The 276508-nt window shown below is 41.8% G+C and overlaps 27 protein-coding genes across 48 annotated transcripts in view; 15 read left to right on the top strand and 12 right to left on the bottom strand.

Moving 5' to 3' along the window:
- The first annotated feature begins 16260 nt into the window (after positions 1–16260).
- Positions 16261–20932, top strand: LOC148408978 (uncharacterized). 2 transcript variants are annotated; one of them, XM_088440088.1, is made up of 10 exons: positions 16261–16381; positions 16470–16502; positions 16581–16835; positions 16917–17474; positions 17567–17815; positions 17979–18020; positions 18237–18284; positions 18656–18679; positions 19744–19809; positions 20118–20932. In XM_088440088.1, exons 1-10 carry the CDS (start codon positions 16330–16332, stop codon positions 20162–20164), a joined length of 1374 nt encoding a protein of 457 aa, XP_088296214.1. In that variant the 5' UTR covers positions 16261–16329; the 3' UTR covers positions 20165–20932. The 2 variants fall into 2 exon arrangements, with proteins under 2 accessions (XP_088296214.1, XP_088296215.1); XM_088440089.1 differs by having other exon boundaries at positions 17982–18020.
- Positions 20933–22152: 1220 nt separating this feature from the next.
- On the top strand, positions 22153–30157 carry LOC148408979 (LIM domain kinase 1-like). Its single transcript, XM_088440084.1, has 15 exons — positions 22153–22389; positions 24811–24949; positions 25335–25444; positions 25522–25689; positions 25765–25870; positions 25948–26174; positions 26248–26422; positions 26495–26581; positions 26654–26785; positions 27115–27174; positions 27247–27312; positions 27422–27608; positions 27709–27764; positions 28376–28533; positions 28604–30157. The coding sequence occupies exons 1-15, from the start codon at positions 22346–22348 to the stop codon at positions 29076–29078; spliced, it is 2190 nt and encodes a 729-aa protein (XP_088296210.1). The 5' UTR covers positions 22153–22345; the 3' UTR covers positions 29079–30157.
- Positions 29690–39094, top strand: LOC148408980 (septin-5-like). Of its 2 annotated transcripts, XM_088440087.1 has the most exons (13): positions 29704–29827; positions 30212–30234; positions 30775–31071; positions 31864–31960; positions 32025–32111; positions 33371–33494; positions 33558–33692; positions 36130–36247; positions 36353–36454; positions 36537–36633; positions 36897–37059; positions 37150–37252; positions 38859–39094. In XM_088440087.1, exons 1-13 carry the CDS (start codon positions 29785–29787, stop codon positions 38919–38921), a joined length of 1452 nt encoding a protein of 483 aa, XP_088296213.1. In that variant the 5' UTR covers positions 29704–29784; the 3' UTR covers positions 38922–39094. The 2 variants fall into 2 exon arrangements, with proteins under 2 accessions (XP_088296212.1, XP_088296213.1); XM_088440086.1 differs by lacking the exon at positions 30212–30234 and having other exon boundaries at positions 29690–29827.
- On the bottom strand, positions 39095–46082 carry LOC148408981 (max-binding protein MNT-like). Its single transcript, XM_088440085.1, has 6 exons — positions 45550–46082; positions 43170–43674; positions 42002–42043; positions 41511–41622; positions 41136–41328; positions 39095–40461 (listed from the first exon to the last, which is right to left on the bottom strand). Exons 1-6 carry the CDS (start codon positions 45656–45658, stop codon positions 39854–39856), a joined length of 1569 nt encoding a protein of 522 aa, XP_088296211.1. The 5' UTR covers positions 45659–46082; the 3' UTR covers positions 39095–39853.
- Positions 46083–47689: 1607 nt separating this feature from the next.
- On the bottom strand, positions 47690–59578 carry LOC148408982 (lissencephaly-1 homolog B-like). Of its 3 annotated transcripts, none has more exons than XM_088441410.1 (11): positions 59451–59578; positions 54723–54920; positions 54338–54422; positions 52736–52810; positions 52449–52655; positions 50539–50707; positions 50354–50456; positions 50035–50263; positions 49860–49961; positions 48663–48819; positions 47690–48250 (listed from the first exon to the last, which is right to left on the bottom strand). In XM_088441410.1, exons 2-11 carry the CDS (start codon positions 54752–54754, stop codon positions 48177–48179), a joined length of 1233 nt encoding a protein of 410 aa, XP_088297536.1. In that variant the 5' UTR covers positions 54755–54920; positions 59451–59578; the 3' UTR covers positions 47690–48176. The 3 variants fall into 3 exon arrangements, with proteins under 3 accessions (XP_088297536.1, XP_088297537.1, XP_088297538.1); XM_088441411.1 differs by lacking the exon at positions 59451–59578 and adding an exon at positions 58825–59318; XM_088441412.1 differs by lacking the exon at positions 59451–59578 and adding an exon at positions 58789–59318.
- Positions 59579–60339: 761 nt separating this feature from the next.
- On the bottom strand, positions 60340–64197 carry LOC148408983 (coiled-coil domain-containing 92B-like). Its single transcript, XM_088441080.1, has 4 exons — positions 64028–64197; positions 63723–63909; positions 62490–62537; positions 60340–61473 (listed from the first exon to the last, which is right to left on the bottom strand). The coding sequence occupies exons 2-4, from the start codon at positions 63853–63855 to the stop codon at positions 60887–60889; spliced, it is 768 nt and encodes a 255-aa protein (XP_088297206.1). The 5' UTR covers positions 63856–63909; positions 64028–64197; the 3' UTR covers positions 60340–60886.
- A 786-nt stretch (positions 64198–64983) lies between these two features.
- On the bottom strand, positions 64984–73084 carry LOC148408984 (F-box only protein 40-like). The gene is made up of 8 exons (XM_088441399.1): positions 73034–73084; positions 72368–72860; positions 70613–71061; positions 69445–69624; positions 67962–68206; positions 66182–66319; positions 65812–66082; positions 64984–65633 (listed from the first exon to the last, which is right to left on the bottom strand). Exons 1-8 carry the CDS (start codon positions 73082–73084, stop codon positions 65430–65432), a joined length of 2031 nt encoding a protein of 676 aa, XP_088297525.1. The 3' UTR covers positions 64984–65429.
- Positions 73085–74530: 1446 nt separating this feature from the next.
- Positions 74531–78603, top strand: LOC148408985 (F-box only protein 40-like). The gene is made up of 5 exons (XM_088441400.1): positions 74531–75601; positions 75669–75955; positions 77107–77238; positions 77373–77649; positions 78421–78603. Exons 1-5 carry the CDS (start codon positions 74531–74533, stop codon positions 78601–78603), a joined length of 1950 nt encoding a protein of 649 aa, XP_088297526.1.
- A 14-nt stretch (positions 78604–78617) lies between these two features.
- On the bottom strand, positions 78618–81845 carry LOC148408986 (uncharacterized). Of its 2 annotated transcripts, XM_088441148.1 has the most exons (3): positions 81650–81845; positions 81384–81544; positions 78618–81130 (listed from the first exon to the last, which is right to left on the bottom strand). In XM_088441148.1, exons 2-3 carry the CDS (start codon positions 81508–81510, stop codon positions 80733–80735), a joined length of 525 nt encoding a protein of 174 aa, XP_088297274.1. In that variant the 5' UTR covers positions 81511–81544; positions 81650–81845; the 3' UTR covers positions 78618–80732. The 2 variants fall into 2 exon arrangements, with proteins under 2 accessions (XP_088297274.1, XP_088297273.1); XM_088441147.1 differs by having other exon boundaries at positions 81384–81845.
- A 2401-nt stretch (positions 81846–84246) lies between these two features.
- On the top strand, positions 84247–91393 carry trarg1b (trafficking regulator of GLUT4 (SLC2A4) 1b). The gene is made up of 3 exons (XM_088441480.1): positions 84247–84685; positions 90216–90342; positions 90987–91393. The coding sequence occupies exons 1-3, from the start codon at positions 84302–84304 to the stop codon at positions 90998–91000; spliced, it is 525 nt and encodes a 174-aa protein (XP_088297606.1). The 5' UTR covers positions 84247–84301; the 3' UTR covers positions 91001–91393.
- A 4516-nt stretch (positions 91394–95909) lies between these two features.
- Positions 95910–98096, bottom strand: LOC148408988 (beta-crystallin A1-like). Its single transcript, XM_088440839.1, has 5 exons — positions 97957–98096; positions 97735–97853; positions 96746–96887; positions 96530–96672; positions 95910–96283 (listed from the first exon to the last, which is right to left on the bottom strand). Exons 1-5 carry the CDS (start codon positions 97993–97995, stop codon positions 96136–96138), a joined length of 591 nt encoding a protein of 196 aa, XP_088296965.1. The 5' UTR covers positions 97996–98096; the 3' UTR covers positions 95910–96135.
- Positions 98097–100482: 2386 nt separating this feature from the next.
- Positions 100483–108376, bottom strand: LOC148408989 (solute carrier family 13 member 2-like). The gene is made up of 12 exons (XM_088440911.1): positions 108250–108376; positions 107054–107182; positions 106449–106585; positions 106115–106362; positions 104380–104557; positions 104181–104303; positions 103843–104046; positions 103374–103474; positions 103187–103302; positions 101343–101504; positions 100966–101103; positions 100483–100898 (listed from the first exon to the last, which is right to left on the bottom strand). Exons 1-12 carry the CDS (start codon positions 108349–108351, stop codon positions 100773–100775), a joined length of 1764 nt encoding a protein of 587 aa, XP_088297037.1. The 5' UTR covers positions 108352–108376; the 3' UTR covers positions 100483–100772.
- Positions 108377–109703: 1327 nt separating this feature from the next.
- On the top strand, positions 109704–112857 carry vtnb (vitronectin b). Its single transcript, XM_088441589.1, has 8 exons — positions 109704–109919; positions 110681–110797; positions 110879–111151; positions 111352–111491; positions 111601–111757; positions 111820–111978; positions 112047–112382; positions 112451–112857. The coding sequence occupies exons 1-8, from the start codon at positions 109853–109855 to the stop codon at positions 112585–112587; spliced, it is 1386 nt and encodes a 461-aa protein (XP_088297715.1). The 5' UTR covers positions 109704–109852; the 3' UTR covers positions 112588–112857.
- Positions 112858–114773: 1916 nt separating this feature from the next.
- On the top strand, positions 114774–124528 carry aldh3a2b (aldehyde dehydrogenase 3 family, member A2b). 2 transcript variants are annotated; one of them, XM_088441414.1, is made up of 11 exons: positions 114774–114895; positions 116208–116370; positions 118005–118236; positions 119124–119209; positions 120102–120310; positions 120392–120509; positions 121341–121482; positions 121565–121731; positions 122201–122300; positions 123707–123945; positions 124056–124528. In XM_088441414.1, the coding sequence occupies exons 2-11, from the start codon at positions 116209–116211 to the stop codon at positions 124086–124088; spliced, it is 1488 nt and encodes a 495-aa protein (XP_088297540.1). In that variant the 5' UTR covers positions 114774–114895; position 116208; the 3' UTR covers positions 124089–124528. The 2 variants fall into 2 exon arrangements, with proteins under 2 accessions (XP_088297540.1, XP_088297541.1); XM_088441415.1 differs by having other exon boundaries at positions 114799–114894; positions 116192–116370.
- Positions 124529–124802: 274 nt separating this feature from the next.
- ca4c (carbonic anhydrase IV c) lies at positions 124803–128870 on the top strand. Its single transcript, XM_088441417.1, has 8 exons — positions 124803–124865; positions 125991–126038; positions 126508–126672; positions 126931–127076; positions 128123–128215; positions 128276–128342; positions 128415–128578; positions 128643–128870. Exons 1-8 carry the CDS (start codon positions 124808–124810, stop codon positions 128817–128819), a joined length of 918 nt encoding a protein of 305 aa, XP_088297543.1. The 5' UTR covers positions 124803–124807; the 3' UTR covers positions 128820–128870.
- A 998-nt stretch (positions 128871–129868) lies between these two features.
- On the bottom strand, positions 129869–138490 carry asl (argininosuccinate lyase). Of its 2 annotated transcripts, XM_088440877.1 has the most exons (17): positions 138388–138490; positions 138014–138098; positions 137319–137513; positions 136983–137066; positions 135705–135761; positions 135540–135637; positions 134104–134181; positions 133889–133966; positions 133373–133425; positions 132990–133052; positions 132806–132920; positions 132228–132312; positions 132032–132091; positions 131268–131351; positions 131102–131182; positions 130310–130416; positions 129869–130236 (listed from the first exon to the last, which is right to left on the bottom strand). In XM_088440877.1, exons 2-17 carry the CDS (start codon positions 138023–138025, stop codon positions 130092–130094), a joined length of 1395 nt encoding a protein of 464 aa, XP_088297003.1. In that variant the 5' UTR covers positions 138026–138098; positions 138388–138490; the 3' UTR covers positions 129869–130091. The 2 variants fall into 2 exon arrangements, with proteins under 2 accessions (XP_088297003.1, XP_088297002.1); XM_088440876.1 differs by lacking the exons at positions 138014–138098; positions 138388–138490 and having other exon boundaries at positions 137319–137528.
- A 101-nt stretch (positions 138491–138591) lies between these two features.
- crcp (calcitonin gene-related peptide-receptor component protein) lies at positions 138592–141660 on the top strand. Its single transcript, XM_088439996.1, has 6 exons — positions 138592–138772; positions 139054–139090; positions 139249–139347; positions 139831–139925; positions 140027–140084; positions 141365–141660. Exons 1-6 carry the CDS (start codon positions 138765–138767, stop codon positions 141479–141481), a joined length of 414 nt encoding a protein of 137 aa, XP_088296122.1. The 5' UTR covers positions 138592–138764; the 3' UTR covers positions 141482–141660.
- A 4718-nt stretch (positions 141661–146378) lies between these two features.
- Positions 146379–155209, top strand: tpst1l (tyrosylprotein sulfotransferase 1, like). Of its 3 annotated transcripts, XM_088440214.1 has the most exons (7): positions 146379–146627; positions 147718–148248; positions 149320–149478; positions 150452–150705; positions 153390–153582; positions 153682–153728; positions 154814–155209. In XM_088440214.1, exons 2-6 carry the CDS (start codon positions 147841–147843, stop codon positions 153691–153693), a joined length of 1026 nt encoding a protein of 341 aa, XP_088296340.1. In that variant the 5' UTR covers positions 146379–146627; positions 147718–147840; the 3' UTR covers positions 153694–153728; positions 154814–155209. The 3 variants fall into 3 exon arrangements, with proteins under 3 accessions (XP_088296340.1, XP_088296338.1, XP_088296339.1); XM_088440212.1 differs by lacking the exon at positions 153682–153728 and having other exon boundaries at positions 146384–146627; XM_088440213.1 differs by lacking the exons at positions 146379–146627; positions 153682–153728 and adding an exon at positions 146918–147336.
- Positions 155205–162162, bottom strand: htatsf1 (HIV-1 Tat specific factor 1). Its single transcript, XM_088440211.1, has 10 exons — positions 161967–162162; positions 160967–161125; positions 160647–160890; positions 159965–160012; positions 159741–159895; positions 158312–158475; positions 158146–158242; positions 157075–157164; positions 156862–156999; positions 155205–156212 (listed from the first exon to the last, which is right to left on the bottom strand). The coding sequence occupies exons 2-10, from the start codon at positions 161123–161125 to the stop codon at positions 155979–155981; spliced, it is 1329 nt and encodes a 442-aa protein (XP_088296337.1). The 5' UTR covers positions 161967–162162; the 3' UTR covers positions 155205–155978.
- bod1 (biorientation of chromosomes in cell division 1) lies at positions 162157–165289 on the top strand. 2 transcript variants are annotated; one of them, XM_088440215.1, is made up of 4 exons: positions 162157–162281; positions 162953–163161; positions 163927–164051; positions 164168–165289. In XM_088440215.1, the coding sequence occupies exons 2-4, from the start codon at positions 163018–163020 to the stop codon at positions 164358–164360; spliced, it is 462 nt and encodes a 153-aa protein (XP_088296341.1). In that variant the 5' UTR covers positions 162157–162281; positions 162953–163017; the 3' UTR covers positions 164361–165289. The 2 variants fall into 2 exon arrangements, with proteins under 2 accessions (XP_088296341.1, XP_088296342.1); XM_088440216.1 differs by having other exon boundaries at positions 162201–162281; positions 162948–163161.
- Positions 165290–166554: 1265 nt separating this feature from the next.
- On the top strand, positions 166555–176718 carry LOC148408998 (clathrin interactor 1-like). Of its 2 annotated transcripts, none has more exons than XM_088440208.1 (12): positions 166555–166704; positions 167597–167701; positions 167776–167872; positions 169274–169382; positions 169452–169628; positions 169871–170039; positions 170148–170364; positions 173193–173274; positions 173365–173445; positions 174602–174873; positions 174961–175153; positions 175540–176718. In XM_088440208.1, exons 1-12 carry the CDS (start codon positions 166664–166666, stop codon positions 175764–175766), a joined length of 1770 nt encoding a protein of 589 aa, XP_088296334.1. In that variant the 5' UTR covers positions 166555–166663; the 3' UTR covers positions 175767–176718. The 2 variants fall into 2 exon arrangements, with proteins under 2 accessions (XP_088296334.1, XP_088296336.1); XM_088440210.1 differs by having other exon boundaries at positions 174605–174873.
- A 2599-nt stretch (positions 176719–179317) lies between these two features.
- Positions 179318–189218, top strand: LOC148408999 (transmembrane protein 47-like). The gene is made up of 3 exons (XM_088440463.1): positions 179318–179660; positions 184000–184140; positions 188064–189218. Exons 1-3 carry the CDS (start codon positions 179357–179359, stop codon positions 188243–188245), a joined length of 627 nt encoding a protein of 208 aa, XP_088296589.1. The 5' UTR covers positions 179318–179356; the 3' UTR covers positions 188246–189218.
- A 5030-nt stretch (positions 189219–194248) lies between these two features.
- Positions 194249–199632, bottom strand: il13ra2 (interleukin 13 receptor, alpha 2). 2 transcript variants are annotated; one of them, XM_088440461.1, is made up of 8 exons: positions 198029–199632; positions 197803–197903; positions 197496–197647; positions 197263–197419; positions 197063–197183; positions 195842–196026; positions 195572–195720; positions 194249–194862 (listed from the first exon to the last, which is right to left on the bottom strand). In XM_088440461.1, exons 2-8 carry the CDS (start codon positions 197891–197893, stop codon positions 194722–194724), a joined length of 996 nt encoding a protein of 331 aa, XP_088296587.1. In that variant the 5' UTR covers positions 197894–197903; positions 198029–199632; the 3' UTR covers positions 194249–194721. The 2 variants fall into 2 exon arrangements, with proteins under 2 accessions (XP_088296587.1, XP_088296588.1); XM_088440462.1 differs by lacking the exon at positions 194249–194862 and having other exon boundaries at positions 195563–195720.
- A 574-nt stretch (positions 199633–200206) lies between these two features.
- On the bottom strand, positions 200207–217820 carry lrch2 (leucine-rich repeats and calponin homology (CH) domain containing 2). Of its 5 annotated transcripts, none has more exons than XM_088440460.1 (21): positions 217410–217820; positions 210621–210765; positions 210401–210527; positions 210193–210298; positions 209247–209383; positions 209032–209162; positions 208855–208942; positions 208662–208758; positions 208430–208503; positions 207733–207800; positions 207169–207273; positions 206922–206990; positions 205305–205364; positions 204710–204758; positions 204503–204643; positions 203957–204007; positions 203822–203885; positions 203203–203315; positions 202712–202849; positions 202546–202623; positions 200207–201141 (listed from the first exon to the last, which is right to left on the bottom strand). In XM_088440460.1, the coding sequence occupies exons 1-21, from the start codon at positions 217693–217695 to the stop codon at positions 201022–201024; spliced, it is 2247 nt and encodes a 748-aa protein (XP_088296586.1). In that variant the 5' UTR covers positions 217696–217820; the 3' UTR covers positions 200207–201021. The 5 variants fall into 5 exon arrangements, with proteins under 5 accessions (XP_088296586.1, XP_088296585.1, XP_088296582.1 ...); XM_088440459.1 differs by having other exon boundaries at positions 208430–208527; XM_088440456.1 differs by having other exon boundaries at positions 206922–206969; positions 208430–208527; positions 208662–208942; positions 217410–217742.
- A 1911-nt stretch (positions 217821–219731) lies between these two features.
- On the top strand, positions 219732–234060 carry LOC148409002 (U2 snRNP-associated SURP motif-containing protein). The gene is made up of 24 exons (XM_088441784.1): positions 219732–219837; positions 222203–222302; positions 222384–222495; positions 222641–222759; positions 222855–222922; positions 223018–223112; positions 224080–224144; positions 224220–224385; positions 224476–224675; positions 225655–225698; positions 227057–227161; positions 227242–227308; positions 228696–228865; positions 229050–229212; positions 229723–229802; positions 229894–229981; positions 230064–230192; positions 230264–230447; positions 230514–230594; positions 230667–230730; positions 230830–230977; positions 233116–233226; positions 233487–233659; positions 233745–234060. The coding sequence occupies exons 1-24, from the start codon at positions 219788–219790 to the stop codon at positions 233857–233859; spliced, it is 2697 nt and encodes an 898-aa protein (XP_088297910.1). The 5' UTR covers positions 219732–219787; the 3' UTR covers positions 233860–234060.
- On the bottom strand, positions 233259–244044 carry wdr44 (WD repeat domain 44). Its single transcript, XM_088441783.1, has 21 exons — positions 243942–244044; positions 243564–243687; positions 243162–243195; positions 242886–242960; positions 241821–242412; positions 240505–240653; positions 240333–240428; positions 240102–240238; positions 239213–239296; positions 239036–239142; positions 238802–238953; positions 238597–238735; positions 238452–238516; positions 237874–237990; positions 237672–237794; positions 237393–237584; positions 236210–236311; positions 235992–236107; positions 235030–235157; positions 234817–234951; positions 233259–234735 (listed from the first exon to the last, which is right to left on the bottom strand). The coding sequence occupies exons 2-21, from the start codon at positions 243638–243640 to the stop codon at positions 234647–234649; spliced, it is 2709 nt and encodes a 902-aa protein (XP_088297909.1). The 5' UTR covers positions 243641–243687; positions 243942–244044; the 3' UTR covers positions 233259–234646.
- A 1065-nt stretch (positions 244045–245109) lies between these two features.
- The window catches only part of klhl13 (kelch-like family member 13), a 33828-nt gene continuing 2429 nt past the window's right edge, over positions 245110–276508 (top strand). The window contains exons 1-8 of one of the 6 annotated variants that reach the window (XM_088441786.1): positions 245128–245178; positions 246280–246350; positions 257415–257486; positions 264135–264276; positions 264509–264641; positions 265592–265788; positions 268265–269060; positions 271675–271788. In XM_088441786.1, coding sequence (XP_088297912.1) covers positions 246298–246350; positions 257415–257486; positions 264135–264276; positions 264509–264641; positions 265592–265788; positions 268265–269060; positions 271675–271788 — 1507 coding nt within the window. In that variant the 5' untranslated portion in view covers positions 245128–245178; positions 246280–246297. Of the gene's footprint in view, positions 245179–246279; positions 246351–248306; positions 248430–250117; positions 250469–257414; positions 257487–264134; positions 264277–264508; positions 264642–265591; positions 265789–268264; positions 269061–271674; positions 271789–276508 lie in introns of those variants that run through there. The other 5 variants (XM_088441789.1, XM_088441788.1, XM_088441790.1 and 2 more) reach the window with 5 other exon arrangements.

Consider the following 276508-nt stretch of genomic DNA (forward strand, 5'->3'; position numbering starts at 1 on the left):
CTTCCATTTGTGAACAGTAGCATGCTTTAAACTCTGCATAAATATATTTTCTTATGGTTTTGAAATAAAGCTTTAATGATAATATTGTATTGCTATTGGTTAAAAATAACTGTTTGAGTAACTGATAATTACACAAAAAGTACACAAACAGTAAAATGTTCATGAAATGAAAGAACACAAATATATAATTTGTCCAAAAGTAACCTGTTATCTCCTTTTCTTTCTTTTTAAAGAATTGGGAACTAGAAATATTTGGAATTGAAAAGAAGAACCCACATTGAACCCGGAATCTTCCAAATTCAATAGATGCCCTGCTTTACAAAATACACTACACAGTCGTCTATAGAGTTATAGATTGATTTGACGAAATATTGAACAGGGAGGAAAATCTTACCAAGACATGCTAAAAAAAAAAAAAAAAAAATCACCTGAGGCGCCTAAGTGTACAGTGTGTGTGTTTGTGTAGCGTAAGAACATAACAATGAGGCTTGTGTGTGAAGCTGAGTGTGTTTTGCAGCAGAGTGGGATGGAAAGCGAACGTGTGGCAGGAGGTCACTTCCTCCAGCCTGGCACTGCAACTTTGTTATTTGCAAGTCTTTACGACACAATGTTGACCCATGAATGAACGCTCTGTTATGCTCTCCCACATCTCTGAGATGCTACCCCGTGCTTCTGTGAAGATGCGCGTCGACCCGTACGTCAACATATGGACGCGTGAAGATGCGGTATACATGCAGTTACTATGTTGACGCCTTTGACTACTGCAGGTGTGACTGCCAGGACTTCACACTCACTCAAAGATGTGAGCATAATGGAAAGCTGCACTCGCACACACAAACACACACACACAATGCAGTACAGCAAATGTAACGTGTATTTGTGCCTGTTAATGCTTTCATCTGTTAAGTGATGAATGAGGTACCGCTTTCTTCTCCCCATTTACACACAGCATTACTTTGAGATGTGAGTGACCCATAATACATTTCCTTTCATTCTAATGACAAGACATGATTTGAGATGCTGGTACATTCTAGTGTTTTGAGTTACAATCTTGGTCAACAAACTAATTGTAGATGTATTCCAAGACACTAGTGAAGCTGTAAACTTAAAATGCTACAAGCTAACCATCCATCTATCTAGTCATCCTTTACGCACTAATCTGCTTCATCACCAGTTATGTTATCGCATGCACACATGCACCTTAAAAATCCTGCACAATGCTGGAAAGCTGCAAACTACATAATATTTTGCACTACATGATATTTTGCACTATCATCCTCATATGTATATACTGTCGTTTCTTCCACTCCATCTACTCCATAACTTGTTCAGAATGTGATTTTATTCCTTTATTAGTGCATCATTATCACTGCCCTTATTACCCCAGTTTTTTTCTATTGTCTACTCTATAGTCGCTCTATTGTGTGGAATATAAGTCTGCTCTTGGAAGTGAACAGAATAAGAATTTCATTGTGTAGAGTTACTATGCATTTGACAATAAAACTCTTGAATCTTGAAACCCTTCCATCTATTTTTAGAGCCGTTCATCCTCACAAGGGTCACAGGCTTGCTAGTGCCTATCAAAGTTGTCTTTGGGCAGTAGGTGGGGGGCATCCCAAACTGGTTACCAGCCAATCGCAGGGCACAGAGGGATGAACAACCATCCATGCACCCAATCACATCTAAGGACAATTTAGCATGTCCAATACAACTGCCATGCATGTTTTTGGACTGTTGGGGGGGAAAACAGAGTACCTGGAGAGAACCCACACGAGCTCGGGGAGAGCATGCAAACTTCACACAGAAATGCCAGAGTGAGCTGGATTTGAACTCGGGACTCAGAACTGTGATGCGGAAGTGAAACTACTCCACTGAGTCGCCCCTAAACAACATCCTTTTTTGAGTGCAATGGAGCAAGCCATTTGCTTGATTTTCTTAAGAAGAAAGCAGGTGTGTCCAGGGTATGATCCGTAGGCCAGAAAGGGGGTCTGATTTCCCTTTGTTGGTGAAACGTAACATTCTTTTCATTTTGTGTTGAATATATTCATAATTTTGGTCAAAAACAAGTCTTTGATATTTGTATGATGTTTAGTTGGTCCAATGCAGTCCATAGTTACTTCAAAATTGATTGTAGATTCATCTGATTGAGAAGAGCCATTAAATCTATTACTATTTTATTATTATAAGAGTGATTATTTTTATTATGTGTTATTTTATTATTGTAAATCCGTCCAAAAACACAAATAAAAATTGAGATTTTATTTTTTGGGTCATATCAGCCCTAACACACACAGTTACACACACATGCACACACACTAGTTGGACATGTATGTATATTGCTCTATGACTGTTTTTTGTTTGTTTGTTTGTTTAAGTGCCTACCTTATTATTTTCTTGATTATGGAATGTAGTCTGCTCAGGGAAGTGAACAGAATTTCACTGTGTGGTATATGCATATTACAATAAAAGTCTTGAATCTTGTAAGACAGAATATTCACTTTTCCTTTCTTTCTAATGAACCCGACCGTGTTTCAGCACATAGCTATGCGGTGACATCAATACAACAGACGATACGCGCAAAGACATCGCACAGCAAGGATGGCGGCCCAGGTAGCAAACGCATTGTGCATCACTCATTGTCAGCGGCCAAGTCAACTCACGTGACCTAAGGTGCCCTATGTGACACAAAGCAAGGAACTGATTAGCTCAAAAATGGAATTGATTTCATGCGTGATGTCAGCATCATCATCATCATCCCAAGCTCAGGACAAGATGCTGAAACGAGCAACATGTGTCAATTCTTTCTGTAGGCCTTTTCTTTTTTTACAGCTAAATTTGGGCGGGACAAGTGGGGCAAACCATGGAATGTTGTCTAGTAGATATTGGAACACAAAGCGACCACCTGCTGACTAACCACAAACATCTTGACAATCAACTGGTCACTTATCATGCAACAAATATCATGCAACTGATGGGTAACTAACAAAGTTAGTATGCTAACCTGAGTCTGTCTTGAGTCCATTTGCGCTAACAACTACTACTAGCTTCAGAATATCCTCCTATCAGGTGGAACGATTCACATATTCTTCCATATTTTGTGAGTATTCATAAAGCTGAATATTTATATTCATGGGACCTTGTGCAAGCACAGAATGCTTGAAATCAGCACTGTCAGGAAGCGCAGCTAGCCACTACTCCGCTGTGCTTGCGCTTATCATAAACATTGACGGACTTGATTCCCTCACCCCACAGACATGAGAAAAAGGCCTCCTTTCCATGTGTGCCGGTTGTGCTCTCATGGTTCCTCACGAGAGTCTCGTTTTCCCTCAGAGACCCCCCCCCCCCACCCCCACCCTCTCCCGTGTTTGGCAACGTAGAGGCAACTTAAAGTGTGCAGTGTGTATTTGTTTGAACAAAATGATCCAATGTGTTTTCTCTGCTTGTCTATCTTGGTGTGAGCGTCTGCGCTCCAATTAAGGAGTCCCGCCCGTCTAGCCGTTTCGGACCCCCCGCCCTCCTCCCTGCCAGAAACTCTGCGGGATAAAAGCGGTCGGCTTGAAGCGGGCCGGAACATTTGGGAGCAGGATGGCAGGAGGGACGTGGTGCTGGTACCTGAGAGGGGCGGGCCTCCCGCTGGTGCTGTTGGTGGTCCTGGCGTTGTGCGGACTCTCGCTCCAAGGAGGTGAGTCGCCCTAGCGTCGCAGGTCACGCACGACTTCCAGTCAAGTTGATCAGGTGCAACGCAGATACAAAATTCACATGCATGCTTGAGGCTCAGATTGGGTACAACAATTCATCAATTCTACAATTAATCAACAAGCATTTTGAAAATGGATTCCCGGTTTACGGATCATGTTTAACTCCATCCATCCATCATCTCAAGCACTTTCCTCATGAGGGTCAGGGTTGTGCTGATATTGAAGCCTTTCCTGGCCGTCTTCGGGTAGTAGGCGGGGTATGCCCTGAATTGCTTGCCAGCCAATCGCAGTGTTTAACTTCAATAGCGGGAATTTCAACCTTTCTTTAGGACATCTGTTAAGTAGGCTGATTATCTTCTATTCTTTTATTTATTAATTAATTTATTTTCAAAAGAATACATTTGCAATCCTTCACATGAACTTGGGAAAGTTTATGTTTGCCCATATTCAGATGGACATTAGTCATCAAACCATCAGCACCTTTTATTTCAGATTTTTCTGCAGTCAGTTTTAAACAATGTCCAGTCTTCCAATAAAAGGATGGAAATTGAAACCAATTTTTATTTGTATTCGTTGAACATCTAAATGGGTTCTGAAGAGAGCGGCTCACTTTCAGTCAGCCATGTGACAGCCGTGCACAATTTTCATTTTAAATCTGCGTATTTTTGCTGCTGATCGACTTTTTAGGAACGTTTGTACTGTCAAAGGGAGTAAGCCGATTCTATAAGCTTCTCCTTTGTCCAAAAACCACAAATCTAATTTCTTTGGGAAAGCCCAAAATGAAGAAAAACAGTAGAGTGGATTTATTATTTCCATTGAGTAGACGCATATGCCGATTCTCTCATGCTATCTCTGATGTTAAAAATATGCAAATACCTGTAGGTATTTTGCCCTGTGGTAGTTTTCTTCTTGGCTGTTGCTGGAAAGTTCTTTCGTAAGAACTTCCGCTACCCCAGTTGATTACATTATCTGATGTGAGCGTTGAATAGGATCAATTAAAGGAGATACTTGGATGGACATGCAATATGCAAAGTTTGATTGGTTCGCAAGAGACACTTTTTGCGGCTTCCTGACAACCAGGAGGTTTGTTCCATTCAAGCGATCGTTGTTTCCTTGACAAGCGACCCCAGCTCCTTCAAATGTTGAATAGTCAATGTAATGTATAGAATTGTCACATGTGTAGCACGAATCCACACAGTGAAACATGCACACGCCATCAGCAGCTTGGCTTTTCTCTTTCCTGCCTCACGTGCCTCATCATCATTTTTCATTGTTGGCGTTACAGAGGCAATTATGAGTGTGTCACACGCATAATTGCTTACCTTGACCAACCAGTTTCATTTATTGCAGAACCAAGGTGCTAACGTGTACATCAAATCAATATTTCCCATTACAATGAAATAAAATTCCATGAATTCATGAGAACACCCCACAACAACCCACATTTAAAAGCAAGAATGCATGACTTTACAATGAGATTGGTCCTTCACATTCTTTAGGAATCCCTGCAGACTGACCTTTTTTTTTTTAACTGTACTTTTCCTTTTATAGCAAACTCTCTATTTATGGACCTCGGGTTTCATCCAATTCAACGCAGCCTTCTCAATTAACAGCAAAGCGAAAAACATGTGTTCTGGATGAGGGGCTTTCTGCACTCACATCACTATGGCTCATTTCATACACACACATGCACACACACTCCAAAAACACACACGCACAAAATCCAACCTGACTGATTGTTGGTATAGCCATCCATTTTCTTTAAGAGCTTGTCCTCACAAGGTTCGCAGGCTTGCTGGTGCCTATCCCAGCTGTCTTTCGGCAGCAAGCAGGGTACATCCTGAACCAGTTTCCAGCCAATCACAGAGCACATAGAGACAGACAACCATTCACATCCACAAACACACCAAAGGATAATTTGGAGTGTTCAATATTCTTACCATGCAGGCATGGGGAGAACAGGAAAACTCCAGATTGTTGACAATGTTTTTTTCTGTACTTTTAAAAACATATATAAATTACTAAAAGAATTACTAAAAAATACAGAACATACATAAGAGAAAAAAACATCAGTAATCGCCCCAACCACAAAAAGTTACAATGTAACCAAAAGTCTTCCGAAGAAGAAGAAGAAGTATCAATTTATTGGGCCCTACCCCTTTATTGTCCCTTAAATAATCATGATATCAAATATCTATTTGATATTATGATATTTATTAATATACAAAGCCAACTTAACCATAATAATACAATATTGATGATAGCAATAAAAAGACAGACAGTTTATGATGGCACATAACAAAGCCCGTCCTCTTTCCTGTCCTTATCAATAATATGATTTCTTTTTTAACTGGTGTATGTATGAACATTGTTGTAAGTTTTATATTATGTAATAATGTAATAGTACAAAACTCCAATTAACTCGGTGCGCAGGTGTGATCTTACCAGCTGGTGTTGGAGGAGCAACTGGAACTGGTGCAGGGGCTGGAACAGGATTTCGGGCAGGTGGAACAGGGACTGGAGCAGGCACTGGATTTGGTCCTGGTGGTGGAGGCTTTGGACAAGGAGGTGCAGGAGGTTTGTATTGTTTCTTTTTTTTTCTGTTTTTTTTTTTTTACAGAAAAGAAAAATGGAGGAAAAAGACAAAACCCCGTCCTTCAGTAATGACGTCCACTGTGTTTTCTAAAACTGTATCATTCAGGTGGCTTTGCTGGTCAAGGACCAGGTGGGTTCATGACTGGCAACTTTGGTCCAGGCAATACTGGAGTTGGAGGGGTACCAGGAGGTTTTGGGGCTGGTATGACAAATTCCACAAAATTATATTTTTATGGAGTGCAATTTTCTAATGACACATTTTAAATGGTTCTAACCACATTTTGCAGGTGTGAAGCCTCCTAAAACAGGTAAGGTTTTCTGCTCCTGATTGTGTGTGTTTGTCTATAAGTTAAGTCCAATGTAGTTAGCGATGTGTTCATACAGTACATCGTGTATTTAGTGACAATGACTCCTATTTTATACTTGACTGGAGGTGGCGCGTATGGTGGCCAAGGCGGTGTGGGTGGAGGCTTTGGACCAGGACAAGCAACCGGGGGTGGAGGTCTGAGTCCAGGTGGATTAGGATTAGGAGGTCCTGGAGGTTATGGAACCGGGCCCGGGGGAGCCTCCGCAACTGGGTTGGGTCCAGGAGGTCAAGGCGGTGTAGTCGGATCATTTGGGTCACAAGGTACCAGTCTAGGACCTGGAACAGGCCTCGTACCTGGAGGTTTGTTCAAATATACTTTGACAGCAACGTTTGGAAAGAATCATTGTCATCACAAAGAAAGTACCCAAGGAAAGTAAATAAAGTCTGCTTTGGATTCAGGTGGTTTTGGAGGAGGTTACGGTCAACCAGGCAGTAGCCAGTACCCAGGCCTTGGTGGAAGTGGACCCATATCTCCTAAATCAGGTACCGTACATGATGAGGAATGTATTTTAACAGCTTCAAAAAGAAGAACAAAATTCAACTCTGATTGTGGTAACAGGTTACGGCACGGGGGGAACAGAATTTGGACTTCGTGGGACAGGTGTTGGAGTTGGACCTGAAGGTGCAAGATTTGGATCCGGTGTTGCTGGAACTGGACCTGGAGGTGCTGGATTTGGGCCTGGCAGTGCAGGATTTGGAACTGGGGGTGCAGGATTTGGACCTGGAGGTGCAGGGGTTGGACATGGAGGTGCAGGGGTTGGGCCTGGCAGTGCAGGATTTGGAACTGGGGGTGCAGGATATGGACCTGGGGGTGCAGGAGTTGGGCCTGGAGCTGCAGGAGTAGGGCTTGGTGGGAAGAGTGGTGCCAAATCATCGAAACAACTTCCAGGTAAATTCCTATAGAAAACAAGTTGTTGTTTCATTTCAAAATAGACACAATTTAAATCTGAGAGAATTTTGAGGTTTTTGTTGCTAAAACTGAACTACACTCTCATAAAGGCGTAGGGGTTCCTGGACTGTACCAAGGTGGATTTGTACCAAGTCAAGGTAGGTTAAAAAAAGAGATATCAAATTTTAATCAAACAAATCGCGAAAACACAAACAATCACTAAATGTGTTTCTTTCCCTTGTTTAGATTTTGTAAGCCGAGGTGTGGTCCCTGGAGTGGCAACTGGAACTGGACTTGGGCCGCAAACAGGTGTGAACTCTTACTGGTAATATGCCAGTGCTTACAAATTTACAAATTCAAGCATTGCATTCTTTCTCGCAGTCGGTGGAGTACTCGGCCAAGGTGCAGACAGTAAGTGAGACCGACTATTAAAAAGGGAACCAGAAATCTCACGATGATATTTATAAGGCTTCCCGGTATAACTGAGTCAATCATCTCTTTCTCTCTTAAGATGGTCGGGGACAGCAACTTCCAGGGGTTTTTCGTGGGTATCCTCTAATATCACCCAAGTCTGGTCAGTAAAGTGACATTGAATCAGATTAGAAGAAAAGTTACTTAATGACAGATGGACCTTGAAATATTTTGACCTCAACAGGAGCAGGGAAGTCAAAAAGTCCAGCCAAAGTAGCAGCCAAGTATGGTAAAGAAATTTTATATTGGCTTCTTGCCACACCTTTGAAAACATCCTAAATCAGGGGTGTCCAAACTTTTTCATTTTAGGGTCACATACAGAAAGAAGGAGAGCCATAAGGGCCACTGCAATATTATTTTGCCTTAATTTATTCAATGTGCTAAAAATCAAGAAAGCAATAAATTAAATTAAATTACTTCATAGTTGTTTGACAAACTGCTGAATAGCTTTTTGTTGAAGATCATAAGGTAAATACTGTATTTAAGGATTTGTCAAGATTTTGGGGTGGCCAACAGCATAATATCCCTGACCAGATCCACACCTGCATGTAACAGAAGATGAATCCCATCTCCACATTCAGAACCAAACCTGTTTTAAGATGTCTATTTTTAAATTTGATGTATTCTTAAACCGGAGTTTGAACACCCCAAGTGGATGAAAGCAATTTTGCTTCCAAAGTTAAATGATCTTTTTTCACCTGTTTGGAAGACAACTTGTCATTATTATTTTATTACTAAATCATTGCAAAAATATTTATACAATATAATAATTTATTTGCATTTTTGAATGCTCAGAGACTCTTTACATTAAAAAAAATGTATTATTATTATAACATATTTTTTATTTAGCCTTGTGGGCCGTGCCAATGTAATTTTTAGGCCACTGAAAAAAGAATGCCCCCCCCCCCCCCCCCCCAGGCTACAATTTGGACACCTCTGTCCTAAATTACAATTGCTTGAGAAAGCCTCATTATGTCCACCAGGTGGTGCTGCAGCTAGTGCTCTTGGTCAAGGTGGTGCTGGACAACTTGCAGGAGGGCCTGGTCTTGGAGGATTTGGAGGTGGGGCTGCAGGAATAGGTGTACCTGGAGCTGTTCCTGGATATGGCGGTAGCTCTGGAACAGGTACCAGATTTAAGTGTGTTTTGTTAGTGTTGTTTACCAAAGGAAAACATGCATTATAAATGAATACACACTCTTAAATGAGAGAAGTTCAGCAATCTATCAATGCTTTGTGCCGTAGGTTATGGTCCTGGCTCAGCCAAAGCACTCAAATATGGTGAGACATTCACCCAAAGTGGACATCTTGTCAATTTAAGTCTTAAAGGACTGAGGGCAACCTCCAAACCTTCTGTCCAGGGCCAGCTGGTGGCATCAGCAATGGTGCAACTGGAGGCCTTGGTGGACCAGGAGGAAGACCTGGTCTTGGCACAGGTGGCCCCGGATATGGTTCAGGTGTTGCTGGAACTGGGCTAGGTGGACCTGTTGGAGGAGGTTATGAGCCAGGTAGTACTGGAACAGGAAGAACAGGACCAGCACCAGGAGGAATAGGAACAGGATCTGGGGGTAATTAGACTCAACGTTTTGTTTGAATATCTCGAATTGTTCTCTGAATTATGGTCATGTTGCATTATCTTCATATTCCAGGATACGATGCCAATGCCAAAGCTCGTAAATATGGTAAGAGAAGTCAGAGGAGTAAACACTATTGTTTGACTGTATTTAGTAAAGGAACAATATATCTGCTGATAGGAATGGTCAGTGGAGCACTGGGGAATCAAGGAATAAATACTGGCGGCCTTGGACCGAATGGTGCTGGCATGGGCTACGGACCAGGAGGAGTAAGGCCCGGTGGTGTTGGTACAGGATTTGGACCTGGTAATGCGGGTAAAAGCTACGGACTGGGGCAAGTTATTGGATTTGGGGGGGCCGGTACAGGTTCTGTACCAGGAAGAGGAGTTGGACCTGGTGGTGCGAGCACTGGCTATGGACCAGGGGCAGGAGTTGGACAAGGAGGTGCTGGCAATGGATTTGGACCAGGGGCAGGGGTTGGGCCTGGAGGAGCTGGCACAGGATTTGGACCAAGTGCAGGGGTTGGGCCTGGAGGAGCTGCAAATGGACCAGAAAGTAAGAAAAAGTATTATTATCAAACAAGTATTGACCAATGACTAATATAAAACTCTTGATTGGCCCTGCTTGATTGGTCTTCATTTTTTTTTAGGTTATGCTGGTGCCAAAGCCCGTAAATATGGTAAGAGGAACACCATTTTCAATACTGGATAATACTGTAATACTGGATAGAATATTAGACCTTAAAATAAACTTGCCATCTCATGTATGTTTTCCTAATGGTGCCATGGGTGCATGAGGACTTGGTGTTGGAAGTGGACCAAATTCTGGCCTTGGAGCAGGAGCATTTCCAGGACAAGGTGCTGGACAAGTAGCTGTAGGAGGAGGAGCAGGACAAGGCGCAAGTGGACAGCCTGGTTCTGGTGTAGGAAGACCTGGTGGTTTTGGACAGGGTGGTGTCGGAGGTAAAGGAAGCTCGAAAGCCTTGTCCAATTATTTATATTCAATCATTAGTACTGTTACCTGTCCTAAATTGGTGACTGCCAGCTAATAGTAGCATCATAAGCATTTCATTTTTCAAGTTCTCCTGCTGGTGCCTCGTCTCTTAAATTTACTGACTCCAACTTAAACAGAATAAGAAACATTTGTTGTAAAACCAAGTTATCTATACAGAAAGGATGCATTAAAAGTGTGCTTCAACCATTCAGGTCTTCCGGGTGGTGGTGGAGCAGTAGGACAAGGGGGAGTACTGGCAACTGGTGGAACTGGATATGGAGTTGGCGGTTACAGCCCTCCAACAGGTTTTGGACAGGGGGGAGCCTACGGTGCAGGGACGGGGAATGGATATGGACCAGGTTCAAATGACTTTATGGAGGCGTAATATAAGAACAAAATAAATCAATACTCTACGACTTAATTAAATCTCATTCGCAGGATATGGAGTTGGCTCGAAAGCTGCCAAATATGGTACAAAAGTTATGTTGGTTTATTCAAATGTCATGTTAAAATGAAATAGTCTCTGCTCCAGTCTCCCTAAAGAATCTGTGTGATGGGTGCAGGTCAAGGTGGAATCGCACAAGGCGGAGCTGGACAAGGTCAAGTCGGTGGTGGAGTACTTGGAGGCGGAGCCGAACAAGGTGGAGTCAGTGGTGGGGTACTTGGAGGCGGAGCTGGACAAGGTCAAGTCCGTGGTGGGGCACTTGGAGGCGCAGTTGGACAAGGTTGCTTGAATTTAAAGGCCAACTTTGTCATTGTTTATTATTGATTGTATGGTTTTTAACTCTACCTTGCACAATCTCTAGTATCAAATGAAAGAGAGACACCTACACTTGCATTTATCTTTGATGCAGATAACACACACACACAGACTAATGCTGAACCGATTGTCATATAATACAGTCGAAATCAATTTCTAACTTCAGTGCTTTTCAAAGATACAATTTTCAAGGTTGTACAAGTCAAATGGGTGACAGGTTGCTCGTGAAGGGAACATGGTGATTTCTCTTTTCAGGTTATGGTACAGCTGGATCCAAGGCAGACAAATATGGTATGTAACTCAGTTGATTTGAAAGATAAATTCAAATAAAGAAATGCATTGTGTGGTAAATGAAGTACAATCATTTGGTTCTCCTGTAGGTCTACCTGGTGGAGTGTCACCAGGAGCAGGGAGCAGCACCGGCGTCCTCGTCAACGGCACTGGAGTGTACATGAACGGAACTAGCACTGGTGATGCTGCTCGTACAACATCTGGACCTGGCGGTAAGATTCTGTATGTTCAAAAATACAGTATGATTTAAATCAGGATGGTCAGTAATCCAAATGTGTGCTGGTCAGGACGAGGCACTGCACGGGGAACGCTGGCTCCAGTCGCAGAAGGCACGTATGCAATACAACTGTCGGCCCTTGTCATTCTTCAAATACAACTTTGACATGTTGGTTATTATTGATCCAGGTGGGACTCGCACTGATGTGGGAAAGGACGGAAAAGACTTTGATGGAGGTGCGTGTCAAAAATAATGATCGAAAAGGAAAAACAAGCTTAGCTAGTTGTAATCTAGACCTGAAAATTTGATCAAAACTCACATAAATGCTGTCATGCATTTTTCCCTGGTTTTCAACTATAAATGTCATCAAATTGTTATCAACCAGCAATTTAAATTGTAAAAATCTGTCCTATTCCAGGTGAGGGTGGTCCAGGCAGTGTGATAGAGGGGTCTGGCATTGCTGCAGGAGAAGGTGTGTTTAAATGCAACTTCTTTTTCTAGCCATACAACATTGCAAGATTTGGTCTGAAGCACAGTCTTACAAAACTTATTGAAGGAGAATGTGCTCATTTTTTATCAGGGGCGAGAATCATTTTAAGTAGCAATTTTTGATCAAAAGTTGTTTTACTTTTCACATGAATACACTGCTCTTGCGACAGGCGGTGGGGTCGGTGGGAGACCATTTGGTGCAGGAGCTGATGGTGATGGTCTAAGAGGAACAGGGATTCCCATCCTTGGAGGAAGACCAGGTTTGTATCAAACATTTCAAATAGTATTGTCCGTTGTTTGGGCCCATTGAGGTTTTTTTTTTTTTTCTCCCCGAAACAGGTCTTGGTGGTACTCCTCTTCCAGGTTAGAGTTTACTCTTCCAGATTGTGTTTAATTGCCCTGATAGTCTTTGTTTTATGTGGGCTTTGTGTTGTTTTTGCTGTTGTGATGTCCTATAGGATCCACAGGAGCTGCACCCAGTAAGTTGACATCCAACTTTGGAAAAGATCACACAAAGGCTAATGCCAGGATTAAACATCACAAGATGCTTTCTATTTCTCATCTTCTCTTGCTGCAGGTGGTGGAGGAGCTGTCCAACCAACTGGTATGACTTGAGAGATTCCACTGTACATTCAATTGCACAACTCAACGAAACGAGAACCACCATGTCTATAATATTTGCAGGTGCCAGTGGGGTTCTACCTGGGGCCAAACCTATCAAACCCCCAGGTGCTGCCACTTTTGAAAATTAACTCTCTTAGACCTTGTAATTGTATTCATTTCGTAAAGGTCTGCTGCTCTTCTGTGCTTTACCTAAAGGAGTACCAAGAGGTGATACCCCTGGTGAAGGAGAGGGACGTCTGGATGGAGGGACAGATGGTCGACGTAGGACTGGAGGAAGACAGACTGGGGTAGAAGGAGCTCCAACCAGTGAGGGACCAGTAGGGGGAACTGGAACTGGATTTGGACTGGGAAGCACACCAGTAACTGTAGGGGCAACACCAAAACCATCCAAAGGTGCCTTTCTACGCCTTTCTGCATGATACCTTCATAGCAACACAGGAACAACATTTATTAATAATTAAAATCTGTTGTTGTGGTCCTCGATTCAGCATACAATCCAGATGGGACCAAAGTTGGTGCCTTACCTGGTGGAGTAGGAAGTGGAACCAGTGTAGTTGGAGGAGGCCCAGCAGGAGTTGGGGCAGGGCCTGGCATAGCTGGCGGAGGTCCAGGAATTGGGATCGGACCTGGGTTATTCGGAGGAGGTCCAGGAGGAATTGGGACTGGCCTTGGTGGGAATGGAGGACTTCCAGGAGGTGTTGGGGCAGGCCCTGGTGGAGTAGGAACAGGTCTCACCAAACCTGGAAAAAGTGAGCTGCTTAAAAACTGCTCCTTGGACTTTGTCAAATGAACCAAATTGTAAAGATATTTCTGCATTTTCTCGTCAAAGGTTATGCTGCTGGTGGAGCTGGAGCTTTACCAGGTGGAGGTATACAAATGGCATTTTATTAGCAGATTAACATAAAAAATCCACTAAGTGAAATCTAACCTTTTCTTTTCTCTCAGGTCAACGCTACCCGAATGGAGCGGGAAACCCAGGTAAACGTACTTATACTGAAAATTTTATTTTCTTCCATATGAGAGAGTTTCATCCAGTGATGAATGTTTTTATTTTATTTTATTTTATTTTATTTAATTAGCATATGGGAATTTTGGAGCGGGGAGCCAAGGTGGTGTTGGGCCCGGTACCTATGGTGGTCCCGGAAGTGTTGGTGCTGGAGGAGTTGGGGGTGGGATTGGTGGAGTTGGAGGAGGTCAAGGAGGATTCGGGACTGGACTTGGTGGAGTTGGAGGGGGTCCAGGATCTGTTGGGAGTGGGACTGGAATATATGGAGGAGGTCCAGGAGGAGTTGGGCCCGTGCCTGGCGGAGCAGCAGCACCCTTCGCGAAACCAGGAAAAAGTGAGCTGCTTAAAAACATATTCATAAAATATGTGAAAGGCACACAGTAAGGCCCAAGTTGTGAAAGGACGTGTTCATTTTACAGGTTATGGTGCTGCTGGAGCTGGAGTTTTACCGGGTGGAGGTATGCCAATTTACATTTAACAAGCAGATTAAAACAACATACACAAATATGTGCTGTCTCTCATTCTTCCCAGGTCTACGCTTTCCAACTGGTGCTGGTGCAGGACAAGGAGGAAAACCAAACAAAGGCACCTCAAAGCTCTTCTTGCTTTCTTGCCAAAACAATTAATCAAAATAAACTGTTTTTATCTTCCAATCAGCATATGGGAACTTCAATCCAGGGGGTCAAGGTGGGGCTGGGCCTGGTGGCTATGGTGTTCCTGGAGGTGTTGGTGCTGTACCAGGAGGATTTGGAACAGGAACAGGTGTAAATGGAGGAGGTGCAGGACGATATGGGACTGGGCCGGGTGCTGTTGGCGGACTTCCAGGAGGCGTCGGGATGGGTCCTGGTGGCATGATGCCTGGTGGAGTGGGATCGGGTCCTACAAAACCTGGAAAAAGTGGAATACCAGGCAATGGTACGTTGAGGATCTTCTTGCTTACTTGTCAAAAAAATTCAATCAAATAAACTGTTATTATTTTCTGATCAGCTTATGGGAACTTCAATCCAGGAGGTCAAGGTAGTGTTGGGCCTGGTGGCTATGGTGTTTCCGGAGGTGTTGGTGCTGTACCAGGAGGAGTTGGAACGGGAACGGGTGTAAATGGAGGAGGTGCAGGACGATATGGGACTGGGCCTGGTCCTGTTGGTGGTGTTCCAGGAGGTGTCGGGATGGGTCCTGGTGGCATGATGCCTGGCGGAGTGGGATCAGGTCCTACAAAACCTGGAAAACCAGGCAAAGGTACCTTGAAGATCTTCTTGCCCCCCAAAAAAGAAAATCATAAAATGAACTGTTATTATTTTCTGATCAGCCTATGGGAACTTCAATCCAGGAGGTCAAGGTGGGGTTGGGCCTGGTGGCTATGGTGTTTCCGGAGGTGTTGGTGCTGTACCAGGAGGAGCTGGAACAGGAACAGGTGTAAATGGAGGAGGTGCAGGACGATATGGGACTGGGCCTGGTGCTGTCGGTGGTGTTCCAGGAGGCGTCGGGATGGGTCCTGGTGGCATGATGCCTGGCAGGGTGGGATCAGGTCCTACAAAATCTGGAAAACCAGGCAAAGGTACCTTGAGGATCTTCTTGCCCCCCCATCCAAAAAAAAAATCATAAAATGTTTTTATCTTCTGTCAGCTTATGGGAACTTCAATCCAGGAGGCCAAAGTGGGACTGGGCTTGGTGCTGTTGGTGGAGTTCCAGGAGGCACTGGGATGGGTCCTGGTGGCATGATGCCTGGCGGAGTAGGATCAGGTCCTACAAAATCTGGAAAAAGTGAGCTCCCTAAAAACAAATGAACCATGCTAAAAGTACACAATAAAAACAAAAAGATTTCTACATTTCATCATAGGTTATGGTACTGGTGGAGCTGGAGTTTTACCAGGAGGAGGTATGCAAATTATATTTCACTTGAAAGATAAGGCGACTGACATGAAAAAAAGTAATAACTCCTTGCTTCATCTCAGGTCTGCGCTTTCCGTATGGCACCAATGTAGGACAAGCAGGAAATCCAGGCCAAAGTACTGTCCTTTTTTTTTAAACTGTCTTGCTTGCACGTGGTAAAATTTCATCTTTGTTGTTTGTTTCTTTTTTTTTTTCCTAACAGCGTATGGGACTTTTGGAGCAGGAGGCCAAGGTGGGCTTGGACCTGGTGGCTATGGTGGTCCTGGAGGTGCGGGTGCAGTTCCCGGAGGTGTTGGTGCCGGTCGCGGAGGCTATGGTAAAAGATTTGAAGTTTATGGCACTGGGCTCAGGAATCATTTGCGTGAACCTGGAAAATATGGTGTCATTACAGGGGGCAGAGGTGTGGGTGGTAATCTTGTTGGAACCGGAACCCTTGAAGTTGGATCAACTGGAGTGGGTCCTGGAGGTATGGGAGGACCAGGTTATGGTGGTGGTGCTGGTGGACTGGGAGGATATGGTGGTAAGATAAAATTACTGGAAACAAGGACGTTCATTTAAAAGTCTTTAAAAGTAAATGTTATATTGATATGATGTGTTCTCCTCTCCAGCTTCAAGATACAATGGTGGAAAGCCTTCAAAAAGTATGTTAGCAGTGACAACCAGTCAGTCAGCCCTTCACCGTCAGAACGCTAACAGAAACCTGTTTTTTTTTTTTGTAGGCTACGGGGCAGGAGCTGAAGGTAATAGAGTTGTGCCTGGTGGATATGGAACTGGAGCAGCTGTAGCCGGTTCTGGTCCAGGAGGTTTTGGAACAGGTGGCATCAGGCCTGGAGCATATGGGCCTGGCATTGCAGGAGCAGGGGCAAGACTGGGTGGTGTTGGAACTGGGGTTGGTGCCTATGGACCAGGTGCTGGCAGCTATGGGGCTGGTGGAGGAGGTCAAGGACAAGATATGAGGAAGCCCCCAAAGTCTGGTAAGATGACAAAATCTTTTTTTCACCCTAGAAATGCAAAATTAATACATACAGAACAGAACATTTTTCTCTATACGGCAGGCTATAGTTCGTCCTCACTTGGAGGAGCTGGCTATGGGACTGGTGGTTTTGGGCCTGGTGGTCCTAGCTCAGGGACAGGTGGATTTGGACCAGGCGGTAGCCTCAGACCAAATGGTGCTGGCATAGGAACAGGTGGTTATGGATCTAGCGGTACTGGCACAGGACCCAGTGGCTTCGTACCTGGAGGTGGTTTCAGACCAGGTAGTGCCAGCACAGGAGGGTTTATACCAGGCAATGCTGGCACAGAAACAGGTGGGTTTGGACCTGGTGGTGGCTACAGACCAGGAGGTGCAGTCACTGGAACAGGTGGATTTGTACCAAGTGGTGGTACCAAGGGCATGGGAGGCTTCACACCTGGTACTGCTGGCATGGGAATTCCTGCATTTGGACCAGGACGTGCTGGAGTAGGTGGCTTCAGTCCAGGTGGTGCAGGAACGGGCACAGGTAGTTTTGGACCTGGTGCTGCCAGCGCAGGAGCAAGTAACTTTGGTCCAGCCGGTGCAATTCCAGGATTAGGTCGTTTTGGTCCAGGCGGCCAAAGAATATCTCTTAAACCAGGTAAGGTCACACATTGGATCACAATATGTACATAAATACCTCATCTTGAATTGCGTTTATTTTTAATTTTATTTATTTATTTATTTTAATAGGAAGTGCTGTTTCTAATGGAGTTGGACCTGGCAGCTATGGCGTCGGGGGGTACGGCACTGGGGGACCAGGCTCTTATGGCTTTGGGTCCAGGGGTGTTGGAATTGGAAGCTACGGTCCAGGAGCGGCAGCAAGTGGTTCAGTTGTAGGTGGACCTGCTGGATATGGACCTGGTGGACAAGCACTAGGAGCAGGAAAACCTGCAAAATCAGGTTATGGATCTTCCCTTGAAGGAGCTGGATATAGAGCAGGTAAGCAAAATCAAAGTTGATGTACAATTTAACGGAGCTGTTTCGAATTGTTTACTTGGAAGACTTTGAATTTTAATCTTGATCCAGATGTTAATTGCTGCATGATGTTGATGCTCAATAGATCCAAAACACTCTATCCAAAATCTAATTTATCTGTGCTTAGCAGGCGGTGCAGGAATTGGGGTAGTCAATGGAGGGGCTCAAGGTGAGTCGCAGCCTTCTAAATGTCAACCGTTGATGAAATTCATAAATATGCTATCAGATGAGGGCAAAGATTGTTGCTTCCTACAAATTGGGCGCTTTGGGATTAACGTTCCCATTTTAAATTTTTGGGGATTAAATTTGAATTCATCTCGGCCAAAAAAAAAAAAAAAAAATGGTTTGACATGGAAAAACCCACACGGGTGTGTTTGTCCTGTAGGAGGTGCTCAGAACGGCTTTGGTGGAGCAGCTACTGGAGGCAATCCGGGTAAAAAAAAAAAAAAAACTTGTATGAGCTTGTCTGGTGGATTCTCTTTTCATTAAAAATTCCTTTAGAGAAAAGAAAAAAAAACATGCAAAGGAGTGGTACAGGTTCAAGTGATCCTTTGGACTTCTTGGTTGTTGAATACATTTCACCTTTACCCAAAACAAACTTCTAGATCGCATGTACACAATCGATCCTGAACTCATTGATTCTGTGACCATACCGTTCATGTCATTGGCACAATAATGAATCAATGCAGTGTTGATAGAGAACTTGAACGCTTGTATTCTTTTATATACTGTACTGACAAAAGGAAAAAATGTCTCGCTTGTTAGCAACACCTTGACTTTGTCTTTCCTGTTTTTGTCCTGCAGGATACGCTGGAGCTGCACAAAAATGTAAGCTATTCCACTGTGTCACCTGAAAATGGCGACATTCACTCGACACCTCACAAAACAAACTGCATGATTCCAACTTTCAAGAACAAGCTTCAGTTTCCTTTGTATACAAATGAACATCATTACAAAATCTTGATTGACTCTACCAAGCCCATCTTGAAAACCTAACCCTGCCTTGAAACGTTAAGACTTGTTGAAAAGCAGAATTTGGAACTCTATCTTCCTGTGCTATTTGTGGATTCAAGCTGTAATTTGAGTGAATCCCCCCCCCCCCCCCCCCCCTCCCCCTTGCATATAGTAGAACAGTGGTTCTCAACCTTTTTTCAGTGATGCACCCCCTGTGAAATATCTTTCAGCCAAGTACCTCTGGACCAGGGCAAAGCATTTAAAAAAAAAAAAAAAAGACTTAAAACATGCCATCAGTGTCTGAGTTATTAAAATGTAGACCCTTTCAAACTTCATTTGTATTGGTCCATAAATAAAACAATCAAGCAAAAGCGTCATCTTTTTGGATCATAGAAGAAATCTGTTTCTCAAAAACTTAATACATAACATAACTTGATTATTAATAAATATTTTTCCACCAAAAAAAATCAATATAAACAGTCCTGTTCACAAAAAAAATAATCAACATAAAGTGTCGGACCTGCTCTCAAAAAGAAATAATTATAAATAAATACTCGTCCACAGAAAATCATTAATCATAAAGCGACCTGTTTTGGGATTACAGTATAGATCTGTTCACAAAAATAAATACTAAATTGACAGGTAACGAGAGGAGGAATATGATAGTTCTAGTATTGGAGAGTTTTTACTGTGTTTTTACAAGAATGAAATTGAAGAACCCACTGAACATAAAGTTTGTTTTCTGAACTTATCTTTTCCTGAAACAATTAATTCAATAATGATTTTGAAACAATTTTTGCATGTTTATTTTTTAAATCTCAAGTACCCAGGGGTTGGGAGGGTGCTATAATTTTGAAGGGAATAGCAATGCCTTTGTTCATATATGCTGTCTGAATAATGGTTAGTACAAACATTGATCTTTCATGTTTGTGCCGCAGCGAGCGCGCAGAAGGCAGCCAAGTATGCAGCTATGAAGAACCTGCTGGGAGCCGGAGCCTATATGGGTAAGCCACAAAGCGGGTGTCACTTGCAACTCATCATGATGTTGGATTACTTGCAATCAAACTTGCATATTGAGAGATGACCTCAGCGAATTCCAAATAAACATAGCACACAGCAGAGACGCCAATTGTCCCATTACTTTTGGTCCCTTCAAAAGATGGAAGGTCCATACACAGTAAAAAGGGTTGAACATGATTCGGCATTCTTGACTGTTTCATTTCAAATCATCGTGGCGTTGAACAGAGCGGGAATGCTAACAATTGTACCCAATGTCCCAATAGTTATGGCTCTGATTGCATGTGTGTTGCAGGCGGTGGCGGCTGTCAGGGTAAATACTGCGGCCGAAGGAGGAAGTGAGGACAGCCAACAGGATATGACCTCATTGCAACAACAGCGGTGCTACTATGATCCCAGACCGAAAACGTCCTACTTTGCGCACATCCAGCGGCAGACGTCAAGACCTTGCCGCCGTTTCTGTTAAGATTCCCTGGAGCCGAACAAAATATTCATTTAGACACAACCTTTTTTTTTTTTCTGTCTGTAACGTGGACACGGAAGTGCTCGCTGCTGGTGTTGCTGTGAACCTCCGCCAAGGAAAGCTCTCCCACTGGCTGGCCTTGGATGAGGTCATCACACACTGAAGACCCAGCTGTCCTTTGACTCTGCTGATGAGGAACAACACGCACTAAATGTTAGCTAACAAGATCAGCAAGAATGGGATAAGATTCCATACATATGACTCATAGTCAAAAAAAGATAATTTAGTATATTTTGCATACAACACATCAGTTCAGAAGTTTTCATACAAAGCCACCAGAGGAACCTCCTTACATATACATCATGAGAGTGTGTTTGTGTGCGCATGCGTGTGTTTTCAGTTTACTGTGCATTCATGTTCGTGTGTATTAGTCCTAACTTATAGTGACGAAGAGCAGAAGAAAGTCTAATGTCTATTTAGTTAAGTGTTACAATGGAATATGATTTTCTGTTGCGCTCTAGAACATTTTTTTTTTAATTTGGAAGAAAAAGTGTAAATGAATCCCGCCCTTCATCTTTGTCTTCATGATGAAACTTGTTTTTTTTTTCTGTTATGTTGAAACTTTCCCATGTTCATTTCTATTAAAATGGTGCACTTTTTGTGCTTGTTGCTTTTCAATTAAAGTATCGACTAATCAACAGATTGCAGCGCATGTTATTTGTGCATGCATCTACACACGCACAAGTTTTTTTGACTGTCTTAGTGGGACCATCCCATCGACATTATATATGCATCACGCATGTTTTCCAGCTTTTTTCCCTGACACAACTGATCGTGGACCAACTTTGGACATCCCTGACCTAACCCTAACCCAACCAAAATCCTATTCAAAGCTACATTTTAAATCTAAGTCTTGACCCTCAAAAAGAGGTCTGAACTCATGGAGCCCACCAAAATGGGCCCACAAGGACAAGAGTTCCCCACAAAGACCTTGAAAACCCAGAATACGAACAAAAACAAAAACACACACTCAAAGAATGTACCACTTCCTGGTTTGGTTCATAACATCAATCAGAACATCAGCAAAAGTGTTTATCATTGTTTCGCGAGATAAAATAAGACATTTGGGGGGAAAAAAAAGATAAACAGTCTGATTTAAAAAAAGAACTACAGAAATATCCATCCATCCACCCATCATCTTAGCCGCTTTGTCCTCCAAAAGATCCATGGGAACACTGGAGCCTATCCCAGGATAGTAGGTGAAGTATAGCCGGAACAAGGAACACAAACAAACAATGATAAATGCTCACAAACACACCTGAACACCAGAACAAATTCAAGTATTCCTTATACCTACTATGCACCTTTTTGGAATATCCGGTGGAAACTGGACTACCCGGAGAAAACTCAAGCAGACACAGGATGAACATGCAAATTTCACACAGGAAGTTAGGAAACGGACGCAAACCTACGACCTCTGCACTGCGCGGTCATTGTGCAAACCAGTCTAAAAAAATGCCTGGAAGCCATAGTCAGATTTTTTTTGTTTATTTATTTTTTTCAAAGGTTTGCTGCCTTATAGCAATGTTGTTGCAAACATTTGGACAGTTTATTCAAACTGGACAAAATGTGTTTGCTTTTTTTTTTTAAATTGCAAACACCTTTGACGAATCTGTCCTGTGTGCAATGAGCAACAATTTGCCTAGGAAAGTGGCACAAAATATAGCCATGCGTGCTTACATGTGACTTCCTGAGAAAAACAGATAAGGCTTGACTCTAAATTTTGTAAGTGGATCCTGAGCAGGACGTAACAGGACCAGGAAGGTGGAGTCTACGTTCTATACTGGGAAGAGTCAACCAGAGGAAGAGTCACCATCTGGTGTCAGTGGATTTATTTTGTATTTCTCCCATTCACATTAGCAGGAAGTCAGCACACACACACTCGCACAGGAAAGGAACTTGTGTGAGCTCGCTGAAGATGTGCCACATGAGAACATGGAGTAGTTTTTCTGTCCTTGTGGCAACTTGAAGAAGATAAGCACTGACGGGACGCCACCAGGATGTCTAGGCGGGACCAGCGGTTTCGACGGGGGATGAAAGGACGGTAAGCGATGCCGTCGGTTGCCAGCTGTGGCGTGCATGTGCTTGTAGCGCACGCATGTACAATTCCTCACTTCCTGGATAAAGCAAATCAGCAGCAACAGTAGAATTTGCATTTCTGAAGAACCGGTAGTTTTTTTTCTTTTTGACAAAACCATTTATTGTAGGATTTGATTTTCCCTATGCACCACGATGAACTTTTTTTTTTAATCGGATTGTGTTGGTATTTTTTTCTGAATAATCTCATGAGGCCTGAAGAAAAAGCTCAGAGAATCTATCGGCAACATTGATGGGGCGAAAACGGCAAGAATTTCCAGTAGCACAATTAAATGAATGGTGTCTGGCCAGAGATAGATTAAATTCCTTTCACACTGAAATAAACAATATGTCCCTTTCTTTTCATTTGGTGGTTCAGTAAACCTGAGCAGGTTGTGGCATCGACAGCTTGAAGCAAGCCCACTTGACCTCTCCTCTGAAGGCTAAAGCTCGTATCCCACTGAGGTGCAAATATTCATGAGTGTGTAAGATTGCAGCAAAGAAGCAAATTGTTCCCAACACATTCTTCAGTGTTAATCGTTTCCCCTTGTGAGACAAAGAACAATGAAGACTGTTTCAGGATGTTTTAAGAACAATTGCGACCTTGAACTAGACCTGACAAGATCAAAAGAGCCAACACTTTTGCCGACATTCTCAAATGTTCACCCCTCAGTGGGGAAAGGAACTTAAGCGAGAAAGACAGGGCGAACTGGCGCTAAAAAAACGTAATTTGCGTTCTCATGAGTTCAAAGTCAAATGCGCTTTAAAAGTTGGATTTAAAACAATCTCATTGTATTTAGAACACACTTTTTCCTGTTGCCTGTGTGAGCTCTGACATTTGAAAAATGGGTCTACCGCCACATTTGAGCTGGCGAGCATAGTCTTTGCGACAGAGGCGGAAGAGGAAACGAGGCGGCGCCGTCCAGGAAGTGGCCGCCCATTGACTTTGTGTTGCTTGGCAAATTAGCCATTACAATTAGTTTATGATGGACTTCAATTTCAATTGTTCTACAATGCCTGCTCACACCTAGAATTCACCGACTGAGCCACACACACGTCAAAACATCAACTTATATATCACAAATAAGTCACAATGACTTTGCTTGTGTAAAAAGATAAAAATTGACTTTTTTTTTTTTTTTGTCATGAGTACAGGAAATCATACCTCTCCCAGCAAATGCAGCATCCGATAGGGCAAGGGGCTGCTTAGACGCCCAGGTAGAGGCACGGGTTTTTTGAGGCAAGGGCTCATGGCATTTATGTGTCCACTGAACAACTTGGCCGCAGCTGCCCCAAAAGACGGGGGCTTCGCTTTTCCAAAGCCAGATACAGATCCAACACAAAAGGGCTCCATTTTGGTGCGCTGGCGCAGGCCTGGCACAGTTTGCAGTCTAAATGTACAGTATGCCTAGGTGGAGTTTTTGCTGGTTTGGGAATTTGATAGACATTGAACAAGGTAGAATTGGACTGACGGGGGTTTGCGCCGATGTGGGTGGGACGGAACCAGTCATGTCCGGCCGCTCTTGGTGTTATCCCTCAGTTGCGTAAGTTCGAAGCGGACTGCCTTTCCTGCAAATGACACAATGGCCCGTTTGCACAGCTGTATCCCTTTGTAAGTGCTGACTGCATGTGATATGAGCATCCTTTGAAGACCGTCCTGAAACCACAAATTTGCCGCCCGCCAATACTTGTGTCACACCAGCCACAGCATACTATTCAAATAATCCTGAATTTAGTTAACTGATATATCCAGATTGTAGATTCGAATATTCTTACTGTATTTGATAGAAAAAATTCAGGGAGATCGTAGCGTTGTTGTCGAATGCAGACTGTCTCCTCCCCCTGCTGGGTGCTATTAAAATATTTTTTAACATGATCCATCCACCAATCCATCCATCCATTACTATAATTCAGGGGTCAGCAAGCCATGTCTGGATTATGTTTCTTGTTTTAAGATGGTTTACAAACGTGCCAAAAACATTTTTAACATTTTTCAATGCTGTAAAAATGTCGAGTGAAAATTAAAGTTCAACATTTCACTCAACGAAGATATGCCTCAAAACCTACGAGGTGTCTTTCTTTCACATCAGCGTGGTGGCAGGCAAGGTGGCTGTTGCAAAAAAGGGAAAAAAAAGAAGGTGTTTGATGGGCTATGGATCCCAAATGGGAAAACAGAAACATATAGAACAGAGGATTGAACAGTTCTTGGACTGAATCATTGTCATTTGTATTGAGTGGTCAAATAACAAAAACATCTTCCATGTCCAATGTTGAGAAGTCCAGTGATGTCTGAAAATAAAGGTCACATGAAACAGATAAGAACACAATCCTGTCATAGGCACATACCAACCCAATGATTTTTTCTCTGTAATGGCCCTCGGCTGCGCAGATGCTGGGACTGCGATTCCATTTTGTCTTACTGGTACTACGAGCGAGACGGACAACTGTACTGCAAGAAGCACTACTGGCAGCGTTTTGGCGAGAATTGCCACGGCTGCACCGAGAAGCTCCATCCAGGACTCGTCATGGTAGTGACCTCAATCGTCTCTTTGTCTCTATCTAGTGATGTCATTTCACTGCAGGGTCAAGCTGATTCGCTGTCAACACAACTGAGAAGCTGCAGCTGATGCTTAGTGTGCATTCAGCATATCAACAAAATCCTGCATGAAGATTGTTTTCACCAGCTGCTCAGTTTGTCTTGTGAAGGATGCTTAGTGCATAAATTGTCACGGGGGCGTTGGTTGTGGTGCGTGAGGTAAGGGAAGGGGCAAGGCAAGGCAAAGCAGAATGCAGAATCGCCATCCTTGACAAAATGGCAAACATGATTACCAACGCAAACAAAACACGAACGTGTGTGAAGAAGGCGCGTGTGCCCATGACCTCCACCAAGGTCATACAGTAATGTACTGACAGGTCGCCGGGGAGCAGAAGTACCACCCTGAATGCTTCACCTGTATCAAGTGCCAGATATTCATTGGAGATGGAGACAGTTACACACTTGTGGAACATTCCAAACTCTTTTGGTAAGTCAACAGGTTTCCATCCTGAACGTATGTCAAATTCCTTTGGTGTGGATGCTGAGATGGCTTTTGTATTGCAGTGGTCAATGTTTCAATCAGGGTGCAGCATCTTCACCCTCAATGCCAGCCATCAAGAGCCCCCACACAGTGGCACTGGTGTCACTTCCTCCGCAGACAGAGGGCCATCGGGGTCTGAAAGTGGCCGCAGGACTCAGCCAAGGAAGTGGTCCTCTGGTCACTGTGACAGCGTGAGTCAAACTTGGAGAAACGTAACCAATTGTCAATCTTGTGTTCAAATCCAACCCTGTATAATCCTTCTTCAGGTTGGACTCGGATGTCCTTGGGCCTGAATTGGTGTCTTCACTCCACATTGGAGACAATATCCTGGAAGTCAACGGCATTCCCATCCATAACGTTTGCCCCAACGAGGTTCTTGATAGCTAATTGAACCATCCTGGAGCAAAAACCTTGACAAAATTTAGCTAACTTTAAGTTTCTTCGTTTAGGTTGCTCATGTGATCCAGGACACAAGCAAACCACTTCAGCTGACCGTTGAACATAATCCACGGTCCAAGACCACCAGCAACATCCATGAAGAAGAACTCAAGTGTGTGTTTGAAAAAGTGCCTTCGACACACACGCTGCCAAACCTGGAGGAAGAGCCTGGCTCAGGGGTGGAAGCGCCAGAATCAATCAGGAGTCTCTCCAAGGAAATGCGTTCCCGAAACATCCTGTAACAATAGCGTGAGATAATCTTGGATTCACCAAAGCTGGCTTGTCTGGCTGAGTTCAACTTCCTCTTTCAGACGCAGCTACAGCATCGAAAAGTCTTCCTTATCACTTGCATCCCAAAAGAAAGACATGGTACGATCCGAATCTCTGCGTGCCAACCCTGGAGATCAAAACCATCGCATCTTCAGGCCTTCGGACCTCATCTACGGGGAAGTGCTTGGCAGGGGCTTCTTCGGACAGGCCATTAAGGTAGGCAGCTTCCCAGCCGTTGCCTCGCGATTTGGACAAAATGTACACTGGGATCTTCATGTGGCCATCAAGGTGACACATCAGGAGACTGGAGAGGTGATGGTGATGAAAGAGTTGCTCCGTTTTGATGAGGCGACGCACAAGACTTTCCTGAAGGAGGTACATCTGTGACGTCCTGCATGGAGCTACTTGTTCCTCATGGACTGTTCATTGATCTTGTCTGATTTACAGGTTAAGGTCATGCGCTGCCTGGATCATCCAAATGTGCTCAAGTTTATTGGACTATTTTACAAGGAAAAGCGCATACACTTTGTGTCGGAGTACATCCAGGGAGGAACGCTGCGAGAAACCATCGTCAAAATGGTAAAGCAGATTCTTCTGCTCATGCTACACTTGCATGTTTAAGCCTGCGCACATTCAACTTATCACGGGACAGTGAGGAATTGAACATCATGTAGGTAGGATGGTCCATTCTACAGTATGGTATCCCTAGAGGGAGGGATCCAAAATGGTGGGGAGCAACTTCTAATAAGAGAAACACACAAAAAATTCTCTGTATACACTGTACCACACCAAACAATGGAACGTTGGCTATTTGGGTTGTCACTGAAGTTTTCAACCGAGTAGTGGTTGATTGGATGTGGTGGAAGGCAAGCTAACGCTAATCTTTAATTTTCATCTTGTTGTTTTAGGACAATAACTTCTCATGGAACACCAGAGTGAGTTATGCCAAAGACATAGCAGCTGGAATGGTGAGCATTGATGCCCTATTAAAGGTCTTGACATAATCATCGCCTCACTTGATACTGTATGTAACATCTCAGGCATATTTACACTCCATGAATGTCATCCACCGGGATTTAAACTCACACAACTGCCTGGTCAAAGAGGTCAAGTGACAATTCCAGTTTAAAGAAATTCAAAATTATGCCCTTAATCATTTTTTCAATAGTACAAAATGACTGGAAAACTCACATTGGTTGTTTTGGGATCTTCTAGAATCAGTCCGTCGTAGTGGCAGATTTTGGTCTTGCCCGTTTGGTGACTGCAGCGAGGAATGACATCAGAGGTCCTTCTCTGGATCGACCTCCGAAGGGAACATTGTCGGAACTCCGAAAGCCGGACCGGAGGAAGCGCTACACAGTGGTCGGGAACCCCTACTGGATGGCCCCGGAGATGATCCATGGTGACGCTTGAGGATGGAATGATACATACGTCAACGACTCTGAATCAATATATCTTCCCTTCACTGTGGCCAACATTGTGTTCATCTTTGCGCCTCTCAGGGAAAAGCTATGATGAACGCGTGGACATCTTTTCCTTTGGAATTATGATTTGTGAGGTAGGCAAGTCATATTCAAAGTTTGTACGTTCGACATGTTACCTGGAACACAAAGGCTGCATTAACAGAGGATCTTCCCTTTCTCATTACCATGTGACTCGAGTCCAAACCATATATCGGAATGTGAAGTCAATTGTTATATCCGGTGGGCAGGCTAGGGTTAGGGTTAGGGGTTAGGGTTAGGGCTTGTCGGCTGGGCCAGGTTCATTTTTGCATGCGCCCCTCCAACACGATCTTTCTTGGCCACTGCGTGCCGGCAGCATTCCAACACCTTTCTGCTCTTTCTGATAATGGCCCTTCTGCAAAATTGAATGTTCGAAGGTGCTTTTAATTAAGCACACATTTACACAGAACACAAAATGAGCGATGCAGAAATATTTGAGATTTTTTATTTTGTTGGGTGATATGATGTTTTGAATGTTGGTATACAATTTCAATAGGGTTTCTTTAACTTCACTCCTCCGGATGAATTTCATTTGCTCCTTACGGTATTGTGCCGAATACTGTGCAAAAAACACATTTTGCACATTCATTGACACAAACGACTTGTATGACAACTGTTTTACACATCTGAAAGGCACCATTTATGAAACACTCTGAATATTTTTCAGATCATTGGAAGAGTGAGTGCCGACCCAGACTTCCTTCCTCGGCGTAACGATTTTGGTTTGAACGTGGCTGCTTTCATTGAGCAGTACCAGCCCTCAGAGTGCCCTTTGAGCTTCCTACCACTGGCTGCCCTCTGCTGTGATGTGGATGCCGATCACAGGTAACCGACCTCTGTACACTTTATCCACAAAACATATATCGGGACTGTTATCTCCGTCAAAATCTCGCAGGCCTTCCTTCTCTAAGCTGGAGGAGTGGTTGGAAAATTTGCTGATGCACTTGGACATCGGCTTGCCTCTCCGTTCCGAGATGGAGCAGCTCACCAGAAGCTTCTGGCAGAACCACCAAGACATTTCAGAACTGGAAACCATGCCCTGTTCTTCTCCACATACTCAGAGTCTCGAGACATCTCCAGATGATGGAAACAATCACAAAGATCAACCTCCTCAAAGTGCAAACTGCACACCTCAGAACGCTTGTGAGCACTTAAATCCAGAACTTGCGGAACAAAACGTGAATGCCTGCTCAGTTGCAAACACACCCTTGGTGCCTGACATCTCTGAAAGTCACGAACATGGACCGGGCCACTCAGGAGAAACCCAAAGCGAAACTGAACCATCACAAGTCAACCTGTCTCATAGGTCCAGAAGGATCTGCAGAGTTTTGTGGAACAATACCACACAGGACGACCATTCTTTGCTATGACTGCCTCATCTTGTTGATAAATTAAACAAGTGACACTGCATGTAAGGACAACCCGCAGGGAATTTTGAAAAAAAAATGATATAAATGTGTGGAACAACCTCATCATTGAATCACATATAATGACTAGTTTGGAAATACAAGTCAGGAGTAATGTTCAACTGTCATTCAAGTCACTGTAAGAAGAGGTTTGGATTGACTCAAGGGAAATAAATGCATACTGGAGAAAGTGTAGAAGAACCATAATACAGTTTCTTAATTTATGATCAAAACACTGGAGGTGCATCAGCTGTGGTGTTCAGTGGCTTATGAACTTTAGCCTGTATGCTCAAATTTACTGTGCTCATTCTGGTCACGAACATCTTTAAAAAATCTTGATAAATAAGAGTTAAAAAAAAAAAAAGGAAAAAAACTACTAATCTAAATGCATTGTTAAGTATCTGCTTTCTTCTGTAGTTTTGGTACAAATAAATCCTGAAATTAACAAATTGTTGGTACAGTATATCTTACATTGCTCATGAATAATTGATGTTGCCTTTCCTGTTATTTAATTGACCTTTGTAACATTCTTGTTAACAAACTGCTGCTTGTTAGCGCAAGGCAATCACGTCACAACACGTATGCGCCAAGCGTGCGCGCGCACACGCACACGATTTAGTTGCTTGTGTAGTGCGAGTGTCTTTTTCATTTTAGTTTTTGTAAACCCGGCATGGAGCACATGTCCTCACCGGTTCGCTTTCGCAGCAGTAAAGGTATGCGTGATTTGGTTCAATTTCCTGAATTTACCCGCAAGTAATTAGAATGTGTTCAGACATATGCTGTAAATATACTGCATTTTCCTCGACACTAGCACATAAAATTATCTTCCTAAATACTATCTGGCACCTGCTTGTATGTTCACAGCTACGTTTTTCGTACTCTTTTCGCACATTTCTTTACAACTCTTTTTTACGTGTTTACTGGCTTGTTTGCACAATGTTCCACATGCTCATTTATTTGTCATTTTCAAGCATCGTTTATGTTATGCATATGCGTGATGCATCATGTCACAGGTGTTCATTAAAAGTTTGCTTTATTTGTAATCACCAATGCAATGATGCGTGCGTGTTTTTGCTTGCGTGCATGGGCGCTAACAGCTGCGACTTTGTCCGAAAAGGAGGTAAGCAACATTACCTGTTGTTATGGATGTTGTCCGAAGAGTGTGTGTTGTGTGTCAAATCCGTCTCCACCCCGCCCCCATCCCGGCACGAGAATTAGAAGCGGGATTAAACGGGTGCAAAGCTTTGTGGGTAATGAGAGATGATTGCTAAAAGGAGGCCAGACGTCGTCTGCGGCTTGCTCCGTGAGCCCAGCTGACCTGGCCTTCTGTTAGCAAAGTTCTCACTCAAACCGTCCTTCATACATTTTTGCATTCACCCTATTTCATCCAAACTGGAAACCTTGATTTTTATATGAATGCGGTATTTTTTTTAAACTGTTCTTTTCCCTTTTTTTTTTCAAAATTTTAAATGAATGACATTTGTATGCATGTAGTTTACCTGACAGCAGGTGAGGTGACAATACAATTAGAACATAAGAGAATAATGACATCATAGGAAAGAGTTTTGGACAATCAGACAGTGAAGTGGTCGCCAGGCATTTTGCAGCACGCAACGACGCCAGATGCCTGCGTTTTCATAATTCGCCTCTTCTATCTTAGCTGTCCAGTCTGCGTGTGAAGGATGAGGATAGCGTACTCTTCCCCTTCGCTAGCAGGGCCCCGCCCTCCATCTCACAACCCCTGCACCGGGCCCGGTGTGAGATGGAGGCGGCGGGCGCCAACGGATGGCACTCCAGTCTTCCGGCATCGCCGCCTCCATCGCCGAGGGTCTCTGACCGGCCTTTGCCACCCGCCCGGAGAACGTCGGTGTCGCGGAGCATTCTGGATTCTGCGTTTGGCCCCGCCTCCTGCCCGCACAGCTCCTGGGGATTCTTCGATCCCTATGACTCGCCGGAGGTGAGAACCCAGCAAATTCTAACATGCTTTTACGCAAGAATAACATGTACAACAAAATGTAGAGCCATCCTATCACAAAGACTCAAATGTGTACAAACTAGTCAAGTGGAGCCTACGCGATCAACGGTATCAGGTCAGAGAAGAAAAACAAGATGGCGATAACTATAATTATTTTTTTTCCAGTGCTGCCTTGAGATGCAATTTCCATTTTCAAACTTGTGCCTGGAAATTCTATTTCTAGAGTTTCTTTTTCAAAAATATGGATGGCTGTCAGTTCTGTGTGAGATATGACATTACCGCAGTTTTTTGATGTGAAAGCATCACACGATGAATAAAATACCGTAGCTTCCGGACATTAGCTGCACTGGTATACAAGCCGCAGCAGCAAAAATTGAGCGGGGAAAAACGTTTTCTTTTTGGTCATAGATAAGGCGCACTGGACTATAAGCCGCAGATCATAACATTTAGATATTCATGCATTCATATTCATTTAGATGGCTGGATGGTAGTTCAAAATCAATATTTCAGTAGCATCTTCTTTTTCCCTTTGTTTCAATTGGTGGATTATTTTAGTGAAACATTGAATGAACTATGTGCAATCATATAAACTGTTTAATGTATATCAAATTTCAACTTTTATACATGATCTTGTTAGATCTGTGTTTAGACATACTTTTTATTTTTTAATAATATTTTTTTAAAACACTTTAGGAGCACAACCATTGATTCACATCTTTTCGGTTCTATTTCATAGTTGTTCTATAAATTGCTTATAAACTCACTTTTTTACAGGACCAGGAAAGAGAATACATCGGTTTTGCCTCGTTACCCAATCAAATCCACCGAAAAACGGTGAAGAAAGGCTTCTCCTTCACTCTGATGGTCGCAGGTCAGTCTTCACACAAGATGCAAAGCACAGCCCAAAAGAATGCGGCTAACTATCTGAAATGCAGGAGAGAGCGGCCTGGGAAAGTCCACGCTGATCAACAGCCTGTTCCTCACAGACCTTTACAAAGACCGAAAGATTCCCAATGCCGAAGGTCAGCAACTTCAATGTCACCCTTAGCGATTGAGCCGTTGATTATTTCATTCAGTTCACTGATGAATTAGATTTTTTTTTTTAAATGTATATTTTTCTTTTCATCCCTTGCTTCAGAAAGAAGACATGATTACAAATTGACAGTCCAGAAAATTCCAAACATGAAATGATTCGGAGTCAATTCCTAGTTTGGTGGAGTGTTTATTAAAGCCTTGGCCATTGTGTCAGAGATAAAAATAAGACAAAAATATTGGCCTGCTTTTATGGCGGATGACAAAATTGGAGAAGGTTTTTTTTTTGTTTTGTTTTGTTTTTTTTGAGAGGGTGTCATGAGGATCTGGACAATGTGTAGTTTGAAACAATGAATTGATGATCAAAATGGTTGTTGATGTATTTGCTAATTGCTGAGTTCTCGTGAATGGATTGTTGTGATCGTCTGTGTTTGCATGTCTGTACGGCTATACTTGTGAGTTTTCTACACACATTGAGAAGATTTAGGCTGGTCATCACTTGTTCGGATCTCTTTTTGAGCGCAGGGGTCAGCAACCTTTAACATTCAAAGAGCCATTTTGGCACCTGGTTTCCGCAGATAAGACAACACTGGGAGCTGCAAACATCACATCACAAAGGTAGCAACCTTGGCTAACACAAGCATGACTAAAAGCTAAACGACAAACAGAGAACGTAAACAGAAAATACACCACGGCCTTCCAGATTAAAAGGAATACATTCTGGAGTACTTGATGAATTTTTAACACTAAATAAATCTCCTCTTAAAGGCCCTTTTTGTGAACACGAATGGATTCAGATGTTGGTTCAGTCTGCTTGCTTCTTTTGATGAAAATAATGTGGCACAACCTTGGTTAAAAAAAGTTGTGCACCGTGTGTGTGTGTGTGTGTGTGTGTGTGTGTGTGTGTGTGTGTATGTATAGATATATATATGAGAGAGAGAGAGTAGTGGTTTCAAGAAAAGAACAATCAGATTGAACCAATGCAAACTTCATTAACTGCAAATTCAAATGCGCCGCGTGTTACGGCGTCCACGTAGTCAATCTGAAACAATTTTTTTATTTTCCCGAACCGCGGAAAACCGCAATATAAGGATGAAAGAGCGGCATGTGGCTCCAGAGCCGCAGGTTGCTGACCTCTGAGTTAGGGTTAGGTAGGCATTTGTGATGGTGAAGGTTAGGAGCTGGGAAATGCATGATGTCAATGGATGTCCTCACAACTAAAGTCGTACAAACGTGCGCGTGCCGGCAGAGCGCATCGGTCAGACGGTGAGCATGGTGAAGCGCACGGTTAGCATCGAGGAGAAAGGCGTCAAGCTGAGGCTGAACATCATCGACACGCCGGGCTTCGGCGACGCCGTCAACAACATGCAAAGGTCTGACGCCCGGGCTCGCCCGCTCCCCCGTGTGATTTTGACATCTGGTTTGTCGCCCGCAAGCTGGAAGCACCTGGAGGACTACGTGGAGCAGCAGTTTGACCAGTTCTTCCGAGACGAGAGTGGCCTCAACCGCAGGAACATCCAAGACAATCGTGTGCACTGCTGCCTCTACTTCATCTCTCCGTACGGACATGGGTAGGCGCACTCAAGCGATTTCGCAATTTTTTTTTCCCAGATGATTATTGTCTGGCACTCGCTGGGTCATCATCAGCGCACAGCGAGCATTCTTTGTTCTCCAAGGCCAGTTACACGTTCCAAAATGTCAACGTTGGCCTAGAGTTTTCAGATTAATTTTTACATCATGCTTTTGGGATATTTGGTCTTTCCATTTGACTGAAAATTTATAGCATTTTGATTTGTTTTTTAAGAATTCTGTTGGAGCACAATTCCAATGCAATGTCTGACTTTCAATGCTTATTTTCATTTCATTTTTCCTTTTTTCTGTTATTGTTCTATTCAAGGTCAGGGATCAGCGATTGAAAAGTCTTTTTTTAGACTACTAGAAACACTTTACAAAGCATAATTGAAATGTCATTACAAAATGATGGGATGGTTTAATCACCCAAAAATGAATCTGTGAATCAAGCGCTCTAAAGCTGTGACGTCACTTTAGCAATGTCAATAGGGATTCCAAGGCTGTTTCTCTGTGATTTAGAGCCCCCTGTTGGTGAAGGTTTGCGGCTTCTGTCAGCTTTGTGTCAAATTTAAAAACATTGCCCGCCATTGAGTATTCTTAGTAGGAACTTGAACAGCCTCTCTATGGTCTAGCCGGCTTTGTCATTTCCAGTAGCTCTAGCAGAGGGATAGAATAACTACAACCATGATACCTCGACAAAATGAAAATGTTTGACCGAAAACCAAATATGAGAAATGCTTGGCTGAAAACACCCTAAATAATGAATGGGGAAAAAAAATAATCCTGCGCATTACCTTGCGGCAGCCAATTGATTTTGGGAACAGACAGTAACATCACAATCAGCGTTTTGCTAAGGGAGGGATGAAAATGAAATAAAACTGCATACTATGGCCCTAAATATTGATCATGTTCAGTATTAAAAAGAGGTTAAAGTTACTCATTTTAATGTGATCCTTTTTTTTGGGTAAATATGAAAATATTTATCTATAGTAGTCAGTTTTTTATTTTTGTTTTTATTCACTTGAATGGAAGAGATAAGCTTAAATATTTTAATTAGGTATTTGAAACTACTGGGACAAGTTGGACCATTTACTGTAATTGAAGGTCCTGTATCATGGTTTTTTAAACATTCTCCAGTCAAATATATGCAAAAAAATGATCAAATCATACCTTTGTCACTTTAATTTTAATTCCTTGAGAAATAAGTGAACCATCTAACTTGACTGAAACCGCGCTTCCACCATATGCCTGCCGTGCTTCCTTCATGACTATTTCTAAACCTGATATGTCAAGAAACTAACAAAAACGCTAAGATAATCTTTTGGTATGTAAACATATCTGCGCAACTGTGATTTTACAACGTCAAAAAACTCAAAGCTACACGTAAATAGGAAGCGTGTAGCAGAAGAAAAATGCCCTATCAAAACAGTTTTTATACAGCAGGAATTTACTGTACAAATTCATCCAGTGCACATGCTTCATTTCTATGCAGCAAAGCTAATGTGTAATTAACAGCCTTGAAATCTCCATCAATGCAATTCTTGGAATCGCGCCAGCATTCATTTGTAATTTGTACGGCAAATCCACTATTGTATTATCTGCTTGGGTGGGGCCAGTGTTGAGAGCTCTGAACAATCAATCCATTGAGCCATCCTGGATCATGGAAGGAAAACAACACCCTTTGGGGTCGTTTCGGGGGAAGTTGGCCATCACAGCACGCCGTTGGCGTATAGGTTGATGTCGTCTTCTTTTTTTTTTTTTTGCTCGCTAGTAGTCCCTAGAAAAAATAGAAATTCTGCAATGCTTTTTTTCTTGACAGGCTGAAATGCTTTACATTTGTTGCCTACTAAGCGATGCCCCTCTTCTTTTTTTTTGTGTGCTCGTATGAAATTCAGATGCTGTTTTTTGCGCCATCAGAACTATGTTTTCGAATGTATTTTTTCCATTTGAATTGTCTTTTGGCCGAAAACAGTGCTTTTTTTGCCGTTTTTCTCTGAAGACTTTCTGAAAATTTGGTGCGTCTCTCGGATTGCTTCATTTAAACCTAGTTTTTGACCTATGGTTGACTAATTTTTAGCAATGACATGCACAGTTTGGACTCTAAAACAGATTGTATTCGTGAAAATAAGAATTTAAGAAAGACTATGAAATGGATTTAAGACACTATGAAATCTTTGCTCCCTGATTTTTAACAGAGGATTACCAACGATGTTGCCCGTGTGACAATTTTTTTAGGTTGTCGTTGGTGCAGGTTTCGTGACTACAGACTTAGTCTTAAAGATGCGGCCATGCCGTACACCTAAAAACATTAGGGCAGCGTTAAATTTGAGACCTGCTTTTAAAAATATGGTCGCTTTCAGTTGATGTGGTAGTTGAGGGACTCATAAGTCACACTCGTGTGTGTGTGTGTGTGTGTGTGTGTTTGTGAATGTACAGCCTGCGACCTCTGGACGTGGAATGCATGCGGGCCCTGCACGACAAAGTCAACATCATTCCTGTGTTAGCCAAAGCCGACAGCTTGACGCAGGCCGAGGTGTGCAGGAAGAAGCTCAAGGTAGGGCCCTCAAGGAAATGCTAACGCTAACACGCACTCACCCGTCCAATCGGCTTCAAAGCATTTTCCAAATGTAAGCTTTGGTTCTTTTTTGTGGCATACGAGATCCGTGAGGAGCTGCGTCGCTTCGGGATCAACATCTACCAATTCTCCGACTGCGATTCGGACGAGGACGACGACTTCAAGAGGCGGGATCGGCTGCTCAAGGTTCCGAGCTGGCCGCCATGCGCTTTTCATTAACAATCAATGCGTTTGGGTGACGGCCGGTATGTTGTCTGTGTCCGGGCAGGACAGCGTCCCCTTCGCCGTCATAGGGAGCAACGTTCTGGTAGAGAGTGCTGGCCGCAGGTTCAAAGGTCGCGCGTACCCTTGGGGAGTGGTGGAAGGTAGCGACGCATCGGCTGCACACACTCAGCGTTTTAATATATACGTTCACAGCAGTATAAACAATGACGTAATTTGCTGCCGTTTGAAATAGTTGCAGATTTGTTTCTTTTGGCCGGGGCGTCAAATAGCGCTTCAAGTTTCATTTAACAGGAACGTGAACCCTGGTCAAAGCCCCATCCATGAAACGGGAAGCACTCTTTGATCGAATGGAAGACTTGCCAACGACCCGCTACTTGAAGGGGACTCACTGTGTATGTTCCAGTGGAGAGTCCGGCCCACTCTGACTTCCTGCTTCTGCGGGACATGCTGGTGAGGACGCACATGCAGGACCTGAAGGACGTGACCCGTGAGAGCCACTACGAGAACTACCGGGCGCATTGCATCCACAAGATGACGCGCATGGTGGTCCAAGACCGCAAGCGCAGGTTTGTTCACAGCATCCCGTTCGGACCTTCTTTGCTGCGTCCTCAAAATTTTGTCTTACCTTAAGGTTTTTACCCCTCGTATTTCGCTAGCTTACGTGAGAGGCATCAAGAAGAATGTGGCGCGGATGTCCCGCTGCCTCTCGCCGCCTACGACGCCGAAAAGGAAAGACTCCTCTTTGAGAAGGACCAGGAGGTATGCCGCTACTCTGGTGCAGTCAATCACTTGAAGTAGCCAAGCAATGTCTCTGTCCACTCGCTTCACTGATGCCAGTTTTGTCAGTCAGTCACCTGTTAACGAAGGAAGTCAAATTGTCCATCCGCCCACCGCGATACATTGGGTTGATTAATTGAACGTATAAACAAAAATGGCGAGGGAGGGAGGGAGGGAGGAGATAGATAGCACAAGTACAAGGTATGAAATTAGCTTTTATATAAAATATGATTTTATTCTTTCGAACGATATTAGCCTGATAATGATACTTGGTATATGTACTTGCTCTTCTCTGGACTAAACCATTCTATCAAGACAGCAAGTGACTCCCAAAGCCACAAAGTCAGTCATGCAAGTGATGTCACAGCTGCTCAGGACATCAGCAAATGAGTCCATCCATGTAAGATGACGACATGATGAACGACGCAGGGAGTCAGGCTATCACATGAATAATTCAGTGTGCAAGCTAGTTGAGTACGCTCATCCATGGTCTTTCTGATACTTTCACCTGCTGCAAGATTCATTCATGATTTGACTAATAGATTTTGTGTTGAAATGACAAATTGACTCACTAACAGCCTGTTTATTGATATGAGGTCTTTCATGCTATGTCTTCAAGGGAATTGTACAAATCTAGAACTGCTGTCGGTGATAGCTGGATGAAAATTCCAGATTGCTACAGTATGTTGCTATATTCCATCCATCCATTAACTGACGCTTTATCCGGGGTCGGGTCGTGGGGGCAGCAGCTTGAGCAGGGAAACCCAGGCTTCTCTCTCCCCGGCCACGTCCTTCAGCTCATCTGGGAGGATCCCCAGGCGTTGCCAGGCAAGACAAGAGACAAAGTTCCTTGATCGTGTCCTGGGTCGTCCCCGGGGCCTCCTCCTGGTGGGACATGCCCGGAACACCTCACTGGGGAGGCATCCTAACCAGAAGCCCGAAGCACCTCAACTGGTTCCTCTCAACGAGAAGGATCAGCGGCTCGACACTGAGTCTCTCCCGGATGACCGATCTCCTCACCCTATCTCTAAGGGAGAGCCCGGACACCCTGCGGAGGAAACTCATTTCAGCCGCTTGTATCTGTGATCTCTTTCGGTCACGACCCACAGTTCGTGACCGTAGGTGAAGGCAGGAACGTAGATCGACCAGTAAATCGAGAGCTTTGCCTTTCAGCTCAGCTCTATCTTCACCACGACAGACCGGTACAGCGTCGGCAAAACCGCAGACACTGCACCGATCAGCCTGTCAATCTCCCGTTCCATTCTACCCTCACTCGTGAACAAGACCCCAAGATACTTCAACTCCTCCACTTGGGGCAGGACCTCATCCCCATGGGTCAACCAGACACGTTGGATGCTGGACCAGAATTTCCTCAAATTCAATCGTACTTAAAAAGATATGTTCCAAACAAAATCAAATGCGTCACAAGCTGCTGCTGGAGTAGTGTACAATTCCGTTGCATGCAATGAAACCGATTCAGTTATTTGCAAGATGTTGAAGGGCCAAGCCAGCAGGCATCAGAGATGCCAATTGTGACTCCTGTCAATTGCTCTTTTTGACTGAATGTGCCTCTTGTTGGTGTCGGCAGCTGAGGAGGATGCAAGAGCTGCTGGAGAGGATTCAGGAGCAGATGCCGAGCAGCCGCATCTGAAAGGTTAACCTTGATGGACTCCTGTGAACGCACCCGGCGAGAGCGCAAGTCCATCTTGGAATAACTTCTATCCAAGTGTTGGCATGTCTGTGTTTTTCTATTGCATGGTCTTTGTTTTTACTGCTAGTGGTGAGGAACTCAAATAAAAGCCCTGGAAAAAGCAGGCAAACAGATATTGTAAATGTAATCTTTATTAAGAATTTTTCTGATTAATGTTGAGGGCCCTCACTGCTCAGGCCTTGTTATATAATTTAACACTTTCACCATAGGGAAAACAGCCATGCTTGTATCAATATATAATATCAATATATGGCGTGAGGTCCAGTGTCCCAAGTCCGCCTCCTACATGGTCCCGCAAACATGCACCACAACACAAAGCAGCATTCATCATCATAATCGGAATCAAAACAAGTCCGACGTGCCAGCGTGCAGCACGTTTAAGTCAGGTCACAAGATTACAAAACGCAAATGCAGTCACAATCTAAAGATTACAAGAAGATAAACTTTTTTTTCCTCCTTACCTTTTTCACATTCAACCCCAAAAGCAAAATTCAAAACTTTTGCTTTTCATTCATTCAGTGTGTGTCATCACAGTGATGAAAGGGGTTCAGGCACACACACACGCGGGCTTAAGCATGCTGCAACTTTCACGCAATCCAAAGATGTGATTTTTAAAAAAGAAAAGTCAATTTGTTGTTTTGGTGCTGTAAAATGAATTTCGGATGATCGCCTGCTTGCAGTTTGTGTAGTGTGCAGCAGAGGGCGCTCAGGCAAACTTCCTCAGCAAGATTCAGTGCGCCAGTGTGGGGTGGTCTTGCTGGTACGCCGCAGCACTGCAACAAGTTCCTCAACTCACATCCACAAAGGGGTTTAAGACGTCTTCATGCGTCTGACCAGCGACGCGGCCATTTCCTTTGCGGGCGCGGCGACGTTCAAGCCAGTTTGATAGAGCCGACGGGGAAGGTGGGCACCGTTACCATGGTGACGGACGCCTGACCAACCAGCTGAGGGTGTGGCGCCAGCACGGCCGTGGGTTTCCCTAACGTCGCCGTCGTCACCTGCTGGCTGGTTGCGCCGCCGTTGGGGCCGGACTGCGACGGCGGCAGCGCGCGCTGGGCGAAGGTGTGCGCGATGTGACCCACAACGGTGGGTTGCGACACACCTTGCTGGTATAGGGCGGGCAGGCGGGATGGCAAGGGCGTCCCCAAGCGCGCCACCGGGTGCACGGTGATGTGGCCGATGGGGGCGGGGCCGGGCGAGGGGGCGATGTGCGGGAGGTGCTTGTGATTGGCCGATAGGGCCTGACTAACAGCCTGGATGACGGAAGGGTGCGAGGCAGGGGCTTGAGGGACGGCAGCGTGGGCGATAACGGTGGGCGGGGGGGCGCAGGGGGACGGGGGTGTGGCCAGCAGGGCCGCGTGCTGGATGGAGAGGTGGGGGCCCAGCAGCGGCGCCTGCAAGACGGGGGGTCCGGCCGTCACTCGAGGGAGGGGCGTGGGAGCGTCCTCGGCGCCGTCCTGCTCCGGGTTGTCTTCGCCCTCTGTCGGCACACGCATACATTAAAAAAAAAGAGAACACTGAGATAGAAGGCATCTCACTAATCAATATCCATAGCAAACAATTTGCCACTCCCGTGTTAAAAAGGTACAATATTGAAAACTAGTGGTGAACTGAGGGAATAGAATGATTTTGAGAAATACACTATGGTGTCTCAGAGAGACCATATTTCATAAGCTACCACCACCCCTCTACGTTTGCGTAGGTATTTGTCGCATTATTGGTCCCATTACCGTAATGATTATAAGAATATCTGATATAGAAATGCGCATCTGTACGCCATAACTTGATTTACGTGGCCGATGGTTGCAAATGAAGTAGATGGAAAGAAAATTGTGTCTTTAAAGTACCATTAATATAAGACACCCAGACTTTTGACCTGACCACAGACTACACATAATTTGAGTGAACCAGGTCTGTTCAAAAGTGATCAGTATGACCAGCAACAGCATCAGGCTGTCAGCGTCAAAGTGTGCAGTCATTTACAAGTATTAAGCTGCCTTTTTTTGTCTTATCCGTGCAAACCGGCTCTTTAAACGTCAAAGGTTGCCGACCCGTGCACTAAGCAAACAAAACGGCAGACAACATGATACAAGTTGCGCCAAGCAAGCAAAACGGACAAAGGCAGCACACGTAAGTGGGCATAAGGCAACGTACCCGAGGCGGTGGAGGTGGACGCCTGGTCATCGTCGGGCTGGACGCTTTGCCGGATGATGCGTTCGATCTCCAGCGCGTCCATCCGTTGACTCAGCTCTTTTTTCAGCTCGGATAATTGCTGCTGGATGGCGATCTTCTCACGGGCCAGCCGCTCCATCTCGTGCTCGTACTCTTTCTCCTTGCGCCGCAACGTCTGCGTCAGCCCATTGTACAAAAAAAGTCAACTACAGCAATGTGAGACTTATTTCTCAAAAAAATATACGTAGCAAATGACTTCTTGGCAATTCTATGGCATGGAGGGTGGACACCGCCTCCCGATTTACATCTCCTCAGGTGTGCACCTTTTACCATGGTTATCACATGCCCGGGCGGTACCTGGATGTAACGTAAGGCGCTGCGCAAGACGCTGAGGTTGGACGTCTTCTTGTCATCGACGTTGGGGACATTCTTCTTCAGCGTCTCGAAACATTCCTTCAGGTGAGCGCGCCTGACAAATACAAAAGAGCGTATGTTTGGCAATAAAAATGGAATTCATTTGAAGGCATTTTACACATTTATGCAAAGGTGGCAATCTTTATGGAGGGCAGCGTATGTCAAATATAGCTACTTGTACTCGGGTGCAAATATAAATACATACAAATGTGATCTGATGAAACCACTTGAAATAAAACTTGCTTGCTGTATATTTTCTGTGTAAAAGCGACGAGTAGTATGTTCCATTATTACCCAGTGCCTAATTGTGCGGCTTTTTCTGATGAATCCTAACTTTACTTTGACATGAGGCAGAGCCTAAAATGAAGCCTGGCGGGGTAGCAAATGGGATGGGGGCCACCAACCTTCCAAAAACATCTATCAGCACAGCTCACCTGTTCTGCTCTAGCTTGTTGTGAACCTCCCTTGTTCCCGCTCTGAAAACAGACAATGGTAAGCACAGACACGTGCATGCAGGAATAAATTCTGCGACGACTTATTCAAATGTATATTTAAAAGAAAAAAAAAAAAGTATATTTTTATAGAAAAAAATGCATTTTCAAAAATCATTAGCTTTTTGATATAATACACAATTTGCCTTTGGAGAGATTTTCAACTTTTGGCAATACAGTGATCCCTCGTTTATCGCGGGGGTTATGTTCCAAAAATAACACGTGCAAAGTGAAATCCGTGTAGTCAGCTTTATTTTTTGTAATTATTTTACAATGCAATACTGAATTGTAGAATAAAACCAAAAATCAAAACCTGTTTTAAAGCCCCAAATTTGTTTAAAACAATAATTTTAATATAGTAATACAAGGTTGGAAACATTGACACTCGCGTATTTCACAGTTCCAGCTGTGCCTCTTTGTCCTGACTCCGCTCCGCTTTAGTGTCTGTTTCTACCGAAGGCGCAGGCGTCTTTCTCCGAGAGAAGAACATTGTTATGGGTAGTTGTTGGCGCTCTTTCTTATCCGTACCAAGAAGATTTTTATAAACGGATATGGCCGGACATCGAATTAAAGTGAAGCCTCTTATATCAAAACAATACACCTGAAATTTCAATTTATTACAAAAGAAATCTAGGTAAAAGTCAGATTTCCAAAGATGTGCATTTCTCCTGCTGTGTGGTGTGTGCATTTGCTCTGGGCACGCCCACGAGTCACGTGATCGGCTACCAGAGACCAAGCTGTCAATCAATGTGCTTACTAGAACGTTCAGAACGTGTGCGTGTGTGCTGAGCTGAGCGCACACAGGTGGTTACAGGAGAGACGAAAGCAAGCTTTTGGATCCTCTTGCCTTTTGGAATAAATTGACAAGTGAAAAACCAATACAGTACAGCGTCAATATTTTATTTTTAGACAACAGTAAAGCCCCTGCGCCAATCAGGATTCAGAGCACTATGCACTGTAAAAAATATCCACATTGTAAAAAATCTGTGAAGCGGCGAAGCCGTGAAAGATGAACCGCAATAGAGCGAGGGATCACTGTATATCACTTTTTTTTGGGAAATTTACCTGTTTCGAAAATAGAATACTATAAGACTTATTTTACGGCACTAACCCTCCGGGCCTCCTCTTGGCATTGGCCCCTCCTCTTATGTCGTCCAGCATAAGGCCATTGTTCCTGAGGTGGGACGAGGGCGAAGCCTGGTGGGAGGGCAGGGCGGGACGCAGGGCCGGCCCGTCGCCGCCCACTGGGGGCGGGTACCCAACAGGAACTTGAGGCTGCTGCGACTGGCTGCATTTGATCAACCGGTTAGCAACATCTACTTTGACTTGGGGGGAGCACAGCAGCTGAGGGGCGCCCGGCAGCCGTGGGGGGGAGGGAGAAGAGCCGCTAGCCAGGGGCGGGCCGACGAACGCGCTCGCGGCCAGAGGGAGGGGCGCGTGAGTCGCCGTGACGACCGGCATCACGGGGATGACGGCAACGGGCACTTGCGGGGGCGGGGCCAGAGGGGGGGACGGCCGCTCGTCCGGGCCGATGCGATCGGCTCCGGCGGACTGCGACAGCGGGAAGTCTTCCGCCTCTTCCTTGATGAGAGCCTTCACCTTGCAGTGATCCTCTTCTATAAGAGATGGGTAATGATGTCATTTTCTATTTATAGCATATGCTTTACAAAAGGCTACAAGGTGGACAAGAGGGTCACACGCGAGGCTCGGTTCCAACCTAACAAATTGACCACAGATGAGAAGGCCCACCTCTGTCTAAATATCAGCTGGGACAGACTTCAACTGAATTGAACGGCTCACATAATATCACCAGGAAATGAAAAAAAAAAAAAGGAAAGGAAAACATCATCGGAAATGTGTGGGAAATAGTGTGGAATTGCCTGTGGAGTTGCCATGGAAACAGTCGCCATGTCGGGAACATCCCTATTGCAGGGATTCCTCCGACGCATTTCGCAGCGCACGGCCAACATTTGATACAACCGCGTGCTAATCACATGACTTCCTCATGCTGCATGCATGCACACACACAAATGTGTGACATTCATTCAAATTAGACTGGTGGAAGTTAAAAGTGTCTGTTGCATTTAAACAATAGTCAATTAGACAATATGTAGGAGGGGTCAAACTTTGCTGTCAATCAACACATTTGCCATTTAAAACCAACATATCAAACAGACATTTTACAAAATAAAAAGAAGAAAAACGTCTTTTGGGGGTCAGAGTTTGCAGTCAACCAACCCTATACTGGGCACGGCAGCCCCTTTTAGCCAATACTCTAAACAGGCAAAAATGGCTTCTATTTAGGCACATGTTTTTCTATTTTTAAATGAGAGAAATCTAGGATACGTTAGAATTTAAGCAATGGTGTTTCGCTTTCGTCCGTTTTGCCTATTTAGACTATGAACCGAAAGCGTCCATGTGTCCGGTAAAGGGTTAAGACATTTGACATTTAAAACCGAACAGGGCTGGCAAAGTCAGAGAAAATAAAAATAAAAAGTTTAATGTCCATGTAAAACAGACATTATCCAAAATTTTAAAAAAATACTGTGTTTTCTGTAAACCAGCTGACTGATCGTTTTGATGGTCCAAAAAAGATAATCAGTATCAGCAGCATTTAAAGAGCTAAAATTTCATTTATATTATGAATGTGCTGCACATCATTTTTTAAAAAAAGCTACTTGAAAACTTGAACTTTCGTCAAAAGTTGAAAAGAAAACGGAAGGCCAGAAAGACAAAGTAGTTGTAAGTGGCACGCGTGCACGTCACTTTCCACGCGCCAGAACTCTGTGCATGTGGACGTCAATTATGCAACTGGGAAGGAAAAGCTAGGTCGGCTTGGAGGGAGGGGGGGGGGCTGCCCCTCCTATCATTGTGTGCGCGTCTCGGTGCAGGCACGGGGTGTGTGTTGGGAGGAGAGGAGAGGGGAGGGGAGGGGGTCCTCACTAGAGACCCGGACACGTCATCAGAGGGTGACTCACGTAGCCCCCAACACACACACACGCACACACATACATACAACACATTCCTTCCTTCAGCGATCATCTACAACAAACTGGCACAGTGCGCGCGTGCACACGAGGAAACCCACTACCCCTCGTCCGCGCGCGTCATAAACCCGCTATTATGTAAAAAAAAAAGGTTGCGCGTGCTCGTCGCAAGCTCACGCCACTCAAAGTGGGCCAAGTGGATTGCGCGCGCGTGACACATATCTAGCACACATGGCCTCACTGACGTCACACATAGATTGGGGGGGGGGCGTAGAGAAAAATACGAAGAGAAAACGGAAGGCTCGTGACAGGAACTCCTCACTGGCGACGTGCACGCGCATGTGCGTGCGTGGGATTCGCCCCAAAAAAAAAGTGTTTCCGCGTAGGGTCGGGAAAAAAAACAATCAGGAAAAGCCATACTTAGAAGCAGATTTAGAGTTTTCGCGGATCAGAAACCGGAGAAGCGAAAGGAGGACCGCGGGAGACTCGTTGCTCGTTTCTTACCGTGTATGAGGCACCGCGGTTGCGCCTGACGTTCGGTCAGATCGGTCCTGTCCCGCTCGGCCTGCCACTCCAGGAAGCGGGCGGCCTCCAGCAGCGTGTCGATACTCATGGCGGAACCGGGACTAAGCACCGACTACGCCCGACGAGACTTGACCAGACGAGGGGCGAGTTGAGGAAAGCTTGGCGGTAGTGGGGGGGGCTGGGGGGTATTGGGATCGCGAGATGGGGGGCGGGGGGTGGGGGTGTCGGTGGGTTTGGCGCGCACGACTCGGCGTCCCCTCGCGTTACTCCCTAATCCGACTGGCTCGCTCCTCGGCGGGCCGGACTTGGCCGGTCTCGTCCAAAGTGTTGGGGCGACAAGATGGCGATGAGGCTCGCCCGAACTCACAACAAGCTTTGAGGCGTCGCACGCTACGCTACGCCCTTTCGCCGTCTGGCCCCGCCCAGTTACTACGGCTTCCGCAAAACACGGATCTTATCACGTGCGCCTTCTTCGCCACTCGTCTGCCCTCAAAACGCCCCGGGAGCCCTACCGAGCCCCTGTGACGCCATTCGTGCCCACCGAAGGCGTTAAAACGCCAAGTGGCCTCGGTGACGTCATTACGTTCGCACCGCAGTCGTCACGAAGGGCTCCCGTCCGCGTGAAGATACTTCTGGGTTTTGGCGAAGACCGCGTGGCCGCAGCGCGTGAATGCCGCTTATTGGCCGCCTTAGCGGCGGCCAGCCAATCGGCGACGAGAACAACAAGCGTGGTGCTGGGCCACATGGGCGCCCGCCCGCCCGTTCGCCCCGCCCGGACCCAGCGCGAGTTATTGGCATGGCCTAGCGCGTGACCTGGAAGCCACGCCCCTGAGCGGGAGAGCAAGTCCTGTCGCAATGACGTGCACCAGTACTGTACTTTGAGAGCGGAGCCGCATCCTACAGTAATATTGATGATTGGTAGCATTCTTTATCTGCTGTATTGTATAATTAGTCAATTTTCTTGACTCTCAAAAAACGATTCTGATAAAAACAATTATATAAAAAGAATAGCCCCTTGTCATTCACAGTAGTTTTCAAACATTCAAAAAATTTACTAAGTTTTTATTTGTCCAAAAATGATCCGTGTTGGCTCCCTTTTAAATACTTATTTTAGCTTCGATTTATCACTATAAATATCATTGCTATGAACCATGATTGAGAATTGCTAGCTAGGAACCAGAATCCAAGTTAAGAACCAGAATCCGAACTGGAATTGTTCAGGGTCAAACGATCCTCTGTCCTGTGAGAGATAAAAGTCTGAGCACCATATGACGGCTGAGGAACAGCTCATGAATGGCCTTCTTTCAGTCTCAAACTTCACAACCTGGAGTGATGTAGAAAAAGGGAGGCACTCGGCAAGCTGAGATGCAGGTACCCCTACCAACCTACCTTGCTCCCTGCATTGCCTTCCTCGCATGAACACGACTTCCTCCGAAGCTGACTCGGCATTTGCACAGCGGTTGCCCCGGCGACCGTTGCCAGGATATAGGTGATATGAGGGCGCCGCTTCAGCAAGTGATTATTATGAAAAGCCTGGCTCCGAGCATGGAGTGTGGTATTTGGACTCAAATAGCCTGTGAAGTGATGATCATGCTTTAAGACAGCCATTAACTGGTTTCTACCGCCACCTACTGTCTTGAGGTGAAACACAAGTCGACCAAGAATTTTCTGTTTGCTGACATAGTTTGACTGCTGCAAAAATCACAGGAAAATCAGTCACAAATAATAAAATGCACCTCAAAAACTTGTAATTATAATGGTCAAAAATGTGGATGTTAATTTTGTCCACAAAATCTAGCACATCCAGCTGCAATCACAAAGAAACATCACAATTGTTGCATCTTTAAATTTTACATTTCAATCTGGAAATTTCAGCTCCCTATCGTTGTTTTTCCCCATTGATATGAATTTCCATCATTTGTAACATAATGCTAAGTTACAATAACATAGCAAAAGTCCAATTGCAGCAAGAAAAGTCCAGACGCAAACACAGAAAACCGTCGCCAGGAGAACAAGTCCAAAATAAGCCAATTGGAGACACTAATTCAGTTGGGAAGCTAATATCAGACCTTCACAAATGGAAAAAGTATGTATAAAAAAAGCGAGCAGCTGTCACAGGTGCTATTTACATGACTTTATTGATCTTGCAAACATCACATCCACAAATACAGATAAACCATTCTTATGTGCGTGTGTGAGCTCATCAGTGTGTGTGTGTGTGTGTGTGTGTGGTTAACAAGGCAGTAGCGAGCACTGGAAACACGCACACACACAAGCTGCAAACTGAGGAGCAGGCCTTTTCCATTACTGGGGGGCGTGATGCGCACGGTTGTGTGTGTGTGTGCGAGCAGGGTGTCAAGGTTGTGTGGATTCACTCAAACATCATCTCACATACACGTTAGACATTCAATACACTCTCTCACGTATATCAGTAACACACACGCACACACACGCACGCGCACACACACGAAATCCAGGTAGTGATTGGCCATGCAAGGACGAGCACGATCAAGCGCACGACCGCCGTCCGCAAATAATTTACATAAAAGGATAAGAGTCATTGGGGGGGCCCATAGTGTGGAAGGGGCGGGAGGCAGGAAGCGGACTTAACGACACTGCCACACTTTCACTGTCTGGTCCACGCTGCCCGTCACCATGTAGGGGGCGCTCTTGTGGAAATCTGACAAGAAGAGGAGTGAGCATGAGAGTTTTGTTTCCATTTTGCACAAATAAACTGCAAATGATGAAAAGACCAGCATTTTTAGCGAACCGCACAAACGAACAGCTCGAGTTTTTAAACAGCAGCATTTTATCATCATATAATTTCAACGATTTTAGAAACTTTAATTGTGGAAATGTGAAATTTTATAATTTTGAGAACCACTGATAGAGAGCACAAGGCTCAAGTAAGTGGGTTCACAATGCCGCTTGCGACGTAAATTTGGGAATTTGCGCCTCATCTAAACACATGGAATCGCTAGACTGAGAATCAATCGCCGGCCTACAGTCGCAAATGTTTTAATTTAAGACAAGGCATGACGACAACTTATGTTTGCTTTCAAGGTGCTTCGTGAAATTGGTGCGCGACTGACCTAGCGAAGTAACAAAGTGCTCGTGAGCACTGAGCGTCTTGGTGCAGCGTTTGTTCTTGTAGTCCCAAACCCGCAAAGTCTTGTCGTCGGCACAGCTGAGGATGAAGCCGCCGCCGGGGTGCACCAACACGCCGCGCACCCAGTTGTCGTGGCCCACCTGCGACATCAACGGTCAAAATTCATGTCAAATTGGATGTCCACATTCAGGTTGATGTCAAGCAATCCCACTAACTTAAATTCAAGGACCACGGTCCAAATCTGCGAAAACCAGTAAGTTCTTTTACCTCACGTGACGTCCGCCTTAATGGGCACTGTACGGCGGGAGAATCATCTCTATGTGTATTATATGTGACTCCTCCTCGGCTGCAGGAGCCAATCACATTACGGCTGCTCTTGTCCACTTTCTGCTTCTCCGGCTTCAATATTTCAAATGAGTTTGCTAGTGCAGCTAACTACTGCGAGGAACGGGGCTAACTAACTATCATATGCTACTTTCGCAGAGCATTTCATGTGATATCGCTCAAAGTAGGACAGGAGCAGCCTCGCAAGCTGGAGGGTGGTCAACAAGGCCAACCATTTAAACTTTTCTTTCCGTCCAAACCAAACAAGTCGGCTGTGTGCTAAGATTTAGACTCTTATAAAAGAGCGAGGGATTATTGCGAGTAAGCTACAAGCTAGCAGTGAGCTAGCGAGCGTGTGTATGCGTATGCGTGAAAAATATAAATGCTCATTACCATAAAAAGACCCCCCATTGTATTATTAAGTGATACATAAAGTAGCTTGAGTGATGGTAATTTATTTCAAATCGATCACTGTTTTTTTTTTTTTAAACAGTGATTGGTGTATATTTATACTTGCATATTACATTTCAAGTTTTACCTATACGTTTATTGTTGAGCAAAACACATTTTGTTCACTGAAGGTTCATTTTGATTTTATTTACATCTTTACTTTCACTGATTGCGGTACGTTTTTTTTATTGTAACAAAGTCTATATTATAGATTTTGTTTATTTATAGATTTTGTTTATGTAATCCTACAGTGACAATCTAATATTAATGAATAAAGATATCAGTAACATTTTGCAGAGGCAAGCAAAAAGCTAAAGCTAACGGCGGTGATGTCCTCATGTGTAGAAAGGCATGCTTATTAATAAAGGAGAACCCTGTCCAGTTGAAGGTGTTGTGCGTTACTCGCCAAAGTCATGATGCAGATGCCGATGCCCACATCCCACATCTTGATGGTTTTGTCTCGGGATCCCGAGAGGAGGAAGGGTCCGGGCTTGGTGCTTTTCTTGTTCTGGAGTCAGAGAAGAGCAATTACGATGTAGACATGAGGCTAGCGGGTGTGAGGAAGACATTGGGCGGGCTACCTCGGAGCCGGTGGCCTCCAGGATGGTGGGATGCGCGCTGTCGGGGACCCAGGAAACGCACTCCACCACATGCTCGTGCTCGCGCAGCTCCACCTTGCACTCTTTGGACGACGTGGCCCACACTCGCACCGTCTGGTCGTTGGAGCAGCTGGCGAGCAGTGAGCCGTCCTGGTTGGGCCGCACCACCCTCACCCATTCACGATGGCCCGTGAACGTCTTCACGCAGTACCTGCCAGAATGTTCAGTGGCGGCTTTCATCAATCTACAGTGTTTTGGTCACACCAGTGGAGCCGATAGCGTGTGTGCCAGGAGCACCTACCCGGTGGCCACCTCCCACATCTTGATGGTCTTGTCTCGGGACGCCGACACAATGTGGTCGCCGTTGGGCATAATGGCGACGGATGACACGTTGTGATCGTGGCCTGTGCATCGAAAGGAGGGTCAAGTTTGAAATGCCTCATGAGGAAACGCTGAGAGCGAGCTACGCCGCAAGTGAGGACCCACCATGCATGGTCCTGATGCACTCGAAAGCTTGGAAGTCCCAAAGTTTAATGCTCATATCGGCCGAGCATGACGCCAGCAATTTGCCTGTCTGGTCAAAGGAGATGTCCTGCACTGAGTCCGTGTGGCCCTTCAGTGTCCGCTCAAAGTCACCGGCCTCGTAATCCCACACCTGATAGGTGACAACGTAATTACTCCAACAAGAAAGTCGATGTGACGCTTGCACTTGAGGACGGCTTTAGGGAGATCTGCAGGGGCCTCCTAACAATCCCAAAGTCGATTCATGAAGATTGTGAGGGAAGCCCCGATCCCTAAACTGGAACTCAAGCCTGATTATATCACTCTCAGCTTGTGTTCCAAATGATTATGCAAAGAACATTTTATTCAAATTTTCATGAAAAATGATGCAAACGTCATCAGTATAATTTTCAAATCATCAGCCGTTAAGAGTTTCATTCTAAATTAAGAAAAAAAATTAAGACTGTAAAGAACTCAAAATGGTCACGAGAACATGTATGTATAAGCCCACATGAAATAACATTGATTGATAGAACTTTGGAATGAAAAGGCCTAGTTACATGTTAATATAAATCTCTTTGCTTGACATCACTTTAATAAGCCTTACATCCATTTAACTTGGGAGTTCTTTGACAGTTTGAGCTGTAATTTCTTTGCAGGATGTTAGAACAGCATCCCAGTGGTGTAGCTTGGATATGAACCATCTCCCGCCCTTATATATGTTTTGTTTGATGGTGCTCCAGAGGATCTCAATAACAATGAGGTCAGAAAAGATCGTGGCCTCGCTATCGGTTTCTCTTCTTTTATACCCATAGCAGTCAGTGATTCAGTCTGGAGTATTGGACATCGCAACTGTGAAAAAGTGACTCTTGGCATTCTCTCTGAGCTTCAAGAGGCTGTCATTGGAAAGAATTTTCACTTCAGAGCTGTGCCTTATTAAGATTGATTATTTCAATTTCTTGTTTTAATAATGGGGTTGGCACAATCGGTTGCGTTGAACAGATGGCAGGTTAATAGACAGCTTTACAGGAGGACTGTGAAAATTCATACTATGGACATCTGCTGAAATTCAAACTATGGCAAACCAAATCAGCTAACTAAAAACAAATATTGAGTGCCCATCACGAACTTAAGAAATCGAATGAGAAGGTGTACTCAAACTGTGTGTATACTATATAGATGAGAGTTCATAAAAACAGATCTTGTGAGATGAGAACGCCATTAGATTTCTTGTCCCTACAAAGCACGAGATCTATCTTTTTCTTTTATTTTTGGATTTGTTTGCCAAAAGTAAAACGGATTACACATGGGGAATGCGCTTCTTGTTAACACTGCACGACAGTAAAACAAAACAAGCAAAAGATGCCGAGAAGGTCAGTCAACTTCAAAATAAATATTACCATATCAAATAATACAGTGGACAAGGTTTTGGTGTGCTTTTATTTTGAAATTGTTCCCAGCTAGCCTGTCGTTTTTTTACTGCACAACTGGCTTTTGGAAATTACATGGACTTTTGTCTAGCATGAATTACCTGCTAGCTCTCAGTGCTCCACAGTCTTCAAGAGCAGTTTATGGACTTAAAAGACTGCACATTTTGATGCTGATGTCCTGTAAAGCTTGCAGCTCCTACCGATTAGATTATTGACAACTAAGACAGACTAAAATGTACTGTTTCAGTCGGCAACATTGATCCTGTGGTTTTTAATCCAAATTCTAGAAAGCGCGATAGCTGCAGCCCAGAAAAATACAGGCTGCTCTGATTACTTTGAAATTATTTGTGTCGTGATATTTTGCCTTTCCAGTTGGATAGAATGCTAAAATATTGGCAAACCAGACAGGCATTTTTTTTAAATGACAAAACTTTGCAAAAGTCTTGTCCCGTGAACTTGTTCTACCTTGATCGTGGCGTCCTCAGAGGACGTGACCATGACGGAGAAGACTGGATGAAAGATGACCCGGGTGACGGGAGCACGGTGGCCACTTAGGACGTATCTCTCGGGGGGGCGCGGGATCCACTCTTTGGGGTCCCGCTTGTGTGCCACCATCCCGCCGTGCGTCATCTCCTCCTTGGCTTCGTTCAATTTGGACTCCAACTCCATCACCTTCAGACAAAAAAAAAAAAACAAAAAAAACAAAGCTGATGCTCAGCAAAAAGTGCCGACATGACCAATGGCGTTTTCACCTTCTTTTGTAACCGGATGACGGAGGTCCACTTCTTTTCCAGGAGGCCGGCATACTTTTTGTCCACGTCTTCATTCTGGACATGAAATGCAGACATTCAGACTTCAGACACAAGGATGCCCAACATGCAAAATGGCAGGATCATGAATCAGATTGTTAACGGGGTAAATTTTCAGACCAGTATCAGTGCCGCTTTGGAAATATCAAATGTAAATACAATGTCATTATTGTTAACAAGGACCTGCTGTCCTTCATTCCCAATGCATTGGACCATGTGTCAGATCACCACAAGTTGGCGCCAACTGCTGGTGAGGAGAACCATTTTTTATTGATTCCTCGTATTGTTGCCTTTAGCTAAACAGGATACCTTGAAATAATGCTGCTGAGGAAGCTGTACTACTGCATATCTAATGAGAAACAGTTGCCTATTGTCATCCCTTGATCAAACAAGCTTTTTCAACCGGTAAATTGGACTCATAAACCAAAAGGTATGTGGAGAGATTTGGAAGAGAAAGTAGGGTTCTCCAAAGCACGGTTTAAATTTAAGTTAATTAAATTTAAGAAATTTATAAAAGTTAGCCATTCATAATTTAGTGGAAGTGTGTAATTTGTCTTCTGTTATTTTTAAACCAAGAAAAAAAGAAATATTTTTACCTGAATACTCTATTTAATTTGAATTTTCTGTAAAAATAGCAAAAATATTTGACTACATCCCTCAGTAGATATATATATATTTTTAAATTAGAGTTCTGAGGACTGATGAAATTGGACAAGACTGAGAGGCTGAAATTCCGAGCACGAGGACAATGTGAGGATGTGGCGAGAAGCCAGCCAACAGAGTCACTGAGTCGTTCACAAAGTCAGCCTGACTTAACATCAATTTCAGTCCGTCAGAGAAATGAAAATGGATGCCGCCATCTGTGTGTTTCTTTTTCCACCAATGCAATATTCATCCAAATGAATGGGCACCAGGCATGGGACGATATCAAATTCTGACTGTATGATAACCTTGAGCAAAAATATCACTGTATTGTGGTATTGAAATTCCAGCTGTAAAATATATCATTTTAAAATCTTTTTTTTTTTTTAAATATTTATTTTTCTACATTGTAGAAGCAGGACTATTTTCAAACAAAATACATCGCTCACTCTGCCACTCCCTCACTCTCCATTCAAGCATCAAACAATATGACAACTTGTTAGCTACGTTGAACACAATAGTTAGCCGGAGCAGCAAAATGATATTGATAGTAAAGCCCACAAAGCAGGAAATGGACAATATAATTGGATAGTGCAGCAGAGGAGAACTCACATGATAAACGATGAGAGGACACTGCCATTAACTGTTAAGGCAGATGACGCGGGAGGGGGAAAAAAATGACCGGCTTCAACAGATTTGTACGGTTTTAAATATCTGTGACTTTGAAAAGAGCGATAAATTGCCAATCCAGTTATCGGCCCATGCCTAATGGGCACTAAAGCATCACCCTATTATTTGAACTGGTAAATACCGGTTTGGTCTTGGTATGGGTAGCTGGTGCAACAGTACTGCTGGCAGAATTACTTCAAGTGGCAGGTCATTTCAATTGGAAGCTATACTGACCATGTCCAAGTCGGCCTCCTTCTTGAAGGTAGAGTACGCGCCGTCATATCCGTTGGCGCGCAGATAGTCAGCGATGGCTCGGTTTCTGATTCGCAGCCGTGACGCATTGCCATGGAAACCATACATACGCTCTCAGGTTAGTATGCAAGTGTTTAAACATATTTCAGCAGTCTTGTCTACATTTAGGAGGCCAACGACAGCACAGATTTCAGAGTCAGCCCGGAAGGAAAGGAGCACATTGACATTGACTGCCAAATTTATGTCCTGCCCCTCTTTCTCACTTTATTCTACGCATTGTCATAAACACACAAATAAACCTTGTCTCTCATGCACTCACACGCAGGCACACAAACACATGAACACGCATGAACACACGCAAACTTACAATTCATCTTTTTGTTTCTGTGACAGCACCATGACGAAGACGTTGATGGTGGTGGTGGCCGTCTCCCACTCAGCGGGTCAGGCAGCGGGAATCAGGTGCGTGAAGCCCCGCACACTGGAGGCAAGTGGAGAAGCGGCCCAGGACGAGGAGACGGAAGTCAGTCGAAAGGCTTTTTCACCGCTTAGCGCTGGCCACAAACTGAAAGAAGCGCAACATGCCGATTAGTCACTTATTCCTCAATCGCTCCATTGAGATTGGTAAATAGTAAACCTAGACTTCCAAAAAAGTCATTTTTAATATCTTTTTGCAGTGATTGGAAAGTCGGGGTTTTGCCTGAATATGTTCAGTGTTCTCCCATGCAGGCTTGGGGAGAACATGCAAACTCCACACAGGAAGGCTGGCACGAGCTGGATTTGAACTGGACTCTGAACTGAGAGGCCATATATATATATATATATATATATATATATATATATATATATATATATATATATATTTGTTTGTTTGTTTGTTTTTAATGGTAAACAAGTCTTGCTAATGCTGCCACACTTGCAGCATGAATGTGCACACGCACGCACACGAGCACAAAGCTGCTTAACCAGAGAACCAACCTTTCATGTGAATGTGTGTGCACACATGCGTGTGTTGGGCAACCTCCAACAAAAACAAGGTGACATCGAGTTGCAACTTTTCTACTATAGAAGAGCTGAATGTTGAGCATCCAGTCATGAATCAAACACTGTCCATGACCAGTTATTTGGAAGACAAAGAACAAGATTACCATAATGAGCACAGTCCCATCTTGAAATTCAAAGGACAGAAAAACAATCATAAAAAGAAGCCATCGATATGGCCGTCTAATCTTAGCATTTGAAGATGAATTGCAGCCATAAAATGACCTAACGTCATTGAATTATGACCTTTGTCAGGTCATGATTAGTTTCACTTTGACGTGACCTCCAACTTTAACTTGAAGCTCCAGTATGAATTTCTAAAAATGCAATTAGCGCTCAAATAAAGCAGCACTGTGGCAAAATCGGGCATGAAAGGGAAGTATGTGAATGGAAAATGTGCATATTCATTCTATTTCATGAGCAACATCTTGAGCAAGATTGAGCAAGATTTTTCTACACATCCAACTCAATTACAGTATAGGAACTTTTACACAAGGAGCAACAACTGAGGAATTTATAGATAATCGATGAACAAATGAACTATTTCGATAATCAATTCATATTCATTAGGTGAATTTACACGCAGTCAACTCTTTTAAAACCAGAATATGGGCAACATTCAGGTTTTTAAACACCATGTAAAGAGGTGCACTAATAATACACTCAGGTTCGAGTTTTTAAAAACTCGAATATTTAAGACTGTTGTGTTACTGCTGGATGGGAATTCATGTTATTTTAAATATTATTTTTATGTAAAATTACACACGAAGTTATGTGTGTATTTACATATACTATAATGTCTTTGAGGTCAAGGGTTCATGAGGGTTATTTGGAATATGCATCAAAGCTTTAGTTACTAGTTAGTTGGTGTAGGTATTGAATGGACAAAATCCACCAGGGACCCAAGACTTGTGTCGAGTAATGCGAGGGGCGTGTCAACGAAGCGTGTCAGTCATTTCATGCCCGAAGGCTGCTGGGATAGGCACCAGCTAGCCAACGACCCTAATGAGGATAAGCAGCTACAGATAATGGGTGGATGCTTCTAAAAAGGCAAGGTTAAAAAACAGTGGAAAAGCTATTATTTTTAAATCAAAATGAATAACAAACCATAGATTTCTCCACACTGAACCACTTGATGGCAGCATAGAGCAAATGAAGCAACATGAAATTTAGAATCATGTGTAAACTAATTGGCTGGAAATATTCAGTGCTTCATGAAGTTTCATTTGGCCATCATCACATATTGGTGAGGGACGTCGCTTTTCTCACAGACATGCTCCGTTCAAATCTTGCGAGTAGAAACCCATAAAGCTTCCTCTTAATCCAAATAAATAATCGACTCATCCAAATAGGAGACTGATTTAATTCAAATCTTTTGAGTTGCAGCTCAATAATGAGTACTGCAGAGATGACTCCACTCAACCTCAAAAATAACATGTGGACAACTGCTACTATTTGAAGCTAGCTATAAATTGGACCGCTTTTATAGCGTAAAAACATGATGAGACAACAATAAAAAGGTAGAACAAGATACATTGTAATTTCACAGAAAATTCCAGTACCAAAAAATTAAGTGGAAAAACTGCCCAAATAGAAAATTTGATTATTTCTCAGAACCTTTATAACAAACATGAAAATATACTTTTCAAGTGAACAGCTTAATTAAAGGTATGGTCAAAGCACGAAACATGTGGCATTTTCTTCATCTCTGAGCATATCTGGAGCATTATTAATCATAATTGTAACATTATTTAAGAACAGTATAAGTATTTTTATTCATTTACATGAGATATTTGTGTTTGAATTAATTTATAGTTATAAGTTAGTCTGTATGAATGTTCCTGGTTAGCTCATTTAAATCACAAGTGCGCACAAGAGGGTAAAGATAGTCTTGGTGTCAATGTTGATTTATTAAATCCATCGCCGACAGACGCTTTCTTACTAAATAGTGCCTATTTAGCAGGAAGGCAAGCTTGACTTTTCATAACGGGCTGCGTGGTGACATCATGGTATGCATCCAACGTATTACTGAAGCCAACAGCTGTAAGGATGAATGATTTGTTTTGATTGATTTGATATATTGATTTGATTTTTTTTTCTACTTAATATAGATTTTGTGATGTTTTAAATAAATTTAAATCGCAGTAAATGAGAATCCCAATTGTTATGCGAATTGTTTTTTTTTTTTTTGGCACACTCCGACTTGTTATTGTACAGGTTAGTTTGAAGTAGTCCTGGGCAATATAGTTTTATTTTTTTTTTTGCTACGGACGATATAAAAGATAATAAAAATCAATATTTTCCTTCCTTGTTTGCTGTCGCACTTTTTGCCCTCATGCATTTCCCTAACTTCTGCATTCCTCTTAATTACGGCGTGTTTGGCCCTCATGAGTTTCCATAGCTTCGGCATTCATCTTGTTTACTTTGCACTCACGTCAAACAGAAGGCTAGCACCGTGAAACGTTTCTTTCTAAGAGACAGGAATTGTATCGTCAGTGGTTTGGTTTGCAGCGACAGACGTGGAAAGTCACACCACGCTCAAAGTTTGTTTAAAGCCGTTGCAATAAAAGGCAGAAATTATTTTGGCAACAAAAACAGAGACCCGACTGAATGTGTAACATGTCAAGCTTTGCGAGGGAAACAAGACTGCATCATGCCGCAAGCAGCTTGTCGAAGAGGAGTCTGTCACGCATGTAAGATGAAGGGGCATGATGGAGTGATCATGGAAGGAGTTGAACATTGCTAAAGAAGAGGAACTGAGAAGGGGGGGGGGGGGTTGGTTGCATTTGACACACCTCGGGTCTCGCTTAGAATAGAATACCTTTATTGTCATTATTATTATATGGCTGGCAATTAAATTGGCAGTGGCTTAATCACATAGTTTTGTTTGCATCCCGTGATACAAGTTGCAATGTTTATCTTTACCAAAGTTGAAAAAAAGTTTTCGTTTATCAACCTTAAACTATGTTCTAGTGTGCAGCATTTGTTTTGCACTTTAATTCTAAGAGGGACTTTTAAAGGCTACCTAAAATAAAAGCAATACTTGTTTGAATTACAAAAAAATTGGATAGGGGGGAAAAAAAATCTGAAAAAAATTGATTTTCTGGGCAAAATCCTCCAGCCCTTGTTTGAAGCTTCTCACAATGTTTGGCACAATAAGCATCTACAGAAAATGGATGAATTTGTGCTGAGCTGTAGTGGTCGCCCACCAAAGATTACTAGTGTATTAGTGGGAACCCCAGATCTAGAATGATGGATAAGAAGCCTCATCGGTTGTTCTTTCCTGTCTCCATCACTGGCTTGCAAGGGTATGAGTCGCTAAGTTGCAAGTACCACCCCAACTACGCCCTTTTTGTCTGGCGTTAGCTTACACACGAGCAAGTTGTAGTTACCCGTCTGTTTCTCCCAACGGCGGCTTGGTGGCTTACACTCACGACTGCTGCTACTGTCGAAGGTTCAAAGTGCTCAAACTGAAAAAGACGCTCGTACCAGGCTGCAGCCTGAAGGAAGTCAGCTTGAAGAGTGTCAATTGTGAGCCATGCGCCAAATGGGCGGTCGCGTCACTAATGACGTCACCACCCCCAGCATCAACGTGTGACGGACAGCGCCTCAAAAATACGCAAAAATATAAGTCCAATTGTGAATAAACTCACAATTTGACTGCCGGTCGGCGACGGCGCTTAGCATAATAGCTTCACATGCAACTCGTCATTCCCCCGTCACATCTTTCGGGCTAACGTTAGCTTGATGTTAGTGTGCGTTGACAGGACACACGCGACTACACAGACGCACTAAATCGTCAACGATTAAACGCTGCGATTTAAACCATCACCGCCAGAGCGTTTCAACTCATATGCATAAAAAGTCGAAATGTTTGGAGAGCGACAAGCCTATCCTAGCCAAGCCTAGCTTGCGGTCTCTCCGCCATTTTGAGACAGGCGAGAGCGAGCGAGCGCGCGCACTGCAGGCGGGCAAAAAAAACGTCGCCCGAAACTCCCCAACGTTCTCTTTGTGTGTCCCTGCGAGGAAAAGACACCCAGTTCGTAAGACTCACCCGGAGAGAAATGTCGGCGCTCATGTCCTCCTCAGGTGCTCGATCTCGAAAACGCCTACATCGGCGGCGCGCACGTCAACTAGCAGACGTGAGCGAGCGTTCTGACTGTCTGCGCGCGCACACTAACCGGTGGCGCGCACACTAAAGTGTGTGGTGCTTCGGGAGACTGCATTTAAATAATGATTAAAAAACAATTAAACCTGCACTTCTGATTTGTTATAATAGCATCCTGACACGAAGCCTATTCAGGTGTTTGTTGCATTATCCATTTTGTCTCAGTGGGACAGCAAAATTAATTGTATCCCACCAAAACACACGAAACATCATTGGAAAGGCTGATTTTGCTCAATACACCAGGACTTAGTAGGCTAACTGAGTAAAAGGCAAGCAAAAAGTTACGGATTTAAATTATATTCAATTGTCAACTACATTGAATACAATGCATAAGCTAGGTTTCTGGAGGATACACATTAAAAAGACTTGAAATAATGGTAAATTTATATCAAAAATAATGTGAACAATGAGATGGATTTGGGAAACTTTGGTTTGCGGACATAAGACTTAAACTAAAGTATAAAAAAAGAGACTCACCAACCTTTTTGAAAATGGCGGCTACTTCTGGGGTACCGAGTCATGTGAAAAACAGACACTTTTAGACACCCTGCTAAAAAATAACAAATTTGCCCAAATTGCATTTCTTAATGTTCTTAGCCTATTCTCAATAATTCATTATTTTCATTTCTGTGAAGACCCTGGTCATGTGAATATCTCTCAACAGTCAGAAGATCCTTTGGGAGCAAAACTTTACACAAGACCAGTGTTCTTCAACCCTTTTTTCAAATGGGAAATGTTTTTTTAGACAAGCACCCTCCAACAAGCACAAAGTAGATTGTGTAAAATGTTTTATTTCTAGATCGTTAGCCAGAAAATTGCATCACTAATGACAATGTGCATCTGTATAAAACTTAAAGGCATACATGCAATGTTTTGTAAAGGAGTTTACCACAATTTAGTATTTCATTTGCTTTTAATTTGAAAAGAAAAAAAACACTTTTCTGTCAAAAATGAAAGAGCATTCATTATGCGGAAACCTGCAGAAACCCTGTTAATGCCTCACAGACACCCCTAAAATGCCTCTGGGGTACATATTACCCCCATTTGCATTTGTTTCAGCAAAATATGAGTGTACTTCAGTAATGTGTACATGTGAGAGAGGATTTTGTAGCAATTCTTTTAGCTGAAAATATGGTAGAAAGAGTTGAAAGGTTGCAAAAAGACAAGTTCATTTTCAAAGTTGGCACTGACGACAGGAAGGCATGAAATTGTCATCAAGTCATCCATCGAATAAGAAAAAAATACAAAGCAAGGGCACACGCACATTGGCTTGATCCATACTGTCAGACATGAGCCAATCCCAGGTTTCCGGCCAGTCGGCATCACAGTGCCGTCTCGCCCTCGGAGGCGCCCATGTCCACGCGCCCCTGCAGGCCGCCGCCCTCTTCTACGTCCTCCCAGTCGTCCGTCTCAACTTGCCTCGCTCCCACGGGGGGACTCCAGCGCAGGAGGCGGTAGCGGAGGGGCAGCAGGAAGAGGGCGGGGTCCGGCATGGGGCCCGGTCTCTGCGGTGAGGTCACTCTCTCGTGGGGGACACACGCCCGCACCCGCTCCTCTCTCACACTGGCTCTCGGCGGGGACTGGAGCATCTCGGCGCCCCCTCCCTCATCTTGGTCGCGTTCTACCTTCTCTTGACGCAGCTTGGCTCTGGCGGCGCTGAGCTGGCGGCAGAGGGCGACAGTGGTCCCCTTCTGCCGTTGGAGCTCGCGGTTGAGCATGGTGATTTTGTGGCTGCGCCGCTTGAGCTCTTCCAGGAAGCGGCGTTCGTCCCGCCTCAGATTGCGCCCCAACTCCGACGCCCGCGCCCCCTCAAGGCGCAGTTCCCCCCGGGCCGCCGTCGTCGTGCCGCAACGCTCTTCCAGGAGGCGCTGAGCCACCTCGCAGCGCGACGCCAGCTCAGCTTCATCTTCTGGAACGTAACAAACCCACGAGAAGATTTTAACACAGGGATTCCTCACTCTACACTGTGACATTGTGACTTTTCTGGTGCGAAGTTTGCATGTGCTCCCCAAGCCCGCATGGGTTCTCTTCGAGAACTCCGACCTCCTCCCCACACTCCAAAAACATGCATGGCAGGTGTATGAATCGTTGTTTGTCATTGTGCCCTGCGATTGGCTGGCAATCAGTTCAGGGTATCCCCCGCCTACTGCCCGTAGACAGCTGGGATAGGCACCAGCAAGCCTGCGACCTTACCTAGGATTAGCGGCTCTAGAAAATAGATTGTATGTGTTGTTGCATCACAGGTGCTCAAGAAGTACTTGTTTGACAGTTTTGAATATATAACTGAATTTCGGTTTGCAGTGGGTTGCTTTCGGTACCTTCTTTTGTCTTCCATGACATTTTCAAAAGGACAGCCCCTATCATGGAAAATGAACTTCTTAGAGCTTATTGCTATGTTAATTGCCTATTTTTCACCCAAAATACCCCAAGCCCTGCTCTTTGTTGCTTTCTAAGCACCAACCCCACCAAGGCTGACACCCTGCTGATAATAATATAATATACATACTGTAGTAATAATAATATGTTTCTGAGGAACAATGTGGGACACTGCTTGGCGGCAACAGGGCGTTCCCATCCTATGGGCAGACTCAATGATAGTGTATCGTAAATAAATTAAATGAAATAACTTATAAAAATTATGTCTCAGGCTTCACAACTCTACAAAGCTGGAACAGCGGGAAATTTAAAATTAATAAAACAATATTAATGTGATCACAAGTTAGAGCACGCATTGATTTTGCAGGACACAGCAACAATTTTCAGGATGCATGAGTTGAGTTAAACTATTTATTCAAAAAGATTTTTTTGACCTACAGAATGGGGAAAGTCAAGCAAAGTGTTTCCTTGAACTCCAAAATAACATTTCAGTGGCAATGGCATGAGAACCAAAAAAATGAAAGAAATATAGATGAAATCATATCTCACCTGCTGTTGACCTGTGTGGGAACCTGGAGTCCAGCTCGCAGCTCAGCTCTGCGCATACATGCGCGCACGCACACACACACACACACACACACACACACACACACGAACATAGTTATCAACATTCGACTGTGTGCTGACCAATGCATACAAAAGTCTTAAAGAGATAGTGTGTGAGATTTAGACCATTTTGCATTACAGACAGCAGGAGGTGCTATAACAAACATGGTCGCCTCCAGAGAAGTGCCACACCGCATGTATTATAAGTGAATAATAACTAGACCTATGATCATATTTAAAACATACTGTTGGTCACTAAAAACACATTAATTTGCAAGTTTTTAAAATTTACAATCATTTAATTTATTCCTTTTTAATGAAAAAAAAACGGTCTTAATCTTACACACTGTCCCTTTAAGTGCATGGGGCTTACTTGACTTCACAGCAACACCATCACATCAACACTTAACAAAACACCCAACTCTACTTAAAAGTAAGTGGGCTACAGACATGCACATATCTTGCCGTCAGGATTCCCCAAACCTCTGGGTTAGGGTTCAGATCATCACATGCCACTGGGAGGCTTGCCATAAGCCACTGGCCAGCCGGTAGAAAAATTGGGCCAAAAAAAAAAAAAAAAGACTCAATGCAAAACATCATCTTGATCAAGCGTGGCCACAGCTCTTCTCATAAGGACCCGCGGCCATAGGCTCACTAAACAAGACTATGAAGTCGCCCCCTGCTGGTTTTCTGCCTTCACAAATGCGTGAAACCCAGAGGGCGCGTTTTCTTCACGAGCATGTCTTTGTTCACAAGATTATTTGTCTCCAGAAAACGCCAGACAACTTTGAGTTGCCTGGAACACATTTTGCTCTGATCCACCAATCACGGGATAGAGACTGCTGACGCAATTGAGGGCACATTTGAAATTGTCCCACTTCGATTACGATTTCTATAACAGGAACCCAACTGAGGTCAGATTTTTAGATCACGTTGAAATATAATTGGAATATATATATATATATATATATATATATATATATATATATATATATATATATATATATATATATATATATATATATATATATATATATATATGACGTAATGCAAGAAGTGCATTCAAGTGGCACACCAGCATATGATGTTGGCATTCTAATTGAGCTTGCAAAAGTAGGTCAGTGCTTGTGAGAAGGCCTCGCTGGCCCTAAACATGTGTGTGAGCGCGCACGGTACCCTGGCATCTCCTCTTGAGCTTGTTGATCTCCACGTGTAGGCCAGCAAGCAGCGTCAGATGCTCCTGCTCGAGGAAGACGATACCTCTGTGCACGCTGGCCACGCGACGCTCCAGCACCCTACTGGCCTCCATAGCAGCAAAGCACGTCACGTGCCGGCATGCGCACCCTCAGCTAACGTCTACGGCCTCACAAAACAAGATTTCATCTGCCGATCAGAAGATGCTGCAGCGGCGCGCGTGTACACTATGTGGCGGGCCCGCATACGCCACTCGTGTGTGTGCGCGCGCGTGTGTGCTATTCTACCGTGCGACGTGACGTAGATTCCGTCCTGCACCTGGTCCGCCTCACAAAAGATGATCTATGCCGGACAGACGCCGCGTGTGCGCGCTTCGAGCAGAAAATCAAGCATGTACTCGTCTTCACTTTCTGCTTGGACTAGCCGAGGCACCACAAAGCAGCCAAGCAATGCGCGTGCGTGTATGCGCGTGTGTTCTGGGGCGACTAGTGCCATCTAACGGCAGGAAAACAAACTTCGCAAAGACAAACACTAAACGAGTTTGATTGAAAATAAACTAATAATAATTATCGGGTTTTTTTTTTCTTTTAAGTGCCAACTCAATATTTGGGTCAATCTGACCCTACTTTCTGGATGGATCGTTTGGTACAAGACAACCCTGAACGTTGGGTAGAAAAACAAAACCTTTGATACGCTGTATTTAGAATGCAGAATGTTTGAAATGGAAAATAGTGCGGCAGATGTTTGAAACCGGAATAAGGCGTATTCCAAGTGGCTTTGTAGAGATCTCAAAGTGGGACTTCCACATATCACAATTCAGCTGTAGACATTTGCAATATGAAGGGGGGTATAATGATCACCTAATAACCAATATGGCTCAACACCAATACAATACATTAATAACGATTTTTTTTGTGATATCAGGATATATAAGCGATAAGAGGAAAAAGACCTCTCAGTAACTAAAAGGGATAGGCCAGAGGTGCAATGAAATACACAGAAGGAATGTGCTGCCTGCTGATCTTCTCCATTATCGTAAAGCAGCCAAACATTGTAGGTCATTCATTGTTCAAAATAAATTGTATCATAACAAGAAATATGTGACACAAATGGCCTTGATATGCTTTTATTTTATGACAGCAGTCATCTTGATATATTTTTTCTTTCCCTAGAGCAGCTCATCGACCACCTCAAACATCTCAATTTTAAAGGTTTAAAATCTTGGATGATGTCCTAAGCTTCTGTTTGAATTTCTGAAAGTTTGAGGTCAATCTTGTCTTAATGTACTCGTTGCAATTGAACTTTGAAATATGTATGTGCAAAATTTTAAATACATTTTTGCAACAAACCTGGCAACATTAAAAATGGCTGCAACTTTGTAAACGTTTAAGGTATCTCATCATTTTACAGGGAATTAAGTGTAGCGTTAGAACATACGAATAAAACAATTTGGTCACAAATGAGATGATGGCAAGTTGAAAAGATGTTGTTCATTGCGGAGAGTTGAACTCTCCATTACAACGTTCAGTGCACTTGCCCTAAAAGATGTCTGCAGCAGTAAAAGATGTCTGCGGCTTGATGCCTGCAAGCAGACCCATTCTGCAAGCATTTTTTGGTAGTAAGCTTTCCTACAAGTACTTACGACCAAAACGCTAAATATTCTAAGCAGGGCCAGCCTGCGTCTTTGATTCATTGGCGCGCGGCTGCAAAATGTCGGACAAGACTGGGCGTCTGTGGGTGGCCATCTTGTTGCATACCGCCTGGGAGTGCGACGGGCCCATCGTGCAGGAACCTTTGGTAAAAGTGACAAACTCTGAGGTGGGCCGACATGGCCGAGGTGTCGTTCATCCGCCATGAGGACACCGACGACAATGCCGGACTATACTCCCAAACCTGAAACGGGACCAGTCAACACTTTTTGCTAAGCCGTCCAGCTGCATACTTTTCTGTTAGCTATAGAAAAAACTCTTGTTAAGTCATAAAAGTGATTTTGTATGTTAGGTCAGGAAAGAAAGCACAGGATCCCTGGTCAGTGGATTTTACAAAGGAAGATGAGGAATGATGATCTCACCGGCCGAGGCGTCCATCGGACGGCCCCTCTGGGATGGACCGTCCTCTCCCAGCGCAGCGAGACCATTCCTCGCTCAGGCAGCAGCGAGCAGCACAGGCGCCGCATGCGGTGAGACACCAGAGCCAGCTGTGACAGCGACAAACTGTCCAGGAAGGACGCCACGTGGCGCAGAAGCTCAGCTGGCAGCAAGCTCAGGGGGTCAAGCGAATCCGTCGCCGTAGAAGACTCCTCACAGTCACACGGACGCAGACTAAATGAGCCAAGATGTCGGCTGTGGAAGGAAAAGAAACTGGAAATCAGTCCCAATGTTTGACACACACAAACGATAAAAAAGTAGCCAATGCTACGTTGCTATTCAATCAGATCTTACTGGTATGTGACTGTGGCAGCAGGTGTGTAGCCAGCGGGTTGGAACCTCCTCCAGGTGTAGGTGCAGCCCAGGTAAGCCAGAGGGCAGCGCTGCTCAAACCAGCCACTCACGCTCGACTGAATGTCGCAATGCACGGTCCTGCAGACACACACAGGGCACTAAGCACATGCTCAGGAGAAATCTACAGTCATCGCAGCCTTTCATAAGAACAGAGCAGAGTTGAAATGTCAAGCTGGGGCAAATGTCTCAACTGTGGCGATGCGTGCTTCGCTCTTAGCAAAACAGATTATTGTCAAGTTTGCATTCAGAGCAATTGTACATTTATTCATTAAATACAGTCATATTAAAACCTCCTCCCTTATTAATCATTGGTTGTTAGGGTCATCAATTTCAGTTAATTATATCACATAGCACACTACTTCGGTGATATTTGAGAAGTGAAACAATGCTTACTGCAAACTGCAGGATCAACGCAAACTCTATGTAAGTTTTCTCCTTGCCTTTCATTAATCTAAGAACGCGTGTCCCATGTCTTCCTCTTCTGACGATATTTGTTTATTTACTGAAGCGCCTTGGACTAGCTGTTGGGGCTGTATATCATTCGTGTGAGGGTGTGAAGGAGATCGTATATGTTTTCACTTTACAGTTGGCGGAGAATTGACCTCTGACTTCCTTGGACTTATTAAACTGCTTCCTAAATGAAGGTTATGAAACCTTTCCTGAAGATGTTGCAGGACATCCAGAAATGGTCTGTGGTTTGACAGTTTTCATCATCCATCATCTCTGCTTATAAGAGATTTCTCTTGGCCTGCCACTTTAGGCCTGAAGTAGAAGGGTGTCTTTTGTATCCATTGGTCAGTTGAAACTGACAGCTTAGCTATCTTTTTGTGTGCTTCCCATAAACCATGACGCTAATAAACCTTGTTTTCAGGTCATTTGAGAGTTGAGAGTTGAGGCTCCCATTTTGCCACTTTTCAGTCAAGATGCAAAGAGAAGAAAAAATGACTGGTATTATTGTACCCCTTAAATAGCTTCTCTCGTTAATGGCTTTTCCTGTGTGTGTAGATCTAAAGTCAGTAACTGTTAAAGCCAGTAAAACAGCAAGGGATTTGTGCACCTGGTTAATAATGTTTAGTTAATTATTGCACACCTGTTGTAAATTCTATATATTTTTTACTTCATAAATATTGTTATTCTGCTACATGACATTTTAACTGAAATTGCAGATTTCCAATTTGTTGAATCAATTTGTTGAAATTACCAGGGGTGCACAACATTTTTTATATGTCTGTAAGTAGTGTAGAAAAAAAAAACATTGTGGCCAAATATAAAGGGAGTCTCAGAATACAACATTTGGGAAAATTGCAGAAAAATTACAGTGACAAGGGGTGGACTTGGCTACTCTGTAGCTCTTCCCTTGTTAATGCGTACATACATGGACCATACATGTGTCGTGTCGAACTCAACATTTTATCCAATTCAAAGCCACACCCCAATATAAGAGAATCCCATTTTAATAGCCTTCAAGCTGCAATTGGGGGAAATAAAAACAAAACCCCTGCTTTATTTTGATCACTTGCTGAATGTGTACTGACTTTTTTGAGTGCCTGGATAAGTTTCAGAAGTCCAACTTGTTTGATGAAACGTGAACAGACATGAACAGACATTTTGTTGTCATTATTGCTGTCATTTGTGATAAAAATGAAAGTGAATTGATTTTGAAAATGACTGGTGTGTGTGTTTCTGTGTTTACGTGTATATGCATGTCTGCATGTGTCACCTGAAATGCGAGGCATATTCCCGGCGCAGGAAGCTCTGCCCGCACAGGAAGTTGAAGACGCAGCAGGCACGGTTGTGTCGCCCACTCACGCTCTCATCCTGCAATGCCAGGTGAAGCCCCTTTTCTCTGTGACCCGCTGTGACCTCCGCCAAGGTGATGCCCCGTTTGAACGGTGCAGAGCGGAACCGGTGCGTTTGCGTTCCCACGTCCACGTACAGACCATCAGTCGCACTCCAATCGCTGATCTGGAAGAAAGAACAACGTACTGCTTCCAAATCACAACACGGCAAACTAACATCAACATCGTAGCCAATGGAGCATGAAGAATGTCACTAGTGGTAAAAGTTCAAATGAAGCAAATGACAATGGCTCAATGAGACACAAATTTCAAGTGGAAAACAAAATGTCCGACTTCCTGTGTCTTTTTCAAGCATGACTCCTTAAGACTTTTCAACAGGTCTCAGAAACCATCAGATTACAGTGGGCAAATTATTATTATTTTTTTGCTGGTCTGACATTCGTCAGGTGTCAGTACCTACTCTTCACGTCATCGCCAGGCCACCTTTTTTTCCACGCTGAAAATTTTAATTGTCAGTCTGTCAGTCAGTCAGATGACGCCCAGTCCATCTGCAACTTTCTGCTGGCCAACTTCTCTAAACACTTAAATCTAGACATTACCTTTATTTTTTGGTCAGTGAGATTATATACAGTATGCATTTTGTTCCATGAAACCAGGACTAAGAAAGGTAACAACTACAAAGAAATCTCCAGTAAATTCAGCTGTGTTATACCTGTGAATGACAAATAATGAATAGAACCAACTCAATTTATTGATTTGACTGAACATATCCCTTCACTGTTTGGTGGCATTGTACAGTTTCTATTGTCACATTAACTGTGGAGTCATTGCAGTTTGCACTCTAAAGATGCAGCAAATAGCAGACAAACAGGCAAGTCAGTTAACTTATATTTCAGTAAGCAAAAAAGGTCCGTTTTTTTTAAATTCCCGTCAATTGTCGGTCCATCGGCAAAACGGGTGATACTCTTGTCAATGCTGACGAAGTGCCTACCTCGAGTAATCATGATAGACAATGATGCCTACCAAATTATAAGTTTCCAAGCCAGCTGTGTGTAGCTGTTTTATTACTGTTGCTGTTTTTGGACAAAACATAGAACTTGCTCCATCATCACACATGATGACCAAGAGGACCAAAACGTAAAGCCTTTGGCCATCTGCTAAACATCCAAAGGTTCAATTTTACTCTCCTGTTAACAAATGGTGAAAAAGGGCTGAAAACAACAGTCAATTTTGGGCCACGCCTTCTGATGGCAGAGATGACCACCTAAACAGATAAAGCCAGTTTTCCAAACATTGCTGCTGGAATAACGCAAGAGGCAGCAAGCAAGGTGACGACATAAAAATAGCAGCAGGGAAAACTGACTGAGGTTTGAAAACGAGCATTTTTAAGGAGAGCCAAGTGACCTTGTGTCCTCGGGCTTCCCTCTCGGCGTAGGCTAGCAGCGTGTCTCGGACTTCGTCGTCGTACAAGTCGTCCGGGCCCACAGGCAGGTCAGATGTGTCCACGCTGCGATGCTGGCTTGTCACCCGAACACCTGTGTCGTACAGCTGGGTGCGGCTGCGGTAGCGGTAGCTGGTGGGAACCTGCGTTTATGCGCAGCAATAAAGCGTATTAGGGTCTCAAGCCACAGTTTGGATTTCAAGACAGAGTTAGGAATTCCAATTAGAGTTTCAAGGCTGAATTTGGGTTTGAATATAGGGTTAAGATTTGAAATTAATGTTTGAAGGCAGAGCAAGGGTTACAAATTCTTAATTTCAAAAAAAAAGATTAGGGTTTCAAAATGGGGTTCAGCTTTCGAAGAGGGCTTTGAAAGCGATGCATGGACTTTCAAACAAAGGTTTTATATTCGATTTTAAAGCCCAGGGTAGAGTTTCAAGTTAAGGTTTCAGATTAAGATTCAAGAGTCAACCTTGGTTAGGGTTAAGATCTTGGTTAGACATTTGAAGTAGCAAGACTTGGCTGGGGTTCAAAACTAGGGTTTGATATTTAGGTCTCAACAATAATTACAATGAGGTGGAAAAGTTTTGAAGACAGGATTAACCCCTTTACTCCCTTTGGGACATTGCGTACCACAGCGTTTGCAAAAATAGCACTGGATGTAGGAATAGTAGTAATAAGATGAAATGGCATCCCAGAGGTTCATTACATACCTATCGACACATTCTAGTGGCTACTAGCAACTTTTCCATACACAACAAGCCAGTCAACAAGGTAGGTTGTATTGTACAATTTCTTGAGAATTAACCATTGAGTACTGCGGAAAAATATTGATGTTGGCTGCTAAATATGTGTGTTACTATACCGTAGATTACTGGTACACTCTTTACTTATTATGTGTTGTAGGCGTTTATTGATCATTTTCACTTCTCTGGCACATTTTTTTGGACAGGGATATTGATCTATGTGATATATAGTCCCAGTGGTATTTCTTGGTGGAAATGGAAGTGGGATCATTTTCCAAGTATTCTAAATAAGTAAGATATGCCATTAGTTTTATTTAAAAAAAAAAAAAAAAAAATCAGTTTCTCTTGTGAAAGGGTTAAAGTGTGCAAGGATTGTTGTGTGGGTGACCTTAAAGGAGCGTAGGGTCTGTACGGGAATGGGCTGCAGGTTGCCGTAAACAAAGTCTTTGTCTCTGGGCGTGCAGGCTTGGATGTGTCCAAAGGCCAGAAGCATGCGGCCGTGATGCACCACATACATGTTGTACTCCTGAGGGCTCAGTTCCTGCCCCAGGCGCTCCAGAACCCCATCCTGCCATGGCGCCAGGCCCGTTTTGCTTGTGTCTGCGGGTGGGGAGCACTTTTCGGCCTGAGTGCCACCTTTCTTCTCAACATCTTCTGTTTTCTCGCCACTTCCGCCACTTGCCCCGACGAGATTCGGCTTGGGCTCGGCCATAACACGGACAATTTTCTCCACGCCTGATGTCAGTTTGCTCGTCTCCTCGGCAACGGCACTAACGGGCTCCATGATGACAGCATCCTCACGAGTGCTGTCCTCTTCTGGCTTGTTTGTAATGAAGTCTGTGAAAGAATAATAGGCGCAACATGTTTTTTTATTTTTTTTTCTTCATAAATTTCAAAATTAAGTGACAGCATGAAGTGAGAGAACATTAAATGAGCGAACTGTAAGCAAGAGAAAACTAAGTTAGAAATAAACAAAAAAAAAGTAGAAATAGATCATTCATGAAAATCTAGTTGAGAATATCAAGGTTAAAAAAAACAAACAATTAGGCACAGGTTGGCATCTTTTTTACCGGTCCATGAATCGTCGATGCACCATCCCCTTTCAGTCATTATCTGTACAACATTTTTTTTCACAGCAAAAATTGTAATCGTCGGCCCATCAGACAACAACTGGTCAATCACTCAGTTCTGTCATCACTCCCCCATCTGTCGCTCACTTACGTCACTTTGTGAAGTACCCACTCCTTAGTGGAATGACATCATGTCTGCAATTTCTTTTAGGTAAATAATATTTAAAAAGCAAAACTAACACAAAAAAAATCACTTTGAATTTAATTCTAAACATTATTTTTAATTTAGGTCTGTACAGTAATCTTGCTGAGCAAGATTGTGAACAGTATGCATTTTGTTTTATGAAACCATGACTCAGAAAGGCAGCACAATGCCATCTTCAGTAAAGCTGGCTGTGTTGATGCTGAGAAATGCAAGGTGTGATTTGAACCTAGGAGGTTCATTTACTTAAATGAAAGGCACAAAGTGATTCTATTTTATATTCAGTGGATGCAAGCAATGCAGCAAACAAACAGACGGAATGTTTGGCTTGTATTTCCGACAACAGAAGGGGGGAAAATGGACATCTGATTAAATCTCTATCCCAACAATTACAGCAACGCACAAAAAACAGATTTCCGACATTCATATTCCCTAACTTTTAAAGCGTTCCCATCATTTGTTGGTGGTCCATCAACAAAACAAGCATCCATCGGCAACGGCTCGACAGAGTCAATGCTGAGGGACTGCCCTCCTCTGCAATTAGGAGTACAAAAGCAAGAAAATACCAAATCAGAACCTCAGATGAAACACCAAAGTTAGAGGTGATGAATTTCCTTTTTTTTTTTTAGAAATGAGAAAACTTACAGAACACTAAGTTAGTTAGAACACTGAGTTTCTTTTGACTGCCAAAAGAAAACCAAGCCTCTCAACATAAAGCGAACATCCAATCAAGAGGTTTTCTTTTTCCAAGAGTTTAGTAAAATGTTCTAATCATGTCATCAGAGAGCATCAGGTTATAGAGATTCAAGTTGAAGAACAGCATGAATATCAAGTTAGAGGACAGAAAGTCAGGAAATGTGGATGACATCACCTGCATGATGTTGCGTTGCATCGCTCAGGTATTCCTCCCGTGTCTCCTCCTTTTCTTCTTGCTGCTCTTCCATCATCTCTGGGTAAAGTGTGTCCATCTTTAGGCGAGAAAAGAGTTTCTCCTGGTCAACGCGTGCCAGGGCCACATCCAGAGCCTCCATCCGCCCCTCGTCGACCTCCTGGATGCGCGGCCGGTCCTCGGGCCAACGGTTCCACTCAGCGCCACAAACCACCACGCTAGCGGGGCACACTCGCAAATGGGCGGCCAGCAGGCTACGGCGCAGCAGTCCGGGGCAGCCATAGGCGGCGTTGAGGCAGGGCACGCAGGCGTGGGGGCACAGCGGCAGGTGCCCCTGCTCCTTGCACAGGTGGAAGACCGCTCCGCAGCGCAAGCGGCACGCCACCAGGGCACAACACGCGTCAACATCCGCCCGGCAGTGTGAGTTGTAGCACGACTCGCAGTGGGCATGGCGACGACCCCTGCTGGGCGCGCTCTGTGGAGCGCAAGAACAGTAAGGGCGGATCAATGGGGCTTGGCCACTTGTGTTGTCAGGCAACCAGCCGCTTAGAACATGTTGCGGCACAATTGCACAAAATGCAAAACAAGGCAAAAAGACAAAGTACAAATCGATCACGTCCTGCAATGGCATAGAGACCAAAGTAGTACGGAAGGAAGGAACCTGCTGTAGCGCTTGGGTGCGCGGGTGGTGGTATGCATTGTGAGCAGAGGGCCAAGATCACACGTATGAACACAACACACAATGAGCATAAATGTTACACATGGAAAAACCTCACAACATACATTAACATTGAACATGAAACACAAAAACACAAAGAAACACAAGCAAAACGCACTGTTGCACTCAATAACTTTCAATGACACACTTAAGAGTGAAAATTACAACAAATAAGACTTGTATGAACAGTGAAATACATTTACACACAACAGATAAACTTGCCATTGTTGAACTCCCACACGTGTCCTGTACACACACACAAAAGACAACTTGTTAGAAAAGTTCTTTGAGCCTGACTTCTTAAGTACAGGACTGTGTGTGTGTTTGTGTGCGCATGATAAAAATAGGCATGGCATGTGAGATCCATAAAATGTTCCACAGGTGGTCAGAAGCAGGTTTGTGTTACTTGCAAGTCACCAATTGGTCCATGTAGATTATTGATGTTGAGGGTGCGCATGAAATGTGACAGAAACATGAAGGTTAAACTACGGGTATGGAACACATGTGAAGGTCAGAGTGGGAGCTCCTGTGAGTGTTTATGTGTGTTTGGCAGCTGTTTGGAAAGGGAGTGGGGAGTTTGCGTGTCTTTGCTAATTTTAACTTGTCTGACTTGACTCCTGCTGGAGACACTTGACGGAAAGATAGGACACACATGCTGTGCCCCACAAAAGTGCCACTACGCATGTGAGCTTTGTCATGGGCACCACTTGGAGATCGCGAGGAGGTCCACCAGATTCAATGGTGAGTAGACACCATCGCTGTTGCCGCTGGGTTGGTGCTCAGTGAAGACCCAGTCCAAAACTCACCAACCGCCGCTAGATACATGATATGGGAAATTGAACGTTTTTCAACATTTTAGGTACTGAAAGTGCTTTACACTGATTACTTATTTAACATCTGCACTAGGTCTCAAACTCCAGTCCTCGATGGCCGCAAACCTGCATGTTTTCGATACTTCTCTCTTAAACACACCTGATTCAAATTATTAGGATCATTTTCAAGCTTCTGGAGAGCTTGCTGATGAGCTAATAATTTTATTCAGGTGAGTTTATGACAGAAGCATTAAAAAACATGCAGGATTGCTGCCCTCGAGGACTGGAGTTTGAGACCTATAATCTACAGTAATGACGGAATACAAAAACAATTATATACAGTATTTCAAAGTGGAACAATTCAATTGGTTGGATTTAATGCACTTGTGTGTTTTAAATAAAACAGTTTTTGTTACACTCCTAATAAAAACACATAAACACACACACAAAATCAGTTTACTTGCATTAGTTATGGAGATGTATGTGACACAACAAATACGGATGATGCACTACTTACCAAAAGAATGGGCACACCAGAAAAATGCAGTGTAAATAGAGATGATTGTGAAACTTACTTCCTGTCTGACCTATGACTGACCAGATGTGGGTGTGTGCATGTGTGTGTGTCAGCACAGCCACTGCAGGTCTTGCTACAGCAGAGGATGCAGAGCACGAGTGGAGGAGGGCGTGTGCTGCGGCCTGGTGGCATGCCGCCTGGACTGCGGGGCGTTATTCCACCTGTGCAAAGAGGAGGGGCACCTGCTGCTGTGCCCTTACGCCCGTGTGCCCTGTCTCAACGCAGCCTATGGCTGCCCCACCCAGCTGCCCCGCGCCCAACTGGCCGCCCACATACAGGAATGCCCCGCCAGCGTGGTGGTCTGCTGTGTGGAGTGGAACCGTTGGCCCGCTAATGATGCCCACTCGTACCCGACTCCTGATCTGCATCACAACCTGATGGGGGAAATGCGGAAGGGAGTATGCCTGGACTGGCACCTGGACCTGGCCCTGGCCCTGAAAGACCAGGAGAGCTTGTTTCGCTCACTAAAGATGAAGAAGCTTTTTCCAGAACTTACCCGGTGCACTGAAGAGGAGGAAGAGGAGGAAGAGCGGAAGAGGGAGGAGGAAGAGAAGAAGAAGCTGGAGAAAAAAATGGCCACTTTGGAGAAAGAGACCACACCAAAGATCTGGGAGCCTTTCAGCCCTTTTCAAGCCAATGTTACTACAGAGAAAGATGAAGAAGAACATGAAGATGAAGAAGAGACAGAGGAGGAAGAAGAGGAGCTGAGTGAGTGGGAGCGTGACGCTCTGGCCAGGAAACCTCTAGAGATAAGTAAAGCTCAGCTGCAGAACTTCAGCACATGGGAGAACATGTTCAGCATGGCCATGGGTGGCTGCAGGGAAGCTGGGAGGGGCCAGCAGCAGGCGCCGGGTGAAGCTGAGAAGCCAGCTGGTGCCTGCGGGGTCACCCCCTTGTTCTGTCCGCCCGCCCAGAAGAAGGCCTCCCAGTACGGCCAACTGGAGCCCATGAAGTTAGTTACCATGAGGGCCTTCAAGGTTCCTAGCAGCTTCTCTGCCAAGCAGGGTCGCATCCGCAACCCGGGATTCTACAAGAGGGACAACAAGGCTGTGGACACCTCAGACCTGCAGGGGGCGCTGCAGGACATGCCCATCTGGGAAGAGGTTCAGGTTAGACAAGGCGTGACATAAAAATGCCAATGAAGATTGTGATGACGACCTGGGCGTCAATTCTCAGGCATCGATGCTATGCTCTCTGGAGAAGGAGCAGCGTGGCCACTTGATCGCTGAGAAGATTTACACCGACGGTCTCCTGCAGGATGAGGGCACACAGACTTTCCACTTTCTGTCGGCACCCTTCAATAGTGCCGCGTCCCTAGCGGATGTGACGGCCGGCCGGGAGAGGGAGCTCCATTTGCAGCTCCAACTGGAGAGCGTCAGCAACCGCCACCACAAAGCCACCTCTGCCTTCACCACTGTATGCGGATGCGCTGTGCACAGGCGCGAACATGCCGCACATTACAAGTTAGTAACGCACATTCCACATCAATAGATTAAATGCATTGATTGATTTAGTGATGACTATCACATGACTAATTAATGCAATGAACTGCTATTTCCCATCCATCCAGTTCCGGTAGCTCTTATATGTCCCCATTAGGGTCACTTGACTGAATTTAGGTAGAAGGTTGGGTATATGGGACATACTCCTAATTGGCTCACGACCTGTGAAAGGGGAGCATGGAGGTAAGGCCCATTGAGGTGTACATCACCCGAAGGTAAAGAATTGGGCTGTCTGATCGAAGCTGGCTGCTGAGACATGGAATGTCAGCAATCAGTCAGGAGACAGATGCTAAGCTAGTGAGTGAGCTGCTCAATGCACAGCTAGGGTTCCAAAACCAGATACTAATCCTCTTTAGAGGGCTTTGGCTCTAAATTGGCTATAAATTGTGAATGGACTTGCACTTATATCGCACTATTCTTCGTAAGGTACTGAAAGTACCAAAGCTACTGAATGATGCACGTAGCATCAGGGACAACTGGGGGTTCAGTGTCTTTCTCAAAGACACTTCAGCATGGTCAAAATGGTTGGGGGATCAAATCCATAGCCACTTGGCTTGGAGATGGCCACTCTACCACTGAGCCATACTGCCACACTCTGGACTAGGCCCAGCGAGGGCCACTGAGCAGGGGCACATTTATTGAACCCCGCCCAACACCATAGGCTGGATTAGATAAATGTGTGGTCAAATGCCTCAGAAACAAGGGTGAAGTGAAACTGAAATGTGGTCAGCCTGGATGGTGTACTTAGTACAATGGTTGGCGAGGATGCCAAAACTAGCAGGCGAAAACATGTGAGGGTCTGGAGAGAACATATGGCAGAATTTCTACCTCTGGCAAAATGTTAACTACATCCAGTGGAGGCAGGGGACATTGAATTCAAGTGGACCATGTTCTGTGCTTCTACTGTTGAGGTTGGTTGGGATCCTCTGACAAAGTTGGATCACATGGCTGGAAAAAGGTAAGGAATGATGAAACAGGTATGGATGAAACAGGTTGAAACTTTGGGCATTGTAAAAGTCTACAGACAATGTTTTGAGTCCTTGTTGCTTCCTGTTTCCTATGTGAGAGGTTTGCCTTTGGTTTTATGCTGAAGACGTCGGCTTTTGGTACAGGAATGTGCACAGCGACGTCCAGATGAGCATCAACGGATGGTTCCAACAACGATGTCCGCTGGCGTACTTGGGCTGCACCTTCACCCAGACTAGGTTCACGCCATCCACACACCTGGCCAGCGTGGTCTTCACGTAAGATCAACACAGCACTTCAGATCAAATCTGATTTGATGTGGGAGGGTTGGGCAGCAGAGCAAATGGTCACCTGTTTAGCTGCTATGCAATTGGCTGGTGACTGGTCTGGAATCTGATTTGCTTTCCTTCAGGGAGGATCTGGGCTGTTTCCAGCTACGTCCTGTTGTCCCAACCATAGAAACGGAAAGTGAAGTGCTGTCCTGCGATGCTCTGAGCTCACTGCCTTTTGAGCTTCTGTGTCATGTGGCAACATTCCTGGACAGCCTGTCACTGTCCCAGCTGGCGCTGGTGTCTCACCTCATGAGACAGGTTTGCTCTACATTGCTGCCCACGCGAGGGATGGTCTCACTGCTCTGGGAAAAGACGACCCAGCCTGGAGGGGGAGTCCGATGGAGTGCTGAACGCAAGGTGAGGGAACGAATGGGTCAGTCTAGTCCATGCATTTTAAATTTGGAAGCAAACTAAATCTCGAGAAATTTGCAGGATCCCTGGAGTGGCCAACATAATCCTAACCTTCAAACCAAAGTGGCAGATTTCCTTTATCTTTTCTGACGAGAATTTTGGAAGATGATTTTGTGGGCCTGCACAAATTAGCCATGCAAATTACATCTTGTGTTTCTTACTCAAACAATTTTAGGGGTCAGAATTCTTTTAAACATGTGAACCGCTATCAATATGGGCCTAAAACGATTGCATATTTGAAACCAAAATGGATGACATCCTGTGTCTTTTTATGCAGGCGTCTTGAGACATATTTCGAGTCTCATCAAGATGTGCCTACCAATTTTCACTTTAGTCAAATTGCCCGTCTGGCCACCTCATTCTCTCGCACACACCAGTTTGTCTATATGTTTAGGTAGTTTCAAGAATTATTTGTTTTCTATGATAAGTGCTAAATGTGTGTTTTTTTTTTTTATTTTGCACTTTTCTCACTCTCAGAAGACAACTCTGTATGTTCATTACAAAGGGGCATTAGCTATATGTCATTAAGTAGCCGGCCCATAGAAGATGAGCTGTAAAGGTTTGGGACAAGGCTTGCGTTCATCGTAAGACCGGCTCAGTTAACAAAAGGTGTCCACTTAAATGTCGGCATTATTCTTCATCTTGCAAACAACTTCTGTAATTGTCAGGCCAAGGAAATTCACTTCAAAGACATCGTTTGGTTGTGTCTACATGCAGGTGTGGCAGTTCAGCAGCAGCTTCTCGGCCGTGGACGCGTGGGAATTCCGAGACGTTCCATCCATGTCGGATCATCTGAGGTTGTGTCCGTACTATGAGCGACAGAGCAGAAGCGAGCGCGTGCTGCTGCCCTACGCAAAGTCCAAATGTGAAAGAAGAATCCACTCCAAAAATCATCCCTAATTCAGAGATATTAATAATAAAGTATTTATTCAAATCTATTGGGCCAACATTTGTCAAGACAATAATCACACATGCAGATGCACACCACTTTCGTCTGTGTTGTACCTCAGCATTTACAAAAAGCACAGTGCCGCATGGAAAACTACATGTCTCACGCGCACATGTACACACACTCATGCACAAATAAAAAATAAATCTTACTAAATCCATTCATTCATTTTGTGGGCCTGGACAAGAGGCTGTAGTAATTTCACAAAATTGTTAAAAAAAATTTAAACAATTGAAAAGTAAACAATTGAAAAATAAAAAATATAAAATAAAAAAATAAAATCATCCATTTTGCTGACTATAAAATACAAACTGTAATTCCCCAAATATAAAACACTTTTTTTTCGCACAAAAAAAAGCTCAAAAGTATGGGTGCGTCTGATAACCTGCAACTTTTTTTCCACGCCATCCAAGGAAGATTTATCCATCAGCCACATAAGCCGAGTTTTTACGGGCAGATGTGCACGTTTACATCGTATTCTTACTTACAATAATTACCGTAATGGCGGATATCAGTTGGCTATTAGCACCCAGTGCCTGTTGAAGCTAAGCTGAGGTTGTTATGGCATTATTTTCAATAAAAGCCGCAAGCAGACTGAACCAGCATCCGAGCTTCATTGTTGTTCTCACACACAGGAATATCACTAAAACAAGGAGGATCACGTAAAGGTTACGATGTCTCCAGCTATTCAGTTAAGAGTCAGTATATAGAGCGGTTTGCACCGGGGAGAGAACATGGAAAGGTATTCCATTTGTTTATTAATTGTCGACATATACAATCATAAACTCAATGGAACTCGTATGGTGTGTAAATTCGGGTACTTATGGCAAAATGAACTCAAGCTGCTCCGCTGTGTTTACTGCCCGCTCATGATATGGAAAATCTGAAACATGTTTAACTGAACCCACAACAATTATACAATTTACGGATACGACACTAGAAAATATAATAATTTTACATTGTTGCCAAGTTTTTGGTGCATCTTATACACGGTATCATAGATTATATCCTATAGTAGGGGAAATATGGTAGTTGGGAAAAACAGTGGAGACACCTAAAAAAAATTAACAAAAAATGGTGGATAAAAGTATAACAGAAATAAAAACTCAGAACATAGAAACCACAAAGTCATCAAAATTAAAAAAAAAATAAAAATGCATGACTTGTGATGTGCTATGTGATTACCTGACCTGTCTTGAGGCGGACGCAGCCGAACGCCGCTTACTTTCCTGAAAAGGGGCCTGACTAACACCGCATAGCTCTATTTTGAAAGTATAGTTTTTGTTCCTAACATCGATCTTTTATCCGTGCAAATGAGAATTGTGTTATGCAAAACAAATATATTTAGATACTGTGCTGTACAGCGTTTTGATGAAAAAAAAAACCCTCCAGAAACATGAGTATTTTGCCCATACCCGAAATGGCATTTTTGTCTTCCATCTGGTTCAGAAGTGATACATGTTGCTCCCCAATAACACTGATGAATAATTATGGCCCCTCTACCTTTACCTCACCCGTCCCAGGCCCAGATAAATCTAAAAAAGTCTACTCTAAATCCTTTTGCAGTAAGACGTGATTTTGATGCAGTAATTACTTACTGATTCTTAAATCAGCCAAAAAAGTAACAAAGTGTATTGAAAGACTCATGGACTTGGATGGTTCCTAAACTGACTGATTGTGGAATTAGCAAGCGTAAATAAACAAACTCTGCACTCACGTCATTCTACATCATCATTCTAAGAAAAGGACAAAGACAAAGTGAGTACTGTTTACACTGTCTAACTACATGGTCTTGCTGCACCGTTTGTGTTCAGTTGGTTGCTCAAAGAGTTAAACCACCGCAGTGGGGAAGCTAATTTGCATTGACAACTAAGCCAGTGGAAGAAAAGCCTATGCTTGTTTGAGATAGACAGTGTTCATTTGGTTTCATTTGTTTTGTTGTCAAGTACGCTTCTACTGGGGGTGTCCTGAAATCTTTTTTGAGGCATAGTTGCCGTTATACAGCGCTTGTATCTCTAAAAACTCCCAGGTGCGTTGACTCGTGTCTCAAGGTTCCACCGAAGAACTATTTCTGCTTTGCTTAGCGGCGAGGGGTTCTGCGAGGAGTGGTTTGGACGAGGGCAGATGCCAACATAGTGTCTCGCTGAGCGACGTAACGGCGTCTCCTGTTGGCCCTGTATGCCTCCAGTCTCTCCTCCTCTGCTAGGGGGTCCAAAAGAACCCCCTCCCACCTTAGACACTCCCTCACCTGCACATCCAGCGGCTGCGGTGACGGTGTGGACGTGGGGATCGGTGTCACAGCCAGTGCCAGGGTTGGGTCTTTGGGGTTGCTGTCCAAGGTGAGGGGGAGCTGGGGCTCTCTCGGGAGGTCTTTGGCCTTCTTGCATGTCACTCGCCGTTTGGAGGCTTGACCTCGAGGCACCGGGGTCACCTGCAAGGCCTCGGGAGGCTTGACTGCTGGGTTGGTCTCCACTAGGGCTGATGAGGAGTGGCAAGGATTAATGAGGAGCTTAACTTCATGTTCCCACCAGCGCGTTTTGAGTAAATGTTTTGATGAATGGTTTAGAATTTACAGCCACCTGCCTGGTTGCTTGCATGTGTGGATGTATGATTCAGCTGTGCGATAATAACAAAATGTTGATATATTGCGCAAAATGCAGTGCTTAAACGGACGGATTCTATACAGTGCAGCAATCCGTGACTTAAAACAAAAAGAAAAAAATGTACGAACCTGGATGTTGTGGAGGTGTGTGCGAAGCACAAAGTTTTTTCCTCTTTTTTCTTTTCTTCCTTCTCTTCTTCTTTTTGTCGTCCGAGCTGCTTAAATTCTTCACCTTGTGGTTGTCGTCCTCCGACATGCTAACAGGTTATTCTCCCAACACTTGCCACCTCCTTCAGGGAAAGAAACACACAACCACGTTGACGAGCTGTTGGAGCTCTTCAGTCCCGAGAAAAGTAACTTTATTGTGGTCTATTTTGTGTTCTCGAGATACAAACGTGGACGAGCCGGACGCGAGGACCACAAGACGTTGTCATGGCAACTGCATACAAGACAGCGTGCCCTCTTATTGTTTCGCATAAAAGTCTTATTTTAAGCTTCCCTTAAAAATCAGATCAAAACGGGCGTAGAAAATTCACTAAGAGCAACCATGCTTGAGTTTGGAAAGCTGCGAGTGTGTATTAAAAACGAAAATGTAACTTTTGGTTTTACTTCCGGGTAGGGGTAAACCCAAATGGAGTACACTGGGGGGAAAAATTAAAGCGTCACTAAAGCCTCATCGTGACGTAATTTCAACGCAACCCTTTTTATAAGGAGGCACGCGCACAATCCTATTTGGACATATAAAATAAGTAATTGTATGTACAATGCGCACTATTCACTATATACTACAGAATAGTGAAATAATAACCTGTGTTTTAAAAAAAGCCAACCATTCCAAAATTATGCCATTTGGTTGGCTATTCAGTTGCCTGCCGCTTGCTTGCTCACCTTTCAAATGGACAAAATACAATGAAAATATAAACATATTTCCAATGGAGATATTGTTCAAGCAACCGTTAAAATGACGCTCGCAGCTTGCATACAGTCTGGTCAGTGTCTGGTCAGTACAATTTTTTAAGGAGTTTAAGTTTCTTTGTAGTTTTAAATACATTACATGAATCTATTTCATGATTTTGGCAAGCGTCAATTTTGAAGCCGTATTATGTTGCAGTGGCTTACGATGAAGTTCAATTGTGCTTACAAGTTTACAACTTGTTAGTTTACAACTTAGTTTACATAAGTTTACAACTTATGAGCACAATTGTACTTTTGAGGAATACTATAACGTTGGATGGAAACTACAATTAGTAATATTTTAATATTGGTAGTTACCTGAAAAGGTAACGCTGTAAAGTTTGGAAACCAGTGATTTATTTTTTTTTAACGATGAATGTTTAACTGTGTAGAGCAGCGATTCTCAATCTTTTTCAGTGATATACCCCTTGTGTAATACGTTTTCATTCAAGTACCCCTTAACCAGTGCAAATCATTTTAGGGTTAAAAACAAACAAACAAAAAAGACTTAAAACATACCATCAGTGTTTGACTTATTAAACTTTAGAACCATCCAAACTTCATTTGTAATCGTCCACAAAAAATAATCAACAATAAGTGAGCTCTTTTGGATCATAGAAGAGATATGTTATTAAAAAAAAGTTAATTATGAATAAATATGTGTCCACAAAAAATCATCAACATAAAGAGTCTGACCGGTTATCAAAAAGAAATAATTATGAATAAATATTTGTCCACAGAAAAATATTCAATTTAAAGTGTCCTCTTTCGGGATCATTGTAGAAATGTAGTCACAAAAATAAATTATTAACAGGTAACGAGGGGTGGCACGTGACAAGTTGGGTCGAACCATTCAACTAGGGGGGCTAGGGGAACTAGAGGGAATGAGGCTTTTAAAATTAATGAAATTGAATAACCTGCTGAACATAAAAACTATTTTATAAACTTAAATTTACCTGGAACATTTAATGCATTCATTAACTGCTTTCAAAGATTTTTGTTGTTTGTTTTATTTAAAATCTCGAGTAGGTCCTGGAGTTCCTTCAAGTACCCTCAGGGGTACCCTTAGCCCCATTTGAGAACCACTGGAGTAGAGAATGGTTTCAACGCTGGTGCACGTTCCAAGTATCACCGCTTGGTTGCGCTGCCAAACTGCTGCTTCGCTTGAATCGTTAATGTCGTTTTAACTACCGGTGTGTAATAACACATCGTGATTATGAATGATTTCTTTCTATTCTAATAAATATATACGATTTATGTAATGTGTGAGGTACAAACTATTGAAATAAATTTGAAAAAAGAGGCACACTGGACCTCGTTTCCTCGTTGATGCTATTAGGAACATTATAAACAATTCAATAATTGATGACTGCGTGCATTTATAGCCATTAGAAATTCACTAATATGAGAGTGAATTGTCCGAGCGTGACGTCACAGCCCACGCGTGCTACCGACGACGTTTTTGATTCGGGAAATCTGAGGGAAAGTGGTGTCGAATAGGAATGTTACGATGAGTGAAGATGAAAAGTCGCTTCGATGCTGACCGAAATGGCAAGCGCACGTATTCCAGATCATCTAAATGTTCGATTAGGAGGCTGCTGTAGCTGCTCTGTTTGTCCTCACAACTTTTCCAGATAGGTGATTTGATAAAATCCGACAATAATAAGTGTTTCCTTCAACACCAGCTGTACCAGTGTTGTGTCCCTCTATTATTAGGGCAATGTGCGTTTATGTGGACGTGAAGGGCAGCTCTAAGGGCTTTGGCCAGTTCCTTGGCGGAGAGAAACGTCCATTAAGCGCGTTACCGGTTCGACTGAGCTCTGCACTTTTGGGCTGGACGCAACACGCGCACGCATCTGAGTCAGCAACGAAGCGCGCGCGCGTGCGCATCCTGCAAGCCGCGGCGTAAATGGCATGTTGCGCACGCGCGCCTTAAGTGATGTCTGTGGGTGGGGGCCATGTGGACCTGATTGAAAGCATCACAACGTCCCGGGCCATCACACGGATGGAGAATCTCTGAGGTCTGCCAACGCACAAGACACCAAGGAAGACTTTTTGGGGGGGTCTTTCTTTCTTTCTTTTTGGCCGCGAACATGGCCGTCAACACCGACAGCAGAGCGTTGCCGGTCCAGAGGGACGCGTCCAGCAACGGAGACTTCCACGACACCGAAAAGCTGCTGAGCGCAGCGGGGTCCGGCGGCGCAGAGCGGCCGGGCGGCGTGGGCGGGCCGCGCGACTCGCCGGACTTGCGCGGCAGCGTGCGCTCACTGGACGCAGAGCAAAACGGCCACCGCTCGCCGCTCAAGTCCGGCTCGGTGGGCCAGCTGGCGGCCGCGCCCAGGTCCTCTTCCCGTCTTAGCCTGGCGTCCGGCGGGCCGCCCGGCGCCGTCCCGCCCAGCTACCTGTGGCTGGCCGTCCTCTCCTGCCTCTGCCCCGGTGTACCGCTCAATGTGTGCGCCCTGTGGTACGCCAGCGTGGTGAGTTTATTTTCTTGTCAATTTCACAATTTAGACGTGCCCTTAAAAAAAGTAATCAGTCTTTGCACTGAAGAATGTACGAGTTTCGTTAGTCAGGGGATACCTCTCCTGACTAACGAAACTCTTTTCTTCCAAATTCCGCTCCCTGTTGCTCCATGGGGTGGGGGTCAAGAATGAGCGAATGTTTGCGGATGCAGCAACTGTGCTTGCCATCATTCATCATTTATCATTCCCGACTCCCCGACTCACCACAAAGGGCTTTTTGGATGGGCCAATGAAGCTGATTGCTGCCACGTAGGAAAAGGTTCAGCATCACGTTGCTGAACAGTGACTACATTTCCCATTTTAATATGATAAAATTTGTACTACCTTTTCCAAATTGGTGATTTCCTATCAAATATGAGTTATTTTTTAAGCGACAAGCTTAACCAGGAAGTGAGACGTTTCAACTGAAACCACGCCTCTCGTTGGATCGCTTTCGTAAAGTTCTAAAGCCAACTGAAGGAGTCTGGCCACAAAGCGAAGAAAATGTCTAACATATAAACTTGGGGTATGTGAACTCATGTGCATAACTGTGGTTTTACAATGTCAAGGAACTCAATAGTAGTTGTAAACAATAAGTCATACTGAGATACAAGAAGTTACCTAAAGAAAAATGCCACGTAATGACCAGAAGCAGTCTTGAACTATACAGCACCCATTGCATATGGTTACCCTCTATACAATGAAGCTAATAGCCCCTTTCACTCCAACTCTGAGTTCTCTGAGTTCCTGCTTGCGGGTGTTCCATGTCTGAAGTTCCTGGTCTGTGATCGATGTGGTCCATGACTCTGTGTTCACACCGAGGGAGAGCGGACAGGGTAGCTTATTCAAATTGGATTGTTGATGTGAGGCAGGTTGCACTAACAAAAACGGTGAATGCCAAGCAGAATGGTGAACCAAAGAAGCGGTCGCACACACATGAGAATGGAGCCCAATTAGGGTAGGGTTTTCTTTATTTATAGGCAGCTTTGTTAGCTTGATACTAATAAATTGATGTACGTTATTCAAGCAGTGCAATCTATGAACAACAGCTAAGGTTCGCTGGTGGAGCGAGCACCTTCCCACTTCCGGCGAATGTTTTGTGATGGGAAGCTTGCTAAAAGTACATGGTGAAAAGGAACATCTGCACTGACAACAATCTGTGGGTGTGGGCCTGCTGCGGTGTGTGCTCGGTCCATGTTCTTTTCATGGGCTTTCATCCTCCAAAGCTTGCTGGAGGACACGGAAACGCACTGCAAAGGAGGCACCGGCGAGCGTTGCCGTGTCCCCCTGCATCTGCTTGCTTCAGTCGGACGTGGGCCCGCTGCTGTTGTTGCGTGATCTATATGTTCTTTTTGGGGCTTTGCTTCGTGGAAAGTGTGCCAGGAGGCACAAAGTGCTTGCTGAAGGCGGGCGCCAGTGAGCACTTCCATCAACGACTCAACTCTGTGTCTACACTTGTGAGTATTTGGATGGAGTAGGACAACCAACGGCAGTTTGCTTCAGTTTGCTTCAACAACGAGAAGTAGAAAAGGGGCGAAGTCGCTGACGGACATGTTGCAGATGCCTGCCTTTGTCTGGCATTTCCGTTTCTCCCTGCATGTTGTCTATGACGAAAAGCTACATAAAGAATACACGGACTGAGCATCAACTGGAGCGGGTTTCTGATCCAGATCGCAGAGACGTAACTGTGCATTAGTTGGTGTTCTGTCCATTTTTTTTTTTTAATAATTTTTTAAAGATCCATGTCATGAATGTGCTAGCTCACGGTGGCTGATAAGTCAGCGACTCGCCTTTTTGTGTACTTGAAGCAACCGTAAGTACTCAGTAGAGTCTGTTCCAGAGCACCCATCCACTTCACAATTCTGTGTCCTTCCATTATTTCAAAATATTAAACTGGCCACCGTGAAAACGAAGTGTCATGGCAGCTGCTGATACTTAACACACTTCCAAGTTCAACCAACCAATCAGTGTTAGCACAACACACCCCTCTTGAGCTACCCAGGGAGCTAGCCCAAGACCCTAGTCGCAACTTGGTGCTTGGAAGGTTACTGTTAGATGCTTATGGAACCATCTATACACTGAACGTTTTTTGGTGTGAATGGAAAGGGGAGCTCAAGCTATTAAGGTACAGCGGAAGAGTTCCTCCGATGTGAAAGGGGCTAAAGTGTAATTACAGCTACGCCCACTTCATGAGGTGCAATGGTGGGAATTGGGCAAGCTTTCAATTTCAATTTTACGGGAAATCCACTTTTGATTTGGTGGAGGTTCACTTATGCAGTCTTCTGTTAAATGCTGATTATAACAAACACGCCAGTTATAAATGGTTTTTCAGCTTTGCAGCAACAAAAAAAAAAAGTCACATAGAAGGACAGAATGGAGAGGGAACGGAGAGAGGGGCAGAGGTGGAACAGAGGGGAGGAGCTGCTAGAGAGCTCGCGGCCGAGTAGATATGAGTGGCTGCAGGTGAGATTTGATAGCTTTTGTCAAAACATTTCAGAGAAGTACACACTTCTTCTAGACAATGTTTGTAAAATGTTCTCCATGTTTATATTTACCATATTTTCCGCACTATAAGGCACACCTAAAAGCCTTAATTTTTTTTAAAAAGTGGATAGTGTGCCTTATAATCAGGTGCGTCTTATATATGGATCAATATTGAGATTGGGATTCGTAGATGGGGGATGAAGTGATAAAGTGAGGTTTACCTGTTTCTTTTGTGTGTTTACAGTTGAACAAGGTTGCTCATATTGACATTGAGTTATTATGCTATTAAAAGTTTAGTTATTATTTGAGTTATTATTGCTATTACTTTGAGTATTACTATATTGTGATTGAAAAAGTTTTAAAATATGTCATTAATTGAGGGTGCGCCTTATATAGGGAAATGGTTTTTAAATATGTCATTAATTGAGGGTGCGCCTTATAATCCGATGCGCCTTATAGAGCGTAAAATACAGTACTTATGTTCTAAAGTGAATGAGAAGTTATTGAATGTTTCTTTTTTTAGACTTTTCCAAATTGAAACAATATTTCGCAAAATTTCCAACACACCTAATGTCCTTAGTACTTAAAGTCATATTCTAAAAGAAGACAATATTAAATATCTTATTACTTAATCACTCGGTCTTAGTCCTGAACCGTCGTAATTCAGTCAACAAGGGCCGGTGTCCTGCATGTTTTCCAAGTTTTTTTTTGCAACACACGTGATCCTGATCATTTGAATCAAGTGTGTAAAAGCAAAGGCAAGGAAAATATTCAGGATACAGGCCATTTTTGGCTGGACTTTGACATTTCAGGACTGACGTTTTTTTTTTTTTTTTTTAAATTTGCAATTGCAATGTATTGCTAATCCCAGTGTATATTTTATGAGTAAAAAATCAATGTTTGAAAATGAACTAGCAACACTCATGACAGAATTCTAGAACCCAAAGTCAAAATGTCACCGTATAACACTAATCTATGCTGATTGTGTAAAAAGGTCAGAATTACATTTTGAAAAACAGTTTTAGGCAAGGTGTTGCCTAAGCACAAGGTGTTTGTAAGCATTTGACATCTATCAGAATTTGAAAATCTGAGTAAATACAGAAGTAACCATTCATAGGCATCCTCCTACATTCCCAAAACATGCATGTGAGGTCAACTGCTTCATTGTCTTTGAGCTTATTCTCATAAAACAACAAAAATTTAACAAAAAACACACCACATCAAACTAAAATAAAAGTTAAATGAAGTCCAAACATTTTGCTATGCTCATGTGATAATCGGAGCGATACTTGGATGTATTGTTAACGCTGTGATATAATGAAAGTTAAACATGAAAAAGCTTAACTTAAGCACGGCAGTGCTGCTGCCGCACTCATCTCTGCTGCACTAGGTATAATAACACAAAGTCAGCAATTTGCCTTGAAATTTCTCCTCCATTCTCACGGTGTATTTGGCGAATTTGGGGAAAAAACACTTTCAGACTGAAAATGATCCTAATGCCTTACTCTCATTTGTACAGAGTAAAATATGACTTTTTTCTAAGCAATGCATTAAACTACCACATTACAGCAAAACGCAATGCATTCCAGTAATTACATTACTTTTGTAATGCATTACTCCCAACACTGCCAGCAAGTGCTTTGTGACGGGAAGCCTGCTAAAAGCACATGGTGAAAAGGACCAACTGCGCTGACAGCAATCGGCGGATGCGGGCCCGTTGCAGTTTGTGCTCGGTCCGTGTTCGTTTCGGGGATTACATCGTGGAGAGCTTGTTAGAGAACACGAAAGTGCTCGCTGGCAGTGGGCGCAGACAAAACTTCCGTGTCCCCCAGCACATGCTTTGAGATGCGGAACTTTTAGCAGAGTGCACCTCTCGGTGAAAACGAATTGTCATGGTGGCTGCTGGTACCTAAACAACACACCCTCAAGTTTAACCAACCAATCAGAATGAGTTAGCACAACACGCCCCTCTCGAGCTACCCAGGTAGGTAGCCGAAGACTGGTCGCAACAAGGTGCTTAGAAGGTTCCCAGTAAGGGGAACCTTTCAGACCCGGAAATTTTTTTGGTGTGAACGGAACTCAAACTACCAGGATACAGCGGAGAGTTCCTATTAAAGTTTCTGCGGTGTGAAAGGGGCTATTAGCACCTTCATTCTTTCCTTTGCAAGTAACTTTGATTTATAAGGCATAAAAGAACTTATGAATGAAGTCATTCATCTGAAACTGAAGGACTTTCTTCCTTTTGTTTTCCAAATATGCTAGTCAAAAATTGCACATTAGTGAAAAATTAAAACATAAACCTTTCACATTAAAACGTGAACTATATCACATAATAACCAGAAACCTATTACACTAAAAGATGCAAATTATGTTAAGTAAAATGGGAAATTTGTCACATAATAATGACCAACCAGTCACTCTGGAAGTTGAACCAATTTGAACCTTTTAATGTGAAACTTACCATGTGCCAAATTTCACATTAATATAAAACATTGCTTTAAAATGACAACTAATCATGATTAGTTTGGGGAAAAAACACTTGCATTTTAACATGAGAGTTGTCATGTCAAAAGGTGAAATTTATGAAAGGAAAATGCCCCAATCAAACTATGTGGTTGTACAACTTCTTTTCAAGGAGTATAGTGAAGTGCAAAGATAATTAAACAGAATCAAATTGTGCTGTAGTGTCTCATTTTGAACATTGGGTGGCACCCACGTAATGACATACATGACAGCAGAAGTTGAAAACTCACAAAGAACAAGTTGTACTGCTGTGCTGTAAATAAAGTAATGTTAAAAAGAAATACAAGACTGATTTTTTTAAACTACAATAAGGGCAAACCGAATGTCTGCTAATGAATGTAGCGAAATTATTTAGGGTGATCAAAAGATTTTATATGAGCTAAGCAGTAGCATAGTGAAGGTAAATACTGATGCTAATGTGAATGCTAGTGAAGTGTTCTATTTTCTGTCCATTTTCTTGTCGCCGACTTCTGACCTCTGGCTTGCGGTTTGTTGCCAGTCCCGCTCGGTGCTGAACAACGGCGACGTGGAGGCGGCGCGCAAGTACGGCCGCGTGTCTTTGTTACTCAGCCTCCTCGCCATGCTGCTGGGCGTGGCCGTCATCATCTTCATCGTCTTCACCATCGGTACGGCCCGTCCCCTAGCCCAAACGCCTGCAGCCGCTGTTTTGTCCGAGAAAGAAAGTTTGCATGTTTATCAAGTTGTCAGCATGGCGCCATTACTTTGCTTACTTCCTACTTGGTCAAAGTGTCCCATGCCGAACTGACCACCAGTATCCCTTTGGGGAAAAAAAGAGAATATTGACCAATTAGAAGTTCAATGAGTCTGCTTTTTGTCCTCACTAGTGAGGCAATTCAGTGCACTCCTAAGCAACCTTTACGCTATCCTCATGAAACCCAGCATAATTTTTGTTTTTGGTCTTATCTGTTGACTCATTCGAACTACCCTAGTAAGTCGTGTGCACAGTAGAGAATATTCTGGCCTTTCCATTGATCGCGTGTTAACTTTGCTGAGACAAAATTGACACAACAGTTGACACTGACAGGATAGGTCTCAGGCAGTTATGATACAAAATATCTTAAAATATAATGAAATATCATACATTTAGTACATTTAGTACACATTACTGTAGGATAAGTACATAATACTTGAAACATGTCCTTGTCCTACAAGGGGACAGAGCATTTTCATGCATGGATATGGAGAATATGGAAAATGTGCTCATGTGTTGTGTGTGTGTGTGTGTGTGTTTGTGTGCGCGTGCGTGCAGAGCTCCAGCAGTGATTGCGGGGCAACCTCCTTTGGACTGAGTCCGAACTTCGCACAAGACAGGAGGAGAAGCAAGGACGAGATTGAAAAGCACAAGCGCAAGAAGAAAAACTGATGTGACATAAGACAAACGACAGCATCAGTTTGCTTGACCCGATATAGCCTAAAAGGTCAGAATCAGAGGAGGGAGGAGCTTGAGATAAACACACGCACACACACACACACACACACACACACGCACACACACACATGTGGTTTGTTGTCCTGTCGTGACTGAGCGCTGATGGCTGGCTTCCCATGGAACTTTTTAGACAAACGCAAAAAAAAACCAAAAAAAAACCTCTTGCAACCCCCCTCCCTCTTCAAAATGACCACCCCAGAGTGCTTTTTGAATCTTTCCAAAAGACTTTTGAGCGTCCTGCCCGTATCTCTGGTGTTGACGTGTACTTTGTATGTTTCTACTGTATGACTGACACGCTCGTTTGTTTGCATGTGTCAAATAAACTGGAATGAGCATGTGACATGAGACGCAATTTTGAATTCGCTCAAGTCAAATAAGCCAAATAAAATGAGTCAAACAATTCATCATCGAAAACACATCAAACGAACTCATGAATGAGTCGAAGGAGGGTGGGCGCATGTGTGTGCTTTGCTTTTGCCGTTTGAAGAGCAGTTGCGGCATCGGGTGGTGGCAGTGGGGCTCTCATTTTCCAATCTGAGTTTTAAACGTTTTAAATTGCAGTTAACAAACCCCTCAAGAAACATCAGAGAAATATTTAACAGTAATGAAAAGACAGAGAGGAGCAGAGCATTGCCCTCCTGCTTCAAACTTTGCTTTGAAAAGTTGTTTTCTGCAAAAGGTGCACATTGTAGCCATGAATGATGACTTCATTAATCCATCCATCCATTTTCTCTGGACACTTATCCTCCCTAGGGTTTCGGGGGCGTGGGGGCATCTTCAACTAGTTCCCAGCCAGTCGGAGGGCACACAAAAACAAACAAGCATACACACACTCACAATCACGCCTATTTAGAGTGTCCAATATACCTTCACGGCGTGTTTTGGGGAAAGTGGGAGGAAACCGGAAATGCCCGGAGAAAAGCCACACAGGCACAGGGAGAACATGCAAACTCCACACAGGAAGGCCAGAGCTGAACTGTGAGGCAGATGTGCTAAGGTCTTCCACCCTACTACTTCATTAATGCAATTTAGAAAAAAAAATCAGCTGAGTGTTTTATATCTTCAGGTTGAAATGTTAAAGATACCGGTGTTCCTGTGTTAATGGTCCAGATTTATTTGCATTTATTTATTGATTTAATGTTTTTGTTCAGAGTCAGACGGTTCTGTTGGTCAAAAATGTTTCTAGTTAAAATAAGGGTTGCCTTTTTTTTTCAGGCACTTTGATAAACATTAAGTTATTAATCAGTTTTGGACTAATCTGTAACATGCATAAACCCTGTAAAAAGTAAAGTTAATATTTGTTAAAAGGTGATTTATAGCGCTTGTTAATTTTTGTTAATGTTATAAAGCAGGTGTGTCAAACTCATTTTGATCATGGGCCACATTGTAGTTATAGTTTTTGGTCAGAGGGCTAGAATACAGTGTTGGTCACAAACAAATAAGTGTCTCATATCAGTGGCCAATAAAAACTGTTCAAAAGACAGATTGGGAACACATTTTATTGTTTTTTTCAAGATGACTTGCAAGTTCTGTATTTTAGCCAGAAACTTAAAGTCAAATCAGCATGTTGCGGGCCACATAAAATGATGTGGCGGGCCAGATCTGGCCCCCGGGCCTTGAGTTTGACACCAGTGTTAAGGATACAATTTTAGATCTTATTTTTAGTCACCGAGGCTGGTGGTGGTGTCCGTTGCAAAAAAAATTGAGAAGCACTCAAGAATCAGCACTTTCTCCAAAGTCCTGGAACTAAGCAAAATGGGTGGGTTGTGCGCAAATGGCATTGTTGCAGGAAAAGTCGCTCAAGTTGCTTTGAGGAGGCTGAGCGAGCCTGCGAGCAAAAGACACCAGCACTTTAACTGACTGCACAGCAAAGAAATCGATGGTCTTTTCCACTCATGCGGTCGGGCTCTCTCTCTCCCTCGCCCAGTCACTTTGTTACTTGCTTCTCTTATTCTGGTCGATTCTTCGTCGGGCGACGCGCTGGTCCAGCTGAGGCTTCCGCTCCGGAGGGCCAAAGGGAAACAAGCGGCTGAGTCACCGCCGTTCGGACCTCCAGAGGAGATGAGTCGAAAAACGAGTTTTAAACATCTGACCAACTTTTACTCACTGGCCTCGGTGATGCTTATGGAGCATAAAGGGAAGAAAAGGTCACTTCTTGATGTTGTGCTGTCTTGTTTTGCAGTGAAAGGTTAGAAATGAAAACACCTTCCACCCACCCCAAAAAAAAAAAAAAAAACTCAGCGAGATGAGTGGCTTCTTCAAAGAATGGTTAGTTAATTCTCATTGAAGCCCTGGATTAATTGTCATGGAGCTGTGGCGGATGTTGCTTGATGTTTTTAGGCCGGGCCAATCAAAAGCCAGACAAGCGCCTGCTCAGAGGCGGACAAACCTCCTCGCCCATCTTCTACTTCCTGCATTACGGCTTTTAAGCGATTAGTGGTGCTTAACCTTAGTGACACTGTCTCATCCTCCTCCTCATCATCATCGTCGTCACGTCTTCATCCGTCTACTCCTCATCGTCAACTTCATTTTCGTCACCGCTTATCTGACCGCTTGACGTTGCGACGAGTGGCCGCGGTGTTATTTGGGATAAGACGGGCAGGCCACGCGTAAACACTCTTGTGTGTGCTCGCCGACATCCTGCGGTTTCATTTTCTGGAGAAGGCACTTAGAGGGAAGCAGACCCCGGGGGAAGCTTCCTATTACAGGCGCAAACACTCAGGAGGTTACATTTCGGCCCTCTGCTGGCGATGGGAGGAATGACAACGACATTAGCACGCCGATGAAGTTGAAAACAAACTTCCCCAAAACGTAAAATTCTGACCATAGCTTTTTTTTCTTTTTTTTTACTGTTTGGATTCAACAAAAAATAATTTAGGCTTGAAATACCATGAATTGGCTAATTTTATCATTCTAAACTAACTTCATCTTGTTCATATTTCTCACTGAATTTAAATAGAATTCCAGGTTAATTTAAATTCCAACAAGCCTCTCCAGCCCACTAAAACTACCTCCATTTTTTTCTTACGTGATTTTCTCTACAAAAACTTTCTATTTTACTTTGCTATTTTGGAAATTAGTATAGAGGCGACCATTTTTCATTCATTTACTTTCTATTCATTTCTTTATTATTATGCTGAAGTCTCATTGTGTTCGTTTTGTCAATGTAACTCTAAAGTTAAATAAGAGAGAAGAAATACGTTCCTCTCTCCAAGGGGCAGCCCTGGAATGCTGGGACTCAAACACCATCTGCAGCAATGTAAAAGAAAATAAAAGTTGATATTTAGTACCAGGTGTTTATGAAAGAACGGAGGCGTAAACAGTGGCGTCTCTAGCATGAAAAGTTGAGTGGGCACGAGCAGCAAAACCTACACTATAAATTATATTTCAGTTTACCAGAGTTGTCCATTTCTTGACTAGAAAAGATGCATGTCGAACTTTCATCTGGGCAAATTTGTCAAAAACCCATTTGTCGAAGTCCAATAATCCACGAGTGACTTCATTTTTAATGGACAAAATACAGCCACTAGTGCATTTAATCTTTGCTGGTCCATTGAGATTTTTTGTAAATGTCTTGATCCTTCTTAGTTTTTAAAACTGTTGCTGTCATTAAAATTGTGGTGATAATTCTGAGCAGTGACAAAGTTTCAGATCATGCAACATCATCAACTGCAACAAACAGGGTGTTGCCAGTATGCAACTTTGAGTGACTGTGCAGCAGATTGTACTTGTACATTCAAATTCAGCACATGGAAATGATTTGCTAAACTAACTGAAAAGTGTGCTGCCCACAAGCTGTAGTGCTATAAGGTGATCACTTTTGCAAAATCTCTCCTCCTCTTAAGCAAATCTCTGTAACACAAGCTACATTCATAATTGCCGCAGTGTTTGTTTTTCTTCGTGTCATCAGTGCTGTCTCTCTTTTGAAAGATGTCATCCACTTTTTCTCTCTTTGAATCACATTGTAGTCCATGTAGCATCCAGCGATTTTGTAATCACACAGTAAGCCATGTTCCCCTTGAAACATTAGGTTGAAGCTGCGGATTTCGTCCTTCCCTGCTTGAACGATGTTAAAATCCACCTGCTGATGCGCACTACGGTTTTGGTGGCTCTTCACTTAAACAAATGCTCACGGGCCGGCCCTATTTGAGTTACAGTTTAGAGAAATTGTTTTTGGCTTTGCAAAGCTTTTGGATTATACCAAATGTTTACAACGAAATTGTCTTGGTAACATAATTGCTAGTCACAATCGTGAATATCAGGATCAAGATCTTATTTATAGTTTATTATGCTCTAGAGAAGACAATTATTTTGAGCCTACAGTGCTCCACTAGCGCCATCTGGTGGGCCCCTAATGCAGAGATGCCATTGTGCATAAATCCTGGTCCAAGGCTGCATGTCTTAATGCCAAAAAAACGTTGAGGTTTTAAACATATACAGTGATCCCTTGTTTTTCACGGTTAATGGAGACTCTCTCTCTCTCTCTCTCTCTCTCTCTCTCTCTCTCTCTCTCTCTCTCTCTCGTTCTCTCACTCTCACTCTTTCTCTCTCCCTTTCTCTCTCTCTCTCTTGCTTAATTTGCTCTCTCTCAGCTCATAAAATTTCAAGTCGAGGTTTGTTTTTCACCCAGTGCGGAACAACCTAAAAGCAAAGTACAAATGCCTGTAAAAAGGTTGGAACTCAGTGGTATTAAAATATTCAATGAGGGCGTGTGAGGAAAGTGACAAGGGTTAGAGGTGAAGCTGGTGTTGAATTTGCTTGTCTTTATTCTTTTATTCAAATATGATGAATAATAACTGCTGATGTGTTGGCGTCTTGTTCAAAAGGGTGTCACATCATTCATCATATTAAAATACAAAAGTGCTGTGCACCACAGCGAATTCCATCCCAGGATTCCGCTGGAACTGTCCGGACCTGAGGAGATGGCGGCAGCAGTGGTGAGATTGAAGAGAAAACTGAGGAGGAGGATCTAGTGCTGGATCCTCCTGATGGACTGGATCTGTGGGGTCTGAGCGCGAGAGCCAAACTCCCGGAAGGACTTGTACTCGCCACCACGACAGTCTGACTCCACAATGTACTGCTGGCCTCGATAACCAGGAAACTGGTAACACACAAACCTAACAGAAGACAAACAGGGTTAACCTGCAAACCAATATATTAGCAGCACAATCTAACACTTTTTTTTTTTATCAGGGACAAACAGATTATTGTCAGAAGTTTTTGTTGTTGTTTTTTTTTTTTACATCAGGAGTGGCAACTCATTTATACAGCAAAACAGTTAACACGTAAGTATAGTAGTTGGTGAAAACCGTCCTGTCAAGACTGACTGGTGACACAAGTTGGTATGTGTTTGAAGGACTTACGCTCCGCTCTGGATGTGCATAGATCCAACCTGATTGTTCAACCAGCCCATGGCCTGCAGGGAAGGGTAATCGTCGGACAGATCAAACTGGCGACCCATCATGTTCTCCATCTCGTAGATGGTCATGCGAGCTTCTTTGTGATTCTGAAGAAGGAGGAGACCAAGTAGAAGACCAGCCAAATAGTGTGAGGTTGCCGCGTTTTTGTTGGGATCTTACAGCACAGCAGATGGGCCTGAAGGAGATCATTCTCTCAATGCGGTAAGAGTTGCTGCCACTGTAGGCCTCAAAGCAAGGGTAGTCACCTTTCTCCAGGACAAACTGTTGGCCGCAGAAGCTGGAGTGCTCGTAGCCCACCCACCTGGAAGCCACAAGCACCACACCACAAGTCTATTATTCTAGTTCATGTCAACGTCAAGTGTGTTTCATATGATTTTTGGCCAAGTTAATCTGAAAATTGCACAATGTGCCCTGGAATTCCTCACCAATGGAATCCAGTTTGTATATTTAAAGGTCAGGGGGCAAGAAGTAAAACATTTTTCTTGAGACTTTTGGAAGTCCTTGACAAAAAAAAAAAAGCTGTCATTAGAAAGATGGTGGGTATATGCCAGTTGAATCTTTAAATACAATTTTGAATCTGTCCTCTGTGGTTTGAATCATGGATTGTAGTGTCTTCAGCTATTTATGGAACTGTGACATCACAGAAACCTTGAGCAGGGATTTCACAGTAAGTTAGAAGCCTCTGTTGGTAAAGGTTTGAGACTTATGTCACCTTCCTGTATGCCAGAATCTTCTCAAATCAATGTAACGCTCCTTTCTGTATGTCATGTAGCACATCTAAAATTGTGTAATATCGCTGTGGTGCAGCCTGCTTCCTACCTAATATATTGCCCTTGTGAAGGACATTATGGCTGTGATGCCTACCGCTTCATTAGGTTTGAATATAGGAATGTGTCATTAAACCCAAAGTTTTTAATCAAACTATGGTTGACAGCTTCTTAAGTGTATTATTGTTTTCCAGCTCCGACCTTCCCTTGCGGAAGTTTACATGTTTTCCCCATGCCTGTGTGGATATTGAGACTCCGATATTACATCTGCATTTTTCTTCAACTTTTCTATGCACCTGGTCAATGAGAGACTTGATTCTAAGTCGAGGCTAGTCACGTTTGAGGAAGCCGTCAAGATTGCGATTGAGGGAGCATACGTACGCGCCACACTCCACCTTCAGGGAGCGAATGTTGTCCAGGCCACACTCCAATACATTCTGGCAGCTGGTTGTGAACTCTACACGTTTGCCCTGGAAGTGCTCCTGGTCGTACACCGTCATCTGCTCATGCATGCACGCACGCAAAGACAAATACACGTACACAATCCAGGAGTCAATGGTGTGATTGAGGGCAGGTGTCAGCTTTAGCATCAGCACAACTCACCTTCCAGGGGCCAGTCGGTGAGGACTTAGTCAGAGCCATCTTGTTCCAGTGGGCAAGACAGCAAATGTTCTCGTTCGTGCTAAGGAACTCAACTTTTTTATGAGTAAAGTGCTGATTTGAGTGTCGCAGCCTTCCACTGACAGGGGTGCCCAGGCACCGCCTATGGGGGCTTATATACACAGACCATACTCGGGGGTCGAGGGTGTGGGGGAAGGCCCAATGTCAGCACTTTGCTTTGGAAACACCACACTCACCCAATCTCACACACACACACACACACACACACACACACACTTTGCTGGCATCACTTATAACACAATGTTGTTTCTGTAGCACACACACGCAAATGTACACTCTCGCAATCACAAAGAGACACTGTTATCCCTTCAAACAAAACATTGATTTTAGAACACACGCCCACTCACACTCCTAACACTACCTGCAGAAACCCGATTAAAACCTCATGTACCCACTAAAGGGTCTTCATGTACCCCTATTTGAGAACAACTTTCCTAAATGGCAAATAGCCTGTGTGTGACACCAAGTGATTTGAAAATACAGGATGCTTTTCAAGAATCAGAACCAGTCCTCTTCTAAGCCTTATTTGCATACACAGTATGATGATTTGGACTAGTCGAGTGCCAATGCATTTTATGCATGTTTGTGTGTCTGTCTGTATGTGTGGGTGTGAAGGTGGCGCGGGGGATCACCTCCTTAACTCATTGTGCCACCAGTGAAGTAAGGGCGACAAACAATAGAATTCAGGTGTGATGCATATTATGTATGTTCTGTATGCGTATGTTTCTGCTGATGCACGGGTTTCTCAGGCATGACAAAGAGACACGCGAACTCAGCAGGCTTATGTGAGGCGCTCGTGTCACATTGTAGGAAAGCGCGCACACGCACGCACACGCATGCACACACCTACACGCTTGCTCACACACATTATGAACAACAATGACGCCAGCATACAATTCCAGTCAGAATTTTGTGACTGAGGAGGTTTTTGCTCTGCTCTTCCCCTTTATTTTCCTGCTTAGCTGACTTTATCCTGTGCTGTCTTCTATCTGAACTGTTATTTTAGCCTCCTACAGTAATTTTCTTCCAAATATCTAACCATGGAATTGAATTAGTCATCTGTACTCTCAACCTTACTGATCAAATTTTTTCAACGAGAAAAGCAGGCAGAGGCGACCTTTCTTGCCCCTCTGGGACATTTGCCATTGGATCCACCATGGATTCCTGGAACAAGTTGAAGATGCTATTGATCTTACATTAGTGGAATCCAGATAATAGGGATCTTCATTGGAGGTGATGGGTTCCTGATTTATAAACAAAACTCTTCAGATGGGCACGGTTGAATTGGAAAACCTGCTGCCGATTGGATTAAGTAGGAGGAGCAATCAACACTCAGACTCAAGCGATGAGTGAGTGAGCTCAGTTGCAAGTGTGTTTTGGGTTGAGAACCGGGAAGCAGGAAAGTAGAATGTGCTCAAACCAAGAATTTGGAGTTGACGATAACAGGTGGCTGCAATCAAACCTCAGGAGACACTGACACAAAGTCAGCGTGGAGTCAAGTTCAAGTTTATTCATAAAGCACATTTAAAAAACAACCTCAAATGGCTGACCAAAGTGCTGTACAGTTACTAAAATACAAAATAAATGATCAAGCATAATAAATAAATACTCTAAAAAAAAATTGTAAAATAAAGTGAGAATAAAAGAGAAGGAAAAAAAACAGAGTTAGGATTACTTGCCTGGAGTGAACACCAGTGAACATCCTCATGCTGCTACTGGAATAGCTGACAGTTATGTCATTACCCCCCAAGTCTTTTCCATGTATTTTTCAAGATTTGTGGTGAAGTCTATGTGACATGTGCAAGATTTTTCCCAGGCTTATACTAAGGCCTGCGTTGGGGAAATGGCTCCAGTCTTGTTTATTCTTTCCTCCCCAATCCCTCATGTTTTTGAGTTCTCACCTAAGACTTCTGTGTGCTTCTTAGTGAGTACCGAGAAGCCCTTCCATCATGACTTCCACTGTTGGTCAATAATGGTTCAAGCCTGTTCAGTGAAATCCCATTGGTCTGTACTTGTGCAGGTGTGATGACAATAAAGAAACCTTGAACCTTGAAACCTTGTGTTATTGCGTGTTTATGGCAAGTTAAAACACTTCTATATATTTGTTACCACAACAATGCTAGTCCTTTTTGGGTGTGTGCACATGTGATATTTTATAGCATTTGAGCAAGTTTGGACGACGATGACATCAAATGAAATAAAAGAAGCCATAAAAAATGTCTTGTCATATAATATTTAATCTCATTTTGGCAAACTTGGTCTTCTATTTCTGTACGCAATGGAATATTACATTCACAGTTCTTCTTTATAGATGTCAGAGAAATACAAAAGAAAATGTATTTATAAAAGTAAAAAAAAAAAATCAGTGAAATTATCTGAAGCAAAGTTTGTTTTTAATTGTTTGTTAACTTCATAACCTATTTTTTAAGGACTCTGTAATACATAACGAATATCATATGAAACCTATGGCCTACCCAAAATTTAGAATATAATCTCCTGAAGACGGCATTGAAACTAAAGGTATATAAAAATGTGGTAAAAGTCGATCAAGTTAATAAGTACACAGACAATCTTTGTCAGTTAAATAAAAGTGAAATAAAAGCTCTTTGGGCACCATGTGAGGTAGGTGCCTGTTGCCAGGCATGATTTGACAAACAGGCCTGGTCAGTCAAAATATGATGTGCAATCTTTATGCAACCCCATTGTCTTTGCGGCTGTTCTCCTGTGTAGATTTCAAGTTAGGGTTGTGAGATGTTGGCCCAGGCGGGGAAGGTGTCCATGTCAAACATGACATAACCCCACGTGTTGATGCCCAAATTGACGGTAAGGATCCCGATGACGTTCAGCATGAAGCCGGCTTTGACCTGCAGCAAACAAGGTGTCAACAGCCAGCGGAAGACTCATCCGGTTGCTTGCCAAGGGGCTTCTCACCATGTCCATGACTTTGAGGTTCCCGAAGGAGAAAGCGATGGCGTTGGGGGGCGTGGCCACCGGCAACATGAAGGCCAGCGAGGCTGCGATGGTGCAGGGAAGCATCACGTAAAGGGGATGGAGCTTGATGTTGACTGCCTGGGGGGCACACAAAAAACAACCGCTTCCAGCTTTAACGTCTCTTAGTTTAGACACCTAACAAATGTAAGGTTTCATTACAGTTTTTAGCATGGCATGCCATTTGTAGATTCGTAAACCAGATTTGGTCAGAGATACAGTATGTCAACTGGTGCTTCCAACTTTGCGAATGGTTTTCAAACTGCCAACTACCCCTTCAAGTACACCCGCAGTCAAGTCAGGCGAGGGGCTTGACTCACCATGGATGCCAGAACGGGCAGGAAGAGTGTTGTGGTGGCTGTGTTGCTGGAGCATTCTGTGAACATGGCCACCAGGAGGCACAGAATGAACGAGATGGCGAAGGCAGGGATGTTCTCTAGCGGTGACAAACTTTCGCCCAGCCAGGTTGACAAACCTGAAATCTGGAGCAAAAAAGTGGGATTAGATCAAATCCAGTCGCCTGACACCCCTCTGATGTTATTTAAATCATCACCTGACAGCTCATGACATCATCATTTAACTTTTTAAATTTCTTTTTAAATGTGTTTTACGCTACCAATATGTCTAACCAGGAAGTAAAATGCCTTGTTTATAGAGGTCACACCTTTTAAATGTGGCTGCTTCATCTCCTTCATGGTCGTTCAATGCCAGTCGGCCACAATCCATCCATCCATCCATCCATCCATCCATCCATCCATCCATCCATCCATCCATCCATCCATCCATCATGTGATAGAAACTATTTCAAGCATGCATTTTATTGACATTAAAATGCAATAAAAGCTTCAATACATCGCTCTCACTGACACCTGTTCCTTTTGTCAAATTAGTCCCCATAAGAAGCCAGTAATGGGCGGCTCAGTGGCGCAGTGAATAGCACGTCAGCCTCACAGCTCAAAGGTCTCGGTTCAAATCCACCTGGCTCTGGCCTTCCTGTCTGGAGTTGGCATGTTCTCCTCGAGCCTGCGTAGGTTCTCTCCAGGCAATCCGGCTTCCTCCCACTCCCCAAAAACATGCATGACAGGTGAATTACTAAACTGTCCTTAAGTGTGATTGGGTGCATGATTGATCGTTTGTCTCTGTGTGCCCTGCAATTGGCTGGCAACCAGTTCAGGGTGTCCCCCGCCTACTGCCCGAAGCCAGTAGGTGGCATGCTGTCAAACACATGTTTTCGTCGCTTTGGCAATTTCAACAGTAAAGTGTTTCAACTAATAAATGAGATGCTGAGCTTTACTTGGCTGATTCGGTGCAAAATCTCTTCTCCTCAACTTCAGAATCAAAATGAACCTAAAAGACATGGTTTGCACGATGTAGGGGAGGTGCTTCTGCCATCATGAGTTTTCTTCAAGTCATATTTATCTGCCTGGGCGGGGCTGATGTGAGAGTACAGATTAAGAAAGAGATGTTTAGAAATGCGTCAATGAAGGAAAATGCTACCCTAGGGCTGTTTAAGTGTGAGGCATCAACATTATAACATGGTTATAGCCCCAAAAAGTTGACTTTTGATTATAAGGCTTCTTTTAACTGGCCTGACCATCCAAGAAAGATACAGAGGCAAAATTTAACAAGGAAGACAAGATGAAAAGTTCAGTTGGAGCACATAGGCCAGATCTTTAACAAGAAATAAAAGTACAAGGGTAAGAGAGGAGAGAAAAAAAAAATCTTCAGCCGTGGCAGAAATCTGTCAGCTCCAATAAGGATGATCCCTGTTATTTGAATTGCAATAATGTAATCCAAATAGTGGATTCCACATCCATTCTGCGGAAGATCGACAGACACACTACCCTCCACTTGTTTCATGGTTCCGTGGCGTATCCGGTGGCAAATGTCCAAGAGGGGTAAGAAGGCTCTCCCTCTGCCCACTCTTCCAATTGGAAAAATAAAACAAAAAGTCAATTAATTCAAGAGCCCAGCTGACCATTTCCACTGTTAGATTTCCAGGAAGAATGCTGCAATAGGCTAAAATAATAACTAGGACAAAAGACAACACAGGACAAAATGCAGCAAAGGAATCAAATAAGGGTGGGAAGGAGCAGAAGCAAAATGTGTCCGCCTCGGCTCAGAGCCAGGCATAAAGGAGTGAAAACAAAGAAGAAGTGTTTACCTCACTTCCTGCGGCCAGTGCGTAGCCTCCCCCAAGGAGCAGCACAATGTTCCAGGGCATGTGCTCATGGACCGCCTGCCAGGTGAGCAGTGTGGTAGGACCCTTCAATTTTGCACCTGCAACCAGCCACAAGGTTTTTGGAGGATCAGCCGCCTTGTCACATGCGCCATCGAAGAGTGATGGTCACCTGCGTTGTTGCCACCGTAGCCTGCACAGCTTGGCAGCCGCGAAGGAATGATGAAGAAGAGCGTGGACATAAAGATGGCGATGGTTCCATCAGACACAAAGCTGGAACATAAACAGGGTACTCATTAGGTACACGTAGCATTTGTCAAAGATTCAGCTTTTCCTCTCAGCGTTGCCATCTCTCTGCATTGGGCCACTTCGATTTGACAACCATCCAGACAGAAAAACAACGTCATGCATGAGAACAATTTTGACCTGTGTTTGGTAAAAGAAACAGATTTATTGTGATTATAGCACTATTCACTGCAAAAGCCATAGGAAGGTCAGATTGACAGGGTAATACATAGAAGCTGAGATCTGATTGGACACCAACGTACTGCACATGTAGCTGGACTAGTGAAGGTAAGAAAAATGCCTGCAAATAAATAGCAGAAAAAGTCCACTAGAATAAGTCTCTAGTGTCTACTCACGGGCCTTTCTTGTTAAAGAGAATTGTGGCCCATCCATCAATGAAGCCGGGGTCTCGGGTAAACCACAGCACCACCAACAGGATGAAGATGCACAGCACCGCCGCCTCTGCAAACTTTATGGCACCCAACTTCTTGTACTCGTCCTTTATGATGGTGTATGCTCCTTGAGTCCTTGCCGAGCCACAGGCAAACGTCCGGCGAAAGCTGCGCCATTAAAAACATGCAAAAAACCAGTGGAGAACTTATTAGAATCGCAGAACACCTGAAGATCAGAGGAAGACCAACTAGGGATCAGATGAAGATAGGGCGTGAGAGCATATGTGCTGTGTGTTGTTTACTTGAATCCAAGGAACATAAACTGCAGCCACAGCCAAGAGAGCAGCAGCATGAGAACCATGTTTGGAAAGGCAAAGCCAAACCAGCTGGAAAAGTTGATGATGTCCTTGTTCTCCGGAAAGAGTCTGCGCACAAATCAGCATGTGAGCCACAAAAACAAGCAGAAGAAGATAGAGGTTTTACGTGTATGTTAGGTCCTACTTGTCAACCTGTCCCTTTAGGATGAGGTTGGGTGTGGTCCCAGTGAGTGTGGCGGTCCCTCCGATGCTGGCTGAGTAGCAGACGCAAAGACTTATGCCTTTGGAAAGACGCTCAAAGCTGTCCTCTTCCTGCGTCATGCCGGAGTCCTGCCACTCTTCTGTCTCTGCATCTGTGTCATCTGACCACCCAAATAAACTCTTTAGTTTTCTTTGTACCTCATAGAAAGATACTGTTTGGAGATTTGGAGCAGAAAGGTTATTTACTGGCATTGACTTGAAGGGAAATGTCATATTGTTTACTTTTTTTGGCTTGATGAGTTACAGCAATTAAGCAGGATGTTACCGTGCGATTTCAAATCAATTTGTCACTCAAACACGCGCGCTTAAAAATGTCTAACTAAACATCAACATTAGATCATTTGAACCTTGAGACGCTGGTCTTGTTTTATTTGCTCTCCCCGGCCACTTCGTCCAGCTCATCCGGGAGGATCTCCAAGCTTTCCCTGGCCTGCTAAGAGACATGGTCTCTCCAGCATGTCCTAGGTTGTCCCCGGGGTCTTGTCTCAGTGGGACAAGCCCAGAACAGCTCACCAGGGCATCCAGTACGTATACACTCTCTAAGGGAGAGCCCAGATCCAATGGAGAAAACTCATTTTAACCTCTTGTATCCGGGATCTCGTTCTTTCGGTCATGACCCACAGTTTGTGACCATAGGTAAGGGCAGAAGCGTGGAGCGACTGCTAAATTGAGAACTTTGCCTTGGGGCCTTCTTTACCATGACTGACCGATACAGGTTCTGAATCACAACAGATGCTCCACTGATCCCCCTGTCGATCCTCTGTTCGATCCTACCCTCACTCGTGAACCACACTCCAAGATACTTGAACTCCTCCACTTGGGGGGGGAACCCGATTCCCGACCCGGCGGCACACCATCCTTTTTCGACTGAGGATTATGGTCTCAGATTTGGAGGTTATGATCTTCATTCTAGCCACTTCACACTCGGCTGAGAACCACTCCAGTGAGAGTTGGAGATCACGGCCTGAAGAAACCAACAGCACCTCAACATCCTCACACAGAGTTGCAATGCTGAAACCCCCAAACTGGACCCCCAAAATGCCTCGGCTTTGCTTAGAAATTCTGTCCATAAATGTAATGAACAGAATCTGTGACAAAGAGCAGCCATCTGGAGTCCTACCCAATTGCTGGCAATGCAGACCAATCTCTGACATCCGAGGTACAGCGACCAGACAGCCCATATCAGAGGCACTGTCTCCGACGTCCCTACAATGTTGTAGGGGTGTGTCATCCAGGGCAGCCCTACAAAATCCAGAGCCTTTAGGAATTCCAAGCAGATCCCATCTACCCCAGTAGCCTTTCCACTGAGGAATTTCTTGACTACCTCCCTGATTTCGACTGCCGGCGCCCCACTCTGCTGGCCAGTCAGTACCTGTCAGTTGTCTCCAGAGACCCACAGGTGTAAAAGGCCCGATACAACAGGCACCAACCACCTTACGGCCACAATAACTATCATCCGCCTTGACAATGGAGTCATGGAACACAGACTCAATGTAAGAGGTTGACCAGAAGGACTGCACCACCAGGCCCATTTATTGTGTTATAAATAATAGGAAAGGCCTATATTTCTGGTCAACAAAGGTCAACCCAGACCACCATTCCTCATGAAAACAAAACCCACCAAGCACTCAGACTTCAGGACACGGCCGTCTACTTACTAGTGGTGTTCTCAGGAATAGAATTTAGACGTTTGTCCCCCATCACTTCCTGTTTTGGTGGAAAGGTTTCCATGTCCAAGGCGGGAGAGTCCCTGAGGTCGTTGGTATCAGTGCCAGTCTGGCCAGCATGCGCGGCCTTCACCTGCAGCAGGACTGCGTGCGCGATGGGCAGCATCATGGCTGTGGTAGCTGTGTTACTGATCCACATGGACAGGAAGGATGACACCATCATAAAACCCATCATCAGCCTGAGAATCACATATGGTCTGTGGTCAGATTTCATTTTTTTCTGACCCCAAGGAAAGCAGAGAGCCAGTTCATAGGAAAACCTTACAGCGCTGGACGCAGGCCCACCATCAACAGAACTCGAAGAGCGATGCGCTTGTGGAGGTTCCACTGCTCCACAGCGATGGCCACTAGAAGCCCACCGATGAACAGCATGATGGTGTCCTTCAAGTACTCGTTGCTCACCTGCAATGCAATACATTTTGGAAGATTTGACTCGGCTTCTTGTTAGCTGATATTCTAGATGTCAATAAACTGTGTCACCTTCCTTCTTCAGGGCATACATGTGATCAGGCACTTCTATCACGACATTAAAGTCAAGTCACGCTTGTCTTGGGGACAACTGACAAACGTGACCTGGCAACTACTTGCCTTATGGCTTTCAATTATATCGCCTGATGCTTCCCAGTTATCATAAAACCATGGCACCGGCTATCTCATAACATCATCAAATGAACCACCACATCATATCAGTACTATCAAAATGTCTTTCAATTACTCTACTAAGCTCTTAACTCTTTTTGGGAGAAGCAACTGCTTTCCGTTCCCCTTCATGTACGAACACAACCTGGCCATGCCCGATCCAAGGAGTACTTTATTTCTATCTCGTCTCTTTCAGCTTCATGCAGGTGAAGACATTCGTATGCTGATTACCTGCGATGCCTCCATGATGCCCATCATGGGGAACAGCACCAATGGCAACAAGGCTGTCACCGCCAGGGGTAAACACTCGCTGCACCAGTAGACTGCCATCAACAGGATGGCGTAGCCGCACCGTGCTTCCTGTGTTGACAAACATGCGCACACACGCGCTCACACACACATACACACAAAACTGAAGCTTCAAGGCCATTATACAGGAGGTCTTTCTACACTTGGTGACTTTTGACCCGAAATAAACACAATCACGTTATAAATGGACACATATTTTGAAGGAAAATTTTAAACTAACACACCATGTTGATGAACCCACTCTTTCCTGTTTTCTTGGCATTTGTGTTTGTATGCTATCAATATACAGTACAAGTGAACAGTATTCAACTAAATCAAACATTGCAGAAAGGTTCTTACGTTTTAGCAGTTGACTATGAGATTAAAAGTCATATATAATATTTTAAAGACCGATTCAACAAAATGATAAGTGATTTTAAGTGATTTTCAAGGCTAACGCCTACCAAATTTCTGGATTAAAAATAAACTTGTTATTTCATGCACTGGGTGATTCCTGCCCAATATGGCACAATGTGTTTATCTGTATCTGTATTTGTTTGTATCCAGTACACGCAGCATCCACTTCAACCTGTTTAGCCTGGAATGGGGCCCCTCCCTCCTGTGGTCTCTCTTGAATGTTTCTGATTTTCCCCAGTTGGGGTTTTTGTGTTTTTCCTTCTCTTCTGGGAGCATTGATCAGGGGATGCTATTGTGTACTTATAATGAAAAGAATTCTGTACGACTTCTTTTTTGCAAAAGAAGTCTTGGCATGACTTCTTTTCACCTGTGAAGCCCTTTGAGACTTTGGTGATTCAAGGCTATACAAATAAACTTGATTTGATTTCATCTGTCCATTTCTTGTGTGTTGGTTGTTAGCTACCTGAAAGCTATAATACGATGAGAAAGAAGTTTTTGTCTGTGTGATGTGAAATCCAATCAACAGCATGAAATTACAGGATGACTTTTGTTCCCTCATTCAATAATTCATGCCTGCTTAAAATGCTGACCTCCACTAAGGCCAACCAAATCTCAAATCATCATCATCATGTCATACATGCAGCATATGCATTTTAGCTTCAGCCTGGTCGCTTGCAAATAATGTTCATGTGAAAGCAGCTGACAAAATGTGCATGGCTCACCGAAGTTTGACTGATGAGGGGAAGTGGAAGCAGCGCCACGGGAACCCCCAAAGTGATCAGGAAATTGCGGTGGTTCCAAAGCCACCTGATGGTGTGCCCCATTATGTTCCTCAACAAGGTCAAGAAGACCAAGAACACAACCAAGAAGAAGTTAAGGAGGAAGCAGGCTGAGTGTTTTTATACCTTACAACCCTTATCAAACATTAACTGCTGACCGCACAATTTATTGGATCCACGCCTCAATATTGTCATGGGATATGCCAGACACAAAAGAACGCCACAGCAGAGTGGAGGGCATCAACAACGCATGCGAGAAAACAAATGTAGCGGACATGACAATGGAGCACAGGTTTGCTATACCGATGGTCCCCACCGTTTTATCACCTTTTTACCGTGGCCTTGGGGTGGGGGAAAACATTCCTTCAAAAAATATACAGCTTCAACGCATCCATATAAAGTGCCCATAGAATTTAAACTCACCATTAATGTCAATTTAATGGGAGATTGATCTTGTTTTTCTGCAACAAGTCAGCTTCATATTTAATGCATATACAGTATCTATATTTTGGCATTCTCCATTGTTTTAATGCCCCAAAGTCACAGCATTACCTTGTAAGAGAGTTTTCCAAAGAAAAAGCAGAAAAAAAGAACTCCTTGCCATAAATACAAGCATCATCACAATCATAACACTTTTACTCAGATTTTCCAGAAAATGTATTGACTGTTTATTTCAAATTTATTTTGAACTTAGATTAAAATAGAAGTAATACAAAATGACATACAAGCCTGAATAAGTTGGGTGCAATACAAGTAAGATCCATCAGGATCAACAAAGTGACACTGTGTGCAGGTACCCTACCACCCTCACCAGACCTTCAGACAGACCACAGTCACACAAATACATGCATAAAATATGGTGACAACAATCATCATGAACACCATCATCACCACCTAAATAATCATCATTAGTATCGCTACGCCATAATCGCCATAACCTGCTATGGCGTAATCATTCATTATCCCCACCTGCTCATCGTCATCATCATCACCACCTACATCATCAGCAGCAGCATCTGCAGCATCAGCAGGAAAAGCAGCTTTATTATTGTCATGGTAACAGTAGCACGTTACTCGGCAATGTATGTTTATTACATTTACATTTTATTGCTAATAGAAACACACACACACGAATACACCAGCATTCAGAGGAACACACATACAGTGGTTGTTTTTGATGTGTTTGTGAATGTCGAGTTGCGAATGATCAAGGTCAGAGTCTGCTCTTTTATTTGCTCTCAGGATCAATAGTGTGTGTGTGTTTTTTAAACACTCCACATTTCAATGCGAAACGTCACGACAAATGTGTGTCCATGTGCTTGTGTGTTTGTTAAAGATTGTAACCCCCACACACAAAACGCAAACATAATCTTTGGCGTTTTGGAAGTGGCCGCTGGACCAATGGGACGTCCCCTCGTCAGCGTGTTTTTCTGTCGGCGTCCTGGTGACGACTCGGATTGACTCGTCTCTCGTTCTCTCACATCATTCCCTCTCGTCGATTCTCAGGAAAACTTGCTCGCCTCTGCTGTCTTCTTCAGTCGCCGCCATGAAGACGCTCAGCATCTTCATCATCGCGATGATGATGATGATAGATTCTGTCTTGACTGCAGATGGTACGTCAACTCTTTTTCACACACACACCAACACACACACACGTTTGCTGTTGCTATACCTGTGAGGACATCTATTGAAGTAACGCATTTCCTAGCACCTAACATTAACTATCAGAAATGACTGCCTAATCCATAGGTGTCGAACTCCAGTCCTCGAGGGCCGGCATCCTGCATGTTTTCCAGTTTTCTTTCCCCAACACACCTGATTCAAATGATTAGCTCATTAGCAGGCTCTGCAAGAGCTTTAAAATGATCCCAATCATTTGAATCAGGTGTTTTTGAGGGAAAAGATTTGAAAACATGTAGGATACCGGCCCTCGAGGACTGGAGTTGGACATCTGTGGCCTAATCTAACCCTTTCCCTAACCTCAACCCTAACACAATTCAAACTTATACTCTGTTATCAGAATACGCAACCCTTAGAGTGCCAGCCAATTTTGAGTATTTTCACGGATCTTTTAATAAATAAAATATTGTGTGCTATGTCCATGTAAACATAGGTAGTACTATATGAACGATTGCATTTCATTCTTTACAGAGAAAAAGAATATACTGTATATATATATATATATATATATATATATTACACTACTTGATTGGCTTAATATTTAATAAAGTTGAAGGCTAGCCAAGAACAAAATAAAAACATGTAGAATTTTTGTCACTGGCACACAACCTAACCGTAAACACAAAGACAGTTTTAAACATACGTGTGATGACTGGTGTCTTGTGTGTGTGTGTGTGTGTGTGCGTGCGTACAGAAACGTGCTCTGGTCGCTGTGGTTCCTTTGACTCATTGAGGAAGTGTCAGTGTGACTCCATGTGCCTTTACTATGGAAGCTGCTGTCACGACTTTGACAAAGTGTGTCCCAAGAAAAGTAAGTCACCTGCATGCATGTCCTTCCAGTGTATCCTCATGTTAAATGGCAGATGCTCAAATGCGTTTCAATCTCATTCAGCGGCACGTGGCGACACCTTTGAAGAAGCTGAAGACAACCAAACCACGTTGGAGACACCGGCGGATGTGGTGGCTCCCTCCACGGCGCCGACCTCCACCGTGGTGCCACCGACCTCCTACACAATGGAAGTCACCTCTGATGAGCCTCGGGCTCCGCGCCCGACCATGCGGGTGCCCACGGCGGTGCCGGCGGACCGAGATGCGGCCGTCTGCAGCGGGAGACCCTTTGACGCCTTCCTGCAGCTAAAGAACGGATCTGTGTACGCCTTCAGAGGTATGCCCCAAACATGAATCATTTTCCACTCCCTAATCACTGGTTGGAGACGAATTTTCAACTAGAGGTGGTCCCCTAGAATCAGAAGTAGGACGTACTTCCCTCTCAGGGAAAGGCTCCCACTCACCCGCCAGCCGTAAGCCAATGGGGATGAGTGCTGAGAGTACGTCGTCAGCATGTGCTTTGCGACCCTCCTGCAGGCGATTATTTTTTCGAGCTGGACAGCAAGGCCGTGCTTCCGGGCTATCCCAAACGGATCGAGGACGTGTGGGGCATAGCTGGGCCCGTGGACGCCGCCTTCACGCGCATCAACTGCCAGGGAAAGTCCTATATCTTTAAGGTATCATACATGAGAAACAGGAAGTATCAAAAATGGCATTCAAAGAACTTCTCCAAGTGTTGAAAATGCCTTGAAAATACTCTTGACGTCCTACGCTGGCATCCTTCAGGGAAGGAAATACTGGCGCTTTGACGGGGACGTCCTGGACGAGGGTTTCCCTAGGGACATCTCAGAGGGCTTCGATGGCATTCCGGATGATCTACACGCCGCTTTCGCAGTGCCGGCGCCCAGTCACCGGCAAAAAGAGAAGGCCTACTTCTTTAAAGGTGAGGCAAAATCAGGCTTTGCTTCAAGGTGCCTTTGTGCTCTTCACACATGTCCTCAACAGGCGACCACTATCATGTGTATGAGTTCGTCAATCAGCCCAGCCATCAAGAGTGCGTCCAGATGAGTCAAGCTTCACCCTCGCTCTTGTTCTCGCGCTACACCGACCTCTTCTGGGATCAAAGTCTGGATGACCTCTTTGCCGAACTCTTTGGGGTCTCAGGTGAGATTCGGGGAGCGCGTCCACACCCGACATCCTTGTCCTCAACCTCGTCGTCGCCTCTGTCTCAGTCGGCAGCCAGTCGTCTGGGCCACACCTCATCGCCAAGAACTGGCAGGGCATCAGCCCCCCCGTGGATGCCGCCATGGTGGGGCGCGTCTTCTTGAGCCCTAAACCCACGGCGCCGCCACGGTTCGCTAGGAGGCGAAACTCACACAGGTGGAGGAAACCCAGCAGGAAGTCCCGCCGCAGACACAGCCGCCATACGCTTTTCGACGACTTCTGGATCGACTTGTTTGACTACGGCGACATGTCGGAGGAGGAGGTTGAGGTGGCCACTCTGGCTCCGCTACGAGCACAGACGCCCATAAGCACACCTGTACAATATGTCTACTTTTTCAAGCGAGGTGGGTGAATGTACTGGCTGGTGTGTGTCCACGTGTGATGTGACGTGTCACGTTTATTCCTCATACAGATCAATACTACCGGATGGACCTGCGCAGCAAACGCATGGCGCTGGTCGTGCCGCCTTACCCACGCTCAATTGCCAAGTTCTGGCTGGGCTGCCAGCAGGAAGATGCTCCTGACACCACGCGTGCTGAAAAGAGATGAAAAAAAATGAACAAGACAAGAAAATAGCAATTTTCACAACACGATTATTGTTTCTTTACTTTTTTGACGGAAGAATGACTACCTAAATACAAGTATGTTGTATTGAATGTGTCAAACCTTTCAGCCAATCAGAAATCTGGGTGAAGAGTGATTGACAGGCCATGTCCTTCCATTGTTTGTGCGTTCTGCAATGAGCTGCGCCCCCTGCTGGACAATCGTCATGTTGACCGCCTATCCATACAAATAAACGAAAAGAGCCCCCAATCACAACCGTTTAGCATGACTTTTTTTTTTTTTTTTACATTTGAATACCAATTAATCCAAATAAGTAACAAAATAAAATGGAAAAATAATTTAGGAAACCAGTCTGCCTTATATATTTGACTGTTTAATTAAATTTAAACATGCGTGAAGTTTTCTTTGGGTTCATTTGAAACATATCACTGACAATTAAATGTTTACAGTAATTTCACATTCAAACACAGAGAAATAAGTTAAAGTACGCACCACTACATGACATTTGAAGCATCAAGTCTCTGCTGGAAAGAAATACTTAAAAAAAAAAAAAAAAGTGTAGGGTTTTCGAAACATGCTTTGTCAAGGAAAATAAATATTCACCGAATTTTTGTGCTGCCACCTATGGTGAGTGAATGTGAAATTGCTTTTGGCATTTAAAAAAAAAATATGCCTAGGCCAGGTATTATGTTTATGACCAAATAAACTAACCCGGGCTAGACTTTGGACATGTCTGGTGTTCAGTGGCGGCCGTGGACCCCCATGTTACAACGTCCTTGATTTACTATTTTCATGTTGCGACGTGGAATACTGCGTGTTTTCATCTTCTTCCTATGACATTCTCCCGATTTTGCAACTGCCATGACCCTAGGGACTTGGCTGTATTTATGTTGTTTCGTCTCCATCTGCAGGCGTTTTCACGTAATTACACTTATTTTTAGTTGCTGTGCCTGCAACGTGTCACTACAATTCTGCTATTGGTTGGCGTCTCCTCATGGAAATAGTGGTCTGCTATTGGTCGACCTCACTTGTTTCAAAATGGTGGAGCTTTGTTCGATCGTAAGTGGTTACAAAACCGTATTTATAGTGCATTTTACTGCTTAATTCAAAGTTGAAAGGGTTAGCCATGGGTCCCAAGATTGCTAGTGAGGTTAAAGAGACAAGTAAGAAGATGATTTATATGGAAACGATGCTGGGCATAACCCTTATTAGGGAATTTGGGTATATCAAGCGGCACTCAAAGGTAAATAAATCATTTCTATATTTTTTTATTTATGATGTTTTCTGATTGTATACATGTATATTATATATACGTAGCACTTACTATACTATTTTGGTCGAACTTTTAATATGTATGTACAATTTTGATGTGTTTACCTGGGGTTCTAAACGCATTAGCTATTTAACATAGTTTTGGATTGCCCGTCATACGGCGAATTTGCCTTACGACCCCAACCGCGGAACGGATTAATGTCGTTACATGGGGACCCACTGTATTTCAAATGTATTTTGTTTAACTGGGTCTTTTAAATGGAATTAAATCAAGCACACAATTGGAAATTAGAAAATTAAATGCTATGTGTTTGACATATAGTACATGACGTTTGAACGGCAGCACACTGGCAGACTGGTTAACAGAGCTGCCTTGTAAATTTGAAGGTGATCCTTTGCCTGGCTCCGTCCGAGCACTCGGTTTAGCTTCCACGTTCCAAAAACATGCATGGTATGGGCACTCTAAATTGTCCTTAGGTTTATTGGTGAGAGTGAATTGTTGTTTGTGTCATGCATGGATGGAAACTAGTTAAGAGTGTACCCCACCTACTGGCGAAGACAACTGGGATAGGCTCCAGCCTCCAGCAACCCGGAGACCTGCCTGAAGATAAGCGTCATGACAATGGAAGGATGGATGATGTGTGACGTAGGTTCTATCAAACGTCCCAGTCAAATGTGGCCGTAGGTTTTAGTTTGCCCGAGAGCAACCGTAGGATTAGATAATGGCTTATATTTACCCTGTTAAATGTCACACGTTCAATGTTTGACAATTTAAAAGTTTTGTTTGCCACTGCAATTTGACAAAAGCGCTTTGTGCTGCCCTCTGGCGAGCAATAGTAAATATTGTTCGAATGCGTTTGTTTTGTTGCTGCAATCCTATTGGACAAAACTGCCTTGGCCCCGCCCATTGTAGGAGGACCCTATAGCGGGGCTGTCAGGGCAGGACCGCTGTCTCTGGGCCCGACTAGTCGAGCCGTAAACGCCAATCGCGTACTCCAACAAACCAGCTCGATCGCACAAGGTAAGTTAGCGCACACGAGTCACGTCTTCATTTTTCGGTTTGGGTTCGGGTTCCCCGCGAGGCCTACTTGTAGTGGCGGAAGTGCGCGCGACTGTGCCGACGATCCGCTGCTCGTGCACGCGCGTGGCCGAGGGCTAGCCTTTGTGGAATCCGCCACCCGCGCCTGCGCGCGCCCTAGCCTTGTACGCTTTTTGTGGTTAATCGGCCACTTGTCCCCACCAAGTGCGTGTGATCTTTAGTGCGCGTGCGCGCCACAGAGAAGGGTTACGTGCGTCGCCAAGAGGAAGACCTATCGGTAACACTGTTGTGTTAGGATTTGTAGAAAGTTGCAGAGTTTGCTTTTCGGGAGCGCTCAAGAAAAAAAAAACGGTGCTACGTTTCGAACAGCTCGGTCTTAGTAGAAAGTACAAAATTTTCTATGAATAAATTATTAATCAGTCAGATATTTTGTTGATTTTTCTTTTTTTTTAACTTTAATTGACTGAGGACGTTATTTCAAATGCACTACGGAGAATGCCCCTCAAATTATTCCTTTATTTGTAATTAAAAATACACATATACAATATAAATAAACAATTACGTGCAGATTTGTTTAAAACACAAAGACTAAAATTTCCTTTTGGTGTGTTTGTCGCATGTTTACCAAGTAGGCCACTGTCCTTCAGGATTTGTGGAACTTGACTTTTATACATCATTTTTCAGTAGAAGGCCAAACTTTGACCCACTTTCCTTTTCTTAGGTTATATGCAGCAGATTGGAGAACATCTGTTACAAATTGTTGGACAGAATAATTCATTAATTGTGAATGATTGTGCCAACAGCCGTTCATTCATTCCTGACCCACTGATGCAAAGGTGTCCAAACTTTTTGCAAAGAAGGTCATATTTGGGTGACATGAAAATATGACCATCCATTTTCTTTAGCCGCTTATAATCACACAGTGGGCGAGGGACGCCATGGACTGGTTGACAGCCAATCGCAAGGGCACACAGTCAAACAACCATTCATACCCGAGGGCAAGTTGGAGTGACCAGATTCAGCCTTCATCCTTCAATTTAAGCTAGCTCCTCGACGCTCGCAATTGAGACACGCCCCCATCCTTTCGCGTTGCATTCAAAGCTTTTGAGGAATGTTGCAATCAAACGATTTGAGATGAGTTTAGGATTATGATGCTGGTGGCCTTTGTGGGTGGAAGTGAAATTGCATTTTTCAATTTACATTGACATTTATAGGCCAAACATGATGAATTTCATGACAAAGGCTAAAATTTGACCACGGGCTGTATTTGGTCCTCCTGGCACTCACACGGCAGGATGTCACGCGAGCAACAGGCAGTGGCGGGCGCCAGACGGGCCTTCGAGACGGGTCGCTCCCGTTGTCTGGAGCATCGCATCCGCCAGCTGAAGAACCTTCAGCGCCTCCTGACCGAGCGGCAGGCAGACATCGCCAAGGCAATCAAGAAGGATCTCCACAAGGTGAAAAAACTCTGATGACGCATTCAAAATCACAAATGCGCTTGCGTGACAGAAAATCTGAGCTTCAAAAGACCACTTATAAAATATCAGTATGACTTTGTCATAACTACATAAGTACTTTTGCTGAAAAAACAAGACCATTGTGGAAAATGTACTATAAATCTATCATTGTACAATTTTTCCAGAACTTAAATTTTTTTTTAATTATGGAAAATTGTTAATTAGTGAGCAGTTCCTTATTAGCCTAGATTTTTAAAATGTAAGATTCCTCAGGAAAAATCCCTTGATTGTGTTTGATTGACTGTGGTTTTTTTTCTTTTTTTTTTTTGGCACATTCATACTAGATCAAAATGCCGTTTTTCCTCCATAATAATTCATTTCAGGATAGTTTTCCTGATGAATTTGAACGCGTAACAGTTTCCTTTTTCAATGGCCTACAGACATGCTTGTTTACGTAAGCACAGAGTCAATATTTTAGACAAGCAAAATGGGTGAAAGATGCTGGCAAAATACAGTTCACAAATGTCGGTGAAAGATTTGCTGAGCAGTGCAGGAGCGCAGTCTTGAGTTGGAAACGCAACTGTGCATTGTGTAATCTGTCAAGTCACTTCAAACATGGTGCAAAATTCACACAATGCTGAAAAAGACAGGTTCCACTCTCACGTAATACAGTGAACGCCCGCCATACGAAATTAATCCGTTCCAGAGTTGGGATCGCAAGGTGGTCATTGTGTGGCCAGCAATAGGAACCTATAGTAATTAGCTAATGCATGTTAAACGCCACATCAAAACTGGTTATACATATTAAAAATTGGTAACAAAATAGTATAGTAAGTGCTACTTATATCTAATATACCTGTATACAATTAAATAACATCACAAATAAAAAATATATAAAGGATCTATTTACTTTTGAGTGACGCGATGAGCTTGTAATGGCCATATTCCATAGCGAGGGTAGTGTAGCCTAGCCTAGCCTTCTTCGTATTTCTTGATTATCTCCAGCTTCATTTCTATACTAATCATCTTCTTACTTCTCCCTTTAACATCACTAGCAATCTTGGGACCCATGGCTAACCCTTTCAAGTTTGAATTGAGCAGTAAAATGCACTATAAATACGATAACAAACACTAACACGAGATGAAGTTTGTAGCATATAGGCATTTTAGTGACACTGTGACGCCGGCCAATAGCAGACCAGCATCTTAGTGACGTTGTGACGACGACACATAGCAGACCAGCATCTTACTGACGCCGTGACGCTGACCAATAGCAGACCAGCATTTTAGTGACGAATGCAGTGATGCGTTTAGTGACGTATGAGCGCAGTGTGACTCTCAGATACGCACAAACACTGAACGCCAAGTTTGAATTTTGTAACTGTTGTTGATGTCATAAAGTGGGAAAAATGCCATAAAGAGGGGACGACAAAACTTTGTATTCCATTTCGTAACATGCAAAACAGGGATGCTGTAATCTGGGGGTCCCCTGTACTGGGCAATCCTTTGAGAACTCTGAATTGGACCAAGGCTGCGCTTTTTGCTGCATTCCTCATACAATGTGCAGGTTTTACAACTGGATGCCTTCCTAATGATCTGATGAGCTGACTGGGCGGCTCCGCTTGTTTGCTCAGAGCGAGGTGGTGGTCCAGATGTACGAGACGTTGGGCCTGGAGGAGGAGATTGGGCTGGCCATCCGCAAGCTCAAAGAGTGGGCTGCGCCGCGGCCAGTGGAGAAGAACCTCCTGACCATGTCGGACACGGTCTACGTCAAGCCCCAGCCTCTGGGCGTGGTCTTGATCATCGGAGCCTGGAACTACCCATGGGCCGTCACCCTGCAGCCGCTGGTCGGCGCCATCGCCGCTGGTATGGACGAGCCACGTCTTTGCTTGATTCTGTGGCCCGGGCGAGACCAGAAAGAGGTTTTTCCATCATGTGACAGAAGCTCAGATAGAGCTGTGGGCTTTTTCTCAGGGCCACTAGCAAGCAATCGAGAAGGTGGAAGAATCTAAAGTCCAAAGTTTCACATTGTTGAAATGTCTTTAACTTCAATCATACTTTGATGAAGCAGATTCTCACATTTGTAACATCAATTATTGGAACAGCTTAACATTGGCCTAACCCAGTCCTCCTCAAATAGTGGGGCGGGCCTCCCTGGGGGGGGCGCAAGGCGATGCCTTATGCCCCCAAGGTTAAACGGTAACATTTAGCCTTAAAAGTAAACATTTGTTGAAAATACTGCTGAAGGACTCCTGTTGAAGCACTGGCCTAACCCTACACACACAACCTACCTTTCCACCATCCAATATCTAACAGCCCACGGCCCTTTTCTACCACAGCTGACTGCAACTCGTATTTCTCCTGAGTGGAATTTGACACGATTTTGTGGTTATGTATAGCTGATCCACTTCTTCTTTTGATGCTCAGGATTTGTTTAGCACCAACTTGAGTGACAGAACTTGAACAATGCCGGCACAAAAAAAAGAAGTAAATAAAACCAATCATGTTTTCTGCTTCAGTATTCCAGCCACACCTAGCATGCGAAAGCGCAACCACACTTTGTCATGCAAAGTGAATGCAAGCAGCTTTGTAATGCTAACTATGAGTGTGTATGTGTGTGGGTGTGTTTGTGTGTGTGTGTTAGCATGGCATTGTAGTCTTTGGTTTGAAGTTCACTGCTGCAGGAGCGACTGTTGGGGGGATGGGGGGTTAACCCTCAAAGCTCATAGACTCACCAGCGTGTTATCCGGCAGGTAACGCCGCCGTGGTGAAGCCGTCTGAGGTTTGCGTCCACACGGCCAAGCTGATGGATGAGCTGCTCCCGCTTTACCTAGACAAAGTAAGATGCGCTTTTAGGAGGATAGAAATCCCCTTGGACATTACAAATATGATGTAAATGTTAAAAAAAAAAAAGAAACGCAGCACAAGGGGCACAATGGGACGTACACAAAACATAGATTTCCAGCTTGCTTTCCTGACAAGAGGCAAAGCTTTGCACAACAGCGCTATGGAAGGTAGAGATAGGAATATTGATAAGAATGAAGATAATGCATGAGCAATACTGCATATCAATCAGAATCTCGCTAATTCCCTTATCTTTTTGGTTGAGGGAATGAAACAACGCCATCTTAAAGAACAATTTCATGTTGTAAACCTTGGACATTATTTCACGGCTGTCAAACTCATTTTAGCCCAGAAATCAAAAAGATATTCTCAAGTGAGCCATACTGTTAAGATAATATGTAAGTTGAAAACAAATAGTGGCTACTCTCAATTCTCAGTGAATAGCAGCAACCACCTGTAAATATATTGTTGTTTTATGTATTTTAAAAGGTGAAGTAAAATAACTTCCTTTTTGATCCCTATGTATCCCAAAATAACAATTATTTTTAGTTGCGTGAAATAATTGGAAATGTTCTATTTGCTCATGAAATACCAGTATTTTGTATAGAACATATGAGATGAACTTAAAGTAAATAAATCACATAAATCATTTGAAAGTAAAATATATAAATCTAAGGAAACACACACATATACAACTTGTGTGTCAAGTCATCAAAAAGCTTCATGCCGTTTTTTGTGTCCCTTACAAAGCAACCATGCACCTGATGAATTTACCCTTTTCTGATGAAGAAAAATACATATTTGGCTTTTACAACTCAACTTATCGAACAACCTCAATCCTTGGGACCAGTCAACCTTTATCAATATTTTCTGACATTGTTGTGCAGGAGCTGTACCCGGTAGTGACGGGCGGCGTGCCCGAGACACAGGAGCTGCTGCGACAAAGGTTCGATCACATCTTCTACACTGGAAACAGCGTTGTGGGAAAACTGATTATGGAGGCGGCCGCCAAGCATTTGACACCTGTCACTCTGGAGCTGGGCGGAAAAAGCCCGTGCTACATCGACAGCAATTGCGATATCACCGTCGCCTGCAGGTTGGTTCCGACCTTGGAGCGGCCGTCATGGGTTCCTTCCTCAGGTAATGCAGTCTTCCTTCTGCTTTGGCTTGTGCACAGACGCGTTGCCTGGGGAAAGTTCACCAACTGCGGCCAGACATGCATTGCGCCCGACTACATCCTGTGCGAGCCTGCCTTGCAGCAGCGCCTCATCCAGGAGCTCCACAAAGCCATCAAGGTACTGTTAGCCTTCCTCTACCTTGTGCCACCTGATGCAATTTTTCAATTCTCAAGACGGATGCACAATGCCACCGCCAGGCTTTGTAGGAGCTCTGATGTTCAAGCATGTCATTCCTTGTCTGAAGTCTTTGCACTAGCTTCCCTTTCATTTGCGTGTCAAATTAACTCAGGGAATCTGCTCTCATTTAATTCTCCTGTTAGGTCACGTTTGACTTGCTGTCCCTCACACAATATAAACCTCCTAAGACAGGGGTTTCAAACATTCAACTCGCAGGCTAAATCTCGCCCGTAAGAAGGTTTAATCCGGCCCGCAAGATGCATAACCAATAGACAAAAGTTTTCTCTCTCTCTCTCTCTCTCTCTCTCTCTCTCTCTCTCTCTCTCTATATATATATATATATATATATATATATATATATATATATATATATATATATATATATATATATATATATATATATATATATATATATATATATATATATAGATATATATATATAGATATATATATATAGATATATGTTTGGTTTATATATGTATTCACTGAGCACTGAGAATTAGGACCACACATAGCAAGGGTTTATCTACATATATACAGTGACGAACAACCATTCACACACCTAAGGACAATTTCGAATGTCCAATACACCAACTATGCATGTCTTTGGAATGTGTGAGGAAGACAGAGTGCCCAGAGAGAAATAATGCTGGCTCGGGGAGAGCATGCAAGCTGGATTTGAACTCACTGAACTGGGAGGTCGACGGGCTAACCACTCTTCGACGGAGCTGCTCCAAAATTAAAACAATCCTTCCTTGAATTTTCTGGCAGGAGTTCTACACAGACGACCCCAAGACGTGCCCAGACTACGGCCGCATTATCAACCAGCGCCACTTCAAGAGGATCGTGTCCCTCATGGAAGACAGCACCATCGCAGTGGGCGGAGACAACAACGAGCAGGACTGCTACATAGGTGAAAAGCTCTCGTGTGGCTCACCAAGTCCAATCACTCTTGTCCATGAGATCTAACACAAATCCTACCTGGACGGTTTTAGCTCCCACAGTTCTGCGGGACGTCAAGCCTGATGCCAAAATTATGCAGGAGGAGATCTTTGGACCTCTGCTCCCCATCTTGACCGTCAATGGCCTGGATGAGGCCATCCGCTTCATCAACAAGGGCGAGAAGCCTTTGGCACTCTATGTCTTCTCTCACGACAACAAGGTAAAACCATTCCCCTCCTGCACTAATGTTGAGACACAAACATTTGGGAGCATCAAGGAAAAGTCTGAGCTCAGTATTTGTCTTCATTTAAGGAGTGTAGGGGACCACATCGCAATTTCTCAATTTGGTCAACACGTTCCACTTTCTCACGATGCAAATTATGCAAGACTGGTCCTTTAGAACACTGGGGTTCTTGGACCTAACAACCAGACAAATTGACATGTGACTGTGAAACTGCACTCAGGAACTCAGAGCAGCATAAATAAAACAAATGAATGGAGAAAATGACACAACACCAATAACAACGGCACATCTGTTTAACAGTCTAATCAAATCCATTTTGAAGGTTGCACTTTACATAAACTCTAAAAGTTACTTCCACCCCCCAATTGTTGGGTTACTCTGGGCCAGCACTTGTTCCATCAACATGAACTTTGCTTCTCTAACGTGTTTATGGTCCCGGGTGAAGGTCATCAAGAAAATGACGGACGAGACCTCCAGTGGTGGACTTTTGGCCAACGACTGTCTGGTGCACTACTCAGTCAGCTCACTGCCTTTTGGGGGCGTTGGTAAGTGCACAGTACACACATACACCTTGTGATAAGATTAAACCTTTAGACCATCGCAGAACTTTAATCCTTCCAACTATGTAATCATTTAGGCCACAAGTCAAACTTTGGCACTCCAACAGCTCTTCATGCCTCAACAAAACTTTTGTCTTTGAAGCACCTCAGAGAAACTATAAGTCAGCCATTTAGGGCTTCGGATTTTAAAACCCAAAAAACGTAAACCTCTTTCATAGTTTGACCTGTGGATAGAGTGTGTTATTTAGTCAAACAGTTGTTCCTTCAGATCTATTCCTTCCATCGGGCTCTCCTGGAGTATACATGTGATGCAAAGTCTCCAAAAAAATGCAGACTTGTGGATTTACAGCCATCGATCCAGGCCAACTGTAGACGGTTAATTTTACGAGGGTTCGCATCATAAAGCACTCACCGAAAGTGCTCATCAAAACGAGAACATCTGTCAACAACCAGCCAATGTGTAGTTCTTGTCAATACACTTTTTTTTAGTTTCCGCTACATAAATATACAACAAGCATTACGTGACAAAAATACAAATACTAAAATTAAAAGTTTCTTTGTGAACCACTCGTAGAAAAAAAACAATGATCGCAACCAGCGTGAAATGAATCCGTGCCTGAACCATCTCAGTCTGGCCTCTGTGACTTTATCTCCAAAACCTCCGAACCTCCACCACTCAAGCTTCTCCTCCACCCGCTTCCTACTCTCTCTGCAGATTACGATGTCGTTCACAAGTCTCCCCTGGCTATTTTTGAAAATACATTTGTGCCAAGTGTTTTATTTTTGATCGAAAAGTTTTTTTCCGCACTATAAGGCGCACTTAAAAGCCTTTTTTTTAAGTTGAAGGTGCACCTTATAATCAGGTGCGCCTTATTTATGGATCAATATTGAAATTGGGATTCATAGATGGGGAATGAATTGATAAAGTTGCTTTACCTGTTTCTTTTGTGTGTTTACCGTTGAACAAGGTTGGTCAAATTGACATTGAGTTATTATGCTATTGAGAGTTATTATTAGAGTTTTTAATTGTTATTACTTTGAGTATTACTATATTTATTACTATATTTACTTATAATCCGATGCGCCTTATATATGGAAAAAGTTTTCAAATATGTCATTAATTGAGGGTGCGCCTTATAATCTGGTGCGCCTTATAGTTCGGAAAATACGGTATTTTTTCCATGTAGTGCACGCAAAGCTGATTGCGATTAACACATTTCATCAAACGAGGAACAAGAATATGTCAACAATCAAAGTTGGCCAGGTTATAGAACAACTTGATGGGTCAGTGTAAAAGTTGGACTCACCTGCTAGCAGCTGTCATGGTTTGTGCAATTATTTTGGCATGGGCCTTTATTTCTGACTGTGTTCTCGTGGGTCCCTTTCCGCAGGTAACAGTGGAATGGGGTGCTATCATGGCAAGCACACCTTTGACCAATTGAGCCACCTTCGAGGATGCCTCATCAAGGCGCTGAAGAACGAGGGCATGAATGGCATGCGCTACCCTCCTCATACAACCAAAAAGCTGAGCTGGGCTCGCTTCTTTGTCCTCAGCAATTTCAAACTGGGCTGGATCGGGCGCCTGCTGCTGCTCGCCGTCGCCGCCGTGTTGGCCGCCGTTGTCGTGCAGGTGAGACTGCTCCTGGCCACTTTCACCTCTGCGCTCCATTTGGCTCCAGAAAAGTAGAAAAGGTGCCATGGCACAAATTCTGACATGCTTTGCTGGTCGCTGTTTTGCAGAAGTACGACCTGTTGCACAAGTTCTACTCTTGAAGACCTCGTGGGTCCCTAAGCTGACGAATCACTTCACACAATATTTGCACACATGACATGCAGTGAACTTTTAGCTGTTGATCCGAAACATTTCATTGTCATTTGGATTCGCCTGGAATCGAAGGACCAAACATGTTTTTAAAGATGATTCGATGTTGAAGGAAGCTTTTATGTTGCAGCAAGCTTTTCTTGCTTTTGAATCCGTGTCATTTCACAAGAGTGGGACTGATGAACTAATCGTCACTTTCTTGTTTGTCCTCATATATTTCAGAGTCTTCGAAATCACCTTAAGCCTTTAAGTAGCAATCACGGCTAATCCATAATAGCTGGCATTACTCGAGTTTTCTCAGGCTTTGGATTTTCATTACGGATTAAAACAAATATTCATGCATACTAATTTATTTAGGATGAATATTTCTAATAAATACATTTGCACCTGCCTCTTAACTACCTCAGTTTAGAGAATATTTCAGGATGTTTTGAAATGTGTTAAGATGCTGACAATTTTCCCCTCTGGATGGGAGTCAACTTTACCTTCAATCACAGGATTAAGTCTTGTGATCTCATCATACACATCAGCAGGGTGCATAGATGCACACCTACCCTGTAGAAGTGAGATGACAAGCCAGCCCTCGGCGTCACCCGCCCACCTCGCAGCGTCTCAAAAGTGAGAGCAGAAGAAGATGAAACTTCCCACTGCGCTTGAGTTGGAGTCTGTCATGGATCTTCTGGTGTGCCTGCCGCTTGCTCTTGCTGCTCTTGTCTCTCCGTGTGCAGGTAGGACATACATCTAGATGAGCCTCGTTTTGAATTGGAAACAAAAACGCACTGAGACAATAACATTGAAAATATTAAGCACACATGCGTTTCTAGAAAATCTTGTTCAATGGAATTGTTTTTTTCATAATACCGTTGTTGTTCTCCAATGTAGTCTTTGATAAGGGTCTTCTGACTTCCTTAACTCAAGTATTGTTTTGGGAATTTTCCAACGGATCCCCTCAATTGGGAGTGAAGGACAAGTTTTTCGCGAAAACTGTGTGTTTGTGTCCCAAAAAATGGTTGCAAAAGAATATTCGAGTGGACGATGTTGTGAGAACCAGGCTTTCCGTTCCAAACTGGTTTATGGCTGTGGGTGCACACACAATAGATGTGTTGTCCTGGGATGATTTCAGCCTCACAGGTGTGTGTGAGGGGGGAAAGAAATAAACAATGATCATTCATTCAGTGGTGAACAGGTGAAGGATAGTGAAAAAAAGAGAATTTTAAAAGACAAGGGCGAGGAGAACAAAGACACATGGAATCGGTCATTTTGGAAACGACGAGTGTCCATAACCGATGTGCACTATGCATTGGAATTTCTCCGTTTTTTTTTTGTTTTTTTTTTAAGCACACAATCAGATGCATACTCAATGATCAGTTGTCACAAGCAGAATCGTTCATTTCATTTCCGGTGGCAAATGATTGTCGCATTTATTTGCAGCTGATAATTCAATATTGATGAATAATATCAAAAGTTTAACTTTTTAAATGTCCAACTCAATGAAATTTCAACTTCTGAACAGGATATATTTTCCCATTTCTCTATTCCTACAAACGCAAACTATCTTTGTGTGTTTTTTCCCCTAAAAAAACATTTACAACTCTTACAAACATCTCCTTTTACTTTTTGAAAACAACAATCGCTTTGACAGGGATGTTCTGTCAATTTGAAATGATGTCCTTATAAATTATGGGATGGAAAATAAAGCGTTTTAAAGTTCGAATAATCGAAAAAAATACTTCTCAAATTACTGAAATAATCACTCACAGTCCTACAGGTGGCACATTTAGCGGCCTATAGAAATAATTGTCATGAAAATAACAGTGAAGATGAGAATTGCGTGTGTGTGCATGTGTGTGTAGGTGGGTGGTGTTACGAGAACCAGTACTCGTGTGACGCCACTTGCAGAGGTAAGACCATGTGATCGCTTATGATGTAATGCGAGGTCCCCGACGCTTGATTAGGTCCACTCTTACCACATTTAATATTTTTGCCTCCAAAGAGCACTGAAAATGTGACCATTTGAATTGGAAGGAATTTTTGTTCTTTACATTGCCTCAAGAATATTTCAAAAATGGAGTGAAAAGTAGAGAATTATTTTAATGCAGATTACTTTTTTGGCATTTGAAGAGTATAACAAGTAAATGGTCATTTGTGTCCACGCATGCTGGGATATTTTTAAGTTTAGTGATGCCCAAATATTAAAAACGCAGCATTGCTTATTGTTGACATAACAATGAAGTTAGTGACGGTTAAAAATGTATGAGTTTACATGTTTTGTTTGGGACCCGAAGTTGACTTCGCTAAAAACGTGTACCTAATCAAGTGTCCCCATGTTGCGAACAAGATTAATTGGCCCTCCCGGGTTTTGGGGTTCAGAGCCCAGTGGGTGGTTTACGGACTTCCCTCGCTGCGGCGGACTACGTCAGTCGCCCATCAACATCGTGAGCAGCAAAGTTCACGTCAACACAGAGTTGCCCCCGCTGGAGTTCATAGGCCACGGCGACCAGATCAACCTTACTGTGGAGAACAAAGGACATTCAGGTAAATTGAGGTCGTCGTTGAACTGTGCCCCATCTTGCCACAAGAAAAGTTTTCGTCCCCTTTGGAGCGATTTGGGAATATTGGATGGTTTCAGTATTCGGGATTATGGGTGGAGATGAGCCATGGACTGCAATCCCATTGAATCCATGCACGGCCATTCGCTCAATCATCACCACCGGATGTTTACATAGTGGGGATTGAAAATATTCATCAAATACTGTCGTTTGTTGACTTACACACTAACATTTTTTTGTTCAGCTCACTTTCACCTGCCCCAGTCGGTGCGCCTGACCGGAGGCGCTCTGCCGGGTCACTACCGGGCCGCCCAGTTCCACTTCCACTGGGGGGCCAGTGGAACCCCCGGATCGGAACACACCATCGATGGAGAGAGATTCCCTATGGAGGTCGCAAATGCACCTGCAACTGCCACTATTCCACAGTTATCTACCCAATCGCAATACACCTTTGTATGCTTTCGTGTATCATTTCAATTGTTGCGTGTGCAGCTTCAACATACATGACCGAACAGATCGTGCCACTGAATGTCCGAATGTGCTTTTTCATCTTGTGTGCTTCTTTTTTCTTGTGTGCTTTTTTTTTCTTGCATCCTCTCTTTTCTTGCGTGCTTCTCTTTTTGTAAGGTGTTTTTGTGTGTGTGTGATTTGTACTTTGTGGCCTCCGTTTATTACTCCTCAAAACAAAACAACACAATCAGAGCACACAACATGAACTAGAAAAGACTCCGCAAAACGCAATGGTGTCCCGCACAGCTCGTGAGGTTTTCAACATCCAATGCAGTATCAGCAACGGCAAAAACACAATGTTCCTAATTTATTCACTACGGCGCTCACCTTTCTAAACCAGTATCATCTGTGCCCTCTGAGAGGATGTTTTTCTCAGCAGGAAAAATCCTCATCAAAAAATTGGAACTTCCTCACTCCAGTCACTTTGGAAAACGTCTTTTTTTGTTTATGTTTGAAGCAATGAGACATATGAATGTTTTAATTTTCCTGATTTGCACGCACCAATACAAGCACATTCCAATATCTGTTATCAATGTGATCTCATCACTTATTTTGAAGTGGGACTAGATTGTAGTACATTTTAGTGAACAGTAGAGGCCGCCAGAGTACATGAATTCTAATGAAGCGTTCGTACGTGAGCCGGTTTAGTAGGTTGAATGTTTCGAAGGTTCGTGCGGCTTTATCTCGCCATCACTAACAACAACTACACATAAGTTGTCAATCAAATCAACTTGGCTAATTAAACTCGGCAAATAACATTTTAACAAATGAAATGACAAATAACGTTCTGGCAATTAAACCCACCTTTGCGGCACATCTCAATCCAGTACCAAGGAAGCTTTGTACTGTAGCATACTTGCACACCAGTTTGCTGCACTGAGCAAACACTGTGCAGTAAAGACCTTGTTTATAACTAACACCTACAGCTTCATATAGTGCACATCAAGGAGCCGTACGGATCTCTGACTGAAGCGGAACATGACATGGCGGGAATCGCCCTGTTGGCCTTCCTGTTTGAGGTAGGGCATGTGCAAGCGCAGTAACATCAGCTCACAACTGATTGAGCCTTCTCCTGAAAGGAAGCAACTGATGATCATCCGCATCTGGATGCCATTATCGCAGCTTTGGGACGAGTTCGCTACAACGGTAAGGAGGCAGGCAGGCAGGCGGGGAGAGCAACTTCCCGCCTTTGATCACCCGTACCTCTTTCTCATCCAGGCTCCACCACCTCAATGTCTGACTTCAAGCTGAGTGACATCATCCCGCCATCGCAGGAGCTGCGGAGCTACTACCGTTACGTGGGCTCCATGACCACGCCGGGTTGCGAACAGGCGGTGGCCTGGACCGTCTTTCTCAAGACGCTACCCATCAGCAGCCGCCAGGTAGGTGAGCGAGTGGGTCATGTAGCGGATGCGTATGCATGACGATGGGCGTGTCCCTCGTCAGCTGGACGCCGTTGTGCGGCAGTGTCGCTTCTGGACGGGTCAGCCCATGATGGACATCTTCAGACCCACCCAGCCGCTGGATGGACGCGTGGTGTACCGCTCCAACTCGGCCAGTACCAACACACTCACTGCCTTCTGGCTGGTGTTCGCCACCACCACTGCCGCGTTCATCCACTAAGTTTTTTCTGCCCTTAACAAAGCACAAAAGTGTTTAGAAAGTAGCTATACAGGATTTAAATCATTAAAGACAATTCTGAATCATCATCTGCATTTGAATTACACGCCCTGGCCTCTTCACGTGGGCTGTGACGTCACAACAGCCATTTGAGTTGGGATTTCACAGCTGTTTCAGTGTGTTAGTACCCTCTGCTGGTGAAGGGTTAGGCAAATCAGCTTTCGCCCAAAATTAACCTAGTTTTAAAGAACCAGTATGTAATAATTCGTCATTCATTGAAACTTCATTATAAATTTCAATAACATGCAAATAAATGTCTTTTAGATCGTCAAGAATTTTATAAAAATATAACTGTGGATCTAGTCATCGCTAATTTTATTACATGGGGAGCCGCTCAGATGTAGGTTGTCATGTTTGTTTGTTTTTTTTAGGTATGGAAAGCAAAGGAGAACATTTTTCACAAACCTAATTCAAATTGCGTTTTGGATGTCAGTTTGCGTCTTGTGTGCAGCCAAGCTTTGGTTTGTTTTTACTGTAATGTACTTAAAAAGTTGCACACGCGTGATAAGCGCCACGCGGGTCCTCAAACAGGAGCAGACGTTTGGTTTGGGAGTTAACACTCGTGTACCTGTATTGCGCTCTACTTGATTGGTAAGAGTGCATTTTTGTTTGTGTTTAGATAAAGTGTGGAAAGTGTTGGATTTTCCCTAGAATTTTGGGGAACGGATGTGACGTTGAGCAAGAAAGGGCCTGAGAACCCCTGAGGATCCCCGGAGGAGCTGTACGAAGTGAGGCTGGGGAAGTCTGGGCTTCTCTGCTTAAAGTTGCAACCGTCAAGACCCGACTTCGGATAAGAGTTAGGCAATGGACGGATATAACTCATTAACCATGAACTATTTCATTTTAGAAAAACAGCAACAATTCTCAAAACAGTAAAGTGGGTTGGATGCAAGTGTGTCCAGTCATCCCCACTTTTGCCCATCCCCCCACCACACTACTATATGGAATAATGGAGTTTCATCTTTTCAGTGAACTTCAGTTTGTATTTGAGATGCAGCTGCAGTGCTTTTAATTCCACTTATTATGTACACAATACAAACATTAATGCTCACATGTGGCTGGTGAGTTCCTCAATTGGCTTTGCTTTGATTCATTTAACTGATTGATTAAAAACTCTTCACTTTTTGCCTCTGACGACAGCACAAAACAGCGACATTTGATTTTACTTCTGCAAATGTTGTTGTGTGAGCAAGCGTGGAGGCACAGGTTTTACATTTACACTTTGTGCAGTGTCATCCAGGCACGCAGGTGTTGTATCTGAGCTTGCACGCTGTCCTCGGCCGTGCCACCCGTGGCTCTGTACTGCTCCACACTGGACATGTATTCCCACACAGACGCAACGTCGCCTTCAAACAGTGGGCTGAGTGCACACGTGTAACACAATCACCATCAGTACAATTGTGTGTACACATGCATGTGAAGAAGCCAATTACCTAATGGACTTTAGGTCCTCCTCCGTCAATTGGTTCAGTGGGACGCTTTTGGATTCGGCCGTGAAAACCACTTTACCTGCCAGAGCATGAGCATCCCTGAAGGCCACCTGGGGAAACGAGATGGAATGAACATTCTCTTTGATTACGGTGGTTAGCAGGGACAATTGCTGCTTTTCCACTTGGTTTCCTGGACACACACGTCTACCTTCCCTCTTTGCATCATCTCTTCCATCGGACACAACTTCCTCCTCATGTCAAGCCAATCAGCTTTGGGAATGTTCAACGTCTCACACACAGAGGGCAGGAATTAATTATGGCAACCGGTTTGCGGACAACCGGAGCTTTACAACACGGCCAGCTGAGCTCTCTATACAAAAAGCCAAGCAAAAGAACTCACCTAGCTTCTAGAATGGTGAAGGAGGAACTTGGTATACTTTGTGTGGACATTATTTACTTCCCTTTTCTAACAGCTGTTGAACTGTTGCTACTGTGCCAAGATAGCGATAGTGTGGCATTAATCAAAGTATTTAGCGCAAGATCAGCCACTTGATTACTACGATGATTTTTTTTTTTTTCTGTCAGGCAACTCGCCTGACAGAACAGACTTGGCACAAAGGGACACGCAGTGCAAAAAAACTTCTGATTACCTGCTTTGTTCCATTTCCTGCTCTATTTGTCATGATCAACACTTTTCCCAATTAGTACTCCAAGTGTTTCACTTGAGGCCCATTTTCCCCCCAAAATTGCTCTGTCTATGGAGGTTCCAATGTGCGACATGCGAGTTGTACTCACCCCCTTCCTCACGAGGTAGTAGGCCAGATCGGTGGCCAGCATATCAGGGCTGAGCGCTGCTTCCATGGCGCCGACGTTAATCTGAAAAGTCAAAAGCCCAAACTACCTCTGAGTGACCTATGAGTGCGCGAGTGATCACTTTCTAGGTGTCTTAGCGTCTACTGACCTTCAATGTAGATATGACTCCAGTGGTGACCTGCAGGACAGCCAGAATGGAGTCGTGGCAGTCGAACATGGCCTCTTTGTCCTCCTGAGGGGAACGACAGAAAGTACTGCTGATGGATATGGCTTCCATTTTAGATTTATGCATGCTTCTTTTCAAGGGTGATTTTTGTCATAAAAATACAATACAATTACAAACAGACAACTACTGTCAATAAAGGACATCCAACCAGAACAGAGAGCAGGAAATGCTGATCTAATGTACAAAATGCAAGCCAAATAACCAAATGTACAAAAAGCAAGCTGTTGAGCATATCAAAGAAACAGGAGGAGGACTTAAAAGTCAACATGTCAAGTAAACACTACCCATCAGAGAAATTCCACGACTTTAAGAATGTTATTCCTAAAATTATAGACGGACCAACAAGACCAAACATTTGATGGGTAGTGAATATACAGTTCACGTATATATACAAAAAAAAGGAGTACTTCTAAATTTGAATCTTTTTGATTTGGTCAGAGACGATATTACTGAGCCTACAGTCAGAGTGAGACCGAGGATGTACATTTCACTTTAAAAAAAAAAGGCACAATTTAAAGACTGCTTTAAATTTCACATCTCATCACATCCCCACATTTTGAAGTTGACATGAGAGCAACTTGTATTAACAATTGTATGAACAATTCTGATTATTTGCTACTTTTTTCTTCATCAGCGTGTGATGAATCGAAATAGCAAAACTACTTTAGGGTGGAAAATAAAAATACCTGCAGGTCTTTGTTGTAGGAGCTGGGAAGGCCTTTCAGCGTCATCATGAAGCCGGTGCACTGAAGCACAAACAGCAACGTTTCTCTCCTCCGTTGTGTTGTTGAGTGAACACCACGAGTATCATGAAAGGGTATCTCTTGAGGAGTGAAAGGATGACGCAAGCATAGGTGTTGTGTAAAAAGTATCAGGTCTTACACGGCCAAAGATTCGTCCTGCCTTGCTTCTGATGAGCTCCAAACTGTCTGCGTTCTTCTTCTGAGGCATTAAGCTGCTTCCCGTGCTGCAACACATTCATTTGGATTATTTTCAGGGTTGTGACAAGGAACGCTTACACCAGAGGTGTACAAACCTTTTAGCCAAAAAGTGAAAGATTGGAAACTTTGATGACTTTTGCTTTGTAAAGGAAACATGCTAAAATCAATGAAGGCCAAAATTTCAAGATTATAGTTGTATCATAACAATTTCCTTCATTTGAACAAGATTGTGTATCAGGGCTGTTAGACTGCTTCACACTCCATGTTAAGACTGAGTGTGGGAGTGCTGCAGTGCATCATAGACTGCTGTGAAGGAATGTTCCTTTGGACAAAAAAAAAACAAAAGTCCACAAAAAGTGAAGCGTGAAGTGACGAGCTTCTCGCCCTATCTCTAAGGGAACATATACAAATACATATAGATTTACACTGTTATGTCATTTTTGCGGTTAATGGCGACCATAAAAACAAACAATGAAATCCGCAAAGTAGGATCCCCCATGGTAGATGGCGGTAGCTGACCTGTACGCGTCAGCGAGGGTGACGAAGGAAAACTCTTTGGTGCTGTACAGCAGAAGGTCCTCGGCCATCTTACTCAGATGAGTGGCACACAGCGAGGCCCAGAAAAGGAACTCCGCTGACATGCACGTACACAAAATCAGTCGAATGCTTTGTCAGCTGATGAGACACCAACGGTGGTACACACCAACAAAGTCTCTTTGCGCAGTGGCGTCCATGCTGTTCAAGCTGACCTCATCGAAGCACAACTCTGTAAACGATGAAGCACAAACTTCAGTTGACGCCATCCAAGTCACCCAATTGACATTATGGCGCTGGCGTCGGGCCACAATCCCCTTTGCCCAAATTTGGTCAAGTTCAGACTCCCTCCTCCAAAAACAATGCTCTTGTCATGTGGTTCAGATATTTTTAAAAATTGTTGACCAATGGAAAGTGTTGAAAATGCTTTGCTGTTTCTGATGATGTAGTGTTCGAACAAACATGCTGTTTATCACAGTGCTTTTCGAGATACAAGGATTTCGCCCAATGCCAGCAACATGGACATTATAAAATACAGGTGTGTGTTCAGACCTTTCCTCAAAAACTCTCTGTCAATGGCAAACGGTGTTCCAGCGATGGCCCCGCTGAAAAGCAAAGGAAGCAATTTGGTTCAGGTGGGATTTTTCCACATTATTTGATGGGTTCCAACACCACATTTGGCCACTTAAAAATGCATATGAAATAATGTGGAGATGGCGTCCCAGAACAATTTCAAGTACTTTCTATTTGTGTCTGGAATCAGATGTCAGATCGTGACACTTTCCCCCCCAATCAGATGTCAGCTCAATCTCAGTGTTGATAGGTCAAGAGCCTTCACAGTCATGAAACTTTTGCAACTATGTTAGCAACGAGACTTTGTTTTGCCTCAGTGGGCAACCAAGCTGATATATATATATATATATATATGTGTGTGTGTGTGTATTATGCAGAAGCTGATTGTATTTGTCTCGTTATCAGTTAAATGACACTTAATGACGAATGTGAGTGATGCCGTTGCAGCGACGGTTTCTATTACTGGTGGAATGCGGCTAAATAGTAAAGTCCTACCTGCCCAGAGGTAAGACATTGACGCGCTTCCTGATCTCCTGCAGCCGCTCTACGTCCCGCCGCAAAGCCACGGCGTGACTTACCATCGATGCATGAAGTTGGGAAAAAAGCAGAAATAGCGACTACCAAAGATCATGATAAGAAACAAGACGAGGTCAAGAGAAGAACAAATTTGACCAGTTGCCATTTTTCCTCATGCCCATTTTCGCGCTCACCTCAGAATCCAGTGGCTCCATCTGATTGGCTGAGCTCGCTGCATGTGAGTGTAACCAGGAAACAAGACCTTGATTTCTCTAGGGAATAGAACAGCTAATTAGTAATACACAACGCAGATTTTTGCTGCAGTAGCAGAAAGGTCGCGAGCGTCGCCAAAGTGCAGTATAGCCATGTCGGTCTTAAACTGCCCCCAGGGCAGTGCTGGGCAATAACAAAGTACAAATTCTTCGTTACTGTACTTAAGTCAAATTTAAGCGGGGGACACCCTGAACTGGTTGGTCACCCGCAATCACACAGTGACAAACAACCATTCACGCACCCAATCACACCTAAGGACAATTTAGAGCAGGGGTGTCAAACATACGGCTCGTGGGCCGGTTGTGGCCTGAACAGGTTTACTCTGGCCTGGGACCTGATTTTTTTTTTTTTTTTTAATGAATGAACATCTTGAAATGTTTTAATAGATTAATAGTAACGTTTTTTGTTTTGTTTTTTATGATTATTAGTGATGTTGCGCTTTTACTAACCCTTTTGGACAGTATTAAAAAAAAGAAAAATGAATGTGAAGTTGTGTTCTTAATGTTTATATTCATAAATCTATACCATGGTTTTATTTGTCCGGCCCACTTGGGAACAGATTTTCCTCTATTCCTCCTGCAAGCTAAAACATGTTTGACACCCCTGATTTAGAGTGTGCACTCCACCTGTAATGCATGTTTTTGGAATGTGGAAGGAAGCCGGAGTCCCCTGAGGGAACCCATGCGGCCTCGGGGAGAACATGCAAACTCCACACAGGAGGGCAGGAGCGAGCTGGATTTAGACTAGGGACTGTCAGACAGACATGCTAACCACTCTTCCACCAAGCCGCCCCCATCTCGAACATAACTGACAATATTTGTCTTAACAGCATAGAAAAAAAAGGACACTTCAGACCCTGGACTTTTACTTGAGTAGATTTTTGGATCAGTACTTTTACTTAAGTCAATTTCTTACATAGGGTATCTTTACTTTTACTAAAGTAAACAATCTGTGCACTTTGCCCATCACTGCCCCGGGGGCCAAGGCCCATACACCCCAAGGAGCAACACAGTATCCATTGAATTGAAGCCCAAGTTCAATTTAATTCTGTTATTACTGTTATTACTAAATCTCGAATTTGGGAGGCTGAAAGGGCTCACTTGGGAAAGACAATTTGAGGAACTAGTGTGGTCACAGAACCAAATTAAATCTAATCTTTCAACATGAGCATACAGGGATTTGAACAGGGAACAAGGGAGCGCGGTAAGGGTTTGACCACCAAAAGTGAAAATTCACTAAGAATTGTTGCGCGTTAAAGGTGCCAATTAAAAAGGTTTTCATGAAAAAAAGTACCAGTAAGCTTTGAAAAAGGATAGTGATCGGTTGAAAAAAAAAAGATCCACGTGTGCCATCTTACACTGCGGCACGCTCTACCATGGTGGAGATGAGGAGGAGAGCAGCGTCCATCAGCGTGGTGATGGCATCGCGTAGCCATAGGCGCATGTCGGTCACCACCTGCTCCGCAAAGACGTGTCAATGTCACCCACAGGAAGGCTTGAGCATGCGAAAGCCGCACCCCCACCTGGTCGTTCCTGCTCCTCCCAGTGTGCAGTTTCCCCGCAACAGGGCCAATCAACTCCTACACATACACACGCATCATCATCATCGTCATCATCATCATCATAATCTTCCCAGGCGCGTGATTTGGTACTAAAAAATTCATTAAAAAAAAATGTTGTACAAGAGCAAAGCTTCATCCTCTGAGTGTTTCTAATATTTCGACTCACATGTAACAAGTCAGAGTGGGGAAAAAAGCTGAGATCGGCAATACTGTATTTGCGTCCAAAATAAATAGCCACATGAAAAACAGATTTATTGTAGCCATGTCAATAGGTCTACAATGAAGGGACAGCACAAAAAAACATATACAAAAGACAGATCTTGAAGAAAAATTAAGAGCAAACTAACTGAAACATGAAGCCATTTATTGCTTAACTGTGTACTGTAGTAGTGACTGATTTGCAATGCCTTTGTTAAGTTCTGTGTCATGGTGACTCATTTACAAAACATTGTATGCCTTTGTTTTGCTAAGTTTTACATGCATGCATATTGTCTGTGACTACATTTCTCGGCAGACAGGCCAGAAATAAAAAATCTGATGTTACATGATCAGTCTTCAGGAGTTGCTGAATGAATAAATACAGTATTTTTTCCCATCTAGCCAATATTTCACAGGAGGTACCTCATTGAAAAAAAGCTTTTAGAACCATTTATCTGGAATGCATGGATATCAGGTGAGATTAAGACTGGGTTGTTAGCTCGAAAAAATAGATGTAAAATAAATTGAAGGGGTATAGAATTGATAAGGAGCTCAATCGAGAACAGACGGGTCTTTAAAACAGTCGTAGAGGAACAGATAATGGACCTATTTGGAGATTGTTATGGAAAATTAGCCAGCAACTAGCAAGTACACCATTTTGCTTATTGTGACCACCTGCTTTTGAACAAAGACACTTCCTACGTGTGAAATTCTCTGTGAAGGTAGATGGGACAATCTTAACATAAAAATTAGTTCAAGAGAAACACTTCGTCTTTTGGCTAGCTTTCTTATTATAAGTCACCTCCTTGTGTGAATATGCATCTTCTCTCGATTATGTTTCTGCAAACTTTCTCACAGACCACACGACTGCCCTTTTAGACTTGTGTCTATTTGAAGCTTCAAATATAGTAAAAAGAAACCCAAAATACAGTTTGTTTTTCAGACTATTATAATGATCTCGCCTAAATACTTAAAATTCCGCAACATGGAGAAGCAATGTGGCCTCGACTGGACCCGCTGCTGCAGAGGGAGATGGCTGACCTTGAGTCTGCGTTCGTTGGCAGTGTGGATGTCCTCATCACTGTCTTTGAGCACAAAGATGCCTTTGCTCCACTCCTCACTGATCTGCAACCACAGCAGCGGCACAGAAAATGGATACCTGGTTTGACTCATTAGGTGAGCTTGTTTGCTCTTTGGACATTTAGTCACTAAGCCCCCCTGACCTTTCACTTGTCCCTGAATGTGCATGCAGAGCTTGTGGCAGGTCACCTCACCTCCCGTTTATTGTTGCTCAGCACAACATGCAGGAATGCTACGCCACTGCGCCCATTCATGTCCAGTCGACCACAAACGCAGCCAGTGCGTGTGCATGCATACCTGGTCAAGCCCTTGCAGGGTGCGGTCCATTTCGTCAGCACTGAGCAGCTCGGCCCGCTGCAGAGCCTTGACATAGGCTTTGCTGCCCCTCAGGTCGGCGTCCCACATCCTCTGGTCATACTTCACCGACGCGTTAAAGCGCTCCATTATTGGGTCAATGGTGCCAACAAAACGACCCCCCCACAGCTTGGACCCCTGAGACATGCGCATGTAGACAAATTGTTAGTCATAAATCACATTTGACTGCTGAATTGCTGTAATGAGATGATCAACATGGCATTGTTCTGTTAAAAGGTTGCCTAATTTCTTTTAACAATTTTCTATTCGTTGGAGCTCTCGCTTCAACATAATTGCATGAATTCAATGTGCTCAGTATCATGACATTAGAAGTATGTCATTATAACAATATTAACTTCAGATTGCTGATGGTAAGCTCAGTGTCAATCTTACTATAAGGTATTTTTGATAAAAGCACTTTCATTGACTCTATAATGAATATGTTTTTGACATTCTTAGCCAATAAAGTTGATTGTGATTCCTAGTGTGCATTTGAAAACTGATACAAAGAAATTACATGAAGAGGACGCAGCCACCCATCCACGTTCAACATTTACGAACAAAAGTAGGCACAAAAACAATTATATGAAACATTAGGTTTTCACGTATCAGACTAAAAATTTTGAGATGTTCCTTACCTCGGCGGTCATTTCGATGGAACAAAGTGGTCTCTCTTGGTGTTAATGAAAGAACCGATAAATGAGTCACAGCTTACTGGTTTGACTAGTTTTTAAAGAAACAAACGAATAGAAAGGTTGGAGAAAACAGACAAAAAACTGCAATGTATGTCTTTCTGTTTACACATTTACTCGCTGTAAGTCTTTTTTTTTTTTAATAAACTTTGTTTGTGTGTAGCTAGTGTTGAAAATTAAGCTAGATGCTGCAATGAATAAACACTGCTTACAAAAGGGCTTGTCACAAAAAGACAGAAATTAGTTAATAAGCATATAAATTTTTGTCAAAAATAATAATGAAGAAAGTAATGAGGCATGTAAGTACGTCAGTAGCAAACCTGCAAGTGTGTAAACTACCGGCTCGTGGAGACGAAATGCATTTTGGGATATCATCTCACGCCCATACACGATCACGCGCACACACACGCGCGCACACACACACACACACACATACACAGGCACACGCGTTTGCGCACGCGAAGTATATAAATAGACATGCAAAAATGTCATTGTTTAAAGCCTCGCACGGGAAACTACGTCCTTATTTCAATGTTTATTTATTTATTCAATGACAATTGTTTTCTCGTAATATTAAGTTTCATTCTTTATTTGATTTCCTTAGGCGTGATTTCGTTCTAGTCTATGGAACAATAAACGTCCAATATTTTGTTTCACACGGATTCTTTTGTATGGCACCAAAGCGCTTGCTGTCGACATGGAGGTGTACGTTCAAATTGTTATTTTTCTTTATTGCTTTTGGGCTTAACATTTTGAAGATGAAAGTTTAGATTATCGCCTGCTTTCCGCCTATCGGTCGACTTGACATACACATGACCAGACTATTTATATATTTAATCGTGTTTTCTGTTTATGTCGTGCGATAGTCACTGCAACCGATTCGCGAAAATAAAAACACCTAACAAGTATATCATCGACGTTAATAAGGATAGAGATACAGTAAATATATTATAATTCCATGAGTAATCTTTACATTTTCTTCATAGGAAAAATGCAAACGCTGCCATGCTCAGCAACTACGAGGTAATGCAATCTTCTCAATTTTGCTTTTATTTTCATTTGTTGAAATTGTATTAATCTTTCATAGGAACGTTTAAAATTGTGTATAGTGTACGTAATTTTGTATCAATTATTTCTTCAAACATAAAAACTTTGAGAAAAAAAGTCTAAATATTTGTCAGGTGTTCCAGTTGCTTACTGACCTGAAGGAACAAAAGAAGGAAAGTGGCAAGAGCAAACACAGCGCCGGGCAGCAGAATCTCAACACTATCATGTATGAGGTCAGCATGTGAAATCTTCCTTTTCTTAAGTAATGTACAAAATCATTAATGTGATCGCTGTGTTCACAAAAATGAATAATAATGTGTGATTCTAACATTCATTTGTGTTGAAGTAAATTTATGTATCAGAGGTAGTAGCCCTTTGCATGATTCAGAACCTCAGTAGTTGGTTTGGTTTCATCCATGGCTCTGTGTCCCTGCTTTCTCTGCCTTCAAATTCTTCCAGTCAATGAAGATCTCAACAGCTGTTAAGTACTGTGTTTTTGAAGCGCTCTTATCAGCCAGGAAACATTGAAAAAAGAATAACAAAGCAACAAATCATCTTTTGACTAAGGGAGGAGGAAAACATGCTTATTAGTTTTCAATTGTAGGGACTAAATCTAGCTGTTACTCAAAGTGCAAACAGATGAACATAGTCAACTATTTGTATGAGGTTAATTCCCACCACTGACACATCTCCCACCGTTATTGGTCGCAACCCAGACACTCAAGTACTTGTCAGAGACGCCGTGCAGCCGCCAGCGTCCTGAGATGGTCAAAGCCTTCCTGTCCACTATGATGCACCATAAACTCACAAAGTCAGTCCAAATTTCATTCTCATTTGGTCCGTGTGCACAAAATGACTCCCGTTTTTGTTGGGGTTGCTATGTCACCTTGATGCCTTTTCATACCTAACCAGAGCTGAGAAGCTCCAGTTACTCAACCACCGACCGCAGACCGCCGTGGAGATGCAGCTGGTAAGTCAGCAGCCATGTCTTCCACCATGCTCTCTTCAGAGCCATAGCAAACAGTTCGGGGTATAGAAGGCACAGCCTACAGATGGCACAAGCAGTTTTCCTATCAAAGTAACTGGTAATGCTAATATGTCCAATGGAGGGCATAGCGATTACCATTTCAATCACCGCTTGACATTGAAATGACATTGAGGGGAAAAAGTTGGCTGTTACTCAGGCCTGGATGCCTGCTAATGATGTTTCACCAGCAATGGACACAAAATGAGGCAAATGTTGTCCTCAAACCCAAATGAGTTTGTCAACCTTACTTTAACTTATTCAGTGCAGTGGACAAGAATTATCATCATTTAAAATAGTAATATCAATAAATAAATAACATTCTGGTCAAATATGTTTTTTATGGCGCCCTTGACTAATGCTTACCTAATATATGCCTAATTGAGCACTGTAGTGATAACTGTGATTGTTGTATGGAAGGATTTTCACACTTATAACACAGCTATTATCTACATGCAATTCAAAATAAGAAATGGAATTCAATCTTTCCGATGATACCACCCATATTTACATAGACATAGCACACAATATTCTCTTGGCCATGAAAATTGATTGAAAATGCTAAATATACTGGCCCTCTAAAGGTTTCCTTCTCCAATAATGCTTGGCACTGAAAGAGTAAAAAGACAATCAGACTGGCCTCCCATTCCATTGTCTCTTTCAACCTTTCAGCTACAGCATGGTGGAGTTTACAGTTGCGATAGACACATGTTTTTCTTCAAGACCAATATGATAATCAGTGGTCAAGTTGGCCAACAACCATTTTTTGAAGCCAACATTCCTTTTTGTGCAAGATAATAAATTGTTGAGAGAGAAAAAAAAATAACCCCACATCTTCATTGAAATTCCTTCACGCATATGTTTGCTGAGCAACTTTTCAGATTGCATATTTATTAAACAGAACTCCCATCATCATCAGCGCAGCTTAAAATGTCGTATCAATATTCAAGTAACTAGTAGTTAGTTAGCTGCATAGTTTTCTACACTTCTTTTTTCCAAAATTTCCATTCAGCCGAAATGTGTCACTTGTTTTTGTTTTAATTTCAAACAAAAACTAAAGCTGCAGGCTTGCACTTTTAAAACAATCTTTTATCAGCCATCAGAATTTTGAATAAGGTTGATGCCAATAGTTTTTTAATGCTGACGATGATCGGTCTGTCCCTAGTTTACAGGAAATGTGTGTGTGTGCGTGGGTGCGTGTGTGCATGCTTGTTTTTGCACCTGAGATGGTGGAGGAGAGCGAGGAACGTCTATCAGAAGAGCAAATCGAGGAGCTGATTCAGACCATCTCAGAAGTTTTACCTGGCGAGCCCAAGCAGGAAGGTGTGGCGACGGAACATTAGCCCATTAACATTGTGGACCAATATCATGATGGGAATGTTTTGTATTGAAGCCCAAACATCATCTGTCATCTGGAAAACGCCTTGTGTTTTTTTTCTCTATTTTTCCAGAGGTTTGGAATGTAACACAGAAAGCTGCTTTTCATAGAATTTCATATATATAGTAAAGACGTTTGAATTTGTTCGTTCTAATTTTGTTTGAAATCGTTTTATGCCGCCTTGTGTGTCACTCAAGATGAAATAGACATGCTGAACGAGCTTTCTTCAACTAAGATGGGAAAAATCCAAACGCAAGAGAACCACATGAATTTTGCCAACGTTTTGTTCGCCGAAAGTCTGTGGGTACATTGGCTTGAGTGGCAAATGATTGTAGTCTTTTTTTAATTCACTTTTTGCATAATCCTCCTCTTCTCCTTCCGTTTTTTCCCTTAAGGGGCCAACACAGCATATCAATTGCCTTCATCTAAACCTGTCTTATTTCCATGGCCAACCTCCACCGCTCTAGCTTCTCCTCCACATGTTTCCTACTGTCACTGTAAATCACAATGTCATCTGCAAACATCATCGTCCATATAGTCACTCTCTAACCTCATGTCAGCCTATCTATCACCATATCAAACAAGAACAAATTCAACTGATCCCTAATGGAGTCCCGTCCATACCTTTAATTCTTCTGTCACACCTACAGCACATCTTACCACTATCTTACCATCCTTGTACATATCCTGCACTGTTTTAACAACTTTGCCATTCCAGATTTCCTCATACAACAAAAGTTCCTCTCTGGGTACCCTGATATAGGCTTTCTCCTCTTTAGGGATGTTTTTGCCATGAAAACTTTCTGCTTATTACAAATGCTCACCTGCCCTTAGTCTAGCCTCAACAACTCTTTGTCATAGTGTCATTGTGTGCCTCATCAACTTTATTCTTTGGTAATTATCACAAATGCACATCCCCGTTGTTCTTAGAAATGGGCATATAACCGCCTGCCCTACAACTATAGAGGACGGTTTCATTAACATTTGTCTGAAGTTCATCTGTCACATACACACTACAAGCAAAACAAAGTACAGTATTGCTGAGGCTGAATTTATGAAAAAAAAAAGTTTTTAATAAGGGAATTAAAAAACCTATCTTGCATTTCCTGGTCAAAAGCCAATCAGAAATCGAATGCATATTTGGTCTGCATTCATTGGTTATTTGAAACTCATCCCAGAATGCTCTTATCAGCAAGAAACTTGAAACCAGGACTAAGAAAGGGAGCAACTCCAATTAAATTTCTGGTAAAGTCAGCTATGCAATGAGCTGCGGTCTTTCCACAACCAATGTAAGTACCATGCGTGAGTGCTCTTAAGTCATTATAGTTATATTTTCTGCTATTATAAAGCAGTAAGAGTATCAAAATGCAGTATTACATCAGAAAGTCATAAAACAAGGTTGTATAAAATTGCAGATAAGCAAAAATGATTGTGGCGAGGTGGTTGACATCTGATGTAATGCCTATCATGACAATTACTACAACAAATGAAAATTGCAATTCCAATGTTTTTATTCTTTTCATTTTCTTGACATTGCCATCTATCTGCGGGCAAAACGGGCATATGTTGGCGGCGGACTCATGGATTGTCCATCAGTGCGGACTTATTGTTAAACTGGTCCTCAAACAATCTGGAATAGAAATTTTTGGTTTGATTTGTATATTTGATTTGGCAAAAGTTTTACATTGGATGTTCTTCCTGACACAACCCTCTTTAAAAAGCCACTCGCTTGTACCCCTTGCAGCTATTAAATTTCTATTATTATATCCATGATTATATCATAATATTACAAGTTGTATACTTTTAAGTATTTTATATATGTGTAGATCTAGATATATATACAATATACTTATATATGCAATTAGTATCCGTATAATCTGAAAGACTTAAATGTGGCAGTAATTGATCTCGAAATATGAAAATGACTCCTGTGATGTGTAAGTGACGAGAACCACAGGAGAAGAAAGCGTAGCTTCAACTGCCTTTGCACTTCCTGTTTTTTTGTTTTTTTTTGTGTTTGTCGTGCAACTTTTCCTGTTGTAACATTGATGCAATAGAGTGGTCGCACAGTTTCTCTGAGTGTTAATTTGTTTTTACACTGGTTTTGTGGGTGAGCCACTGTCTATTATGCCAGCTGTGCAATGCTTACAAAAAACTTAGAGCAGATTGAATATTCCACTAATGCAAGGAAACCAATCCATCCAAAAAATATACTGTACTTTTATTTTCACCAGGTTGCAGGTGAAAATGGGAAACCATTTTTGATTACCCTGGGGTGTTTCTCGCACCCCTGTATCCCACGAGAATAGATTTATCCTTCCCTGTGCAGCAGGTCTTCTCTTTCAAAAAGGAGAACATATTGTAATTTGAAAGGAGATGACTTTTAAAAGCTGTGTTCACATGACCATAATTGCGGTATTTTCAGGAACCTTTAGCAGAGTGTAGGAAAACATTTTGGCTTCTTGAAACAACAAATTGTCTTAAACCTTTATTCAAAAATGCTTTATTTGCATACTGTATCTCTGAAATATTAAGTTGGAAAAAAAATATTTTAATAATAGGGAGGCATCGTAACCACATGCCCACCTCAACTGGCTCGTCTCAACACGAAGGAGCAGCGGCTCAACACTGAGCCCCTCCCAGATGACTAAGTTTCTCACCCTATCTCTAAGGGAGAGCCCCCGACATCTTGGGCGAAAACTCATTTTGGCTTGTATCCAGGGTCTCGTTCTTTCAGTCACAACTCACAGCTCATGATCATAAGTGAGGGAAAAAACGTAGATCATAAATAGAGCACTTAGCATTTTGGCCCTGCTTTTTTTTTTATACCATGAAATACCAGGACAGTGTCCACATGACAGCAGATGCTGCACAGATCTGCCTGTCGATCTCCCGTTCCATCCTATCCTCACTCATGAACCCCAAGATACTTCAACTCCTCTACTCAGGGCAGGATCTCATCCCTGACGTGGAGAGAGCACTCCACCCTTTTCCTACTGAGGACCGTAGTCACATATTTGGAGGTGCTGATCTTCATCCCAGCCGCTTCACACTTGGCTGCAAACCACATCAGTGAGAGTTAGAGGTCATGGCCTGAAGATGCCCACAGCACCATATTATCTGCAAATAGCAATGCTTAGAACTCAAAACCGGACCTCCTCAATGCTTTGGCTGCAAGTAATGAACAGAATTGGTAACAAAGGGCAGCCTTGGCGGAGTTCAACACTCACCAGAAGCGAATTCGACTTACTGCCAGAAATGTGGACCAAACTCTGACGTATGTGCTACAGGGACCAAACAGCCCATATCAGGGCGTCCGGTACCCCATAGTCCCAAAGCACCCCCCGCTGAACTCCTCGAAGGACACGGTCGAATGTCTTCTCCAAGTCCACAAAACACATGTAGACTGGATGGGCGAACTCCCATGCAACTTTGAAGATCTTGCCGAGGGTGTAGAGCCGTTCCGCTGTCGGCACGAAAACCAAACTGTTCCACCTGAATCCGAGGTTCAACTTCCTTACGGACCCTCCTCTCCCAGCACCCCCGAATAGACCTTACCACATTAATTCCAAGTACAGAATATGCACTTGGCTTAGTCTGAAAAGTCCCAGAATAAAGGAAGATATTTGCATGACTTATTTAGGCGAACAAAACAATGTTTCAGTCTTTATCTAATTTTGAGGATTCAGACAATTTTCTACAGCCTCTATCTCAGTACTGTACTTGATTCATTTCATAACAAGAGTTATCAATTGTTGCATCTTAAGATACAATTGAAACCATGTTTAATGACTAAGTTTTCCTGTTTGGTGTTAATTAGGATGAGCTAAGGTCTCTAGGTTAGGGTGTTACAAATTCTGGTAAGGCCCTATGAGGCCTTTTGAGACTCTTGTGATCATGGTCTATATATATCTGCCTATATATATACTGTAAATACACAGGATTCTAAACAATCAGTTATCAAAACTTGCTGATCAATTTAATAATCGATTAATTGTAGATTTGTTACACCTCCGGAGGTCGCTGAAAAATAGACTCGAGCTGAGGTTGAAACATGGAGGGAGCGTTTCTCCTAAGCTTGGAGTAACACGCAAACTGCTCACATGAAGTGCAGCATTTAAGATCCCAAACCTTAGAACTTGTCTGGACAAACACATGTATTTGATTGTTTCAAATGAGGTCATTAGTAGATGTTGGCTGGGTGGACACAAGAAAACGTGTCCTCAAGCAGCACGCTCGTTCCAGTGCAAATATTTGCTTGGACAACAACAGGCCAGCGGATGAAGCAAATGCCCGGAAAAAAATCGATCTCCGTGATCAGTTGCACCACATCCCATGTGACTATCCAGCCATCTACTGGCACAAAACTGTCATTTATTATTTATTGACGTGTATTAGCGAGTCTGACTGTTGTAGGGTTAGACAGCACTCGTGTGCGTTTTCAACACACGTTGGGGGGGGTCAAACGTTAAAAATGTTTTTAATAGTCACAAAAAACGTATGTGTGTCAACTTCAGCCTCTTATGTACTGTAGGATTTAAGGATGTTTTTCCTCCGTATTCGGAGCTGCCCACACACATTTGGTGACGACCTAAGAGACGTTTTCAAGAGCGTCCTCGCGTTGGGCATCCCGTCACTCCGCTACGCTGGGGGGGGAACGGTTATTTTAACAATAACGCGAAAGATTTGAGGGCGAATTCAACTCTCGGGAAACATCCCCGGTGAGCTTCAATGAGCTGAAATCTTGATCTGACAGACTCAAGTGCGGAAGTAAGGGAAAAAGGAGTACTACGGCAGAATTGTCATTTAAGGGCTCTGCCAATTAGAACGCGTCAAAATCGTGCTCGTCCAATCAGCGGTGAGATTTCACGGAGGGGCAGCTTGCTTTTTTTCTCCCCTTTTGCCTGCATTCTGGTAGTCTATTCGTCCCTCCGTAGTGTGCACTTGAGAATCGCTAGCGGTTGCCAGCGACGGCTGGAAACTTGACTTTCTCGCTTCGTCTTTTTCTTCCTGACCACATGGCTGAGGTATTTCCGTCTCAGCGGCAAAGCTGAGCAAGAGCTTCGCGAGGCTTGTGCTTCGGCGTCTTTTTGTTCCGCGCCAAGGCTCGGGTGAGTCAAGTCCATCTGAGCGCTCACGACGCCTCGTAGCGAATAGCTGGCTAGCTAGCTCGCGTTTGACTAGCTTCCTGTAGGTTCTGCTTCGTTTGTGGCGTTTTGGGGCCGGTCCTGGTCTGCTCTCCGTGGTCGCCCTACCTGGAGCAGGTTGGTCGGGTACCCGGCCAGATGCGCCATGGCCAGCAGCAGCCAGGCCTCGGCGCATGGTTGGAGCAAATTGACCTGTTGATGGCGCTGCTCGTAAATCTGCTAAGCGTCACGTAATGGAACAGACTTTCGCTGGTCTTTGGATCAGAACCGCGTTGTCGTTTTGTCTTCTCCGAAGGCTGGGCCAAGTTGTTCAGTGTGGGCCCGAGCTCACTTGCAATCGTAAGCTCGTAGACAAGATCGGGAAAATGATGTCATTTTGTTCAGATAAGAAACAACAAATTTCCACGTTGATGTCAATCGGATCATTAGAACCCTCTCAAGATTTGACGGAACATTTATGCTCGGAACCAGAGTCGGATATAGCGAGCTAAGACATGAATATTTATTTCTTTATTAAGTCTTTATGACCACATTTTAATGGTACGTTGGACCGGTAGAACCAGAACCAACGAAGACTTTAGTGTTTGTGTAGCTCCTCACACTTCATGTGGCACTCGATTGATGCACTTGTTGGACACTTGATGCTCACTAAAAGAACCAGCAGCTAAGAAAGGTATGTACTTGTGAAGCTCTTCAGTCTTCTAGAATGAGTGCACAAGATGCTAGTTCCTTGTTTGCTCAGAACAAGTTAAGTGTTAAATCACACCAGTGTGGTACTGTCGCTGTTGCAAAAACAGGAATCCGGTCTGTCATTTCTTAGTAGTGGCGTGAGAATGAGGAAGTTTGCGGTTCTGGCAGGTCGATAGGAACGTGATCCGCCTGCTCGGGGAGTCCGTCAATGAAAGTGAGAACTCTGGAGCTGCGTAATTAGCGGCGGCACATGAGAGTTGTGAACTCCAATCCACTGGTTTTCCCTAAGGACAGTGCCGAGTGCTCGGATGGCCGCTTCTGGGGAATGTGCTGGTGACGCAAACGGCTCCTCTTGTTGTTTCAGGTGGACACGATGGATGCGACCCGGCCTACAGGCCTGGCAGCTAGCACCCCCACCCTCACCTGAGCGAGCCGGCAGGCCCGGAAGCTTCCAGCAGAACCCGGCAACTCCACCGGCTGGCCGAAGATGCGAGTGAGCCGCTCCAACGTCCTCCTGGGCTGCGTGCTGCTTTGCTCCGCTTCCTTGCTCTACCTGGGTCTGAGCGGGCTGGACTGCCCGCCTGGAAGCCAGCGCTCCCGCTGGGGGGAGCTCCGTCGGGGCTCGGTCAACTCCAACACTTCGCTGGGCGAGCGCCTACCCGAGGACACGCCGCTCATCTTCATCGGCGGCTTCCCCCGCAGCGGAACAACGTTGATGCGGGTCATGCTGGATGCCCACAAGGCCGTCCGCTGCGGGGAGGAGACCCGTGTCATCCCCCGTCTGCTCACCATGCGCACCTCTTGGAGCCGCTCCGTCAAAGAGCGCATACGCCTGGATGAAGCCGGCGTCACGGACCAGGTCCTGGACTCGGCCGTGCGAGCCTTCCTCCTTGAGGTGATGTCATGGCACTCCTGCTCAACGTTTTGGCCCAAAGTGCTTTTGTTTATGTTTTTAGGCGGCGCTGAAGCACTTTGAACAGACAGGACCATAAAGCATCTCGCATGCACGCTAAGGCTACAGCTAAGCCTTATCTTCATGACTTTCAGCTGTGCCTTATTTGTTCTAATGTATTAACAAATTGCTCGTCAGAATAAATCGATGAATCTATCCCTCTGGAGCTTTCAGAACAGGAATCTTTTCACATGTGGAAAATGTGCAAATGCCATTCCTAACATTTGTCAGAAAATCAGCAAAGAGGTTGATTGTTGTTTTCCATAGCAAGTGATCCGTCTGCTTTTATGGAGGTGACAAAGTTGAAAGAGTGAAATTCCGATCATTTTCACAAAGTGAAGTCCCTCAAATCCCATGAATAACAGACACGTATGTATAATATGCCACCTGCCCTCAAAATTGCCCTTCAAAAGTATATTACTACTTGTTTATAACCTGCTCCCCAATTTTGCTTTTACCCTTTATCAGATTAAGTCAGATAAATGTATCACAATTGAAAAGAGCAATCAAGTATAAATGCTTTTCAATCCAGTATCTGTTCCCATGGGAGAAGATACTTTTTGAAAATCATCTTTTCCTTAATTTTGTTCTTGCACTGTTATTTTTTTTGTTTCATGACTTTGCATTGCAATTTCTAACTCTGTTTGGAACTACTGTTTTAGCATGGAAAGCATAAGGAAATGCACCATAATTGTAAACGCTTTGTCCAACCTAGCTACCAGTAAACACTGCCCCCCCCAATTAAAAAAAAAAAATATATATATTATTCATTGGATTTTAAAATAATCCAAATTATTGATTTAAAAGGCATCCACCTTTTGTCAATTATGGGCTCGTACCAGATCACTGGTGAATATTTTGAAGTGAAAGTTGTCAACCAATAAGAGAAAAGCTTCCCCGAGGTAGCAGATGGGACAACATGATCCTGGAGATCGGTTCGCTAATAGGAAGTGGAACTTGGTATATTTTGGGGTGCGTGCATGTCCAATTTTGCACTTTTTGTGTGCCTGTCAGGTGATCGTGGGTCATGGCGAGCCGGCACCTCGTCTGTGCAACAAAGATCCTTTCGCCTTGAAGTCACTGACGTACTTGGCTCACATCTTCCCTAAGAGCAAGTTTGTGTTGATGGTGCGAGACGGCCGTGCCTCCATACACTCCGTCATCTCACGCAAGGTGAGCACCTTGACATGTGTATCAGTGCTCATTTTACCCCTGGAAACTGCTGGAACTCGCAATACTAAAAAGTAGTGCTGCGCTATTGTGGTTTAAAGTGTATTGCAATATATTGCGATACAGCAAAGATGTATTGCGATATGTATTGCAATATATTGGGCAATGTTTGTAAAAGAAAAAAAAAATCATAATATGACGAAAATTATACAAAAGCCATTTCCAAATCGATGTGTGATATATTGGAAACTGAATGTCATAACGCAATACTTTGTATCGCGATATATCGATATCGCCCAGCCCTACTAAAAATTATTTAGGAAAAAAAATGGATAACTTGACTGCTCTAAAATCTTTTAATTTGGATAAATTGGAAATTCTCGCAAAGCGGCAGTAAAGACAAAACAAAAACAAACCATCTGTTTTATTCAATTATTGGTTGGGTTTGTAACATCAGAAAATAGGCTAAAATATACACTCATTGTTTTCCAAAGTAAAAGCAGATGTTTGTAAATACCTCATTTTGATTTAACACAACTAATTTCAGAGAGCTCTTAAAAAACATCATGGAATAATTACCGTTGAAGCTGAAATTCTGAGGATCTGGCCAGTGTTCGGTCTCAACGATATTACAATACACACTTTTAAACAGATCATTTAAAAAAAAAGACGATTTGGGGTTTTTCCTATTTAAGAAGTGCGCAGAACATAATTTGATGGATTTAATGGCAAAAAAACAAAAAAAAACCCAACAACAATCTTATCTATCTATCACGCCACATAAAACAAATGACGTGCTTCCAGTGCATTGAGCAACATCGTAAATTGAGAGCGCAGCCTTTGAGCTCCGCACATTTGAAATCCAGACTTTAGATTTTGTCATGTTTCGGCCGAACTGCGAATGACGTGTCGTGCACAAACGAGAAGGAGGTCACGATAGTGGTAACCATGACTTTGTGGCATTTGCGTCCCCCAGGTGACCATCTCTGGCTTTGACCTCAACAACCCGCGTGACTGCCTGAGCAAGTGGAGCAACGCGGTGGAGACCATGTTCAACCAGTGTGTGGCGGCTGGGCCGGAGCGCTGCCTGCCCGTGCGCTACGAGCATCTGGTGCTGCGCCCCGAGCGCGAGATGCGCCAGCTGCTACGCTTCCTGGAGCTCCGCTGGGACCCGGCCGTCCTGCACCACGAGGAGCTCATCGGCAAGGCCGGCGGCGTCTCGCTCTCCAAGTGAGTTTTCCCCTCCGTCACGTTCCAGATGGCAAATGCTACAAACGGCGTTGGCAAATATGTGTCGATTTGAAATACTTGGAGGGGATGGAGCTAGAACAGGCCAAGGGCTGTGTCACATTTTTGGCAAATACGTTGGAAATAAAGGCCATACAAATCAACTGGTCTAGAAAGGTGCGTGGCTATTTAAAGTGTGCCTCCAGAGATCACGAATTAAGGAGTAATATTGTATAGTTTAATAAATAGCTGGTGCCTCCTTTTTTTTTTTTTTATTCTAGAACTCATGTTTGCATCCAAAAAATTTTCACAACAGGGGACTTTTCACTATACCAAAACATGTTGCGCAATCTACTATCTGAAGTTAAAAACGAAACCATCCAACATTGAAAACATGTAAAAAGAAAGAAATAGCAAAATCTCCAAGAAGCATTCATTTTCATACTTATAATTTCTTGCATAATGTCTTTCACCTTACTTCATCATCTTTCATCATTATTACTTTTATCCTGTCTTCAAGCGTTGGTTTAACCTTTACGTGTCCGCAAGCTCAGCGCGGCTCCATGCGTCAAAATGACCTTACTTCTGCGACGCACCCCTCCACGTGGGCCAGATTTTCCATAATCGGTACCTTCTGGAATTTTTTTACAAGCGGAAAACATGGCGGACGAACTATTGCTTATGGAAGTTTGCCGGTACAAACCCCTTTATGATTGGGCTGAAACAGGACTACCGTAACCTAAATACCGTAAACAACTCCTGGCGAGCACCACGATGGGGAGAGACGAGGAGCCTGTTTAAAAACGCTTGGAAGAATTGAGATTGTTTGAATCTACTAGGATTCTCTCCCTCTGTTATAGAGTAGTGTTGTTTGTATGCTGTACTCCATTTACTGCCACCTAGAGTTTGAGAAAATATTGTGCTGCAAAATGCATGCCGGTGCATCAAGTATAACCCAAGCTAGACTTTTGCTGCAGGCTTGTTTTCGCTGTATTGAATTTCATTGCAACGCAAATGCAGAAAAAAATTATTATGCATCAGGGGGATTTTTCATTGTATGGGGAAGTAAGAAAGAGGGAAATTGATTTTTTTTTCACACTGGGGGGTATTTTTGCACATGCAGGTTTTGTTGTAGAGGGGTTTTACTTTATTTGCCAAAACAGTTAACAAAATCACCCTAGTTAGTTTTAAAGCATAGCGCCATTTTGGGAACTGACCAGTCGTTGACAGGCCCATTCCTCGCACCACCAAGTGATACGCCGGAGCGTTGTTTTCATTGCTAAAATGGACTATTCTGTCAAAAGTCAAGAGATGGGCCAACATGGATATTTATTTGAGCCAGAAAGGGCCAGTAATTCGCAATGAGGCAATAAAAACGGCAAGACTGATTTTGGCGGACTAAGACAATTCTGCATGGTGCATTTGAGAGACAGCAGGGTGAGTGGAGTGGAGTGTTTTTTTTTTTTTTTAGATCTCATTAAGAATTAATGTGATTACACCTAATTTTTCAGGTTAAAACGTTTTAAAATATTAGTGCTCCTGATTTAAAGTTCCAGATTAATTTACATGTATTTATTATCCATTGATTTAATATTTTTTTCCCAGCATTAAATGGTTCAGTTGGTCAAAAAGGTTTCCAGTTTAAATTGGAAGGATTTACCTTTTTTTTTTTTTTAGGTCATTTTTTATTTTTCAGACTAACCTGGAATTTGCATAAACACTGTAAAAAGTAACGTTGTCATTTGCTGAAAGTTGATTCATACTGCTTTTTTTCTTTTTGTTAATGTTAAAAATGAATACATTATTAGGTATACTTATACAATTTACTAGTTTTTTTTAATAGTCCCTGCAGTGGGAGGGGCGATGAGAAAAAAAAAAAAGAGGGTCCAGTAGAACTTTTTTATTGCCTATCTGATGTGACTTAAAGTTCTCAAAGGCTTCTGAGAGCCAAAAGTCAGGTTTTTCGAAGAGTTTGATGAAAGAAGGTATGTAAACATGTGTGTAACTTTGATTTTTCAATATCAGGAAACTCAAAAGTAGACGTAAACAGGGGTGTTAAAAAAACAAACACTAAAAATAGGCACGGCTTCACCAGTAATGTGGGAAATAACACTTTCATGGTGTATAGGGTGACAAATAAACTATGCTCCGCTGTTATTTTGCCATCAAAAACACATTTTAAGAGTTTCTATTCATGTTTTATCGAAAGGAAGGACTGCTGAAATGTTTTAGATGCCACTAAAAAAAATATTTGGGTTGAAATGCACATGTGCGAAGATTTTTCTCCTTTTGACAGAAATCGCTTGGTGTCACTCAAATGACCTATTTTCAAACAGTGATTACTAAAGTACGGAATAAGATAGAATCTTACTTTCTTTTTCGAGGTAAAGAATGGAATCCAATCTTTCATATGATACCGCCACTGTTTACATAGTCATACAATAATCTGTCAATCTTGAAAGATGCGTCAAAATACTCAAAATCAGCTAGCACTCTTTTTAAGATAATGTTTGGTAAGGAAAGAGTTTAAACTTAAAAAGTTGAATTTAAATAATAGGTGCCCTTTCAAACTTGTGTAACCTGTTCAAAAAAAGATTGACATGTTTGAAAGTGTGGTTCAGTAGAGTCGAAAGGAAGTATTTGCCACCGGTGGGCGAAGTAGATGAAAACTTTTTCTGACGCCGTAGGGTGGAGCGCTCGACCGACCAGGTGGTGAAGCCAGTGAACACTGACGCACTGGCCAAGTGGGTGGGCCACCTTCCTGACGACGTGGTGGAGCACATGGCCGAGGTGGCGCCCATGCTGGCGCGCCTCGGATACGACCCGCGCGCCAACCCGCCCGACTACGCCCGCACGCCGCCGCTCTCCAACCCGACGCTGGTAAGAGCACGCCCTCGCCTCCTAAAACAAAGCCAAGGCTTTTTTTTTTTTTTTTTTTTTTTTTTCTCTTAAAACATCACTGGCTTCTTTCTTACAAAGACTCGAGTATAGAGATGTGAAGTTTGACACCGAGAACTCCGGAACCTGTCAGTTGAGTGTAATTACATTATTACTGTATTTGAAATGTAATGCATGACACTACTTTTGCATTACTTTTATTTTACTCTCACCACCGAAAGTGGAAATATGAATTTGCCATTCTAAATGTAGCTCATTATGCTCATTACATATCCACTGGTTGTCTTAGGCTTAAAACCAGTACAAATCATTTAATCTATATTGTATTGTAAAATTTTAAGGACAAGATATGAAATCTTATTTTTGTATTTTAATCCCGTCATAACTTAGCTTTACGGCATAGTGATGCATTGTTTATGCTGTAGGCAAAAACAGTTCACAATTTCAGTGTTAATATTCAAGTTCAGCCGGCTGGGTTAGAAACGAGAGGTTTCCAAAATAGATGCTTTCGGTGGGGCTAACGTCAGCAGCCAGCCTACATCATTGTTATTGTGTGCATTATCTTGACTGTCAGAGCTATTTACAGACTATTATTTTAAGCAATTGTACAGTGAAAAGTAGCTTTAGCTTTGGGAATTTAGGGTGCGGGGAAACAGCTCTTTCAGGCTAAAAATGCATTGTACAGTAATTACTCTTTTTCGGAACCCCTTGCGGGGGAAGGAAAATAATAGCGAACCATGCAACTACCAGGAAGTTTATTTCAAATCAAGCATTTTTTTTAAATGTTGTGCTGTAGCTTTATGGTTATTTTTATACTAAGTGCTCATACTTCAGTTTACATTGGATGTGTTCAATCAGAAGCTCATTGGTGAGCAAAACTCCGTTTTGATTTTATTTACATATTTCATTTAGCATGGTAAATAGTTTATTGTAACATGCTGTATTATACTGTGTATTGTTTTTATGATGTATTATAATACAAAATCATGTGTTTTAGTGCTGTAATTTCAATTTCAACCGTAATATTTTTGCTCAAGGTTATACCGTCAGAATGATATACCATGTCAGATCTGACCAAAAACCTAAAATAGTGCATGGCTGCCATCTACTGGCGACTGTGTGTCAATAGTTTCCAAGCTTTAAAATTTACAGCATTATCTGAAAAAACATTGCCAATGAACCTGTTAATTGCGTTTGTTTGTCTGTCTCTCAGCCTTGGAAGGAAGCGGAACCTTCTGGAGTGGCTTAGAACAAAAGGATCCAATACGCAAACGGATCCCGGACCCACCTTAAAGGCAAACTTCCTGTACCCACCACGCCTTGCCGACATTGTTCGGCCTCCCCCATCCTCCCCATTTTTGTGGACTTGTGCACTACCCACAGCCAACGCCACTAATCTGCCGGAGCTGTGACCTCATCGCCAATATGAACCAATCGCTGGACGTTTTTAAGACTATTTTGTGAATAAATTATTATGAAAGACTGATGGGTATCCCCGGTGGTGGGCGGGCAGGTGAGGGTGCTGGCGCATTTCCATATGGTCACGTTGTCATTCTCATTACTGCGCAGCTGGCTACCATCAATTCAATAATAAACACAAATGACACAATGGTGGTCTTGGTTTATTGAGCGGCGTTGGGCAGTGCACCTGAAGGTATTGCAGCCTCTTTGTCAAATTGTTACACGATCTTAAAGATTTTTAAAATTAAAAATTTTACATTTTAGGAGGGCTGGAATGGATTTATTACATTTCCATTCATTTCTATAGGGAACAATTATTTGTCAATTGAGTTTTCACAGCGTCACTGTAATTGTGTACAAAAATCACTTGCAATTTGGCAGTTTGTAATTTTTCTTGCCCCGTCACAAAAATAAACTTTTGGTGCCATCTAGATGCCAAGCACCCATATTGGTTTAAGGAGGGAGCTTCCAACTGAAAAATGTAACTTAGTCAGGCCCTCAGTGCTGCCACATCATTTTTTTTAAGTTCAGTGTCACGTCATTTTTATGTTACATTTGACTTGCACATTCACTGTAATAAAACAAAGCGATTCTTCTGCTTTAGCTGACTGATGGAGCCTGACATAGCTTGTGTATACTGTTGAAATGGATCATCTTCCCCAAAAAGGAGCGCTGTTACATGACTACTCATTTTCATTTTGAAACCATGACAAACTTGCATTATAGCATGATAGTGAACCTTTTTTATGACAGCAACGCGCTGAATTGTTTCCATTGATTTTTGTGATTTTAAGTTCAAAAAGCTTTTTGCTATTAGTTCAATGCTATGTTGTAATATGAAGAGTCTAATGGAAACGATACCTAACTTCTATGAAAATCACTTTTCCAGTCCGGCTCAAAACAAAATGGCGTCTCAGTCAAGCGTCATCATTATCACTCCCTGCCAGGCTGCTGTCAGTCGACTTAGCGTCCTCGTCGTCCTCTTTTTTGTCTTCCTTTTTCTCAGGCTGCTGCTGCATTGGCGGCGCGGTGCTGGCTGCCTCCGTGGCGTCCACCGGCTTCCGAGCCGGACCATTGTCCGGCTCCGCCCCCTCCAGGAAGGACGACCAGCCTTTCAGACGCTCTTCACGTTCGCGGCTCGTCTCCTCCACCTTCATGCATGCACATCACCATGACAACCAGGCTTCTTTTTGCTCTTATTTTGAAGGAGGAACTTCAAAATAAGAGCTTACCAAGGCCATTTACATAAAATGCAATTTATTTGAAAGTATGACTGGTCTTTTCACAACGTATAGCAAACGTTTGGCTGGTTTACAATAATATAGTAGATGACAGCCAGCGCATTCTCCCCATGTATCCATTGCCCCTCCGGCTCAAAAAGCTTTAAAAGAAAAAAAAGAAAAAGGATCTCCTCCCAACCCTATTAGTTACTTTGCGGTAAATGTGCCTGGGTCATTTTACTCAACGTAAGTGTTCACCGAGTATCCGATACCCAAGCGATTCAGCCACCTTTCTTTGATGAAGTTCTGAATGAATAGGTTTAGGCACAAAAAAGTAGTGCTTGTCTTTGTTCTTCCTCTTATAACTGGGGCACCCATTTCCTTTGCATTGTGCCATTATAGTGTTCATAGTTTGGAACTTTATGAGAGCCGGTGCTGCCTGCGACAGCTAAGATGAGGCTAAATGAGAATGATTCGCTTTATTATCGGAAGGAACCGTTTGAATTTTTTTTTGAGCTTGTGTAGGTTGTGCAGTTGTGCATGAGTATGAAATGTCAGAGCGGAGCGGAGCTTTCCCCACCTGATAGTCTGTGACGCCGTCCCACAGCTGCGCGCTGAGCTGACGCCCTCCGAACCAGCGTCCGTGGAAGGACTGGACGCAGGCGTCGGCATGCTCCTGCTCCTTGAATGCCACAGAGGCCACGCCGTCCGGATGCCTCTGCCCCGCCCCAACAAAACAATCGTCGGCGTGTCACAAATGGAACGATCGCAAGATGGTGAAGCAGGCACTCACATCAAACAGGATGACCTTCTTGACCTCGCCGAACTTCTCGCACTCCGAACGCATATCTTCACGGTATTCATTCAGAACCAGAGGGTCCTCCTAATGTGAGCGCACACAATTACATGCCAGTTGAACGGTTTGTGTGTGCATAACTTGCAATGTGCGTCTCAAAATGTACAAAATGTACCAGTGCTCAGGAGAAATAAAACGGCATCCAAAAAAGCTTTTCGTTCACTGATTGGAATAAAGCAAGCTTAAAACATCCATCCATTTACTATCGCAACTCATCCTCACTAGGGTTGTTGGCTTGCTGGTGCCTATCCCAGCTGTCTTCTGGCAGTAGGCTGGGGACAACCTGCATTGATTGCCAGCCAATCACAGGGCATACAGAGACATACGACTCATAATCAAACTAAGGGCAATTTGGGGTGTCCAATATACTGGATCTACCATGCATGTTTTTAGAACGTGCGAGGAGATCGGTGTGCCCAACTAAGACTCATGCATGCACGGGCCTTCCACCGTGCTGCCAAGCTTAAAACAGCTGAAGAAGATCATTTGCAGACAACTTGCGCACAGCCATACTTTCCAGGAGGTGGCGGAGACCTTGTTGACAGCCAATCCTTCTTTCCGTGTTGTCCCAATCAATGCCTGTTTTCTTGGTATTGAGTCCCTACTGATGGATTGAAGAACTTTACATCAGTATGGACTCTGGCAAATTATGTGACTGACCTACAAAATAAGGCGGGAGATTAATGTAAGAAGACGCGGCTGTCAAGTGGGCCGTGTCCCGTCCATGCCCCCTTCTAAACAAGTATGGCTGTGCACATGTTGTCACTGCAAAATAATTTGAGCTGTCAATTATTTTTTCTTAGATTTTTTTTAAGCTTTTTTTCCACACAACCAGCCAAAAACACACACACACACAAAAACATGTTTTTAATTTGATGAAGCTGATAATAGTTTTCCTTCCGAATATCAAAGGTACACTTTCAAGTCTTGTTGGTGTGACTGCATCTGTGTGTGCAAGTATAAATTGTCTATGTGTGCACAGGATTGTGTAATTGTGTATGTGTGCACCTCAAAGTCCGTAGGATGAAACATGTTCCTGATGATGACGACCTTTTCGTGTCGCTTGCGGACGTCTCCTTGCTTCTCGGGCCTCCAATCCAACTGTCTGCTCACACACGCATGTCAGCATCACAAAGAAGCGCATGAACAAAAACACACACCACCCTCTGCCTACTTTTGCTGCTGCTTCATCTTCTTGCGGTAGTCCTTGCTCTTCTTTTTCTTCTTGCTGGCGTCATACTGGCCTTTGAGCTCAAAGCGTGCCACCTCCATGTGCACTTTGTACCCTCTGACCTCCGACTCATCCATAAGACGCACAGCCAACTCCACTGACTCCCTCTGAATACAAATGAAATGAGGTTTTAGTCCATTGTGTGTAAGTGTGTGCACACTTTTGAAATGGATGGATACACCATGAATCTGTTTGTGGTCAACTCCCCCCAAAAAACCTCAATGCCTCAGCTCCTCTCTGAACTCATCAGTACAGCAGTGCAATTGTTCTATCAGCCTGTGAGTACTGTTATTTTGTCAGTCTATGTGCAGTCGCTTTGTGTTAGCTTTAAAAGCTGGGCCTTTCGTCAGACAGGGTAGAACAGTACCTTGTGTATTTCATTTTGTTTTCAACTGAATGTTAGCATAGCCTATTTGCCTATCCGATGCTTATTGTGGAGTGTGTTGAATTAACGAAGTGCTTTTCCATTATTTTTTTTTTAATGAGAAAACACATCACCCCTCCCCAATTGCCAAGGTGAAAAGATCATTATTTATAAAAATTGCACAACGCTCACTTGCACGACTACAACTCTTCACCAGACACGACTTCACGCCTGTGCACGGATCTTTCGTGTGGAATGCTCACTTTTCTGTGCATAAATCTCTCATGTGGACTGCCGCTTGTGGGTACAAATCTCCTCTTCTGTGGATTTGAGTTACAAAAATGCAAATTGAGATGAAGTCGTTTGAGTCATCCGCTGGGCATGTGTAAAGCAGAGAATGGCGGCATGTAATGGCAAGGAATTGAGCTTTCAATAGCTCATCATGCTCTAAATGGTAAATGGACTTTCACTTATTTAGCGCTACTAAATGACCTTTGGACCGCTAAGCGCTTTACACTAACTAGTCATTTACCTACTGATGACGCAACACCGGGAGCAACTAGGCGGACACTTTGACAAGGTCATGATGGTCGGCGGATCGAATTCACGGCCCCTCGGCTGGATTTTTATGTTAATCTTGTTTATTGTTGTGGGTAACGTGAACGTCCAATCTGCTGTTAATGACGCTTTGCCTGAAAAGTAATCCAAAGTTGTTAAAAAAACGTTGCAACATCTTTGGATACTTCTATACCTTTCAAACTATAGGAGCTGTATGCCTTTCTTACTATTACAGATATTTCTTTGTGGTGTCTCTTGAGGGGCTTTACAGCAATTTAAACGTTTAAAACTCCCACACAGACTTGGTCAAAGATAGCGCCACTGCACCACCTTGTGCCATGGAAGTACAATTACCTTTCACACAGGAAACACAAGCCAGTTGCCAAGGAAGAAGGAGAAAAAGGGAGAAGAAAAGAAAAAGTCTCATTGAATGACGTGAGCTGGGGGCACCTTGAGGTAGCAGCAGAGTCCGTCGCCTTTGAATTTGCCGTCTTTGTCCTTGTAGAGTTTGACCTTGAAGTCTTCGGTGATGGGGTCTCTCATGACAATGCCGCACTTGGACATCATTTCCACAAACTCCTCGGTGCTCATGTCAGGGGGCAGGCCTGCGCACCCAAAGTGCAATTGATCAGAGTAGGATGACAAAAACAAAACAAGGCAAGCGTCCCACTCACCGGACACGTACACGTTGGTGTTCTTGGTGTCCTCCATGTTGAACCAGCCTGAAACACACGGTGAATGTTACGTCATGGCCGTTATTACAACACGAGGAGCCTCGTTGCGAGCGGCTCTCCTTCCATTTAGTGTTGCTTAGTGGTACAACGCCCATCCCCTGTCTGTCTATAGGATTTCCTATTTTGTGTTAGCATTAAGCTAGTAGTATTAAAAGCGACGTTATGTGGTTGTTGGCATTAATTTTGTTTTCTCTTGTTAGAATGAAAACTTCAGGCGGGAGTGGCAACAAACGTCTTTAAACCTCTTTTGGAACTAATCAACTGAGTTGAGTTGACTGCCACCATGCATTGGCCATGCATTACGCTTGTGCTCGCATAAGGAACAGGCCAAATTATATATATATATAAAAAAAAAAAAAACTTTTCTTTCCCCAGAATACCACAGGGTATTGTGTACTGCATTATGTGTGTCTCTGTGGCATTACAGGGGAAAAGAAAAGCCAAGCGGACATAATAAAAACAATAATTACAGTAATTAAAACATTTAAAAACATAAAAATGGCCAATAAACAATGTTTGCCCTTCTTATTTTCAAATAAATTGTTATAAACAAGGACAAATGCTCCAAAAAATAGCATTTTGCTAATGTTCATCTTGCATGTTCAATGTATGGCGCAGTTACCCGGATCCGATTTCCTCTTCTCTCCTTTCTGCTTGCCGTCTGTGGCTACGCTTGTTTGCTGCTCTGAAGTCAACTCCTGCGTCGTCTCCTTCTTGGCCGCTGGTTGTTTCTCCATGGCCGCTGGTTGTTTCTCCATGGCCGTGGCAACGGAACCCGCCGCAGCTCTGGCATCACCGGCATCCGGGTTGCCTTCCTGAGTGAAGCCATAGTTGGCCTGGTAGGCCGCCATGAAGTCCTCTGTGATCTGCACCCAAGTACGTCGTAAACATCAGCATGTCATTATGCTGAGCGCGTGTGCTGACGGCACAGCGCGGACATACTTTGGGGAACCAGGCCTTCTTGTCGTGGTCCCAATCGTACACAGTGCCATCGTTGGGGTCCGTGTATGTAAACGGGTCTGAGGCATCCTGACTACTCCTGCTGTACAATTCCTGGAGGCGCAGCTGCTCCTCAAATTCTTTGTTGGCCTCGGCGCTCATCTGCGCCCACAAACATCATCAACATGAACACAGTGCACCATCTACCGGGTAACAATTATTTGTTTTTAATTTTTGATCAATGTGTCTATTTTGTTATTAAGTTATGAACCAGAAAAAAAATAATCCTCCTTGTATTCCAATATTGACAAATAGGACATTTTGTCAAATTAAGACTGCAAAACAACGCAACAATATAATCGATCCCGTTTCTTGCATGGTTGGTAGCATCCATCAAAATTGGAAAAAAGTAGATTGTAGTTTTCACTTTTCTAAATGAATGCAGGTGTTTGTAAATTTATTGGAACCCCAGAAAGATTATAAATCTGCTTTCGTGGAGGAACAGAAATAAGGGTATACTATATTTAATGTTGAGGTGCTGAACTTCTGATTGTTTACATCGTTTTGAGTTAAGGGTTTCTGAATGCTCATTCCAACACCATGGGATTCTAATGTAAATTTCGACATTCAGTGATTTCTTTTGGGTCTAAATTGTTTTTTTACAAATGAAAATGTGATTGAATTATCTGTTTACATCCCCCTTAGTGCAGCCTGATATCAAGTATCCCACACCGTATTACCTCAGCTGTCAACACTTTTTATTTTGATCATTTGAAACCACATTTTATGAATTCACTACTCCTTTACAAATTGAATTTCGTTCATAAATAATATGCCGAACATATCAATTTCGATGGTACGGTAAGAATACGTAGGGAAGCGCAATAGCTGAGCGTAAATGTGCTCAGGACTTGGTGAGTTATTTTGGTGCATGAACGTGTTTGCCATTTTTAACACCACAAGCGAACTTGATGCTAACCTAGCATCTCCAAACTAGCATTACCTTTTCTGTAGCGTTTCACGTCCGAATGGCGACGAAAAAAAGCTGTAGACGCTAATGCAACGAGCTCCTAACCAGCTAATATTCTCTTGGACACAAGAGTTTTCATTGTAGTATCTTGAAAACGATGGCGCTGCGCTCACGTTTATCTTACTGAATGCGTAATTCGCGGTGAGGCTTGAATCAAGCACTTCCGGGATCGCTTGCGCATGCGTGTGCATTCTATGAGGGTCGTTCGAATTGTCCACGCCAGTTACATTGCTGTGTAAAACAGTTCAATGTTCGACCAAAACTACTCCGCCCGCCCGTTTCGTTCAGGTAAGCAAATCGGTCATCCAACCGCTCGGAGCTAGGCTAGAGGTGGGTTGGGGAAGCAGCTGTCCTTGTCAGTACGTAAATGAATTTTAACTGACCGATTGATAACACGGACCGCGCATTGCGCGACCAGAAATAGCGCGTACGCTTTACTGCGCTCAAAAATGTTTTTGAAATTGTGCATTCTACAAAAAAAATGTTTCACACCAGGTTCAATCAAATGTCAAAAGTCTAGAACTATAATGCAATAACATGCGAAGGAAAGGGGAGTGAGATACAATAAAATATATCACCCAAACGCCTAACACTACTCTGTTATATTTCTTACTTTGCAACGGAATTATTGTAGTTAAAAAAAAAAAAGAAAGGCGGGGTTTAAACTGGATTGAACTGTAAATGATCAACAATGTAATTTAAGTTTTGTATTCTTACAAATTTAAGTTGATTTCTAAATATGAGTAAACTGTTGTTGAAATTTCAAAAAGCAGAAACAAAACTTTACAGCGCATGCATGGAACCAGTCCGGCACGAGTCGTAAACATGATCGATTTTGCGCATGCGCGGAACGAGTCTGTCACTTGGGAACCTGATCGCTAATGCTCTTGCCCCTGTTATTCTGCGCACGCGCCTGTAATTCTGCGCATGCGCTTGTTCATCGCACATGCGTAGAACAGATCAGGCAATTGGAACTGATGGGGTACCGACAACGTTAAGTGCTAGCTGAACGGAGGTGGGAAAGATGGCCGAGGGTGTCGGGAGCATGGACCCGGCTAGCCTGCCCCCGGGAGACCCGCAGCTCATCGCCATGATCGTGGAGCACCTCAAGAACCGAGGACTATTCGACGAGTTTCGCCGAGACTGTCTGGCGGATGTTGACACCAAGGTAGCCCACTCATGCAGACAAACGCCAAAATCCCCTCATTCTCCAAATCTGCTGCTTTTGATTACCGTTAGAAGAATCGTTGTTGCATTTAAATATATATATATATATATATATATATATATATATATATATATATATTCTCACTCTATAGTCGATGTACTATTTCACGAACGTAGTCGTGGTTTACATTAAGCGATATAGAACATCCGAGTACTTTCTGTGTGGGTGGAGCATCATTAGGTAAAAAACAAAAACAAACAAAAAAGAAACATAACAAACGATTAACCAAAATGTTTTTGGGCAAAAAAAAGCCTGTCACGATCCACAAATGCCTCTTTTTTTTTTAATGAAAAATGTGAAAAATACACACCATCAAATATAAATAATGCAATTGAGTGGCGTGAATTCTTTTTGTGGAAAAATATTTATTAATAATTAGGTTATTTTTTGAGAACTGATTTATTATCCAAAAGAGAACACTTAAGGTCGTTTTATTTATTTTTTTGGCTTCCCCCCCACACATGTATGGCAGGTGTACTGGACATACTTAATTGTCCTCAGGTGTGATTGCATTTCTGCATGCCCTGCAATTGGCTGGCAACCAGTTCAAAAAGGTTAAAAGGGTTGATTTGAGTCAAACTGGCCAAAAAAAAGGTTAAAAGGGTTGATTTGAGTCAAACTGGCCAAAATGAAGCTGTGATGATGTTCTCCAACTAGATATCATCTGTTGAACTATCCTAAAAGTGTGGTTTGCATTGTTTGCAGCCTGCCTACCAGAACCTTCGTCAAAAGGTGGACAACTTTGTGACATCACATCTGAGCACTCAGGTGTGGAAGCAGTCCATTAACAAAAACCAGATGAGGAATGGACTCCGACAAAGTGTCGTCCAGTAAGTCTCCACGGCAGCAGCAAGTATCCCATTTGTTGTTGTTTTATTTGTATGTTTTTTTTTTTTTTTTGGGGGGGGGGGGTAGTGCTTGCTGACCTAGGCTTTGGTTTGTGTAGGTCAGGCATGTTGGAGTCAGGGGTGGACCGGATCATCACTCAAGTGGTGGACCCCAAGATGAACCACACCTTCAGACCGCACATCGAGACGGCCATTCACGACTTTCTGTCGGGAGACAAGAAGGATGACAGCGCTGCCGCCGTTGGCGCCTCAGAGCAACCAGAACTATCTGAGGGACCCAAAACCCCTTAGAGGGGAACCAAACTCCCCGATTTTTTAGTTGTGTTTTTTTTTTTTTTTTAATTTACAACACATTGTATCTGCCAGCATTAATCCATACATGCTCTTCTGGTTCAAATTGCATTCTTAGTTTGACATTTTAGGGGTTGCCATTTTGTTGTTATATCACCATTATTTATTTTGGTCTCCAACGGAGGGAGACCTTGCCCAATGTGGCAACTCCATTTTATGCAGGATTAGTGACTGGGCTGAGTCTCAAATTATGAAAATAACGATATAATTAACATATGTTTAGATTATTATTATTTTAAAATATTCTTCAGAATAGTGTGTTTTGATTAGTGCTGGAACATAAATTACATTCTCGCATAAAAAGTACAAAAAAGATTTAGTTCCTTTTGTCTGTGGTTGCAAGGTCTAATGGGAATGCAGGATTCGCCTGCTGCCAGGCAGCAAACGACGAGAAGATGATGATGTACCATGTGTGACACTTCCTCTTTGAACATTCCAAGTTGACGTTGCCTTCGGTAGACTTGGTCATGTCATGTGACCACCCATGCCGAAAACATTTTTGTGCACCACACATGCATTCGATTTCTTGAAACTACTTTCTCTTCACCTTTGTCCCTCGAATGAAGCGTCTTGACCATCACAGAGACATTTTTAAAAACCGTTTCTAATTTCCAAACTAAAGTGGTGCCTTGACATATGGGTTGAATTTGTTTCTTGACAATACATGTATCTCAGAAAAAAATGACCATGTATTTTTCAATAGGCAAAATAGCACTATGGTACTGTGTTTTATAAAACAAATATAAAAAGTCAAGACTAAATTGTGCCCCATGATCGAATGGTTTGATTCCTTGTGCTGTTCTTTCTGGTGTTCAAGCCTTGGACGCTGGGAGGTCAGTATGAAACAGGATAAAGATTATATGACTGTTGGGATGTTTTCTTTGTGTTTTTTCCCCCTTTACGATCTAACCAAGTGACATAAACCGGAAGTAGTTGGAGGATAGGATTGTTCACATGCTAAATATGCTTAGAAAAGGGCTCTTGGATACAACCTAGGAGCTACCTATAGCAAGTTATTCCTGGAAAAACTTTTACTAAGGGATATCATACACAACTCTTGTTGGCAGCAATATCTTTAACATAGTTCTGTCAACTGTAAAATAAGTGCTAAAATACTTTAAAAATACAACTCATGAGTAGTCAGTCACATTTAGAATACCATGTACGATATCAGCAGTACTATTGACCGCAACCCCACAAAAAAAAAACGACCGTCAAATAATTGTCACACTCTATGCCTAGTAATTTCCATTTTATTCTTACATGGTTTCCAGTTTGGCACTTGCCCATGGGTTGCTAGAAAAACAAAAACCAAACATGCGTGTTTAATTGCCCCGTCAAAAATAAACTGCTGCCAATGTGGGCTTTTTTGTGGTACTAGCGTCTCCTGGTGGTCTAAATGAGACGCTACTGAGAAGTGCACATTTCGAGTTAAGCATTTATGACTCCCGTGCGACAGAACTGTAGCAAAAGTCACAACTAGTGACAGAGAATACAACCAGTCTAAGAGGCTAAGTGTTTACACTTTACTAATTACAGATCTATGCATGCATTCTACTATGTGTTTAAAGGGAGTACTACTGTTTGTGCATTTTTTCGCATGCGCCCATGGAAGATTTATGAGAATTACGGTAAACGCAGCCGTACACACCCTCCTCCGGATACTGGCATCCATAAACCTTTGCTATAATTACACTGTAAATTATGAGCCCTTATCAAACAACCCGAATGAGTATCTGTGGAAAGAGCTGGAAATTGCTACGCACAAACGATCTCAATCAGACCTTAAGAAGTTGAGATGTTTTATGTAGCGAAATCGGCAAATGCTTCTGTAAGAAGATTTGCAAAACCTACTACAGAGACATACGCAAAAAGACTTTCAGCTGTAATCGCAGCAAAAGGATGCTCTGCAAAATATGAACTCAAAAGGGGTGAAAAATTCAGTCCAACTTCTCAGTTTTTTATTTGGTGTTGATTCTTAAAAAAGGTCAAAAAGCTATAGGTGGGCTAATACTTTCGCAAGGCACTGTAAATATGACAACAGTTAAAAAAAGACAAAAGTTTTTGCAAATTGACATTGTACGCGTCGAAGACGAGTGGCACGTGCGGGAGTCGCGAAGACGTCACTGTGACGTTTACGGGCCAGAAAAGCTCGTGCTGTGGCTTGCGTGCGCGTGCCGGTCGTGTGCGTGAGTCAGAAAGGCATCATTGTGCGTGTGCGCGTGTGCGCCTACGCGCTGAAGATGCTGAACATGTGGAAGGTTCGAGAGCTGGTGGACAAAGCGTAAGTAGTGGCTCGCTCGCAAGCGAAGTGCAGCTCAGCGACTCGAAACCCGGCTAGCGACAGTCCCTTCACGTCCGTCCGTAGACTGAGCTGTTTGCCCTAGCTGGCTAGTTGCAACCCTACCCCCTGTAGCCCAGTTGTGGACAATGCAGACTCATCAAGGACACATTGTTCTATGGCGCGAGGGGATGAGCTTATCTACTTAAAAATTGCGTATAAGTGAGATGCCAGCTTGCCCGGTCGGCGGCAAGAGCCCTCTCTTAATTGCTAAGTCACAAGCCTAGCTAGCTATTGACACCGTCTTAGCTTGGCTTGGCTGCGGCCGTTATCCGCTGCAGGCAGGGCCGGCTTTGCGATGTAGTAGTGATCGTTCAAAATGTGCCGAGACTTCGAAACGTTCATCCACCTATTTTCTAGTGTTGCTTATCCTCACAAGGATCGCAGGCTTGCCGGTGCCTATCCCTGCTGACTTCACGGGAGGGACACCCTTAACTAGTTGCCAGCCAATTGCAGGGCACACAGAGACGAACAACCATTCACACACCCAATCACACTTTTTTTAGTATGTCCAATACACCTGCCATGCAGGTTTTTGGAGTGTGGGAGGAAACTGGGAGTCTGGGTCCCTGAACTATGAGGCAGATGTGCTAAACACTGCACCACACAACTGCACCAACACAATATATGCATCATAATAATTTATGATTGTGGGCTGTAATGTTGAAGTCAACCAAACACAATGAAACATGTATTTTTACATTGTGTAAATTTGTGCCTGAACATCGTGTATTATAGGCTTTAAATGGGAATTGTAAATTCCACGTGGAAGGAGCCCCGCCTGCTTGTTATTGTGCCGTGTTTGAGTCGTTCATACATGTATGCGTGTCCTCAGCACCAATGTGGTGATGAACTACTCTGACATCGAGTCCAAGGTGAGAGAAGCCACCAATGATGATCCCTGGGGACCGTCCGGCCAGCTGATGGGCGAAATCGCCAAGTATGCACAACAAACACACAAACACACATTTCCACACACCTTCTTTAGCTGCTGATGTCTGTGTGCGTGAGCAGGTCCACCTTCATGTACGAGCAGTTCCCTGAGGTAATGAACATGCTCTGGACCAGGATGCTGAAAGACAACAAGAAAAACTGGAGGCGTGTCTATAAGGTGAGCGTCACCCTCTTTTTCATGCAACCATACGATCGTGGGAGATATATTTCAGACCCACCTGCAATGGGTGCAAATCTGCAGTATGCACAGGCCATATCATCATGATTACAACACACTTCAACATCTTGACTTACGAATAATTACAGACTGTATGCTTCAACAAATTCTCTTAACTAAGTCCTGTTGTGGAGGGTGAGACAAGAAACTGAGCCAGGCTTCCAACTGTCCAATTTTCACAAATAGCTGACTCCTTCCCAAGCTGATTTGTGCTAAGTAGAGTCACTTTACAGTTGCCTATTTTATCAGTCTAGACCAGTGGTTCAAATCCATCCTTATCTTCCACATATCTGGGCTTGGTACCCTGTAATCTGAAGCCCCTCCCACAGAACTCCCTGAGGGACACTGTCGAACGACCTCTCCAAGTCCACAAAAGACATGTAGACTGGATGGGTGAACTACTATGCATCCCCGAGGATCTTGCCGAGGGTGTAGAGCTGGTCCACTGTTCCACGGCCGAGATGAAAACCACACTGCTTCTTCTGGTTCTGAGTTTCGACTTTCTGACTCCTCTCCAGCTCCCCTGAATAGACTTTACCAGGGAGGCTGAGGAGTGTGGTCCCTCTGTTGTTGGAACACACCTCCCCGATGTCCAAGCGATGTTGAAGAGGCATGTCAGCCAGGACAGCCCTACAACATCCAGAGACTTTAGAAACTCCAAGCGGATCTTGCCACCAAGGGTTTTTTTGACCACCCTGGTGACTTCAGCTCCAGAGATGGGAGAGACCATCTAGGAGCTTCCAGACTCTGCTTCCTCAGGGGAAGACGTGTTGGTGGAATTGAGGAGGTCTTCTAAGTAGGGCTGCACAATTATGGTCAAAATAATAATCATGATTATTTTGGTCAATAATGAGATCATGATTATTAATCATGATTATTAATCATGTTTGTTCAAACATGTCTATTTATTACACTTTTTAAAACAAGCAGTATATATAAACAAGGCTTCAAGGCTTGATGCTTAAAAAATAAAATAATAATTATGGCTAACGTACTTGCTGAGAGCAAACCAATGAAAAAAATGAAGCCTATTAAGAACCAAGCACATACTTTAACAACAGGCCTGTAACAACACCTACAACACCATAGAAGTTTTTTGCAAAAGGAAAACAATACAAAAGTATCAGAATCATTAGAAGCGAGTGTAGACTTACTGTAACAGTCAACATGTCATTTTTGGCATGCTTGCTTTTAGAGTAAAGATTTGAATTGAGTTATGGGCGAGGTAAGGGTTTGAGTAAGGAAATAATTTCTGATTGTTAGGGACAAGGAAATGCCTTATGTCAATGATGTCTTCACAAGTATAGCTGTACAAATTTGTGTGTGCGTGTTTGGTGCCAGGCACTGCTGCTGTTGGCCTACCTGATCAGGAACGGATCAGAACGAGTGGTGACTAGCGCGCGAGAACACATCTATGACCTAAGATCTCTGGAGAACTACCATTTTACGGGTCAGCGCCGAGCCCTTCTCATAACAGGCTGCTCTGGACCCTCTCTTGAAATGTATGTGTCTTGGACAGATGAGAACGGCAAGGACCAAGGTATCAACGTGCGTCAGAAGGTGAAGGAGACGGTGGAGATTGTCCAGGATGATGAGCGACTCCGCGACGAGCGCAAGAAAGCCAAGAAGAACAAGGACAAATACATCGGGGTCTCCTCGGACAGCGTTGGAGGAGGAGGAGGAAGCTTGAAGAACTGTGAGTGTGCCCACAGCTGTCATACTTAAGTTGCCATTTGATTGCTTCACAAAACACTGTTTAGCCAATAGGGGAGCATTTGAGTCATTCTCAGCTCCACAACTTTCCCCAATGTAAAAATGAGGATATGTTGATTGCAAACGCACACATCTCTGACTCCCCAGTCATGATGCAGGATTTTTAGCCATTTGTCCATCCCTAAGCTGAGCGCATTTCCTTTGTGTCTACGTTCCTGCAAACAGCGTGTGAGCTGGAGCGCAGCAAATGGGAGGAGGACTGGGACAAGAGTCGAGCGACCTTCCCTTTCAGCGAGAAGCTGGGCGAGATCGGCGAAAAAATCGGCAGCACCATTGACGACACTATCAGCAAATTTCGCAAGAAGGAGCGAGACGACTCCCCGGACAGAATCAGGTAGCTGCGCGCAGCGTGCGTAATTTCATGTATGTGCTTTTCTCACTGTGTGTTTATTACCTCTATTGTGATCTCCACATCACACCACTCTTTCTGCCGACCTGATAGCGACAATGAGGAGGACAGGACATCTCAGAACGGTCACCCAGAAGCTCGGGAGTTCAAAGACAAGGAAGAAACAGTTACCACCAAGAGCATCCCCGTAACCCAGACCACAACCACCATCACCTCCATGCGCAAACGTTGCGGCGCACCTGCCAACAAGACTTTGGACCTCGGTGCCGCTGCCCACTACACCGGAGACAGCAGTCCCGATGACAACCAGGTACACCACTTACCGTGATTTCAAAAATATCTAAGGGTCCTATCCAGTGGTTGGTAGCAGGGAATAAGTGAATGACTGTGAGCATTTACTGGAAAAGAGGTCATTTTGACTATGCAAATACAGAGTCCTGATCCGATACCATACCAATATATTGTACAGAGGAAAAAAGTGCATCCACATTTTCTGAAGTTTTTCTTTAACAAAACTATGTCACCATGAGACCTTTCATAAGGTTAGTAGAGCAGCCATTTAAATAAAGTAAAACATTTGGGGGGGTGCAACAATTTTTAAAAAAATCTTTAAATTGTGTTAAATGCAGTTTTATCGTAAAATCGCAAAATACTCCATTAAGAAATAAATACTCAAATAAGATCCTAGGAGAGAAAGGATGAGGGTGAAGGAAGAGAGAAAAAAAATTGTCTTCAGCCATGCCCCAACGAGGACATAGCAAAACCTGGGGAAAAAAAATCCTTACACCTGCTGCAACAAATACCACATATCTCAAACAACATTTAGATGACTGGGGGTTGGAGGCTAGGGGAAGAGGGGGCCATAAAACAGCCTCCTGGTAACAGCCAGGTTCCGGCGCCTCCACAGAAACAGTCACGTCACGCGGGTGGAGAGTAAGACCAGCACTGATGCTGAAGGTAGGGAGTTGTGTGCATGTATGATATCCATGCATGTGTGTGCAAAAGTGTTTACTTGAGATGCCAGTCCAGTCCAACCAACAGTCTTAAGGCCATCTAATTGAAGGGGGTGGGAGATTGTAGTATCTTGAAGAACTCCTTATCTTCCAGGGGTAGAGATGGCACTGATTTTGGAGATCATCGTAACATGCGACTCTGAATGGGCTTTATTTAGCCGAATTAGTCGTTCATTCTTCGACGTGAGACTCGAACTTCTCCATGCTGACAATTGTTTTGCTCGAGGATTCAAGAACCGCATCCAGTTTATGGTTCAGGCCACTCGCAGTGTGAGTGAGCGTTGATCGCTTGCTTCAAAAAAGCTCAGCAGCCTCTTTTCCAATTCTGCTGTGCCCATCTGGCCAACTATGCGATAAATCAGAAATGCGCAAACACCAATATGGAGGACCCCTGCTCTCCCACTGGCTATGATTACTTTCGTTGTTTATGGCTGTGTAGTGTTCTTTGCTAAGTATAAAATGAAGGGAAGGGTGAGAACAATCCATGGCTTTTTTTCAAGGTATCGTAGTTGCGAGTTTTACAATCGCAAACTAGAAATTACAATTTAGAATCATACAAAAATTGCCATTATTTCTTGAAATGTTAACGAAAAATATATTAGAATACGGACATAGGTCTGTCATTGTTTTAGGGGGAAATTAAGTGTATCCAAGTACTAATGGTATGTGTAATGGTGAATATTCAGTAGTTGAATACTTTACTGGGATCTTAAAGTTGGATTGAACACAATTATCCATGTATTAAATGTATTCATAGATGTTTTCTTTTGACAATTCAAGATTCAAAGTTTTTATTGTCATGTGCACAGTGTAGAAACTAGTTTCAATATACAGTGAAATATTTACTGTCCTGTCCACACGAATGTCGTAAAAATGAATAAAAAAAGAACAAGTTCCAAGAAGACTAAGAAACAAGGTATAAACAATACCTAAGTATCAGAGCAAAAGTATGAATCGTAAGTGCGTAGGTTATGTACAGATATGTACCTACAATAATGTGCATGTGTGCATGGTAGTTTAGGTACAGTTGGTTTAACGATTGTTGTGCAAAAGAAGGAGCAGCATAAATAGTGCAAAACAAAATTCTGAAATCAAGTGCATGGTCTTGGCATAGTCACAGCTGTATGAGATGTATGAGAGTGATATTGTTAGCTGTATTGTGCGATTCTATTCTGCTCTACACAAAAAGACATTGCATCTCAAATCCAACCGCCGCTCTCCAGGAACCCCCTCCTCACCTCGCTAGTGAAGTCAATGTTACCAGCAATGGTAGCACACGCAAGCTGTAAACAACAGTAAAAAACAATGGAGTGTCCAGAAGGATGATTGTACTTGGTACTTGTGGCTGTTTTGGAATACCGTGTCAACCAGAAGACGTCATTTCTCCATCAAAGGAAAGTTGTGGAAGCAAAAGCTTCTTCATTCTTCTTCCTCTCTTCGTCATTCATTGCGTTTTTTTTCCACATTTTTTCGTTTCGCATTTTTGAATCTATCTCGGACCAATCGATGGCCAGCAAAGTATTTAGGTCATGTGTTGTAACCGGGCTACTTTTTTTTGGAACCACAACGCAATAGGTACCAGAAAAAGCGAGTAAGCTATAGTAGAGCCGCCTAGATTTTTTTGGGGTGAAAACTGTGATTTTGTTGAGTAGAGTAGGGCAGTAACATCGATGGAGACAGGGCTTAAATGAGTTCCGTATCATCAAAGAGACCAGAATGTCACCTCAAATTGTCTGCTACACCATCAATCAAATCAATCAATCAAATTTTATTTATATAGCCCTAAATCACCGAAGTCTCAAAGGGCTTCACAGAATGAAAAGAGGTCGTACAGAGACATCTTTTCAGTATAGGGTACACAACAGCATCCCCTGTCAAAGCTCCCAGAAGGGGAAGGAAAAACTCAAAAACCCCAATTTGGGGAAAATCAGAAACCTCCAGAAGGGACCACAGGTGGGAGGAGCCCCCTTCCAGGCCCACAGGTTGAAGTGGATGCTGCATGTACCAGACACAGAAACAACATAAATTACAGAAAACATATTGTGCTATATAGTGCAGTGATGTCTTGACACCATCATGCATGGCGGCCAAACTTAACCCTGCTCTACCCACGGTGTCTCAATAGGTCTGCGGGAGTCGTCCTTCCGACAAGGGGCAGGTAGACCTTCTGGTCATTGATACGTCAGCCAGTCAGAGCTCTGCCGCAGGTGAGGCTTGATGTTCATGCGCGCAACACGCTGTGTGTTTGTGTGTGCGTGCGCGCGACTTACCGTGTGCGTGTGTTTATGTGCAATCAGGGGGCATCGCCGACGACCTCATCTGTGGCTTCGCTGACTTCTCGTCTCTGGCAGTGTCCACCAACCTGCCCGCGTCCACCGGTAAACTTGTCACGATTATATCTTCCTCATTCATCGCTGTCAGGTTCATTTGTAAGAAACTGTATACAAAAAAAGGAGACAAGGCAATCTTCCCAACTCATGCATGAGCGGAGCGAAGAGGAACTGGCCAAGGACAATTCTACTGCGCTCTGCCAGCCTCTCCTTCCCCTCTCACTTTTATTTGATACAGAGATCGCTAACTACATGAAGGTCCCGGCCCTCAAGGGGCAGGAAAAAATGCAAGTCTATGGCCGGAACCTTGTGTACTTGTCCAATCTATGTGTGAGCATGTGGGTGAGAAACTAATGCATGTATGATCAAATATTATACTTAGCAAGTCATTCCGATGAAATATTTTGCGTAGTGAGACAATCTGATGAAATATGCGTCGCGAGACATCGATAAGAGTCACAGCTGCGGGACTGCTCCAACTGGCAGGCTTGAGCGGCCTTCCTTCAGCTTGAGACAAAACAATACCAAGGCAGGTTTTTTTTTTCCCCACAAGCAGTGCACTCATTCTCACAGCATACCACCAACATACCACAGCAGTTTATATTTCATAGTAAATTCATAGTCACTATAATAATTATAATCCACAATCATTCACACAGCAAAGCATTTCTTCATTGCAAGCATTAATATTTTGTAACTAATGTACAATTGCTATACCCTCAATTATTCTAACAAGACAGAGAACAGACGGACAAAATCATATTGTGAAAATGTCAGTCTTTTGGATACAGGATGGTTGCCATTTTAGTCTGAAGAGACCATTCAAGGCTCATTTGGTCTTTTTTCCACTCACCCTTAGTAAGTCAGACTTGACCTTGAAATTTAGTGTGATTGCTACTAAATGTGGAAGCTGTAGAGTCGACAGATGATGCAGTTTTGGCCAAAGCATGTGGGAGGAGAATGGAAGTTAAGTTTGTTGGCGGGTCTTAAAACAAGGAATTTCACGTCAAAAATTAGCCCCTATTTTGACCAATCAGTCTGAAATTGAGGAGCCCCGTTTTGGACGCATGAGAACGTCTCAAAAAGCCTTGCAGCAAAACACACAGGAAGTTGGCCATTTTGCTTGAAAGTGTCAACTCCACAAGAGCGGACCTTTTAGTCAAGGTTGGAAATGTCTGAATATGAGCGTGTGTCATGTGATCAGCAGCGGCACCGACCAACGGAAGTGCCGAATTCGGAGACTGGAGCGCCTTTGCCGCTCAGCCGACATCGTCGAGCTCCACCTCTGCCCCCTCCCAGCCAATTGCAGACTTGTTAGGCAGCTCGCCGCCTTCGAAGCCTGCTTCCGTCCCACCGTCCGCCGAGCTGTTTGACCTGATAGGTGGGGTTACCCAGCCGCTGGCACTTAGCGCCTCACAGAGTTTGACCTTCTCGTCGGTCGCCGCACCAAGCGTGCCGCCGTCTCGTTCCCAGCAGGTCTGTACCGCTCCCCCGTCTGATATGTTTCACCCGTTCCTTTTGTTGATGTACCACGATGTCATCCCGTGTTTTGTGTGACATCAGATTCTGGGAGCGTTGACGTCTCGGCCGCCCACCGGTCTCCAGCAGAAGGTCGGACTTGGGGCTCAGGGGTCTCTCGGTTCCACCTGGTCTGACCCGTCCGTCAACATCAGTCTGGACTTCTTGTCGGCCGGCATCAACACTGTAAAGTCCCCCGCAACCCTCAACAGCTTCATGCAGCAGCAGCAGCAGCGAGGTAGCATGGGTTACATTGAACTTGATTTTCGAATGCACAGGTCAAGGGCACCGCTCTATATTGGCCAATTTGACACATCATATGCTCTACAATGGCAGTTACTTGTAGTTGAGAAGAGGAATAATTAGCTGGCTGTCAATAACTCTTTTCTTTTTTTCCCATATTGTTTAAAAATATCACCAAAGTCCTTTTAGTACAAGCAAGCCAAGTTCAGCTACATTTACGAAAAAAATGCTAAAATCTCACAATAGTTTTTTTTTTTTCTTTCTGATGAAAGTTATTTTGGTTGCTTTTGGTGCCTCACGCAGAGCACAGGATTCTGTTGCTCTCCAAAGATGTCAAATGTCAACAAAACAGCTCCCTTTCACTGTTGCTCATCTTTGCAGGCACGCCTCCCGTTAACATGCTGTCCAACAACTTGGGAAGCCTGGACCTCAACTTTGGCTCGCCGGCGCCCGTCGGACCTTTGGCCAATCCCGGCCTAAACTTGGCGCCTGCACTGCCCTCAGTAACAAAGACCGTGGTCCCTCCCGTCAAAATGGGGATGCGGCCGGCTGTGAAGACTTCTGAAAAGCGAGATGCCTTTTCTAATTTGGGCAACTTTGGGAACTGAAGGCAGGCACATGCCCATGCATGTGCGTGCGTGCGTTGAGGTGAGACCCGCCAGAGGGCCGAAGATGTGACGTACTCACGTGGCGGTGCCGCCGTTGGGCGGGCGCCAGGGCCGGATTGGTGGCTTGCAGCTCACCACGCCGGTTGCACTTCCTTCCCCCTTTCCCATACACGCAGTGTAAGTGGCAACAAGTTTGCCTTGTTGGCTTATGGGGGAAATTTTCAGGATGACCCAAAAACACACTTGAACTGTTACAGGTCAACTTGATTGGACCCACTGTTGAGTTTTCAGAACTTTTTGCACAGCCTCCAAGGAGCCTAATGTCAAAATTCACAAGAGCTTTTGAGCAATACATTCCAAGGGCACTTCCTGGTTGAATTTAAATTTAGAGGTGCTGTCCACATTTTGACAAGCTCAGTTTTCAATTCATTAATCAGTGGCGCTTTGAGGCTTCACACAGGAAGTGTCTGCTGCACGTGCAGCGATATCAGCAGATGACAACAGAGGGACGGGAAGACTCACAGTAAGGTTCACTTCCTCAGAAATGTACTGGCTTGTTCAAATTGTTGGCCAAGAGCTACTGCTATTTACCCGGAAGATCTCCACTTGGGAATTTTGGCGTTGAGCTCCTGAATGTGCAGAATATCCAAACGCAGGCAACTGGACATGCCTTTAAAGCTTTGCGGGTCAAATGAAGATGAAAGGATTTCACTTGAATGCTTCTCAAAATTTTGACGGCACAAAAAAAATAAAAAAAAACAAAAGACTTTCTCTTTCCTCCATGTCCAATGTTCCAATTCAGATTTTGTATTTTTGGAAGCTATTGTAACATGCCTGTTACAACATTAACATCATAAACCATACATCAGGATCACTTTCAAATGTAATGCAAACAAACGTTCACTCCAAATGCTACCTGAATAAAGGACAAAGGAAAACGTTGAACATTAAATGCTAAGATTGTTAAACATTCAAGTTAAATACTGTACTGAACAAAGGCTCTTAATTTTATTTTTAAAATGACTTATAGCTACTAAAATTTTTGGGGCAGTTTGAGCATGATTGTATGTGAAGCACAAAAGCGTATTTTCTGTCGTTGCACCTCCAAGGCGATTGGTGCAAATGATTTGGGATTCCTCTGCTGGACAAATGTCCTTCAGCAAGGTGGTCTTCATCATGCTGTCGGGTGTTTTCCCGAGTGGACGCTTGCGGCCTTTTCTATAATTTTGTCCTCTGAAGTGGCACCATCCAAGGGAAAATGAAAACCACGTCGTGTTGTTAGATGAGGCCTTCGCTTGGGGCCCACTAGCGTCCAGCCCTGGAGCTGCACAGCCAAGCTCCGTGTGTCTGTCTGTGTGTGTGTGTGTGTGTGTGTGTTGGAGAGGGTGTCGAAGTCTTATTTTGTTTCTCTCCATGGATGATGGCATAGATTTGACTTTGATATTTGAGTCACCTTCAGGACATTATTCATGTTTGTGTTCTTTTGTTCATGTTTTTGTGTTTTGTTTTGTTTTTGTGTGTGTGTAACAATTGTGCCCTTCCTTATTTAATTAAATTACATCAAACTCAAATAATCCTACGCAACAGCATGTAATCAGGTTCAAATACTTATTTGTGTCCTTGACCAGATTTTTCTGGTTGCTTCGTGTATTTAGGAACAAATGGAAACTTTCCAGCCATTTGTCAGAAGTGACATTGTTTGCGACCTGTGCATAACAGCAACAAAAAAAGTAGTAACACATGATATGACAGAGCAAACTTTTTTTTTTCAATTATGCAATTTTTTTCAAAAATGCCCTTTACAAATTCATTGATTAAATGTACAGTGCGTCTGTAGCCTCTATGCTGGAATTTTGAATTATTACAAGTGGGCGATGCCTAAATCACGCCCAAATTCCCACCCGTCAGGTTCTCAGTGTGAGTTCACAATACTTTCTGCAAATTTAAGACAGTACAGTTCAACATAAATATGAATTGTTACGAGCCAAGTGATACAAATAAGGCACCTCAAGCAGAAATCTACTGACACACTTTATTGTGCAGGTGAACATGTTTTTTTCCTTGTTAATTCTGAATTAAACGGGCAATAATATGAGGCTTGTTATATTGTAAATAATATCTTTCACGTCTGCTGTTTTGGAGTGTCTGTTTTAGTTTTTCCAAAAGCCATTCTGTTTGATGGAATGAGTTTGTGTTACTCTTGCAAAAAAAAAAAAAAAAACAACAACAACAACTGCAGATGCATATTTTGAAGTGCCGCGATATTTAGTAAAGGTATTGGACTCAAAGACCTCTCGTATATTGGAAGAGCAAGCAGACTACACATCCTTACCATCTTCGTGCCAACCAGAGACTTCCTGTGTGTGCCAACATCAACAGTGCCTCCATGGCAGAAGAAATCGCAAACTCCACACAGGAAGGCCGGTCAGACTCTTAACCGTAGCCCTGACCTCTGAACTGTGGGACGTACGTGTTAACCATTTTTTCACCTTGCGGCCAGGATAACAGCTACAGTATTGTTATTCATGAAAGCAGAATCACAATTTCGGCAATGCCCGTTTGAATTGCAGCGTGCATATATTTACGTAAAGGAAAAATAAATATGTTTATGTATTATGTTGTTTTGCTCTGAAATTTCATATGAATGAAAATGCATCAATTGTAGATGTCACAATTTACTGGGAAAATTTGTGCCATGCATGCCCAACATACCATCAATGAATAAATACCGCTCTCTAGTGGATAGCTAGAACACTACTGTAACAACTCTTCTAAACTTTACACCTGAAGGTAACAATGGAGATCAAGCAACTACTTCTTATCACAATTATTTTAACGTAATTAAATAAAAAATAACACGAATGTTTAGGTTATGGTTATGCAATATCTTTTCAAAATTAGCTTTAAGTTTACTAGAATCTAAAGTTCAATACACTCAGCCCAGCCTTCCTTAATATATTTTCAAAGTAAAAAGGCTGGCAACCAGTCAAGGCTGTCCCCCGCTACTGCCCGAATGAGGATAAAGAGGCCATAGAAAATGGATATTTAGAAAATGAAATGAATATTTAGTTTTATAAAAATGTCGTGGCACACCATAAAAAAAAAGAAAAAAAAAAGAAATGCAAGAGTTATAATATCCTGGCTAGCAGATTTATTTTCGTGGATGCTTCCACCAGCTATATAGTACATTTATAGATACAGTATACATGTTACACTCTTTTACTCAGAATAATTGAATATTTCACTCTTCTCCAAGAGTATATTTTACGTTTAATATTTACTCTATTTAGAGTGTGACCATATATACATATGTAAGGTCTACACTGGAATTTATTGTTTGAAACTAAAAGCAATGAACTTTTGTGTCTGCCAATATTGTTGCAGGCATTGATAAATCAACAGTTGTACAAATGATTTTTTTTTCGGACCACATAAGCATATTTGGCTACTTATGAATTTCCTAGGACTCATCGGTGTACGTTGTTATATGAACCTTCTTCTGAAGGCTCGCCGGAAGTCATGTGCCGAAAATTTCCAAGCGGGAAGCGCAATAACACTATGAGCGCGCGTCCGCGTCGGTAGTGCGCGTTATGATAGCTGAGGGAGCCCACGCACGCTCCTCCTCCTCGGTTTCTTTCTACGGCGACTGCCCAGCTGAGTTGTGCGACAAGAGGACCATGTCGGTGAACGACGTGCACGTTTTGCGGCCTTTCAAGCTGATCGCGCTTGTGTGCGTCTTCCTGGCGCTCTGCTTGGACCTCGTGGCTCTGCTCAGTCCGGCCTGGGTCACGGCCGACCACTTCTCGCTGTCGCTGTGGGAGTCGTGTTCCCAGTCCGCGGCGAGGCAGCCGGACGAGGAGGCTTCGTGGAACTGCTTCTCCACTCTCACTTCAGGTCACAGGCGTTTTCTCGCTCTTTTTTTCGGTCTTCATCTCTGCTCGAATGCTCTTTGCGTTTCGACAGAAGTTAGTCAGTGGGATGTTAACTTTTTATTAGAGGTGGCGATCTTTGATCGACTGCCTCGTAATACGATTAAATTCTGATTTTTGTTTCGGAATCGATTTTCCATTCCAAATTATTTGATTCAATTCTCAACGATTTCTGCTTCAATCTATATACGTGAAAATACTCCGTGTCTTTTTCCACAAAAACATGTGAAACATAACTTCTATGCTTTGACGCTAGTAATACATTTAATGGCCTTTATAGTATAAAATAAGATGAGACTTAAAAAAATACAGTGCATATGATATGTATTTTGATCCATTTTAAATCGATTCTGAATTGTGGTAAGTGGCAATCCTGATTGTGCAAATCGATTTTTTGGTACACCCCTACTTGATAACGCAACAAAACAACAACAGCAAAAATCTTGTCTTCAATGTCAGTTTCGCCCAAAGCCTGAAATAAACCATTTTATTTCACTATTATGTCATATGTTTAAATACTACATCTCCGTGGCGTTCTTGTAATCACATTATTTTTGGCTTTTTTGTTTTATTTGCGGGTTAACTTTTACTTTTTACCTTTGAATATAAAGTGTTACAAAATGTCATTTTGAATTCATTGATGAAAACAAAAGGCGGATGATTACCGTAATTTCCCAAATATACAACACACATTTTTTTTCCCCAAAATGAAGGCCAAAAGTATGGGTGTGCCCTATTAACAGTAACTTAAAGATTATTAGATTTTTTTAAATTGACACCATTTGATGAAATTTGATCCGTCAGCCACATAAGTTGAGTTTTGATGCACAGATGTGCGTTTTTATATCGGCTGTAATCTTACTTAGAATAATTACCATAATGGTACAAGCTGGAGGGTGGATGTCAAGTAGCTTTCAGCAGCCAGTGCCTGTTGCAGCTAACAGCAGGTCGTGTTAGCTGAGGTTGTACCATGATTTTTAATAAAAGAAGCAGGCAGGCTGAACCAATGTCCGAGTCCATCCTCGTTCACAACGTAGGAATATTATTAAAACTGAGAGGATAATTTTTGATTCAATATTTTTTAAATATTCATAGCAATGGTTAATAAGTTAATAAATAAATAAATAAGTTATATAATATTATCCTATGAGGCACCACATCTAGTTTGATGAATAAGGAAGAAGTACAACTCATTCTTCTGTTTATTTAGATATACATGCTGTGCATCATTTAGTGTCTGGTAAGTGATGTGCATTCACCTCCAGTTTCCCCCCGCAACCAAAAAAAACAGCCAAGTTAGGCTCGTAAAGACCTTAAATATCCCAAGAGTGAGTGTGAAGCACGAATAGTTTGTTTGTCCATATGGCTGGGCGCCACCTCTCGCTCAAAGTGGGAAGGCTCCAGCTAACACACAATAATCAAGATGTGCAGGATAATAAATGAAAATTTCAGATGTGCTTTTGTGCTGTATAACGCAAAACAAAAATAGAATAAACAAAAATCTTTTTTCTTTTAAATAAAATGGATATCATTGTCGTCGTCTTGCAATACGATGATTAATTCTAAGTTTATTTGAGTATGTCCTGCTTTGTTTTGATGTCGCTCTGATGTGAGGCCTTCACACAATAGCAGAGAAGTGTATGACAAACATGCAGACAGGAAATGAGTTGAAAGGAATCTATGCTGATTCACTTACAGTCAAAAAGGTAGTCAGCAATCATATTATTTTACAAGGAGTGACCCATGAGAGGAACATTTGTCTCACCTTTTTCCAGGAAAGCTCAATCAACTTTGGATGAATTGTACTACTACTGTGCTTTGATGTGGCATGATTGCTTAGTTATGCTTATTTGCGTTCAAATGGTCAAAATAAAGGTGTCATTAGGGTGCTTCTTGATGGGAGTTTTCACCATGTTGAGTGCAAAATTTAAGGCTACGTTCGGACAGCAGTTTGAAGTGAACCAATTCCAATGTGGCTGACACAGATTAGATTTTTTTTAACCCTTTTTTCAAGTCAGGAGATTCAAGATTAGGGAGTTTTATTGTGTGGCACCTACCGTATACACTAACGTTAACCACGCCCGCTACGTTTGATGTCATGGTGTCCTCAATGGGACGTTGGTGGAACTCTGAACAACTTGACAGAAAAATCAGATTTTACAAAAATTGTAACTGAGCATGAAGCTCTACTTACTGAAGAAAGGTTGCGCCGATTGATTTAAGATTAGAGATTTACAGTAGTTTTATGCCATCACTATTAACAAGTACACCAAGTTTCATTCAAATCAAACGCTGCTTGGCTCAACCCAGGAGTGGATTTGTCACGGAATGACCCCATTCAAATCCGGTCTAAATAGGTGCTAAATAATTGCAATCCCACATGTTTACATATTGTTTCCTGCAACAAGAAAAGTTGACATGATAAAGCCACAGATTTTTTTTTTTGCAACTCATTTACTTTGAAATGAAGAAGACCCCACAAAAAATTGGATTTCATAAAAAAAAGAAAAAAAATTGAAATTGAGCCTTAAGCCCCTCTGTGTGAACGTAGCGTAAGATGTTCTGTTTGTTGTCGTACTTGCACATATGTATGTACTGAATGCATGCCGCAAAGAATGTAGCGGAAACAAGGCTTTGGCCCCAACTCTCACGTTGTGGAATGTGTGGGGCCAAATGGGAGGTGGCTTTGTCACTTTGGAGTGTCTGCAGATCCCTTTAAAGCAACAGTGGAGGGGCGGGTCCGGGTTACAGAGTCACTTTGCCAAAAGGCATAAGCAAAGGTGCGAAACCTACTCTTAACACCTCGACATTTGGCTTCATTCCCACGGACAAATAATGAAATACACGGAAAGCAGGATGAAGTCTTACAACCTTAGAAATAAGTTCCTGGTAAGAGGCGTCTGATCAAAATTCTAACCACATGATGTGGTAAAGCTGGAAGCACAAAAAAAAAAAAAAGAAGTCCCCGGCAGGATAAGCCTTTGCCTCATGTGCTTCTTATTCAAATGCCATTGAGCTGTTATCGCGAGGGAAACATTTTCTCCCCTCTCTTCCCAATGACAAATGAAGCCCGCTCGCCGATTGTTCGCTTCACCCGATGCAAATTATTCTTTTGAGCTACTGTCTCTTGACACCGACAAGTGGGATTTCAAGGATGGCATGCACAACAAAGCAGGCGGGAAAGGGAAAATCTGTTTTTGTCTATGTGCTTGGCTAGAATGTTCATGCTAAAAGCAATGCAAGCACTTCCCAGAGTACAAGTTGAAAGGTTTTGAAAAATAATCCAATTTTTATTACAATTTAATATAGAACTATAGTTAATTTTAAGGGTTGAGCATTAGACAATGGTTTATCACATCCTGACATAGACACTGTTTGAGGCTCCTGTTTTGGGTGGGAGGGCAGAATGAAGACATGAAATCGAAAGAGCAAGTGAGAATGTTGGGGGGAAAAAAAACAGTCTTGAAAACACTTTTGATGAAGGTAGAGTGATATGTGTACTTGTAAGGAGCTTGCTTAGCACAGAAGCAACTCATGTTTAGTTTAGCACATCAATCCAAAGCATCCAGCTGCAACTTCGGCCGCAGCTAACGATAGCAACTAGGATGCTAATCGAGTGATCTATAGCAAACCCCCAGAGGGTTTTTCTTGTGTGCAGCTTTTTTTTTTCATGGTCATCTCCCATGTATGTTAGGAAAAAAACACAAGCAATCAATAATGGGTGCAACAAAAAATTCTATAATCAATTAAGATAGTGATAAATGGAATATAAAATAATTCCCATCCCTTTATTCAAAGACAGGACGTTATTTCAAATTGATAATACAAAAATATGTCCATAATATGTCCGAATATAGGCAGAAATGCTGATCATTGTAAATGAAGTGCTGTAAATAGTTTATTTTTATTCAACATAGAAATAATGATAGTTTTGTTTTCAGGTTGAAGAAAATGTTTTGGTCTTATAGGTTCGTCCTTTGATAAAGACAAAATTTACGAGTTCTGTAAAGAAAAAAGAAGATACTGAAATGTCAAGCAGCACTACAGGCTGAATTTTTTCAGACTTTTCCTCACAAACATATTTACAAAATGTATCAAAAGCCAAAACATGACTTCAGCAACCACAAACCACAAGAAGGCTAATATTTATTTTCACTTTCCAAATGCCAAAGAAATGATCACAAGGTTTTTCGTCAAGCCGAGCCTAAAGTTATCTCCATGACGACCGCTTTGATTTGTATGGAACAATGACTGCCTTGTGACTCCCTAGTAAATTCTGCTTGGGTGATGTTCTGATGTTACAGACTGGCAGATTGCCACCCTTGTGCTGTTGGTGGGCGGCGCGGCGGCAACCCTGGTGGCCTTTTTGGTGGGTCTCATTTCCCTGTGTCACGGGACGCAGAGGAAGCACTACCGCACAGTGGCCGTCTTCCTCTTCACTGCAGGTCAGTCTCCCTTTCCTTTTGAGAGCCACAAACAGAAAACTGAAAGGACTCATGGGGCAGCTTTAATTTAAAAAAAAAAAAAAAAACTTCGAAAAACCAAGCAAGCAATTAAAATGTTATTTTCAAGTTAATAAACTGCTGAAAAATATATTTCGCTATTCTGCTAGACTTAGTCCACACCTGCACTGTAAAGAGCAGCTGAGTACCAGTCAGAACCAAAACAGACGACACTAGTACCTGGGAGATAATATCGATATATTGCTATACGAAGTGACTCAGTATCAATCAATCAATCACAGATGAACAGAGGTCATGTCGAGACTTCTTTCGAAAAAAGAAGTCATACAGAGACATCTTTTTGGTGTAAGGTACACAACAGCATCCCCTGTCAAAGCTCCCAGAAGGGGAATGAAAAACTCAAAAACCCCAATTTGGGGAAAATCAGAAACCTTCAGAAGGGATGACAGGTGGGAGGAGCCCCCTTCCAGGCCCACAGGTTGAAGTGGATGCTGTATGTACCAAATACAGACTGATAGATAATAGATAAATAGGTAGCATTTCTGATCAGCATTAATTAAATAGATCAGCATTTTTGCCTATACGCGTATTGCAATACGACACTCAGTTTCTAATATGTCGCATATTTTGAAACACCCTATTTTTGTAATATATATATATATATATATATATATATATATATATATATATATATATATATATATAATTTTTTTTTTTAATTAACCCTTTTTGTCATATTATGAATCGTGTTTTACGTGTAAATCATTCCAAACGCTTCAAAAACACCACATCAAATGTTACAATACATGGCCTTTCGAGTGAGGCGACGTTCCAAAGCAAAAGTGGCAGCAGAGGAGGAGGGCAAACAGCAGAAAAAAAAGAACTTTAGGATACAAAGAAAGCATTTCCTTCCTTTCTGCCATGGTAGTCATATCTTGGGCTTCTGCGCAGTGTTCAAGTCATCCATAGTAAGCTCCTGTATGTGTTCCCAAGAAGCGCAATAATAAACGAGCAGCCATATTAACGAGCAGTAGAATCTCATGTCGCGTTTAATTCAAATAGGAATTTTGAGATTTCGAGTTTTGTTTCGTATGATTTCAATTTGTTCCTTTTATACGCTAACGTTTGTAATTTGAAGAAAAAAAAAAACCTATACAGAAGCGACTGTATCTTGAGGTTTCATTGTATTTGATGAATTATAACAATAAATGTTTCCTTGGTTTTTGTCGTCGCCAACGCGAGTGGCGTCTCAGATGTGTTTCGTTTACTGTTGAAGAGCAAACACGGCAGAAAAAGTGGTGTGCAATAAGAGGCACTTGTGGCAAAGTGCTACCTGTGAATTCCTGCCAAAGAAAAAAAACGTTTGCATAGACTGTCTTGAGGGACCTAATGGACGGCCCTCCACTGATTGCAACACATCTCAAAAAAAGAAGCAGGAGGACTGCACGTACGCCCTCGGCCTAACCACAAGCCTTTCCAGGCAGACAAGCTTTTATTTGTTCCAGAGCTCATGAAATAGAGGCTGCTGAAGTAGGGAAGCAGTGGTGTGGTGCTTGAGCACATTTCTTCTGTGGTGAGCAGCCCGGAGGCCCGATTGGCCTGCGGGCAAAAAAAAAAAAAAAAGCAGCCACAGTATTTGCAGCAGTACCAACATTGGGAACTCATGAAGGGGAGAGGGGGAAAAAAAAAGCATCACTTGCGTACTTGACATAAGGGAAATTTTTACACCAGGGGGTAGTGTCTATTCTTCATGGATACAGTATAATTAAGAATAAAAAAAAGTTTTGCAACTATTGGTAGAAACATTCTTGACGGTTTGTGCTTATTTTACTTTCGCCACTGTTAAAAGGGCAACCACTCACAAGTCCTCAAGTCAGGTTCCTCTATGAAACTACTTTATGTAAGCATGTGCATCACATGTGCAATAGAATAAACAACGTTTACTACTTAAAAAATAAAGATCACTTTACGCCACCCATGAATGTTGCGAGATGTTGGATACTGTACTTTAAAGTCTGAATTCAATAGTCTTATAAAACGACTGACATGACATGAAACATACATTGAACTAAAATGAATTAAATCAAATGTAAAGAAACAGTTTTCGTCACAATTCATTGGACATTGTGCTGCTATTTCTGGTGTGTGCGCTTTTGCCACTGGGGGCAGGATAATGCAGACACTCTCTTTCTCTCTCATATATATATGTATATATATATATATATATATATATATATATATATATATATATATATATATATATATATATATATATATATATATATATATACACACACACACAAATACAAATAATTATGTTTGTGTTTGTCCACATGTGATGCTCCACCATGTGCCTGAAGTTATCACCAATCAGTCTTACAAAAAAAAAAAATTCAAGCAAAACCTTTAAAGGTTTCATAACCCCATGATTTGTGATTACATCCCGTTATTTCCTTCAAGAAAGATTCTGAAGCTGCAGCCAGCATCCTGAAACTGACTTTGCTCAACATTTAAGTTTAATTTGAGGAATAGTTATTGACGTAGTTTTTATTGGGGTTGTGAGGGCCCTTTGTTTTTGTTCCTGTATGAAAACATCAGGCATAAAGGGCCAGTGTGTGCAGTTGACTTAATGGCTCTACCACTGCCTGCGAGCCATTTGCTGAAAAGCATCGGAGAAGCCAGTGTTATCCTTTCCTGTGCGCGTAATTGCTCTGAGAACCTGGCAAGAGAGAAGAAGGCGGCCTTTACATGCGTACGGCGCACAAAGAGCAGGCGCACAGCATATTGGACCCCGTTAAATGCCTCTTGGCTGCGCTCCCGTATTTATTTTCTGTCCAGAAATATGACCTCAGCTCATTCTGGGCTCCATCAACACGGCTGCATTCTTTTGGACCGCCACCACTCCTACCAGGAGGAAGGAAAGGCGGACCAAAAGTCACACTAAAATCCTCAAAGCCGCAAAGACTTAGCTCAAGGAAAATGACTCACATTGTTGGAAGCGTCTAGGTTTTTCCTTTTATGTTAAGATCAAGAGTCCTAACTCTTTATATATATATTTACCTACTTTATTTTCATTGTTTGAGTCATAATAGAACAATTTCCACATTTTTGTTATCACAGTCATTGTAATCCCTTATTGTTGTCTACGACAGTTTTGTATAACTTTTTGATTATTGTCAAATAGGTACCGCAGCTTTGTCATTGCAAAAATAGTGCTTTTTTTTTTCTCTCCCATTTTCCTCAAAGTTTGGTTTGCTAGCTTTTTTTCTTCTTTCGCAGCCTTCAGTCACATTCTTTTTATAAAAAAGGAAAAAAAAAATCTCCAGACTGCAAGTGTTGTTTTTTTTTCTACGCATTCAAGAACATTCTTTGAAAAAACAATCTGCTTCTGGGGTTCTCTTAACTTTTTAGGTGAAGTACACCCAAACAAAACTCGTAGCTCTCAGAGTACGCCTTAATAATCAACATTAGAATACAGAAGCACCATATGGAAAAGTTTGTTTTTTTTAACCTGGAAAAGTATTATTTTGTGACATAATTTGCCATTCCATAATGCATGTAATAACAAAGACAAGTGGGTACAAAAATTATAATTCAATTCAAATAATTACGCACAACTTGGATCAGTTTTACCTAAATAAAAGTTGGTGAACAATTCTTAATTTCATTCACTGCTATCCCAGATCCAATGGAACTTTGACATCTATATCCGTCAACGGCAGTGAATGAGTTAAAATAAAAACGCAATTGTATCATAGAAAAAAAGCTGAATTTAACTGATGCCTTGGTGCACAAAAAGACATGCTAAGTTACTAGTATTTATTAGATTGTTTATGGTTACTGAAGTATTTTCATACCAGAATTATGAAAAACAAAGTTTAATTTCTTTTGTCTTTGTCCAACAGTTGTGCTACAGGCCTGCGCTCTGGTCCTGTACCCGATCAAGTTCATCGACGGGACAGTTCTGCAGACATATCACGAATTCAACTGGGGCTACGGGCTCGGCTGGGGTGCCACCATTTTCATGCTGGGAGGCGGGGTCCTCTTCTGCTTGCGGACGGACATTTACGAGGATGCCATGTACTGATGTCGCACACACAATTCTACATCGCAGGGGCCCAAATTCTTTCGAGGCACTCTTGGGTATTCTTAGCCAGGTTTTGAGGGCCTCAAGTAGAAGAGCTCTGTTTGAAGAACCCCGTGGTACAATACTATCAACTCCTGGCCGGTATCGGCGACATTTCTGGGCGGCCACTGGTTTCTGGACATTTCCACCTGGATGTCGGTTGTTGGACAAAATTGACAGTAGGGTCTGAAGATTTCAAGGCGACGATGCATTGCTGTGCTTTGATCTTTTATTTTGGCCTATTGTTTTTTTTAGATTTACATTGAGGTGCTTTTCAAAATATTCATGACACCGCTTTTCCCGCATTCTGTCCGAAATGTATCATAGTGTCTTCTCATATTAGAAGCCTCAGCTTTTATATATGCTAGTGTATTTATAGTTTGCTTGCAAACTCTCTTTAGCTATGTTCATACAGCAGTCCAAAGTGACCCAATTCCATTTTTTTTTTGCCCCTATGTGACCTGTACCTAATCTTTTAATGACCCACATATACCCAAGTGACAAATATTAAATTTCTCCTTTGAAAAAGGTGGAAGCAGGTAGGAAAAAACAAAAGTAGCGGATGGGGCGGAGACAACTCAATGAAGCTTGCTGCTCCACAAAATACAATGGCCAAAAACCTCACCTTTCCTCTTCTCAATTTCCTCGTTAAATGTAACAGACGGAAAATACTCAGGCTCCGGTATGACAGACGTTTAAAAAAAAAAATGAAATTCATTGCGGTACTCCCGAAAACACTAATGTCAAGAATGCCCGCTGTGTGTGATGTCACAGCGTCCTCAATGCGCATGCAGAAAAGTTTCAGAAAACAATTGGAATTGAGCATTAACGTAGCTGTGAACGTAGCTTTTGTTTATCACCAGTTAAAATGTAAATGTGTAAAAATTGTTTGTACATGAAGAACTTTCCTAAATAAAAAGTGTAGTTTTTGCGAGTGATGTGTTGGTGTGTCATTTAAACAGAGGTTAAAACATTTCAACTGTCGAACCATGTGTAAAAAAACAAAAAGCATCGCAGGTTTCTTCTTACTTGGATGTAACGTAAATCAATTGCTCACGTTTAACGTGGGGGCATTCCAACAGTGTTATCACAGTAAGTGACTTTTTGTTGTTGTTTTTCCATTTGCTGCAATTATGTTAACACTTTGCACGCTTAGTGTGAAATGCGACACAGGCAGGCGTGTGAAGTTGGCACCTCACAATGATTAAAATGCAACAGCTGGCTGGAGAACCACTGGAAAAGAACTAGTTCAACAGCTGCAGCATCTGGGTAAATGACCACATGAGAATGATTGTTTGTAGGGGAATGCGGGAACACCAAGGGGAAAGTCCCAAATGTCGGCATTTATTATGTGATGCTAGATGGGAGAGGCATCTCTTTTGGGGGTTTCTTTTAATAGAAAGCTGAAATATGATCTGGGTGGAGGTGGTGAAGTTGCAAAATAAATGGGAGGAGTCGTCACAATTCTGGGCCAGATTTTGACTAGAAAAGGGTTGAGGAATTGTATTCACTATTTGCCATATTGTACAGTTCACAGAGGAGAGGAACGGGAATGGTATAAAACATATTTTGCTCCCAAGTAGTTGAAATTTGGTGCAGGCGTACTCTGAGCGACAGTCCGGCACAGTAGGTGGCGCTGATGCCTATGTTGCTTCCTGCCGTTCAAGGGTTAGGGTTAAAAGAACAGCGTCTGGGAAGCCCACTCTTTTCCATGCAACGGACATGTGACACAAGTGTTTTCTTTTGGTTTGTCTCATTAGCAAAAAAAAAAAAAAAAAAATCAGTTTATGATGCTATCTAAGCAGTGTATCAACGACGTTTTAATTTAATCGCTCTAGGCCTGTGACGGCATACTAGCATGAGTTTTCTAACTTGGGCGCTGGCGCTATCTTAATGCTAGCAAGCTACAACAACACAAATAATACTTATTGAATTTTGTGTCTTCCAAAAGTAAAAAAAAAAAAAGGCCGGGGTTCTGTCATTGACCAGTATATGGCGAGAGATATTTGAGATTAAAATAAATTAAATTTAAAAAAATGCTATAGCTTGACATGGCGTCATATAGCGGTTTAGCTGGTGTTGGCACGCAAAGAAGTTTCCAAAAAAACAGTATTACCTCTTGGTAAAATACTTGGACTATATGGTGCAGAGAAAGTGCGCTCCATTTAACATTTTGATCAACATTTTGGTCGTAAGTATGCACCTGAATAAAATTCAAAGTTAACACATCCATTCACATATCCTGACAGAATACAGTATGTACATTAACCATCAGCAAGTTTCCTGCCGCTGTCTTTATGCAGCTTCCATTCGAGATGGACTTTCCTTTGTGTCACTTTTGACTCTCTCTTACCCTCGTGTGGCCAAAGGTAATATTACTTCGGTGTTTATGAGATTTTAGAATTTGCATAGTAGGCCTGGGCGCTACAGTGTGGTTCCAAAAATCTAATTTTCTCCAGACATTCCGAACAATTATGATTTAATCGAAAATTTCCAGCAAAGATTTAGCCAACCCTTGTGTTGTATTGTTTAATCCTTTGATAATCTAATCCTTTGGGGATTAAGTTAGGATTATGAAAAAAATATATATGTGAGAAATGTTAAGAGACAACAATAATGTGTACTGATTTTGAGTCAGTTTTATTCATAATTTATGCAAAAACGTTAGAAACTTTTTTAAAATTGTCTTTTAAACCACATTGCATCCTGCCACTTTTAGTGTCATGATATAGCAAATTATCCTTTGTCCTGTTTTTATTTGTAGCTTTTTACACTCAGGCCAAATCAGGCAAGCTCCAGCAACGTCATCATCATCTATGCCAATCTCTCGTATATTGGGTGAGTACAATAGCATGGTAATGTACTGTATGCTGTAAGCCTTACGGTGACATTATGCACTGATTTGTTATACGGGTGACTTTTTGAAAAGAATGGTGACTTGTTGTGAGGAGACGAGAGCATGACAAAACATTCTGAGTTCTGATGAAATGACATGGACCTTAAATCATCATCTTCATCAACCCCGTCCACGGTTCCCAGCACACAGCTGTGTGTACTTTGGATGTGACTACAGCATTCCCCAGAAGTTCAAAAAACTGCATCGATTTCATATGCTAGCAACGGAAGTGAAACAGGAGGGAACAATCGTGTCATTCCAACATCCACGTTTCACCCAAAACAGGTCAAGTTACCACTTTTTCAGAATTATTATTACTGTCCGTTAACTGCAAGCACAACAAAGATATGATCATGATAATAGAAAAGGCATGACCTAAAACATAGGCGTCAAATTCCAGTCCCCAAGGGCCAGTGTCATGCATGTTTTCTGGGTTTCTCTCCTCCAACACACCTTATTCAAATGCTTACCTTATGAGCAGGCTCTTCAGGAGCTTGAAGTGATCCTAAACATTTGAATCAGGAGTGTTTGATAGAGAAGGTTAAAACAATTGTGGGATACCGGCCTTTGAGGTTTGGAGTTTGAAAAGTGATCGAAAAGACTGATTTGATCAACTAACTAAATAACTTTTTAAAATGTCATTCAACCACATATGACACAATACTGTAACACATGCACTTTAGGTCAGCACAGGACATGCCAAAATCACACACAACAAGTGGAAAAAAAAAACTTTTTAAAGAACCTCAAAAGGTCCCCCACTGCGCTAAATTTTTGGTAGAACAGACCGGCCCCTGGGGACAGTAACCAGCTGGGCCCTGCATGCTTTCAAATTGCAGGGACAGATTCCAGTTACTGACCCTGGGGGACGGAGACAAACTTTCTTGACATCTGAGGACGAAAAAAAAAGATCTTAAAATAGGTGATCGTTCCAATCATTTCCATGTTACCATTGGTTCAGTCACAACGCTTTACTCTCCAATTCCCAAAACAATCATCGTAGTGGTAACAAATGATAAATTAAAGCTTGATGTTTAGACAGGTTATACACAATGCAGGTTGAAGAGCGATGATATGGAATCATGCATACAAACCTCAAAACGCCGCAGCTCGTCTGGTGAAGTGAATAGCATCACCTGAGCTATACATTAGCGCCACTCCAGTCTTCTATCGAGCGTGACCCCACCAAAATTACACATTAACTTGAAACGTGTGACTTCTCCCTCACTTTTTGTGTGTCTCCTGGGGCCCTCAAATGCACAAGAATTAAAAATAAATCAATAAATAAAGTCAAAAAGCACAATCAAGTGCAGCAATGATGAACGGAATTCGATATTTCCATATTTTCCACTCTTCTTACAGTATATATCAACCTCCACACAAATTCAAATGTGTATAATGAACAGTTTTGCTTTGCTTGTGGGAATCCTGCAGATGGCTGCGTCGGTGACCTTGACCGTATCATTGGTGAAAGGGATCCAACAACAAAAAAGTAGAGGTCAGCCAGAATCCAGATGGATTCATTCCCACGCTGCAAGGATGCATGAACACAAACGTTTTCACCAAAACTGTGTAAACCAAATGAGCTTCATTTATTTTCAGCTATCCGAGTTTACATGTATACATAATGCATCACCAAGAAAACAGCCTGCCACATTTAAATAAAAGTTCACATTTCCCCCTGTAGTATAGCTGTAATTTTCATATATGGCAAAGAATGAATATAATAGTGCATCTCCCCCATTTGAACTGAATCACCAACTCATTCATATTCTCTACATATTTGCTCACAAATGAAAACAAAAAATTACAAATTTCATTCTCAGTGTAGGAATTATTCAAATTTCTCCATGTGACAAATGTTACCGTGGAGCAGTGTTGTCAAACGTTTGGCCGGTCAGATCCGATGATTTCATGAAGCAGTTGTTCTTTCTCGCTTATGATAATAATGAGGTTGTTTGTTGATCCAACAACTTGTGACTGTGGATAACATGCAAGCTGATGTATTTTATATAGTGCTTCTCTGTTTGTGTTTAGAACATTAGCCTTTTTCTTTCTGCCAGGTATTTATTTCCCTTTGGTCTATGTTAGCATATGCAAATGTTTGGCATTGATAAATACTCATTTGCATCTAATGAACGTTTTGTATTGAAATGAATAGGATTTGTAATTCAGTTATATGACTGATATAATCATTGCAACTTGTATACATTTTGTACATGCTGCCTCAAAAGTATTTCCGAGGCTGAAACAAGCTGAGGGTTTAGGATTATCTGAGGATTAGTTTGTTGTGAATGATGAGCTCATATTTTATGTGCGCTTTATATGCAGTATGTGACACAAAGTGAAACATTCACCGGCGCGTGCGCATCTAGCTTTGTTGTGCAACAGCTCAGCGCAGGTGATATCCTTTGATAGCACCAAACACAGTCGTCATTACGGGGTGCGGTGCCACTCTGTGTCAAAAGGAGACACTACATCATAATTTTATTCTGTTCAATTCTTTGCAGTTCACTACACTCCATTCAAATAAATTATTCAACCACAAATGTTGATTTGGGCATTTTCCTTCCTCTGGATAGTGTTTCAATGCATTTATTAGTTCATTTGTGTTTAGGTCATCTAACTATGTGTTCTACATAAAATATTTTTATATGTAAAAATGAAAAAAAAAAAAAATCATAGAATTTTTCTATTCATTCCATTCCATGCAACTTAATGAAAAAGTACACTATATTGTGAATTTGTGATACATAAGGGACCAAAAAGCCAGTTATTGTACTTCATCTTTATTTGTTTTTGTTTACTTGTCAACATTATATTTACAGTTCGCCCCCGTTGTTTGCGAGGACTTGAGAACAGGCTGCTTCACAGAGCAAAAATATCCAAATAATTGATTTAAAAAAACAAACAAACAAAAAACACACACACATAAAAAGTGTCAATTATATATATATATATATATATATATATATATATATATATATATATATATATATATATATATATATATATATATATATATATATATATATATATATATATATATAATAATTGACACTTTTTATTTTTTAGGATATACAGTAGTTCGCAATTTTACCTGTGCGGCCCACTTGAGGATGGATTTTGCTCCATGCTGTACATTGTAAATGTAAAACTACTTAAAAAATAAATATGACAAAAAATATACAAATCAAAACAAATAAAAGAAAGAAGCAAAAAAAGAGTTTGATCAGTGATTAGTTAAAGAGGTCCATGTGGATTTGTGTATGACGTCGTTGTCATTCCAATGTTGTACACTTTCAGAATCATAGTTTAACAAAAACTATTGTATTATTCTTCACAACGTGATGTCCTGACAAAGAAAAGAGATCCATCCCATTTAAAATGACAAGATTTTGCATATCCTCAGTAAATTGTCAAAATTTGGAATCCCCAAAGGGATTACAGAAATGTCTGCATGTGGCAAAATTAAAATTATGGGTCTCCTTTTCAAACAACGTGTTGTTTGTAGATGTCATATTTGTTGTCATGTTCTTTTTTAAGTACATGTTTGTTGACTCCATTCACTCCAGAAGCTTGTTGCTGCACAGTATTTGTGCACCCTGGAACGTACGCGGAAGCAGCTTTTTTCGCCTGCTGCAGGTAAAAACAAACTTGTGTGCATGCTGGAAATTCGTTCCTGTGGAAGATAGGAGGAATTTATAAATAAGTGCAAAAAAACTACAGAACAAAAAAACATAGAAATACAGTGAGATGACAATTCCTCATTTCATATATATATATATATATATATATATATATATATATATATATATATATATATATATATATATATATATATATATATATATATATATACTGTATATATATATATATATATATATATATATATATATATATATATATATATATATATATATATATATATATATATATATATATATATATATATATATATATATATATATATATATATATACTGTATATATATATATATATATATATATATATATATATATATATATATATATATATATATATACTGTATATATATATATATATATATATATATATATATATATATATATATATATATATATATATATATATATATATATATATATATATATATATATATATATACTCATTATGGGTCGAGCCTCGCTGAGCTAATTGCGAGGCTAACATATGTTTCATTCCTTTATTTAAAATGTCATTCTTGTCGAAACATTTTACTGCAGTAACATGACTTTGCCTGCAGGTGATGCTGTCACGCTCTCCCCGTTCTGCTATGCAGCTAATTCTATATCCACTAGTACGAATGGTGGGAGGTTGGGGTCTATTTTCCTGACAAGAGCCCTCGGAGTTTTGAATATTACTCAACGTACAGTTTCATTTTGTGGCCCTTCTCTGGTGTGCTCCACCTCCCATTCTAGACAATCTCCAGGAACTTTTCCATAAGGCTTCCTCCAGTGAAGTTTGATATAGCCGTCTTGAGTTGGCAGGAGATTTGGCTTGTTTGCATGGTCAGGTTTCACTATATTGAGAAAAGAAGATATGGATTATGATGGCAACAAGTGAAATCGGGTTTTGAGCAAGAATGCAGTGGTATCAAAAAAAAAAGGATTGGATATGAGAGCACAGTGGCTTGCACGTACCATAGTTTTGGATTTGAAGAGATGCATACACAGGCCTCTGGGGACCTTCTGGAGAGGACCCGTTTACACAAAAGTTAACATCAGTAAAATCAGGGAGAGGTTTTCCTAAAAAGCTGCAGCCACTCCTGACTCCATTTGTCAAGAGGTACTTGGGGCACTCCTCTGTTTTTTCGAGTTCTTTGTGCCTGTGGGAAAGAACATGATTGTTATTATGCACCTCAAATTACCCAACAAACTTTACCCCGTAGCGATGTGAAGGGATGATTACTACTTGGTTCCATGCAAAGCATGTACGACAAGTTACAACTAACTTTTTTTAAGCCACTCTTAAAATATCATAGCCAATAGTCACAGTGAACACATCACAAAAGAACAAGTAAAACTAGTGAAATATTGATGAACTCATGTCAAAATACTCACAAATGTACTTGTGGACATGTTATGACTTATTCTCTTGTGTCATCCACACATGTTAATGCGCCTGGATAATTGTACCTCTGCCCAACCTGCTCTAACACTTCACTATACGTATGTCACTGGCATAGATGAGCAGGAGCATTTATATATAGTAATAAATCATTTTTGGGGCAGCGTGACTTGATGTTTTGCTATTTTCAAGAATTGTTTTGAGAAGTGCACATGTGGTTTTGCAAAATATAATTCTGATGTGGGAAATGTACTAAAGTGGTCACAAAAAATTGTCATGCTTTGTCCCGTCTGACCTTAGCGTCGTTAGCACGTTAGCACAACACAGTACTTTGCATGACCTTAAACTAAACTTAAGTAAACTTTTCAAAATTATCACAAAATAAATATTATTGCTACTGTGGACTTGTAAATGATGCCTAGATCACTGGAAACATAAAATAAAAACGTACAAATAAAATGACCAAAACAAAGTTCTCTGCATGCACCACCAAGACATCAGCGCCATCTGCATTGGTAGTATCAAATGCAATTAATTTTGAATTCAAAGGGTTTAGGAGTGGTTTTTTGGGCTGGAATAATTTACATGTAAAAGCGCCTCTATGCACGAAAAATTCAAGTCATAAAATCACTTCTGGAACAAATTAATTTCACAAGTAGAGGTACCACTGTATAATCAAAAGTCTCAAACATTATGCAAGATGGATAGATGCCAACTATTACAAGTTACAAATTGCTTGCAATGTTTTTAAGTGGCATTATATCCAACAGTAAAAATTAAAAAAAATGACTCACCAGTAATACATATATAGCTGTGAGTTGGCTGTAGATTTGGGGTTCCTTCTCCATTTGCAGATCATGTGCTCCATGTTGTAAAACACACACTTAAAATGTTTTACTGCATCACCTTGATGGCCTGTTTTACAAAGAAACAACAATGCAAAGTAAATAAATATCAAATAATGATTTCTGAGCACCTTCTGCACTTTATTGACCTGCACCAGGAGGCTTCTGCACCAACTCTGTGTAGTTCACACTCTGGATCCAAGTGTTATTAGCGCAGTGTCCACTCAGCCGGGTGTACACTCGAACGCGGATGTCCTTCATCAGATCAAATTGAGCGCTGTAAGTTCTCTGAGGTGTTCGAATTACCTGAAAAAAAAAGAATATTTTCAGTCACTATGCTTGTATTGAAGTCATTGAAGCAGTTTTCCCATGCGTTACTCACATCCCAATTCTTTGTATATTCATTGAAGTATTCCAACTGGTAAATTGTAGGACAGTCTTGGAAATGAATTAAGCTTGCTGGGAGAGTCCATGTCACGTTCAGGCGCCCAAGATGACCAGGATCTATGATTTTAATCTCCCCCGGGGGATCCACTGCAATGAAAAGCAAATTTGAAAACCGAGTATGCATGATACAGCGATACAAAGATAAAATGAAGTTGCATAATTCTGCAGAACAAGTCTCCGATGACATACTATTCATTGCTAGTATTAGACATTTCGTTAGTTGTATTAGTTTTCTGACCAACCTTGAAAAACATTGCAATGCAACTCCTCCATACAGATCATTAAGAGCGTCATCAGTAAAGCTCCGCGAGCCATTTTAAATGGCAAAAACATGATGAACGCACTATAAAAACACACAAGTTAAACATATTATACAAATGCAAGTCTAATTGAAGCGATGAAACAGAAATAATGAAATGAGTAGATGACAAAAATGTGAGTGGAAAAGCCCGTAGGGAAAATACTTACATGACTGTGTTCCGAGAGTGTGTATCAAGTATGTGACTGATGCTTGCCTGCTTGGTGGAGTTTGAGACTTTTAAGTGAAACACGGGGGGGAGGGGCTACTCAAGGTTGAAAGATGATCATGACAAGGCAAGTTGTTGGCGTTAATAAAGGACATTTTATTTGATGCATTCGTGCATGTCATGTCATGAGTCTCCTTTGAGTCATGAACTGAAGTGTGCGAGAAAAGATGCCCCTTGCGTTGGAAAGGTGGTAATGGATACCAAGCTGTGCCCCCACGAATCAAGAAAAAACAAAAACCACATCTACAAAAGTAAAGTGATTTAAGTGATGAAAAGTCCTCTTCATAATTGCCATTTTTTCATGGGTTTGTGACAAACCTGGAGGAAAGTTATACAGATGATACATACGGAATTTCGGTCATTTTCACATGCACATTAAAATACAGAAAGAAAATTGTGTATAATTTAGTTTTTCCTCATTGTTCTTGAATGTGTCTCTATGAATTGTCATCTTGGCTTCACCATGTCAGTATCAGTAAACGGCAATGAAGAGTAACGTTAAAGGACTGATAATACTTTTAATTTTGGTAAATAAGTCTAAATTAACTTAACCTTTGGAGAACATTTTAGGTTCGTCTTGAAATTTCACTTAGAAGCCAGCCTTTTAGTGGGCGTGTTCATGAAAAAAGAACTACTCTACATGTCATGATCGTAAAAATAAACCCATTGCTTTTCTAAAAATAATACAGGTCTAATAAACTATTTTGTATCATTTCTAACATAATTCTTGTAAAACCCTATTACTTTTTGGTGTCCACAATTTATTTAGGTCTTCAACGCCCAATAGCTTCAAGTTGATTTATTTTTAGTAGGTTTTGTGCAGAAGGCTGATTTGGAAATGAGTGGGGAAGCTTGGGCAGATGTTGTTCATGTTAATTTAACAATATCCATATCGATTAAAAAAACAAGAGCGAGCAAAAGTGAGAACAAGATATTTGGCAAATAACAGTTCTACGCTTCAATGTCTGTACTTTACCGGTAATTCATTGTGTTCCTAAAGAAAAAGGAGGGAATTTTCTGTATGGTCCGTTTTTGGACATCTAGTCATAGATCATGTGCATGTGTTGCCTATCATTCAAACCTCAGCAATGGCATCAATGCATTTAAATGTAATCACATGGTTATGATTGTTTCAGAAATGCTAAGTATGACTCATATGACCCATTATCAGCCTATGATTCATGATTGATGAGTCATGATGGACCGCGACACAGAAATTACATAAAATATATTGACATGTCAGTCAGTGTTGAAATATTAGACGTATCCAGATACTTTTTTTTAGATCTGTGTCAATTCCTGCGCATGTTGTCTGTGTGATATTTAATAAACCGAAATTTTTAAGAGGGAGAGGTATGGAAATCAAAGCATAGGACAGCTTACGTAGCTTATGTATTGTTTTTTTTCTCTCTTTTTGAATGAGGGTGACAAAACTCAAAGGCTACCTTCATTTGTGATCAACCATAATGCTTTTCTAACGCTAACATAAATATTCAACCTGTAACAGTTTTAAAAATATGAGTATTAACTTCCCCCCCAAGAAATGTAGTCAGAAGGACGTACCTAAAAAGGGGAAGCTCACAAGTAAAATTGAGGTATGAGCAAATAAATCAACAATTGAAATATGACTGATTCATATTTACTTCTGATATGTCTCTATTCAAGGGGAAATAAAAGAATGTTTGATTGATTTATCAATGAACGGAAACTTTACACTTGAAAGTCGACGCAGATGAAATATTTTGAGTTTAGCACAATCCCATGTCATCCCTACATGTAGTACCCAAGAAAAGGTTTCCAGAATGCTGCAACCCTTAAAAAAAGTACAAGAAGTATGTGTAACTAGAAAGGAAAAGATAAGGCAGAATTCTAAGGATTTCAGCAGTGTGCTGCTCAGTCAGCACTTGCTAGATCATGCATGGAAAAATCATCATGTTATCATCAACTTTTTTTTTCTTTTCTTTTTTTAATCCTTGTGGCCTTTATTCAAACAAGGATATCTGAAAGGACCCGAGAGTTCTGTCAATGGCAGTACAGGAGAGCTCAAAATATTCTTAACTCAAAACGAAATCATCATTAAATAAATAAATAATAGCCCCAAATCAAAACACACCAGTAGACCTGTTAAAGGTTGTTGTTACTGATACAAGACTGCATCATGATCAAAGTTACAGTGTGCAAATCAAAATCATGAATCATGCTGCTTTCCGCAACACTATTGAGCGCATGAAACATTGCGTGCACATTGTGCTTTGTGGAAGTGGTCCCGACATGTTTGGATCCCTCCATGGCAAAAGCATGAACAGCAAAGAGAAAATGCTCGTTTGTGTCTTGCGTGGCAAAGTATAAAATTGGTAGAAAATGTAAAAATACATGACTTAAAATGAAAAAAAAAAAAAGGAGAAAATTCTCTCAAACCACAGCGGGCTACATGTCATCACAGTGGTCATATACACTGACAGCAGAGGATTTGTACACTAGTTTACAGCAGGGTTGCTATTGCATGAATCGAACAACAAATGTGGCCGTCATGCATTTGGAAAGGCAGGGTGCTCAAACCGGCAGGGGAGTTAGCTGCGTGGAGTAGAAAGTGCGCAAACGGCACTGAACTTCAACACGTTCATGAATTGAGTGGGGGGGGGTCGGAGTCAGTTACTGTTCGTGTCACAACCAGCACTTGAAGGAGGTTCAATAACCGCCGAGCATCTAAATCTTCCTTTTTTTTTTTTTTTAAGTCACCGTCCTGTCCAAGTGGAAGTAGCAAGAGGATACAAATCGAAACCATGATGGACAGGAAGTGTCTGACACAGACAGGACCGCGTTCACTTCCTTGTCTACCGTTTCAGTCAGGCACATGCCAGTCAGTGGGCGCTCGTTTGCGGGTAGGTGAAGGACGGGGAGATCTTTGGTCCCAGCCGGTTGGATGGCTTTGCGTCATGCAGCTGATAGCTGCGTGGGCTTCATGGCGGGTAGGTCCAACAGCGCCTGCACGGTCACGCTCACCTTCACCAGGCCGCGCTCTTCCAGGATGTGATGCGGCAGGCACAGCTTGTCCTGAATTAGCGGAAAAAAAGGCCAGTGGTTGCAAAAGTGCTCATGAGGTGCTAAAAAAAGGGCAGAAAAATTGGCTCTGCACTGTATCATTGTCAATCGTGTAACAAACCACTATTTTATCAAAATCAACTAAATGTAATTTATTCTATGGCTGCACTAATTTGATGATTTTGTCAATACATCAATGAGTTTTGATTAACGTCCTTTTATTAAAAAAAAAGACATTTTACAACACAATGATAAAAAAACAGTACTTCATGAAAGAGTAAAGGAATCGATTGCTGTCAAGTGGCCAAAATTTTGAGGATTCGGACGAATTTACAATAAATCTCCTTTCGATCATCTTTTTGATCAATTCATGATCAAAAGTATTTAGCGATCCCTCAAATCCCTCGAGACGAAATGTTTCAGGAGGTTGAGCCCACAAGAGATTTGATTTTGTAAAATTTGTAATACAAAATAATGTCTAATATCAATTTTCCAATTTACTGTTTTCTGAGTGCAAAAGTAAACATAAAAGGTGTCAGACTCCTTTTTTTTAGCTGCAGCTGAGATATTTCGTAGCAAATGCTGGCTGCGGTGTATAGCTTTTTTTGTTTTTGTTTTTGTTGCAGTGATTATGAAACGTCTTTATCTTATCTGCCAAATAAAATATTCTTTTTTTTTTTTTTTTTTTTAAGGAAAATCAAAATAACACCATACAGCTGCTTTGAAACTAATTGGGACATCCTGTATTTCTCATGTGGCGCTGCAGCTATTATTTACTTTAGTTTAGCTATATAAACACAGTAGACCAATTAACATTTCCATTTAACGATGTATGACCAACAATTTTTTTTTTAATGATAAATGTTATTTTTACTGAAATAACAGTGAGATTTTAGACACCTCTCTCCCCATAAATTATGCTCAATGAATGTGAGGCCACTATGACGTGACGCCAAAACCACAGAAGACAAATTTGCGTCATTCTGCTTTGTGCAAAAGTGATTAGTAGGAACTGCAACTTTGTCAGGCTGTTAGCTTCAAAGTGTGCCGAATCATTTACATCAGACGGCCTTTGAAAAGTAATCTGACTGCTATCGCCGGCCGATTTGAAGCGGTTAAGTCCTTTTTTAGCGTCCTTAATTGGCGATAATGTGATTTCATAACAATTTTGTGTTGTTTATATTGCAAGTCACTTCAGGAGCAACATTTTATGCAGTAAAAAGAGTGAACTCTGCTGTCATGATCCGCAGTTGGGACCAACTTCAGAATAAAAGCATACCAAGGAGTTTGTGTCCATTTTGATTTGGTCTGGTAAGGTTTATTTTGAAGTTGGCCTTCTCATTATGTCTGGCGGCGTGTTTTACTGTCATGTAAATAGTAAGAGGGAGTAAGGCTTGGAAGACTGTAAATGATTACCTGCGGAACTCCCATTTTCTTACAGGCATCCAGGAAGTTCTCCACATTTCTACGGCATTTAGCCATGCTGAGCTTTGGCTGAGGAGATTCAAAGAGGATCAACACAAAATGCAGACACCTATTATCTACCTTGCTCTAAGAGGTGTAATAAATCAAAGTGCGGTACCACTGCAGGCGATGGTACGTGGATGCTGGCCACAGAGCGAGGACAAATGTGATTGGCCAAATGACACAGGACTACGCCGTCCATCAGAGCAGCTCCCACATCGTCTGGAAGCAACACCTTCAGTCTGGACTCGATGTTCTGGAAAAAAAATGTAAGGCATAGGAACCATGTTCATTCAACAATGTTTATTGTTATTGTAGTGCTGATGATGGTGCAGTGGTTACATAATGGAAAAATCATTCAGACTCCACAGGGAAAGGGGCCTTGCCAAAATCCAGACGCTTGAAAAGAAAATCCAGCTTGGATCTCAGGAGAGCTCAATTATTGCTTAAGTGACTACATTCACGACAGCCTTGTTGAACATATGTTGCTCATCAACGGTCGATTGAGAAATCATTTGAATTTGGTAAACAAGCCACTACAGCCAAGATGATATTGCTTTGGCTTGTGACACAACTTGTCAAATCATGATAGTAATGATGTGACAGAACCTGTCGTAGGATTCCTATTTGCTCAATTTCCTCTCTTAAATGCTCCATCTTTCTCCTCATAGTGAAGCTGGGCTCTGTGGGGCTGAACTCCTGATGACTTCCTCTGGTGAATGCTGAAATATAAAATTCGGAAAACTGTTAAGATTTCCACACAATGAAGAACCCCCCCCCCCTCCCCCACAAAGAACATACTCATGGTACAAAGTAGTTCTGATTAGCTTTACTGGGACATTAGACTTTTTCCAGTAAACAGTTAAGGACACGGTGATTTATTGCAGCTTAATAATTGTACATTAGGTGTCTCTAAATGTAAACAGTGTTGGTAGTGAGCACATAACCTGAGGGAATTGGAATTGTGATTCAGTGGGAGGGGATTTGTTTATGCTTCCCTAGAAACCTCCTCACTTCCAGAGAACTGCACTCAGATTATTTTGTAGTTCAAACGAAAACAAGCGCCCAAGTGAACGGATTAGTACGCTGCTATATTCAAAGTAAGGTCATGATTGCATCACCACATTTTAGAAAGTATGTATCTGAAAAGCATTTATCCCAAAAAGTGACGTGTATCAAAGAATAAACTTTGACGTAAGATAACATTTTATAATGTGCGCATTAGTACCCGATCTCGGCTTGAGTCCAAACACAGTGAGAGTGGTGCTGAAATCCGAGTGGCGTAAACTCTCCTGCAGACAAAGGAGTGTCATATACAAGATTTAATGAAGTTTGTACAAGGTGCAGTCGCTGTCTCACCCACCTCACAGTCGTCATTCCCGCTGCAGTTTTTCCGAGCACTCTGACATTTGTACTGTCAAGATAGCAAGAAAATGAATAAATAAATATATAAAAAAATTAATAAATACACAACAGTGTGTGTGTGTGTGTGTGTGTGTATATATATATATATATATATATATATATATATATATATATATATATATATATATATATATATATATATATATATATATATAAAATTTATTTTTTATTTTTTTTTGTTATTTCCCCCCCAAAATCTCTGTACAGGCTGAGGCATGGACCAAAGAAGAAATTGACATTTAAGGCATATGTAGGAGTTGTCTATCTATGAAGGTGTGCAACAGGCAAAACACATACAGTATCAAGTACAAGAGTGTAAGTGCCAGAAAGCTTTCCGCCCAGTTTGATCATCAACAACATTAGGCATCCTTTTTCTGGTCAGTTTAAGCCCCCCTTTTTTTTTTTAAACAAATATTTTACATCAGAAGAGTTAAATTTGGTCAGCAACAATCTGTTTAAAGGAGAAATCAGATTGTGAGCACACCTTGAGATAATCTTTTCTCAGATATTTGTTTCTCTTGCGATCTTCATTTTGATTGAGAACGGGCGGGACGTCTGGCCATTTAGATTCTGAATCCAACTGATCCGTCCTAAGGCTGCCGTCAAAGGAGCAAGATGATGGAGGCTGTGAAAACAAGGAGAATCTTGGTTGCGTCCAAGCATCACGAAAATGTATGCAAATAAGTAGTACCTGTCCGCTTAACACCGACGCGCCACTACTTCCCTCATCTAAGGAAGCACTAGAATAAATAAGCAAAATATTTGGACCATTGGTTAACTCGTGCACTGTACACAGTACCCATGTCATGTTGACAAACATATTATACTTTCATTCTAGCCTTAATGATATTAATAAAGGTTTTCCTTTACTGTCACCCTGCAATTAATACAAAGGAACTTAGCTATCACTCATAAATTTTCAATCCAGTGGAGTATTTTAATACAATAAAGGGGATGGATTAATTTCATTGATAGGAAAAAATATCCATTTAAAAAAAAAAGCTTTTTTCCCCCCAAAAAAGTAAAAAATAAGCATATTATTAGGTAGAGCTGCACAATCTTTCAACATTAGAGTTGATCATTTCTGCATTTACAAATACAGCTTTTAGATTGTGCAGCTGTATCTTATGAGCCCAATGTATTTCTTATTTTGAGGTGACTCCATATATTGACAATGCAGTACAGTATGAGGGAAAGCAACATAAATGATTCATTAGAGTATATCAATAACTGCAGCATCATGGCATGCATGTGTAGAACAGGAAGCACGTGGTACAGCAACGTACCTACGAGGCTGAGGAGGCGGCCTGGCTTTGCTGCCGGAGCTCCCAGACTGACTTAGAAATCTGCAGAAACAATCAAAGACATGTACAAACACAGGCAGAATAGTTGCAATAAAACATAAGTTGTCGTACAGTAAATCGTCTCTCTGTATACCGATTATTAGCAATGCTAGCTGATACTGTAGTAGCAAACAATTGTATAATACACCATCACATTTAATGCAAGGGATGACAGTGCAATTAGCAATCATGTCCACTGGATAGCAACGTCGTGCTTTAGATGACTCACAAATGGTAGATGTCAGTTCTCATTTATAATTGCCTGCCCTTCAACTATAGAAGACGGTTTCATTCACATTTGTCTGAATTTATCTAAATTTCATCCGTCACATACAATACAAGTAAAACAAAGTATTGCTGAGGTTGAATTTACTAAAACATGTCTTTAATTAGGGAGTTAATAAACTTCTATCTTGCATTTCCTGGCCAAAAGCCAATCAGAGAAAGAATGCAAATTTGGTCTGCATTCATTGGTTACTTGAAACACATCCCAGAATGCTCTTATCAGCAAGAAAACTGAAATCAGGACTGAGAAAGGGAGCCACTACAAATAAAATCTCTGAGGTCTACAGCTGCATTTAACAAGTGGTGAATTGGACCGAGACAGTTTCTTCACTCAACTGAACATATTTCTCCACTGTTTGGTGGTGCGGTAAAGTGACTATTGTCACATTGACTGCAGGCTGATTGCAGATAAATATCCAAGTCAATTGAATAATATTTGAATCAGCAAAAGGGGCATGGCTGGCTGGCGGACATCATATGGACACCTGACATAATGTCTATCCCCAAAAAAAAAAAAAAAAACACTTAAGGCTTAGATAGAAGGATGTCTAGCAGTATCTTATGGGTGTAAGTAAAATGGTGAGTGCAGTTGTCATGTTGTGCGGGTCATGTTAGCAAAAGAGTAGCTAGCAATGGCCGCTAGCTGGTAGTTACTGTAACAGGCTTGACAGCGGAAAACAGCATGATGGAAGCTTCCTCTAGAGCTCTGATTTTGTTTGTGCAAGATGAAATATGAATCAGAGAAAGGTCTGATTATTGGAAAAGTTGAAAGAAACGCAAGAATGCTGTCATTTATGATAATATGCCCAAAATGAGTTTATTTGTTGATCCAACAACGTGTGACTTTGGATAACATGCTAGCTAATGTTACTTCTTATCTTCAGCATGTTATATGAGCTGCCTTGTATGCTTTAGCTTGTTAGCATTTTAGTTTGGGCCAAGTATTTCCCTTTGGTATATGTTAGCATATGCAAAGTTTTGCATTGATAAGAACTCATTTGCATCTAATTGACGTTTCGTATTGAAATGGGTATTATTTGTAATTCAGTTTAGCCATTGTAATTGAGCAATCCCCTGATGACCTGTCCGTGGGGATAAATGGGTTGAGGAGCACTGTGTTAAGGTATTTGGTGACATCTGAACTCCATGGATGTGTGTGGCTGATTTCTTAGTGTTTTATTTAAAAACATAAAACACAAACTAAATAGTCCAATTTGTCTTTGTGCATGTAAACCTACTGGCATGGGAAAGGGTTAAGAAAGCCTCGTTCTCTACCTGTGAGCTCGACCAGTCACTCTGCGTCGATGGATCAGACTTTCCGCTCTGCAAATTAAGGACCGTCGTCCAGAGGAATATATCACACGACCACCGCAGGAGAAGGACGAGGGGAAACAGAAGATGAAGGGCAAATTGAAGCCGATAAGATTGTTAGCGTGAAGCAGAGGTGAGAGGGGACATGCATGAAAATGTGCTTTCGCCACGTTTGCTATGCATGCCAGTGAGTCGTGGAGGAGCCACACACCTATTCTGCTGCTCCTGCTGCAGAAGCTGTACAGCAATTTTTCTCAGGTCCAGCACCTCTTTCAGTTCGTCGTCCTCCTCCTCCAGTAGCTGCTCTTTGTCGGAGCTGCAACGCAGCAGTGATAACGTTTAGCAAAGCTTTTTGGGAACTTGAGCTTTGTTTTCTACACGACCGTCAATGTCATCCTAATTTCAGTTGCATTCCTTGTGCCTTTTATAAGCAAGCAAGCAACATGAACATGAACAAACAGCTATCTGTTTAATACAATACAGTTTATTAATATAGTGTTTAATGTTAAGTACGCAAAGCTTAAAATAATGACTAAACAATACAATAACATACCGTATTTTCAGCACAATAAGGCGCACCTAAAAGCCTAAATTTTTTTAAAAAGCTGTTGTGTGTATATATATATATATATATATATATATATATATATATATATATATATATATATATATATATATATATAAATATATATATATATATATATATATATATATTTTTTTTTTTTTTTCTTCCGCAATAAGCGGGGGTTCACTGTATACGCCAAAGAAATCTTACCCTGACTCCTCTTTCCAGCTCTCCTTGTCTTTACTTTGGTGGGACAAGTTAAGAACCTTTTCCAATTCCTGAAATACAAAATAAAACAAGCATAATGTGTATGATGTTTATTTTCATGAAAATCTATTTATTTGACTACTATCGAAAGTATTTGTCATCATCAATAAAAACAGCAAGTGTTTCAAAGAAACAAGAAAACATTAGAAAGTAAAATTTTTCAAACTTTTAATGCATAAAAGATCTTTTCAGTTATGTCCCAAATTTCTAGTGCTATCAAACATTATTTTTTTTCCACTGATTAGACGCTTAATTGCCCAGAATAAATCACTTTTTTCATTTTTTTTTTTATCAAGCTTGCCACGAGTAAAATCTTTGAATACAGATACAATCCTCAAATAACCATATCCAATTTCTAAGATCCTTCAATACAATTATTTCCCCTTACAATAGAAATAAGTGAGTAGAGATTTTTCATAAAATTGAAATGAATCCCCAAAGTTTATCGCTTTAACTTTGACAGGCCTAGAATTTTTAAGACTTGCAACTTAGTTTCTGTAACAATTCCAATTTTAGTATGTCTGTAGCATTTCTTTTCCTGTTATTCAATCTGCCTTTTCCCACAAAAACTGATCACATCTGAGTCAGAGCTGAAAGGAAATATAACATGGATGTTTCAGCGCGCAGAATAGGCTCTTACCTTAATACACGACACATGACAGTTCTGCTGTCCATCACACTCTGACAGAGCAGGATCCTCATCCGGGTTGGGTTCTATAAAGTCATAGAGATCCTGATCTGATAGAGGGAGGAAGCATCCGCGATGATCACATTAACGCTCACTTATTTATATTTCTAGGCACTTCATTCAATAATCCCCTCGTCTCTGTTAGTGCGTTCAAAGGGCTAATCGGATACTTATTGTTGGTAACCTTTGCAAGAGTCCATTTTGGAAAGGATTGAGAGGGCATCGGCGCGGGCTGTCTCAGACACCTGAGAGTGGAGGCTGACCGTGTCGTCGTCTGAAGGCTGCGTGAGGCGATTGAGATGGATGAAACATTTGGAGATGAATGCACTTGAGTTCACGAGATAGGTTCCGCTCTTTGTATCGAGTTGATGTCTGACCTCTGTTGTTGACAGCCTCTTGTCACCATTGTCACTCCCAATTCCAGAGTCAGGCCCGTGGTTCTTACCGGGATAAAAATCTTCCATACTGAACGCAGGTGAGAAATCGGATGGGGAAGGGGGGAGAGGGTATGTATTTGAACTGGCGTGAGAACAACAAAAGAGCTTTTTGTTTACCTATCCGTGAGTGGCTGCGGAAGACAGCGTTTCCCGAGAGAGGGGAGTTCTAGGGTGTCTGGCTTTTTGTCCGACCTGCACGCTTGAATGTTCAGGTACTTGAAAATGTGCACTTTTCCCTTGAGACAAATCTGAAAGGTTTACAGGAAGTTACGTCACTCTAGAGTTTCGAGTGGTTTTGCCAGGTTGGCACATGTATTATGCTTTGGACTCACCTGTGCTGGAGGAGACTGCATAGGATTGTTGTCGAGGATGATGTGCTGCAGTTGCCTGAGTTTCCTGTAGGCCGCTGGGATCTCTGTGATCTTATTGCAGGAGAAGTCAAGTCGAATGAGGGGCAGATCAGCCAACTCTGTCAGCAAACAAGACAAAGTAAGCACCATGCTATGGATTCAAGGTCGACCACATTGCTTCTCGGCCTGCTCCCAAAACAAATTGTGATCTGGACTCTCTTTTCTGGAAAGGATATTTCCACAGACTACCACCCCCGCCCTCCTCCTCCCAAGTGCCCTTGGACTGATCACTAAACTGCTCCTTCTCCAACTGGGACAGTATCCTTAATGTATCAACTGAAGGACACTCTTACACAAACAGATCCACAGACACCATATCAACCGTCATAATTCAAAAACTCAGTCGTTACTGAATTCAACCCCATGACATGACTGCTGCTTGAGGAAGCACAGTACGTACTTGGCCGCTCTCAGCAGGGCCAAGTCATGGCCCCCACTTCCCCCACCGCGCCTCCCCCAGTCCTCTACATATTGTGCGAGATATGTTGTAGTGTCTATTTGTTAATGCATGTGTTTTTTTTTATGCCGATGACTCTCCTCTAAAAGTTTGGTTGCAAAGTCAGCGGAGTTCAACTACCACAGAAAGTATATGGACCTGAGTTAAATGAGTAATTTTTGTTTAATACTTTATAAAGTTTGACTGAATCTTGCTCTGACAGTCCTAATAATTACGCATATGAATTTTAGATACATTACAAACATACTGTACAATATATTGAGATATTTCTTAATGTAGTTATTTAAATGCAAAATTTCATTTGACAGAAATTCAGAATTATCCATTCATCAATGATACAACCCCCTCAGTCCCTTCCAAAGTACCATTTGTATCATGTAAAGGCTGAGAAGTTTCATCAGTTTCCCTGACCTTCAGGAAGAATCTGAAGACAGTTCTTTCTAACGTTGAGTTCTCGTAAGGCATGGAGACTCCCGACTTGGGTTGGCAGCGCCTGGATCTCATTACAGCTCACATCCTGCAGGGGGAGGTAGAGTGAAATCAATCCCCCAACAAGCACGACGCGGAGCACAATTCAGATGAATTGCTTGTCAGGCACGGAGAGAGATAGGTTACTTACAAGCTCCATCAGCTCTTTGGCTTTGCCGATCTCTTCAGGGATGGACACCAGCTTGTTATTGCTCACAAGTAAAACTTTGAGCGGGAGGTTGAACAAGTGTTTGGGCAAAACGGTTATCAGATTTCGACTGAGGAGAGAAAAGAAGAAAATCCTTTGAGAATGATGCGCAAATATATCTACTTATAACGTAATTGCACAATTGGAGAAGTGTGACAATCACCTGATGTCAAGGTACGTTAGTATCTGCAAGTTTATGATGGCTTCTGGGATGCACTTGATGCAGTTGTGATAGAGGTTGAGGGACTCTAGCGGGGCAAAGAGACAAACTTCTGGAGGAACCTCAGAGAGACGATTCTTGGAAAGATCTGCAAACAAAAACATAAACAAAAAATATGTCATCTTAAATATAAGTTAGCTCATCCATAAGTTGTCTTGATTGTCATGAGTTGGGAGCAAGGATAATGTTTTCCTCATCAGCTGCGGCATGCTTCAGCTCACTCGCGTCACTATAGGACAAGCACAATGGAAAATGGACGATGGCTAACTTATTTTTACATCTGAAAAACAGTGAGTTTAAATATTGCTTAAATTTGCTGTTAATGGCAACAGTTCAAGTCGAAGATGAAGGGAGTCATTATGTTTTAATGGTGAAAAAAGTTTTGGAATTGATTCATTTCTAATCAATTAAAAGGACTAGTTTTGTGCAAGTACAGTATTTGTGAAAATTGTCTCTTGCAAACAAGAGCCACTGACGACGAGACAGACTGATCAATACATTTTAGAGAGTGGGGAGCACGTCATCATCGAACACTGGTCTAAAATTACAACCCTCTCTCTTACTGCGCGGAATAGATTCATACTGTATTCCTTTAATCGATCTCATCGAAAGAGGCATTCATGCTAAAGTAATGGCATGTGATTTATAAAAATGGACAGAGAGTAAGTACTTAACTTATTGATGAGAAATATCAGTTGCAGATATTGTCAAAAGGCAGAAGAAATGTGGGTTTTATACATAATTTCAGGAGAGTTTGGCTGGATACGTCTTTAACATAATTTCATTCTATGTGATTAAAATGTGTAAAATAAGCATGTATTGCCAAATAGTGTTTTTGATTATCTAAAGGGAGGGAGGAAAAACACATCAAAAAGGTGTCTACTTAAGGTATGGATTGAAATGAACAAAATTTCAGATATTTGTTTTTTTTATGGATCACTAAAAGTTATTTTCATGTTTGCAATTTCTCCCTCTGTAGCTTTTCTTTTTATCCCTCTACAAACCCGAGTATTGTCTTTTTCAAGCAAAGGGGGCGCATGGGAACATGTGATATATGAGGGGCCTACCTAGTTGGGACACCTATTGATTGTGCAAATGAGGGTGTGAATGTGTGTCTAGCTGATCCCATCTCTTGCTGACATCTTCATTAGCAGCCAGCATGACAAAGTGCACCCACAAAGATAAACATATTGTAGAAGTCAACATCACTGCTGCTTCATCCACGAAGGAAAACCACGTGATTTGGAACTTCAACCTTTTGGCGCTTTTAAACATGATACAATGTAGATTTCTCACCCTAAACTAAACACCTCCCAACTGATTCCGTCCGCTTACACCCTTCCACTCGCCCCATTGGTAAGAATATGTATGTGTGTGTGTGTGTATATATATATATATATATATATATATATATATATATATATATATATATATATATATATATATATATATATATATATATATATATATATATATATATATATATATATACATACACATATATATATATACACACACACACACACACACACACAGTATATGTGTGTGTGTGTTAAAGGTCGTTAAAGGTTGCCGTCCCCTGGGCTGGATGTAGACCATGTTCAATAGCTGAGGCCAGGAAGGGATATTGAGATTTGTAGACAGCTCTTACATCAGATCTCAATAGATTAATCTGGTGTCCATAATGGTAAACCTTTGCCTACTTGCGGTAGCCAGAAAGCATTAAAAAAAAACAGATGAGACACTCATCAGTCTACAGGAATCAGCCCTTGGGGGTTCAGGGAAACACAAATTATCGCCTTGAAGACCAAAGCTGCGGTCAAAGGGTGTAAGCACCTTCCATTAAGAGCAAATGCTTAGGGCTTGATGATCTAACGCAGCTGCACTTGGGAAAAGCCCCCCCCTGCAGCTGGGGATTGTAGGCGTGTCCACCTCCCTTTCCCTCCTCCAACCCAGACTGTATGCCATCTGTGGCCCACAGTGGGCCTCGGCCCCCCAGCGAGAGCCCACTCTCCCATATTTCTATGCCAAATCATCAGTTCTTTCATTTGTGCTGGACGTGCAGATGATGTCTGGCTACTTCCGCCAGTGATACAGCAAACTGTAAAAAAACACATCCTGCTGAGCAATGACTGTTTCTCTCACTGCAGTTATTTTTTTTCATTAACACAGAAAGCAACCCTTTAAATATTCAATATGTCACTATCTTAAAGGAAACCTCAATGCTTATCTGGAAAAAAAAACAAAACAAAAAAAACAAACATCCCGATATATCTAGATATTGGTACTCTTACATGGGCAAATAGAGTATGTATTAAAAACACCTTAGTACCTCAACATTACTACGATCTGTAACTGTAATAGAATCAATATCACCATAAATTGCATTTGAGACCTTCCCAATTCACCCTGAAATGTTGTGTTTCCATTGACTTTTGTACCAAAATACATTAACCGCAAGCTAACAATGTAAATGCAAATAGCAAAACATTAATACGCATTTTTAGCTAATGGTAACATTTAATGTGTATGACAGCGGATGTTCACTTAGCAACATGTTTCCTTTTGCTAGATAACTACGTACTGTTTAACAAATATATTTTGATATTCAGAAAGGTTTACAAAAATTCTCCCACGACAGAGTCAAACAGCAAAACAGCAATACACATTTTAGCTAATGTTTAGCATTGAATAAACACAAAGGTGGACCTTCACTTAGCTTGCTAATCTTGATAAATTCAAAATGTATCAATAATATGATAAAAAAAAATTCCAAAAGTAATGCTTCATTTTCACAAATAACTTGCTGTAGTCAATGAAAGAATGTAATAAAAAAAATAGTATAATTAACTGTGGATAGCAGAGCAAATCTAACTACAGTACTGTACACTCATTATTCTGCTCCATTTTTATGAAGTCATGACTGAGTGACTCTGATATACTGTAGTACTAATATGCTTTCAATAAATTGGTATATAAAACCGTGCCAATGTAAATCAAGCATTCTTGTCATTGTAAAGACTAACATTTTGATCCAACTAATGTATTGATCTAATGAAACTGTTCAAGTGTACTTAATGAAGTGTTGATATAAAACCTTTACGCATTAGAATGGAAACAGTGTCAAAAGCCAAGCGAAGCATGTGTTTAATCATAGTGCATACTTTTGCTTATGTTGACCTCATTGCGTGTCACGTTTGCCACATTAATATTCAATGACTGCGGAGACAGAAAAAATAAGGGTGAGCCAATTATGTTGCCTTAGGGTAAATATACAGTAAACACTGTCATAGAGGGTAATTGAATAAAATGGTGTATTTCTAATGTAGGGGAAAATATATGAACTGCTAAAGGCTTTGTAAATACTAATTTTCATGATAGATTCAGACCAACACGTGATTACTGTCGTCATGTACTTCCAGTCAGATATATAACTGTGACATCATTCAAGTGATATGGCCTTGTTTTGCTGCTGACAACTACGTCATGTCTCGACATGCACAGGCACATCATGAAAGAGCCTCAGGCCGGAAAAATAACAGCGCAGGAACTAAGATTGTCAAGCAACGCTCACGTGGTTGCCGCCATGACAAAAGTAGTTAGACTTTTAAGCAACGGGCAGTTTTCAAGTAAACTATAATGTTTTTTTATTTTTTCCTCACCTTAGCATTGCACTTTGACTATTATGATGAACAGGGTATTTGCTCAGGTTGATAATTAAATGCAAGAATGTTGAGATGCGATTGAGGGCAGAAGGTCCTTTGTTTGGCGTCTTGGAAAAGCAAGCGCAGGAATGTGACAACACATGACTTGGAAGAGCTTTACAGCTCACACATACACACAAGCTATCACAGTACTTTTCATTCATTGCGCACGAGTATGCGAATCAACAGGAGAAAAACATTTCACCCCTTGCTGATCAAAGAATCTTTTTATCAACCTTAATGGGAGTTCAGGCAGAAAAAAATGACATGATCATGAATAATGGTAGTAATACAATATTTTTAGGGTAGGAATGTTTCAAAGTTACAAAGTGGGGACATCGTCCAACCTGTCAGCTCACTTTTGCTTCCAAACAAACATGACGCTTCTTTATCTTTTCTGTGACCGTGTGCTCTTTGTGTAAGTCTGCTCAGTTCTTAAGTACAAGCCCAATCCCTTCTTTAAATGGCGGAACACAAGAACGCAAATGTGACTGTCCAAATCTCAATTTCTGTCCCACCGACACTTTAGTGCTTTTTTATTGTCGTACTGTCAAGCAAGTTCAGCTTTTCATTCATAAATATTCTCCACTTTGTGTTGCGTACTGTGATAGCAAATGAATATTTTGTGTTGGATCAAGGTAACAGGTTTGCTTTTACCAATATTTACCAATATTTTTGTCAACCAAACCAAACTAGTAAATCATCGATCGTTAGTTTACTGCACTGCAAGTTTGAAATAATGTCCTATGTTTGAATAAAGAGACAAACACTAAAACCGATTAATCGTGATTAAAATAATCTTTTGTTGCAGGTCTAGTCTGCGGGCCATGGAGGACTACCAAAATGGGACACTATTTATTAGTAATTCTGAGGATTTTGACCATTTTAAATGGAATTAAGTCCCAGAATTCTTAATCGGTGTTCAAAATTGCTCATCTATGCTGGTCCTCATGCTGATATATGAACGTAAACATCTGGCCAGGTTGCTAAGCGGGCCCTCTCCACCAAGGTCAGTCCATCCGCCCGCAGCCCTTTTCCCATGAGAAAACAAACGGGGCAGAGACAAAGTGCCAGTGGCACACAGCAAACAGACACCCTTGTGTGAGTAGACTCCTTGCTTTTTTCGCAAGACACCGCTCATTAGTCAGACGACACGCACCCAAGCTAGAGCCCGAGCACAAACAGCCACAACACAAAACCTGTCATTCAGCTTTGAAAGCTCTCAGGAAAAAAGTCAGAACTGCGCGCTGCCACCTTTAAAACAACGTGTTTTATTTCTGTGTTGCACATTGAAAGGTGTTGATCACGCCAAACGAGAGATATTTTTGCTCAATTGTAGCACATCGTTCCAAACCAATTAACAATAAAATGAACAATGTTGAAATATGTAACACGGACGTGCAAGGTAGGCCACCGTTATTAGTTTTACTGCTTTGATAAATTGGCCTCACACAAATACAGACATTGAAGGCCAAAGAAAGTGAACTTATGTCATATTTGCATGTTTATTAGTTCGCTACTTCCTGGTTAACGGGGGAGAAAGGACAAACGCTGCTATTTATTGACACCGCAGTGACTCAAACGGTGAAAATAAAAGATTAAGCTTAATTCAAACTGTCAGCTTGAAATGTAGCACCTGGCAACAAAGCTTTGTGGCTTTGACATTTTCACTGTCATACAACTAACTTTACACCAGTCCTAAACAATGTGCACAAAACTATAGAGGACCTGATGTCCTCTATAGAAGCCACAAAAAATGCGGAGAGAAATGTATTGGTGGATGTGCACTTCAAAAGCATCATACAGCCTGTTTGCTTGTTATTTTGTGTGAACCAGAAAGTTTTCTGCAAATAAATGTTGAAAAATGACAGTCTTTCACTTTGGTGTTCTGCACTCTATATAGTAGCATTTTAGCTAAGCATGTGTGCATTCTAGCCGTGCAAATACAGTTAACTATAATAAAGTTATTATAGTTAGTATCTTAGTAATAAAGAAAGTTAACAATATCTTAGGAAACATCATACATATCCATTAGCCTTTGGACATCACTGCGAGACAATCTTAAGCCGAGCAACTTGGTTACCTTTTAATGATCAATGTAAATTGTAAGCGATAATGGATATAATACAATTCTCCTACAATTCCCTGGGGTGAACCCCACTCCCCACCCCCCCAAAAAAATCACCCTTCTGCTTTGAAATGCACATCAAAAGTAAACAGCATATGGTATATGGACATACTGTATCAAAGAAGTAGGCTATCATTAGCAAACAAACCATTAGAATGTCAAGTATAATGACTTGAGATACTGACAGAATTAATAACTGATTGAATAAACAGACTACAAGATCAGACTCCTTGGATTATAAGTGAATCATCACATAAACAAATGTGTGTGACCTTCATGTGAATCTTCCAAAAGCCCAGTGAAATGAAATATAGGTGCGGGAGCGATGAAGACAACCTTAACATTAACAAAGCAAACGGCTGCATATAAAATGGGAATAAGAGGGAGGAACCGAGACTAGAGTGTCTTCCTCCTCTCTGCATGCTCTTGTAAGCGTAATGCACGCACACATGCAGAAGGGTGAGGCTGCAAATACAATCTTTTGTCCGCATGAGACTAAATTGTGTGCACTACATTAGAGGGATAGCTCAGATTGTTTTTAAATGACAAATTGTTCATTCATATTCTCCTCCAATGGTCTACAACTGCACAGCGGCTGAATTGGGTGCGCCTCATTCATGTATATCAAAGCGTGTGTGTGTGTGTGTGTGTGGGGGGGGGGGGGGGGGGGGTGAAAGGGGGGCGACGGGTTTCGCCCAAAACAACCGAGCAGTAACCGAGCCCCTTGTGCTAAATGATCCACATCATCGCAGTGATCGCTTTGTGTAGGCATATAGACGATCGCACTGGTGCACGCTGTCCTTTACAATGTAACATCCGGGTCTGTGAACGAGGGTTCGGAACCCTCGTTTTTTCACAGCAAAAAAAATAAAAAATAAAAAAAGCATTGGTAGCACCCACCTGCTTGTGTCGTATCGGTGAGGTCGTAGCTCACCCCCGGGTACTCCCTCAGCTTCCTCCCGCTCAGGTTGAGGATCCCGGAGCACACGGCATCCTCCAGAGCTCGCTCCAGGCTCCGGGCCATGTGCTGCTGCTGCTGCTGCTGCTGCTGCTGCTGCTGCTGTTGCTGCTGCTGGTACTGCTGCTGGTACTGGCTGCTTCCCGGGCTCCAGTGAGGTCCGCTCGGGTAGTGATGGTGGTTCTGGAGCGCACTGATAGCGCCCACGCTACCTTGACTCGACGCCATTTTCGGTGAAAAGAAAAAAAGAAAAAGAAAAAAGAAAGAGGAATTGGGTAGCAGCAACAGCAGCAGCGCACAGCGGCAGATTCGACGCCCATGCGCGTACAGAGGCGTGCATCACTGAGGGGAGGCGCAAGGGGGCGGCCCACCACGGAGGCGGAGGTACTGATCATTCTGGCCATGGTGGGCATTGTAGACACCTCCCCTCCGCTTAGTTGATCAGAAGCAGGGACTATTTTCAGAGGAGCGATCCAAAAGGAATGGAAATTTCTGTAACGTGATTGTGCCAAAGAGCAAAATGCCACCCAAAAGAAGAAGCCCGTAAAAAATATATACAAATGTATGATTTTGCTGGATGAATCAAATTATGAGATATTTCCCTTTGATTTGAGACACAAATTGGAACTGCATCCAGCTCACCTGTGACTAATGAAAACAAGTAATATAAAAAAATGGATGCATAATATGACATGAAGCATGGATATGTCACCTTCATACATTTTTAATTACCCTAATCGCCTCTGCCCAAAGTCATTTGGATAATGGGAATAGCGAACGCTTCTGAATAATATTTAACACAAATAATATCATTTTTCTTTGTGTATCTATACTAGTGACATATAATGATGGGCAGAACAAATGCTCTTCCGCTAAATGATAGAAGGTAAAATTAACCTGTGTTGGGCTCCAAAATTACTTGAATCAGAGGTTTCCAAATTACGGCCTTTGGGCCATTTGTGGACCAACTATGAAATAGAACGAAAACAATTGTTGTAAAAAAATAAAAATCAATGGCTGCGCTCATAAAAGCCATTGTGAACTATATAATAATGTCGTAGTTGATTTTGTAGTTGATTTTGTATAAAGGTTTGTGAAAATTCTACATATATATATATATATATATATATATATATATATATATATATATATATATATATATATATATATATATATATATATATATATATATATATATATATATATATAGAGAGAGAGAGAGAGAGATAGATAGATAGATAGATAGATAGATAGATAGATAGATAGATAGATAGATAGATAGATAGATAGATAGATAGATAGATAGATATGATTGTGTAATTGAATTATATGCACTGCATTTATATGTTCACTAAAATATTCAATCAATTAAACAAAGAGTAAGACTATGAAAGTATTGATTTTGAGTTTGATCTGTTATTTATCTTTACAGTATACTGTCAGTGGTCTGTTGAAAATTGTATCCATTTCCATTTTCTCTAAATATATTATGGTGCTGTTCCTGCAAGCAAGCAATTAAAAAAAGCAACCAAAAAAAACCCCATAAATTCTATTTCTGCATAAATATCTGATGTTATGACCTGCACTTTATAGTGCGGCTTATCCGTGACAAAAATGTTTTTTTGCTCAATTTTTGCTGCTACGCTTTATATGCCAATGCGGTTTATAGTCCAGAAAATACGGTAGTAAAAATACATTTGGACATGCTATTTCAAAAATACAGTAAAAAGGTTTAATGGTAGGCTATGGAAGTGTGGGAAAAAAAACGAATTACCCTCATCACCCCAACAGACATCTTGACTTAACATTTATTTTAATAACTACATTGTATAGACAATTTGTAATTGTATGCTTGATCGATTTTTGGCGTTTTTGATAAGTTCAAGAGAAAAAAAAATCAGTGGCCCTTGCATCTTTCCATTTTTCTATATGCAGCCCTCATAGGAAACTATTTGAACACCCCTGACTTAAATGCGGTAAAATATGTGACTTTTTTGTGAGATAAGGTGAGACGTTTGTAATGTAAAATACGCCATTTGGCTTAAAACAAAAGGTAAAACACCGCTGTAGACAAGAACCCCTAAAAGAACTAAACAAAGAATGAATGCTCCCCCTGATGAATATGCATGAGCCCTCATTGAACTCCAGCGAGTCGTCTGTCATGTATTTCGCTATGTAGTAGCATGCTTTTATCCGCTAACGTCGCTGCCAGAATGGTGAAACAGTAACACATTGTACACTGTGAGTTGCACTTTTAAGATGAAACTGGAAAGCCTCCCGTGTGCATGCGTTGTGCTTTCAATGTAACGTGCGTCGATGCATGCACGGCGTTGCTAACGATCAGCGGTATGATGTGTTAGCCAGCCACTGGTAAGATGCCTACAACACGCTCTTTTCGCCGTCTGTAAAGGATGTTTTAAGAAGGAATATATTTTGGCTAGAAGCGTCTATTTCTTTACCAGGCAGCTTGCATCTCCGTGGACGCTCGTCGGCCAAGCTAAATGTTGATATTAGCTTAGCGATGCTAGCAAAGTGATTCGTCGATAGGAGGTAAGGAGATACAGGCCCTTTAAATCATCGCGTTAGTTCTAAAAGTTGAGTTTGTTTGTTAGCTGTTTACCTCGGACAAACATTGCTTATTATTTTTGTGTTTTAAACCAACAACGACGTGTGCTGCCATTGCTCAAAATAGCAACGATGCAGCTCTGCAGTTGTGATGTGTTGTTTTTCCCTCACACGTCGCCTGTAATTTACAACACATCTGTTTCATCATAATAACCATACCGTGTATACTTTTAGTGGCGAACCAACGTGCTGTGATTGAGTGTCATTACAATGAAAATTGTTGCACATAAAGACGGAGACGATTGCAGACAAGGGTGCATGAAAAGACAAAAGGCCTGGGTTTGGGTAAACTTGCATGGAAGTATACTTGTAAATTTTAAAGATAAATGGCAAGATATACTTTACATGCTACAGTGCATAGAAGGTAAGGCAATGCACGACCGATTAGATACCAGCTAGGATGCAAAAAGAAGAGTACGAGCTAGTGTGGCAATTTTTTTCTGCCCTTGTATTAGTATTTTGAATATCTTTTGATGTGTTTCTACTATTCATATTTGTGCTTGTCGTAAAAATATACAATCACATAAAACTGTGACCGCAATATTAAATTTACAGTTTAGCCTCATGTTGATTCATCCTAGAGCAAGGGTGTCAAACTGATTTTCAGCGTGAGCCACATTGTACTTATAGTGTCTGTTAGAGGGCCGGAATAAATCTAAAAATAGTCTAAAAAAGCTTTTTAACGTAACCCTTTAATTTCTCTAAAATCCTGAAAATTTAGGACTTAAAAATAAAATAAAACATGTGTCTAATAAACACCGTTTTTGCTGGTTTACATCTTTACCTAGTTTTGAAACAGAGGCCGATAAAAACTGTTCAAAAGATAGATCGGGAACAGAAAATTGTTATTTTTGAAGACAATCTGCAAGTTCAGCGAGAAACTTGAAATCAAATCAGCATTTGGCGGGCCACATAAAATGATGTGGCGGGCTGGTTCTGGCCCCCGGGCCTTGAGTTTGACACCTATGTCCTAGAGCATAGGTGTCCAAACTCCAGTCCTCAAGGGCCGATGTCCTGCATGTTTTCTAACCTACTAACTCTAACACACCTGATGCAATTGGGATCATTTTCAAGTTCCTGCAGAGCTTACCAATGAGCTAATTGTTTCAATCAGGTGTTTTCAGGAGATAAAAACACACAACATGGAGGACATTGGCCCTTTAGCATTGGAGTTTGACACCTTGGTCCTAGAGCACAGGTGTCAAACTCAAGGCCCTGGGCCAGGTCTTGCCCGCCGCACCATTTTATGCGGCCAATGAAATTCTGATTTGACTTTGTTTCTCGTTTAAATACCAAACTTGCAAGTTGTCTTTAACTTTTTTCAAAAATTGTGGGGGGAACAAAAACAAGCATTTTCTTTTTCCCAATCTCTCTTTTGAACAGTTTTTGCTGGCTTCTGATTTCGAAACTACTGTAGGTAAGTGTGTGACGAATACATTTAAAATCGATTTGACATCACAGTCATAGCGGCCGACAGAAACTATAACTACAATGTGGCGCATGATAAAAATGAGTTTGACACATCACACGTCATATTGCAGAAAGAGTCAAGGACGGTGAGGAATCACTAAACCAAATGAGCATGTTATCATATGGGTGTGAAAAAACTAGTACGCAGAGAAACCTTCAGACAAATGCATGTCCAGGATGAATTGCATGAGGTAAACACAAAACATAAGTACAAGACGAATTATACAAAATGAATGGCTAAACAACGAGTATACTGTAGATGTGGCCTTGGTCATTATTATTACCGCAGCCCTTCACGGACTGACCAATTAGGGAAAGAGGTATCGTCCAACTTGATGAACTCTGATCTTTTTATCTAGTTGGCCTCCCATTCAGGAATGTCATCAGAGCTGAACAATTTCAGGAAATGATTCAATTTAAAATTTTCTGACAGATATTGTGGTTTTGATTTTGAGTAACAAATTGTGTAACAATGAATTTTAATAGCTGCAAGATGACAGATTACATCCTAGTTGTCTTAAATTACACTCCAGTTACTGTTGGATAATGTTCATCTGTGCAAAAACAGATGAGGTGTTAGTTTAAGGTGGATCTCATTGTCGCACAGTTTCGAGGCTAATAAATGTATATTTTTTTTAAGTTTCTTTTCTTGTAGTTCAAGAATGTCTGACAAAAAGGGAAACACTGTCACTCCGGTCAAAACACTGACAAGAAAGGAAAAAGAAGTGCGAAAGAAACAGGTAAGGCCGTTACAATCGTCAAAATCTTTCACCTGAAAAGGGAATATTTTTTGGATTATTGCATAATTTTGTTGATTCTAGGAGCAAGAAAAGGCAGCTGTTGTTTTTGAAGAATTTTTAGCATCGTTTGAGCCAAACCAGAAAAGTGGAGTAAAAACCTTTGTCCGTGGAGGCATTGTGAATCCAACAAGAGGTAAGGAGTTAAAACCTGCCACTCTAAACCTCAAGTCGAGTTTTGTAAATCCACGCAAATACTATTCTAAACTGACTACTGACATGCTTACGAAACACAACATTTAAGAGACCCAAGTATTTAATGACTCCATTTCTTCTTGCAGATGAGGAAGCAGCAGAGGCCACCAAAAGCAAGCTATATCGACCCGCCTCAAAGTTTGTTCCCCTATCTGAAGATTTCACACCATCAGCACCAGCATCATCTTCAGAGAGCAAAAAGTCTGTAAGTTTGGACTCATGTAAATAGACAAATGTAAGTTTTGCATTTTTTTAAACTAACAAATCAGTGGCATTCACAATGGCGTCTCTCCTTCACAGGCTTTTAAGAGAAAGGTGGAGGAAAAGAAAAAGAGTAACCTAGAGCTCTTCAAAGAGGAACTAAAGCTGTGAGTCCATACAAAAGTTAAACTTCTGTTGTTTTGTTTCAACTTTGCATTTTTTCAAAACGATTTTGTACGTGTGTTGTTTAAAAAAAAAAAAGAATTCAGGAAGAGCGCGAGGAAAGACACAAAAGAAAGAAAAATGACCCGGCTGGCGGTCAAGGACATCTGGAATCCCCTTTGTTAGGACGACCAAGTAAGAAACCTATTACAGACAAAGACATATGGCTTAACAGTTGGCATCTACATTGAGGTGGTGTGACCCTATAAGCCAAGGGTGTCCAAAGTGGGTCCTCGAGGGCCGCTATCCTGCATGTTTTCCAGGTTTCTTTTCCTGACACACCTGATTCAAATGATCAGGATCGTTATCAGGTTTCTGCTGAGCTTGCTGAAGTGATCATCTGAACTGATCATTTGAATCAGGTGTGTCAGGAAAAGAAACCTGGAAAACATTCAGGACAGCGGCCCTCGAGCACCCACTTTGGACACCCCTGCTATAAGCAAAGGGAATCTACAAACTGTGATGCAACAATGGCTGAAATGCCATATATCAATGCTAATAGGAAGGTATTCTTTATTTTCTGCATGGAACAACTTAAGTATTTGTCTGCGTACAAGTCGACCTCACATATAAGTTGACCCCTTCGTCCCTTTTTTCTGCTTCCATTTGGATGACTATTACAAAAGCGCAAGTTTAAGTCTACCCCTGACTAGTGGTTCCACATATCATGGCGGTCCAATTAAAACACATGGTATGTGTTATTAAAATGACGAAATGATGGTACTTTTAGACGCATTTCTTTGTCCTATATTGATTAACATACTGTTGTGGTTATGGGAGGGGAGGGCGTCAACGAGACAAGTGCAAGGCAATGTAAGCGCGCGCGTAGACGCAACTGCTGAAACTAATGTTGCAACACAAAAACGATTTGAAGTTTCAATGCTTTATTTTTTGACACTGATGAATGTGAATTCATCTAAAAGCCCTCAAAGTCATCATCACTATCTGACACGCCAAATAGCTCCCCCCATTTAAATCCTGGACATCCTCATTACTCTTCATTTTGTTAGTTAGAGAGAAAGTGGTGCGATCAAACCACGATGGATCAATTTTTAAAATTTAAATGTTGCACCACCTTACTAAATCTCCTTGTTTTCCACAGCATTTTACGATGACCCGACAATACCAACCACCACGAATCTATACATCAGCTCTATCAGTCCAAAGGTAGGCCTCCCAGTTGACCAGGCGTGAGCTCCTGTTAGCATCGCAGCTCACTCCAAGCACTTTTTTGTTCTTTAGATGAATGAGGAAATACTTTGCAAAGAGTTTGGTAAGTACGGTCCTCTGGCCAGCGTGAAGATCATGTGGCCCCGCACGGATGAGGAGCGTTGCAGGACTTCCAACAGAGCCTTTGTGGCCTTCATGACACGGAAAGACGCAGAGCGAGCCTTGGCAGCGCTTGATGGTACCCCGAAATGCATTCTCCTGTCCTCCATTCTTCCCATGGCAGTGTCTTAAACTGATGGGGTTTTTTTTTTCCCCCATGTGGCTTTAGGGAAAGTCATTATGGGGTTTGAAATGAAGCTGGGATGGGGCAGACCAGCTCGAATTCCACCTCAGCCCCTCTACACTCCAGTCGGGGTGAGGGCTGCGCCGCCACCCCAATCTGGTCTTCCTTTCAACGCTCAACCAAGGGATCGCTTTCGAAACGATTTCACCAAACCCCTTGCCTTGTCTAAAGTTGATCTCGACAAGGTAGCGTGCTGCTTTATTGTCTTTTATGCATGCGTATGATGTCACAGCAGTGTGCCGAGCGGACATTTTATTGGGTACATCTGCACAGCCGATGAAACGATGAAAGGAACCATTAAAAAATGTCTCGCTCTCTTTATTCCGATTCCAAATGATTGACTAACATAAAGTCACCTGATTGTCCAAATTATTACTTAGTCACAGCATAAAATGTCAGTCTTATCAGTGCCAGCGATAAATATTGATGGGCAGACTAGTCCATCTATATTCCACTAGATGGCAGAAGGTGTGTAATTAATCAAAGTATCTGCCTGTTTTCCTTTCATAGAACAGAATAATATTTCACAGAATGCACACACAGTAGTTTCTAGTTAACTGAGATGAAATTATCATAATTTCTTTATAAACTGCATGGATATTTAACAACATTTTAGTTGGTGGTGTGCAGTGATCCCCCCCTTTTTTTAATAAAAGTACATGCGCAATAAGAGTTAGGAAACCCTGCTGTAGACTGTGCAGGTGTACCTAATGTGATGGCCGTTCAGTTTACATCACTGAAGTCTGTCTTGCTTTGTTGAAATATAGTCTGGAAAAATAGGTCCTCACCTTTAGATAGGAGACAACATTTAACACGTAGTGAAATCTGCTGACCTCTCTTGCTTGAAGCTTTATGCTCTGGAGGCCAAATTGCAATTTGTCAGTAAGTGTACTGTACAGTAGATAGGTGTGTATTACCGAAAGAGGTTTTTGGCCATATTACATAACTAAGGGGCAAGATGAAGCATAGTGCAGCTCTTAAAGCTGTTACAACTGCACTTAGAGTCATAGTCGAATATTAAACCTGTGCCACACATAGCCCCCTTGTCCCCTTGCTATACTATGTATGCTACTGTTTCTCTGCTGTTTGTATCCTGCAGTATTTCAACTGTACAAATACTCACATTTGTCATATTTTCACTATTTGGTTTGACTTCACAAACAGACTCTGTCCGAAGCCGTAGTCAAAGTGGTTATCCCGACCGAAAGGTACACACACTCTTCCTCCTACGACTGACCAGCTGTTAGAACACAAGTGATAGGACAGAGGCAGGTGCTCTAACGTATTCATTAAAATCAAATTTTGACCCCCCCCTCAAAAAAAAAATAGAGTAAAGCAATAACCATAACCCAATAACAAAGGTTACAAGGTATATTATTCAGTGCAGTTTGTTTTCCCTTTCCCACAAAAAGCCACGTTCTGAATAATTGCTTGGTGCACTGTGGATAAATAAAATTCTATAAATGCCTCAAATAAGCTTACTCCAGAGGGAAAAAAAAAAAAAAAACAGGTGTTAATTTACGATGGTTGATACTGGCATGTGTTGTGGTAAACTTGCAGAGCAGACATGGCATAAAATAATGTCTGGCAAAATTTAATTTTAAAAGAGCACGTATTTGCACTCAAAAGGCATTCCCTACATAATAAGCGTCTTACCTTTTATTTTCAGTGATTAAACACCCCCAGCCACTATATGAAACATTATAGTATTTCTATTTCTTTTTAAAATCATATGTCCCTACAAGGTTGTGCCCTTCTAGCAAAGGTAATGGTTGATGACATTACTCATACATTTGACTAAAATCATCAAAATGGCATAAATATTTTGGTGATAAAGTTTTAGTCCAAGTCATTCTATGAGCTTTATACCTTTATAATGTAGCCTGGAGGTAAAGGGTTATTTTGAAAAGAAGCACTAAAATGTGCACTGCAAGAGATGTAACATGTAGCACTTTGTGTCCTGTTGTTAAAGTCGACTACTACGAGGTGTGACTCACATTTAAAAAGGAGTATTTCAGGAGAAAATCATGACTCTATTTAGGTCTTTCGATTTAAGGACGCATAATTATCTTTTATAAGTATGCTTATGTTTGCTGTTGTGGGTCTTGTCTTTATTTCACATCCAACTTTTTTAAAGAAGACAGAAGCATATGGTAAAAGGTGTCTTTTTTTAATTCAGGAGACGATGGTCTGAAGTGTTAATGGCAGCTAGAGCCAAATTCGAATGAATGTGTAAGGCTTTTTTTGTTGAGGGGATCTTTTTTACCTCTTTGATTGAGCCAGAAAGAAGTGATCCGAGTGTGTCCTGCATGCTATGGAAGGCAGTGACTGCGCACTTGAGTGAAAACGGGGTCCCTTTAGACCAGCAAATATTTACGTTCCACTTTTTCAAACTTTAAATGCTTTGACATGGGCCGAAGCCGTTAGCGCAAAGAGCCAGTTTGCAGTTTGCGCGGGTCACTGGCTCAGTGTGAAGAGGTATTAAGAGATCTTCCCTCGCCACCGGTTGAGACAGCGAGAACACTAAAGACGTAAATGAATCACTTTTTCTTTCCCTCCCCCACAGAAATTTATTATTCGTCATCCATCGAATGATAGAGTTTGTGGTGCGTGAAGGTCCTTTGTTTGAAGCCATGATAATGAACAAAGAAAAAAGCAACCCAGACTACAGGTATGACTCATGATGTTTGTCGTCACCATTAGGGCCGTGAGGTGCCTAACATGATTTTTTTTTTTGTTTTTTTGTCTCAGGTTCCTTTTTGACAACAAGAGTCAAAATCATGTTTACTATCGCTGGAAACTCTTCTCCATTCTCCAGGTATTTACTTAAAGCTATGCATGTAAATTGCATTTGACACAATGGTGATATCAATTCCTATTCAATATGGGGTTTTATGGTACCTACATTTTTAACCAGGATGTGAATCATCATGTTGACCGAAGCCACACCTTTCACCTTCTGGGTGCCTTGCCCCCTTCATTACATCATTCACTAAACATCCGTGCATCCGCCATCTTGAGCGCTTATCCTAATATGGGTTGCGAGGTGCTGGAGTCTACCCCAGCGAAGTGAACTAAGGAGCCAAAAAACAGACATTTTACTGACAATGAAATGCAAAACGGTGTCAAGTGAACACACACTTAACACCCGTTCCTCATATTAACCCTTTCACTCCCGTTGGGACAGTGTGTCCGACAGCTTTTAAAAAATGGCAGTGGGTATAGGAATGGTAGCAATAACATGAAACGGCATCCCAGCGGTTCATGACGCACCTATCTACGCATTCTAGTGGCTACTAGCAACTTTTCCGTACACAACAAGCCAGCCAGTACTGTGGAAATTTATTGATAATATGTGCTATATATGTGTGTTACTTTAGATTTGAGTTTCTCAACCTTTTTTCAGTCATGTACCACCTGTAAAATACATTTTCAGCCAAGTACCCCAAGTAAGAGGTAGAAAGTTCGGTCGAACCATTCCAGTATGGGGGCGGGGAATCTGGGTTTTTAAAATAATGAAATTGGATGACCTACTGAAAAGAACATTTGGATGATTAACTTACATTTTCCTGAAACATTTAATTACTTCAATAATCGTTTTTAAAGGATTTTTGCATGTTTGTTTGTTTTTATTTAAAATCTTGAGTACCCCGTGGAGTTCCTTTAAGTACCCCCAGGGGTACCCGTACCCCTATTGGAAAACCACTGCTATAGATAACATGGATTACTATGTATTGTTTATTATTTTTTTGTGCAAGTATCGTGGTCTATGGGATATACTGTCCCAGTGGTATATCTGGTGGAAATGGAAAGATCTTAGACTGGTAAACATGTAATATAAGCAAAGTGTAAAAAAAATACATTTCGGAGAAAAAAAAAAAGAATGTGTAGTGAAAGGATTAAATTGTTCCCAGTGCAAAACTACATCTCATAACAACAGTTGAATTATTTACTACAGACATTGGTTGTCCAGCTGTGTGCTCCCAAAAACACATTTTCGCCACTTGTGCATTTTCTACAGTTAAAAGTCATAACTAATAAATGAAACGTTACTGTTTACTTTCAAAATCTCTCCATCTCACTGTGGAAACAAAAACAAAACTCAAAAAAGTGAACAGGTTTTGTGTGTATTCACTCTTGCATGGTTGGTACAAGGGATTATTATTCAAGATTCAAAAGTTTTTATTGTATCTTGAAATCCTCAGGGAGAATCTCTGACCAGATGGAGGACCGCAGATTTCAGAATGTTTCGCGGTGGGTCACTTTGGAGGCCCCCCGTCCTCAACAGCTACATGCACAGAGCTGAGGAAAGTGAAGAAGGAGAGGAGGCAGCATCTCCCGAGGAGGAGGTGAAGAAGGGACAGCTCAGAGCCGAGTGAGTGTACAAAACAGGCGTATGGTCTTCAAATCCAGTTTCAAATTTGAATACATTTTTCTCCCCCGTTGCTTATAATTAAAATAAATACAAGCGTAAGGATGATTCCATTGTTTTATCCATTCATATGTCCCTACCTTAAATGCTGTTCATTTTTCCGTTGAAAACCAAACAAAACATGCAGGCACAGGCAGAAGCTGGAGGTGCTGCTTCAGGAGCTCACTGGCAGCAAAAGGGACATCGGCGACGCCATGTTCTTCTGTCTTGAACACGCTGACGCAGCGGAGGAAGTGGTGGGACACGTCACTCAGTCGTTTTCCTTGCCTCAGACTTCCCTTCAGAAGAAGGCGAGTTTACAGTGTTCTCAAAAGAGTGCTTGCTGCCAGCTGTTTGTCACTCATGCACGGTGTAGCAAAACAAAACCCTCTGAAACAGTTTTCTTAAAAACAAAAAGCCCAAATGCGAAGTCAAAAACGGACCTGCATGGGTCACTTTGACTCAACTTCCTGGGTGGTTTTATACAAAACTTCACTCCATTTAGAGGTTGAATTGCACAGACTGACATATTTTGGAGGTTGTTTGGTGTAAAACAACCTAGAAATTTGGGTCAAATTTACACAAATGTTGGGTCAGTTCTTTGGTCACCCATATATATATATATATATATATTTTTTTTTGTAACCCAAATGTTTTTAGAGTATACAAACAGAGCATGCAGAAATATTCACAGGGATATACTGTGTTAAAAAAAATATCAAGGATTCAACAATGAATTGGGATGTAGTGGATGACTTTTGCATTATTTTAGCATGATTTCCCTCCATCAGATGTTAATCTCACTACTTGTGTTCTTGTAGATTGCCAGCTTGTATCTCGTATCAGACATTTTGTACAACTCCAGTGCCAAAGTACCTGGGGCATCATATTATCGGAAACAGTAAGAGATGTCTTTTATTTATCTTTTCATTGCTGGTCTAATTGATATGGTTTTCCTGGTATTTATAACTATGCCATTGATTTATTTTTAGTTTTGAGCCCAAACTGTCGCAGATATTTGGAGTGCTTCACGAAGCGTACAAAAACATACAAGCCAGACTGCAAGCTGAACAGTTTAAGGTAATCTTGTCTCAAGCATGAGTGTTTCTTTTATTTTTTACTAAAAACTAAAATGCAAACTGATGTATTCCTCCTCATGTAGCAAAAGGTAACAAGTTGTTTTCGAGCTTGGGAGGACTGGGCAATTTACCCGCAGCCTTATCTTATCCACCTTCAAAACATCTTTCTTGGTCTTGCCAAAGTTGGGGAGGAGTTGAAGGATGTGGCAGAAGTGAGTGAAAAAGATGGTCGTATTTCCTCTGTTCACTTGCAGTATGAAATGACTTGACGCTCCTCTTTTAGGAAACTTCATTTGACGGCGCTGGGATGGCCGACGCTCTTGTGGATGGGCTGCCTTTGGGCAAGGAGCCAGCCAATGAGCTGGACGGCTGCCCCTTGGGCTGGGATCCTCTGGACGGGGTGCCGGTCGACGACATAGACGGCGTTCCCTTGGGCAACGCCATCGACGACATTGACGGAATGCCGCGTGAGTAGCCACGGCTCTTCTAAATGCGTGACGGTGTCCTGACCCTAGTTCCCCTTTTGTCTTCAGTGGATGACAGCAAGGTTGCTCCCTCCAGAGGACCGTTGTCCAAGTGGGAGAAGGCCAGTGATGACGAGACTTTCTCACAAGGTACCGCAGTTGACAAACGGCCTCTACAGCACTCACACTGTATGTAAAATAACATCCTTGCTTGTCTTTCAGCTTTGCCCGAGTCCAAGTGGACCGCCACGTCAAGTAAGAACAATGACAAAGAAGTGAATGTAAGGTAAGAGCCGCCGCGGTCATTGTTTTCGCATCATCTACAGTCTTTGGCTGCGTCGAGAGGAGTCAGCGTCACGGCGCTTCTTTGTTGTGTCGAAAACAGCGGCAACTCACTGGATGGAGGCGACTCGGAGAGTGACAGCAGCGATGACTCCAGCACTTCCCCCAAACGTGACGGCACGCAATTCCAGAGCTCGCTCAGAGGTTTTCAAATGTCTGAAGGCCAAAGAAAAAAGCTGAGAGAGCTGGAGGTCAGTCACTCTTTTGAAGATGCTCATCAGCTAATCCCAAATTAAAAAGAACGCAAATATAGAAAAGCGTGACGCGATTTTTCATAATCCTGTTTCAGGCAAAGATCTGAAATATCAAATTGCAAACCGGGCCCACAAAGTTTGACTTTATCAACCATTCGATCACGTTTCCTGTATATGACCCTTAAGTTTGCTTAAAAACATCAGTAAAGCTATGCTAGTTTGTTAGCCACCTTAATCAATCATGACCACAATTCACCATAGGATGTTATCAGCTATGTTATTTGTCCAGAATCAAACCTGTTTAATCCTTTCACTACCGATTTTTTTTTTTCCCCCCAAAATAAAATTTATGGCATATATTGTTTGTCTAGGATACTTGGAAAATTAGTTAAAAAAATTCCCACGTCCATACATCAGGTCGATAGTAGCATATTATCAATTTACTGTACGTGAAAATACCAGTGGAACTGTAGATCCCATTGAATTTGATACTTGTACAAAAAAAGTGTCATGGAAATGGAAATTACTTTGTTGCCAAACGAGAACAATCACACGTATAAATATGTACCTATATATGCCCTGGAATTCATTCTATCACCAAGAAATACCAATGGGACTGTATATTCCATAGACTACCATACCTGGACAAAAAATGAGCCAGAGAAAATGATCACCAAAGGCCTACAGTACAGAGTAACCAGTGTAATATATGGTCACACACATATATGCTGCGCTCACACCTAATGATGGTTACAGTCTTAGACAGAAGATTGGAAGTTTGAAGGAAGTTTCAAAAGTTGCGCTCCTGTCATCTCAATCGTTTAGTGCAGTCTTCAAATAGTGGGGCACGCGATGCCATGCGGTGGGTGGGTGTATGCATCTTCAGCTCAGCATTCTGCTCTCCCAAGTCGGGATTGGATAAAGTAGTGACTGCCAACCTCAACTGGGATGAATACTACCAACATTACTTGTTAGGTTCAAGCAACCTAGAACATTCAACAGAGGAAGACAACTAGTTTTTTGATTTCTCGCGAGGAGAGCGGACAAGAACCTTCACCTTCTGAAAGCTCTTTCTAATCTGGTCACCAATCCTTTTCGCTCCTCATTTATTCATTTGGGTTGGACCTAGGTACAAAAGTCATTGTGGCCCCGAAGGGTTGGGGGAGACATTTGGCTACAATGTAAACAGTCGGTGAGGAATGCAGTTTAGAGTCCATGCTGGTATCTTCTTCCTAACGAACAAGCGCAACCGGTCGGGTCACGAAACCCCCATTGGTCGAGTCACGGGCCTGTTTCTTTGATGCAGCCGCTTGAGACGCGTCAATTCTTCTTCAAATAATTGCATAACACATATAGGAATAACTTCAACGCAATTATTCTAACATACATGATAACTAACAATATTATTAGGTCATAATGACAAATAATTATAAATATGCATTACATTACTTCTGTATAGAGGTACAATATTTTCTAAACAGAGCAATTTACACATTCTGCTGCTTTCTTTTTTCCTCGCGGAAACCGCTTCATACACTTTTTAAACAGTTGGATTGAAATTAACCTAAAAAAAAGGGCCGGCACAATATTCTTTTCAATTTGACCCAACGTTCTGGTTTGTTCTGCATGGGATAATGCGTCTGCGCTTTACAAAAAACTGCAGCGGCTATAGGAATCGTAGCAATAAGATAAGCAATCAGATCGGTAGTGAAAGGGTTAAAAAAAAAAAAAAAACCAGAGGTTTGGGTCAAATTGCACCTGTCCTTTTCTGAGCCATAATTTATCGTATTTAGCCTGTCCAGTAAAGCAGTTTGTAACCAAAAGCTTGTATTTGTCCATTTTCTATGTTTCTACCAAGAAATTAAGTGTTTGTAAAATATCAGGCTGAGATTAGCCTAAAAAGTACAACCTTTAGGTGTGAGCAAGTGTGAGATGCTGCAGTCGGAAGCATTTTGAGGGCTTAGAGGTTCTAACCTTACAATGAATCACAAAAATCTGAATATTTTTTCTAATTCTGCCACATGATAGTAGAAACGTACCTAGAAATTCACAGTCGCGTAAATTAAAGGGTATACATTTTGAAAACCGACTTGACTTCCTTTGTAGTTACTAATTGTGTTTTAAACGTAACTCAGCTGAAGGTTATGAAGTTCCAAGATGAGCTGGAATGTGGCAAGAGGCAGAGGAAAGCTGGCATGAGCATCCAGCAGCACGTGGAGCATTACAGGAACAAATTGCTGCACAAGGTATTTAGAACACAAGAAAAGCAATCACTCCGTAACATAAATCATTCTTTAATGACAAATTCTGTATTTGCAACACTGGCAAAACTATGTACGTTTTACACTTAAGAGGCGCACAAAAACAATGTTGATCAGTGGGTGGAATGTGGGTTTCATCTGGCTTTAGAATCAATACACTAGTCCCAAAGAACCTGCTCGCTAATTGTTATATCAGAAAAATGTGTTTGAGGATTTAAATTGAACCGTTTCATACTGTACTGTAGGAATTTGAAAAAGATGAAGATAAGCCTCAGCGATCGACAGCTAAATCAAAAGAGAGGCCACCGGAGGACAGAAAGGACAAAAAAAAGAGCAAAAAAAGTGAAAACGGAGACAGACAGCGGAGTCGGGATTGTGACAGGCGCAACCGAAAATCAAATAGCACCTCGCCTTCAAAGTAAGTGCCACGATACGTTTGGATCGCTCTATTCTTTGCACAATGGTGGTTACGCTCAAAAGCAACCCTGTCATCCCCCACCCAGGTGTCCCAGACAGTCCAAACGGTCTCGATCGCCATCTCCAGAGCGAAGGGGGCGGAGGTCCCGCTCACCATCCCCACATCGTTCCCACAAAAAGGCAAAAAAGAGTAAGCACTGACTCCGGCCTCTGAGCCTGCAACTCCAAGCAGGTGTCCACCACTCAGCGCTCCGTTCTCTCGGTCCCATTCAAAGCACCCCGCAACATCCTGCTCTCTTTTCTATCATATTTGGACACTAATTATATTTTTGTTTTATGTTTGTTTATAAAATAATTTGAAATGCGCAACGCTTAGACAATAAATCACTCTTCGTGATGATATGCGTTTGTGTGTATGCCTGAGAGTTGCTCTCCCAGAGGTGCAGAGCAAAAGATCCAGGTAGCAACTCTGCTTAAAAATATTAACCTCAAACATTTTTATTCAGGACATCAATATATTGTTAAGTTGCTTACAAAAGCAGTAAGTGTGCAATGTTACATTATAAATCTACACTCCTAATCTAGTGAAATGTATCAAATGTAGAGCCACAATTGTTTCTGAAAAGTACATTTCAACATACCTGACCCTAGTCATTATTAGGCATGTATAGATTTCTTGTATTTAAAACGTTGCTATAATTAGCAGAGGAAATGTCGAGAAGCTGAAATATTTGAGGAAAAGGAAACAAAAAAAAAAATTGGCACATTTACAAATCACCATGACCTACAGTTTTGAACAGTTAAGAGATCACCTCTGAAAAAGCAGACCGTATGTTGTGTATCTGCTCAAAACACGAAACGGGAACGTTGGCAATTAGAATTTTTTACAAACGCTGAACCACTCACAGTTGCTTGGTATTTTAAGATGAAACAGCGGTCACGCACGGGGCTAAGACAATCATTTACAAGTTCCAAAGTCTCACGGCGATCAGTATTTCTTGATGTTAATGAAAACCTTGATGGCTCCGGTGAAGTCGGCCGAAAGTAAAACCTCCGTGTGATCCGTCTTTAGGGCGCCTGCGACAACAATTTTCCTTAGCGCTGCAACGAACATTTTAAGATTCCGTTCGCGTGGCATAAGCGAAGCGCGCGCGTCACCTGAGGGAATTGTTTCCGATTCGTTGGAGTCTAGGCTTTTGCGGTCGCCATCTGCTTTTTCTGCAGCGCTCTCTTGCGGCACGATGAGACCGGGGTGAGGTGCGAAAATGGCCGACGTGACCACAGCGTTGTGTGCTGGGGGGGGGGGTCCAGATGGACGCATTAGGCATAAGCTTGTATTCAGATTCTTTTGATGTATATCAGCACGGTTACCTTTGATCCCTTCCCAGAAATCATTGCGATCACGTCGTACTGACGTGAACTTGCTGAGGTCGTGGTAAGTGCTCCAGATGTACACGTATTTATCCTCGGAGCCGCTGACGATGAAAGAGTAATCGTGGCTGTGGGATAAATGCTTGTTTTAGAAATTCACAGTAGGGTATGATCCATTTTCAAATATATTTGTCATGTTATTAGACTGGAGGAAATTTTTTTCAATGTTTTTGATGCGTGATAAAGGAAAAGCATACAATAAAAAACACTAGGAGGCTAAAATATGGCACAGATTGTCAAAACTCGTCCACTTTCAAGATGCCGTCCTGCCGTCCCTTCTAAATGCTTGCAAACGGGAGGTCGAGAGGTACAGCCTGCAGATCTCAAATTAAGCCCATGTTGGGCTGATTTAATGCAGTTAAAAATTGGAAATATTGTCCATTTTGGACATGTTGAAAACATTGACAATGTTCTATCATGCATTTCCCCTGATTTTTGCATTAATCCTTTTAAAGGCAACTTGAACAGGGTGCAATAGAAATGTTTGTATTGAGCCCTTATAACCACCGGGGGGTGCTAGCGGGCAACTTATGACATTTCCAAGCCGTTCACGGACTTCATTGAGTGGCTTAGCCTGACTCGCATAATGCAAAGTTTTTGCTGCGCATTGTGGGACTTGTAGTTGACAAAAGGCACAAACACAAAATTCATCTATGATGAAAATTTCAGACCTCTCCCTGTTTTCTAAGTAGGAGAACTTGCAAAATCGCAGGGGGTGGAAATGCTTATGGATGCCACTAAAACATTTTAAGGTGTCGAAAGTACAAATATATTTGATGAGCCTTTCAAAGTCAGTCCAAATTGGATGATATGGCGAGGTTAGTGAAATATCCCCGGACAGCCACGGGTTAAGAAGTGCTCCAGACCTTTGTGGCAGATGTTTGTATAATGCTGCTCCTTACCTGAAGCTGGCCTTGATCTGACTGCTGCTGTTGACGTAGCCCTTGTACTTCATGGACAAAGACAAGTCTCTCAGATCGTAAAGGCGGATGCGGGAATCATTTGAGGTCACCAAAATCTACCAAAAAAGAAAAACAATTGAAAATATTATCTGTTCATATTCCTTTCAACTTTTTCCAAGTTGTGAAATGACAGGTCAAATGATTGTGTATTATGTTACCTTATTCTCGCCAGGTAATGGTTCAATACCAGTGATTTTTCTCCCAACTTTGTTCCTGCCTCTGGTGGAGCGTACATGTATTTGGGTGTGATATTTCAAACGCTGTAAAAAGCATCCAATACATTATTTGACACGGCATTTTCAAGGTGACTTGACAGTAGAATATGTCTTAAAAACGCCTATTGCCAGATCAGCTTAAATTAAAGAATGAACACAAATGACTTCCTTTCTGCTGACGCTTGGAACCGCTGTCACTACCGAATCTTTCTTTGTTAGTCTTCTTCTAAAAGAGCAGACTGAGCAAATTTCATGCTTGACTGCTCTCTACTAGTTAAAATTTAAACACCTTAAAGGGACAGTGTGTAAGATTGACCGTTTTTCATTAAAACAGGAATAAATGATACATTTCAAACACTTGCAAATTATTGTGTTCTTAATGACCACCAGTATGTTTTAAAAATAATTATAGGTCTAGTTATCATATACATGGGAGGGGGGACTTCTCCTGAGGCGGCCATGTTTGATATAGCTACGGACAATGGTAAATGCAGCACCTCCTGCTGTCCGTAATTAAGAACTGTCTACATCTTACACACTATCGCTTTAAGACAAGCCAGTATACGATGCGGTGCTTTATTTTGGGAAGCCGCGTGTTTCAATATTGCTTTTAAAGAAAAGTCCGCTAGTTATTAAACTAGAGGTATTTTTAAGCAAGTACATTGCGTCAGCTGTACGGCCACTAGATGGTGCACCAACACAAGGAATTGAGTGGGGTGGCTTTTCAATATGGCTCTCAGTACAACATGAATGCGTCTGCTAGAAAGGTCTGTGTAGAAAGCATTGGCACAAACATGGATTTGGTAGAGCTTATTAGATTAGATATTATTAGACATCCTATTTAAAACCCCACTCCGTGCCACCCCCCACCCAAAAAAAAGCCTTACATGCCAATTTATAATCCTCATCACGGCTCAATCTCCGTCAACAACCGAAGCGCTTCCCAAGGTGTCCCCCAAGGTTCTGTGCTTGAGCTTTTCCCCTTTCGCCTACATCATCCTCTTCTGTAACATCTTCCAAGATGAATTATACCGATGACATCCAGATTCACATTCCAAGATGTTAACTTCTAAGTGCCCTACCGACGCACACGCCTGAATGCAAAGACAGCCGAACGACATGGTACCTCTGTGTCATAGAAGATGCATCTTCCGTCATAGGTGCCAATGACGGCGTACTTCCCATTTTGACAGAAATTGGCAGCGGTGATGAGACGCGTTTGGCCGTCCACCTCATTCCATAGCGCCACCTTCTTGTCTGGAATGTTCCATAATCGTAGCTTTCCATCAAGAGAGCCACTTAAAAAGTATCTGTCATCCTGGGAAGAAAAAAAAAAGTACTGCCTTTAATAATCAGGGATTCGGGTGAGTTCGGAGAGTTTTTGGATTGACATTTATCAATTTACCCTGGGGTGGAATGTGATTGCCGTGACAAAATCTATGTGCTGAAAGCAGCATAGGCACTCTCTCCTGGATATGTGCCAAAGTCTAACCGTTTTGTCCATGGATGACGAAAGCAGGAAGAAGTTCTACGGCGATAGAGCAAATGCATAATCATATGAATCCAGGCGGCATTAGAATTGAATTAAAAGCTGTGGCATTGCTCACCTTTGACCAAGACAAATCCAACAGATCAGCCGTATGGCCTTTGTACTTGCAGAAGGGGACCTGGCGAAAGGGGGCGTTCCTGTCTTCTATGTCTGGGTCCTCCGGAGCGCAACTTGCCTAAAACATTTTATTTTTTTACACTGTATCTCCTGGTTTGGGTTGTTAGAGAGCTGGACCCTACCTCTTTTTTTTTTTTTTTTGCCAAAATCATTCAGGCCCAGTCCTGCAATTAACTTAAAAGATCTTGTATTCAACCTTTTGGAAATTTTCACCATGTTATAATGTTGATTTCTCACCCTGAACACGCCTAAAGTGATATTTTCCTTCATTGATGTGTTTCTAAATACTCATTTTACATTTTCAGCAGTAGCCCCAAAACAAAAAACCACTTGCGAGAGGCCAGCAAACCCTTGTACCACCCATGCAAGAGTAAGTACACTTCCTGGTTAAAAATGTAGGTACCATAAAACCTTATATTTAATGAGAATTGAAATCGCCAATGTGCAAAATGTAACTTATACGCATTTAAAATATAATGGAGGCCCTTTAAAACGCATGTGTGGAGACAATGCACTCACCCCGAGATCAGTGTCAGATTTGGAGGAGCACAAGCTTTCCTGAGATGGAGAAGGTGACACTCGACCTGGGGAAGCAAGCAGAATCCGTGGTGAACAACCTCCCACTCAAAACTTCTCTCAGAAGTCGGCGGACTGATGGAGCAACCTTCCGTGTTGTATTTCAATCTCATGTTGTTGAAATAGTCAAAGGCGGTCTTTAGGACCCAGATGCGAACCACGTTATCTTGGCCGGCGGTCGCTAGCAGCCTGCCACAGTGTGAGAACTTCATTGTCCACACGGCTCCCTAAGAACAAGGAACAAACGCTGCTATCACTTCCAAATCCGAGGAGGAAAGAGCAACTTGTCCTACCATGTGTTCGCCACTCAAATCCTGTACAACTTTGATTTGATCAAAGTCAAATGGACCCTTCAAGCTGTGCGCCGCTTTAAATTTAGCAGGCCTGGTGTAGGGCATCCCCTCGTCATCGCTGGAAGATGGGTCGTCTTGATCTGTGTGGAAAACTTAACAGACCCGAGAAGTGTTTTTCAAACATTAAAATGCTTCCAAGAGCCAGAAGAATACAGCAATTTTTTTTTAACTGACCTTCATCACGAACGCTTTTCACTTTGTTTACTGCCTTCTCTCCGTATTCCTCAGCAAGATGCTTGGCCTTCTTCACTGACTTGCCCAAGAATTTCTTAAACTGAGTCCTGGAAATGAAGACACATAGAAATGAAGGTTAACATGTGACGGAAGGTCAAATACGACGGAGAACCTTACGTTCTCTGCTTGAGTTTTCCTCCATCTGTGTCTGCCAGCGGAGCCTGTGACTTGTCGTCGTCATCTGACTGTGCTTCATCATTTCTGAGATGAAAAAGGAACGCTGACTTCATCCACAACTTCCCTTTAAAACACGTTGCCTTGTTTTTCACCAGAGACAATATATATTAGGACTGAAACCCCTGAGTATCTTTGGTATTTGGAGATCCAACAGGAAATTCAAAGAGAACACCTAGACTTTGCTCCTCCTCTGAATCTCCCAATAAATTTTCCTCTGACACAAATTTGCTGGCGGGAACTGCACATTTGAGTCAGCATTGTTTTGTTAAGTGATCAGTAGAAACGGCAACGGTGAGAGATTTCTGTCTTTCACGCCAGCCTATATGGAGCACTCATGCGCCGCAAGCTAGCAGCTTACTTAAGCTAGATGCAGCTATAACGGTAAACACTAGCAACAGGTGCCCTACGTTAATGCCGGTTTCGCTGGTTAGCACCCAAAATTGGCGGGTGAACGCAATTTCGCAACAATTTAGTCTTGCTCGTATCGAGAGTCGTAAGCGACAGTTGCAATAGAGAAACAAATCAAACTTTTATGCCACAACGTGCTGCTGGGAATAACTTCAAATAAAAGCATACCAAGTCATTTATATTCACTAATGAGTAGGTTGAGTAAGGTTTCTTTTCAAGTTGGACATTTAGGCACATTTTACTGTCATGAAAAGCATTAAAAATCGTCGCTGTGATGGGATTGACATTATTTTCTGTTGCGTACACTAATAAGACGGTATCGAGCAAGAAAAAAATGCCATGAGCATCTTTTTTTGTAATGTAGGTCCTTGAAATCCTCAGACTCAACAAATGATTGTCAAGATAAACACAATTTCCTTACGTGATATACTCTTTGGTCCTCCTCATGATGTGCAAAGTGAGGGGGTTAATCCCTGCAGGAAGTTTCTCCTCTGCCTGGATTAGTGGGATCTCTTCCCCAGTGTCTAAGTTCTTGATCATCACACTGGCCAGGATTTCCTGTTTGGTGTGAGGAATGAGCAACAACCTGGGCGTGGCTTCAAACCAAGATAAATCCAGTAAAAGACACCGAGACGAACACTCAGGATCTTACCTCATCTGTCAGTTCTCTGCCGGAGTTGGAGCGTGGACGCTGAGGTCCTTGCACTTGTCCCTCGCTCTCGGATGCAGCCTCCTCATCCTCGTTCTCCTAAAATTCACAAAACAAAATTCTTGTTGCACTCAAGGCCACGCCCAAGATCGTAAGCGAGCAAGGTGCGACTGACCTGTGCGGTCACCACCTTGTCCCCGCTGGTGGCACTGGCCAAATCTAAGGAGTGCTGCAACTCCCTGGTTAAACTCCTCACAGTGCTACTCGGAGACACCAGGCCACAAGGTTCTAGAGGGTCGCTGCCCACTGGACTCGTTGCAGACACTGCACGGGCAATATGATTGAGTAAACGTGTGCAAGAGACACTGTTCAGTCTTGAGCATAGTGTATAATTCGGGCAAATGAGCGGTAATCATGACTCTCGCCACCTCTGGCTTTTCACAAAAACGTTCCCGAGTTGTGGCCAGAAAAGTCTGTCTATGTTTTACTTGGAACACTACAGGCTTGTTATTCATTAACTTACATTTCGCATAAGTTGGTAATAAGTAAACAAGCCTGGACCATTGTGTTTCCTCAAAAGCTGCAATGAAACGCAAACATCAAGCTCTCACACGCTAAGGTATTGACACTCACCTTATGTAATGTTATCAAGTCAGGGATTGGACAGGACACCTAGTGCCTTCTGAATTTGATTTCTCCTTTTCCTAAAGCATTTTTTACTTTGAAATTTCTGAAGGTAATTTGAAGGTGTTCCTCCATAATTTATAAACCCTCACTCTGAAATTCATCCATCCATTTTGTAGAGCCATTAGTACTCACAAGGGTTGCAGGCTTGCTGGTGCCTATCCCAGCTGGCTTCGAGCAGGAGGGGGACACCCTCAACTGGTTGCCAGCCAATTGCAGGGCACACAGAGACAAACAACAATTCACGCACCCAATCATACCTCAGGACAATTTAGTATGTCCGATACACCTGCCTTGCATGTTTTTTGGGGAGTGTGGGAGGAAGAGAGAACCCACGCGGGCTCGGGGAGAACATGCAAATGCCACACTGGAAGCGATGTGGATTTGAACTTGGTTCCCTGAACTGTGAGGTGGACATGCTAACCACTGCTCCACCGAACCGCCCTCACTCTGAATTGTTTCTATTATTGTCCTGAAACTTTAATGCCAACTGCAGTTTTCCAATCATGTACCTCCTGTGATATATTTTTTTGAGCCAAACAAACATAAAACATTTTTTGATTGGGGCGGGGGAATAAAGTGCTGTGCAATGACTGTATTAAACTTTGGAATTACATTTGTCACACTAATTTGTATGCATATTTTATTCAACTGTGAACGATAGAGGGTGTGACATCCTTTGATTTCTGAAATATTGCATCACTGGAAATGTGAAAGAAAAATGTGATGTTCCTGTCTAGCTTTAAAAAGTCATTTAAAGTTCATATCATATTGTTTAATATCTTTATAAACAAATTGTTGGTTTACCTTCAAGGCCAGTGGGCCTAAGACACTCCTGAGACTTCTTGGAAGGGACACGCTGCATCGCCGGTGGGGGTGGTCTTGGCGGAGGAGCTCCTCCGGGAGGGCGCGGTCGGGACGGTGGAGGCTTCTTGGTGCTGGCTACGATATCTGGTTCTACCGTGAACTGCCGAGGTGGTTTTGTAGGCCCAGATGTGTCCATAGAGTCCATTGGTCGGTCTGCCAGTGAAACCTGCTCTAAAATGTCAGCAGCCCTTGGATCCCGCTCTCCTTCTGCGAGCACAAACGCCCCATCGGGGTGACTCTGTCTTATTGTGCTGGTGATGTCTGGGGGCTGAACGCCTTCCTGTGTTACAACTGAAGGTCCCGGGAGATCCAAAGGATCAGGAGCAGGCAGAGAATATGCTCCGTTTTTCACTGAACAATCCGGTTGCTCCTCAGGGCTCTTGGTAGCAACTGGCAGCTCCTCCGGAACTTCCGGACTGTTACTCTCTTCCTTTGACTCCGTTTTGGCAGTCACATCAACATGGAGTTGATCCAACAGTTCAGCGACGTCGCCATTTTCCTTTTGACTCTCCTCAATAATGCGATCAATGATCTAGGATGTAAGAGGAAAATAAGATTCCAGCTCACTTCATGCAAGTCAGGGGTAGGCAAGTCCGATTCTTGAGAGCCACTATCTTGCATGTATTCGATGGCTCCCTTTTATAACACACCTGATTCAAATGATCAGGATCGTTATCAGGCTTCTGCAAAGCTTGCTGATTATTTGAATCAGGTGTTGGAGAGATATAAAAAACATGCAGGTATGCAGCTCTCAAGGAATGGAGTTGCCTGCCCACAGTGCAAGTCGACAAACTGAGGCTGCTGCTAATGAATATTTTTAGAATTCATTAAACAACAAAATGCACATTTGAGGTGCAGATGTTGTTGTTGCTATCATCTTACGACTAAGAAAAATATTTTATTGTATAAAACACACAATATCATAAGATAAATATAAGTCCAATTAAATCTTGTCTAATGTTGTGTTTGCGTGTCTGTGCAATTACAATAAAAAAAAAAACGCACATGTAGGGAATCATCTTGAGTAGTCGCTGAGGCAGCCTCTCCGCAGCTCTCATCTTTATCGGATGTATGTGAGAGCTGTTCATAATGAAAACATTGTGTGGGATTAAAACATGTAATCAGTTCTTTTAAATTCTGTTAAGACAAAATACAATGATTAACTTTTTACACTTTTTAACTTACAAGGAAGGTTAATTCAGCCTTATTTGATACTTTTAGTTTCTTAAGCAAACACCAAAACATTAATTTGACACATATTCACAAACTCAATAAACATACCTTAGGGGAAGGAATGACAAACTTCGCAGGAGACCTAAACGGCGCAGAAACGTTGTTAATAACGAATAATGAAATCATTAGTTATGACACACCTCTAAATGGTCAGATGATTTTGGATTTCCATGTTTCATACCATGACTAACTCGCAGTACTCGGAAAAAAATGATCATATCCAAGAGCCTTGTAATACTGCACGTTTATTGAATTTAATGGGATTTTTTAAATTGATTTCTCGGTTTCCCCGATCAATGCAAAACATGGACGAGCGTGACTTTTGAACTGAAGCAGACCGTCGTCTAGCAAGAAAACAATTTTGGTTGCTTTGAAAATTAACAATTGCATGGAAAGGAACGAGTTCAACGCTGCATGTTAATTACAGCAAGTTCTATATAATTTCCTTACACTTTGGGAGATGGGCTCAAATGCACGTCCTCCGTAGCATCGTAGAACTCGTCGGTGTCACTCGTGTCTGACGCCATGCTAACATGAAACGAGCTCGCCAGTTGGAACACCGGGAAGCTGCCAACTAAAAGAACAACATGCCATGGAATTAAGCGAGGCGACACATCTGTCTGGTTTGTTCCTTTCGCATAGTAACGCGGCGATGGAATGGGCTTGGTCGTGGCTTGTTCGCTAAACACTTTCCTGTCAACGTCACGGGGTTACTTTACACTATATGATACAAGTTTGCGATCACATCAACAAAACAGACACTTAAGCATAACAAGCCAACTATCGTTTACTTAATTGCAGCCAGTAACAAAAATGGCTTTACGTTACCTAGCTAGTCGTTCGGAGGCAGTGGATACTGTCAATAAACATAAACAAATCCATTTCTAAAAAAAATGTCAGCCAGTATCTAAAGGGCGGGGCATAGGCCCCCTCGTACGTCTTGTTCTCTGGTTTACAGTTGTTGGAAATTGCAAAGTTGCACGCATTGTGTTAACTGCCCTCTATCGGTCAAGCGTTGTACATGCATAGGCCCGCGCGATTACATTCCTAACACCATGGTGTCCAAACTTTGGCCCCATAAAAACATTTTTCGCATACAAATACTGTAAGTCGAAAGACGTTTTTTCCCTTAACTTATTAAACATGATAAAAAAAAACAACATTACGCAATCGATTACAGACTGTCTATATGGGTACTGGCCAATAGAATGGTGAAATTTTCGAATCTCGTTTTGTGAAAACCCTAGGTCGAAATCTCTTCAGTTTTATGCAAAAAAGTAAAGTAGAAAAAAATGCAAGAGGTTTGACAGGTTTGATATTTAAATTTGCTTTATGTTTGTCAGTCCAACAACTAGACATTCGATATCAAGTGCTGTGCCAATCAGCCCCAGGGCCCCATGGTTGGGATGGTTAAACATGCTGCCTTCTGATATGGACCAAAATAAACAAACAAAAAAAACACATTCACGCATAAAACAAAACAGTCGCCTTAAGTGAGAATAATAAAAACAGTGTTAACACTCAATTCGAGTTCGCCAAATGAATGATCAATATCCAATATCTTCCATAATACATTTTGCTTAGGGCCTCCATGGGTGCGTACAAACGTAAGACGTCTTCTGTGCTCTGCATTTTATCCCAGCAGAAATGGCATTGATTTTGACTAAAAATTACGTGTTCTGCTTCAGCGATTTTCAAAGTAATATTAACTTTCCTGTTCCACTGTCACATATCGCTGGAAAATACTGCGTTCCTTATTGTTTAATTAATTACTCTCGAGTGCCATGCTATTGTTTGATAAGTAGTTTAATAATAAAAGGAATGGACTACGTAAATTTTAGCACATGGATGGTGAGAAAACACTCTATTTAGTAACGGAAGTTTTGAGCCAATGAAAACAGATTGCCATAGTATTCTACCAATGAAAAGTTCGGATGTTTATGCTGTAGGAGTAAAGTAAATTCCAATTGGCTCAAAAAGAAAGAGGCGGCTCCGTTTCTGTAAGTGGATTTGAGGGCTTGGAAAGAAAACAAGGACATCAGTCAGCGTTACCTCGTCGTTGAAGGTATGGAATTTATCATTTAAAGTTTCTGGAGTGTGATCAACACACATACGATGATCGGATTAATCACCGAAAATGTTAAATTTATCAGACAAAAGGTTGACAACCAGTTTGTCTATTAATTGGTCGAGGCAATTCAATCGGGACCAAGTAGCAACAAAGTATGCGACCAAGTAACTCACGTTAAGATTCAGTTTGTGTGGCAGTTCGAAAAAACAAAGTGAAATATATATGTAGGAAATATACCAGTAAACATTACTGACAACAGCACTGGAGACCCGTTAATGTATGTTGAGCTAGCTAATGATAAACGTTGACGAGGTAGCTAAGCTAAGCTGTTAGCATTAGCCTGCTCACTGGTGGCAACGTTCACCGCAAATGACCGGAAAATGAGCTTTATTGCTGACTGGCAACGCTTCTCATTTGACGACGCATTGTTTTGATCGAATCATTGACATCGTGCTGCTCTAACGTCAAATTTGTTGGCCCATGAACAAGTTAGCTAACTCATGTGTGTACTTTCCATTTTCACGCATTACAGTCACTCCCCGTGCGTTTTCAATACGTTGCATTGCGCCACTGAAAGGTCAAAACTTTCATCAGGTTATACTGAGAGTTACTTTGACGCGTTTCATCTACAGGAACTTGTGCCATTGATGATGGATTTTGCGCTTTTGAGGCGAGACGGCAACTGCTCAGATATTTTTAGTGTCAATTAGCCTACATCATACTCAGGATGAAAAGTTAAGATTCCATATTTCAGCGTGAGATGATCTGAACGACTGCCAATTTGTAAAGACTCGTCAAGATGACTATAGTACTTATTTATAATACCAAAAGCGCCAGCTGGCATTTAATGGGCTTTTGTCTGTTTTTCAGAGTGTGATTATTTTATGATAAGTGACTGTATAGTGTGTGGAAGGAAATATTTGAACCTGTTGCCTTCAGGTAAAATAAGGCATTAAAACATGGGCCACACTGACATGATTGCCATTTGTACTGATTCGTGTTAAACTGTTGTCAATGCTGCTTTGGTTTTGGGACATTTTGTTGAATGATACGGAATATCTTGTTGGCTGAAACTGTTTTTTTTTTATTCAATAGGTGTGGCCTGGCAAGGGTATGGAGCACCCTGTGCACAGAGGGGACGCAATGCCCATTGGACTGCATGAGAGGTAATGTGCAATGCTATTACGTAACTAGCAACAAGTGATGTATGTTACATTGTATTGAGGGAGTTTAAATGACACCCCCCCAATCAAAGCAGACACAATCAACTTTTGACAAAATAACACGCAGCAACACTTTTCTGGCCTGGCATGACCTGGCAGTGCACCTGGGCTGTAAGCCCTGTCATACCATCTGGAGAAAAGCTTTCATTTGGAATCAGAGGTGTTAATTAGGTAATACCCGATTAGGAGCTAAGATGTTGTTCTTGAGGTCCATGCTTTAGAACATCAGCGGCGGAAGTAGTGTACAATTGTATACATTGACACAGTGAATCAATAATGCACTTCATAACAATTGCGGTTACTTCAGAATTTAAAATTCCAAGAAAAAAAAGACCTACCAAGGCAGACAAACATCAGGTTACATGCCAGTGGTGTGTTGCAAAGGTCAACTTCAACATAATTACACCAAATAATACATATCTGAGCTGGGCTTCGTAACTGGTAGCGGAGTGGCTAGCTTGAGTCCTTGTGACTGTTATTTATTGTAGTCACATCTACTACTATCATCACACTGCCATTAGGGGGGAAAAATAATTATATTCAATCGCTGATTAAGGACGCTAAGAAACTGCTACTCAATTATGCTGTCATTTTATGATACGGAACAAGTCTCCAGCATTAGCGCTAGCCGATAAGTATGTAATCAGTGTATTTGATGCAGTCAAACGGTCGGACGTTTCAAATAACAGAAAAAAAGTCACAATGATTGTTTGCATGCCTGATGACACTCATCTTTCTCCAGCTTCTGGTTCTCTGTGATGGGCAACATTAATGCACTATATAGCGGTGTGAAATGAATTTCCCCATGAGAGATTATAATAATACGGTAATGTAATTTTGCAGCCCACTTCAGTATATGGATACAATTATTTTGGAACAGAATTTAGTTGCACCAAGTAGTGAAAATGCCACATTATGCCCACTTGGACAATGTAATTACGTTCAATAATAAATCTGCATCTAAAAAGAAAATGCCTTTGCACCGGGAACAATTTTCACTTTTGATTGACGGCGACAAAGAGGTGCTCATTCAAAAATGTTCTGTTGTTATGTATTATGTTTGCTACAGTGTAGAACTTTACCGCATCATAATAAGAGCTACAGTATGTCAAATATTTCTGATACTTTAACTACTAAAACATGCTAGGCATCATTATACAGTATTGTGCAAGTTGTCATCAACCTTTTTTCAGTCATGATGTCCATCACCAATTTTTCTCCTTTTCACTCTTTTGTAATGTAGAAGTGGAGGGTAGATCCATGTTGAGAAAAATGTGTATACTTTTGATCTTCAATTGTTGCGCAACCATTTGGTCACTCGAGCACTAAAGAGCATCCCAGGCTTGGATGTGAAAAGTTCAGAGCTTTGTAGTATTGCACCTGTCTATATTTAGCTGATAGTCACCATATGACTTGTGGTATAAGCAAGGGGATGACAGATGGGGCAGCAAAGTTTTTCTTGACCTGGCGACAGTGAAATATTTGTGGACCACCAGTGCGCTGTGTTTGGCTCTGTGGATTTGACCATCTCATTTGAAGTAACGAGTATGCACAGTAGCTTGTGTGCATCTCAAATTTGGAATCTTAATGAAGAAGTTGTCATTAAATATTTATATCATAGTTAAGCACCATTTGGGGTAAAATTCAGCTTGCCCAAGTGGTTATTGGAATAACCACTATGCAGAGGTGGAAGTAAATTGATGACACTCTCAAGTCTTTTGAGTTTCATGCAAGAACCAAAAATGATCTAAAGTCGAGTTCACACAAAATTTCAAGCAAGTCATGAAAATCATGTCGCGCTGATGTGTTTTTGCTGATAATAAGTCACTGTCATCATTTTTGTCTCTGAATTGTGAGCGGCATGATGGAAGTGTGGTTATTAACAAGTCCTTCTCACAGTTGAAGGTCGGGTGTTTTATTCCGCCTCCGGCCTTCCTGTGTGGATTGTGCATATTTTCCCCTTGACCACGTGGGTTTTCTCCGGGTACTCCTGTTTCCTCCCACACTCCTAAAAAATGCATGGTACGTATTATTGGCCTCTCCAGATTACCCTTAGGTGTGTTTAGAAGTGTGAATGGTTGTTTCTCTCTGTGTGCCCTGCGATTGGCTAGCAACCAGTCGAGGGTGTCCCCTGCCTGCTGCCCGGAGACAGCTGAGATAGGCTGTCTCCGTGAGCTGCGTGAGGATATGTGGCTAAGAAAATGAGTGACTGGATGGATGCTTGAATTGTGTCCTTTGCATGTTGCCATTTATTTTTACAGTGAGAGTTGTAAGATATTGCAAAAGATAATTGTAGTGTGATACCATCTATTTACTGTACACCATCCTGTATCCCTCAATGTGTGTGTGATTGTTTTGATATGTGAGACTGGAATATTAAGATGTCTAAGTTATGTTAGATTGAACGCAAATTGATTAGTCATGCCTGGAGAGTTTTAGGCACCATGATGTGCTCAAACTAGTTGTACAAATAGATATTTTGAATAGTATTTTTTTAGGGCTGCAACTAATGAGTGTTTTAAATATTATTTTTTTAATTGAGTTTGCGTTTGAGTTTTTTAATGATTTATTTTTTATGTTATAACCCATAACATCAGCAAATGGTAAAAAAATGTTGATCATTATTTTTTAAAATAAAAACAATTATTTGCCAAATAGGACTAAAGCAGGTGTTTCTCATAGCGGGGCGGGCCCTCCTGCCGGCGTGTGAGACGATGCCAGTCAAAGTGCTGATGACCACAGGGAAAATGATTTGTTTTTGCCATGTGACATGAAATTGTGATAAAATAAGGATAGACATCTTTTTTTTTTTCAGGAATTTTGATGCACAGGGTTTGACAAACCCTTAACTTGTACAAACGCTGTAAAAAGTAGTTAACAGTTGTTAAAAAAAAAAAAAAAAAAATATATGGCTTTGTGTCACTGTTAAACATGATACAGTTTTAGTTATACTTACACAATTTCTATAGATTTTTATCTTATTTATGGTCTGCGTGGCAAGTGGTGGGGCACAAAATACTATCTCTTTCCAAGCTTTACAAAATATAATTGAGAAGGAAGGGACTAAAGCAATCTTAGGATATTTCCAGTCAAGACAATATAATTCTGAGCATTTAGGCAATTTTAGGTTTCAAAATGATAAATCATTTGACCAAAATAGTTATTGATTAATTTGGTAGTCAATTATTTGCTCATTTAATGGGTTGTTGCACTTAGTATTTTTCCACCAGGTATCTCTTTTTTGTAGTTATATTTTTCTTGTATACATGAAATAGTCTTTCTATATATATAATGTATACATAAATGGCTGTTTCATTAATAAACTGATATATTATTAAAATAAGTTGCAGCCCTACTTAATGATAACTTAATGATGTTAGTGTCATTTTTTTTTTTTGTTCCTCACAAAATAAATGTCCCTGAGATATTTTGTTTTCAAAACTGTATTACCATTGCAAACAAATTTCAACGTCAGTTTTCAATTAAAAAAAAAACAAAAAAAAACAGGTTTTTCTGCCTAGCACCAGAATTGAATAGAATAGAATAGCTAAACTTGAGTCCGGTAAAGGCGTAATGAGTACGCTCCTTGAAATCATGCCATAGCAGGAGCATAGCGGTAATCACAAGTGTGCTAACAAGGTGGCACTGTTGCTTAGCTACACTGGCTGAAGCCTTGTAAGGCTGGGCTCCTTCCCCCTCCTAGCACACGCCAGTCGCTTGTGCAGCCAGGCGAACAGTCGCGCTGGATGCAAATCTATTGGCTTGTTGGCGCTGCCGCTAATGTCACAACCCTGCCCGTAGCCTGCGCTGCCTCCACCCGTGCATTTGTGCGGCCGCGGCCCGCTCGCCCTCCCCCTTTAAATGCTGTGGGCAGGAGTGCTATGGAAGACTGCATTGGGAAGCTTTGCATGGAAATGCTCTTTGCTGTTGCTGCTGCTCTAGCACCTTTCTGGTGACAACAACATGCCGTTGAAATGGAAAAGCGGTTCCCCTGTCAGCTGGAAATTCCCAGTGCCAGTCCTTAAGACGTCCCGGTCCTCACCGCTTTCACCTGCCTACATGTGAGTAATTGCATTCATACAACGCTACTGTTGGCACGTTTTGTTTTGCTTCTCACTTTTGGGAAATCAGAATTCATTTTTGAACATTTGGCGCTGTCATTTTGGGTTGCAGATTTATGTTCCATAAAAACGATTGTGGCTTGATACCGTTTTGCCCAATGTCCAACACGCATTTGGTCTTTCTTTGGGATCATGTGGACACTACCAGGACCCCGTCCCTGACTTTTGCCGTCTCCCTGTGGCGGTGCTTCTTTGGAAAAGGGCTTGGGAGGAGTCTGCCTTTGTCAGGATGTCTGGCTTGCCCTGCTTTAGGAGCTATTGTCATCTGCTACTGTTCTATAAGGGGGGGAGGGTAGACCAGAAGGTCTTCACACAAACCTTTTGCATCCTCTATTTTTGCCTTCTTTTCATCGGCTCTCTACCAAGGGTCCTTGTCTACTGACCATAGTTTAGGATGGAAAGGGTAAAAATGTGGGTTTCAATAATTGGACAGCAAACTAGGCTATTTGTTGGGTAATTGTATTTTCTTTTTTGGTACCAAGTGGATTTGTACAGTCGCCAATCATTGCAAGGATTTACTTTTGAGTCATCTACGGGCTTGATGAAATTCAGCATTGCAATATTGCTGTTTTCTTTCCAACCATAAAATTTTATATCAGTACTATTAAGAAAGCATCATGAGTGTTGACAAATATCCATACAATTCCTTTTAAGACTTGATCAATAATTGATACTAGGGCTAGGTGATGAACCAAACTAATTGGAATAATTTAGTCCTTTTCAAAATTGATTGCTTAAATTAGTTAAATTGTGAAATCAAAGTTTTACAGGAGAGGTGATTGACGAGATGTTTAAAATACTTTGATCTTGTAATGCCAGCCATTTGTTTTATTATTTAATCTTTATGATCAAAACAAAGGTGGCAAAACCATTACTCTGCCCATTTCTATTAAAAAAAAAAAAATGTTCAATTGATGCCACTGGTGGGCGTCGTTGTGGTTCCCGTTGACGTCCTTTCATGGCAGCTGCACTCGAAATTCATTGTTCCCAGCACTTGCCGGTTAAATTCTAAGAACATTTTGCGTCATAACATGACAGGTATTGAGTTTTTTGTTTTACTCTCTTATGCGCACATTCCCTCCACACTCCGTGGCATACTTCCAGAGAAATTCGAATCAAACCATTTATTGTATATTTTTTGAGTTTATCACCTCAGTTAAAATCATAATTGAATTGTAAAAAGCTGAATTGTATTTTTTGCTTAACCATTATGTGGTAATTTGCATCAAAGGCAAAGCATTAAAAGAAGACACTCGGAAGCTGAAATTTAACCCAGATGGTGACAACATGTAAAAGTTCAACATGGCATGACCACTCAATTAATTATGACACCACCAGGAGTGTGCCACCGTTTGGATAAAATACTGCAAGAATGATGTGGAAGAAAATGACACAAAAATGGTCAAGATACTGCACATGGGCTGTATTTAAAAAAAAAAAAAGTGCTCTCCCAAGGTTTCAACACAATTGAATTCTTTTCAGATGTTTGTGACATACATGCGCAGTCACACACACGAAGGAAGGTCCACCGTTTTGTTAACATTACGTCCAGCAAAATAAAAATGATAGGGAGATTTCTGTAGTCGCCTGATCCCAATGTCCCTTAGTGGACCGCATGCTGCATGAAAGCACAACGGGGACTCGTCAAGAGCATGCAAAGTGGCTGCGGATGGCGTTTGCGTGTCTTGTTAAGGAGGTTGTGCCGCGCACACTGGCAAGTGAAGCATGTCAAGCCCCGAGGCTCCGCCTCACTCCGTCTCACCGCACCGCTTGCTATTTTCAAGCGCATCTATTGTAAGCTGTGTTTTTGGCTAGGTTGATATCGGTCCCCCAATTATAGGTTCCTCTTTGGTCAGGGAATCGTCTCTCTTTGTAGGTCCTTTACTTAGGAGCCCTTGAGGGTTTGCTGATATTTATAACTGCATGCTACAAGGGTAAAGGTTATATCCACAGTTAAAGTTTAGAATACGTATAGGCTTATTTTCTCCTGCAAACTAGCTAATGTTGCAAATCACATTATCGTACGACAGAGTGAATTTACTGTTGACAGTTTTCCGGCAACACTTGTTTTCAAGTGTCTTTCAGGCATCTCTCCTGCTTGCTTTCATGTGCGGAATTTGCTGCACTCTAGTCAAACGGTTCACAGTTTGAGAAACTTACTTCAATCTCAACCTAGATTCTTTGATCTCTTAATCAAACTAAACAATCTGTGCTTAAAAAAAAATAAAATTAAAATGTTGTCAATTTGACGGCTGACATCAGACTTGGCAAGAGCTTGAGAATTTTTTTTTTTCAACAACTTCACTTTGATTCCCACTTCTACTGAATAAATAAAACACATTCTCATGGCTTGAGAAGCAGACAGATTAATTAGTTGGTGTTTTTGGCAGATATGGCCTAACTTGGAATTGAATGAAAACTAGTAAACGGCTTCCACAACAAACAGCCTGATTACATAGCGCCTTTGTGATCGTTTTTGATAGGGAATTAAAAATTTATTTTAAAAAATCCCATAGCACTTGTTTTTTTTTTTTCCCAAAAGATTTTTCTGTCAAGCAATTACATACATTAGCTAACATTTATTACTATTTAAACCTGCCAGGATTTTGTTAAATTGTCTTTGCAATAATTCCAGATATAAAGGATTCTCTCACGGTCCTGTGACATTCCGGATTCATTGGTTTTTACTTGTTTTACTCTGCCTTGCTAAAATTGGCGGTAATCACATCATTGTCAAAATGGAACCATTTTTGCTCTTGTTGCGGTGCAGTGACAACTTGTGTTCATATCTATTCCTAAAACTGTGAAGTATCTCTAAGCAAGTACTATTTTGGTCATCTTGTGTCTTTTTTTAGTCTTAAGCATCCTTTTTCTTGATTTTCTTCTTTGAGCAGTATCCCTCAGGTTGATTTAGCATTTTTTGCATGTTGACAGATTGTCTACAGCACCCACACGTGAGACTTTGTTCCCACTTTACTGTTTGTGGGTCAGGTAGGAATTTTTATTCCCTAAGGTGTTCCAAATGATACACCTCTTTTCATTGAAGGTGTGACCCAAGCAGTTATAAACTTACTCAGCATACCTTGGCCATTTTCCGTTTAAAAAAAAAAAAAAAAAAAAAAAAAATGATCAACAGCAATTAGACGATTAGTCATGTTGTAATTATTAGGGATGAGATGACACAAGTTCTACGAAACAAGATGTCCCACGAGATATAGTCCACAAGATTAGATTTTACCTAAAATTGTTACGTAACTTTTCCTTGCTGCAAGAACATGAACACTTTTCTGTGCAAATGTAAACATAAGGAGAGTCTTGTTCATTTTTCAGCTGGAGGGGATCGCTTTCCTCTTACCGAGTATATGAACAAAATGCATACAGATCGTGTTAGCATATTATTAACACAGAAGATGGTATTCCATTATCCACATTTTCTGCGGTTAAAAAAAACAAAACAACAACTGAGAGTTCGACAATTCTCTTGCCATAAATTTTGGTCCTGAAAAGTGATGTCAAAATCACAGAATGCAATTTTGGGTCAGCCTGGTTTGTTCAAAAGTGATCAGTAGGAACAGCAACTGTCAGGCTGTCAGCGTCAAAGTCTGCTGTTCTTTACATAGTAAATTATTAATATACATTGTAATAAAATAATTATTTAAAAATAAAGTGTGAAGATATGAAGCGCTGCTGGCAAGCGGCTAATTTATGCTTGACTGCGCTAAATGCTGGCAACAGGCATCATACAATAAAATGTCATTGTACTGTAATTAGGTTTTGTTAGTGCCCTGAATTGGTGATTGAGTATCAACATTGTATTATATTTGTATCAAGACTTGAGAGCTACTCCAGGAGCAACATTTTGTCCAGAAGAAAGAGTTAAGTCATCCGTTGTAACGACTCACAAATTACAAAATATGTTTGTGTCCATATGTAAACTCAGATGGTGAGTTTTATTTTGAAGCAGCCTGACCTTCTCACAACATTTGCTCGCGTTTTACTGTCATGCACAACATTAACAAGGAGCGCAGACCATGAGCAAGCAGCACATTCTAATGCCTAATCCATTGTTTAAAAACAATAAATAAAAAATAGCTGTGCGGGGAGGAGAAATCTCTTTCCATCCCTAATGTATATGTAAGAAAAAGTATTACTTCCTTGCCCTGAATAAATTGTATCTATGAATGAATTGTTTCATTTTAGTCTTTCTGTGGAATAAATTGTCTGAATTCAAAATGGTATTTATTACGAGGTACAACATGATCTAAATGTGCCCGTGTCAACCTATACTGTACATTACTAAATGCAGTCTGCCCAAAGGTGTGTTTGATGATACTAGAGCTGTGAGACAAACCATTTATCAACGATTGTGTAAAGCTGTGCTTTTGACTCTGCGGCAGGCACAAACAAGCGGTTGGCAATTTCACTGAACCGGTAATGTTCTTGGAGTTATCAAGTTTTATCAGAAGGGCCTAATGTGTCATTGCTAAGCAGGCGGAAACTGCATGCTTGTCCTTGATGTCACCATTTGAGATGCCATTAATAATAATGTTTTTTTTTCCTCCTCTTTTTAATGAATTGAAAGAGACGTGCATAGAGGCCATTAAGTAGCTCTTGGACTGCATTCTACCACTGCCTTTACATTGTTTCTATTTAGTGCCAGGAATGATCTTGAATGAGTTCCCCTGTGGCAGAGGGCATGTTTGAACATATGTCTGAAGATTTTTCCTATTTAAAAAGGGTTCTTCTGTTTTGATTAAATAAACAGGAGATGGTCTGAAAAATAACTTGATGCGAGTGATGGAGTGAGACACTAAACGCAATATTTGGTAGTCAAATGTATTGGCGAACTCCTGTTATAGCACTGTGGGATTTTTTCTTTTTTTTTTTTTTTAGGTTGCTCCGAAAAGAACTTTGACATTTTCTATCCTGCCATGTCCTATGTGACTGTAAGGGTTTTTGTTGTACGGTGTTTGCATATGTCCTTGAACAAAAGTGAACCATTAATCAAAAGCATTTCAATTACAGCCTTCCATACGTTTCCCCGGGGGTGGTTAAGTTTTATGGACCACAGCATTGTCTGTCAGATGCCTTCCAATTTAACAAATGATTTCATGACATTTGTATTGGTTCACAGCTAGCTAAGACTGCAAAGCTATTCATATAAATCTTTCAAGAGCCACTGTCATCTTGCAGAAAAGCCAAGTTGACTTTAGCTTCTTAAACTGTCATTGGTGGAGGGATGTTTTTAAGCTTTCCACTGACATGAAGGGGATTTGATAGACTGCCACTTTCATTCCCTGCTTACTCATTTCTTCATTTCCCTTCGCACTTTTTAGTGGCTTTATTGGCTTCCAACCTTGTTTTTTTTCTATTCTCAAAACCGCAATTGGTAAATGCAGTTTCTTTGTGCAGAATGACACAAACTGCCACGGACCTACAAATGATGTGTTTTTTTGTTTTTTTTAAACATATGGGCTGAGAATACAATTTCCAAAAGGTTTAAAATTAACTTCATTTGATATTTACAGGATTTCCTCAAATAGCAGCCCATCCCTAGAGGGATGCCATATGCCAATTCACCACTGAGTGTGTAATCCATCTCCCCAAATATTAAATGCCTCCCACAAGTCGATGCCGCTTTCCCCCAGGAGTAAAAAAGTTAACTGTAATTACTCACACATGGAAATTTAAGAGTTGGCCTCTTAATGCCATTTCCTTTTGCATTTGTGCTCTAAACCTAAACAGCAGCACCAAAACAAGTCTCTGATTAATTATAATGACTAACTACATATTTCAATCATGTTCCCTGCAGCATTAAAAGAACATTTCATTCTTGTGTTCATGTATTGGGGGTCTTGGATGGTAAATGGTTATGACTACATCCGTCAAAGAACAATCATTGAAGCCAATGTTGTTGTTGTGTATATATAGTGGATCCCACTCTATCATCCCCTCTTTATGACATTTTCCCAGCTTTGTGACAAAAACTGTCATGACCCTTAGGGGTTGGTTGTATTTGTGTTGTTTTGCCTCCATCTGCTGACGTTTTTAGGTAATTGCACTTATTTACTATTGCCGTCTAACTGCTTCCATGCAACGTGTGACTACAATGCTGGTCTGCTATTGGTCGGCGTCTCCTCACGGAGATGGTGGTCTGCTATTGGTCGGCCTCACTTCTTTCAAAATGGTGGAACGGTAAAGCTTTGTTCAATTGTGAGTGGTTACAAAACCGTATTTATAGTGCAGTTTACTGCTTAATTCAAAGTTGAAAGGGTTAGCAATGGGTCTCAAGATTGCTAGTGATTTTAAAGAGAGAGGAAGATTTATATGGAAATGATGCTGGAGATAACCCTTATTAGGGAATATGAGCATAACAAGTGGCACTCAAAGGTAAATAAATCCTTTCCATCTTTTTTTTATTTATGATGTTTTCTGATTGTATACATGTATATTATAGATACGTAGCACTTACTATACTATTTTGGTACCAATTTTTAATATGTATGTACAATTTTGATGTTATTACATGGGGTTCCAAACACATTAGCTATTGAACATAGGTTTTGGATTGCCCGTCATACGACAAATTCGCCTTACGACCCCAAACGCAGAACGGATTAATCTCTTAACACGGGGGCCCGCTGTATTTTTTTTCTTTTTTCAGAAATCTTTGGTTGGGAATAGAGATGAATTAATCACAGATCTTAATTAATGAAACTCAATTTTTGCATACTCTTGACAACACTAAAATGCTCCCATACTATGTTATTAGTGAATATGGCAATAGAGCTCCACTGTTCTGCAATGGTTGCATCTATCAGTAAAGAGCAACTTTGACCTCATGTTGGATGCTGTAGCTGTTGTTTTGTTTGTTTCATTCCGGCAGCCACCAACATTCCTTTGTGGTGTGGACAAACCACTCTCTCCTCCCAGCCTGTCCGCCTTACCACCTGACCGGGTAAATGTAAATGTGTTTCCTGTGATTGTGATCACTGTGCGTCTCAAGCAGTGGTGGTGTCAAATCCTCCTAGTTGTATCATCATCCCGTGCGGTCCTTCACCTTCATTTCAAGAAACCAATAAAATAAAAAATCAGATCAGTGGTTGCGGTGACATTTGTGTTTCTTTAGTTGCCATAAGTCTTGTTCTTGTTCTGTAGAATCTTAGTCAAGTGGCAATCAGCTCAGTTGTTTATCCATCACATATCATTCATATGATACATAATTGAAAATGTGAACATTATGGATTTGCACATACAGCGAGAACCAAAAAGGTTGAACAAAGTTTTATGATGCTATCTGCCTATTTTTAAATAAATCTTCAGGAAACCATAAAAATTAAAATGCCACCAGAACAAAATCTTTATTTAGCAATAGCACAACATAGGTAAGTGTTGACGCATTTTTGAGGTGCGTTTTTCCAGAAAATAGTGGTGATTTCCACGGTGGATGTTCTTTCTTCAACCTTTTTGGGGTTCTGCTATTTTTAGCATTTGCTAGTGATTTTTCTTGTTTTTTCTATGTGTTGTATGAAATAAAAATTTCATAACTGTTATAAGCCCTGTCAAGAAACATTGACTTTGTCCTCAAAAGGTAATTCAACCCAATTTTTTTCTTTACTATATGTTCGATGCCACCCCAGGAGTCTAAAGATGGTCTTTTAATTGCTGAATATAAAGCAGCAACATGCCCAATTTTATTCAAATTTGGAGGTGGCCATTTTGTCACTTGTTGGCTACTGAAAATGACATCACTGTTGCTCAGGCAATGACCAATCATGGCTCAATTTGTGAATGTCACATGACCAGAACACAAGCAAGTCGTGATTAGTCATTTGCTGGGCAACTATGATGCCATTTTCATTCGAGAGCAAGTAGCAAATTGGTGCCCGCTGAGATAAATAGCAAAGATTGGATTTCACAAAGCAGAATGCTCTATTTAGACTAGTGGGGGTGCAGAATATCTGGGGTTTGAGTTCCTTTTTGTAATGGCCACATATTTGTCAGTTGTTGGTTTGTTAAAGTTAGCAGCTTTAGTTCTTGCTAATTGGTTGCCAAGACCTCAGAAAACGGGGTTGTGGTTGCTTTTGTGGCCATCATATCTCAGAAATCTCAATTAAATTACCTGCCCTTATCTTGCTCAGTTTGATTTATTTTTTTTCTGCTAATTGAACATTAAGATGAGCCATATTATTTGTCAATAGCCTCTGGAAACATTTAATAGTCTTCTAAAGCTTTCTGGTTTTAACAATATTGAATTTTTTTTTTTTACAAAGCACATGGGAATGCACTTTTTATTAAATGTGAAGAAACACTTAAATGTCCCCATTCCCTGAGAATTACCTCCTTGCTTAGTCTCCCTCCAGTTAGTATGCTACATTTGATGCTCACAAGCTTGTTGGAGACAGATTTACTGCGACGCTATGCCAGACATTTTCGTAAAACGATATTTTATCAAAATCAGGCCAAGCAACTCTTGCAGTGTGGGATACCCCTGACAATTCTATCATCCTCTCCAGTGGAGTGTGGCTGTAATATTTTTGAAAGCTTTTATTTGCTGAAGGTGTGAATAAATCTCGACATAGGGGAGACAGAGTTTCCATTTTAAGAGATTCCTTCTGGTGATAAACTGACTTCTTCATTGTTTCAAAATACTGCCTGTCTCTTTACAAGAGCTTGATACCATCTGATATCCACATTAGGTTTGCTGTTTGGAATTGTAATGGGGCATAATGTCGTTTGGCTAAAATGATTCTATCTGAAGTCTTAACATCATTTTTATCAAGGATGAAAGAACCCCCAGCCAACTGTAGCGGCTTTTTGCTTTCAAATATTTGTCCTGTTGAGATATAGTCATTTCAAATTTATGACTTCACAACAAAATTTGCCTTTGATTGCGCTAGGGCTCGGTGATAGGTCTGAAAAATGAAGTGTTAAATTTCTTCAATCATTCTCGGCAATGACAATTTTAATGGAGGAAATAATCCTACCAAACATTAGTTTGAAGGTTTGATTTAAAAACAAAAAACTCAAAAGAATGATTCTAATTTACAATCAGTTTTAACATAAACTTCCCCTTCATAGCCTGTGCATAATTTGCTCTAAGGGATTTTCTATTTATTTACCCATTTCTTTGAAGCACAATGTTACTATTTTGCCGATAATTAATTTGATAACTAAGTAATTGTTTATGAATGAGATAATTTGGCAAACTTTACCTTTTTAAAAACTTTTTTTTTTTTCCTGTATGCTTGTTTAACTACCAATCATGGCACATTTTTTGGTTACGTGACATTCATCAGCTTAACTGTGATCTCATATTTAGTGGAGAGGACGTGGTAAACATGTTTTAAATGTATTTATTGTGCGTTTAAAAAAAAAGTGTTATCAAATCAACTCAATCAATCCCAAAGATTTAATTTATGTTTTTGACCGTCCAGACATTTAATCCCAGGTGCTTATTTATATATGTTTTAATATTTTCAATGTTAAGATGAATGTGCATCTTAAAGACAAAGTATTAACTTTTTACTATTAAAAATAGTTAAATAAGTTGACTGTCTCTTTAAATGGCCCAATTTAGTAATTGTATCTAGGAACATGTTCTCTTAATTCTAAAATCTAGTTCAATGCTATCCAGCACAGTTGTTGAATAATTGTCTTAGCGCCTAACCCAGCTCTGCACTATGCACTCATTAGTTTCTTGCCCGAGTCCAGACACAAAAATGTCACTAAGCATTAAAAGCGAGTGCAATCAAGAAGCCTCAGAGAGCAACTCCTAAGCTAAGAAAAGAAAAAGTCACGTGCTCACTTCATTTGTGTAATTGTTTTTGTTCAAAGCTGCTTTTCTGTGATGCAACGACGTCACGTTGGCTTTTAAGGGCCGTGCAGTTTATTACAGGCTGCAATGCAGATGCCTTGGATGGTGCAAATGTTCTAAGTGCGTGCCCATATAGACCAGAGGCTACTTGGCAATTCAAATCTTAACAGCTTCCCAATTTAGGGGCATGACTATGCTCAGCACAATAGCAATACTGATTTGGTTCATCCTCGCCAAATAGTGTTTTTTTTTTTTTTTTTTTTTTTTTGCTGTGATATTTTATGTCCAAGTATAAAGGTTAGCCAAAGGTCAGCGACGCATAACAAGAAATCTTATCCTGTGTGTCATGAACTACAGAAATTTTTGATCTGTGGCGTTGACCGCATGAAATGTTAGCATTAACCTCAGGTAAAGATCATCTTACAGCATTTTCAAATTATATCTGTCTTATCTGGACTTTTTTGACCATTAAGATAAGATTCCTTTTATTGATCCCCAGAAGAGAAATTGAGCAACTGGTCTTAGATATTTCTTTCTACTTTTACGTGACCTTAAACAAGAAGTGACTGTTTTGTATTGTTTTTCCTTCAGTTAATGTTGCGTTGATTGATCTCCTCTGAATAAATTAACCATGATTCCAATGAATTGATTTTTGCGGTTTATCCCTGAGGTAGCTGACAGAGCTCTATTTGTAGCCTTAAGCAGCAATGGCTGACATCTGAATAAAGATACTCGAATCAAGAATAAAAATATACATCTTAAAGCTTGAATATATCCAGTTTTGATTTTAGCAGTAAGTCCTGTTAATAGTGTCAGCCCAAGTTTTATCTTGAAATCATACTCACACTATTTTGTTGGCCTAAAGCAGGGGTCGGCAACTCAAAATGTTGAAAGAGCCATATTGAACCCAAAAAGCAAGTTTATCTGCAGCCGCACATTAAAAAAAAAAAAAAGCCATATAATGAAGTCAACACTTTCTGCAATTGTCTATATTAGCCTCTTAACAAAATGACTAAGTAGTCTACAATAATGAGTCTTCGTTGATTAAATGTTTCTTTTCACTCAAATGCATCCGGCAGAAAATGACGCACCACATGACTGCTGTTTAACTTCCTTTATAATATTCATACATTATGTTTTGCTGCATTGGTAAAATTATCGAACCACAATTAAGAAATCAGACTTATGTCTTTTTTTTTTTTTTTTTTAGGAAAAACAGCCAAATATATGTGCCTATGACAGGATTGTGTTCTTAGCAGTAACAGCTGTGAAAAGCTCGCAAAAGCTGCGTTCGAAACATGTATGGCATTACTCAACACAAACGCGGATTAGCTTTGTCTGATCTCCGCTTGCCATATGCACAGAGCTGAAAGAAACGTGCGTCACAGGCTATGACTCAAATCATTTTTTTGCAGAGATTTTGAAATGTAGTATTTTCTCGACGCATTTTTACAGCATTGGAAAACATTATGAATGTTTGTGTCATCTTTGTAAGCCATATTAAAACAAAAAACCCATACCCCCATCTTTTTTCATTTTCATATATTTTTGCAAAAGTGTCTGGGAGTCACTAGGGCAGCGCTAAAAAGCTGCATGCGGCTACAGAGCTGCGGGTTGCCAATCTTTTGGCCTAAAGAAGTGGGGTTTTTTTTCCTTTTTTTCCCCATTATTGATTATTTTTGGTGGGTTTTTTTAATGTTTGTCTATTTATTGGCCAAAATGCATTGAATTGAAAACAATTAGGTCCCACCAATATTAAATTTCCTATATTACTGTTGTGGTGTTTATGTTTAGTCTGTCTTGTATAGTGGTCAACTGATTAAATTCAAACATCCTCCAATCTTGATACTTTTCACTTGTTCAAACGTTTTACCCTTTATGTATGCTAACCATGCGGCTCGATGAAGCAGGGGTTAGCACGTCCGCATCACAGTTAAAGGACCCGAGTTTGAATCCAGCTGGCTTTGGCCTTCCTGTGTAGAGTTTGCATGTTCCCCCCGAAAAGGACTTAAGTTAAAATACAGCTGGCTCTGGCCTTCTTTGGTGGAGTTTGCATGTTCTCCCCGAGCCTGCATGGGTTCTCTCTGGGCACTCCCACTCTTCAAATCCTGTTTGGCAGGTGTATTGGACACAATAAATTGTCCTTAGGTGTGATTGGGTGTGTGAATGGTTGTTAGTTCAGGGTGTCCCCCAGCCTACTGCCTGAAGTCAGGTGGGATAGGCACCAGTAAGCCTGCGACTCTTGTGAAGATAAGGGGCTCTAGAAAATGTATGGATGGATACTCTAACCATTTACAGCAGTTGCATACAAGTTAACACTGGTGTCATTATTTATTATCCATAAATGTATACCTTAACCTTGAATCCTTGAATACATATAGTGAATTTTGCTGTTGAGGTCATTCATGTCAGCCAGTGAATAACGCAACTCTGGATATAATTGACGTCTATTGAAATGCATTCAGAGGAAACAAAATGTACTTTTTTATCATAATTTTTTTATTAACTCTTACTGCCAGCCATTTTTTTTTAAAAACGAGTCAGTTAGCTTCAAGCATTCAGACTGACCGCAATTTTTCTTTTAAATTTTCCCAGATTAATGATCAAATTAGAGTTTCTTGAACATATTCTCTACCCACTCCCATAAAAAAAATAAAAGTACCGTATTTTTCGGACTATAGCTAAAGCCCTGCGGCTTATAGTATTGTGCGCTTATTTTATTTATTTTTTTGCTAGCCACCAGCAACCAAGCAAATGTGCGTGTCTGTTCGAGGTGTCAATTTATAGAACAACTATCAAATAAAACTGAAAAGATGTGAATCAAAGGCTGTGCTCAAAAAGAGTTAAAACAATATATTCTTAAAAAAATATATACATATTTCTAAATTTAATGAGAATGTATAACATTTTGGGTAAATGTGTAGATTTTATATACAGTACACAGTATATGTCATTTTATTTATGTATTTATGATTGAATATGAATTATGTTGTGTGTGTTATGTTCACTAAAATAAACTCAATTAAAGGGAGGCAAAAAAAGACGCTATTGAAGTATTGATTTTGAAGTGCTATTTAACTAACACATATCCATCCATCCATTCTCTATAAATATGTTGGGACTAAACAAAGAGAGGATGTTGCTGTTGGTAGACAATTACAAAAATATTAAATAACTAAAAAACATAAACTTTATATACCATCTTTTTGCATGAAAATCTGATGTTATTACCTGCGGCTTATAGTCCAGTGCGATTTATCTGTTACAAAAAAAATGCTAATATTATGCTGCTGCGGCTTATATACTGGTGCGCCTTATAGTCCGGGAAATACGGTAGTTGACATTATTTGACATTAATGGCACTCCTCGCTAGGGTTCTCGTTGATGTCCTTTCATGTCAATGCCTGTCAATGTTAATGGATGGATTAATCACTAATTCGTATTATTTATATTATTATCAGCCTCCAAAAAATGGTCAGGCCCTTATCGTGTGTTGTCTTGCCTGCATGAAAATCCACTTTGCTTGCCGCTCTTTACAACTGTCCAGAAATACATAGAGGAGTTTTGTATTTTTTTAACATTCAAAATAAAATTGGCGGTGATGGTGGGAATAAATTTTCATACTGTTCCATCTGTTGGAATGATGCACACTATGGCCATCAGCATCCAGTTTCCATGCAGTGTGGTACATTTTGGTATGTTCAAAGTTGTACAGAATGGAGCTGAACTGTATTGTACACTGCGGAAATACAGGCAAGTGAAACAAAAGCTGATTGTTCCTCTTCCCAGATCCCTCGTGGAGGACGACGACACTCACATGAAAGTGGCGCTGGGCTACGGTGATATGGGCATCTGTGCTCACCTTCAGGCCTCAAAGACTGGAAACACACGTTTTTTCACAAGCAACACCCATAGCTCAGTGGTTCTTCAGGTGAGGGCTCCATTCATTCTCAGCGTTAACCTTGAGATGATTGCAAGCACAATTCTCCCAACATTTTTCACAACCTTTTGAGAATTGCATTATATGCACTCCTTTTCAATGAGAATCTAAATATAAGCTTTGTATGGTTCACCTTGTATTTTGGAGTATGGATTGAACAGGGTTCTTCACACAAAAGAATAGTCAACAATTCATGTTAACATCTGTTGTATCTGTGTTGTAGGGATTCGACCAGCTTAGGATAGAGGGACTGCTATGTGATGTGACTCTTGTAGCTGGTGATGGCGACGAAGCCTTTCCCGTTCATCGAGCAATGATGGCCTCTTCCTCTGACTATTTCAAAGCCATGTTCACAGGTGGGCCAGAAATGACTCAATGTAATTGCTCCTCCGGTGTCTCTCTCCAATAACTTGTGCGTAGGATGTTCATCGTTGATTCATTTAATGGCTGATTAATCTGTTTTCTCCACTAATGTATTCTCACGTAAAGGCTTTTCTTTTTCAATTATTCTTGATCACATTCATACTTTGACAAACTACCAGTTAGGTCACTATTACTTGTTCAACTAAGAATGACCTTGTTCTTTCGCCCCACGCTGTTGTGAGAACCTGAATGCCAAGCCATTAAGAATTAGCTGAAATTAGGTTCTAAATGACAGTTGTAGACAAAGAGCACCATATAAGGCATAATAGCTTGAAATTACACAAGCAAAAGATGTGCACACGGGCATCATATGCTTTTGTAAAACCAAGTATTTGGGAACTCATTTAATTTTTTTAACTAATTCACTCCCAATGACACGCATAGACAATGAAAGATATTTCTTTCTTCCCTGGCCTAACAGTAAATAAGTTCACTCATTTACTGCCTTCGGCAACTATACAAGTCAAAAATGCATTTCAATCATATCAATCACTGATTGAGCTATTTTAGAGAATTCTCAATACCTACACAAAACAAAGTCTTACCCCGTTTTGCCCATTGGACTCTGTGTTGAGCTTTTGTATCTAAAACAGGGCCTTCTTTATTGCTGGTTGTGCTTCAGTAAAGTTGTTTCCTTGTTGAACATTTAGAGGGAAGTGGAATCATACTCGCTCACTTATTCCTGTTTAAAAATACTTGTCAGTGATAGTGAAGGAAGTTCACTGGGCTGGCAATGAAAATGTTAAATGTAACTGTTGATCCGCCTCTCTAAAAACTTAGCATGGACGCAGCTGCTCCCAGACCTGTCAGTCAAAGAAGATTATGTATTAGTTGTGCAGCTGCATCTACTTTTTTGCTTACGCTCCGCTTTGCCTTGATGCAGGTGGGATGAAAGAACAGGATTTAATGTGCATCAAGCTCCACGGAGTTAACCGAATAGGCCTGAAGAAAATCATCGACTTCATCTACACTGCCAAGTTGTCGCTCAACATGGAGAATCTGCAAGACACACTTGAGGCAGCCAGCTTCTTACAAATCCTTCCGGTCTTGGATTTCTGCAAGGTCTTTCTTATATCTGGGGTAAGTCTGCGTGCACACAGTGCTTTAATACAGCGCAACACTTTCACCAGTTGTACACTAATTAATTGCCAATCCTTTTTTTTTTTTTTTTTTTTTACTAATTACTAGGGTTGGGTATTGGGTCTTAAAAGTATATTGTGATACGGCAAAGGTGTATTGCGATAGGTATTGCGATATATTCGATAATGTTTGTTCTAAAAAAGAAGGCATTTATTTTAATGACTAAAAAACAAAAAATAATTATTAAAATAAACAAATTCTATATTCTATATTTTTTTTAAGAACCTAGACATCATTGACATCAATGATTCAGCACATATTACAGCTTGAAATGTGATTTAATTAAAAAAAGAAATTATGGAAAGGAGATTTTTTTTTTTTTTTTTACCTTTTTGGTCAGCTCCTTGGTGAGTTGCTCTCATACTTCCTTGTTACATTTTTGGAGAACAAGTCCATTATTGACGGTTGAGTTTGTTGCTGCCGGGAGCACTCGTCTTGTCTGGCTCGCTGAACGGTTTGGAGTTGGAGCACAATTTAGACGTTGACATGCTGCTAGATGTTTTGGCTGGATGATGACGTCGCATGTGTGTGTGTCTGTTCGAGGTGTCAATTTATGGAACAACTATCAAATAAAATTGAAAAGATGTGAATTAAAGGCTGTGCTCATAAAGAGTTAAAGCAATATATTATTAAAAAAAACCAATATATTTATGTATTTCTAAATTTAATGAGAATGTATAACAGTTTAAGTAAATTTGCGATGTGTAAATTTTATATATAGTACACAGTATATGTGATTTTATTTTCCACTGAACATAGTATTTGTTTGCAGTGGTAACAAACAGCAACTTTGTTCAGTTTTTCTTTTTTTTTAAGGCCAAAATGTGGCAATATGCTGGATTTAGCCCTTTAATTGCGGACCACTTATTACTCTCCTTCTTTTTCTGCCATTTTTGCTCTTCAAAACAGTAAACAGATCTGTGCCATCTCACGTGTTGGTGAGAAAAAATACGGCAAAAACAAGGAGAAATCTATTGTTATAATTTACGTATCTAATACATTGATATTTTGATGATAAAGTGACAACATACGGTCGCCTCTGTGCAGGTTTTTTTCTTTATATTATGGAAATGACTTAGCATATAAAAGAAACGAAACGAAACACTGTACAACAAGACAAAAACTGAAATCCAAAACAAAAATTGAAATCTCAAAATTCCAATTTGAATCAAACGCAACAAGCTCGTTAATATGGCTGCTCGGATATTATTGCACATCTCTGGAAGCCGGGAACACATACAGGAGCTTACCAGGATGACTTGAACACTGCGGGACAGCAGAAATGAAGAAAAGGTATCTTTGTATCATTAAGTTTTCTTTTTCTGCTGTTTGCCCTCCTCCTGCTGCCACCATCGCACATACCTTGAAATAAGGCCAGGAATTGGCCCGTACACTCATGCATCCCTTCTCAAAATTTCAGATTTTCAACAGTATATATTTTTGGGAGTTTTCCATAAAAGCAAACTACTGTGTTTTTCAGACTATAAGCTGCGACTTTTTTCTCATGTTTTGACCCCTGCAGCCTATCTGTGTTTTTTTTGTTTGTTTGTTTTTTGTTTTGTGTTTTTGCTAGCCACTAGCAAGCAAGTTCAAGGTGTCAATTTATGGACTATGAACTATCAAATAGAACTGAAAAGATATGAATCAATGGCTGTGCTCAAAAACAGTTAAAACAATATATTAAAAAACTCTAAATGTCTTAATTTAATAAGAGAATGTAAATTGTATATACAGTACACAGTATATGTGAAGATATATATATATATATATATATATATATATATATATATATTTGATTGTATATGAATTATGCAGATTGTGTTATGTTCATTAAAAAAACTATCAAACAAAGGTAGACAAAAAAGATGCTATTGAAGAATTGGTTTTGATTTTGAACTGCTATTTAACTAAAAGTATTTTGTTAGTGTTGAAAATATCCATCCATCCATTTTCTATAAATATGTTGGGACTAAACATACTGGCTTGTCCAGTCTGTTAAAGAGAGGATGTTGCTGTTGCCAGACAATTACAAAAAAAAAAAAAACTTCACATACCGCCTTTTTGCGTAAAGATCTGATGTCATTACCTGTGGCGTATCCGTGGCAAAAATCACTTTTTTGCTCAGATTTTGCTGCTGCGGCTTATATACCAATGCACCTTATAGTCCGGAAAATACAGTAATTATCTTTGTACTGAATCCAAATAAAACATGTGCTGTATCATTGAAAGTCAACGACCAAAGTAGTTACTAAATTGTAATGAATTTGTTTCTGTATTTTGTGACATGTCACGTTTTTATTAAAATGTTCTTTTTTTTGTATCCGATTAATGGAAAAAATAAGATGAATGCATGAATTATTGAAACAGTTGAGTTGCGGCACTACTCAATTAATGCACACCCTTTTGCCACCCGCAGGTTTCCCTTGACAACTGCGTGGAGGTGGGCCGCATCGCCAACACGTATAACCTGACAGAGGTGGACAAATATGTCAACAATTTCATCCTGAAAAACTTCCCCTCACTTTTGGGCACCGGCGAATTTGTAAAGCTGCCATTTGAGCGCTTGGCTTTTGTGCTGTCCAGCAACAGCTTGAAACACTGCAGCGAACTGGACCTGTTCAAGGCGGCTTGCCGCTGGCTCCGCTACGAAGACAGTCGCATGGACTACGCCTCCAAGCTGATGAAGAACATCCGCTTCCCCCTCATGAATCCCCAGGAGCTCATCAATCACGTGCAGACGGTGGACTTCATGCGCACGGACAACACGTGCGTAAACCTCCTCCTGGAAGCGAGCAACTACCAAATGATGCCGTACATGCAACCGGTCATGCAGTCGGAACGGACGGCCATCCGCTCGGATAGCGCTCACCTGGTCACACTGGGCGGCGTGCTGCGCCAGCAGCTGGTGGTGAGCAAGGAGCTGCGCCTGTTTGACGAAAAGGCGCACGAATGGAAAGCGCTGGCGCCCATGGATGCGCCGCGCTACCAGCACGGCATCGCCGTCATCGGCAACTTTCTCTATGTGGTGGGGGGCCAAAGCAACTATGACACCAAAGGCAAGACGGCGGTGGACACCGTCTTCCGCTACGACCCGCGCTACAACAAATGGATGCAGGTGGCGTGCCTTAATGAGAAGCGGACCTTCTTCCACCTCAGCGCGCTCAAGGGACACCTCTACGCTGTTGGGGGAAGGAATGCGGCAGGGGAGCTTGGTGAGTTGCTTTCTTGTCTTTCTTCTTTCTACACGTGATGAAAAACAAAACAGCAAAATACATGAGATATTGAACACAATTAGATGTTTTAATAAAAAGAAGACACACAGGCAGCATTTTGGTTTATTTTTAACTTTCGCTTGCACTTCTATTGTCTTCTTTACCCAATTCTGCTCTTTGCAGCTAATTGGTTCCAGATCCGCCTTCTATAAGTGATATAGAAACTAAGGCCAACTCTTCACACATCGGCAACGTGCTTTAAAATATGTCTAAAAAACATACAGCAGAATTATTTCTAATAATCAGATATGTGCAATTAGGGCATAATTTACAGTTCAGCATATGATGTCGCTTTAACTTGTTCACTGCCGTTGACGGCTACAGACGTCATTTGTACCGTTGAGTTAAATATGTTTACGAAATATAGTGTGTCCATAAATTGTGGACTACTTTGCACTGCTCAATATTTGAATAGAGCTTTTTGAAAATGTCCACCATTGAGGCAGTCATCTTTTTCTGATAAGTATAATTAGACTAAAAAGCCCAATTCACTGGCTGTCCAGCTCCCGGCCGGTTCCGTCTCACAAGTTCCGCATGTTACCTGGCCCCTTCCTTTGTTCCTACCATTGTGTGAATAGGAGTTGAAACAGAACAAAGGCATCGTGTAGTGATGTAATTAGAGTCTTTTTTGGTAAGATGTTCTTTAGAACTGCATTGTCGGATTTGTGGGTTTGACCAGATTTTTAGGCATTTAGGTAGGCGAAGTAATTACAGCACAGTCAGGCTTAAGGACACCAATGACAGATTTCATCTTGTAACCGGTTTCCATGGAAGCCTTTTTAAGGTCACTGGTGGCAATGAAAGAATATGCCGAGTTGTTTTTAATGGTCGTTTAGGGTTCAATCAGATCTTTTAATCACCTTCTCTTAGAATTCTTTATCAGGCAGAGTGTTCCAAGTCAGCGAGATACTTTTTTTGTGCTCAACAGTCAGTCTCTCTCTCTCTCTCTCTCTGGCATGAGTTTTTTTTTTTTCCCCAACAAAGCAATCGCTAAACTGAGCTCTATGCATTTTTTTTCTTCTTCTTGCCTCTTTTCTTAATCCCCTGAGATTATTTGGACTAATCGGCCTCCACAGAACACTTGTCGCTTGCCGATCCAATTACCGGGTTCTCTCCCCTGTGTTTTGAACCAAATGTGAAGGTCACAAAAATACTGTGGCTTGATTCACTCTTACTCATGATCTCCCAGTTGGCCCAATGGTTCCATTAAGATTTGCAAGAGGTGGGGGAAAAAAAAAATCTGCAGGCTATTAAGGTCACTCTAATCACAATAAAGCTTTTCATCTGCTAACTTTGAAGCAGGCTGCCACTATCAATTATTTTTACAATCTATTATTCAATCAATCGGATAAAAATTTTATTTTGCATTAAAGTGTATTACAATTTTTTTTCTCATTTCGACTTTACTTAGCAATTATTGTTAATTTTGTATTGTAATTAAAAACATGTCTTAACAACAACCAAGCCATATTTCCCTTGGGCAAAATTCATCAACCTTTTTGAAACCGAAAGCTACTTATTTGATAACGCGTAATATGAAGGGCTACCAGTTTATGTGAAGACCCTGATCATGTCATTGATCCCTCACAATAATTAAGAAACATCTGTAGTAAATATGTACTACCCAGTGCCCCCTGCACTAGGGATTGTTGTACTTCACTTTTTGAAACTGATTAAGTCTCTGGTTCATGGTCGGCTTATAATTTGACTTTAAAGAATAGCTTCAAACGATTACTCAATTAAGAAAATGATTGTCGAATAAATTGATTACTTATTAATTGATACATTGACAGCTGTACTTGAAAGCATACCAGCAAAGATAATTTTCTGATGCACAATATTCAGGTTTTTGCACTTCAATGTTTTTACTTTTTCCTTTAGAGCAACTGCAATTATGCACACAGTTCAAGGTCATTTGTAATGACCAATGATGAATGGGCAAAGTATTCATTCATCCCACCGACTGAGAAACTCTCTGCTTGCCTGCAGGGTTGATAAGACTTTGCCAATAAAGCTCTTGACTAATTTAAGTGTTCTGGTTTTGTTGTGTCTCTGAAATGACACCACTCAAACTATAAATGAATTGTGTGCATTCTGCTTGGCTGTTTTTGTGTTTGCTTATGCAGATGACAGTTAACAAGGAGAGATCGCATCATAGCTTTTTCTCGATGCACTGTGGAACTTCACACTTACTCTTGTGTTATGAAGGCTCCTGTAGCGGCAACACAGAACAAAGCGTTCTTCACAGTCAAATTACCTATAAAAATCATTCCCTGAATCATCATGGGTTTTTTTCTTTCCCTTTCCTCCCGGATCGTTTCCGATTTTTATGAAAACCTCTTTGGAAACTTTGACAGTCTTACAATCTTCCAATTTCCTGTTTTTTCCCTACTGATGTGTTTTTTCAGGATGTTCCGCCCGCCCTTCAAAGTTGTGCTTTAGCTCACACGCTGCGACCCTCCAAGGCCTCATTTGCTGCTGTTTGTCCTCCTCAGTTGTGTCTTGACCTACTTTATACTAATACGCTCCCTTTTCCCACTCGGTTGTCTTTTAGCTACCGTGGAGTGCTATAACCCAAGGACGAACGAATGGACGTATGTTGCCAAAATGAACGAGCCACACTATGGGCATGCTGGGACCGTCTATGGCGGCTATATGTATATATCAGGTAAGTGGCCACCATATATCACCAGTTTACAATTTGGTGTCATATCTGCATATATTATAACAGTTGTAAAAGTGCATGGTATGAGCACAATTGTTTTTAAATTTTCCTTTGAGATATTTTAGTTCTCGCAGCCGTGTAATATTGCTTATCTTTTATCCTTTTAGTTTTTCTAATGTGTAAAACTTCTCATGCACCCAATATATGTATTTTTTTAAGTTTTAGCTTAAATGAGGGTCTAAAATGGGCTTGTATTAAATGACTTTTTAGTAGCTTTTTTTTTTTAATATTTCTATTTTACATTTTTTTCATTTGTTTAAATTGTGTGGGATGTGCAGTTTAGTAGTTTAGGACTGTGGTCTTGGGCAATTCACAAACAAAAGAGGCACATTTTTGAGTTCACAATGGCATTTTTATTGGAAAAAAAAACAGTATAAAGAAACAACCTGTTCAAACTTCATTTTTTATTGCCTTTATATTTGCACCATTGGTGTTATTTCCACCTGCTGAGATGTCACAAAACGGTTTTAAAATGTACACTGCAGTCCAGATTGTTAGGCGTATGCCGTATGATGCTCCGAAATTCCACCTATAACTTAAGAGTGCATTTTGGCACTTTCAGGCCTCTCAACTCGTTTTTTCCAGCCACCTCACTGCTCACTTTTGGGACATTGTAGCCATTCACCAACCACCCAGAACTCCCCTTTTGACCGTTAAAAAAAAAAAAAAAAAAAAAAAAAAAAAGCACAGTCTATCAATGAATACAAGTATAGCTGTTAGAAAATGAGTTTGTGTTTTGGAGCCAACTGCAAATGTGTCTCCTTCAGCCTTTTGGAGGATGTTTCATTGAGAGGTTCTTGGCACACCAGGGACGACCACAGATTCAAGCCTCTGCTTGCTTCTTATCTGTGGATTTTGTAACAGCTGCTCTTTTAAAAGTATGCAATTCCTGTCAGAAACTTTCGTTAACATGCCTTTATCTGAAGGGACCTATTTGCTCTCTGTCAAATATTTAACAGCCCATGATTTTCTTGAAACATCAGCATTTTATAGCATTGAAGGCCTTGAACGTTGAAGCTATCGAGTGTTATTGGTATTTGGAAACACTACAATAAATTACAATTTAATGTCAAGTATTCAAAATAAATACATACAATATTTTGTACTTGGTGATAAAACAATTCTAAGCACATAAGACCAAATTACAAATTGTTACCTAATTATAAAAGACCAACTTGTATATGCTTTGGAATTTTTTTAAAGTTAAATTTGTATTGTGCTTAGCACCACACTACTTTTCTATTTGCAAACATCACATTTTAAACAAATATCTCCTCTTAAATTTTGTGAAAAAAAATTCGCCAACTGAAATTGTGCAGCTGTGAGATCACTAGGAATGGCAACTGTCCCAAGTCATTATGCCTATCAAGCCAGTCTATATGGAGTACTCAAACGCTGGTAGGTAGCGGTTCATTTATGCTTGATGCTGCTATAACAGTGTGTTACTGTTAGCGGAACTAAGTCATGCGTCTGCGCCCTGAAATGGTTATTGGATGTAATTTCAGAACAACCTAATGCGGTTTGTATCAAGAGTCAAGAGCAAAAATTGCAGATGAAAGACTAGTCAAGCTGTTACACTGCCAGGGAACAACTTCAAAATAAAAGCATACTAAGGCATTGGTGTCCATAAAATATTTGGTAAATTAAGCTTTATTTGGAGTTGGCCTTGTCACCGGGTGTTTTTGCAATACGCTTGATGTTTTTTTTTCTGGGCAAGAGAAAAAAAGGTCTGGGGCATCTATTGAACCGAGGTACTTAAGTTAGTTTGACATGTTTTGGCCCTGGATCATTCCTCACTTCACATCACCTGAAAGAACCATTTTCCACATTAATAAAATGTTACTTCATCACTGTCATTATGTAACTTTTTTTTTTCACATTTTTATTTTGTCGTGTGCCGCGACATCTTTTTCATGAACATCTTCCCTGATTCAAAAAAAACAGTGGAAAACAAATCTCGAATGATGACATTCACACTTGACCAAATAAATCACACCGTCAGAGCAATTGCATCAAAGTTGCTTTCAGACAAGCCAAATGTGCTGCACGCGCAAGTGTGAACACAGCCTAAGGAATCTTTCGCACTTGCACTCTTGGGTCTGTTTTAATCTAATGCTTAGTTTTCCACTCGGTACAATTCGTTTGGTCAGGTGTGAGCAGTTATTTGGTTGTAGGCCAAATCATTTGGACCAGGCCACCTGTCGTTCTAAACAAACTGTGGCCCTCCATTTTGGGGAAAGTTCCCATTAGTCCTTATGAACAAAAGAACTATAAACACTCAAGTGATTAATTTTTCAAAAATACCTATATATTTTCTGAGCGTAAAGAGCCATGAGTTTTGGTCTTGTTGCTTGCTTGATTTTTGGGTATCGTCACACCCATAGCTGTTCACTTCATGGGATTCAAAACAGCCTATCCTGCGCTATGGAGATGAGCCCTAGTTTTTCTCTGTGTGACTAATCCAGAGCAAAAACTGTCTGTGTAGGAGGTGTCACATGAAAATGCTGTGTGTTAATCCATACTGGCTGTGGGTGCTGTGCTCTTACAGCAACATGCATGATAAGCCTGACAGTTTTTAACGAGGTTTGTTTTTCAGCCTACATTTTTGGAATCACTTTGATTCAGTCGGATTAGTGTGAGAGAATATCTGAGTATGATCCTGCAAAGGAATACTCATTTAGAAGTTTGACGAAGCAGTAACATGCAATGAAAGCGACGGCGCATTGTAGAGGTGAAATACAGCATTGGTTTTCTGCAGTGAATGGTTTTCTGAAGGTACTTTTTAATGCTCTGAAAAGAACTTATGTTAGTCTTATACAACTTATATTTTATTTTTATATATATATATATATATATATATATATATATATATATATATATATATATATATATATATATATATATATATATATATATATATATATACATACACACACACACACACACGTTTTAGATGATTGTACAGGTGCATATCGCAAGGACAGTTTGGAGTGTTTCCAAGAGTCTCATTTAAATGTCAGCCATCTTAGATTTCCAGTATGGCTTCTGGAAAGGTCTTGAAATGTTTAAGTCTGGATAAATGAGCAGTTAGAAGAATTTTGTTGCACTGAGGCCCTGCAGCAACCTCGGGCTCTCCCAAGGCGGATTAGAGCCGCTCCGCAAGGCGATCCTCGCCCAAGTGCACTTCCGTGTTGCTCTGTCACAGTGAATCAGCTCCCGTTGTATGGCCGCACCGCTCGCCTGTCTGAAGACATTCCGTCAGCCGGATGAAGCCAACACGTGCTCTCAGCCCACGCGCCGTCACTGCTCAAGATGAGTGTAGTGGAGCAGCCAGTGCCACGCCTCTGGACCACCGTTTTTCACGTTACTTAGTCAGCCGAATAATCACTGGTGCTGGTTGTTGTGGCTTGACGAGTATTGCAATTAGGCTCCAATACGTCAAATGCGCATTGTAATAAATGTTTGTAAAATAATCTATGGCAGTGAAAACGTTATCCATGTCATTGTTGTCAGTCGTTCCCTTTTTTAAAGGCCCAAATGTTTCCAACTGGACGATTTTGCTCTCTATCATGAACAATTTCATATTCAGCTTCACCCTAAACATCAGCAAAATGTGCCAGAGCTAACAAATTTACCCAGTACAACGGCTATTCATTCCGTCATTGTTTTTAGCTTTGACCTGTTATGTCATTTGATAAGATGGCCTTGGTGGAAAATAAAACAACAAAAATCTAGAAGAAATGGAAAGTTATTTATTTAATGCTTTGTTATAATAAAATATTTCAAAATTGATACACATTCAATTGCAATATGCATATTGTGTCCCTTCATATTGCAATATACTAATATCATCGCTCGGCGCTATTTACCTGAGAGGAGGAGTATTAGTAATATTTAACATTCCTAATTATCAGAATTATCTTTTGAAACGATTCAAGAAAATGCCTTCCTCTCAAGGTTACATGAAGTTAAGTGTTGGCTTTTGCACAACACGCCTCCAGAAAGCAGTGGGCCGACTTGAGTGGGTGCCAAGGATGATTGTACAGCACTTTGATATCAAATCAGCCATTTTGGTGCGGTTTCATTTAGGAGTTGAATTTATTTTTTTTGCATGATCTCATCAGTTCTAGGTTAGGGCCTGAAATCAAGCCTGACAGGGCAAAGAGTATGTTTCCGTCTGTGACACATGAATGATGTCATCTGAAAGGAAAACAAAAACAAAACAAAAATTTAGACTCGACCACTCCCCTCCCTTCATGATCCAAATGAAGCTGTAAGGGCCCACTCATTTATAACAAGAAGTAAAATGTCACATAGAAGAGTCCAGACCTGCACCCAAGGCTGAACATTTGTCTTGAGGTTTTTTTTTTTTTTTTCCCTCTTGTGTCTGTGCACCGTCACCTACTGATATTGTGGGACACTCACCAACTGGGACATACTGTACATTAAGGCTGCAACTATCTTGTTTTAATCATCAAATAATCTGTCAATTTATATATGAATTGAATGTAAAAATTAAAAAAAACTGACTTTTTTTTTCCCCCAAAACCAAGATTGCAGGAAACTATATACTATATTCTAGTTGCTAGTTTGGTCCGTAAATTAATCTCATAATAATTGATAAATCTGTTGATTACTGTCAATCAACTAATAAGATTTTTAA

The sequence above is a fragment of the Hippichthys cyanospilos genome, chromosome 18, assembly GCF_059441005.1.
Source record: "Hippichthys cyanospilos isolate Australia breed blue-spotted pipefish chromosome 18, RoL_Hcya_1.0, whole genome shotgun sequence".
Classification (NCBI taxonomy): domain Eukaryota; kingdom Metazoa; phylum Chordata; class Actinopteri; order Syngnathiformes; family Syngnathidae; genus Hippichthys; species Hippichthys cyanospilos.

What these genes read in the sequence shown, in the direction of transcription:
- LOC148408978 (XM_088440088.1), top strand. Translation starts at nt 16,330, where the DNA reads ATGGGAGGACCAGGTTATGGTGGTGGTGCTGGTGGACTGGGAGGATAT. An exon ending in GAGGAAGCCCCCAAAGTCTG is followed by an intron (nt 16,836 to 16,916) that starts GTAAGATGACAA and finishes TCTATACGGCAG; the next exon opens with GCTATAGTTCGTCCTCACTT. An exon ending in AGGAGCTGGATATAGAGCAG is followed by an intron (nt 17,816 to 17,978) that starts GTAAGCAAAATC and finishes ATCTGTGCTTAG; the next exon opens with CAGGCGGTGCAGGAATTGGG.
- LOC148408979 (XM_088440084.1), top strand. Translation starts at nt 22,346, where the DNA reads ATGTCTAGGCGGGACCAGCGGTTTCGACGGGGGATGAAAGGACG. An exon ending in GAGAAACCATCGTCAAAATG is followed by an intron (nt 26,786 to 27,114) that starts GTAAAGCAGATT and finishes TTGTTGTTTTAG; the next exon opens with GACAATAACTTCTCATGGAA. An exon ending in GGCCCCGGAGATGATCCATG is followed by an intron (nt 27,609 to 27,708) that starts GTGACGCTTGAG and finishes TGCGCCTCTCAG; the next exon opens with GGAAAAGCTATGATGAACGC.
- LOC148408980 (XM_088440086.1), top strand. Translation starts at nt 29,696, where the DNA reads ATGCGCCAAGCGTGCGCGCGCACACGCACACGATTTAGTTGCTTGTGT. An exon ending in CTTCACTCTGATGGTCGCAG is followed by an intron (nt 31,961 to 32,024) that starts GTCAGTCTTCAC and finishes TCTGAAATGCAG; the next exon opens with GAGAGAGCGGCCTGGGAAAG. An exon ending in GTCCAAGACCGCAAGCGCAG is followed by an intron (nt 37,060 to 37,149) that starts GTTTGTTCACAG and finishes GTATTTCGCTAG; the next exon opens with CTTACGTGAGAGGCATCAAG.
- LOC148408981 (XM_088440085.1), bottom strand. Translation starts at nt 45,658, where the DNA reads ATGAGTATCGACACGCTGCTGGAGGCCGCCCGCTTCCTGGAGTGGCAG. An exon ending in ACCGCGGTGCCTCATACACG is followed by an intron (nt 43,675 to 45,549) that starts GTAAGAAACGAG and finishes CATCTCTTATAG; the next exon opens with AAGAGGATCACTGCAAGGTG. An exon ending in GCGCCTTACGTTACATCCAG is followed by an intron (nt 41,329 to 41,510) that starts GTACCGCCCGGG and finishes GGGCTGACGCAG; the next exon opens with ACGTTGCGGCGCAAGGAGAA.
- LOC148408982 (XM_088441410.1), bottom strand. Translation starts at nt 54,754, where the DNA reads ATGGTGCTGTCACAGAAACAAAAAGATGAATT. An exon ending in CTGAGGACGCCACGATCAAG is followed by an intron (nt 50,708 to 52,448) that starts GTAGAACAAGTT and finishes GTCACCTATCAG; the next exon opens with GTGTGGGATTACGAGGCCGG. An exon ending in TGGAGGCCACCGGCTCCGAG is followed by an intron (nt 49,962 to 50,034) that starts GTAGCCCGCCCA and finishes CTCTGACTCCAG; the next exon opens with AACAAGAAAAGCACCAAGCC.
- LOC148408983 (XM_088441080.1), bottom strand. Translation starts at nt 63,855, where the DNA reads ATGGAGGCCAGTAGGGTGCTGGAGCGTCGCGTGGCCAGCGTGCACAGA. An exon ending in GCTCAAGAGGAGATGCCAGG is followed by an intron (nt 62,538 to 63,722) that starts GTACCGTGCGCG and finishes ATGTATGCGCAG; the next exon opens with AGCTGAGCTGCGAGCTGGAC. An exon ending in CCCACACAGGTCAACAGCAG is followed by an intron (nt 61,474 to 62,489) that starts GTGAGATATGAT and finishes GTTACGTTCCAG; the next exon opens with AAGATGAAGCTGAGCTGGCG.
- LOC148408984 (XM_088441399.1), bottom strand. Translation starts at nt 73,084, where the DNA reads ATGCATACCACCACCCGCGCACCCAAGCGCTACAGCAGGTTCCTTCCT. An exon ending in ACAGCAGGTTCCTTCCTTCC is followed by an intron (nt 72,861 to 73,033) that starts GTACTACTTTGG and finishes TGCGCTCCACAG; the next exon opens with AGCGCGCCCAGCAGGGGTCG. An exon ending in TGCAACGCAACATCATGCAG is followed by an intron (nt 71,062 to 72,367) that starts GTGATGTCATCC and finishes ATTCTTTCACAG; the next exon opens with ACTTCATTACAAACAAGCCA.
- LOC148408985 (XM_088441400.1), top strand. Translation starts at nt 74,531, where the DNA reads ATGTGTGTGTGTCAGCACAGCCACTGCAGGTCTTGCTACAGCAGAGGA. An exon ending in CCATCTGGGAAGAGGTTCAG is followed by an intron (nt 75,602 to 75,668) that starts GTTAGACAAGGC and finishes GTCAATTCTCAG; the next exon opens with GCATCGATGCTATGCTCTCT. An exon ending in GATGGAGTGCTGAACGCAAG is followed by an intron (nt 77,650 to 78,420) that starts GTGAGGGAACGA and finishes GTCTACATGCAG; the next exon opens with GTGTGGCAGTTCAGCAGCAG.
- LOC148408986 (XM_088441148.1), bottom strand. Translation starts at nt 81,510, where the DNA reads ATGTCGGAGGACGACAACCACAAGGTGAAGAATTTAAGCAGCTCGGAC. An exon ending in CACACCTCCACAACATCCAG is followed by an intron (nt 81,131 to 81,383) that starts GTTCGTACATTT and finishes ACTCCTCATCAG; the next exon opens with CCCTAGTGGAGACCAACCCA.
- trarg1b (XM_088441480.1), top strand. Translation starts at nt 84,302, where the DNA reads ATGGCCGTCAACACCGACAGCAGAGCGTTGCCGGTCCAGAGGGACGCG. An exon ending in CCCTGTGGTACGCCAGCGTG is followed by an intron (nt 84,686 to 90,215) that starts GTGAGTTTATTT and finishes GTTTGTTGCCAG; the next exon opens with TCCCGCTCGGTGCTGAACAA.
- LOC148408988 (XM_088440839.1), bottom strand. Translation starts at nt 97,995, where the DNA reads ATGGCTCTGACTAAGTCCTCACCGACTGGCCCCTGGAAG. An exon ending in CACCGACTGGCCCCTGGAAG is followed by an intron (nt 97,854 to 97,956) that starts GTGAGTTGTGCT and finishes ATGCATGAGCAG; the next exon opens with ATGACGGTGTACGACCAGGA. An exon ending in ATGCACATCCAGAGCGGAGC is followed by an intron (nt 96,284 to 96,529) that starts GTAAGTCCTTCA and finishes GTCTTCTGTTAG; the next exon opens with GTTTGTGTGTTACCAGTTTC.
- LOC148408989 (XM_088440911.1), bottom strand. Translation starts at nt 108,351, where the DNA reads ATGGGGCACACCATCAGGTGGCTTTGGAACCACCGCAATTTCCTGATC. An exon ending in TGCCCGTTCTGGCATCCATG is followed by an intron (nt 101,104 to 101,342) that starts GTGAGTCAAGCC and finishes TGTGCCCCCCAG; the next exon opens with GCAGTCAACATCAAGCTCCA. An exon ending in ACCTCAAAGTCATGGACATG is followed by an intron (nt 100,899 to 100,965) that starts GTGAGAAGCCCC and finishes TGTTTGCTGCAG; the next exon opens with GTCAAAGCCGGCTTCATGCT.
- vtnb (XM_088441589.1), top strand. Translation starts at nt 109,853, where the DNA reads ATGAAGACGCTCAGCATCTTCATCATCGCGATGATGATGATGATAGAT. An exon ending in TTCTGTCTTGACTGCAGATG is followed by an intron (nt 109,920 to 110,680) that starts GTACGTCAACTC and finishes GCGTGCGTACAG; the next exon opens with AAACGTGCTCTGGTCGCTGT. An exon ending in TGTCTACTTTTTCAAGCGAG is followed by an intron (nt 112,383 to 112,450) that starts GTGGGTGAATGT and finishes TTCCTCATACAG; the next exon opens with ATCAATACTACCGGATGGAC.
- aldh3a2b (XM_088441414.1), top strand. Translation starts at nt 116,209, where the DNA reads ATGTCACGCGAGCAACAGGCAGTGGCGGGCGCCAGACGGGCCTTCGAG. An exon ending in TCAAGAAGGATCTCCACAAG is followed by an intron (nt 116,371 to 118,004) that starts GTGAAAAAACTC and finishes TTGTTTGCTCAG; the next exon opens with AGCGAGGTGGTGGTCCAGAT. An exon ending in GATATCACCGTCGCCTGCAG is followed by an intron (nt 120,311 to 120,391) that starts GTTGGTTCCGAC and finishes GCTTGTGCACAG; the next exon opens with ACGCGTTGCCTGGGGAAAGT.
- ca4c (XM_088441417.1), top strand. Translation starts at nt 124,808, where the DNA reads ATGGATCTTCTGGTGTGCCTGCCGCTTGCTCTTGCTGCTCTTGTCTCT. An exon ending in TCTTGTCTCTCCGTGTGCAG is followed by an intron (nt 124,866 to 125,990) that starts GTAGGACATACA and finishes ATGTGTGTGTAG; the next exon opens with GTGGGTGGTGTTACGAGAAC. An exon ending in GGAGAACAAAGGACATTCAG is followed by an intron (nt 126,673 to 126,930) that starts GTAAATTGAGGT and finishes TTTTTTGTTCAG; the next exon opens with CTCACTTTCACCTGCCCCAG.
- asl (XM_088440876.1), bottom strand. Translation starts at nt 137,528, where the DNA reads ATGCGCATGTCTCAGGGGTCCAAGCTGTGGGGGGGTCGTTTTGTTGGC. An exon ending in TGGAGCCACTGGATTCTGAG is followed by an intron (nt 133,967 to 134,103) that starts GTGAGCGCGAAA and finishes ATCGATGGTAAG; the next exon opens with TCACGCCGTGGCTTTGCGGC. An exon ending in CAGGACGAATCTTTGGCCGT is followed by an intron (nt 132,092 to 132,227) that starts GTAAGACCTGAT and finishes TTTGTGCTTCAG; the next exon opens with TGCACCGGCTTCATGATGAC.
- crcp (XM_088439996.1), top strand. An exon ending in TCAACACTATCATGTATGAG is followed by an intron (nt 139,348 to 139,830) that starts GTCAGCATGTGA and finishes GTCGCAACCCAG; the next exon opens with ACACTCAAGTACTTGTCAGA. An exon ending in CCGCCGTGGAGATGCAGCTG is followed by an intron (nt 140,085 to 141,364) that starts GTAAGTCAGCAG and finishes TTTGCACCTGAG; the next exon opens with ATGGTGGAGGAGAGCGAGGA.
- tpst1l (XM_088440212.1), top strand. Translation starts at nt 147,841, where the DNA reads ATGCGAGTGAGCCGCTCCAACGTCCTCCTGGGCTGCGTGCTGCTTTGC. An exon ending in TGCGAGCCTTCCTCCTTGAG is followed by an intron (nt 148,249 to 149,319) that starts GTGATGTCATGG and finishes TGTGCCTGTCAG; the next exon opens with GTGATCGTGGGTCATGGCGA. An exon ending in CGCTCTCCAACCCGACGCTG is followed by an intron (nt 153,583 to 154,813) that starts GTAAGAGCACGC and finishes TCTGTCTCTCAG; the next exon opens with CCTTGGAAGGAAGCGGAACC.
- htatsf1 (XM_088440211.1), bottom strand. Translation starts at nt 161,125, where the DNA reads ATGAGCGCCGAGGCCAACAAAGAATTTGAGGAGCAGCTGCGCCTCCAG. An exon ending in GAAGAGGAAATCGGATCCGG is followed by an intron (nt 160,013 to 160,646) that starts GTAACTGCGCCA and finishes CGTGTGTTTCAG; the next exon opens with GCTGGTTCAACATGGAGGAC. An exon ending in AGAAGGTCATCCTGTTTGAT is followed by an intron (nt 157,000 to 157,074) that starts GTGAGTGCCTGC and finishes GGGGCGGGGCAG; the next exon opens with AGGCATCCGGACGGCGTGGC.
- bod1 (XM_088440215.1), top strand. Translation starts at nt 163,018, where the DNA reads ATGGCCGAGGGTGTCGGGAGCATGGACCCGGCTAGCCTGCCCCCGGGA. An exon ending in TGGCGGATGTTGACACCAAG is followed by an intron (nt 163,162 to 163,926) that starts GTAGCCCACTCA and finishes CATTGTTTGCAG; the next exon opens with CCTGCCTACCAGAACCTTCG. An exon ending in CTCCGACAAAGTGTCGTCCA is followed by an intron (nt 164,052 to 164,167) that starts GTAAGTCTCCAC and finishes TGGTTTGTGTAG; the next exon opens with GTCAGGCATGTTGGAGTCAG.
- LOC148408998 (XM_088440208.1), top strand. Translation starts at nt 166,664, where the DNA reads ATGCTGAACATGTGGAAGGTTCGAGAGCTGGTGGACAAAGC. An exon ending in CGAGAGCTGGTGGACAAAGC is followed by an intron (nt 166,705 to 167,596) that starts GTAAGTAGTGGC and finishes GCGTGTCCTCAG; the next exon opens with CACCAATGTGGTGATGAACT. An exon ending in GCAGCAGCAGCAGCAGCGAG is followed by an intron (nt 175,154 to 175,539) that starts GTAGCATGGGTT and finishes TCATCTTTGCAG; the next exon opens with GCACGCCTCCCGTTAACATG.
- LOC148408999 (XM_088440463.1), top strand. Translation starts at nt 179,357, where the DNA reads ATGATAGCTGAGGGAGCCCACGCACGCTCCTCCTCCTCGGTTTCTTTC. An exon ending in CTTCTCCACTCTCACTTCAG is followed by an intron (nt 179,661 to 183,999) that starts GTCACAGGCGTT and finishes CTGATGTTACAG; the next exon opens with ACTGGCAGATTGCCACCCTT. An exon ending in CGTCTTCCTCTTCACTGCAG is followed by an intron (nt 184,141 to 188,063) that starts GTCAGTCTCCCT and finishes TTTGTCCAACAG; the next exon opens with TTGTGCTACAGGCCTGCGCT.
- il13ra2 (XM_088440461.1), bottom strand. Translation starts at nt 197,893, where the DNA reads ATGTTTTTGCCATTTAAAATGGCTCGCGGAGCTTTACTGATGACGCTC. An exon ending in GCATTGCAATGTTTTTCAAG is followed by an intron (nt 197,648 to 197,802) that starts GTTGGTCAGAAA and finishes TTTTCATTGCAG; the next exon opens with TGGATCCCCCGGGGGAGATT. An exon ending in CAGCTATATATGTATTACTG is followed by an intron (nt 196,027 to 197,062) that starts GTGAGTCATTTT and finishes TCTTTCCCACAG; the next exon opens with GCACAAAGAACTCGAAAAAA.
- lrch2 (XM_088440455.1), bottom strand. Translation starts at nt 217,695, where the DNA reads ATGGCGTCGAGTCAAGGTAGCGTGGGCGCTATCAGTGCGCTCCAGAAC. An exon ending in CCGCAGCCACTCACGGATAG is followed by an intron (nt 208,943 to 209,031) that starts GTAAACAAAAAG and finishes ACCTGCGTTCAG; the next exon opens with TATGGAAGATTTTTATCCCG. An exon ending in CGTCGGTGTTAAGCGGACAG is followed by an intron (nt 204,644 to 204,709) that starts GTACTACTTATT and finishes TTGTTTTCACAG; the next exon opens with CCTCCATCATCTTGCTCCTT.
- LOC148409002 (XM_088441784.1), top strand. Translation starts at nt 219,788, where the DNA reads ATGCACGGCGTTGCTAACGATCAGCGGTATGATGTGTTAGCCAGCCAC. An exon ending in TTCAAAGAGGAACTAAAGCT is followed by an intron (nt 222,923 to 223,017) that starts GTGAGTCCATAC and finishes AAAAAAAAAAAG; the next exon opens with AATTCAGGAAGAGCGCGAGG. An exon ending in TCAGCTCTATCAGTCCAAAG is followed by an intron (nt 224,145 to 224,219) that starts GTAGGCCTCCCA and finishes TTTGTTCTTTAG; the next exon opens with ATGAATGAGGAAATACTTTG.
- wdr44 (XM_088441783.1), bottom strand. Translation starts at nt 243,640, where the DNA reads ATGGCGTCAGACACGAGTGACACCGACGAGTTCTACGATGCTACGGAG. An exon ending in TAGGCCCACTGGCCTTGAAG is followed by an intron (nt 240,654 to 241,820) that starts GTAAACCAACAA and finishes TTGCCCGTGCAG; the next exon opens with TGTCTGCAACGAGTCCAGTG. An exon ending in GCAGAGAACTGACAGATGAG is followed by an intron (nt 240,239 to 240,332) that starts GTAAGATCCTGA and finishes CACACCAAACAG; the next exon opens with GAAATCCTGGCCAGTGTGAT.